We start from the raw sequence: 288,358 nt of genomic DNA, 5'->3' as shown, positions 1-288,358 counted from the left end.
TGCCTTCTTTGTTTTTTCAGTAATGCTAGTGCCCTCCAGCGGTCAGTATGGTACCTGCCATTTTATTAAATCATTCCCTGCTTTCAGATGGTTGTAACCGGTTCAAACTTTAGAGACTGATGCTGAAGCTGAAACTCTAATACTCTGGCCACGTGATGCGAAGAACCGACTCATTGGAAAAGACCCTGACGCTGGGAAAGATAGAAGGCAGGAGAAGAAAGTGATGACAGAGGACAAGATGGTTGGATGGCATCACCAACTCAATGGACATAGCAAGCTCTGGGAGATGATGAAGGACAGGGAAGCCTGGCATGCTGCAGTCCATAGGGTTGCAAAGAGTTGGACACAACTTGGTGACTGAACAGTAACAATAGCTGCCTTCAAAACGTGCTTGACTACCCAAAAGAGAAGGAAAAAAAAAACCATACACATACACACACACACACACACACACACGCACACACACACAAGTCATCAATTTTTTAAAATGCTGAACCACAATAGAATCTATAGGACAAAATAAAGAAAATTACTCCCACATCACAGTTAGAAAGAAGCTTTGTAGATTAATGGAATCTCAAAATTTTGAAGAAAGATTTAGGAGGTCAAAAATAGAGTTGAGAATTTTGTGAAAGCTATGGGGATTTCATATATAACAAAGTCAGTGTGAAGCCAACTATGCCATTGCCTGAGACTCTGAACCTAATAACAGCTTAATTGATTCACACTTATTGCTGCATCAATCCCTTGTAGCTCAGTTGGCAATGAATCTGCTGCAATGCAGGAGACCTGGGTTTGATTCCTGGGTCCAAAAGATCCCCTGGAGAAGGAAATGGCAACCCACTCCAGTATTCTTGCCTGGAGCATCCCATGGACAGAGGAGCCTGGTAGGATACAGTCCATGGGGTCACAAGAGTCAGACACGACTGAGCAACTAAACCAACCATGTTATTGCTGCACTGCCATGGAGCATCCCAGAGCATTCAGAGGCTGTGATCACACACACCATATAACAAGGCAAATTGGCAAGATTCTGCGCCTCCCTTGATTTAAATGGAGTACTGGAGGAATGAGGCAGCACAGGCTCTGTGGAAGGCTGGTAGGGAAGAGACCAGCTTCTGGCTCACCTTTCTATAGACCTGACAGACCCTAGACATGCCTGGGGAGGTAAGTCATGACCAGGCGTTAATTATCTGTTGGAAAATACCTATACATTTTTGGCCTCTGGGGTCGGATCAAGGCTCCAGTCCCCCCTGCCCTCCACACTTAAGGAGAAGCAGTGCTAATTTCTGAGGATCTTCGTTGGGCCATGGTGTTGGGACAGAGGGAAGAACTCCCAGTGTTATGGTAAGGTGAGGGTACCACATCTCCTGGTGATGCTCTCCAGCGGGATTTGGTTCCTCATATGTCTTGTCCTTTCTGACTTGTCTCATTAAAATGACTTTCCCATCAGCTCTAGAAAGAGGATGAGGCCCTGCCTTCGACCTACTAGTCAACTCCCTCAACTGCCTCCTTTGACCACCCACCCAAACGCTACTTCCCGTCTTGTGAAAAGAAGGCCTGGCCTGGGGCAACACATTAGACCGCTCTACTCTGGGTCCTAGAGGGAGAAAAACCATCCCTTCCACCCCCTTATTTCTTTGTGTTTATCCTTCTCCTTTGCCTTTAAAGTGAAAAGATCAGAAGGAACTCTTTTCAGTTAGGCCTTAAGCAAAAGACACATAGGAATGGTTTCAGCCCTTATGTAGCCCAACATAACTCATCAGGCCTAGGAATTCCATATAGGATGCTGCCACCAAACTTATAAAGTGATAAACAGCACTCATGGGCTTGGCCTCATCCTCAGTGCAAGGATCTCCCTTGGGAAATCTAGTAGAAGTAGCTGTAGTCACAACAGGTAGCTGTTTAGGGATTTAGTGATCTTGAGTCCTGCCTAATATCAACTCAGAAATTAATATCATAACTTTTAGAACAGCATGGAAAGGAGTTGAGGAAAAGCAAAGATTAAGGCAAAATGAAAATATCCTGTTTGCTACCACCACCTTAAGACATGGGCCTATCTATGTGGCTTCCCCAAATACAGTATTCTGGCCTGGAGAATTCCATGGACTGCATAGTCCATGGGGTTGCAAAGAGTTGGACACAATTGAGCGACTTTCATTTTCGCTTTCCCCAAATACATGGTAATTCTGGAGCATTTAAATTACATGTCCGAACATTTGGATATTTTGAACTGCTTTTTTTTTTTTAAACCATGTTTACAGTTAAGCTGCCTAAAAAAAAGCAAGCTCTATCCATCCTAAATGATTTGTTTTAAAACCCATCCCACCTTTAAAATATTCCTCCAGATAAGCCGGTGGCGAATATCTATATGATAGGTAAATATTCAGCTTTAGACTAGAAGAATCAGCATATTTCACCAACAAATTTTTTAAAAGATAAAGCAAATGATCTTATCTTACCCATGTTGAATGCGAATTCATTCTAGAATATCCGTCTCATGAGAGAGAGCCTGACATTCAACACTCACACATTCCATTTTCAAAGGTAAATGAAAATGCTGCAGTCTGAGAGTTAATTTCTACTTAGGAATAAATGGAGGAATGTGGAGGAAAATAACTCCCAATTGGAAGATACTGAATGGCAATAAAGTCACTCATGGCACTATATATATCGAGTGGATCATTAATAGCCAAGTAAAGGTGCAAGATCAATGTGGCATCGGGACCTTAACTGTGTTAATGATACATAGCAACACAGATCATCGTCCTTAGAGAATTCAAAAGTTTTCAGGACTGATCCTACGAAAGTTAACATTATAGTTTTGGTGGAAAACGTAGTTCAGTGAAAAGAGCTTAGTCTCTGAATGTAGGTAAACCTGAATTTGAACCTCAGTTTTTCTAATCGCTGGTTATGTGATCTTGCTCAGGGCCTGGTATACAGGAGATATTCAACAAATCATAGTTTCCTCTGAAACAAGCCTATATTAGTTTATTATTGCTACCTCAACAAATTACCACAGGCTTCATGGTTTTTTGTTTTCCTATAATTCTGGAAGTCAGAAGTCCTAAAATCAAGGAATTGGCAAGGCTGTGTTTCTTCTGAAAGTTCTAAGGAAGAATTTGTTTCTTTGTCTGGACACTACCCAACTATTACTATGGCATACTGGACACCAAGTATCAAATGGCAAAAACTCCTAAATTTCTCATAGTCAAATTGTCTCTGCATTTCACTGTAAACACAATTAACTGCCTGATTCTTTCAGAGTGGCGCCTTTCAAACTTTTTGGTCTCAGAAGCTTTTACACTCTAAATAATTATTGAAGACTCTGAACAACTATAGTTTATGGAGGCTGTATCTATAATATTTGTCATATTCAAAATTAAGAGTGGGATTACAAACAGTTCCCTGTATAGCTCAGTTAGGGATTCCCGGATATCTCAGTTTGTACAGAATCTGCCTGTGATGCAGGAGACCCTGGTTCGATTCCTGGCTACCCACTCCAGTATTCTGGCCTAGAGAATTCCATGGACTATATAGTCCATGGGGTCACAAAGAGCTGGACACCACTGAGCAAGTTTCACTTTCACTTTACAAAGAGTTACAAAGAGTGACTAACACTTTCAACACTTTACAGAGAATACACAAGAGAACACATAAGTACAAGCTCCAGTAGCTGTCAGAAAGATGACGTCATCACATATCATGGAGCCACTGGAAACTCAACTCATGGGAGAGTAAGAGTGGAAAAGCAAGTAACATCTTATTGTTTAGTTGCTAAGTCATGTCTGACTCTTTTGTGATATCATGGACTGTAGCCCGCCAGGCTCCTCTGTCCATGGGATTTTGCAGGCAAGAATATTGGAGTGGGTTGTCATTTCCTTCTTCAACATCTTATTATTACTATGAAAAGAATTTGACCTTGCAGAACCCCTAAAAGAGTCTTAGGGATCCCTAGGCTACATTTTTTTTTTATTATTATTATTTTTTTTTCCAGTGGGTTTTGTCATACATTGATATGAATCAGCCATGGATTTACATGTATTCCCAATTCCGATCCCCCCTCCCACCTCCCTCTCCACCCGATTCCTCTGGGTCTTCCCAGTGCACCAGGCCGGAGCACTTGTCTCATGCATCCCACCTGGGCTGGTGATCTGTTTCACCATAGAGAGTATACATGCTGTTCTTTTGAAATATCCCACCCTCACATTCTCCCACAAAGTTCAAAAGTCTGTTTTGTATTTCTGTGTCTCTTTTTCTGTTTTGCATATAGGGTTATCGTTATCACCTTTCTAAATTCCATATATATGTGTTAGTATGCTGTAATGTTCTTTATCTTTCTGGCTTACTTCACTCTGTATAATGGGCTCCAGCTTCATCCATCTCATTAGGACTGATTCAAATGAATTCTTTTTAATGGCTGAGTAATATTCCATGGTGTATATGAAATTTTTTTCTAGAATACATCACTTGAAAAATGCCAAGATTCAAGTCTTTTGAGAACAAAATGTAGATTTCAGGTGGTATAGTCCCTGTCACAGATGAAGAAGTTCATTGTATTAAATTCAAAACAAGTGACTCAAAAATGCTGACAAATCGCAGACATTTTCTGATTGAGTTCAATGACAGCAAAGTAGAAAACAAATACAACTATTACATAGTCATACTAGTCTGCCATCTGTCAATGCCAACATTTATTAATATAAATTAAAAGGAGTACAATTTAAAAATTAATTTTATTGCAAGTATAGCATAAATACAAAAATGTATACAAATCATTAGTATAGAGCTCAGTAATATTATGAAATTTAAAATCTCATAGAACACAACATGCTGATCAAGAAACAATGTTAACAGCATCTTCAGAAGTCCCCAGATTCTACCCTTGACAAAGGTACTCACTATCCTGATTTCTAAACATCATAGATTATTTTCATCACATGAGGTTTTCATGGATGATACCAAGCTTCCTGGCTGGATGATTCAATGAAAATCATTCCTACCTTGGGAAAAGAGCCATGAGGGCAACTAGATTCTGACCCTGGGGCCCAGGTATTAGGGTAGAAGGGCTCCTCCCTTCCCTCATCCCTCATTCTCTCCCTGGCATCTCAACCCATATACCTCTACTTCTGACTAAGAGACTCCTGATGGCTAGAGCTTCACGAGATGGATTTCCTATTTCTTGGCCTTTATGACGGTAGCTTTTATAAAGGAGAAGAAGAGCTGAAGGGTCAAGGCCAAGCTCCAAAGTCTGACAACCTGGTCTTGACATTTCCAACAGCCCTCTGAGTGAAGGACCAAAATTATCCAAGAACCTAGATGTCAGTTAAGAGAAGCTCTTGCCCCACAGAGAAATGTACCTGGACCCTAGCATGGTGAGGGGATGAAACTGCATCTGGGGGATCTTACGACCAGTGAGTTATTCAACAGAAGCAGGAACAGCTGCAGAAATGCCAGTTCTCCATCTCATGAAGCAACTGCCACGCTGACTGTGCTGAGAACAGCTGGCAGCCAGTGTCACCTACCTCTGGTAGAAAAGATCAAGCAAGAGAAACCTCTTCCACCTTCCTGCTCCCCTGTAGACTTGGGTTGTAGGCTGCATTCATTCCCTGAGGGGTTAGAATCAACTAGTGAGGAAGGGGGAAGAAGTTTTGAAATGCTGAATGGATTCTAATTCCTGAGGTAACCTGAAAACCCAGTTTTAAATTGGGAGAAAATTAAACGAATTAGCTCAAGTTGTCCACATGAGCCACAGCAAGGGACTCAGTATCAGCAATTACACTGAGTTCTAACAATGTTTTAAAACTTCACTGTTGTGGCCATGATCATCCTACACACTGCAGAGGCTATTAGCTATTTCATCCATACAGATGTAAAACACTCAGTAATATTTTCCCCTGGTTGAGTTGTGTATTCAATTTGGGGGATCCCCCGACACTGGCCCATTTATTAGTTGAAGTGATCATGTGAAACCACAGGCAGCGGAACCTTGGGAACACCTGCTGCAGTGTTTATAAATACATGGATAAAAACACGACACCACACTTGATAGACCCCAGTACCACACAGATATAATTATAGTCTACAGGCTTTCTCAAGGGGAGGTGGAGGTGAGGATAATGAAGTCAGCCTCATTCCCCTCCCTAATCTGATTCCCAAAACAAGCCAAGCAGCAGTGTGGGGCTGAGAAATGAGCAGAGGAAACCACAGAAGAGCTAAAGTGTGGTTGGTACACTGCTGCAGGTCTGAGAAGTATCTGTTACTGGTTCATGACAAGATAAGTATAGAAATTGAAAAAAAGGATTTAAAATTTTTGGAAAAATTTGCTGATAACTGTACATCTATTGAAACTAATAATTTAAAATGTGTGTTTCTATTTTGTATGTTTATTTTCACTTTTCTATTGTTCTGGTGCTACTGCTAAGTCACTTCAGTCGTGTCTGACTCTGTGCGACCCCATAGATGGCAGCCCACCAGGATCCCCCGTCCCTGGGATTCTCCAGGCAAGAACACTGGAGTGGGTTGCCATTTCCTTCTCCAATGCGTGAAAGTGAAGTCGCTCAGTCGTGTCCAACTCTTACCGACCCCATGGACTGCAGCCTACCAGGCTCCTCTGTCCATGGGATTTTCCAGGCAAGAGAACTGGAGTGGGGTGCCATTGCCTCCTCCGTTCCATTGTTCTAGTATGTCAGTATTGTATTTTACAAAAGTAATGGTCAGCAACAAACTGGAGGGTGCTGGGGGATCTGATCCATCGTCTGATCCAAAGACAACGTGAAACACTGATCTAGATGGCAGAGCCCTCAGACCTATTGATTGAAACCTAATAGTTAATCTTTTTATGAAAAAGTACTGATTCCACAAAGATAATATTTTTTCTTAAATTTCCCCGCAGTTTGGTTAACTTCAGTAAGTAAAACACGAACTCCAAATTTAATATCAAGATTTAGATTTGACAATTTAAGAGCTAAATAGTAAACTAATTAGCAATCACTATACACACACACACACACACACACACACACATACTCATCAGATACAAGTCAATTTAGTATCATTTATTTGGCCTGGTTCAATTGGTTTATAGGCTTCCACGAAGCAATACTATTTAATCAAATACCAAAGGCATGCTTGTCACATGAGATGCTACATTCCAGAGACAATAAGAAAAATGCTATCAAAAGTCAAGAGATATGACACTAGTTTAGATAAATGAAAAACAATTTGAGAATATGGAAAAGAAGACTACTTTTTTAAAAGTAATTTTCTCCTTTGGCTTTGTCCTATCTTTATAGTTCTATGCAAATTGACACTCACAGTTGAAAATGCTTGTTTACAAGTGCTTATCTTGCCAAACAGATAAACACTAAGGTGCTTTGTAATGGGTTTTTGTTTTGAGTTTATCCATTGATTTGTAAAGTTCAGAGTGAGCAGATCCCCTGTGTTAGACTTTTAAATTTGCAAGCACTGGAGTTCAATCAATTCCAATTGTTGAAGTGGGACCAACATCCTTAGGTGAAAGAAAACATTATTTGATAACTCCTTTTATCTTCTCTAAACTGAGAAAAGCAACTGTCTCATTCAAATGCCAGTTTCCCAATGAGAAACACACACTTTCTGCTTTATCTCCAACATAAGACAGAAATAAAAAAGAGAATCCAGCAAGCAGGAGAATATTACATTGTGTATGAACATCAGGTAGACATAAAAACAAAAACAGATCTCAAATTGAATAACTACACCTTTAAATGGATCCAGAAGTTATTAAATGGGACTCATTTCTTTTATCATAAAAACCAAGTCATTATATTTTCTCTCTCATATTGTAAGAATTAAAGATTTTTATTATCTTTTTCCTGATTATAAAAGTAATAATGTTCATTATAGAAATGCATAATAAGAAAGCAAAAAACATTCATAGTCTTATCACATCTAGAGATAAACATTATTAATGCTTGTATTTACTACTGCCCTTCCTTTCTGTAGATATTCACACACAATTAATTTTCTATATAGCAGAGATAATAATATGAATATCATAACATATCAGTGTGTATCTTATTCTTGTGTTTGCTATTAAAATATATTTTCCAAACTTAACACAATTATTTGGATACACAATTTCCAATGCCGTAATATCCTATTGTATTGAAGTTATAATGCACATGGGTATTCTTCTATTGTTGAACACAATTTTTTGTAGAGGTTAAGAAGTTTTAAAATCAGACTTCATTCAATTCCTGACTGGCTCTGTCATTTATTAGCTATGTGACTATAGCCAAATTACCTAATCTCTCTAAACAGCAATTTTCTCAGTTATAAAAAATTAGGATAATACAGCCACTGTATAGAGTTGCAACAGTAAATATGGTGATGTAGCTCTTTTATAGAGCTAAGCACAGTCCCTGACTTTTTCAGCAAATGTTAATTATTTTGATGCTGAGGTGAACATCTTAGGTCATACAACTTTGGTCTAGTTTTGTTTTGTTTTGTTTTAATTTAATTTAGACATATGTCAAGAAGACTAGAAATAGAAAAGTACATTTTAAAGAGTACTTTTCAGCTTTGAGTACAACCAAGAGAATTACATTATTATAAGCAAACTAGTAAGACAATATAGAAAAAGTTAATGGATCTAAATGCTAAAAGAACAAAAACATTTTGTGAATGCTTACTTCACTTGGAATTATTCATACATTCCTCAGATAAGTGTTAAAAATGAAAATGTGACTGGTACACTCAGTAAAAGATGTTAAAAAATAGATGGTAGATAGGAAGCATACAACAATATGCACATATTTTTCCAAAAAATAAAACCTTTAAAGGGCAAGAATCCTCACCTGCCTAAGCTCATCATCTGTCTTAACCTTCCCTTCTTTCCTTTCTCATTCCTCACCCCACAACCAACCTAGAGAAGCAGCTGCTGACTGCTGATCTTCTACACAGATGTTGACTTCACCACAAAATACATTCATACACACAAAGTCTCTTTACTCCATAAGTCATGAAATATAAGAAAGGGGAAAAGGAATGAAATGGTAAAAAAAAAAAAAAAGAACTATCAAAAATATCCAAACCCATTCACTCCCACAAATCTCTAAAACACTTATAAGAAAGAGAAGTTAGTTACCCATAAATCAATTTATTACATTTGTCAAAAGAATACACATATGTTAAGTAATTTTTTCTTCATTTACATTTTTAAAATACCTTGGGAAATTGAGTTTATAAGAACAACTGTGGCAGCCAACCCCAAGATGACCATGGTATGGCCACATCAAATAAGGCTAACATGGGCACCCAACAAGATACTGTGGAAATGACTGAATGTGACTTCTGAGGCCCGATCATCAAATATGCTGCAGCTTCCACCTTGCTCTCTCTTGGATCATTCACTCTGGTAGAAGCTAATCACCAAACATTAAGTGAGACAATCTCCCCTGTGAAGAGGTACATGTTGTGAGGAGCTGAGGTCTCCTGTAACCAGTGAGCATCAGCTCATCAGCCTTGGGAATGAGACACTGATGAAGTGATAAATTGATGGTACAACTAAAGCTGGTGTGCTTATAGCACTACCGTATTACAGTATTCATTTAGTTTATATTGACCAATTAAATTTTACATCATGATGTATAAAAAGAATTTAGGATAATAACTAAAAAATAAACTTTGAGATCAGGTAGGGAAAATTAAACTCTAGCAATCCCCAACAACATCCCAAAAGTGGTTATTCAAGTGGTCTGTAAATAAATGAAAAAGTCCTCAGATTCACTAGTCATCAGGGTAATTCAAATTAAAACACAAAGAGATAGAACTGTATACCCATTAGAGAGGTTAGAATTAAAAATAATGATAACACCCAGTGTTAGTAAGGATATGAAGCAACTGTAACTATTATACACTACTGAAGAGGGTACAGCCACATTGGTAAACTATTTGGCAGTATGTACTAAAGGTGAACTTGTGCATACCCTATCACCTAACCATTCCACTCCTGGTAATAAAACCAACAGAAAAGTACCCATATATGCACCAAAAGACAAGTAGAAAAGACTGTTAAAAATGCCAAAAGACTGTTAAAAATGTTAACAGTCAAGCACTAAGAACAATTCACATGTCCAATAGCAGTAGAATGGGTAAACTTGGGTGTATCCATACAAGGAAATACTATACAGCAATAAAAAATAAATTACAGAGCTACACACCAACAAGAATGAACCTCGCATATATAACACAGTGAAAGACGCCAGTCTTTTAAAGCAAAAAAAAAAAAGGGGGGGGGACATCAATGTAATTCTAGTAATGTAGTTCAAAAGCAGGCAAAACTAATCCATGGTGATAAAAGTCAGAATAATGGTTTCCTTTGGGGAGGAGAAGGAGGAAGTGACTGGGAAGGGACACAGGGTGGAGAGCTTTTGGGTACTAATAATAACCTATTCCTTGACCTGTCTGGTAGTTACACAGATGTATTCATTTGGTGGAAATTCATTAAGCTGTATATCTATGATTTGTGCACTTTCCTATATGCATGTTACTCTTACATAAAAAATATTCACTTAGAAAAAAATACTTTACATGGTAATATATCATCCTTAATTTCCTGATGTTCATGACTGAACATGAAGGGACATTAGACAGGACAGTGCTCTTGTTAGGAACTGAATATTGAAGTATTAAGAGGAAATGGGGCACATGTCTGTACTTCTCAAGGGAATAAAATATAAAATATATAAATTATATAGAGAGACAAAGTCAACAATGAGGCAAATGTAAAAATGTCAACAACTGGGGAGTCTGAGTGAAGGGTATATGAAAGTTCTTCGTGTTAATTTTATAATTTTTCTATGACTTGAAATCATTTCAAAGTAAAAAGTTGAAAAAATTTCCAAATATATCCAACTAAGTTTCCATGGGTAAAGAGTGAATTTCTCTATGCCTCAGAAGGCTCTAATGTTACATGAAGTTATTAATTTCTACCTTTTAAAGCTATTAAAATGATTTGAGAAAATAATAGAAATAATAAGTAACAGTTACATAACTTGCCTTAGTGTGAGCCAGAATTTGAACCCAGAGACTGACTCCAGAACCTACATTTCCATCTGTCACACGACTCAGTCAAGCAATCGACACAGTAACTGACACACAGCAGATGTCATCAATGGTAACTATGACCGATGATGACAATGGTTCTTCTGTTAGTTTGCTAGGGCCACCAGACAAAGTAAAACAAAATGAAATATTTTAAACAACAGAAATTGGAAATTCCCCTGCAGTCCAGGCTAGGACTCTGCACTCTTACTGCCAAGGGCCCAAGTTCAATTTCGGGTGAAGATCCCATAAGCCACATGGCAAGGCCAAAAAACAAACAAAAAAACCCACATAGATGTATTCCCCCACATTTCTGGAAGCTAGAAGTCCAAAATCAAGGTGCTAGCAGGGCCAAGATCCCTCTGAAGCCTCCAGCTTCAGATCCTTCCTCACCCAGCCCACCTCACAGTAGTCCAAGGCTCTCCTTAGCTTGTGGCAGCATAACTCAATTCTCTGACTCCGTCTTCACCTGGTCATCCCTCTGAGTAGTGTCCATGTCTCTTTTCCACTTTTTTATCATAAGGACACCAGTTATATTGGACTAGGTCCCTATCTCATTTTAATTTGATTACATCTACAAAGATTCTCTTTCAAAACAAGGTCACATTAATAGGTACTGGGAGTTAGGTCCTCAAAATATATTTTAGGGGGACATAGTTCAACCCGTAATAATGCTTTAAAAATGCTTACTTTCTGCCATGTTCTTGCCAAAAAGAGTGAGTTTAACTAGAAGAACTCCCTTGCTGATACCAGGGCACAGTAGAAATGATGCCTGGGCATGAGGAAAGGAAATCCTCTAGGAGTCTGCCTTGTGCTTAAAAAAAGCAAAATGGAAATGCACCATTCTGTTCTAACGCAGTCATTTCAAAGTTTATTCAGTTCCTTCTATATTAAAAGGTACAATACAAGGGCAGATGGCCCAAGAGTGCCAGGAAAAAGCAGAGTTTGGGAGAAACTATGATAAAGGGACCAATTACTACTCAGCATAATAAATATCAAGCGATACATACATAAAAGAGCAGAGATCATGGAAAACTGTTACATTTAGCTAAAGGTTTCTCTTCCTCTCTACAAAGTACTTTTGGCCTTGGGAACCAGGTGTGTCTGTGTGTATTAGATTTTAGGCTTCCAAATCAAGACTGTATCTCTATTTAGCACTGGAGGAGGGGTGGGAAAGAGGAAAGGGAGAATGGGGGTTAACTTGGAGTGTAGTGCCCATCTTTGACTGTCGTGGTGAAGCTCCCAGGGTGATTTTCTAGTTCCAATAACTCAAATATTCAGACAAGTCAGGCTGTGGAATGTTATGCCTAGAGATTACATGCTAGAGGAAGATCAGACATGTCCTGGTGATTAAGAGAGAGGGTTTCCCAAAGGGGAATTCACAGAGTGTAGGTATGAAGAAGAAAGCAGTTGCCAAGAAAAGTGGAACTGAGAGATCAAGGAAGGAGTTGTGTCCACAAAGGCAGTCCTTCACAGAGGTTCAAGACTGGGAGCTTTACCCTGGGGAATGGCAATAATAACAAGCAGCAGACAGTTTAAGATTTTTCTCTATGTCCTAATTTCCCTTTCCTCCCAACACAAGAGGTGAATCAGATCCATTTGCATAGCCTAGTGTGGCAAGGTATGAAATTAAGGAAAGGAGTCATAAGGAGAAGTATAGTTAGTGCTCATCTATCCCTCTGCATCCAATCATAGGAGGTCTATTTTCCAGAATATATAAGCATTGTTAGCACCAAAAAGAGTAGTGATCAGTCCTAAGGCTGAACAAAAGGAGATGGAAAGGACAGTAAGCTGAGAAAGGCAAGAGTTAAGAAGATTGTTTAGGAATTGGTGTAGGATAAAACAAAATTTTCAAAATATTCCAGGAAAAAGTGATTTGGGAAGATGGATAGGGAAAGGTAGTGTGATACTACATAATCACTGTAAAGCTTGTCCCCAAAACTTCATCATTTACTATCTGTATCATATACTTGCATTTTTATAACTTGTATTTTAAAAAGCTATCAGAAACTTCAAGAAAACATGATTCTGTTGTTTTTTAACATCACTATTCATTAGGGTCTAAGTTCTGTGAAGTCAGATGTTTAATTTATGGAAACCAATCAATTGCAAATGATTTTTGTCCTGAAGAGAAGCTACCCTGAAGGTTATGGTTTATTGCCATGTAGGGCATTAGCCAGATTTACATATAATTTAGCAATCTAACTTCATGATTCCTTATTTACCTTTTTACTTATTATACATATCAATCTCATATTCTTATTTAGCCTTTTTGTAATCTACTAACTAAATAAAAGTTTGATCCATGCTATTTACTTATATACAAATTATATTTTGAAATTATACATTAAATCTGCATACATTTGCAGAAAATCATATCAACAGATACATGCTTTCAATTCTGAGCCTGGCTGTTTACAGATAAAATAGACAGAAGAGGAAGAAGAAGTAAGAACATGTCAGACATTTCAGGAAGTATATTTGTAGTTTGTAAAAGTAAACAATATTATAATATTTTATATCTGACTACAGTAAATAAAGCTTCATGAAGGTACTTTGGCTGATGGGAATATGTAAACATAGCAATGATTTGCAAATGAAGCACGATAATTTTATGTTTATTAAAAAGGGGGTATGGATTTGAAAGAAGTAAAACATTCCTTTACGAAATTGTTCAGTATTATAAACTTTATGCCCTGGACGTATGCTATACTATTCTATTTACTATTGTTCTTACTTTTCAATTTTATAAATAAACTAAAAGTACTTGACAGGAAATATGCTTTAAGATTTTGTCTTTGACATCCATATATAAACATGTTGTAAGTTACTGTGGTGTGTGACCAATTCGTGCAGCTTGTTAGTTATGCTAACGAGGACAAGGCCTCAGCTATGGTCCCCAGATGATCGAACAAGTCTTGCAAATTCATGCTAGGTTATTAGTCACAAGAGGGATCTATTGATGAGTAAGAATCTGGATGAAGCAGCATAAATCCATCAGCCCCCAAGTAACTCCAGTTGTACACCCCAAATTTCAGTTTGACAGCATTCTTTATCATGATGTGGGGCTCAGAAACATATCAAACCTAGAGCCAACTTTAGCCAATGACTTTTTAACTAATGGAAGTCAAGAATAACATTAATCATCCTTAGTTTTAATAGTTCATTCTCCAAAATATTAATAGGGCTTCTCTTGTATAGAAAAATTGATTTTGCTTTAACTATCAGTTGTTATACTGGAGCTTTATCAGAGGCTGACTTATCCTCAGCTTACATTTAGCTCACTCTGACTTATTTGGCTTATTCAGGGAATGTGGATTCCCTTTCGCCAAACCAGTTCTAACAGTGGTAAAAACCCCTACAGCTGTTCTTTCTTTGCCAGAGGCTTTTGGTGGTTTTTAAAAAAAGAATGGACTCCTCTCTCTATCTAAAGACTCAATTTTCCTTGGTTGCTGTACATAAAGAAGAAATTGACTTTTCTGTTCCATGTGACAAAACCTGGGAGAGAAAGATGTGGGGATGGGGTGGGGGGGTGGAGGGAGTCCTTTCATGATGTCATGAAATATTCTTACATCCTATCAAGTATTTTTATTGATTGATTTCCTACACCAGGTCCAACAGAATTTCATATCAAAAGTAGAAGTATTTGACACTTGGTTTTTTCCAAAGTCTAGCCTCTAAAAAAGTATGATCTAAAAGATCATATTTTACACAGATTCAAATAAGGACGGCTTCTCACAGAGGCTTCTCAGAAGCCAATTTTATTCCATTATTTAATTATGGAAGATATAATATGCTAATAAAATTACCTTATTTATTTGTAAAGTTTATAGTATATTAGATGGCAATAAGAGTATGTATACAGAAAACTGGGAGGGAAGGAAGTATGGAAGGATGTGAAGGGTTTTGCAAATACCTGAGTAGCTGAGCTATTTCAAATCCAGAAAGATGATGCTGTGAAAGTGCTGCACTCAATATGCCAGAAAATTTGGAAAACTCAGCAGTGGCCACATGACTGGAAAAGGTTAGTTTTCATTCCAATCCCAAAGAAAGACAATGCCAAAGAATGCTCAAACTACCACACAATTGCACTCATCTCACTCGCTAGTAAAATAATGCTCAAAATTCTCCAAGCCAGGCTTCAGCAATATGTGAACCATGAACTTCCAGATGTTCAAGCTGGATTTAGAAAAGGCAGAGAAACCAGAGATCAAATTGCCAACATCCGCTGGATCATCGAAAAAGCAAGAGAGTTCCAGAAAAACACCTATTTCTGCTTTATTGACTATGCTAAAGCTATGGTTTTTCCAGTAGTCATGTATGGATGTGAGAGCTGGACTCTAAAGAAAGCTGAGCACAGAAGAATTGATGGTTTTGAACTGTGGTGTTGGAAGACTCTTGAGAGTCCCTTGGACTGCAAGGAGATCCAACCAGTCCATCCTAAAAGAGATCAGTCCTGGGTGTTCACTGGAAGGACTGATGTTGAAGCTGAAACTCCACTACTTTGGACATGTGATGTGAAGAGCTGACTCATTTGAAAAGACTCTGATGCTGGCAAAGATTGAGGGCAGGAGGAGAAGGGGATGATAGAGGATGAGACGGTTGGATGGCATCACCAACTCAATGGACATGAGTTTGAGTAAATTCTGGGAGTTGGTGATGGACAGGGAGGCCTGGCGTGCTGCAGTTTTTGGGGGTCTCAAAGACACGACTGAGCGACTGAACTGAACTGGAGTAGCTTACTCCCACTTCTCCTTCTAGTCTTTCCTTAAATATCACCTTCTTAGTGAGGCCTGCCTTGATCACTGAAACATGTCATTTTTGATTCTCTATAAAGAATTTCTACATTTTTTTTCTTTTTTATAAGATTTAAGGCTGCATTTATGTTTTTATTATGTGCATTGCTTATTATCTGCAACCTCTTACTCCATGAAGGCAGGCATTTTTGTCTATTTGAGTCACTACTGTATTCCAAGATTTTAGAACATTGCATGACACAGAATAGGTGCTCAATAAATGTATATGGAAAGAATGCAAAGTGTAGTCAGAGATGGTCTCTCCAAAAAGTTCACAATGAGCAAAGACGTGAGACTGGAAAGGGAGTAAGCCCTCAAAGTCGGTGTATGCCTAGAATGTTGAAGCAGCAGCGATTCCTCTCAACTACAGCGATTCCACTGCAGTTGCAATGGAACAGACAAGAATGAGAACAGTGAAAGAGGAAGGGAAGTTAAGAAACAAGATTGTATGGTCTGTGGCTCCTTATAAATACCTCTGCTTTTACTGAGAGTGAGAGAAGCCTTTGGAAAGATAAGGGCAGAGATGAATGACAACTGTACATGCTTTTGAAAGGATTTCTCCAGCTGGTCATGCTGTTGAGAATAGGCTACAGGGGGAAGGGCAGAAAAGGGGAAAACCAGTTACCAGGATGTTGCAATAGTCCAGGAAGGAGATGACAATTACTTGGCCAAATAGGTTGTTGTAAAAAGTGGCTAGATTCTGCACACATTTGGAGCTGATGGGATTTACTGACAGACTGGATGGTAGGAGAGAAAGAGATTCACATTCTGGCAACTTCAAGGTGTTTGACCACAAAAAGTGGTTGGATACACATGCAGTGATAAAATGTAAAGACTACGTGAGGCATTATTGGTGGGGGAGGGGAGGGTGGAAAAAAGTGCTGAAACCCAGTTCTTTTCTGCTAAATATTGATTCTGATGGTCAAAACAATTCAAATTTCTTGCCCTAATTTATTTTCCCAAGTTCCCCGGTAGTTTATGCTGTGGACTTACCTTAAGGCTTCACAAAGACCTTCAATGACTGTTACTTTTGGGGGCTTCCAACATTACTACCCTGGAGCCTTTCCAGAACCCCAGAAACTTTCTGGGATATGCATGTGTGCTAAGTTGCTTCAGTCCTGTCTGACTCTTTGCAAGCCTATGGGCTGTAACCCGCCAGGCTCCTCTGTCCATGGAATATTCCAGGAAAAAATACTGGGGTGGGTTGCCCATTTCCTACTCCAGGGAGTCTTCTCACTCTTGACCCAGGTCTCAAATCCACATCTCTTGCTTCTCCTGAACTAGCAAGTGGATTCTTTACCTCTGTGCCCCCTGGGAAGCCCCATATGTGCATGTATATAGTTGTTGTTTGTTTTAAATGAAGTTTGTGTTGGAGATATTCACTCAAGAGATGGAGCTCCAATTTTGAGAGTGACTTACCCACCATCCTCCTGTAAGTGTGGGACACTGACCTCAGAGGGTACAGCATGCGCATCACCTGTGTCTCGTTAGCAGTCAGCTTCGGATCTCATTCCCCGTTGCCAAAAACTGTTAAAAAAAATAATAAAGAAGACAACTGAGGTAATATAACACCTTTATTTATCACTTCATGAAGCTGATATTCTCTCCTTAGAGAACTGCAAAATGAGGTGAAAGGCGGGAAGCTTTTCTAGGACAAAGAATAAAGAACTAGAAAGAGACAAATAGAAAATATCTGGCTGGGGCCACACAGTCAAGCCAGTTTGAAGTGAGAGGGAATGAGGACGCCTAGACGGCGTTTACCGGTCAAGCCAGGTATTGACAGAGACCTGAAAGTTGCCATTTGCTCCTGTGGCACCCGGGCCGGAGCGCCTCCATCCGGGGCCTAGAAAGTCACTTCCGCTCTGTTGCTGTGTTAACAAATCACTCCCAAATTGAGCGGCTTCAAACAACGTTCATTCCATTTGTGGGTTCACCTCTAGCGATGGCTGTCCTGGGTGGTCAGACATAAGGTCTCAAACGGAGGCCGCAGCTCCCTGACGGGGCCACCTCAGCTGGAGAAACCCCAACCTCGGCTCCCAGCCGCTCGGCCCTCCACAGGGCTGCTTGCTGCTCTGCAGCCTGCCTCGCCCCGCTTGCCATTTAAGGAAGAAGCCATACTGTCCCAGTTGAAAGCGGCCCCATCACTTCTGCCACGATGTCCGTCACCAGACCAACCCTGCTAGTGTGAGAGAGGACCCCACGAAGGTGAGACCAGAAGGTGGGCATCTTCTGGGACTACGTGGGAGGCTGACGATGGCAAGCCAGTTTTATCAATTCCCATGTTTCCTGGCACAGCACTTTGTATACAGTCAAGAGAATGGATAACGCGGGATTCGTTAAACAGTGCTTTGCTATTACGGTCATCCCTCAGATAAACGAGGCGAATTGTTTCCAGAAGGGCCACGCACCAAAATCTGCGCATGCTCAGTCCCATACGCCGCCGTCTCTGTACACACGTTTTCACATTCGCGGATTCAACCCACTGTGGGTGGAAATTTCGAATCTGCGGATACAAATGCCAACAGGAGAACACCGCGGGCTAGCGAGTCCTTGTGGAAGTGGATCCATGCAAATTAAACCGGGGTTGTTTAATGGTCAATTGTATTTTCTTGCATAAGAAAGGTGGGATAAAGAATTTTCTTCAAAGCTACTCACACACATTTTGCATTTAATGTTGACACTGTCTTGATCTTATTATGTGTCCCTGGAAAGTTTTTTGTTTTTTAATTTTCTTTTGTCTGAAAACTGTTTCTTTACCTTAATGCTCCTGGTGCTAATCTAGTACAAGACATGTGTCCATGCTCAGACGTGTCTGACTCTTTTTGTAGCCCGCCAGGCTCCTCTGTGGGCTTCCCTGGTGGCTCAGAGGGTAAAGCGTCTGCCTGCAAAGCAGGGTTCGATCCCTGGGTCGGGAAGATCCCCTGGAGAAGGAAATGGCTACCCACTCCAGTACTCTTGCCTGGAAAATCCCATGGACAGAGGAGCCTGGTAGACTACAGTCCATGGGGTCGCAAAGAGTCGGACACGACTGAGTGACTTCACTTCACTTAGGTCCTCTGTCCATGGGATTTTCCAGGCAAGAGTACCAGAGTGGGTTGCCATTTTCAACTGCAGGGGATCTTCCTGACTCAAGGCTGGAACCCACCTGTCCTGCATCTGCAGGCAGATTCTTTATCACTGAGCCACCTGTGAAGCCCAGCACAAGACCCTCAGGGTTTCCATTCTTAGCCCTTTCTAGCACTGTGACCTTGAGCTTCTAAGGTCTTCATGTCCTGCATCTGAAAAATGGGGGTAAGAATAGAATGCCCCTGAGTGTGTTACAAAGATACAGGAGCACTTTTTTAACCTGAAAACATTATGCAAATATAGCTGATTATCTTTGACTTTGAGATTCCACTTTTTTTGTTGATGACCCAGAGAACAGCCTTTGCCGCTCCCTAGTGGCAGCAAGGTTCTCCTGGGAACACTGTTCTAGAAATAAATCATCTGCTTTCATGACTCTTTGAGACATGCTTTTCTTTTAACATGCTTAATATTTTGTGCAGACTGCATGAACCCATTACATAAATAATACATAGAAAATAATCTAAGCAGAAAGAAGGAAAGAAAGTGAAGTCGCTCAGTCGTGTCCAACTCTTTGTGACCACATAGATTGTAGCCTACCAGGCGCCTCTATCTGTGGGATTTTCCAGGCAAGAGTACTGGAGTGGATTGCCATTTCCTTCTCCAGGGGATCTTCCCAACCCGGGGATCGAACCCAGGTCTCCCACATTGCAGGCAGACGCTTTACCATCTGAGCCACCAGGGAAGCCCAATCTAAGCAGTCGATGGTTTAATTATTCTGTAATTGCACTTTCTTGGACTCTTCCATTTCTCGGCCCTTGTTAAGCTTAAATGCCCTAAGTGCCCTCCTTGTGGGCTTCCCAGGTGGCTAGTGGTAAAGAACCTGCCTGCCAATGCAGAAGATGCAAGAGACTCTGGTTTGATCCCTGGTTTGGGAATATCCCTTAAAGAAGGGCATGGCAACCTACTCCAGTATTCTTGCTTGGAGAATCCCATGGACAGAGGACCTGGCAAGCTATAAACCATAGGGTCGCAAAGAATTGGACATGACTGAAGTGACTTAGCACCACACCCCCGCCCTTCTTTTATCCATCCATTACAGTCTCCTTGCCCTTAATGTATTAGCAAACATGAATCTTTAGTGGGGAGAAGCACACCTATAAAGTGGTTCAGGGAATAAAGAATCTGCCCACAATGTGGGAGGCCTGGTTTCAATCCCTGTGTTGGGAAGATCACCTTGAGAAGAGAATGGCAACCCACTCCAGCAGTCTCACACCTGGAGAATCCCACGGACAGAGGAGCCTGGCGGGCTACAGTCCATGGGGTCCCAAAGAGTCGCACACGACTGAGCAGCTAATGACAAAAAAAGTGGTAATAAATTTTATTGATGCTATGGTGAAGTAATTCTTCTGCTTGGGAGTTGTTTTGACATTCAGGTTCAGTAATAAAAAGATGCGCTGTGGGGTCTCTTCAGCCTGGTATTTAATCTTAATCCTGAACTAGGTTCTTTGGGAGGAAATGAGACATACAACAGATGACAATTGTGTTTCATTTATAATTAAGCATAGGGAGTCTTGTTCCGACTCATGAAGGGTTGCACAATTTTTGCTCCAAGAAAAGCATCCAAGTATTTTATTATGCTCTTATTTTTCCTAGTGATCCAAAATATTTTTTATTTTGCTATTGATTTTTATATGGAACTTTTCTAGATGTTAGATGGAAGATTTTAGTTTAACCTTGTAGACTGACCTTTTCTCTTCAAACACAAGATTTTGGTTTCAAGTTCTGAAAATATGATGTAATATTAAAGGTTGACTTTTCCGAATAAATTATGAGAAAGTGCACCTGGTAAATGAGTTAATCTACACAAAGTGTAGAGAATAGAGTGTATTACCAAACTCAGGTCCAGCATCTTTGCTATTCGAAAGCCAATACTCAAGACAAGTGTTGGTTGGAAAAGAAAGTGTTGCTTTATTCAGGAGGCCAGCAACCTGAAAAGAAGGTGAACTCATGTCCAGAAACCAACTCCGAAGATTTTGCTCAACCATGAAAGTTTTTAAAGGGAGAATAATTTGGGTAGGGAGTCAGAGATAATATCTTCCACTATGTCCAGGCACATTACCATTATTAGTCACTTTATAGTATGTGTGTGCATGTGTGCTAAGTCGATTCAGTCATGCCCAACTCTCTGTGACCCTAGGACTGTAGCCCACCAGGCTCCACTCTCCATGGGATTCTCCAGGCAAGAATACTGCAGTAGGTCTCTGTGCCTTCCTCCGGCATTGGCAGGTGGGTTCTTTACCACTAGCGCCACCTGGGAAACCCCTCAGTTTGTACCTTCAATACATTAATTTGCTTCTTACAATCTGAAGCCTACAGAATAAATATTATGTCCATATTACGCTCAAGGCAACTAAGGTCCTCAAAAATAGGGTGATGTGGCTGTAGCACAAAGTGAAAATTTCATTTACTCTTCTTGCTATTAACATATGAGATACTTATCAAAGTCTAAACTTTAATACCATACCAGCATTAGTTAGAACTAATGTTAACAAACATCTTTAAATGAAAAGAGTTGTGTCTTGGTCTGAAACCCACAGTTCATTCTATTTTAGTATATATGGCACTATTCCAATGGACTGCTGCAAAAATCAGTTTAATCTCATGTTTTCTCTTTCAATTAGTATTTTTCTAGCTGTACTTAACTATGTTTTTACACTTTCATTCTATCATGAGCTTCTTGAGAACAGTGGTTAGTTGATATTCATGTTTGTCTTTCTGACACTGTATTTCTGCCACTTAGGCAGATAGGGCTCAATAAATATTTATTAAATGGAGTATTTGAAATTCACATGCAGGAAAAATGCTTAGTGCTTAAGTACTGTTTATTTTCCTCTTATCACTAAATCTCTGCATTATTTTCTGCTTTTTGTTTCCTATAAAAACCTACAATGACTGGCCAAGGAAATTTTCCTTATTACTATAATGAACCTTGTCTTTTTAAATTCAAAGTTGGCAAACACTCTGAAGACACTGTGTTAATGCATTTCTCTTAGAAATGTGAGTAATATTCAGAGCAAAGAGCTCACATATTCAGAGATTATACAAGACAGTCCTTAATTCTAGCCAATAGGTATTCACTTTGGGGAGTAAAGAAGAGACTGGAAGAATTAAAGGGGGAAGAGGAAAAACAGAAATAAATAGCATGTTGGTAAGAGAGGATGTTTATTTCCGCAGTTGTGAGCCCCAAACTAACAATAAGATAGGCAGCACTATTATTTTGTAATATAATTATAATAAAGAACACTTTTAAAAAATTTAGACAGCAACGGGTATATTTTGTGGCAAAAATGTTACTTTGAAAAAGAGATGAATGTGTTCGGTTTTGTTTTCCCTTTTTTAATGGATTAAGAAAGGCATCCCCAGTAATTCCCTGATGGTCCAGTGGTTAGGACTCTGGGCTTTCACTGCGGAGGGCCCAGTTTGACCCCTGGTGGTGGAACTAGATCCCTCAGGCCACAAGGTGCAGCCAAAATAAGAAATAAAGAAAGGTAGTCCCCCTCACTTCCTTACCCATTATCATTCCTCTCATCCAGGCTTGAGTCAAGTATTTGCTAAGTTTCAAGACCCCACTTTTCTTTTTTCCCCTGACTGGACAAGTAATATCTGTATTTTTCATCTTAATAAAAAAATATATTAAATCCTGTAATTTACAAACATTGTTTATCCCATGAGATACACTGTCCATCAACATAACACTAAGAAAGTGGCATCTTTCTTAGTCGTGTGGACAGTGACTGTGGCCATGAAATTAAAAGATGTCTGCTTCTTAGAAGAAAAGCTATGACCCACCTAGACAGCATATTAAAAAGCAGAGACATTACTTTGCTGACTAGGTCGGTCTACTCAAAGTTATGGTTTTTCAAGTAGTCATGTCTGGATGTAAGAGTTGGACTATAAATAAAGGTGTGCGGAAGAATTGATACTTTTGAACTGTGATGTTGGAGAAGACTCTTGAGAGTCCCTTGGACTGCAAGGCGATCAAACCAGTCCATCTTAAAGGAAATCAGTCCACACTATTCAATGGAAGGACTGATGCTGAAACTCCATTTCTTTGGCCACCTGATGCAAAGAACTGAGTCATTTGAAAAGACCCTGATGCTGGGAAAGATTGAAGGCAGGAGAAGCGGACAATAGAGGATGAGATGGTTGGATGGCATCATCTACTCCATGGACATGAGTTTGAGTAAACTCCGGGAGTTGGTGATGGACAGGGAAGTCTAGAGTGCTGCAGTCCACGGGGTCGCAAAGAGTGGGATGCGACAGACCGACTAAACTGAACTGAACTGACTTTTCTATCGGAGCTTTCAACACTTTTAACTACACTTCAGCCTCTAGGACAGGTTGCCCTGGGCAACAAGAGTTAGCCCCCCCCCCCCAAAAAAAAAAAAAAAAAGAGTTAGCCCCAGGGGCCTGGGACGGCCACATTTTGATGGCAAGGATAAAAACTCCCAGAGTATGAGACTGCTGGCGGCGATCCCTTAAAGTTAAGGGTTTAGACAGCCAGCTGCAGCCAATCCCTCTTTCCCTTACAGCCCTGAGGCGCCAATTCTGCAACTGAACACGGGCGGGTTGGATCACGTGACGGATCAGGTGCTCACAGGGCCCGCCCCGCTTCCTTCCGGGATAAATTCTGGCCGCACCGCCTCCTTGTGCACGTGCAGTCGCCGCTGTTGTCCCCAGCTTGTCCGCGGACCCCTGCGGCCTGCAGCCATGGCACCCGGCCAGCTCGGTGAGGTCCTCGGCGCCCTGGCGGAGCCGCGCCGTCGGCCTCCGTGCCCCGCGGCGCCCTCACCCCGGCAATGGCGGCGGCCGGATGGGAGCTGTGGGGCCCTGGCTGGGTGAGGGGCGGCGCTGCGGTCGGCAAGGCCCGGGCCCGCGCGCTCGAGTGCGGCTCGCTGGCGGCGGACCCGACCCCGGGCCAAAGTCTTGAGTAGTGGGGACCGTGAGATTCGCGACTGCCCTCCAAACCGCTCCGCCGCCCCTGGACCCCCTGGGCTTTGAAGCACTTGTACTGAGAGTGATGCGAAATGTCTTTTGTTTCAGCTTTATTTAGTGTCTCTGACAAAACTGGCCTTGTGGAGTTTGCCAGGAACTTAGCTTCTGTTGGTTTGAATCTGATCGCCTCTGGAGGGACTGCAAAAGCCCTCAGAGATGCTGGTTTGGCAGTCAGGTAAGGCACAACTTGCTTTTTAAAAGTTAAGTCCAATCCAAACGTAGTTTGGTGACGTTGACCAGAAAGTATTCCATTCACTGCATGACATAACGTTATTTGCTCCTCTCAACAGTGCTGTGAGATTGTTAAGTTAAACCACCTTTTTCAGAAGATGAGGCTTAAACTTAAACTTATTTTCAAGGTTACAGAGTAAGGAGTTGGGACCTCCAGAGGCCTCATTTCAGAGCCCCTGCCCCCTCAGCCGAATCTTATAACACATTAAATTAGGTGCATTGTTTGTTGTGCAAGAAAGGAGTTGTGATTTTCAGGATGCTCATGATCTTTTTTTTTTTTTTTTTAAGAAATGATTTATTTTTGGCTGTGCTGGCTCTTTGTTGCTGCCAGCAAGCTTTCTCTAGTTGCAGTGAGTCAGGGGCTTATCTCTAGTTATAGTGCAGGGGCTTCTCATCACCCTGTCTTCTCTTGGACTCCTAAGAGAAGCTCTGGGCTCTAGTGCTCACAGACTTCACTGAAAGCTGTGGCTGTGGGGCTTATTTGCCCCACATGATCTGTTTTGACTGGCTTTTATTTAGTGAAACTGTTCACATCATTTAAACTCAACTCTTAAGATTCAACCTCTCTTCCCCCAGTATCTGTGGTAACCATGTACAACATGTTGATGTCTTTTCTTCCAGGGTTTTTATAAGCGTGGTCTTTATTTCATAGCTCATACAGAAGACAGATAATTTTGCTTTTATCCCCACATGTTGTGGCTTTTCAAAAACTTGGCAGGCTTCGCTGGTGGTATAGTAGTGAAGAATCCCCCTGCCAGTGCAGGGGACACAGGTTCAATCCCTGCTCCAGGAAGATTCCACAAGCCGTGCAGCCGCTGAGCCCCTGTGCCACAGCTGCTGAAGCGTGGGTGTCCAAGAGCCCGTTGCTCTGCAACATAAGCCATGGTAATGAGAAGTCTACCACAACTGGAGAATAGCCTCCACTTGCTGCAATTAGAGAAAGCCTGTGGGAAGCGCGGAAAACCCAGCAAGCACAGCCAAAAATAAATGAATAAATTTTTAAGAAAAATAAATAAAAATTTGCTTGTAAATTCGGCCAAAGAAAGTGTTCAGGTCAATTTGGGGATATGGATTGATACTTAAGTGCTGTCTTTTATTTGACCCTGGGTCGAACTTCGTGACTATCTTTTCCAGCTTACATTTTTATGTTATTTTTTTTCTTTTTTCAATGTAAAGGTTTTTAACTTTTATGTAGATCAATCCAAAAGGCTAAATCCTTGCTATCCCTTTTAGTCTGTTCCTGAGATAAGGATATTAATAATTTTGTTGTATATTGTCAAATTACTTGTGAGTTGAATTTATTTCTTAATATTTCATTAGTGTGGCTTATGATTCATTTTCTGAATTCTGAAAATCCAGGCTCTGAACAAATGTTGGAAGATACTTTGAAATGGTATAAAATGTAAAATGAAACTCAGCAGAAACAGTAGCAATATTCTGTTTGTCTGTTTTCAGAGATGTCTCTGAGATAACTGGATTTCCTGAAATGCTAGGGGGGCGTGTAAAAACCTTGCATCCTGCAGTCCATGCTGGTAAGTGGTTGGATATCTTCAATTTAAAATGGTCAGTGGTTTTCAATAAACTTTGCAGTGGGTTGGCCAAAAAGTTTGTTGGGCTTTTTCCATATCATCTTGTGGTTAATAGAATAAGCAGGAATAAGGAAAAGGCAGATCATAGCTCAAAAAAAAAAATACCTGTGAGGTTATGTTGGTTTTGTCATATCTGCTGCTAAAGTTCATAATACATTAGAATGTTTAAAATACAGTCTTGTTTGCTTTATTACCTGATGGATTCCTCTGGTTGCTGTTAGTCCTGGCCTGATAAATAATTTAGAGTTTATTTCCTGCTGGAGTTAATGAAAATACTTAGGTTTTAAAGAGTGAAAAAACTCTTGCTGTGGTTCAAGCTTGGAATAAAGTGTCACAGTGTAACTGACTTTCAAAGGAATCTTTTTAAATGCTTTACTACTTATGGGAGTATATGCATGGATGGAACTGACAACAGGTGAAAATTCTTGTACATTTTGTTGCTCAAGAAAAAGGGAATCGGGAACTGATGCAGTTTTTAAGTATACTCACTAATCCTAATTTTGTACTGTCTGGTATTAATTAGGCAGTGCTAGGGGCTTTAACATGCTTGATCCAGTCATGTTAGAAAGAAGTGCCTTATTCTGGCTTGTTTTTTGAACCTAATACTTTAACTTTGTTGAATTAGGAATCTTGGCTCGTAATATCCCAGAAGATAGTGCTGACATGGCCAAACTTGATTTCGATCTTATAAGGTAAAAAATTTCAAAGTTGAACTTTTACTACATTAAGGATCAAAGACAAAGAAGCCAGATCTGGTGTCTCTTTTTAAATATCAAGGTTAGCATTAGGCTTAGCTTCCTGTTTACTTACTGTAAACATTTATTGAGGACTTTGTTTGTGACATTGTATGTGGGTAAGCATTTTGATTTTGCCTAATTTATATTCCTGAAATACATAATTATGCTTAAACAGCCTTTGCTTTTTTTAAAAATTATGATCTAAATTGTGGTGCATATAAGTAACTTAGTTATTTGAATAATGGTATTCATCATTTCTTTTTGTCGCATAGGTATAATAGCTTTATTCAGATATAATTCACATACCATATAATTCCGCAGTTTAAAATAGATAATTCAGTAGTTTTTAGTATATTTAGAGTTGCACAGTTACCACCACAGTTAATAGAATATATTCATCACTGCACTTCCCTCTGGCACTCTCCCTCCTGCCTGCAAACTCTGCCCATTAATGTTCAATCTCCATATCCCCCAACAACCTAGGCAGCCAACAGTCTATTTTCTGTCTCTCTGGATTTACAATGAACACTGCCCATCAGTGGAATTGTATAATATATGGTCCTTTATGACTAGCTTCTTAGCATGTTTTTAGAGTTCATCCATGTTATAGCATATATCATTGATTCATTTTTTTATTGCTGAAAAGTAATCTCTTATGTAGATACACTCTCAGTTGATGGATATTTGGATTGTTTCCACTTTTGGATATACTGACTAAAGAAACTGGACATTTGTGTACGAGTTTTTGTGTGGACATATATTTTCATTTCTCTTGGGCATATACCTGGGAATGTTAATTTCATGGTTATCTGGTAACTCTTTAACCTTTTTCAGGAGCTGCCAGACTTATTTCCCAGGCCTCATCAATTTACATTCCCACTGGCAGTGTACAAAGGTTCTTTTTTCTCTGCATCTTCACCAACATTTGTTATCGATTTTTTTTTTTTTTTAGTGGGTATAATACAGGTTTCTTGTGATTATGATTTGCATTTCCTAATGATGTTGAGCATCTTTTCATGTGCGTACCTTCAGAGAAATGTATTCATTTGTACACCTTCAGAGAAATGTCTTTTCAGATGCTTTGCCCATTTTTTTAAAAATTGAAATATAATTGCTTTACAATGTTGTGTTAGTTTCTGCTATATTGAGTTATTTATCTTTTTATTATCGAGTTGTAAGAATCCATTTTATCCCATTCTGTAGATTGTTTTCATATTCTTAATGGTATCATTTGGCCATCATAAATGCTTTAAATTATGGTAATATCCAACTTATATGCTTGTGCTTTTGATGTTATTTCTAAGAAGCCATTTTAAAATATAATGGAAAAAAATAAAAAAATATAATGAAGATTTATGCCTATATATGTTTTTTTAATTTTTAGGGCTTGATAGTACAGTGGCTAGCTCAGGTCACCCAGGCCGCAACATTTCGTTATGACTTGGTGGGAATAACGTGTACTGAGAGCATTTGCTGACTCTGGCCCCTTCTGTTTCCCTGTGCTCTGCAACCATGAGAGGCCCTGATGTTACTCTGTAACTTTTTAGAACTTTAAAATGTCAAACTCAGAGTTCAGTATTTTAGATCATTAGGGGTTTTGGTCATGTTAGCAGCTACTGATGTGTAAATGGTGGAGGTTTCCGCTTTTTAATGATAGCTGAATTCCTCTTTGTTTCAGAGTTGTTGTTTGTAATCTGTATCCCTTTGTGAAGACAGTGGCTTCTCCAGGTGTAACTGTTGAAGAGGCTGTTGAACATATTGACATTGGTAAGTTAGGAAAACCATATTTGAAGACTGTTTACACTGTAAATGAAATGACTCTACTGTCTGAGCCACCAGGGAAGTCCCAGTGTTCACTGTTGAAGGAGTAGAAGATAGTCTCTGGGATTGTTGTTGTTTAGTCACTAAGTCGTGTCCATCTCTTTTGTGACCCCATGGACTGTAGCCCACCAGACTCCTCTGTCCATGGGATTCTCCAGGCAAGAATACTGGAGTGGGTTTGCCATTTCCTCCTCCAGGGGATCTTCCCGACCCAGGGATGGAACCGCATCGCCTGCAACAGCAGGTGGATTCTTTACCACTGCACCACCTGCGAAGCCCAAAACAACGTGTGGGCGTGCTTGCATGCTCAGTCACGTCCGACTCTCTGCGACCCCACGGACTATATCCCTGGGATTTCTCAAGCAAAAATACTAGAGTGGGTTGCTATTTCCTCCTCCAGGGGATCTTACCGACCCAGGGATCAAACCAGTGTCTCTTGTGATTAATTCATTGATATTTTCAGAACTCTTGGTGTAGAGATTGATCTGGCTTATTTTTTAAATATGACTGAGCATGCACATATTTTCTTTATTTTGGGGCTTCCCAGGTGGCTCAGTCGTAAAAAATCTGCCTGCCAAGCAGGAGATGCGGGTTCGATCCTTGTGTTGGACAGATCCCATGGGGATGGAAATGACAGCCCACTCCAGTATTCTTGCCTGGAAAATCCAACGAGCAAAGGAGCCGAGCAGGCTAAAGTCCTTGGGGGTCACAAAGAATCAGAAGTGACTGAGCATGTTTTCACACACACAATATGTACAGTCACTTGATTTGAAAGAGGTTAAACTGATGAAAATGCAAATCATCTTTTGTTCTTCAAAGGAGGGGTGACTCTGCTGAGAGCAGCAGCCAAAAACCACGCTCGGGTGACGGTAGTATGTGAGCCGGAGGACTATGCAGCCGTAGCCTCAGAGATGCAGGACTCCGACAGCAAAGACACATCCTTGGAGACAAGACGCCTGTTAGCCTTGAAGGTGGGAGCACGCTTTTATCTGGTGCGCTGTTTGCAAAACCAGCAATACTCCGTTCTCACCACATCACATCACCTGCCAGGGCTCTGCTTGGAGCTGTTATCCTTTTATTAGAAATGGAGAGACCAACATTCAGAGAGTTCTTCTGTCTAAAAATTGAAAGCGAAGTGGAAAGGGAGTAATTCTTTTTGCTGTTTAGTATTAGTTGGTGTCTTTCCTGCATGGATATGTGTGTGGGTTTGTGGGTGTAGTTGGGTATATAGCACTTGAAAATGATTTTTAACTTCAGATTTGGTTTTAACCCCAGTTTGGGAAATACTGTGGGTATTTCACAAACCTTAACTTTTTTTTTAGGCTTTTACTCATACAGCACAGTATGATGAAGCAATTTCAGATTACTTCAGGAAAGAGTACAGTAAAGGAGTATCTCAGATGCCCCTGAGGTATGGCATGAACCCTCATCAGACTCCTGCCCAGCTGTATACCCTGAAGCCCAAGCTCCCTATCACAGGTAAAGGCTGAGGATACATGGCATGGTTTGCCATGTCTGGGTGTGTATGTGTTGTTCTTTCTCTTGTGTCAGACGTGATTCACTTTTTAGAAAATGAATTGCATGATACCTCTTATTAGTTCAGTTCAGTCGCTCAGTCGTGTCCAACTCTTTGCGACCCCATGGACCGCAGCACGCCAGGCCTCCCTGTCTATCACCAACTCCCGGAGTTTATTCAAACTCATGTGCATCGAGTCGGTGATACCATCCAGCCACCTCATCCTCTATTGTCCCCTACTCCTCCTGCCCCCAATCCCTCCCAGCATCAGGGTCTTTTCCAATGAGTCAACTCTTCGCATCAGGTGGCCAAAGTATTGGAGTTTCAGCTTCAGCATCAGTCGTTCCAATGAACACCCAGGACTGATCTCCTTTAGGATGGACTGGTTGGATCTCCTTGCAATCCAAGGGACTCTCAAGAGTCTTCTCCAACACCACAGTTCAAAACCATCAGTTCTTCTATGCTCAGCTTTCTTTATAGTCCAACTCTCACATCCATACATGACCACTGGAAAAACCATAGCCTTAAAAAAAAAAAAAAAAACCATAGCCTTGACTAGACCGACCTTTGTTGGCAAAGTAATGTCTCTGCTTTTTAATATGCTGTCTAAGTTGGTCATAACTTTCCTTCCAAGGAGCAAGTGTCTTTTAATTTCATGGCTGCAGTTACCATCTGCGGTGATTTTGGAGCCCAAAGAAATAAAGTCTGACACTATTTCCTTTTATAATCGCCTGAAATTTGAGTTGCCAGTGGGACTTGTAAACAAAAAATATTGCGATAATCCAGGGTTTTGAAGAGAAGTCAAGATTAAGATACAGATTGGAGTACTTTTGTGTGAATATTGGTTTTGAAGATGTTGGGACAGGATGAGGTGGTCTGGATTTCATAGTAAGATGGTTAGGACCCAACCTTGAGGTGGCAGTAACGGAACCATCAGAGGAAACAGGGCTGCTGAGAGCAGTGGCTGTTTGATGGAGAATGTTGCAAAAAAGCAACTTCCTTGGAATGATGGATTGATCTGGTAGCCTGGTTGAAATGGGCCAAAATAGTAATGAGAGGTTAGGAACTAAGAATGATATAATTCTTTGAAATTAGTCAGGGCTTAAGGATTTGTAGAGTAATAAAGAGAGTTTTACAGGTTTTTGGTTCTGTTGTGTTGTGCTTCATTGCTCAGTCATGTCCAACTCTTTGCGACTCTGTGGACTGTAGCCCGCCAGGCTCCTCTGTCCATGGGGATTCCCCAGGCACGAATACTGGAGTGGGTTGCCATGACCTCCTCCAGGGGATCTTCCTAACCCAGGGATTGAACCCAGGTCTCCTGCATTGGCAGGCATGTTCTTTACCACTGAGCCACTAGGGAAACCTGATATTATCTTGCATAATAGTTTTACCACCCTAAGAACTCCTCCCCTTCAGCCTTCTAACTAACCACAGGCAGCCACTGATCTTTTCACTGTCTGTATGCTTTTGCTGTATCCAGATATTGTATAGTTTTAAACAAACAATATGTAGTCTTTTCAGACTGACTTCTTTCACTTAACAGTTTGTATTTAAGGTTCCTCCATGTCTTTTGATAGCTCATTTCCTCTCATTGTGGAATAATATTTCACTGTGTGTGAATGTACGTTTATTCATTCACCTATTGAAAGACATCAAAAATAGAAGGATGCTGTTTGGCAGTTTATGAATAAAGCTGTTATAAAGATTTTTGTACATGCTTTTGTATAGATGCAAGTCTTCAATTCATTTGGGTAAATACCTAATTTTCTGTTGTATAATTTTATTGCACGTTTAGTTTCCTTTCTGACTCCCCTCATAAGCTTCATGATGACAGTAATTTGGGAGGGACTGTTTTATTCACTGATAACATCCCAAGTTCCTAGAACAGTGCCTAACATTGTAGTAGGCCCTCAGTAGATACTTGGCAAGGTTTTGCTTGTGAAAGTATCTGCTATCAAAGATAACACAGAGGAAATGAAATTGTTAAGTTGTTTTTAATTGGTGGCCCATTATTTTGTGTGTGTATGCTAAACTTCTTGTAAATATTTATCCATAAGATTTTGGCTTTTAAAAATCCTTCCACTGTTAAGAAAAGAGGCAGCAAAAAACTTGTAGACTCCTTTTTAACTGCATTTCAACTTGAACCCAAACCTGCTGAATCCAATTAAAAGAAGAGGACCCCCTCCCCTGTCCAACAAATGAGTTTGTCCCCTCCATCTTTCCCACCCACTAAACTCCTGCTTTAGTTTATAACATTATTTCTTAAACTGACCCGACTTACAACTTTAAAATACCATGCTCAGTCGTGTCCAACTCTGCAACCCCATGCACTGTAGCCCCCCAGGCTCCCCTGTCCATGGGATTCTCCAGGCAAGAATACTGGAGTGGGTTGCCATTTCCTTCTCCAATACTATATTATAAATACTCTAAATTGTACACTGAAGTCGCAACAATTATTTTATCTTAGCTCTGTACTGAAGTGGATCCCTGATGATTGCTAGTCTAGTTGTACTTTTTCTTGTTCTGAATTCTCTGCTGATTTATTTATGGGTTGGCTGGCTTTGGTCTTCATGGTATGTGCTCATATTTATGTTCATGCATTTCTGTGTGTGTGTGTGTGTGTGTTTGGTAAGGTGGGTTCAGACTCTGGTGCCTTTATTCACTCATCTCACTGAGTTCTGTTTGCGTCTTCATTATACTTCTTTTGAAGCATTTTTGTGCAGTCTTTATATGTTTAAATTTTTTTCTAGGAAATGTACACATCTGATCTTATTGACCTTGCTTGTTCATGTGTATTTTTACATGTAGTTCTGAATGGAGCCCCTGGATTTATAAACTTGTGTGATGCTTTGAACGCCTGGCAGCTGGTGAAGGAGCTCAAAGAAGCTTTAGGCCTTCCAGCCGCTGCTTCTTTCAAACATGTTAGCCCAGCAGGTAAAGCATTGCACCCTGGGATTCTCTGGAACTGTTCAAAATGAACTTCTTTTTAAATTTTTTAGAAATTTGACAAGATCTAAAGCAAATGTAAACAGTCTGGGAAGTCCGAAACCACTTTTGATTAATAATGATATCAACATAGTAATGGGATAAAATCAGATAACAATAACATGTACATGTATTATTTACGTGAAAATAATGTGTAATATTGTTATAAGATAGGAAGGTCAGGAAATAGTTTTATTTGTAGTGGAAGCATGTTTTAGAAAATAAAAGTGATGTTGCCTAATGCAGAATGACTAAAATTTTTCCACATGGTTGAAAATTTAACTGAGTGGACATCAAGAATTTGTTACTACACTTGTAACTATCTATGGCCATTGTCTGAGAGACCTTTTTGCTTCTGTGTCTCAGTCAACTTTACAACTTATTTATAACTCCCACTGACAATTCACCACATAATTAGTTCTCAGATATTGTTTGGATGTTCAAACAGTGGGAGCAGCAGGAAAATAATGTGTGATGTCAGGCAGGACAGAGAAAGAGTTGGTAATGAAGTAAAGTAGCTCCATACACATGCCTGGTGCTAGCAGACTCGGTGGCTGTATTTCAGAGGCCAGAGAGGAGAGATACTTCCCTGCTTCACCCTCTCCTGCAGTTATATTTTGGCATTTAATTATCTGGCCAAGTAGATTTTTGTTTAATTTGGCCTAAGCACTGGAAAGGACCCTGCATAGACCAGATGTTTGGAAAAATGTTTTCCTAATGTAGGAATTGACAAGTGGTAACTCAGATTTTTGATTTATTAATGGTCTCTATACCAGGTGCTGCTGTTGGAATTCCACTTAGTGAAGACGAAGCCAGCGTCTGTATGGTCAATGATCTGTACAAAACCCTCACACCTATAGCCACTGCATATGCAAGAGCAAGAGGTCAGAAAAATAATAGCATGTGGTTTGGTTTTTTTCTTTTTTTTTTTTTTAGAGGAAAAGTAATATTTTATCTTAAATATCCTTTTGTTAAAAGATTTCAAATTATTTTAATTCATTTTTTATTAGTACTTCAGAATAACTGTATGAGAGCTTTGGAATAAATTTTTGTTTATAAAAATGTGTGTTTTAGTATTTTAATGTAATAAAGGGGAACACAATTGGAATTTGGTACATAAAATTTCAGATTAGGCTATTGATTTTGTATTGTATTTGTATTGCTTAAATTGTAGTTATTTAAGTACACTGAATTTGGTTAAAGTTAATATTTTACATAATTCACAAATGTCTAGTTCATGAGTTTAATAGCCTGTGAATATTATAATAACATTAATGGGAGATTATTGAGATACTTTATCATAGTTTGCCTTCTACAGCAAGGGTTAGCAAGCTATTACTCAACGGGCTAGTCCAGCCCACCACCCATCTTTGTCAATATAGTTCAATTGGAGTAGGGTAATATAGTATTGTCAGTGACTGTTCCAACCTCAGAGTTGAAACAAGGATCACAAAGCTTAAAAAATGTTTACTATTAGGCCCTTTGCTGAATGTTGCTCTAGAAGGTAAAATTAAAGAATATTTCTTACTGATTATTTCAATTAAAGAACTTACTAATCACTGTTTAAATTGTAGATTTTATGTGATCACTTTGGGGTTTTTTGAATGTTATTTTTTTCTGTATAAGGATAATCTGTGATAAATACACACATTTTAATTTTTGTTTACAGGGGCTGATAGGATGTCTTCCTTTGGTGACTTTGTTGCATTATCTGATATTTGCGATGTCCCTACTGCCAAAATTATCTCCAGAGAGGTTAGTGGAATTCTGTATCTTGATCCATATATAACTGAGTAGAGCCAAATTTTACATAGTGTTTATTGAAACCATAATGTATAATATTTGTATTTGGCTATTGTGATATAAGGTTTTATATATTCTTTTAAATTTTCTAGTCATTATTTTAATGCCAAATTATTATTTCTGAAGTTGACTGTAAACCTTCATTAGGTCTGTAATGAAAGAAAGAGACTGTATAGTGGGGGACATTATAACCTACTCTGAAAAAGTAACCCCCATCAATTGAGTACCAAACAAGCATTCCAGAAAGGTGGGGGGGGGGGGGGCGGGGGTGGTTGTTGGGGATTGGGGAGACAGAAGAAGAATGAAGTTAGCTCAGGTAGCTTGGAAGGAAATAAGTTAGCAATTAAGGCTAACAGGGTCTGTGGCTTGACCATATTTAGTTTCATCTCAGGGCTTCTTATCACCCCTACCATCCCAGCTGCAGTGGAGCTGGCATGCTGCTTTATAGGTTATATAGCATGAGGCTTGGGGTGTGAGCTGTGACTTTTGTACCTTTTGTGTCTTTAGCTATACTGTGTTAATCTCTGATTTCCTCTGAACCCCTTCTCTTGCTGTTGAGGAGCCTGCCTTGCCTCGGATCATTTAGCCAGGTTCTAGCAGAGCCAGAACTGGAAGAACATGCTCTGTTTAATTAGTGCAAAACAACCCCTGAACAGAATGGTTAAAAAAGTCATGTTGTCTTCCTAAGATACATGTATGACAGCAGATCATTCATATATTCTCCCTTATAATTGAAACAGACAACCAAAACGACACTAATGAGATAAGATCAGCTGTAAAAAGTTGTCTTCTAGCACAGACTCATCTTTTCCAAGTGTAGTGTTTGTATTATCTAGTGGAGGTAGAAACCAGAAACTGCTGCTGCATTATTGTTTTTTTTTGCTGCTGCATTATTTATGACAGCAAAGTATGTCTAAATTGTTTAAGAGGTGTCCTCTGATTTTTTTTAAATCGAAATTAATATCTAATGTTGATACGTATATAGGTATCTGATGGTATTATTGCCCCGGGATATGAAAATGAAGCTTTGAAAATACTTTCCAAAAAGAAAAATGGGAATTACTGTGTTCTTCAGGTTAGTACAATTCATATTTGCAGTAGTAATTTGTTCTTTTATTTTTCCCCATATTTAATCTTTCCTTTATACTGACAACCCTTCTAATTTATCCTTCTTTACTATGATTTCTTTATCCTTAATCCTGCAGATTGTTTCTTCCTGTTAATTTTTTGAGTTTCAGATCAAGATAGCTTTCTCACCCTCTCTTTTAACTTTTTAAAAAGTAATTTATTTAAAATAGTTTCCTATTCAAAAGGTATTAAAGGTTATTTGAAATCTTTCCTTCTGCCACTCTGTTACCTTTTTTTAAAGTAATATCTTCAATTTCTTGCTCATCTTTCCTGAAATACATAGTCTGTGCATATTCAGGAAATACTTGATTGATATTCAGCACAATGACAGTATCATGTTTCAGGGTGTCAGAATACCAGGGCTTCCTCAGTATTTTGTTTGGGAGTCTGGCTAAGTTTGCACCTAGACACATAATTACAACCATGAAAAAAACTGTTTCCTCGCCTGACCAGTGGCAAGTTTTTTTACGTCAGTTATAGGTGGGCACATCTCAGTTTTAGAAATTTTATAATAGAAAAGAAAAGGACCATTTTAGAATTCATGAAAATACAAATTAAGTAGAATTAATAGGAAGGCGTGCTTCTAAGTTACAGGTTATCAGTGCCTTCTGTACTGTATAAGTATAGAAAATGTCTGGGGAGAGAGTAGTTTTATGACACAGGTTATTCCCATGTCCCATCATTTCAGATCAAAATCTGGAAGAGGTCAAGAGAGCCATGAATGACATACTCCTTTTCAAATGACAAAGACACATACTACAAATGCTATTCTCCATTGAACTTTTTAATCTTGGCTGAGTATTTGTAATACATTGTTAGAAAGAAAAGAAAATTAGTGGTTAATTTTTGTGCCACTGCCTGTTTTGTAGCCAATCTGTTTTATCTACTGTTTTTTGTTTGTTTTTTTTTAAAAAAAACTATGTGGGTAGTGCTTTCAGTTACTGAAACCAGAAATTCTCTGTTGGAATCAATGATTATATTATGTTGGTGTAAGTTACAAAATCCTGTGAGGTTATAAAGCCTATAAAGTTTTGGAGTAAAATATTGGTGCCTGGCCATTCTATTACGTCCATCCTGAAATGATCTTGTACCTGCTTAAGTCAGGGGGAAAAAAAATGCATATAACTTTGCTTGTAATAATATACTTTGAACATAAATTAAGTGAAAGATTTTGAGAGATGTAGATTTTTTTACTCTTAACTTTTTAAATTTGTGTTTATTTAGATGGACCAGTCTTACAGTCCAGATGAAAATGAAGTTCGAACTCTTTTTGGTCTTCGTTTAAGCCAGAAGAGAAATAATAGTGTTGTCAACAGGTCACTGTTTAGCAACATTGTTACCAAGAATAAAGATGTAAGTCTGAAAAATAACTGAATACCAGTAATTCAGTAGACCTGTTTTTTAATATTTATATGCTTATGTATTTATGAAGGCCCATATTTTAAAACTGATCGATACACAAAGAGCTAGCCCTTCTTTGATTTGTCAGGTAAGTTTGAGAACTTAAAAAGTGAACAAAAGACCAACCATGTTAGAAACTTTTGTGCATCTGTGTATATGTGGTTGGTTATCTTCAGTTCTTTGTAAATGGGATCGTGTCTTTTTATCACTGGACTTTTTTCCATGCATTAAGCTACAACTATGTTTCTGTATCAGCGTAGGTTCACATCTTCATCAGAAAGCCCACATGGCAGTCTGTGTACTGTGACGGATACCTAGGTTCTTTCCACGTTCAGTGCTGTAGTCCATGTTTACATGTAGTAATGAATTTGCTTTTGTCCTGTTGTCAGATTTTAGAAGGACATGTTCCTAGGATAATACTGGATTGGGTGTTTGTTTTTTAATTACATGTTTGATATTATTTAATATGCACAGCTCCCTCTGAGTGGAGCATGACCACTGTCATCTGTATTGTAAAGATCACAAAATTGTGAGATAGAGGACAATTAAGAGATTTGGTTACACAGTAAGGAAATGGTTGAGCTGGTACTTGTTTTTCTGAGATCTCCTGATTGGGCCTTCAGTTTTAAAGGATATTTTCTCCAGATCTGATGTTGGCTGTACTTTTTTTTTTTTTTTCTCATTACTTTGGATGTGTAACTAACTTCATCATTATCTGGTCTTATTTGCTGGTATGCCTGGCATTTTTGATTGAATACTCGCCATGAGATACAGATGAACTAAAAATTCACATTTTTAAGGCAAGACAGGAAAAATTTAAACATAAAACTTGCTCTCTGCCCTTTGGCCTCCTGTCTCCCCTTGAGTGTGCACTGTACATCTATGTTATGTACTAATCAGGCCTCCCCAGTGATAGAATTACCTGCTCAATCATAAAGACCACTTTTTCTTCTGGTCCCAACCATGTAATTCTTAGAAGATAAGTTCTGTGAGGGGTCACAATGACCCACCACCCTGCCTTGTATGGGCAGACATCTTGGGTGAACTTTATGTATATTGCCAATACATTACGTCCCTTAAAAATAGAGATTCCTATAGAGCAGACTGATCAGACAGTGTTGGAAGATTCTGGGCTGCACATAATGGAAATTCATAGATTAAAACTTATGACCTTACTAATATTACTCTTACTATTTATTTCTGTCTGTTTTACAATATCATTCTGTCTTGCAAATGTGTGACTGAACATTCGATAAAAATAGTGATGACTTTGCAGTGAGTTGAAATGATTGATCAAATATATCTTCCTATAAAGTCAATGATTGTGACAGTGTTAACTATAGATACGGGAAGAAGCGAAAAGAGGGAACCATTTCTTGTACCATAACAGGTAAGACATGTGGCCCAGAGGCTTTTGGTCACTGTTAACAGGGACCAGTCCAGTAAGAACACATCAGGTGGCCTCTCAACAAAATTCTTGCCTGAACGGAGTGAGCATTCCTAGCACCATGGGACAAAATTAGTCAAGAAATGCCTCCCAAACCCTGGTTGAAAGTAAGACAGAGAGGGAGCGGATCATAAAATTAACAAGGTTACCTACCATCTACTTCTGTAAGAATCAAGTCTTTAGCCACTGTATTCACTGAAAGGAATTCCGAATGAGGTACTTTGTGCTCTAGAGAAACTTGACAGAACTGGCCCTCAGATAATTTAGATATTTTGAGGAGATTTTATGAAACCCAGTTTCTTGCATCTTCCCATACTTAGAAGAGTACTGAAACCATTAACGAAGGTGGGTCTTCAAGGATAGCAGTGACCTTCTACTGAGATGTGTGCTTGGTTGCATATACCCCTTCGTCTACATCAAATACATGCTTGCCCCACTCTTACCTGTTTGGAACTGTTCTCCAGGCACTCTGAGAGGCTTTCTCCTGGGTTTATAATCCTTAGGTTGACTCAGAATTTTCCATTTCTTTCGTAGATTGACTGTTGATCAGTTTTCTTGCCCATAATATTAAAGAAACCATAAAGATACTTTGAGCATCTGGTTAGTGTTATTTTCCTTCCGTAGAGCTGAGCATAGGGCTTAGCTCATTTACCTCTTAGTTACTGCCTTGCAACTAGGAAGATGCCTGGAGAGGAAAGCAGAGTCACACTGTTGCTTCCTTTATCACTGGGGTCTTTGCCTCTTGCCTCTCAGTACTCTATATTTTGTGAGCTCTGTATTCAGTATTTGTTTTTAGAAAAGGATTAGTCTCTTAACAAGTCATTTTGTAACAGAAGTGGACAATGAGTTGGCTATTGTTCTCAGGTCTGAGTTCTGAGGCTTTAAGTAGAATGCTGAAAATAGGCTTTAAAATCTTTACTGGGGTAGTTCTATTAATAAGCATATAGTGATAAGGCATGATCTTTGTTGATTTACTGGGTATTTCATTTGTATTGTTGAAAGTTAATGGTGCCCTAAAATAAAAGAACATATAGGAATCATAAGTAAAGATATCTTGCAGGTTTTTGGAATCTACTCCTTTGGTAAAGATCCTGAGGTCCTGGGGTAGCAGTGTTACTTGAAGCAGCTCACAGTAAAATGGGGCTCTGGATTTTTTTTTCACTTTTTTTTTAACCTGGTTGGTTAACGTATTTTTAAAAATACTGAAAGGGCATTGAGCCGAATTCCATGGTACCCATGCTGCCAACCGTGCCTATTTGTTGAGAATCTTAATTTTTGTAAGTTTTCCTTGTAGGTTTATAGGTATTGGACTGATTAATAATTTAGTGGAACTTGAGAGGTTTTATGCTTCTGGCTGTGCTATCTTGGATATTTTTACAAGTCTGTGATTTTAATCATTTATCTAAGTTCTTTCTACTTGTTCACATGTATTTTTAATAGAAATTTGAAAACCTAAGAATGAGAATGGTGGATTTATCTTCCTTTATATTCTTCTCCCTTCTTCATGTGTTCATTTTTATGTGTATGTCCCTTTTCTTGAAATGTCTCTTCATGTCTTTTGCCCATTTTCTAATTAGATTTGTGACTGAGTTTTAAGAGGTTTTTACATATTTTGAATACTAGTTCTTTGCTGGATATGTAGTTTGCAAATACTTTCTTGCAGTCTGTAGCTTGTCTTTTTATCCTCAATACAGTACCTTTCAAAGAGCAGAAGTATTAATTTTGATGAAGTTTGATTTAACAGTTTTTCAGTTAGCTAATTTATCAATTAGCTGTGCTTACATATTTTGTCCACTTAGCATACCAGCATAAATCATTATCCTTCTTTTCAATTTTGTTTGCTCTTTATAGTAAAAATAGTGACATTTTTAGTTATCATAGTTGTTTCATTCTATTTGAACCAGTATTTAGTTCATAATACATTTTTTAATACATTCTACTTAGAATATTCTAGGCAAACCAAAAATGATCCTAATATGATTTTGCCTGAAGAGCCTTGGATATGTGTGCATCACAATTGATTGTAGTGTCTATACAAATTATTCTCAGTGTTTTTTCTGAACATAAAATTTAATAGCATCTCCAGTTATTTGTTGATACTGTGATAGAGAAAATACTGTTTGTCAGTGTTGGAGTGGATATAGTTTTCATGTCTAGTGCAATATGTAAACAGGCTTAAGCCAAAATTGCTGTAAAAATGGTGTCAGTTTGAGTGTGTGATGCATTAGGCATCACACAGAGTTTCATGACAAATACATTAAATATGATCCTTTCAGTAAAACATGATAGTGTCTCCTATGAACAGTTATAAAGACTATAAAGAACTAGAAAGACTATAAAGACAGCTGAGCACTGAAGAATTGATGGTTTTGAACTGTGGTGTTGGAGAAGACTCTTGAGAGTCCCTTGGACTGCAAGGAGATCCAACCAGTCCATCCTAAAGGAGATCAGTCCTGGGTGTTCACTGGAAGGACTGATGCTGAAGCTGAAACTCTAATACTTTGGCCACCTGATGCGAAGAACTGACTCATTTGATAACACCCAGATGCTGGGAAAGAGTGAAGGCGGGAGGAGAAGGGGACGATAGAGGATGAGACAGTTGGATGGCATCACCAACTCAATGGACATGAGTTTGAGTAATCTCCAGAAGTTGGTGATGAGCAGGGAGGCCTGGCATGCTACAGACCCTGGGGTTGCAAAGAGTTGGAAACGACTGAGAAACCGAACTGAGTGAACAGTTAATTTCATTCCCTCATCTGAAGGATAGAACTGCATTATAGGCCTGTTACAATAAATGACACATAGGATGCTAAAAGTTAAACAAAGTTTAACAGAAACACCAGTTTACTATTCTGTTTTTTCTAGTTGCCGGAATCTGCGCTCAGGGACCTCATTGTGGCCACCATTGCTGTCAAGTACACTCAGTCTAACTCTGTGTGCTATGCCAAGAACGGGCAGGTAACTAAGCTGTCAGACTCGCCTTGGCGGGGAAACTGCGTTTTACAAATGATACTCAAAAATCCATCTGCCTTGAGAACTAGACTGGCTTGAAAAGGAAGACTTTGCCAAGTTTTTCTCTTTGGGTTTGTTAGTATTTACCCGGTGATGACTGTAAGGTATTGTTGGAATTAAGTATTATAATTGGTCCTCTTGCTCCTTACCTGGAATGAGCTGGCACATTTTGGATTAACTGTTAATAGCTCCTACGGAACTAGTTTATTCGCTCCCCTCCTCCCTGTCAGTAGTATTTCCAGTGAAGAGGGAGTAGAAAGTACTAGCCCATTATTTTGCAGCTTGAAGGCTATTTTTATTTATATTTCTATAAGTCATTTTACTAAGAATCTGCAAGCTGGGGGTTAGCATCATATTTTAAATTCAACTTTATTGATACAAATTGTATAAATTTATATACAGTGAAATGCACACTTTTTAAAAAACTTTAACACACCACACAGAGTATATGGTTGTTTGACCACTACCACAGTCAAGATGTTGAACGTTTCTTATAATCTGATGTTAAGCTAGAGGACTTCTTTCTTAGTGCACCAGCCCACAGAGAATAGAACCAAGGTGGTTCATCACCAGGACTCTGCTGGCTCTGGGGTGAAGCTGGATTTGCCATAATAACTTCAGCACTATTTCTTCTCATAGTGTCTTGAGCTCCTCTCTAGACATTTCTTAAATTATTTGGCCCATAAGTGGGAGGGGAGGGTGGATATTAAATGGAATTAATTAATATTAATAACCTGGAAAACCCTTTCAAATTCAGCATTTTAGTGATTGCCTACTGTTGCAAAAGAGCTAGATATGACTTAGTGACTAAAAACTGTTGAAAGATTGCTAACCTGTAATAACAAAAATCTGGAAGATTGTGGCTACTGGTCTAATAAGTTCAGTAAGACCATACTTTACTGCTGATGTCCAGAAGTTCTAGAAACTTCTGTGATATTAATAGCCATGCCTCAAACATCACTGAAGAGTAAAACATGAATAGTATTTATAAAATATGTTACCCTTACCTTTTAAAACTATTTGTACTTTCTTTGGCCTGATTTTTTTTCCCCCACAAAATTGATAGATTTGAGGGGGCTATGCACAGAAAATCCATTGAGAAACATGTTGTTGGAGAAGTATTCATTTCAATGCCCATGTTCTTCAGGTTATTGGCATCGGAGCAGGACAGCAGTCTCGTATACACTGCACACGCCTTGCAGGTGACAAGGCAAACTATTGGTGGCTTAGACATCACCCGCAAGTGCTTTCCATGAAGTTTAAAACTGGCGTGAAGAGAGCAGAAATCTCCAATGCCATCGATCAGTATGTTACTGGAACTATCGGCGAGGTAAAAGGGTTGTTATTGAGTGGGATTTACCCTTTGCTGTGTAACTGTCATCATCACTACAAAGAGAAAAGGTATCAGGTTGGCCAAAAAGTTTGTTTGGGTTTTTCTGTAAGATGTTATGGAGAAATTTGAATGAACTTTTTGGCCATCATATTTTTCTTGAGGCTTTAGATTGTCTAAAATTAGTAATCTCAACAACCTCTGTCTCATTTACCTTTCTTTGGCATTCTTTATCCCTTTCTGACACCACAGATGATCTGTCGTCTTAGATTATAGCCATTGGTTTAGTTTTGTATACTTGTACCCCCTGCTGGTTTTAAGTTTTGATGGCAGGGACTGTTCTTCACCCATCTTGGATGCCTGTCACAGTGCCAGGCATGTTGCTTGCTGTGTGATAGATGTGTATTCAACATTGCATACAGGTTACTTGATAGCAGGTAGCAAATGCCCCCCAGATTCTCCAGAAACTCCATTAACAACTCAGTATACTTGTGTTATGTTTCATGTTCTTTAATGTTTTCTACCTTAAAGAAGGTATGAAGGAGCATTAAAATTGTAGGTATTAGGTAGCCTGCTAAAAAAGTAGGACTTAGCCCAGTTTCTGGAAATACAAGTGCTTAATGGGTAATGGTTACAAAATAAAAATTAAGTTCTGGTCTTCTGAGGGTGTGAGTCAGCTCCACTAGGTTGTCCAGCCAGGGATAGGAATCCACAATGCAATCAACAAGTGTTGGAGAACATGCCTTGTAACCAGGAAGTGCTTCAGTCTTTTTTAAAAATGATTTTAATACTTGATTTTTCTGCTTGATTATTACACAGCAAATTGTGATCTAAGTCCTGGAAGAGGACTTACATATATGAATAAGAATAAAAGTAGATTGTAGAGTACTTTCCAACATTCTGATTTGTATCAGATAGTACTGAAAATGGTATAATACTTGTCTTTCCCCTCTGCCCCTACTTACAGGGTGAAGATTTGATTAAGTGGAAGGCACTGTTTGAGGAGGTCCCTGAGTTGTTAACCGAGACAGAAAAAAAGGAATGGGTTGACAAACTTAATGAAGTTTCCATCAGCTCTGATGCTTTCTTTCCTTTCCGGGACAATGTAGACAGAGCTAAAAGGGTAAGTATAAAGTTGGTGTGTGTTTGCATAGATTTGGTTATTATGTACCAACTATTTTAGAAATAGTGCTTCTGATTTTTTCAGTTATGAGTTATATGTAAGTTGTGATGATATGATGTATAATAGCTAGAGAATTATTTGTTCCATTTGGTGTATGGATAGCCCAAATTCCGTTATTTTGCCTCTTTGAAAATGAATCAGTCTTTGATGTGAATTGTTGTTAGCTTACTCTCTTGACTAGGCTGGCAGTGGTAGTGGTTGGTTCTGGCATGTTTTGGCATGAGGTTGTATTTTGAGAGTCGGTCTCTGTCTTCCCCTCCCAGAGTGGTGTGGCCTACATCGCTGCCCCTTCCGGTTCTGCCGCTGACAAAGTTGTGATCGAGGCTTGCGATGAGCTGGGAATAATCCTTGCTCACACGAATCTCCGGCTCTTCCATCACTGACTTCATCAATACATTATTTTATACCCTGCCTATGTGTAGGTAAAATATCATGTATGGAATTTTGAAAATAACCTTTTTTAAAAGTAAAGCATTAAGTTTTCATAATCTTTGGTCTATACTGTCTTAGTTATAGAAACTGTCTTGATTATTGTAACTTAATAGTAAATAGTGAAATTGGGTAGTGTGAGTCCTTCACAGTAGTCTTTTGGAAGGATTTCTTGGCTATGTCCAGGTCCTTGTTATTTCCATATAAATTTTCGAATCAGCTAGTCTGTTTTTACGGTAAAAACCTCTTGAGATTTTAATTGGCATTGCACTGAATCTGTAGATCAGTTTGTGGAGAATTGACATACCATCTTTTTTTCCTTTGAAGGTTGATCCCCTCTGGTTCCCGCCAGCTTTTGGTTGCTTTACAGGACCTTCAAATAGACCTTTTAAATATTTTTGTCCAGTGTTCATAATCATCTGCAGGTGGATTTGTCCAAAAATTTACACCAATAAATATAAGTAATTTCTAATAATTGGCTTAAATAGCATCTATATTTCTTTTTTTTTTTTTAAATTTTTTTATTAGTTGGAGGCTAATTGCTTCACAACATTTCAGTGGGTTTTGTCATACATTGATATGAATCAGCCATAGATTTACACTTATTCCCCATCCCGATCCCCCCTCCTATCTCCCTCTCCACCCGATTCCTCTGGGTCTTCCCAGTGCACCAGGCTGGAGCACTTGTCTCGTGCATCCCACCTGGGCTGGTGATCTGTTTCACCATAGATAGTATACATGCTGTTCTTTTGAAACATCCCACCCTCACCTTCTCCCACAGAGTTCAAAAGTCTGTTCTGTATTTCTGTGTCTCTTTTTCTGTTTTGCATATAGGGTTATCGTTACCATCTTTCTAAATTCCATATATATGTGTTAGTATGCTGTAATGTTCTTTATCTTTCTGGCTTACTTCACTCTGTATAAGGGGCTCCAGTTTCATCCATCTCATTAGGACTGGTTCAAATGAATTCTTTTTGACGGCTGAGCATCTATATTTCTAAGTCATTTCTAGCAAAGTATTTTCCCCCTAGGAATTTGACCGTTTTATGTTAAGTTTTCAAAGTTGTTAATTAGCATATAGTTGTAAGTAGTTTTCTGAATTTTTAAAAGATCTTTATTATGGATGTTTTGGGATGAACACAAAATAGTAAAATTCTGTGTATCCATAATATCTTATGACTGCTTGAGTTTTATCTACTTTTTCCCCACTTGCAATGCCTAAACACTATTTTGAAGCAAAGTCTGTATATTTCATTTGTAAATATTTCAATCAATTAATATAAAAATAAAGTAGAAAATAATTTTTAGAAGGAATATTCTCACACTTTAGAAAATACATAACTACTTCTATCGACTGAGAGCACCAAGAAGTATGATACCCCAGGGGCAATGAACATAACTGATGCTAAGGTCATGGTTTCTAATGCCACTATCTAAAAGGAGCCAGGACTCCTTGAAGAAATAGCTTACTGCAGTCTGAGCAGAAAACCCATAACAAAACATCTGGATCAATAAACAGTGTATTTAAGTTGGGGGAGCGTCTAGGGCCCAGGAAGAAAAACATCATCAGCCCTCACTCATGTATGAACCATCCACTGAGGGCAGCTTGTACCATCCTCATACCTCTAGGGGCACCTTCTTACTAAAGCCCAGTCTTTGTCCCCTCCTCAGAGCAAAAGTTCCTGCAGGTCTTCAAGTGCTTCCATTCTTGGACACTCCTAAAGCTCATTTTTGCTACACACCGTGCTAGGCACAAATTAACTTTAAAAAATAAATGTAATAAACCATGCCTGTGTGGAAAGTTCGTTAAACATCTGTAGCTTGAAGAATCTTTTTTTTTTCAGCCATGCTGTGTGGCTCGCAAGATCTTAGTGCCCTGACCAGGAATTGAATGTGGGCTCCAGCAGTGAAAGCAAAACGTTCTCTTAACTGCTGGATCACCAGGGAATTCCCAAGAGGCATTTTTAAATACATATATCACCATCAATGAGGTGAAAAAGAATTTTGCCAGCAGTTCCCCTGCCATTCCCCCTCCTCACCATACCTGTTCTTGATTATGGTCCTTGCTTTCCTTCTAGGACACCACCTTTGGGCCGTTTATGATAATCACTGCCTTGTTTGATACTCACCAATTTGGTGATCTTGGGGACATGTCTTGTGTTCATTGCTCAGTCGTGTCCAACTCTTTGTGATCCCAAGGACTGTAACCCAGCAGACTCTCTGTCCCTGGGGTTTTCCAGGCAAGAATACTGGAGTAGGTTGCCATTTCCTCCTCCAGGAGATCTTCCCAACCCAGGGGTCAACCCCATGTCTCCTACATTAGCAGGCAGATTCTTTACCAAGTCACCAGCCTCTTGGAGTTTTGTTTTCTCATCTACAAAATGGAGATGGATTTGCTCTCAGAGAGGCTGAGTAGCTCCTGATTATTAGCACACAATCCAGGGTTAGTTTATCAGGTTCAGGTTCCAACTTTGTTACTAACAACCTGTGTGGCGTTAGGTGATTCACTTAGACTTTCTTCTTATAAAGTGATGTTGCGGTACACAACTCTTAGGGTTGCCCTGAGGAGTAAATGGAACAAATGTTTAAGAGCACTTAGAACACCACCTGGGGTGTGATAAATACTATTCATAAAACTACGTATTGCTTTCATAGTGCTTCTGTGTGTATGGAGCATAAAAGGTAATGGAAGATGATATTAAAAATGATGGAAATTGGATTTTGCCTCAGTTTTTGAACTGGTAGCCAGAAAGTTTCTGAGTTCCTTCAATCTTTCATCTACTGTGTTTTCCCAAACCCCACTTCTTACAGATACCAGATTGGTTGGCTAGACCAGCACCAAGGTAATAGCCCAGGCCACGACCCCTTATCTGGGTCAGAGATTTCTTTCTCTGATGGGATTCATGCAGCGAGTAGCAGAAACTGATGCTGAGATTAAAACAGCACAAACTTTATTCAATAGCCAAAGAATGGAGAAGCAAGAACCTAGTTTGCAGATCAACATCTCGATCCAGTTTGGGTGGAGACACCAAATATATAGAAGGTTCAAGGTAAAAGGGAATTGGAAAGAGGGGGAGGAATATTCGTGAGTTATCCAAGGACAGCACTCATTTATGGAATTCTCCAGGCCCAGATACTGGAGTGGATAGCCATTCCATTCCCCAGGGGATCCTCCCAACCCAGGGATCGAACCCAGGTCTCCCGCATTGCAGGCAGATTCTTTACCAGCTTAGCCACATGACCACCTGACCTGCCTCCTGAGAAACCTGTATGCAGGTCAGGAAGCAAAGGTTAGAACTGGACACAGAACAACAGACTGGTTCCAAATAGGGAAAGGAGTATGTCAAGGCTGTATATTGTCACTCTGCTTATTTAACTTATAGGCAGAGTATATCATGAGAAACACTGGGCTGGATGAAGCACAAGCTGGAATCAAGATTGCCGGGGAAAATATCAGTAACCTCAGATATGCAAATGACACCACCCTTACGACAGAAAGTGAAGAAGTAAAGAGCCCCTTGATGAAAGTCAAAGAGGAGAGTGAAAAAGTTGGCTTAAAACTCAGCATTCAGAAAACTAAGATCATGGCATCTGGTCCCGTCACTTCATGACAAACGGGGGAAACAGTGGAAATAGTGGCAGACTTTATTTTTCTGGGCTCCAAAATCACTGCAGATGGTGATTGCCGCCATGAAATTAAAAGATGCTTACTCCTTGGAAGAAAAGTTATGACCAACCTAGACAGCATATTAAAAAGCAGAGATATTGGTAATACTTCTCTTCAAAAAAAAAAAAAAAAGCAGAGATATTACTTTGCCAACAAAGGTCCGTCTAGTCAAAGCTATGGTTTTTCCAATAATCATGTATGGATGTGAGAGTTGGACTATAAAGAAAGCTGAGCCCAGAAGAACTGATGCTTTTGAACTGCAGTGTTGGAGAAGACTCTTGAGAGTCCCTTGGACTGCAAGGAGATCCAACCAGTCAATCCTAAAGGAGATCAGTCCTGGGTGTTCATTGGAAGGACTGATGCTGAAGCTAAAACTCCAGTACTTTGGCCACCTGATGCAAAGAACTGACTCATTGGAAAAGACCCTGAAGCTGGGAAAGATTAAAGGCAGGAGAAGGGGATGACAGAGGATGAGATGGTTGGATAGCATCACCAACTCAATGGACATGAGTTTGAGTAAACTCTGGGAGCTGGTGATGGACAGGGAGGCCTGGTGTGCTGCAGTCCATGGGGTGGCAAAGAGTTGGACATGACTGAGCGACAGAACTGAACTGATCCAAGGACAAGGCTTTGGTTTGGATCTAGAGACCAATGCAACACCCCTTCTCAATCTGTATGGGTGCTGCTGGGTGTGTCAGCATTTGCTAATATATTACAATTTTATTAGCATTTTGAGAGTCTCCAGGGCTAGTGGAAATCAGATATGTCACCATCTTGGGCCTAGGTGACTCTAAACAGTTCTTGTTTTTTCTCTTTGCAACTTCCTTCTAAAACTTAGATAAGAGTAATTGGTCTCCATTTGAGGGAGGGGCAGGGATATGATTCTGGGGTGACAGCCTTGATAATATTACCAATAAGCAACAGGATATTAAGGAGGCTTTCTGTAACTAAAGTGCCATTTTTTCCATTGAAATAAAATGCACATATAAAATTTATCATTTTAAACTTTTAAAATTGTGCAAATCAGTGATTTTTAGTATATTCATAAAGTTGTAGAGCCATCACCACTATTTAATTCTAGAACGTTTCCATCACCCCGAAAAGAAGGCACATTCTGATTGCCAACTATTTTCTATTCTTCTCTCTTTCTGGTAACCATTAGTATACTCTCTGTCTCTATTAGTTTGCCTATTCTGGACATTATGGAACCATACATCCTGTGGTCCTTTGTGCCTGACTTCTTTCATTTAGCATGTTTTTAAGGTTCATGACATAGCGTATGTGAGTGATTCGTTCTTTTTTATGATCCAGTAGTATTCCATTATTTGAATATACCACATGTTTTTTCATTCATCAGTTGATGGACATTTGAGTTGTTTCCACTGTTTGGATGAAAAACGGTGGTATGAACATTTGTGTACAAGTTTTTATGTGAGCACATGTTTTCAGTTCTCTTGGGTATATACATAGGAGTAGAAATGCTGGGTCATGTGATAACCCAAAGGTTAGCTTTTTTTTCTAGTTAATTGATTTCTTTTTGGCTGGGTCTTTGTTACTGTGTGAGGGCTTCCTCTAGTTAAGAGTGCACGAGCTTCTCATTGCGGTGGCTTCTCGTTGCAGCACACAGGCTCTAGGGCGTGAGGGTTCAGTGGTTGGGGTGCATGGGTTTAGTTGCCCCACGGTATATGGAGTCCTTCCAGACCTGGGATCACACTCATGTCCCCTGCATTGGCAGGAGGATTCTTAACCACTGGGCCATCAGAAAAGTCTGATGATTTAGCTTTTTAAGGAACCACCACTGTTTTCCACAGCAGCTGCACTCTTTTTACTTTTCCACGAGCAGTGTATGTAAGGGTTCCAATTTCTCCAGCAAAGTGACATGATCAGCACTTGGCTCCACATATTACAGCTAATGCAGAATTATACGGCGCAGCAGGCTTCATTGTAAAGTCCTGTCCAGCAGTCTCCTGGCAGAGACAGTGTTTCTTTCTGGAACTAAATGATGGTTTCCGAGGTAATGTGATGCAAAGAGCTCCCTGGGCGCATCCTTGGCCTGCGGTGTTTTTTCCCTAAGGGCAGTCTGCTGGGATGGTCAGGCTGCAGGATGGGTGATTCCAACCCCAACCCGTGCAGGGAGCTGGCAATCACCCTATGCTGGCCACCTCCAAACAAAGTTAGTAACTTCAGGCCTTTGGAGGCTCCACACAAGAGCCATTTTAGGATAAATTTGGCTCCTAAGATTGCTAAAACTTTTAGTCTCTAAAGAGTAAGTAAAGAAGATTCAAGGAAATGTAAAACATGCTTTAATACCTCATACCTAACTTTACTGAGGAATGTTAAAAAATGAATTTCCCATTTGGGGCTTTCAGCTGAAGCATCATTTCTCTTGCTATTTTATTACTTACAGTATTCTCTTCACTTCCTCTGTAATTTATATAGATTTTTGTTTGCAATTTAAATTGAGTCTCTTATTTTAATGAGTATATGAAATAGGATGATATGGCAATGATAATAATTTCCATCTCCAATATTACTGCCATATATACTCTTTAAAAATAACTTTCTTAGTCTGAAAAATCTAGGGCAAGGTCATTTGTGTGCTGTACCTGCTTTATCAGCCTATGTGGTTATCTTTAAATGTCCCCAAACATGAGAAGTCCCAAGAGTGATCTGTTTTTTTAATGGTTGAAACGTTATCTACTGAAAATGGGTTTTTTTAATTGGATCTTGCTACTTTTCCTACTGCAGTAATGGGAGTTGACTGAATGGGAAGCAATTTCAGCACTTAAATGTGTTGATGTGTTGTTTTTTAATCACTTTAATGAGTTTCATACAACTAGAAATGGAATAGAATTTTCAGTGGAATGTAATTAAATGGAAAAGTCACTTCCTATACTTGTAATTTCCACTTGATCATTTCTTTTTTCACCTCCACAGAATATCTGCCTTACAGGCTTATGTCATCAGTGTTAGTCACTCAGTCATATCTGAATCTTTGCGTCCCTGTGGACGTAGCCCACCAGGCTCCTTTGTCCATGCAATTCCCAGGCAAGAATACTGAAGTGGGTTGCCATTTTCTTCAGGGGATCTTCCCAACCCAGGGTTTGAACCCGGGTCTCCTGCATTGCAGGCAAATTATTTTTTTGAGCCACCAAGGAATGTAGTGATATTGTTATACCCATTAATTTGCATAATTCACTCAGGTCATTAAAGCTGAAAACAACAAAAATACACAATAAGTTTTCTTACAAATCAAGTGCAGCAAGACAAAGTATAACTTCAAAACTGCAATTTTTCTTTTTTAAGTCTGATATATTTACAAATTTTATCTGATTTTGCTTGAATTGCCAATTTCTGGCCTATATCCAGATCGGTATATTCATTATGCCTTTTCAATCTGGCCTACTTAAGACTGCTCTCAGGGGCAACAGTAACATAAGTCAGTAAAAACTGTAAAAGATCTTTGGGAATCCTTGTGTTTGAATGATTTTGCTGAAAAGCTGTAAACAAGAAAGTTTTACCATTTTGCATTGTGATACCAACACATAAAAGGCCACTGATTTTGTTTAATTTTTCTGATTATCTAAATGTAGTTGCTGACTCACTATTGAAGTAGCTTCGTTTGTAAGTTTAGCATATTGCTTTTGAGAATCTAGCAGGCGTTTTGGAAAAGGTGGTACTTTTTTAGTCTTAAATGTGGAAATTTCAGGTTTTATATTTCAATGTGCAAGTTGTTGACAGGCTCACTGCATTTAATTAATATAGTCCAGTTGGATTTACTTAAATGCACATTGGGAAAAATAGTTTGAGGCTTGTCATCAGATAAGTAGTTTAAAGCCAAGTCAGTCTCAACTGACTTTAATTTTTGACCATGCCAAGTGGCATATCAGATCTTAGTTCCCCAGCTGGGGCTTGAACCTGCACCTCCTGCAATGGGAGTGTGTCGTCTTAACCACTGCACAGCTAGGGAAGTCCCTCCTTTTTTTTTTTTTAAAGTTATTTATTTATTTATTTTTGTCTGCTTTCAGTCTTTCTAATTGCAGAGAGTTGGGGGCTACTCTCTAGTTGAGGTGCTTGGGCTTCTCAATGCAGTGGCTTCCCTTGTGGAGCATGGACTTTAGGGTTCCTGGGCTTCAGCAGTTGCGGCCCAGTCTCCAGGACACAGGCTCCATAGTTCTGGCGTGAGGACTTCATTGCTCTGCAGCATGTGGGATCTTCCCAGACCAGGGATAGAACCCATGTCCCCTGCATTGCAAGGCACATTCTTAGCCACTGGACTAGGGAAGCCTCTTATTTTTTTAAATGCAAAGACTTTTCAACAGGATGGAGCTAAGGTGCAGACTTTCACTAGTGCGGTACCTGGGCCTCTTCACCTTAAAGATGGAGGCAACAGGCACTTTCTCTTTAGTGAGTCTGCAGTGGGGTTTCCCCTTACACTATGCGCAGATTTGTACTGGGTCACATTTCTCTGTCCTTAAGCACTGATGAGTCACATATGTGGGACAGTCATTTAATATCACTGTGATCTGTTCTTCCTGAATGATTTTTCCTTTCACATGTACAGTGCAGCCATCTTGGTAACTACTGGCTTGACAAAGCTGTACATTTAGTGATGTTAACAGAAGTGTGGGGTCTGTGTCCTGCTTAGGACTCATCTGAGCTGGAGTCTGTAAAATTAGACCACAAAACCTCTCCCAAATGAGATGCTCAATGGCAATAGTTTGTAAACTATACTATAAACCTGTTCCAACATGAGGTTTTGTTTTTTTTAAACAAATGAACCCTGAGAAAATCTCTTTCTGTATTTAGTCTTAATATTCATTGCCAGGTGTTTCTTGAAATATTTTCTTTCATTGCACAGTGGTGCATTAAAAAGTATTTTCCATGTCTTGTATATTATGAATTACTAATCTTTTGCTAGTTACTAATTTATTTCCAATGCTGCTGTTTTACTATTCTAGATGCCAGATATAATCTCAAAGTTTTGTGGGTTCCTCAAAGTTAAACTGAAAAGAAATAGCCTTTCCAGACCAGGACAATGCAAACTTTGTTCATCTGGGCACTTCAGGGTCATCTGGCAGGAATTAAGACAAGTTGGATTGAGGTTATTACACCACAGTGCTTCCCTAAGACTAGACTCCTCTAGGCCATGTGATTTAAGTAGTTTGAACACCTCAGTCATCTTTTTCTTTCCCTTATATTCCCTCTTTGAATAGATGTTTATTTAATGAAGGACAGAAAGGAAGTGGGAAAGAGGAGAGAATTAAAATGGTTAGAAAAGAACAGTGAAAAGGTTATTTCAATTATACTTCTGAAGAGCTAGCTAGCAAGTTAAATAAGTATTTGAATCCACCTAAATCTGGTAAAGTGGAAAATATAAAATTATCTCCAACACTGGAAGAAATAAAATGACAAGACTGAATCTGGGTTTAGGGAGTGACAGACTTGGCAAAGCTTGTATTTAAATCACCAAAATGTGTGAGACTGACGCGCTACCTACTGTGCTAACGAGGCACCTTAAATCACCAAAATTTAGAGCCATGTACATAGGTTTTCAAATGTTTGCTGAGTAACAAAGAAAAAAAAAACATTCAGGAGGATTCTTTATCTTCCCCCTGAAGTTCTTTTTTTCTTTCTTTTAGGGTGCATCGGATCTTAGCTGCAGCATGCAGGATCTTTTGTTTTGGCACACGGGCTTAGTTGCCCCATGGCATGTGGCCTCTTAGTTTCCCAACCAGGGACCAAACCTGTCCCCTGCATTGGAAGGCAGATTCTTGGTCACTAGGCCACCAGGGAAATCCGCCCCTCCTACCCACCCCACCCCCCAATTTCTTTATGTAAAAAAGAAGACACAATATTCAAGTTATGGAATGTAAATCTTTTATTAAACGGTTGTCTTTCCACAGTAGTAAAGCTTTGGCACATACAGTATAAAAAATAATCACCAACCATAATTAGACCAAATTCCTCTTATCAACTGCATACTAAGTGTCTTCAATACAATTTTTTTCCATATAAAAATATTGGGAAAAATTGATAAATAACAGGTAAGAAAAAGATATTTCTAGGCAATTACTAGAATCACTTGGAAAAAATGACTACTGTGGCTGTTCTGAATACCACAGTAACAAGGACATGCTGTTCCTACAATATTGCGGGCCAGACAGTTAAGTGGAAGCAGAAGTGTCCAGGTAACTTTCCTACTTAAAATTTTGGTAATATCATTTCAAGACATTTTGTATCTTGGTTGGTGCATGTGCTTCCCTATGGATCCCAATCCAAATCACAAGTTAAAATCACTTCATTTAAAATACTGAGCGGCATCGAATATTTTGGAGAATAGATAACCTACTGCTCCCATGTATGAGAAAAGTTTCAAAACACTCCCAGGGTGATGCTTGGAGAAGCTGTGAGTTGAGCTGAAGCTGGAGAAGTGACTCCAGAGCAAAGGGCTTAAGAAAGACGCACACTAACATGGGGTCTGCTGACACCACTCCAGTTGGGATGGACCTTGGCAGAGAGCCACGCTTGTTTCTCCGGGCTGGAAATATTACTCTCGGGAATCTTCTCTGTCAGCCTGTACATCCAAAGGCATGAAGCACTCAATTGGGCAGTTGACATTCTGTGAAAATAGAAGAGAGAAGAAAAATCAACAGCAAATCCTATAAAGCCTACAGAAGAGAAAAGGGGAAGGGTGGCTTCTCTGACAGTTATTTACAGATGGAAGAATACTTCTAGCTTTAAGCACTTAGCTATACACTGGGCAACAGGAGATGCTCAAGAGAACCCACATTATGCTACAGGATACCGTATTCTCCTCTTAAGTCATTTAAAAGAGTGTTTAAAAATTTGGTTCATTCAGAAGAAAAGTACCTATAGAAAGGGACTCCCTCCTACATGCCTGATTGCCTTTTAAGGAGAAACAGGCAGGGGCCAGTGTACTTACAGTGTTTGTTCTCTGATGGTATCTCTGGGAATACTGGTTGTAGGAGTGGCCACTGGAGCCTTCGTTACCCGGCTCAGCCCCTGGCCTGCGGCAGTTGTCACAGCGCCAGCCCTGAGAGAGCAGAGGCGTTAAGTCAGAAGAGGTTTAGGATGACACAGGAACATCGCAATTTAGCACTTGTGTCAAAGAATTTCAGTGCTCAAGCTGGCAGAATACACGCAGTTAATCATAAAGGAAGCGTTGATGATGATTTCATGCATTTATAACTCAGAATGCATTTTGGCCGGTTTCTCACATTGTACAGCTGCCTTTGTTTACGCTTTTCCTTTTTCCTGAAATGTCCTATAAACTCCCATGTGTGCTAGGTCGCTTCAGTCGTGTCCGACTCTGTGCGACCCTATGGACTACAGCCGCCAGGCTCCTCTGTCCATGGGATTCTCCAGGCAAGAATACTGGAGCGGACTGCCATTTCCTTCTCCAGGGGATCTTCCCGACCCAGAGATCGAATCCGTGTCTCTCGTGTTTCCTGCATGGGTAGGTAGGTTCTTTACCACTAGCACCGCCTGGGCACCATCTGGTAAGGCTCATTCCACTCCTGACTTTCTTAATAAGCTTTCCACACTAGATGATGGGAGAGGTTTTCTTAGAATCCTAGAGCTTTTAAAAAGACGTAAGATCACTTGGACAGACACCCTTATTTTACAGGGGAGGGTAAAGAGACCCAGAGAAAGGACTGGCTGTGAGGAGCCTGAAAATCACAGGGACCTGCCACCCAGCTGGGTGAATACCAGTCATGTTCTGTCACTGGGAGGTCCTAGGACTTTCCAGTCAAGTGAGCCGCCTTTTGCCTAAATTAACCTGAGTTGGGCTTTTTTTCTTATAATCCGAAAAAACCTAAATAATACGATCACTTTCTTTTTTATATTGCCAGTTAAGTATTTCAGACATATTTCTCCATTTAAAAGCATATTCCCAAAATACATTACTAAGACAATACAGGTAAATACCTATTATAGAATCAATGAATCTTGCTTTCATATAAATGATGTAATAGTACCCACTCCTGTCTCTAGTGTTTCAGTTAGCACTTGCTTTAGAACAGGTGTCATATATGAAAGATTTTATGTGCATAAATCAAGAGGCAGAGTCTAAAGTGAGACCAAAACTGACTGCACAACAAATTCACTTACCAGCACACATTTATACACTGAGCACATGACTAGAAATGACTAGGTTCTGTGATCTTTATACATGTAAATGAAAGACCGAGACTTCCCCTCTCCCCAACTACAAGTGGTGAGATAAGATCAGAGTAGCTTCCAGGGGCTGCCCTCAGCCAGACTGCTGATGACCCTTCCCTGCTGCCAGTTTAATCTTCCTAAAAAAAAAAAAAAACCCGTCTTCCATCACATTCCCTTTCTTCTTGGGTACCTGCAACTGGCTAATACCAAAGGCATCAACTGGTGAGTCCTACCCAGGAGTATGAGCATGTTCTTGAGGTACCAGAACTTGAAAAAGCTGTTGGGAGGGTATGTTTTCATTGAAAGTAAAGGAATGTTATGTTCCATTGCTTTTATGTGAGTTTCAAAGGCATTTTGAGATTTTGAAGATTAGAGGAAAGAACAGGACTTTTTTGTTATACTGAAGTAAGACACAGATTAGAAATGGTTGAGAAGTACTGGCATAAATAATGGCCTTGCAAGGCCCTCCATAAGTGGCCCCCACCTCTTCCCATTTAATGTCTTACCACTGACAACAGGCAGAGGGTGATTTCCCCAGAGCCCACCCACGCCAGCTCCTTGCCATCCCAGGAGGGGTGATCTCTCTGCTTCCCTGCTCCCTCGACCACAATTTGCCCATCCTAAACCCCAGCCAGTTCATAAATGTCTTTTCCACCAAACCTCGCCTGCTGACATCAGCCTGCCTGGGAACTGGATTTGTCAGACCCACTCAGAACCTGACTTACTCATCCCGACTTTCAGTGTATGCTAATTTAATGCGTCCAACTATATTAAGATCCAGAACCATCTTTCACTCTTTTCATTTGTCCCATATTCCTGAGCACAGCACCAGACCTATGGTAGGCATCTATTTGGGATTAACAGAGGGTACAAAGAAGCGATCTTTTCTAAGATCTGGGTATTATTCAGAATATTTAACAGCAGTGTCACGGGCCACCTGCCCATCAGAATGGAGCAGGAGGCCTAGTGCTCCCCAAACATTTAACACTTCAGTTGCTGAAGAACGGAGGCAGTCTGAGAATAGTAGGTGTGAGGGAGAGGCTGAGGTTGCCGAGAAAGGGGAGAACTGGAAAGGGGTATGCAGTAGTCTTATGTGCCAGCAGGAAATGGGCACCCATAGGAAGTGTAACTCTCAATCATTAGCACAGAAGCTTCCCCCCTTATCTAAATAGCAAGGAGCCTGGACTATCTGGTCTTACCCGCTGGCCTCCAAAGCATGTGCAGGAGCAAATGGCACCAAGATACTCCTTCTGCCACTGTTCTCCCACGTGGTAAGTCTTCCCGTCATCATAGCACGTGGCCTCATCTACGCAGACATAGAAGTCAGACGTGTTTACAAGACCGATAACAATAATACAGACTTGATCCCTCTATGAGGGTGGGTTCTGTTTTTTCCCTAAGTTTGTATCATCACAGCCCACATCCCATGTGTTAATAGGAATCATCCATACAAGAGGTACCGCTGTACAGATCTTGGGGCGGTATTTCCAAAGACTAGATATAACGAACCAGAAAAAGTTCAATGCCAAGACAGATCATATTTTAAAAGTTGAATCCAAAGACTTGTAAAGCTTTCTTGTAACATTTCACTGCAGATTATAGTCAAAATACTCCGGTCGGAGAAGTGCTAAAGTGCCCTACAATAACATTAAATCGTGGCTCATTTTTGAAGCCTGTCTCTGCTTTCCCAAATCAAAAGATTAACAAACCCACTGTTCACTCCTCAAGATCTAAAGTCAATCATTTCCAGGGATGAGAGTTACAGCCTAGTAATGAAAAGCGAGAGTGTTCAAAAGGCACTAAAAATGATCTGTGGCAACGTACGAGGATCACACTTGAATTCTCCTTTTCCATTTCCAAGACAGGTGCAGCTCATCATCTGGCCATTCTCTCCCTGGCGATCCCACTTCTCTCCAATCTTGTAGTTCACTCCATTGTCATGGCACCATTCTGGGGGGTGGGCAAAATCAGAGGCAAGGAGTTATTGGCATTTCTGACTCACACGATGCTGAGTGTACTGGGACATGCCACCGAATTTTCAAAGCCCAGTATCTGGAAGGAGTAGTAAGGAAAGTTGAAGGTCACGATTCCTCTGACAAGCCACTTTTTTGGTTGGATTTTAAAATATCTTTGCAGCTTAACATTTTCTTGGACATTTTAAGAACCAATTTATTCCATCATAATCATTTCACAAGAATAGTCAATGACCTTCATTTGACATCTCCCTATTAAGATTTAAAATTGGGAAGGCTAAACTAGGATTTGAATAGATTTTTAGGAATAGATCATAGATGAAAAGTCACTTTCGGATTTGCAGAGATCCTGGGTACAAAGTTCAATTAACCAACAAATAAAGATCAGCTGGCTTCTTGTAAATGTGAAAAGTGAAATAAACCTAAATATCAAAATAAAAACAAAAATAATGATAAATCATGGTTGTCATTCCTACAAATAAAACTGGTTCCAAGGAATATCTAAAATTCAGTTATATATTCTTTAACTTCTATACACAAAAGATGACTTTTTTTTTTTAAAGATGACTTTTAATCTTCAAAGTTTATACTAAAAACAAACTTCAGAAGTTTGTATAACATACACGACTTCTATTTTATCAACAAGTCAGTCATTCCTAAAACTTTAATGTTATTCAATAATTATGACATCTAGGAAAAAAAAATTTTAAGTTGAGCCAAAGAATCACATAAATCAACTTACAGCTCTGCTCTGACAACTGCGCCTAAGTACTTACATAGGTAATAAATACATAGTCTTAAAAACAATTCAGTTTCAGAAATTAAAAACCACCTAATTGATACCAAATGTTAAAACTTTCAACTCCTAAACAGCAGTACGACACTTCTACTGCTCTTTCCGTTTTCAGTCAATCATGGTAGTTCTGCATTGAAAAAATTAGTTGTTTTTATATTTCAGTTTGAATTAAACCATTTCAAATACACAAGTAAAATACTCTGAAGATCTTTAAAAACTCTATTATGTTGTATTTTCCCGAATACAATTTTTGTATGTGTATGTAGGAGGCTTGTTATAAGGTATAATGGTTAACACCTATAAAAATAAACCAGTTTTCAATAATCACATCTCCTAAAAACAAAGACATAAATGCTAATACTAAATCTCAAAGCATGATAAGCAATTCCTAGGATTATTTTAACTAAAACATAATTTAAAATATTAAAATCTCTTTATTAATTAAAAATCAAATATTTTTCAACTGAAGTTGATTCTTACTGTCTACAAATGTATCATCTTTACTCTCTAGATTATTTGGCAAGGTTCAAGCTATCCAGTGTGTGTATGTGTATGTATGATATCTGTGTACGGGAGATATGAAAGTTAAGTGTGTGTATATACTATGATATGTGTGTATTTGGTTCCTACTGAGAAAGTGTTTGTGAGTATAAATGTTCATCTCTTACCATGCTCAACACTAAAGATTAAAAGAGATTTGAGGTTTCTTTGTGTCTCTGCTGCCCTTCATTAGACTTGACTCAGCAAACCTGACTTTATTCATTTAACAAGAAAATTTTAAAAATCATATTACCATTGCAAATTAATGTTTAATAGTCATACTGAAATACAACCTTTGAGATGAAGCAATATTCAACAAGTAAAATTTCCCATCATTTTTATATGATGCAAAATGTTACTTTGAGTCAAGCAATCTCCCCTCATTTGCTTCATGTTTGGAAGAGCCTTGTCTGCCAAACATGCTTCCCGGCACACTGTGAGATTGCGTGGAACTGCAGGTGATGGACAAAGCAAGCTACTCACTAGATGAATCGCATCTGAAATGACCACTGCCAAAGCCTAAGCACTGGCACGAGAGTTTAAAGCCAGAATCAGACAACCGCTCCCACTCCTCTCCAATGGCATAATGGGAAACCGTGTAGGGGTCAAAGCACGAGTCATCCGTGGGTTGACTTAGGCCTTGGTCAACTACATGAAGAAAAAGAAGGAAAAAAAAGATTTTATTATCATTTTGGACCATAAGAAGAAAACTGAATTATCGTATATAATGACTTATTCTAAACCCAAAATCCCATTAGCATTAAGAAGGATTCATCCTCAGTGCATCAGCTGCTCTGACGAACAATGCTTAGATTTTGCTAGTGAACACTTGCCACAAGCCTCTTTAAAAGAGTCTCTCTTTCATTTTTGCCCTCAGTTCTAAAAAAAAAACCTACATCATTTCTGTTAAATATAGTTCATAGAACATGGAACAGATCGTGAAGCAATTAAGAACTTCATAGGGTGCAAAGGCTGGAAATTCCTCTCCATCAGTATCTGAGTGACCTTAAGCTAGTTATATAATGTTTCTCTGCCTTTTTTCTTCCTCCTCTTTAATGTGGGGATAATAATAAAAATACTTCCTCTTGCTGAGGATCTTGTGAAGATCACATGCGATCATGAATTCCAGGTATTGGCCTATTGCCAACACTTAGAAAATGCTCACCAAGTGAAGAGTAATTATTAGAGGGTGCCTTTTGCTTTTAATGCAAAAGTCATAGCAGTTTTATATACCATTAAAATATAATCACATAAATGTGATATTCACTTTCACTGCATGTTTTGCATAATAGTGCAAAAAGCCTAGATTTTGTACATTATTGTCATAATGATCAGACTGCTTTACTTTATCAGTAAACCCAACTGTTCCAAGTAAGAGGAAGCAGTGGAATATCAAATGACTTGGTAATCACTAATGGAATCTCTTCATGTTGTCTAAGATCCGGTCTTTTATGTTTTGTGAAAGCTGATTTTAAAATAATCTATGCAAATAAAGCATGCTTCAATTCAGTCTCTAAAAATTAAATAAACTAACTTCTGTGACTTTGAATCCCATTGCGTACATTTCTTTTCACAGTGCAAAAATAAAAAACTCAAAAGCAATAATATTTGAAGTGCCTAATATTTTGAAAAGGATCATACTGGAAGAAAATAGAGTTTTGTCAAAACTAAGACATCTGAAATGTCTCAGAGCTGGGAGAACCTGGCTAGAATGCAGAATATTACTGTTGGTAATGAGTCAGAAGGAAAAATGGAAGGAACTTAAACTGCTAAGAGGGTTTCAATAACCCTCCTAAAAATAACCAGGAGTAAACTTTTGGAGGTGGAATCTTTTTAAAAAATGATGAGGAAAAAGCACAAAGTCCTTTGTGTTCTTGAAAATTCCTTTCACGTGGCATTCTACTAGCAAAACCACATGAAGCAAAAGGTGCACATTAAATGGATATATAATAAGCATAAAATGATCCACCCCCTACCCCCCAAAAAACTCAACTGCTAATTCATAGGAGTTTATATGTGAAAGAACACAGTCATCTATCAAATGAGAAAGAAGGCTGAGGTTAAGCATCTGGCCATAGGAATAAAACCTATCACTGGGCGGATAGAATTTAGCACTCCCTGCTAATAGGGAATAGGGAACTCTCCGGTGGGAAGATTCATGGTTCTGATTAGTCTCTATTTCATGTTTCTGGTGAATCTTTAGCTGTCACAGTTTGAAAAGCCAGCCGATACACTACTGGTTTAAAAGGACTTTCTAGGGAATTCCCCAGTGGTCCAGTAGTTAGGCCTTGGCACTTTCACTGCCATGGCCTGGGTTCAATCCCTGGTCAGGGAACTAAGATCCTGCAAGCCACAAGGCATGGCCAAAAAACAAAACCAAACAAATATCCAGGTGCTATAAAGAAGAGTCAATGACCATTTAACTTCTGTGGCAGTTTTGGGCCTCTATAGTCATGAAATATGGGCTAGAATCTGCCTGCCAACACATGAGATGCAGGTTCAATCCCCGAGTCAGAGCTCCTGGTGGAGATTTCAAAATGGCAGCCCACTCTAGTATTCTTACATGGGAAATCCCATGGACAGAAGAGCTTGATGGACTACAGTCCATGGGGTCACAAAGAGTCGGACACGGCTGAGTGACTGAGCATATACACACAATCATGAAAGAATGTGGGAATAAGGGAACTCTTTGGACAGAAATGGGCTATGTTGGTAGCATTTTACATTAGAAGCAAAACCTAGCTGGCACTGATATCTGCAGATAAAGAATTTCCTTTACAGGTAATCACCAGGACTTCCCTGGTGGCTCAGATGGTAAAGAATCTGCCTGCAATATGGGAGACCTGGGTCCCAGGTTTGATCCCTGGGTTGGGAACATCCTCTGGAGAAGGGACTGGCAACCCACCCCAGTATGCTTGCCTGGAGAATTCCATGGACAGAGGAGCCAGGTGGGCTACAGCCCACGGACTTACAGAGAGTCAGACAGGACTGAATCAAGTAACACTTTCACTTTCAATCCTTTCAGTACTTAAACATTACTCAGGAGCAGCAACCTAGTAAGATGAAGAGGGTCTGGGAACAGAGATCCAGAGACTTGTGTCCTGTATCACACCAGGTACTCACAGCCGGAACTCAAAGAGTGTTGGGCTAAGCAATATTTGAGGTCCCTTCCAGGCCTATCACCACATAATGTTTGAGACTCTCCTATTCTTACGTACTTTACAAACATACTAGGATACTTTGAGGGAAAAATGATGGAATTTAAAGTTGCTCATTTTCCTCATGGAATTATTTCCCAAAGTCAAAAGACAAAAACAGGAAAAGAACAGTCGCTTAAAGAAGCATCACTGGGCTGGTCCACAGTGTGCCCGAATAACCCGGACATTCACATACCAGAATTGCCCACGGTAACCACCTCCTCGCGAATCTTCTGCCTCTGCTGGTCTTTTATTGCCTCCACTATGATGTTGTAGGTGGCCCCTCTGGTAAGGCCCGTCAGGGTGGCACTAGCAGAGGTTCCAGGAACTCGGAACTGCAATGATTAGCATATCCAAAGTGGGGAGAAAGTGTTACAGTGAGGAACTGACACAACTTCCCCTATTCTTTCCTCAATAACCCCTACTGTGTAAACAAAGCAAAGGGAGACAAATAAAAGTGGAGAGGTCCCAACCAACCAAGGAGAGGAATGGAACTTAAGTAAGGGGTTGCTTCTATCTGCCAGATTTTCCTGCCCCAAATCTACCCTGCGTACTCCATAGTTAACCAGGAACCCTCACTAATTCTAGGGACAGCGTCCTCTTCATTCTACTTTAGTTGCAAGTCTGGGCAAGCCCAGTGGAAGCCTTGGACATCCCCCCTCACATAAAAGGGGGACACTGCTATGTGGGAGACATTCACCCCACTCAAGTGGCATCTGACTCCAACATGGGGTCCTTCAAACACTTTTAAATCTTCGTGGTATAGTCAGTTTTTAAAATTCTGCCACTTTCTAAAACTAAGAAAACACTAAAAACTGATATCAGCAAAACAAGAGAAATTTTAGTCAGCGAATCAACCACTTATAGGCACAGCTTCAGCCAAGGTCTTTCTCCTTTGACATGTGGTAGATAATGGGATTTGATTCTTCGAGGACAAACCATAATGATAGCATTTGAGCCCTTCCTGAACAAAAGTCAATTCAGGCAGGATCTCTCTCTCTCTGTCTTCTAAGATCATTTCTTTGTGTATATTACTATGGAACTTCAAATGATTGAGGATAACAGAAGTGATTTTATTCTCTCCACTAAATGAAAGCTAATGACACTGGTACATCTCTTAAAGTAGAGCCATCTTTAGATTAAAAACAAAACAGTCAGGACTTGAAGGGATAAATTTATACATATAGCCGATGCACTTTACTGTACAGCAGAAATGAACACAACACTGTAAAGCAATTAAACTCCAATCAAAAAAATACCAGGACTTAAGCACAACACCTTTCTAAGAGGTCCTAGAAGTAGGGTCACTGGACATCAGAGCTCTGGTCATCACAGTAGCCTAGCTTACTTTTTCCCCAGGTGTCCCAGAAGTAAAGAGAAACATGAGTTACCTGTAAGGGTTCTTCATCAATGCCAACTGGATGACATGAAATGATATACTCAGAGCTCTCCTGGAATGGGGTCCATGAGATGGTTGTCTGAGAGAGAGCTTCTTGTCCTGTAGAAGCATTTGGATTGAGTCCCACAACATGAGGGTAGAGATGATGGTCTACGTCTCCCCTGGGGACATGACCAATTTGGATCTCCTCATTTACATTCGGCGGATACGGTCTTGGCCTATGCCTTACGGGGGTGGCCGTTGTGGGCGGTGTGGTTCGCCTAAAACCATGCTCCTCAAAGATCATTTGTTGCCCAAGACTGGGCTGCTGACCAGAAGTGCCGGGAAGCTGAATACCGTTTCCAGTGTCATACCCAGGGTTGGTGATGGAAGGGGTCTTTTGAACTGTGGAGGGAACATCCAAGATCTCTGGTCCATGAAGATTGGGGTGTGGAAGGGTTACCAGCTGGGGAAGCTCATCTAGCCAAGAAAGGTTAGAGCCAAAAAAGCAAAGCGTGTTAAGCTCCCAGAAGTAGCCTCAGGAAGTCATTATCAATTCAGGCAACAACGACTATTTTACAATCTGATCAAAGCTCCTGAAAAATTAGCAGTTCTTAAATCACAAAACACTTTTTTTCCCCAAAAAAGAAATCTTTATGATTTTTCTCAAAGTTTTCTTTATAGTTTAGAAGGAAAAAAAGTGTTAGTATGAATTTATCATACACACAAAGCTTTGAAACGCTAAGCCACATAAAAGCTGCCTCTGCTCAAATTAAGCCTAATGGAACTGAAATATGCAGGCTTTTTTTTCCCTCTTTCTCACTTGAGAATCATGTTATAATGACTAGAATCTAGACTAATTATATCAGCATCTGAAGTATGAGGATATCAGAGGTTTAGCGCAGTAGTTTTTCATCGCTTGAAATGCTAAGAATAGGTTAAAACACATAACATAAAATTCATTTAAAAATTCTATCAGCATAAATCAAACATTTTCTTCAAATTAAACTGAAATTGGATTAAAAGTAAGACATTATTTAGTTCAAGCTTCAGAAACCAAATAGTAAATAAAGACAAATGAGAAAGAGTTTTCTCTTCCCTCCCCACTTTTTATAAAAACACTTTTAACTCCAAAAGAATATACAGATGAACAGCAATGATCGAAACTTGGCTTTTACATTCTAATATCTGGCTTGAACTTTCTCAAGATGAATGAATAAAAGGTCTTTATATTGACTGGCTAGGAAAAAAATGAAACTGAACTCTGCAGTGGTCAGGTCATTCTCGCTATCAAAAAGCACAACATACATGCTAGGCTGTTAGAGGAAAAAAAGAGTTCCATGAGAAATACATCAAAACCTGGAGCATTTTTTCACTGCAAGATAAATTGTCTGTAATTAGTTTTGTCATGACGGGCTCCCCATTACCCAGAAGGTGCTCGTTACCTGTCTTTTTCCTCCCAATCAAAGGCTCACTCTTCTGATTGTTCTTGAGGGCAATGACTTGGATTGTGTACTCTGTTCCTGGTTCCAGACCTGATGGAAGGACAAATCATCACATTACATCTGTGGGTTCAGCTCATCAAATGGAAGTTGATCTCTGAAACAAGCATCCTCTCTTCAGCTGGTTGCTGGCCTCTTGAAAGGCAAGGGAGACTTTGCTTTGCTTTGCTTCTGTGAACACTCAAATACTCTGTATACAATGAGCACTTAGCAAATTAATTATCTTCCTATCAAATCTGACACCTGAATAAGCACTTTAACTTCTTGGGTTATTCTTTTAACATGTTGTCACATCTGCTCTTTGAATTCAAGAAAACCTATCATCATTGTACACTGCCAGTGAAATACACATTTAGGACCAATCAATGCAGACCGTACACATGAATCTACTTAGTGCGTAGGCCAGACCACTCTCAGTGGCAGGATTAGTGAAAAGTCAGGCTACAGAACAGTGCTCTACAGGAAAGAATGATCACTTTTTGTGCAGTCCTGGTAAGAAGTATCCAAATCAACGCCTTCCATATTTGATTCTGTTTTCCTAACTCCAAAGTTTCTAAAAAAGCAGTGTCTCCTGGTACCTCTGTGTTCTATAGGATATTTTAAGTCAAGATGGTACTCTATATACACAGGTTTAATTTCTTGGACAAAAATGATACCAGAGACGTATGATCTCTTATTCCCCATCCCAAGCACACTCTCCAGCATGAGTGAGAATCAATTTGCCTCAAGACCTATCCTGAGAAACTGGATAATGAAGGCCGTGAGAGGTGGCACTCTGGCAGATCTTCTAGCTCATCTTTCTTTAGGTCGCCGAGTAAGAGAACAGTATCAGCATTTGGTAGTTTGCTTTGAAGAGTGTCTTTTTCTAGGAAGAACTGATATGTGTTTGGCAAACATAGAGCAAATAAAAAGATTCCAGAATACCATTATGACAGTACTGAGGTTATTGCATTTTCATGAATTTATGACTTCTGAGATGTATTGAGCTTAACAGCTCCTGTGTAGACAGTGCCCTCTGAGGTTATCAGAAATGGGCTTCTTGATCTGATGGTAGAGCACCAAAGACGCAGTTCCAGTCTGCTAAGCACTTTGTGTGTCCCAGAGAGTAAAAAGGAAAATGGTAGCATGGATGCAGCAGTACCAGTAATAGTAGCTTCTGTGACACCAGGGCGGGGCCGAGGGACCACTTCTCTAGGAGGGGACCCAGGCTTCTCATACTTGATGATGTAACCAGTAATCCTGGCACGGGGCGGCAGCCACGATATCAGCAGGGAGTTGGGTGTGGTGGCCAGGAAACGCAGGTTGGATGGTGCATCAATGGCTAAAAGAAAACAAAATTAGATCTCTTTAAGAAAATGAATAACCGTTTATTCATTTTCCTAGACTTTAAAAATGGACTTGAGAGAATCTAAGAATTCTATAAACTGTAAAAATGATTCACTGTGATCTTAATACAGAAGTATCAACCTCATTTTTGTTGCTCAAGTCCACATGACTGATGACACATACATACAAAGGGGCATTTCTTCAGTAGAAAGTGTAGTTACCAGTGGAGGCATCGATGACCACAGGGGAGCTCCGGGCATTGTCATTCAAGGTATACAAGTGGATCTTGTAGTCAGTACCAGGTTGTAAACCTGAAATTGGTAAAGAGATGATTTTTATCTGATGTCCATTTACTAGAAAAATTTTCAAACTCATCTGCGATTTTCATGATTCCTTCTATCATTGCCTATTTATACAAACCACTAAAGTGGTTTGAATAAATTAGAGCATGGTATGGGTGTTAACTGTCCATGAGAAATAGGTCTCAAAAGAAAGGCACTGATGCACACAGACACTTCCTAAAATAAATTTAAAAATACAAAAATGCTGTGTTAAAAGTGGCCATTTTGGTGATAAATAGGGGTGAGGACCTATTATCTGTGTTTTAATCTGATGGTCACTGGTTGGTAACTGGGATCAGAACTTTAAATCTCAAAAAGTTCTAAACTGACCCAGATATTAAACATTCTCTGACAAGTTTGATCTTTACGAAATAGTACTGTTTGCTTTTTAAATTTAATTTTGCTTTATAATCTACATAAATGTTAAGAACTATACATTCTGAGTTTCTTTTGGATTTCAAGCATTATGTATAAACTTTTTTTCCATAAGAAAGGGTTCATTGGTGAAAGATCAAATTTGATGAATGGGATTTATGCCATCTCTCTGGCAAACATGAGCAAAACCAGGCATTTGCAGGACAAAATTTTTGATCACAGGATGAAAACAGGTGGTAAACAACAGAGTTGGGTTATCATAAAACACTGAAGATAAATTTAATCCATGTACATAGTAGAAAAACTAAGAAGCTAATTTATGTTGTGAATTGCAGTTAACAAATGTGGTCAGAAGAGTGGGTTCTCAGACCTGTGATGGTGTAACTTCTGACATCTGGCCTGATGGTTCTCTGAATTGGAGTCTGGCCATTTGCTGGGATAGCATCAACTTGGAAGCCGGTGATCGTCTCAGTCTTGGTTCTCCAGCTAATGGTGATGGTGGTCTCGGTAGCATCTGTCACACGGGCCCTTCTTGGAGGGCTGACATCTGCATGGGGTTACAGCCATAGATTAGTATGAGTGCCTGGATGGCTCATATAGTTAAGGTTTTGATATTAAATTATTTTTTATATACCAAATATATCCATTTTTATATATTACTAATAATGTGTAGATTTTCCCCTGTGGCAACCAGAGAGAAAAGCTGCCAGTAATCAGGAAAAAAGAAAATATTCACCTCGTGTACCTTTTTTTTTTTTTCCCTTGAGAAATGAAAAGCTTTACAGATATGGCCGGTGTTTCCCAAGGCTGACTTTAGCTATCTACAAATACCTCAGTAAATGTTAAAATTATTGTTATCACAATATAAAATACATGTAGTAACATAAGGAAGGTATATATATTATATATGTGTATATAATATATACAATAATACATTGCTAGTATTTTGTCATTCTTATAAGGATTCATATTTTTTCTCAACAGGTATGATGCCATCCCTGTCTTGTAGATCAGAAAACTTTGACACTTTCTGTGATTTCTTAAAGAGAATAACTGTGGGTCATGGATATGGCAGAAAACTAGAATCTGGGCCACCATCGTCTAATACTTACTACACTGTTAAGACACAACAGAAGCCAGCATGCCCTCCCCAGCGTTCACTCTATGAAAACAAATTCTAACCAGTAGAACATAACCTAAGTGTAAGCCCTAGTTCACTGCACCAACACCATCACACCATGAAGTGATTCTGTGTATGTACACCAGTACACCACTGTGTACACCACTTTCTGGAGAGGGCCACAGAAGTAACTCAAAAAGAGGCAAGCTAATCAATTTCTAAACCAGGAATCATTCCATTGTTAACTTAGTAATCTAGATAGCATTTGCCATTCTTTAATTTTTGTTTATAAAGAATGCTAGTCAACACTAAAAAGTTCGATTACTCACTCTCCAGAGTTGTAACGACTCCCTGAGCCGGTCTGCTTGTCAAAGTGTCCTTAAGAGCGTAGACACTCACTTCATATTTGGTGGCAACCTAGAAAGAAGGACGCGGTAAGCTTCAACAATGAGATGTTCTGAAGCCCAGGAATTTTCACTCCAGCATTCAAAAAAATGCAATGGTTAGAAAAGAAAAAGACAAAGCTAGTGAAAACCACAGAACTGTACATTCTTAGCTTAATTTCATTCCTAGACTGCAGATGATCAACAACATATTTAACTACACAAATTTAAAAATGTATTTAGGGTTAAGCCCAAGTAAGCCATAATTTAGCTATTTCCACTCAGCTGACACAAAATGAGGAAAATGGTATTAGCCTGTTTTCTCTTTCATGATCTGAAAGGTGCAAATCATGAATTTGTCTGATCATAGAGAGGAAGAGAATAGTCTTATCTCTGAACCCTCTTTCTGTAGTTTCTCCTGAAATTGACCTTATGTTAAGAAGTACACTACTTTCCTAGGTACCTGGCTAGCTCTTTGCATGTACCTCTAGAGGTTAAAAATGACTTCAGAAAGGTAGTATTAGGCTGTGTTGGTAAAAACTAGAGAATATTTCTTGCGAGGGTAACAACATTCAGAAAAGCCATAAATAAAATGGATTTATGCATTCAGCCTATGGCTATATAAATTGCTCCCCCCTCAACACACACACATTTTAAAATAAACAGAATACATTTAAAGAGCTATGCAACATCCAGTGCTCCTCATAAAATCCTGTCCCTGAGAGTCATTTGGAAAAGCTTCATTCTACTTGACACAAAATTATTACAAAATTAATCTGACAGCAAAGAACACAGATTTCTTATTTTATTTCCACCACTGTCAACTGTGTAAGAGATGATCTACTTCTTTACTCCAGTGAAAAACACTTCTTACCATGAGCCCTGACACAACCACAGATGAGCTATCGGGAGCCAGGTTGATTTCTTTCATCGGTCCGGTCTTCTCCTTAGGGGTCACCCGCACTCGATATCCAGTGAGCTGAACATTGGGTGCCGTCCACTGGGCGGTCAGGCTGGTTGGTGTCACCTGAGTAAACTTCAGGTTGGTTGGTGCAGGAATGGCTGTTGGGATGGTTATCAGTTAGAGTTTATCTTATATAAGTGGGGGAAGGGGGGAAATAAAGTGAATTCCAACCAGTACATAGGTTGTGCTTATTTGGTTTGGTAGGTACCCTAGTCAAGCAAAGATTCAGTACAGAAAAGTACAAAAGGGGATGCAAGATGAAGAAAATGCTTGCTGAAAAATAAAGCGCTTTTTAATCCAGCAATGCTCAGGATCACTGTAAACATCTGGGTAAATGCCAACAGTCTAAGAGACTTTAGGTTTTAGTAGTTTTGGGGGGGGGGGGGGTTTGCTTTCCTTTAACAAAAAAAAAGTCATATTGGTTTATTGACCATTAGGATTGATTTTCCATTTCTAAGGGAAGATGAGCAGGAGCCCCTTTCTGACAAAAATTATCTTTGTACGGAAAACCATTTCACAGAGTATTCCATTCCAAAGATAGGATTATGTTTTTATTCTCTTTATTTGGACCCCATGGAAGATATCACTGCTAAATCTGAAGTATTCTCTGTGGTGCAGCATAGGAAGAAAATTGGCTCAAAACAGAAGCAGGAAAGAGAAGCCAAGAGCAATAATACGGATTGTCACCTCCAGGTTTTATGCTGTCACAGGGGACATCTTTAGCATTCCACGCTGCTTCAGAGACAAGCACAAGAAGATAAAGCACGGTGGAAAGCATCTGCCCTACCAGCTCTTTCCTATGCATCTGATTCCTAGGCCTTTACGCAAAATTATACACTGGGCATGTGATCTCTAACCAGAGAAGGAAGGGCTTACCCATGTGTGCTCAGAATCCTGCTACCAAGAAATGGCTCAGTTTGGGTTCCTTTCTGAGAGTAAGCTCTAGGATGCCGGATTTCTTTCTTTTTTATACACAGTGAGCATAACCACAGGGAGTCAAGAAATAATCCACAATTTTCATGTTAACTTCAAATGTCTTGCTTTATGGCCTTGGTGGTAAGCCAAGCCACTCCAAAATTTCCTATTACTAGAATTTCTCTATGTCACCTACACTTCACTGCTTATTACTGTTCTCCTGTAAAGAGGGGCTTTCCTATAGAGAGGCTGTGTTTCTGGGTACCCCCTTACATGGGAATCAATAGCCTGATAAAAGTGTAATGCACTCAGCAGGGCATAAAGCCACTGCTCCCACGAGCACCCAGTGGTGCGATGAACGATATACCTGTGGACTGGGTTCCAATCAGGGGCTGGCTCTCCATATCATCGTGCAAGGCAACCACACTGACTGTGTACTCAGAACCCGGCCTGAGGCCTTGCAGCTCTGCAGTCTCCTCTTCACCATCAGGTGCAGGGAATAGCTCATGGATTCCATCCTCAGGGCTCGAGTAGGTCACCCTGTACCTGGAAACCTGCCCCTGTGGGCTTTCCCAAGCAATTTTGATGGAATCGACATCCACATCAGTGAATGCCAGTCCTTTAGGGCGATCAATGTCTGTTAGGCAAATTAATGGTAAGAGGTTATGTGAAAAGCAAGTTGTGAAATAAGCATTTTGATAACATGCAAAGCAGTTCTGCAGATACCATTTTTTCTTTGATGAATTAAATTCCAATTAACCCACTATTAAACGGAAAATTACTTGACCCTTGCATAAGGCTTTTTGGTTTAGAAAATATTTAATGTCGCATCACTTACTAAAAACAGGTGTACATGAGATGCGTAGATATCCCACAAAATGTCCCCAAATGAGGATTTATTTATATACATTTTAGGATATTCTACCTAGATTTGTTTTGGCAATGTGATGTTAGTCTCACAGACCTGGATTTTTTTATACTTGGAAGTGGTAAAGTTGATTTTAAATGTTAGATTCAGATTGTTATAATCTTTAACTCCCCCCCCACCCACCCATTGAGTATTTACATTAAACATCGGTCCAGCCACACAAATGCTCCAAACATAACAGCTTCATGTGGCACACTTCAATCAACTTTACCATCCAGCTCTCGAAAAGGAGATGCAAGCACATTTTGTAGATTTGCTATAGGCTAATAGGATTTTGCTGAGGCCATTTGAGCAAAAGCAATTCAAAGCATAGCACAACTAACTATGGTAGTTCCCCAACTTCTTTCCCTGTATGTTCATCACTGAGAAGGAAAAATGTTTGCAATGGGCTCAGCTCAAGATACAAACTAGGTATCCAGACACCTAAGAACAAAGTTTGACTTTGAACATGGAAAACAGACACTGGTTACATACTGGTTACCGCTGTCTGAACCAGAGGCTGACTCTCTCCATTTTGATTCTGAGCATAGACACTGACCACATACTCCACTGTGGGCTGCAAGCCTTCAATTGTCATTTCTGTTTGATCTGCAAAGGGAGTGAAAAGCAAATGCAGCTTCTATGTCATCGTTATGACAACCAAGGACTTTCAGCATTTGGTAATAAACGTGTGGTAGCCAGGAATTTTCATTTGCAGAATTATCATGAAAATATTAGAGGACTCACACATGGATTTCCTCTTAGACAAACATGTTCAGTGCTAATACAAATTACCATACTGGAGTGAAGTCCACCAAAGGCTAAACTCTAAAATTGAATATGATGGTGCCAACAATGAATGATGCTGCTCTTGAAAAAATGAAAACTAACTGGACTTTAAGATATCACCTGAGGATCCTAATTTCACAATTATTTTATATGAAAACAGAAACAAGGGCTAAAAGAATATTTAAAAGTCAGCTAGGCCCATCTGTTTCTTCTTAATGTGCATGATAAACAAAATCACAAAGATGAAATCTAGTAATTTAAGATGTGCACACCATCAAACACTACTACATATATAAAAACAGAAATGCACTCCTAAAACTTCTACTATATAGGGAGTTGGTAACAACCTTGAGCCCCAAATTCATAAATAGGGAAACTTTGACACTTGATATGAAACTGTATAGTACTCACAGCCAACTGGTCATTTATTTACAAAAACATATCATGTGGTCCTACTCTGTTTATCCTGATGTATGTGAGAGGTTGGCTCTTCTTACCTGGACCTACAGTTTTCGTTTTCGATGGTCCTGGGCCATTTTTAGGAGCAGTGGTCACTCTGTAACCAGTAACAGGGGAACTTGAAGGCAGCCACCTGACACTAATGCTGTTGTCTTGGACATCAGTCACTTGCATCTGTGATGGTTTGTCAATTTCTACAAACAAAAACCAAGAGAAACCAATGAAGTCCCAGCTCCTAAGGACAAAACCAGACTAGTCTTTGTCTCCAGTTCTGGTACAGACAGAATAATCTCTTACTACTACTAATGATTCTCAGATGTTTATTTTGCAGAAGCATGGAGAACTTTTGAGAGCTGGTGCTTGGATCTTGATACCATTGCCTATTTTCAATATGACTGTTTCATTCACAAAGAAATTATATTTCCTATAGATGCTGGTCTCCTTACCTTATCGGCTCATCCATTCATTTATTAACAAATATTTACTGAAAATCCTCTGTGCCTCTCTGTATTACAGGCACGTGAAATACAGCAATCAACAAAACAGACAAAAATCCCTGCCCTTGGGGTGCTCCTTATATATCTGGTTCAAAACTCCGTAGCTGTTGCTTCATCTTTTTATAAAAGAAAATCGGTTCCACAATGAGGAAGATACTTTGGGAGAACACTGTAAAAAGTTTTTGTGTAAATGAGCCTGGGTCATCCGAGAAGAAGATAAGTACCTGTCCGGTAATTGATGGAAACGGGCTTGCTGCTTGCCGGGCTGTCCCCACGGCCGGTGACAGCATAGACAGTGATGGTGTAGTCCACTCCAGGTTTAAGACCACTGATGGTAGCTGTAGACTTGCTCCCAGGCACGGTGAAGTCCTGGACAGGGCTACTTCCTCCTGTTTGAAACGGGGTTAGTTCAAAGTGTGAGGGACCAACAGATACTTGGGGATTGCTGAGTTACTGAATTGACATATTGAGAGCAGCATGTAAGTTACGCCTTTGCTTATTCACTTTTAAAGAGTGCTATTAACAGACCCTGAACAGAAAAGTATATTTATTTATGTATGTAGTAAGCCTTGACTGTGTAAAAATTGAGAGAAAAATTGTAGTTAAAATGCTATTTTAACATTGCAACTTTAACATGTGGTAGGTGAAAATTAGAAGGGGAAAGAGGGTAAGTCCTCAAGTCAAGACTGCACATATTGGGCTTCCCTGGTGGCTCAGTGGTAAAAGAATCTGCCTGCCAATGCAGGAGATGGGGGTTTGATCCCTGACCTGGAAAAATCCCACATGCCATGGACCACATGGCGTGTACCACAACTACTGAGCCTGTGCTATAGGGCTTGTGCTCTTCAACAAGAGAAGCCCGTGTACCCCGACTAGAAAAAGGCCTGTGCAGCTACAAAGACCCAGCATAGCCACAAACAAGTTATATATATATATATATATGTATGTATGTATGTATATATGTATATAAAAGATTTCATATACTGGGGTCCTTTTCCAACATCTTAATGGAATATATTCATGTTAAATAAAATCTTAAAAATACAGGAAAGTAAAAGGAAGAGAAATACAAATTACTTACCATTTCACCACTGATAATACAGTTGTGAATTTACAATCCTTCTTCCTCAGCTCTACTGTTCCCCTCTAGTATTACACAAACAATGTTTTATCTTGATTTTGCCAACAGTTATATCACACATATTTCCTACACACTCTTAAAAAAAATCAAGGCTCCACTGAATGGACTTGCCAAAGTTTCTTTAATTATGCACCCAATACTGGGCTTTAAGGTTACCCCCGTGGCAGAAGACTCAATCAGGGTGTGAAGAAGCCCTTCCCTAACGCACCTGTCTCTCCATAGGTGATCCTGTAGTATCTCACTGTAACAGCAGGAGCATCCCAGCTGATCAGCAGGCTAGTGGGGGTTGCAGCAATGACTTCCAGGTCCCTTGGAACATCAGAAACTAGAAACACAAGGGAAAGTTTTCACATCTGTAACTTTCCAAGGATGCCCTGATCCACCTTTTGTTCACTCTCTGGATCACTGCTTTTATGCTTCCTCCATATAATAATGTAAATGTTATACAAAATCAGCAAAATTAAAAGTTATGAACAATGCAAGGTTAGGGGTCAAGGAGACAATTCAAATCATGGCAAGATGATTATTTCAAGTTTATTTGAAGCGTTTTCCCCTCAATTTCTTATTTTGAAAAAATTTTGAAACAAAGTAAAAGTTATAAAAATAATATAATGAACACCCATATTTCCTGTCTAGGTATTTGCTAATTGGTGATATTTGCCATATTTCCTTGCCTCTGTCTATGTCTTTTTGTTAATCCATTTGAGACTGAAGTACAGAAATGACCATACTTCTTCCCTAAGTACTTAAGCATCTATAGTCTAAGAACAATTTACAATGTTATATTAAAATGATTTTGTTTTTAAGAGAACTTTGAAACAGAACGTTTTCAACTTTTCGAATAAAACTTTAGTTCTTAAAAATGCACATACACCTAATTCAGGTGAGAAATTTCTTGGAATAAAGAAGTTATCTCATAGCCATAATCTATTTTTTTTTTGAGATATGATGACTCAGACAACACAGAGCTGTGTCACAGAAGCTATTGCCTGCATAGGAAAATCCTCTGAGTTTCTTTGCAGATGGGAAAACAAGTTACCTGTTGATTGTTGGCCAACCAAGGGCTGACTTTCCTCTTTGCTATTAAGAGCAACAATGCTGACCACATATTCTGTGCCTGGGATCAGGTTGGTGAGGGTGATGGAATTCCGAGAGGGGGGCACTCGATCTTCCCGAGGTCTTCCACCCATGTGTTCAGGATGATGGCGGATCCTGTAGCCAGTGATGGTGGCTCGCGGAGCAATCCAATGGACAGTGAAAGAGTTGGCAGTGATATCAGAAAAGTCAATGCCACTTGGGGAGTCGAGACCTGTTTTTCCCGTCCGGGGGAGGAAGAGATAAAGGGGAAAAAAGGATAGCACCAACTTAGGAAGTGACAAAAAGTGTAAGGAAAAGTAATATCCATCTAGCGTTTCAACCCTTTTCCACTAACACAATGAGTTGTCATGAACCTTAGGTTCTGACACACAGGTTCTAAGGCACAGATATATTTAAAAATAATAAACTGACTCTGTTCAAGTTGTCCAACTCATTTTTTTTTCCTTTTTGTCTTGGCTAAGTAATCCAGGTGATTCTGCGTCACATTTGAAGACAGGAGTTTAAAATACTCTGGGAACTGATATTTTTCAAATGCTTCAGTGTTCAAGTATTCTGTTTCTATCCTATAAGTGTATCTCTCAACGTAAGGCAAGACCTGCCCGCTCTCAAGGTAGGTGTTTGGCTCTCAAAGAAGCTTTCTACACTCAAGAGGGAATTGATAGGTCAACAGGGTGCTAACAATGCCAAACAAAAGACTTTCTAAAACTAAGATAAGACTTCATCCTGGACAAATTACAATTCAACTAATTCCTTGTGAGTTGAGAATTTAGTGCATTGAAGAAAAATTAACAAAATTTAGGGCTGATCCCAAATTCAAATCACTTAACTTCTCTGGGATTTCCAGCAATTTTCATTTTAGTTATAACATTTACTTCAATAACATACTCAAATCAAATTGAGATACCATCTGCCCTCTTAACGTAGTAGGCAGCATGTCAGTCTCAAATTGAGATACCACAACTTCTTTTTGGAAGCAAGTGGACTATAAAAAATAAGCAAGTGGTTATATTAAAGTGCATTTTTTAAAAGGGAACAATTAACAGTAATACTCATATTTAAGAAGGGCATAATATTATGGGATTCTATTCCACTCCCTTTATAAGGTAAATGGATATTCCATCAAGTAGGGAAAAAAGAAAGAAACTCACTGGCTTAGTAAGGAGGGAAAATACTTAGATGACAATGACAGTGTTGGGTCAGCCATTAGACAGAGCTGCCTAATGAAAAGGAATTTCACTCTCTCTCAATAATGGAAATTACAAAATATTATTCTTGGGATATAGTTTTAAAAAGACAGACAACAAAGTTTCTGAACTATTTTCAGTCCTCCCTGGAGGCAGAGAATACAATCTTAGTGACTAGAAGTCAGAGTAACAGTTGAATAAGGTGTTTTAATTTTTTTAAAAATCAATCAATATTTTTTTATTGAAGTATAGCTGATTTACAATGTTGTGTTAATTTCTGCTATACAGCAAAGTGATTCAGCTATACATATATATACATTCTATTTTTTAATATTCTTTTCCGTTATGGTTTATGATAGGGTATTGAATAGTAGGACCTGATTGTTTATCCATCCATGTATAATAGGTTGAACCTGCTAATCCCAAAATGCTCAGTCCTTTCCTCCCCAACCCCGTTCCCTTTAGCAACCACAAATCTGCTTTCTATATCTGTAAGTCTGTTTTTGTTTCATAAATATGTTCATTCGTGTCATATCTTAGATTCCATATATAAGTGATATGGTGTGTGTCTTTCTCTTTCTGACTTACTTCACTTACTGTGATAGTCTCTAGTTGCATCCATGTTGCTGCAAATGGCATTATTATTTCATTCTTTTAAAATGACTGAGTAGCATTCCACTGTATACATGTACCACATCTTTAGCCATTCATCTGTCGATGGTCATTTAGGCTATTTCCATGTCTTGGCTATTGTAAACAGTGCTGCTATGCACATAGGGTTGTCTGTATCCTTTTGAATTATAGTTTGGCTGTGTATATGCTCAGGAGTGGGATTACTGGATCATATGGTAAGTTTATTTTCAGTTTTCTAAGAATCTTCTCACTGTTTTCCACAGTGGCTGCACCCATTTACATCCCCATAAGGTGTCTTAATTTTTAAGACCAGTGGTCAAAGATAATGACCGCTCCCCCAAAAAATGGAGATGTATTTTTAGAAGCAGCACCACATTTTGCTCTTCACAATTGGAAGGTGAAAGCTACTCTGTAAGCACGTCGCCCACATGACTCACCGGTTTTCTGTCTTCCTCTCAGAGGTACGCTCTCATGCTGCTCGTAAACGCTGGAGACGCTGACTAAATACTCGGTGCCAGGCAGGAGATCTGAAAAGACAAATGAGAATTATTATTATAATGTGCTTGAAAGAACGAAAAACCGAAGCACCCTTGGTACTATTTCAATGAATAAAATATCCAAGAGTCCAGTTCTAGAGCCTATTTACGCCGAAGTGAACGCTGCTACCTGGAGAGGGGCTGTCGGCAGGGATGCGGAAGGGCCGCACTACCCTGGAGCGTCTTCAAGCCCTTCCCTCAACTCCACTTCCATGGGTGTGACTCAGCTGCATCCGAAATAAGCTGGAGCTTCTGCAGCACAGTAATATTTCTGTCATTCACTTAACAGCACGTCTGTTGAGGGCACGTATTCATGACTGCGGCACTGCAGATATCAGTTATACTCCTCACAGCAACACAAGGAGGTAGACTGCTACTTTTAAAAACTGGTTTATTGCCAAACGATAAACTGCCAATACTTAAAATGTCTAATTTGACAGATTTTGACAAGCGTATAGACTTCTGAAACCATCACCACATTCAAGACAATGAACATATCCATTACCTCCAAAAGTTTGGTTTACAATTATCCCCAGCTCACAAATGAGAAAAATAAGACACAGAGAAGTTATCTTTTCTGATATATGTGCCCAAGATGACACAGCAGATGACCCAAGTGAAGACCAATGGTCTTAACAATTAACCTTTACTTGAAAAGAGTCATACTTATTATAGAGAGTGATGGGTTCTGCCATACTAAGGTAAGATCAGAAAATTTAAGGGGCTTCCCAGGTGGGCTCACTGGTAAAGAATCCGCCTGCAGTGCAGGAGATGGACAAGACATGGATTTGATCTCTGGGTCAGGAAGATCCCCTGGAGTAGGAAACAGCAACCCACTCCAGAATTTTTGCCTAGAAAATCCCATGGACAGAGAAGTCTGGACGGCTACAGTCCATGGAGTTACAAAGCCAAAATTAACTGAGAGCACACTCACACAGAATATTTGAGGTGAATATACATTCCTGGGTCTCCTTTCATTCTGAGGTACCAAAAAGATACAGAGTAAGGTTTCTAACCTTTGAATTCCTAGTCACAAGACCCTTTTCCCACCTCACAATCTCCCCTTCTGCAGGGGCCCCTGAAAGTTTTAAAAAATCACAAGACTAGGAAACAGGATGTTTGGACTCCCGTTTCCTCCTTCCTGCTTGGCCAGGGGCAATGGACTTAGCCACTGGAGACCTCAGTTGCTTCAACTGTATAATCAGGATAATTAATGGCTTCTCTGGGGGGAAATGGCTACCTTGTGATCTAGAATTGGATCTAGAATAAGACCTTAGAACATTTGAACATGTGACAGGTCTGCGGCTAATGTGGGGCAGACAGTGGTCCTGATGCAGAGCCTTTTCTAGTGGGTAATGCTGTAACTACTGATTCCAGAATGCTCCAGAACAGAATCATAGCCCCACTGAAAGGCAGACATAAGGATTTCTCACCCTCAGCCACAAAATGAGAAACCAGGCCTATGGTCATGCTGAGTTGCTCTTCTTTGTATTTCAGTCTCTAAAAGATTCTCTGAAAGATGGATGATGTCTTCAGACCATCATTAGGTAGTGTACCTAAATGTGAGCTAGTTTTCCCTTATGTAAAAACATTTGCTGTTCTTATATGTGTATTTTACTATTACAGCAAAAATAATGAGAAGCAATATTTATGTGAAACACAACATGTAACAGTCTCCTTTTATTTTCTTTAATAAAAAATATCAATTTCAAAAGGGTAGGAACTAGAAAGAAACAACTTCCATAAACTGTGGCTGTTTATTTTAGTGTCAGTTATTTTCAAAAGTCCTCCTCCTTCAGAGAAATCCTGCTAACAGATTCTTTTTGAAGTACAAATTAAACTTCTGGCTCTTTCTTCAAAATAAAATCCTGATCTATCCTGAGTGACCAGTCACTGTTTCTAAGTTTCAAATACCAAATAGATTACCTGCTGACACTTAAATGAGAATAAGACAGATGCCGTGACACTAGTTTCAATCCTCATTTTTTTCTCTCGCTAAACACTGAGATTTAGTCGTGTAATGTCTCTTGGCACACATTTGTTTTTAATGTGCTTATTTGGAAGCAGGACTTGTTTGAAGTCTTTGAACTTCACAGTTGGTGTTTTTCCACTCTGATTTTTAAAAAGTTGTAGATATCAAAGATATGTTAAAATAACAACAAATATAACATCTTTCAAATTACAGAGCTGTGCATTAGATTTGGAATCTAGGTTGTAGTTCTGTTGTATCTGTCTTAATCTCTGTTGCTCCTAACCGAGAACACAAAATTCTTTTCCGTACATGCCAGCCTAGTGTTTACTGAACAAACACACTTGAATGCTTACTTGTCAAGACCACCGCGTTGTCTGAAGGAGAAATCGACAGCTCGGCAACATCCTCCTCATTTTTCACGGGCGAGTAGCGCACCAGGAAGTTGGTCAGTTCAATGGATGAGGGTGGAGCCCAGGTGACACGCATCGTGTCGGGACCAACATTGGTGAACCGCAGGTCAGTGGGAGGAGGGACAGCTGGTTTCAAACAAGAAGGAAGACTCAGTTAATGTCACTTAAAATATAAAGCTGAACAAGGACAGCTGGAAAGGTAAAACCAGTACTTCATGCATAAAGGAAACAAGTCATCATCATGCAAATAGTCTCATCTAATCTAAATCATAGTGAGCTACTGTTAAAAATAAAACACTACACCCAGTACTGTTAGGCCCCTTTAACCTTTCTGCCGTCCGTATATTTTAAAGAAAAATTTTAATTCACTTTCAAATACATAAAATCAAGGTACATGATTAATACCACGGATGATTATTTGATCCCAGGCTGAAGAGGCTTAAGTTGCCACACAGCAGAGAGAAACATAGCGATACTTTCCAAACAAACACATGCATACAGACAAAAAGACAGGAAGGTCCTAAATGTCCCCCTGACAGGAGTGACTACAGCTACGCCACAGCTACAATTCCATCAGTGAATTCTACTTACAGGTGAGAAGGGTTCATGCAAATGGGTTCTCAGCATGTTTCTTACCATGCAGGGCAGAGAACCTTTATAATGTTGCATGCTGGTCCCCAGGCTGTGGTTAAAGAGGAGTTTCTTTAGCTTATCATGGCAATAAAACCTAGAATGCACCAAAGTCTCTTTTTCTCCTACCACAAAGAAACCCTCCTTCCACTCTACCCTAAATTTCAATCAGTTTTTAGACACTCACAAACAAGATGGTAGAGTTTATTAAAGAGCAGAAGGAAGAGTCTAATGGTACATTTTGGAAGTACATTTCTTCTTATTAACTGGTGCTCTTGATACAATTTGGTATAAATGTTAGATTTTAAAAAAAAAAAATTCCAGGTCTGCAAATTCAGTGAACTTTTGGCATTTTTTACTTGATAGATCAGATGTCTATATTTTTCTAGCTTTACACAAATTCATATTCATGGCTTCACTGAAAATGTACTTAAGACTACCACATATGTCTTCATCCAATCAGTGAAGCATATGCCTTCTCCTCCTTACCCCCTGATCCACCCTCTCTTAATCTTTGGCAAATTGCTGGTTTTTCCCTTGAAACATCCACATTTAACCAGAGTGACTGGGGACAGCATGCAACACCATCCATGTCTTAAACACAGAAGTTTTCAAAATTCACCCGTTTGTTGTGTCAGTGTAGTAGGGGCACTCTCTCCGCCATTAATGAGAGTGATAACGCTGATGTCATAGTCAATGCCGGGCTCCAGCCCTGTGACTGTGTAGTATCCTACTGAGGAGTCCACAAAATCTTCAAAAATAGGGATACCTTCTCCTGCCGCAACTACTGTGATGCGGTACCCAATAATGGTGGAAGAGTTTAGCGGGGTCCACCTCAGGCCGATGCTTGAATCAGTTATATCAACAAAGCTTAGGTCAGTGAGTTGGGGCACCTCTATTGAGTTACAAAGCAAAGGAGGGCAAAAGGAAAACAGAGGCAAAAAAGAGGAAAAAATAAAGCAGTGTACATCAGGTTACTAGTGGTAAAATTGATAGTGTTAAAGCAATGATGGTAATATGCAATCTGTTCCAAATTATCTGAAAAGACTTTTTAAGCACCATGAATAGTTTGCTTCCCTGGGAGACTAAAACAGGTTACAATATTCCTTTAGGGGTTTTTGGTTTGTTTCTTTTTTGAAGATCCCCAAAACAGTAAAGTTTGAACCTCTCAGGTTCTAAAGATTACAGTCCTGTTTGGGATATCAAAACCATTCTTAGAACCTAGATATAATATCTATAGTAAGTAACAGCAAAGTTAAAAAATAATCTAAAACTTTTTAGTAGGAGAATAAAGCTTGCATGAAAAAAGTTAAAAAAATTGATTGATGAGTTTTTCTTTTTTTCCCATAGAAAAACTCATGACAACATCAGGACCATAATGCTAACACATTATGAATGTATGGTATAAAATGTGCCATTCAAAAGTACATTCAGGTGAAAGACAGGCCTGAGTCCAAGGCCACTGTTAATATTTTGTTCATTTCATAATCGAAGTTATTTAATTAGTATTAGTAAAAGCATTCTACCAAATCGTGCAAAGAACACAATCTGTCCAACGCTTTCATTCTGTCATGATTCAATTTTGGACGAACAACAGACCTATCCCATGGTAGATCTCTTCAATGTTGTCATTCAATCCACAAGAAAGTACACCCTAAAAGTGTGGCCTTTCTTTTTCCTTTTTTTTTTCAATTAAAAAAAAAGAGGGATTTGAAATAGCAAGATGAAGAACTGAATGTGTGTGTCAACCAAGAACTATTTCAGTGCTCACATATGGAGACTGTAAGATCAGGCAAAAATGTATGGATGGGATGCATTTACCATATTACTTTTCGCCTGTTGGTACTGAGTACAGACATATGACATTGTTTTAGTAATACTTCCACGTGAGCGGACATTACAGAGTTAATGCCATGGCTGCCACTCCACTGCATACCCATCGCGACAAAGAGCATCCCAGTGAAGCACAGAGAGTCAAGCAGTGTTAACAGCAAGCATTTGTCCAAATAGTGGCTTTGACGTCATGGTTCTAGAGAGTGTGGTTGGGAGGTCAGAATTAAATCCCAAACATAGTTTGACACACTCAACCATCTGGGGATTAAGAGGTTAATCCCCACTCTTATTGGAACTGCCACTCGGAAGGTAACAGCTGATTTTTCCATTACCTGGGATGATGGTATCAGAGATAGGGACACTTTCCTTGTCATCTTTGACAGTGTAAACACTGACATTGTACTCCAGGCCGGGACTCAGGTTTTCGAAGGTGCAGGAACTCTGATCAGCATGGACCACTTCCTCCAGAGAGTATCCCTGCTGGCCGTTTGTGGGGGTGGTGGTGATTCTGTAGCCAGTAATGTCTGCAGAAAATAGAAAGGAGAAAGTTACTGCCCAGAGCCTTTGCCACCCAGAGCCAATTACTGGACTGATGCATGCTCGAAGGGGGATGGGGCAAGGACTCAACATTTACGTGCTGAAGACTCCACCTCCTGTCATTCAGTGCTTACAACAGCCCTTTGAGGGAGGTATTAATATCCTCAGTTTAAAGAGAATCTTGGAAAGGAAAAATGATTACCAAAGGCTCTTCTGTCCTAAATTCCATGTTCCTTCTACCATGCATACCCTGATTTTCCTTAGTGGATCATTTGCAGGACAGCTGAAGGATATTCTGTTATACCTGCTTAGCAGGGAAGTGGCTCTCACCCCCTTAGGCATACTCCCCAAAATACGTTCTCCTCATTTATTAAAATAAGGTCTGAACCTATGGGATTTACAGGTGGGGAAGATCCCCTGGAGAAGGGAATGGCTACCCACTCCAGCGTTCTTGCCTGGACAATTCCATGGACAGAGGAGCCTGGCGGGCTATAGTCTATGAGGTTGCAAAGAGTCGGACATGACTGAGTGACTAATATTATTCAACAATAAGGAAAGGAGAAAAAGTGAAAAACAAAAGTGACTCTATTCTAGGAAAATTTTATTGTGATTTCCCTGGTGGTCCAGTGGTTAACACTCTGCGCTTTCAATGCAGGGGCCTTGGGTTTGATACCCAGTCAGGGAATTAAGATCCCATATGCTGCATGGCATGGCCAAATTTTAAAAAATAGTGTATTAACTGCTGACGACTTCAGAGATCATAGAAGTAGGGCAGTGAGAGGGTTGAGGGGAGGAGAGAGACATTCAAATTAAAATAGCAATGACCAGAGAGTCACAGGGACAGACTAAGAGTAAAGTGAGAAAGTTATGTCTAAGTTAAACTTACTAAAAAGGGAGAAAGTGATGGTATATTTTATACTCAGGAATAAGGTGACCACTAAAGTAGTATATACAAGGAATTCCAACTGGATGGGAAATAAATGTTTGGGTCATTACATGTGCTAATGATCATTCAGATGGACAGACTAAACCATCCATTAAGACTAAATATTAATGATCTAGCTTCTGACAAGCATGAAACTTGGCAATCTAAAAGTTTCAACTTTAGAGTGATTCAACTGGAAATAGTGTAGTTTGGGCTTAAATGATGCTTCTACAGGTAATGAAAACTTCACCAAAAATCACTTTACTTCAGAGGGAATTAAAAAAGATATTTTGAGCTAGCTATATTGTGTGTGACAGCACATATTGATCCAATTTAGAGATAATTGCCTCAACTGTGTATCCCAGCAAAGGTAAGAACTATTTTTAAAAAATAAGAGTACAAATCAGAATAGTGAAATAATAAGCAAAATAAAGCCATCTAATAAGTACATATAGTCGTTATGGATGCCATCAACATTAGTTGGCATTTCTGTTTCTAATTTAGAATTTTCCCAATAACGAATATCCTGATATCTCAGTAGTAATTCCCCTAATATAAGCAATGATAAATATTTTAGTTAACACTTCTCATAAACTTGACAAAGATCAGGAATATCTAAAATTTCTCTTGCCATCACCCCATTCCATAATGATACTTGAATATTGTCATAGATATCTCTACACACATTAGGATTGTATGGGGCTTCCCTGATGGCTCAGCAGGTGAAGAAACAGCCTTAAATGCAGGAGACACAGGTTTAATCCCTGGGTCGGGAAGATCTCCTGCAGGAAATGGCAACCCACTCCAGTATTCTTGCCTGGAAAATTCCATGAACAGAGGAACTTGGCAGGCTACAGCCCATGGGTATAAACATGTGTGAACGAGTTTAGATAAAAGCTTTATGTAAAGCTTTAAAAAAACAATCACGGAATGCCATTGAGCCAAATTTCTCAGTATTGAGTACAAGTCAAACTAACAATTAAGATCCAAATACATGATGCTGAATGTGAGAGTGAGTCTGAACACTTAAGTTACAATCCCAGTTCTGTAACACTTGTGACAATGGATATAAGTTAATTTTTTCTGAGTCTACGTTTTTTCATTCTGTAAAAGGGAGGCCATTTCTCCCTTTCAGTGCCCTTAGAATTCTCTCCTCTGATACATTGTGGGCTTACCAGGAGTGGTACTCCTCTCCCAGGACACAGTAAGCACTCCAGTGTCAGGGTTTGTCTCCAGGTGCAAGTTCGTTGGTGGAGACAGTGCTACACAGAAAAAAAATTTAATTAGAAGTTCAAGCTCGCATGGGGCTTCCCAGGTGGTGCTAGTAGTAAAACCCCTGCCTGCCAATGCAGTTGTTGTAAGAGATGTGGGTTCAACTCCTAGGTCGGGAAGATCCCCTGGAGGAAGGCATGGAAACCCACTCCAGTATTCTTGCCTGGAGAATCCCATGGACAGAAGAGCCTGGTAGGCTACAGTCCATGGGGTCACAAAGGGTTGGACATGACTGAAGTGACTTAGCATGCACGCACACATGCATACAAAACTAGCATAAAGTGCTCGAGCTATAGAATGTTTCTCTCCCTTCCTCCCCACTCCATCCCTCTCTTCCTTCCTTCAATTATCAGTAAAAATAAAGAAGTTGTACTGTGAAACCATGATGAGTAGCAATTCTCTGAGGGCATTTTTTTCTTTTTACAATTTTAAATTTTGCAACACTGCTGAAATCTTTTTCTGTGTTATCAATTCACAGATAACTTTTGACATGGAAAGAACACTTCTGATGCCATGAATTATATGATATCATTTGAACTTGCTACTCCAGACTTAGAATAGCTAATAATATAAGTAGGAATGAAATCTTGCCCTTGTGTCATTATCGTAAGTAACAAGCAATACCGCTATCAGTTACCTTTAAAAAGTGCAACAGTTTAAAATATGAAAAGAGGCAAAGAACTCTTACGTGTCACCACTTTCTTCACAATTGGCGCATCTCTCTCTTGCCCGTCTCTGAGGACAGAGATGGTGTAAACGTATTCCACACCTGGAGTCAGGCCGGACACAACGATGCTTCCTGACTCTGAAGTCACTTCTCGTGGTGCTTCTCCTCCCTGGCTTGGTCGTACACCCAGCTAGGAGAAAGAAGGCAAAATAAACACCAAGGACAAACATTTCCAGAGCTGGGTTACTGCTGAGTTGTGGTTATGCTTCGCATAATATGGACTCCTCAGGAACTGTACTCTGCTTTTAGTTGGGAATAAGTTGGGAAACTTACTTTAGCTCTATTAAATAATTTCACTGGAAGTTCCCCAGAATTGGGGGGAGGGTGCCAGTTAGGGGAAGTATCTTCCAAAACTAAGTTAAGGTAGTTTATAATGGAAGATTCCAGAGAAACATCATTACATCTTATTTCGCTTGATAAATAACCTCCTGGTACAAACCAGAAGTACACAAAGTCTACATGTCCATTCATTTCTTATTTTCTTTTTGTTGGAAGAAATCCTCCAGTTCTCTCTTTAATGAGTTACTAACATTCAACTTAAAAATGTACCAGCCCCTGTAACACATTGTACTTCAAAAACACTCCTTTTGAAGAAGTATGTTCACAGCTTCAAATGCAAGATTGATATGTTACAAAAGAAGAATTAAGATTACTATGTCCAGAATTTTCAACCCTTTTAGTATTTTATTTTAAAAAAACCTAGGTAATATTGTGTCATCAGGGTTCAACTCTGGAGGCAGCCTTAAAAGTCTGGAGGCTTCTGAAAGTCCAAATGACACTACTAAGAGAAATTTAAAAGATACACTAACGATCTTCAAAAGGGGATTCTCTGTATTTAAGTAGTATAATTATCAATATGCTACTGCATATTTCAAACAAGAAGTGGTCTTTGGTATATATTTTAAAACAAACAATCATTAGGATTTAGTCTTGATTTTCAAGTATAATAAATATTTCTCTCTCCACACTCTAAATGCCAAAGAAAGGAAATCTTTTAAACACATTCATTTGTATTCCTCACTTCCCTAATACCATTACTTTAAAAAAACAAGTATCCAGATCTACAGGGGAAGAGCTTTATCTTAACTTCTATTAAGAGATTCACCCAAGGGGCTTTGAACAAGTTGAGATGAAGCTGATTGGATGAAAATGTGATTTTTGAGCTATTCTGAGTTTAATTGGCCTCCCTAAATTGGTTTTTGTGAACTTGATACCCATTTAGAACAATACAACAAATGCAGTTTCCCTAGATATAGCTTTAAATGTAATTCCCTGGGGGAAAGGATAGTGAAAACAAGATAACAACAACTAACAGCTTCATACTGTTTTCTTCTTTGCAAAGCACTTTTACAGCCTCAATCCATCTTTCCAGCAATTCAGGAAGGCAGAAGTAATGTGATGCCCTGACAATGTGGCCAGAGAGGTTATGAGCAGAAACAGGACAAAACCCAAGTCACCCGATTCTTGAAACATCCCGTTTTAACCACATCCAGAAACACACCTCAGGGCTGTATCAGAAGAGATTAGGAACATCTGCAGTTTACCTTAAAACCAATCCTTGGGGCAGGCGTCCAAGTAATCACAATGGTGGTCTCCGTCACCTCTGTGTTATAAGGTGGGATGGAGCCCAGAGGCTGCACTGTACAATGGAATCAAAAAAGCATGTGTTCAAACCTTGGAATCACGGAGAATGCAGATAAACATTTTTTATCTGGTACCTCAGTTCAGTCAACTAACGATCCAAAACGTAACATACATGAAAATTTGGAGTAGATCAGTACCTTTCAACCTTTCAGGTACCACACAAATCATCTGAGACCTGGCTTAAATGCAGGTTCTGATTCTATAGGTGCACATGTGGCTGGGTAGTTTGCATTTCCGTAACACCAATGCTGTAGGTCCATGAATCACATTTGAATAACGAGGAGTTGGATCACCACAGAGGACCCTTTCAACTCCTTGGATTCTGTAATCTGTGTATTTTCATCATGTGTGGGATTTGAGTTTGATGACAACAACTTTCCCTATCATCAGTATAAAATCCCACATAAAATGTAAAACTGGTCATCACAAACTGATTATCACTCTGCTTCTTAATCATTATTTTGAGAACAATGGTTAAATTATAGACAATTATGCTGAGTCATTCCATAATGATGGCCAATTATTATTTTTTATTTCATATAGGAGTATAACTAACTAACAATATTGTGATAGTTTCAGGTGGAAAGCAAAGGGACTCAGCTTTCCATGGATATACATGTATCCATTGTCCCCCAAACTCCCTTCTCATTCAAGCTGATGGCCAATTATTTTTGGTTACAAAAAGAGAGGCCATATGAAAGTTAAACAAAATCTGCCACTATGGATGCACTTAGAATTCTAAATAGTCTTTTTTAAAATATATAATTATTAACTCAGAATAATCACACTACAGAAATTTAGCATTCTGCCACTGGAATTAGGAATTATAAGAAAACTTGATTTCAAATCTCTAGATCCTGACATCACTTTTATTTCTTAGTGAAAATAATACTTAAAAAAAAAAGGAAGAGTATGTGTACACAAAGTTGAGACACATTTTCAACAGTCTTACAGACCTTATCATAAACTTAAACTCTTTAAAATATAATTGGCAGAACAACTAAATCTTGTAATAAGGGGAACAAGCATTTCAATAACTGGCTGCTATGGGAAAGGTGAAGTGTTAGAAGTTAAGGCATTTGTATCAGGTGAGTCAAATTCCAGGTTTTCAAGCATGTGGCCTTGGCCACATGTTTGGTGCCTTCATAATTTCTTCCTCTTTGCATCCCAACCAAATTTTTGTACCCACCGAGAAGAAACCTAGTAAATGCATTTTTATTCTAAATTATAAATGACTGATTTTACAAAGACATCCTGCAGACTTAGACAAATGAATATTAAGAGTCTTTAAGACTACTCTGTTATTACTCAGCTCCAGTCATGGGAAGATTCAGGCCCAGCACTGCAATTGTCTTCCAATCTAGATTTTCGTGTGCAACTTTTTAAAAATTACTTTTAAAATCCTGTTGTCTAAAAAAACAAAATATGTGTGTGGGCTCCTTTGTAATGACTGCTCTAATGGCTGGACTGAAGTTCTACTGGTTTAGAGGCATGTTTCATGAGAATGTTATTATTTTGATGATGTTTTCAGAAGAATTAGGATGGGTGACCCATGATGCCTTCCCAGAGTCACTGAAATCATACACTATTTGGTTGCCACTGACTTTGCCAAAATGCCATGGCCATCCCTGAGTGACTATTTAATGACCACAAGAAACAATTCAGGGAGCAGTCAATTTCTTTCACTGAGCATCTGGGAAAGCCACAATTGTTTCAAAAAAACATTCTCAACTGTCTTGGGCTTTACGATTGGGTGTTTTCTATTGCTTGAGCCAGCCAGCTAAAAGGTTCCCAAGTTTAAGATGATGCTCTCTGCCTGGGAACACCATTACGGGAAACCCTCCAAACCACAAACCCACAAACTGATGGCAAACAAAGAATGTGACTGTAAGTATGAGCTATGGATTCTGGCAGGTCTTGTTAGGTGAAGGATAGCCTGGATGTTAAAAAAATAAAATTTGCCCTATTTATAAAGGAGTAGGCTGATTTTCTCCCAGAAACAGCTCTCCTACCCCCACCATATGCTCTTAAGAATTTAGTACAAGTTATAAAACCCAGAAAAGTTATTTCAGAATTTAGTTTGGTAACAGTAAAAAAAACGAAAGAGCAATTTCAAAAATATGCAAGTCCAGCTGATGTTCACAACCTCAGAACTCCCTGCTAACAGAAGCTTATTTAAATCTAAAGCGTGGGGGGCTTCCCAGGTGGTCCAGTGGTTAGAAGGCATGGATTCTACCCCTGGTCAGGGAACTAAGATCCTGCATGCTGCACAGTGTGGCCAGAGAAAAAAATGTTAAACCTAACTTTGATTGAGCTGTTTTCACAATCATCTATTCAACAAATATTTTTTGAAAGCATACTATGTGCAAGGTATCACTTTTATCTAATAAAAGAAGTTTTATCAGTTAACTCAAATAAAATTTTATTTTTATAAATGTACTGTGTAGACAATAAAATAACACGTCCAGTATATCAAAGTCTCCAAAAGTACTTGAAATAGCCAATAATTGCCCCACCCACTCCACTTATTATTGTTACTATCATTAAAAATGCTTTTTCTTAGAGAAATGCAAATCAAAACTACAATAAGATACCACCTCACACCAGTCAGAATGGCCATCATTGTAAAGTCTACAAACAAAAAACATTGGAGAGGGTGTGGAGAAAAGGGTGCAGTCACTATGGAGAACAGTATGGAGGTTTTTCAAAAGAACTCTACATAGAGTTGCTATATGATCCAGCAATTCCACTCCTAGACATATACACAGACAAATTCTAATTCTAAAAGATACATGCATCCCTAGATTCATAGCAGCACTATTTACAACAGCCAAGACACAGAAGCAAACTAAATGTCCATCAACAGATGCATGAATAAAGATGTGGTACATACATTAAAATAGAATATTACTCAGCCATTAAAAAGAATGAACGCCATTTGTAGCAACATGGATGGACCTAGAGATTATCATACTAAGTGAAGTCAGAAAGAAGGACAAATACCATATGATATCACTTACATGTGGAATCTAAAATACAACACAAATGAACATATCTATAAAAAAAAGTCTCACAAATGCAGGCATACTAAGTGAAGTCAGAAAGAAGGACAAATACCATATGATATCACTTACATGTGGAATCTAAAATACAACACAAATGAACATATCTATATAAAATAGTCTCACAAATGCAGAGAACAGCCTTGGGGTTGCCAAAGGGAGGGGAGGTGGGGGAGGAAAGATTGGGAGTTTGGGATTAAAAGGTGCAAACTAGTATATATAGGATGGATATACAACAAGGTCCTACTGTATAGCACAAGGAACTAGACACAATATCCTGTGATAAATCATAATTGAAAAGAATATATACTCATATGTATAACTGAGTCATTTTGCTGTTCACAGATATTAACATTGTAAATCAACTATTTTTCAATAAAATAAACAAGATGCTTATTCTTTTATAGGCATTTTATTCAACAAAAGAAACTATGTAAAATAAGTTTCATGTTAAAAAGTAAAAAAGATAACACGTGGTCAGTAAAAGAGTTAAATCTACTAAATTCTCCATTCTAATGCAGAGAATGTCATCTAGAAGAAACAGACATTTACAAGAAATACAAAGATACAGATTTCATGTTAATAGATTTGAGTCTTAGTAACATGTAACATAAAATAGCAAAATTCAAAGGTCAGCTTATAGATAAAAAGTAGATTTTACTTGTTTATAACTAGTAGTTACTTAGGAAAAAGTGTTTACTAGCCAAGCTTTATACATGCAATTTAAATGGAAATAAATTTTTAGTAAATTATGAATTCCTACAAGGAAAATTCTATAGACGCTTTTTTTGTGAAATAAATTTCACAGTAATTAATAAACTAACTTTAGTTTTTGAGTGCTTTTTAACATCTATTTTTCAAGTTAGAGTTAGATTTGTGGAAAGCTTTTAGGAAATTGCAAACTAGTTTGTAGTTGCAATATATGTTGAAAAAGTGATAATTTAGGTCCTTCTATAATTCAAAATGAGCTAAAAACAGCAATTAATGCTTATCTAGAAATTATGGGTCTCATATTTCTTTGTAATGTAAATGAGATGTCATTAATAGAAATCAATTTATGAATATGCATTTAATAGAAATCAATTTATGAATACAGTCCTCTATTGTGATACAGATACGAAAGAGATTTAAGGTCACTTCCTGTAAAGTGCTGTGCAAAAGACAGACATGACCAAAAATTACTGTCAGTATTTTTCATTCTGTGGAATTTCGAGAGTGATTTAAGAAAAGTTTAAAAAAAAAAAAAAGCTGTTCTGTTCTGCAGAAGTACTTTAATCTGCTGCCGTCAACACTCATCACTTCCTTAGCTTCTTGTCCTGTTGGTTTCTATTCAACTGGTAGATGTTTTTCTTCCACACTTAATGCTGTCATTCGATGCCCAAAGTATTAGGATGTAGATACAGTGGCTGATTTTTTTCTTGCCTTAACTAGTATTTAGTAAATTCATTTAATTCAGTAGCATTCAATTTTCGAATAACTTGGGTGTCTTAAACCATGCTACTCAAAGTACTGGTCTGGGAGGAAATAAAGATCTTGGTAACATATGTAACCCACTGCTTCCTTCATCAAGAAAACTGCTTCAAAAAAGTATTAACTAAACTGAACAGTGTGCTCCCTGATCCATCCTGGCATAAGCTCACTAATCCATGTAACAGACAACTCACAGAGCAGCAGTTGGTCCATGGATCACACTTTGAGTAGGACCACTTTAAATATCTCTCTTTTTTTTTTTTAATTAAAAATAATTATTTAAAACTTGTACAAAGTTTTTTAAGTTAACCTTGTTCTTCTTTGGCCACACTGCCCAGCTTGTGGGATCTTAGTTCCCTGACCAGGGAGCTGGGCAGGGAAAGCACAGAGTCTTAACCACTGGACCTCCATGGAATTCCCTAAGTTAACTTCTTAAGAAATGGATGAAGGAGAGAGAATGTAAATACAGATGAGACATTACCAAGAAAAGACATTTAAATTTTGACTTACGAGTGGTGAAGACTCCGGTGACTCTGGGGCTCTGCTGATTGCCCTTCACGGCTACGAGGCTCACTGCGTACTCAGAGCCAGGCTGCAGGTTCCGCAGAGGGTACTGTGAGGCTGAGGGCCCCACGTTGTACTGCTTGGGCTGGCCTCCCCGGGTCAGGCCCACGGTCAGTCGGTACCCGACTATCCGGGCGCGAGGTGGAGTCCAGGTCACTATGACCGTGGTATCGGTTTCATTGATAAACTGGAGGTTGGTGGGAGCATCCAATTCTAGAAAAAGAGATGAAACACGTCAAGAAATAGTTGCACTTCAGAATTATCATACTGAAATCCTAAAGCTTGACTGAATTTTCTAAGTTCTTTCTTCTCAAGGTTGAAACAAAGATCAAAACCTTGGAAATACTGAGCCATGAAGCTCTTCTTCATGGAGAAGAAGAATGCTACGGAGAACTTAAAACTCTTTGTCAGTCATGAGAAATTATTCACTGTGTTTGCCTGACTCTGATCCTGTGGAAAGTTTAATTTTCCAGCATGATTTTCCCATTACCCTCAGAAATTACACTAACATTGCAGAGATGGTATTTAAAAACAAAAGCTGGTACTTGTTTGTTCTGCTCTGAGCCAAACAGGTGAAGAAAAGAGAAATAAACCCATTAAATTGAGGGTAAGAAGAAAATTCCACGTGGAACCAGTGACATTTTCTGCATTTATTCAATGACTAATCCTTTGTTTGAATAGTAAAAGTAACTTTCACATGATTCAGATTAGACAAAAATGATAACATATACTCAGAACCTCAGATTCATGGCAAGACCCTGGTGAGTTTGCCCTAGCACAAAGAATCACATAAATTGTTGGTTTGCTTCTTGAGTGTGATAACTGGCAATTTCCCTACAATAATTTAAAACACTTTTCAGAGGGAGGAAATGTTTAAGAGGTAGTCAAGTATAATAACTGAAAGCATGGGCTTTGCAGTCAAAAAGACATAGGTCCATGTGGATCCCACGCCATCATTTCTCAGCTCTGTTACTTTAAAAGTTGCAGAATGTTTTATAAGCTTCAGTTTCTTCAAGTATCCTGTAGGGATAATAAGACCTTCCTTATTAACTCAAAATGAGGATTAAATATGAGGATAATGCTAATAAAGAACTGAGCATATAACCTGGTGCTTAACACACAATGAATGTTTTAGCAATTACGATTTATAAATAATTCTGCTATAAAAGGATCAAGAGACCACACTTGAAGTCTGACCTAGGTATATTTACTTACACAAATAGTACTCAAATTTTCAATCCATGTCTCCATTAGCAAGGAAAAATAGGCTAAGTTTTGCTCCTTTAGCGTCATGCCCCCATGTATTTGGGAAATGGATTACCAATTAGCCTCTATGGAGCTTGTCTGAGTTTGCACTCACATCTGATGGGCTCTGTGTTGACTACACATTTCCTGTCCTCTGAGTATGTTCCTGTTTCTAATTGTGAACCTAGGAGTGAATGGCATGCTGCCCATTCACCACAAGTGGAAAGGGAGGGCGGAGAGTTTGGGGTGGAGATAAAGACCAAACCTACTGGTTGCCTGTTGTGCCGTTAGAGGCTTGCTCTCCCTCCCCTGGTGCACGGCGAAGACTTTGAAGTGATAAGTGACCCCAGGGGACAGCCCGGTGACTTCTGCAAAGGTGTTCCTGCTGACGGGCAGCCTCTGCCCATGCTCCCCAGGCAGGTTGACGGGGATCACATCCACGCGGTAACCAGTTACTGGACTCTCTGGGGGTGTCCACATGATGGTGATCTTCACATCTGTCACCTCCACAAACTGCAGGTCCCTGGGAGGGGGAACTTTATCTAACAGACAAGAGTCCAGTGGTCATTTGCAATTCTTGCTGAGAATTATTTTTAAAAAACCAGTTTGCCAGATGTATATAAGGCAATTCATAGAGTCCCTCTCTTCAGAGCAAAGCTGTTTTCTCTTTAAATCTAAGAACACATTTTGGGGATTATATTTTCATGGTTTAGTCATCTTGCTTACATTTGACATTTAAAACTATTATGTAAAATGTGAATGTAAGCAGATGAGTTTCTATCAAATGAAGTGTCATATTGGGGGGATTTAAAATAAACATACTCCCCAAAACCCCTAAGCAAACTTGTGACAACAGAAAAAAATGTGGTTTTTACTTAATGAATCTTTTTTTAGTACTTAAGAGCAACAGATGAACTACCCCTTAGGTTTCTTGGGGAAAATGTGAAGGCTTTATGCTGTCAATTTTTAATCAGGAAAGCCAACAGCCAGCTTTTATTAGTTACTTTACAGTGAGGACATTTCAGCTAAATTTCGTAAGTTCAGGGATAGAATAATCTATAGGATGACTTGCATATAGGAACCGTAGACAGAGACAAAATAACCCCCCCAAAGAGACAATTATTCTTTGATCTTACATGTCTGGTTGTCCCTAGTAGGCTCATGGAATGAACACAAGCCAAGGTTGGTTTTGTTCCTCTGGCAAAAGGGAGGTCCAAGATGTGACTTTCTTAAGCCTTAAGAGGTAAGATAGCACCAGACGCATCTTTAGGTTACCTGAACGTGGGACTCCAGTGGTTTCCTGCTGGATGAAGACGGGAGTACTTTCTTGATTTTCTTCCACAGCATAGATGGTGATGTTATACTGAACACCAGGTTGCAAGTCACTGAGAGTGACAGAGTTGGCAGTTTCAGGAAGATTGAGTTCTGTGCTACTACCCTCTACGGATGGGGAATAGACAATTCTGTATCCTGCAGATTCAGGAGAAAAATATAAAACATACTGATGAAACACAGGTTTCAAAAGGCCTAAATCCCCCTTTCCTAATAGCCCTTAGCATCTTGGTGGATCACTCTTGAAGAGTGAGCAATTCTTTTGGACTCATTCAATAGTGCTACTTCTTATAAGGACTATTCAGCCCAAAGACAAAATAAGAATAGTCATGCAAAGCTTTTTAATAATAAATATCATCCTCGAAGACCGAGATCCTTAACAAATGTCTACTAGAGAAGCCAGGAGGTGAAAATATTCATGTTAAATCGATTTCTTTTCTTTGAGCTCTAGATGATGGGAGCAATCAAGGAACCACTCTGAGCTGGAGTTGTCTAGCCTGTCTGTGTCTTTTAAGAACTTCAGAAACAGTTAAGTCACCTAATGAGCTAATAAGGCATCTCAGCTGCCTCTAAGAATAAGTCTCAGAGTGAGGTTTTCAGAAGAATTACCCCTCTTCTATCATGGGAATGCCTGGTTTAATAAATCCATGAGGTTTGTGCCCGTGTGATTGTGTATGTGCACGCTTGTGTGAAATAGGTTAATTAAGACATATTTAAGAGGAAATTATTCATAAGAAGGTAAGGCTGTAAGACTTAATTAATACCACACACAGACACACATACATCTACTCTGGTCCAGTAATTACAATAGAGATATAAGTGATTTGCCTGCTCATAGATCAGAGTCCACTCCCTCACCTCCTACGGCATCAAGATTAACATAGGAGCCAAGAAGAGGCAGCTAAGCTGACCTGTGATGGGCGCCCGGGGTCTGCTCCAGCGAACAACAATAGAAGTGTCATCAACTTGGTCCACGGTAGGGTCAGGAGGGGCATCAGGTGCTAACAAAGAAAGGAAGAAATGAGAAAAACAGGAAATACTGCTACAGGTCTGTTTCACAGGGGGAAAAAAGTCTTTTCACACCACGCGTACCTGTTGTCTGTGAGGTAGACAGGATCAAATTCTGCTCTCCTTCCTCGGATATCTCATAAACATTCACAGTGTATTTTCGGCCAGGAAGCAGGTCAGGGATGTTCACGGAAGTGGCTGTGCTGGGAAGATCTTTGAAATAAAAGGGGATGGTTACTATCAGCGCATACCAATCCCTCTAATGACTCCATAACCTATGAGAAGGATAGTTCTAAAACTATATATTCATGGGGGTGGGGGGAATGAAGGAAGAAAACTATAGAGAAATGTACTAATGTATAGTCAGTAATTATCAATGCACTATGAGATAATTTTTTCCCCTTTTCCCAGATATTTTCTCTAAGGATATACAATTTTAAACCACCCCCAAATTTGTAAATGTTGTCCTCTGTAGTTGGAAGTCTAAGTAGTGGTTATGGGTGAGGGATGTTGGGGGATAGGGGAGGAGGGATATTCTTTTTCTTGATCTGGGTCCTGGTCACGTGGGTGTGTTCTTTTTATAAAAATTCACTGAGTTCTATGTTTATGATTTGTGTACTTTTCAGTGTGTATATTTCTCCACAATAAAGTTTTTAAAAGTCCGTTAAACATGAGAATCCGAAAAGCATGAATAAGGGTACTGTGTCTCTCCCAAAGCTAACAGTCCCCATTCTGGCAATTACTTCCAGGAAGAACACACTATTGTTGTGTGGAGCTGTGCCCAGGCTAACACAGAACACAGCTCCCACCAGGGACCAGGAAAGTGAGCACAGTTCAGGAAAAACCCAGGTCGGTTCTCAAAAGGGTCAGTTGTTTTCTGTCCTCACACTGGAGGGTCAACTAGTTCCAAACTTCCCAGGCCACCGGCGTGGATGCCCCCCCACTCCCACCGCCCAGTCCCACCCCCAGCAGAGTCTCCCAGCAGCCGGACATCAACACATCGAGCTCACCCAGGTACTGTGGTTCATCTCCCTCTTCGCTCAGCTCATACTCCACCCGGAATCCAGACACAGTGTCTGAAGCCGAGACCCAGGAAACCACAAAGCTGCTGGCTGTGATTTCAGTCACCGACTCAGAGGTGGCCACAACAGGGGACAAGGGTGTGGTCTCTCCAGTCACAGTGTTGCCTAGAGTCACAGAGAGGGCAAAGAGCCTTCAGCCATCGATAAAACTTACTACCATCATCTGTAAAATACCATTAAAAAAAAAAAAATGTAGGTGCCGGACTTCCCCATTAGTCCCAGTGGTTAAGAATCCACCTGCCAATGCAGGGGACATGGGCTTGATCCCTGTGACCAGGAACTAAGACCCCACATGTTACAGGGGGCTAAGCCCATGTGCCACAACGACTGAAGCCCACGCACCCATGTTCCACAACAAGAGAAGCCACCACAATGAGCAGCCCACACGCCGCAACAGAGAGTAGCCCCAGTTCTCTGCAACTAGAGAAAGCCAGCGCAGCAGTGAAGACCCAGCGCAACGAAACAAAATAAAAATGGGTATTCATATTCATCCATGGAAGAATACGAATCGAGAAGGAAAGCACTTCCTGTGGGGAGCCCAGCTCTGAGAAAGCCAGGCACAGATGGACGGGCCGCTGGGATACATACTGGTCACCGCTGGGCTCGTGCTGGTGGTGGTAAAGTCGAAGCGCGTCACCTCTCTTTGGCCATAGTGCTGGACGCTGATAAGCTGGCCCTCATATACCACACCTGGCCTCAGGCCTTTGATGGTGTAGGAGTTTAAGTGGCCAGGAATGGTAGCTTCTTTCCAGCGGTTTGGAGAATTTTTCTAAAAATTTAAGTGGAAAAAAAAAAGATCACACAAGAATTTACAAAGATGAACGCTGATAGATCATGTGGAGCATTCTTCAAAGAAGAACGAGGAGCCTATGAAGCTCCGTTTGAGGGGGAAATCATGGAAAGTTGGGATCAGAATAGAAACCTGTGGCAGAATTTGTTAATGTTAATAATAATGATTATTAAAGCTAATATTTACTGATGGTTTACTATGTACTATGCTCCGTGCTGTTTTCCTTCCATTCTCTTATTTAAGGTTTATCTCTTCCCTCCTCCAAGTTAGTGGTATTATCGTCCTGATTTTACAGATGAAGAAACAGAGTTACATGACATGCCCAATTACACAATGGGAGGCCCTGGGCACCTTCTTTTTTGCCAGATTAATTGTTCAGTTTAATAACAGCAATCCAAGGTGATAACCCAAGTTTTGCCTTTCCCAATTTTTAAATTTCCACAATGAATTGGGATATATTCCTCTCTGAAGTGGGAAAAGGCTTTATAGTCTATGTTTATTTAGTGGGATACAAACCAAGTTTCTTACAGAGCAAAGGCATAATATTCTTTCATGACTCAGTTCGCGGGACCATCACATATGAGGCTTAACACTGCTCTGGTTTTATGACTCATTCTTGGATATGAACTACTCCATCAAAAGTGGTTAGCCAACTTTGGGCAAGACTGCAGAAGAATGTGATCTCAGTTTATTTAATCTTTGTCTCCAGTTCATGTTTTCACATCCTGTCCGAATTTATTAATATATCATGGATCGCAAAAATTATGGCAATAAAATGTGTAAAAAAGAAACATCCTTACTTCAAACAAGTTAAGATCTTTTTAAGTATAAATAGTCTGCGAAGTCACTTCAGTCATGTCTGACTCTGTGTGACCCCACAGACAGTCAGCCCACGAGGCTCCTCTGTCCCTGGGATTCTCCAGGCAAGAACACTGGAGTGGGTTGCCATTTCCTTCTCCAATAAATAGTCTACACTAATATAAATCAAAATACATTTTTAATACCCAGTGATTTTACAAAATTATCCAATCAACCAGTTCCTCAATAATTCAGATACTCAAGTGTCCCTTTATAATTTTTAAATAAATGAAAGTGATCCTAGTACTGTTTACATTTAAACACCTTGTGAAAAACAGTAAATTAGTCATTATAATTAGCTCAGATTTAATAGTAAGCCTTTCATTCAATGTGAACTTTTTTGGTTTGTTATTAGAAGAAAATACTCAAGAATAAACTCTCAGGTGACAAATATTAAAGAAAAACCCAAAAGTGTTAAAAAAATCTCGAAGAAATAACCTCCACTCTTTGGAGACTTTCTAACTTATATACATTTTATGTGTGTACTAAGTCGCTTCAGTCGTGTCTGACTCTGTGTGACCCTATGAACTGTAGCACACCAGGCTCCTCTGTTCATGGTATTCTTCAGACAAGAATACTGGAGTGGGTTGTCATGCCCTCCTCCAGGGGATCTTCCCGACCCAGGGACTGAACCCGCATCTCTTAAGTCTCCATTATTGGCAGGTGGCTTCTTTACCACTAGCATCACCTGGGAAGCCCTTATACACATTTTATACCTATGTGCAATTATCCCTTATTACTGTGGTCTCACACATACTTCAGAGTTAAGTTTATAGTAAATAAAATCAGTGAAGAGAAATGAGAGATAAGAAAGTGTTAGAGAGGAAATATATTCATCCCATCGACTGACATCATTAGACAAAAAGTTCTGCAAATGACTGCTACATATACTGTGGACATTAACAAAAAAAAAGGTGAGAGAAGAAAAAGAATGATTTCAACAACTTGAATTTTTCAAAAAGAATCTAATACAATTGCATGAGCTGGTCAAATGTTTTATTTTGCTTTGCTTTTTTAGTTCCTAGAAACCAATAGCTGTGATTTACAATGGGCATTTTTCTCCTGTGCTTAAATAGTTTCTCAAATTAATGTCATACGTTTTGGAGAGATATAAGGGCAGACCTGAGAGGGTAAGAGAAACTACAACTTAATATATCAATATCTTCCTTAGTGAGACTTAATAGATCAATATCCTCCTTAGTGAGGTTTCTTCAATTTCTAGATGATTAGTAGGCAGTCACAAAGTCATTCATTAAATACACTAACTATCCCTCATCTATACTTTTCTCTCATCATCTCTCCCTTCTATCCAAATAACTGCAAAGATTAAAAAGTAAGGTTTTATGAAATGATCATGGAAATTCCCTGGAGGTCTACTGGTTAAGACTTGGGGTGTTCACTGTCATGGCCTGGGTTCAATGCGTGGTTGGGGAACTATGATCCTTCAGACCATGTGGCGTGGTCAAAAAAAAAGTCAAAATAATCACTTAAAAAGTGAACCAAAAAAGAAAGATATTAACTTAGCTATTTTGTTTTACAAATCACGGAAAATGATACCAGTAATTTTCTTTCCCTTTGATGGAGTTGCAAGACTTTTAAAAACTTTAGATTCTCTTCCCGTGCTGGGTAAGAAAAATTTTAAGCATTATCATTTCTAAGTCCTCACAAACAAGATGTTTCTAACATGAGGAGCTAAGTTCACCTAAATACCAAAAGAAAGCTAAGTCTATATGTCAATTAGATTGACCACATATTGTTTGGTCACTAAACAAATACAATGCCAAATGACTAGTTCATCAGATCTCCTGGCTCCAAAACTGAAACACATTTTCAGAATCTGTTCATTTCCTTCTCCTTTTAAAAAAATATTCAATTATTTACTTTACTTTATTTCACTGCACCTAGTCTTAGTTGCAGCACATGGCATCTTTTAGTTGTGGCACACAAACTCTTAGATATGACATGCAGTATCTAGTTCCCTGACCAGGGATTGAACAGGAGTCTCCTGAATTGGGAACAGGAAGTCTTAGTCACTGGACCACCAGGAAGTCCCCAGAATCTATTAATCAAGAGCCTCAATATCCAAGGTTTCTGAGCAGGATACTCACAGGTTTCCATCTTAGAATGTACTTGGAAATGTGAGATGATTCTGGTGCATTCCATTGGATGGGGTGAGAGTTGGGTTGACTTGGGGTCTCAGTGATGATTACTTGGACAGGACCACTTGCCTCTGAAAATGAAAATATGAGATTTGGTGATCTTGAGCATTCCCTTACTTCAACTTAAAATTTAGTGCACATGGATGGCCATCATTAAAGACAGTTTTGCTTATCAGTAAATAGGAGCACAATAAAAATTATCTGGAGTTAATTTTTTACATATTGACATTGGAAATCAATGAGACAAATTCTTTTTTTCTTAATCAATCACTGTCAAATAACAATATTGTGTTAATTTCTGCTGTAGAGCAATGTGATTCAGTTATACACACACACACACACACACACACACACACACATATATTCTTCTTTATATTCCTTTCCATTATGGTTTATTACAGGATATTGAATATAGTTCCCTGTACTAAACAGTAGGATCTTGTTGCTTATGCATTCTATATATGATAGTTTGCATCTGCTAACCCTTAACTCCCACTCCATGCCTTTCCCACACCCTTCCTTTTGTCAGCTACAGGTCTGTTCTCTATGAGACAAATCCTTTTTTAGCAGATAGATTCTTGTCTTTCACAAGAAAAATGCAACTCAAACTTATTTATAAGCAAATAAAATAATTTTTTAAATGCCACTTAGCTTGCTTTCTTCTCCATTTTCAAATAATTGTGAGAAAACTGTGGAACTACTCTAACACAAATAATGTAATACAGAATACAAACTTCATTTCCTTATACTAGACTTCTTTGAAGGAAATTCTAGCTTGTGGAGCTTTTCATCAAGGACAAATCTACCATCACGAAAGAAAAAACATTCCAAAGACCATATGACATGATGTAAAACAAACACATTTCTAAATGGGGTAGAATCTTAGACAAACAGACAAAGGTAATAATTAAAGACTCAATTTTATTTCTCATCCTCTCAGTCTAAGATCCTATCAGTTTGGGAAAATGTTTTATTTTTATTCAAGAAGTTTGCTCTAAAATCATTCCACTGATTGGTCAAATTGCTGAGATCAAACTTATATTTTTTCAAAAGTAGTTATCAACAAAATGACATTTTGAAGTGTATACTAAATTTAATATTTCCACATCTTAATGTGTAAAACTATTATCAACAAATTTAGGGTGTGGTTTTGGCTCTTTTGCCTTTTTTTGTTTTTTAAGGCCAAACAAGAGAAGTGGAATCAATTTCTTAATGGGGTAGATTCTATTTAGGATAATTATTAAATAAATGGAAAATTTATGCCTGCAGAACAGAACACTAATACTGTCTTTTTTATGATGTCAATCAATGTTCAACTTATTAGAAATAAAAATAAAGTTCCTTGTAATAACATTTCTAAGAATTTCTAACTGACATTCTGTTAAATAGAGCAAAATTTTGCATGTTAGCTGGAGCAGTTCAGCAGATTATTAACAGATTTAAGTTTTCCATAAGGTCATAGAAAAAATATTGATTTTCAAACTTAATTATTATCCTCACTATTAAATTTTCTTTGAAAATAAAGTTTTCTCTAGCAGAACAAATACACAACTTGCATATCTGGATAGACTCAAAAATTCTAGAATAATATACTCACTTCCATGCTGAGAATAATTCAAAGTTTGGCTAAAGACTAATAAACATTCTTTAAATCTTAATTTCATCTAATACACATATTTGTAAGCTGTACAAAAACCAAAATTAATAAATAAAATTCTCAATTTTTAATTCTAAAGCGTATATTTCATAGACCATGCATGTTTGTTTTAATTAACTGGCAGAAGTCAATTCCACAACCCTCTTTAAATAACCCCTTCAACATTATATCTGTATGAATATAAATACGTTTTAAAAAACAAACATTGAGGCAAAATTTTAGAGATGTGATTATTTAAAGTACTCCCATATATATCAGTAAATATAGACTATCGCATTTTTATATTATAATAATTGGTATAAGGCTGTTTAAATATTGATCCTTAAAAGAAATCCTACCATAATTTCCTTATGTAAAGAGATGCCTGATATGTATTTTAGTTTAACAACCATGATTTTGAGAGAAAAAAGTTTATGATGCCATGAATGTACACCATCAAGAGTCATTCCTAAAGCTAACCAAGGACTTCAGATGATTAAATGCCAATGTAGGTTCATTGATTGTAACAAACGTAACACTCTGGTGAGGATGTTGATATTAGGGGATGTTGTGCTGTGTAGGAACAGAGGAAACATGGGAAATCTCTGTACCTTCCTTTTGATCTTGCTATGAACCTAAAACTGCTTATAAATAGTCTTAAATTTTAAAAAAAGATCATGATGATTATGGCTGATTCATGTTGATGTATGGCAGAAACAATACTATAAAGCAATTATCCTCCAATTAAAAATAAATAAATCTTAAAAAAATTATGATGGTTACATGTTTATCAAGATTAAGTTTTAGAAAGATAACACAAGTGACCTTTACTGCCTACTTTTAAGCTTAATCATGCTGCTATGTCCATGAGGAGGAGGATAGTAAAGAAGAGGGGAGGAAAAAGAAACAGGCGACTCAGAGGTTTTTACTCAGTGATGGAGCAAAACAACATAAGGTTTCTCCTAAAATTTCAAGTGCTGGTTTGAAACCTTATGTTTTTAATGTTTGGATTGTACCATAGCTCACCTTTAACTAAACAGGGATAAGATATCTTGCATTTAGCACAATTTTGTTCAGAGAGTAAAAAAATTATCCATGATTTGTAAGGTCAACTAAATTCCAGCTATCACTCTATTCCACTTTTTCTACATATGATTCAAGGATAAGAAATCTTAAAATTCTGACATCATTTACATTATTTAGACTTAGCCTTCTGATAATCCTTTTGATACTGGTTAATCAGTAAAGCTTTGTAAAGTAACCTGAACAATGACTCATGCCATTGTGAAAACTTGACTCCCTCTCTTATTCAATTAATCATACTAACTATGAAACAGTTAAGGAGAGATATGACAAAATATCTACACTTTCAAAACCAGTTTGAAATAAGGCCCAAATGAATAATTTCCAGTAATGGTGACCCTGGAGAAGTTAAACATTTATGCATTTGCAACTCAGCCCTTTTTTTCTTTATTTAGTTTGCTGAGATCTGTGCTTTCCTGGTTGTTTATTGACAAACCAAATCCCTCTTATCTTCTGTTGGTTTGAACAACTCTACTGAATCCTCTGTAGGAGGAACAAACAGGGCAAGGCTCAGAGACAACAGACTGGTGATGTGTTGTTCCGCCATCCTTCCCACACTCTGAAAGCCCCACAAGCCAGGCAGGAACCATTGAGCAAACCAAACACACAGATAAGACCGAGACTGTGTACTGAGGCCAATCTTCTCTCCGCTGAAATCGCCTCTATGCTCAATGGGCTCTTCTGTTATGAAGAGTAGAAACAAGGTCAACACATAAAAGTCCAACACAGGAGCATTCCCTCCCATTTAGATTTCATCTCTGGCGTGTCAACCTATAGGCTTCCAGCAAGATGTTATGTGAACAGGATTACTTTAAAAGAGAGAGCGAAAAAAGTTCTAATTCACTGAGAAGGAAATCACTTTCAAGACCACCACACCAGTAAGAACCATAAATAGACAATAAGAGCATTTTTTAGAAATGTCTATCCTTTGGTTGTATCATTAAAAAAAAAAAAGCTTCAGTTATATACTTTCTGAACTTACAGTAATTCTGCAGAGCTTTAAAAATTATTGAACAAAAAAAAATTATTTTAAGTGATTCCTACACACAAATCTACCATAAAATATAGTTTAACAGCCAGGTCAATCTGTGCTGAGAACCTGTTAAGCTAAGTCATCTTCAGCAGCCCAGACAGTGTCTGAAGCCAGGGGAGAGAAGGGTCTCTTCTAAGTTCAGAAAGGGTATATATGAATGGTTTTTAGGATCACAGATTATTAGTTTGTTGGTGCTGGAAGGAACTTTAAAGGTAATCAGCTAAAATCTCCCTGTTTTACAGATGAGGAAATAATGAATGAAGCTTGACTTCTATCTACTTAGCAGCATGTACAAACCTGGACCCATGTCTTGGCAAACACTGTTTTTGGCCAAGCTGTTCCATATCTTCTTCTTTATGACAGTAAATCTCTTATCACATTAAAAAGGGACTTAGTCAACTGAATCTTGATTTCTGTCATAGGCAGATTCCAATGTCCTGACGATCTCTCTTTCTATTTCTGAATACAGGCCACATCTTAACTTAGCAGAGAGCCAAGAGGCTTTGATCTCAGTAATTGCTCAAGTAACTGATGCCTAAAAGTTAATTTTATTTTTTGATCACACCACAAGGCATGTGGAACTTCTCTGACTAGGGATCAAACCCATGCCCCCTGTAGTGGAAGGGCAGAGTCTTAGTCGCTGGGCTACCAGGGAAGTCCACAATGCCTAAAAATTAGTTTCAGAATTCAACCCATCTTACTGCAACTCATCACTCAATAAAAATTAAATTAAATTCAATTTTTAAAAAAATGAATAACACCTCCAGCTAGGCATTATGTCCTGTGACCTGAAAAAAATCCAGCAATAAACATTTTCGACTATTTGAACAGCACGGGCAGAGAACTGACCAAGTTACTCAACTCTGGACCCAGGATATTTTGTTCCAGACTCCAATAGATCAAACATGAACATTCTGATAAAAAGAGGGCCTGGATGAAACACTGAATGAATACATATCATGTGTTGTATTTCATGCAATTTTTCCGTTAAGAAACATAACATAAAATCCTGACCTTTACCCCTAGCATCGGTTACTCCATGGTTTCTATTTACAGGTACAGATGAGAAATGAAATTTAGCCAGTGTTTTAACCTAATGGAATGTTCTACAATGTTAAGAAACAAATTTACATGCAGGCATTTTTTCATAGCCTTTTACTCCTACTTGACTGGGGAGAAAGGAAAACCATTTAAGTAAAAAATATTCGATTAATGATTAGACAGTGAAATGAGAAAAGGGTGGGAAAAGGAGGAGATACCAATTTAGGCTTCAGAGTATTAATAAACACTGATGTAGCTGTGTATTTTATAACACGGTGTAATAAAGCTACTCACCTGGATAGGTCTGTAAGGGCTGGCAGGCCCACTCCCCAATGCCACGGCCATAGCAGTAACACTGGTACCTGACCCCCTGCAAATACTTCTCCCATGAGTCTCCAATTTGATAAAAGGTGCGGGTTTCTGAATCCTGACACTGATCTAAAATATACACAAGTAGAAGATTAAGCAGTCTTGAAAACTTAAAGTAACAAATTTAAATTTGGTGTGCTAGAGCACAGATTCTTAGTTTTAATAAAAACTTGAAACTGTCCGTACAAATACAGCAGTCCAAAAATGTTTTGTTCATATCTTATACCTTACTGGACAGTTAATGTTCAAAAAGTACCCACTGGGAGGAATAATTAGCTTTCTAAAAGAATAACATTTCTTTTTTTTTTTTTTTTTTTAAGAATAACATTTCTAAATAAAAATGTTAAGATTTATTTTTCAGTATATATTGACAACCTGAATCTTAATTTGAGAAAAATAAATTAGATTTTATATTTTACCCATCTTAATTCAAACAGTTTACCATTTGAAGAGCAAGGATAAAATATCACATGGATATTTTGTGGATAAAATGTGGATGACTTAATTTTACATATAAATGAACTGAGCCAAATTTCAACTAGTGAATAACTTGCTGAGCAGCTTCTAAGAAAGCCTCTCAGACCTCTCACAGCTTTGGCAATCGCAGGTCAAAAAAACTCATCTAATCAGTTTGTTTTCTGGGTGAGCAACATGTCTCTGAGTAAAGGAATATTAATGGATTACCTTAAAGCTGGTAACACAGCTCTTTTAAGGCCCAACCCCCACTATTTGCTTAGATCTATTAAAAGGGCAGCCAAGAAAAATAAGGAATTGGGGAGGGAGATATTTACTGGCATAATCATTTGTCCACATTATTGCACAGTCAGCAAAGCAAAGTTCTCTTTCAGACATGAATTATCTTTATGATTCAGAACCAAAAAACAAATTTGTTTCAATTAAAGTAAACCTTCATGTGTTAACCAAATTCAGCAAAAATCAATGACTACCACTCTCAAGTTTAGATATTGGTCCAAGATTAGAGAAAAGACTTTGCCAAGCTCTCTGCAGGCCATGATCAAAGTCCAGAGCCAGTTTCAATCAAGTAATATCAAAGAACTCTCCTTATCTGAAATTTGCTAGCTCTACTCAGTGTTCAAATCCAGCTAGAGACACGAGGCTACTTACCAACAGGATCACACTTCCACCGACCCCGGCCCTGACCGAAGCAGGTACAGTTCAGCATGTGTCCCTCTTCGTGGCGTTTGTGGAATGTGTCATTCACATTGTAAGTGATGCCATCGACGATGCACTGATCTGTTTAGGAAACAGTGGGATGGGTGGAGAATTTTTAAGTTTCACTGATGAAATAAAAGAAGCTACACTTTTCGAAGCATATAATTCCTTCCACTTAAGTAGCGACATCTTCCACTAAAATAACTTTTCTACTGGCATAGCATAAACATTTTTTTCCAAAGCTTAGTCAGTACTACACTTCTTGCAAAAAAAAAAAAATTCTCTCTTAAAACTTGGACAGATTAGAGATCCAAGTATATACAACAAATTTTAACTTTCGGAACAAGTTCTTGCTGGGTTCAAAATGACCTTTAGATCTCTGCTTGTTACAATAAATAGGAGGCAGATTAAACATTCTAATAGGATACCCAGCATGATGCGATGGTCTCATCTCTGGAATAGCAGGGCTAGGGAGATACTTGGAATGTGTAAAAAGAATACCATAAGTGACATTTGGAAAGTTAACAACAACAACAACAAAAGCAGGCCAACTCTGTTGTTAACTTGCTGAGATCCTAAGAAATTACTTCCCTCTCTGGGTCTCAGTTCCTTCCTCTGTAAAATGAGGAGTTGGTCTGGATGCCTTCCTAGTGTCCTTTTCAGCTCTGCAACATCATATGTAATTATCATTAGACCTGGACTGTGTCATCCATCGGGCACCATAAAAGGAGAACAAGTCCAGGCCAATGTCAACACAGAGGCTACATGGACTATTTATTAGCCCAGAGCTCTACCTAAGGCTTATTTTTCAAACCAAAGAAATAGAAACACTAAAATAGTTTTAATAGATCAACAACCGTTATATCATACACCAGGGTCCAAAGGGGGAAAACTAGAGTGAACAAAAGAAATAAGTCTCTATGTCTTTGTCTCCTTGAATTAAATAAAGGAGATCTGCCAAGATCTGATTTTAGAATAGCATGGTCTCTTTTCTTTACAAAAATTGCCCCGTCTTTTCTAGACAAGAATCCAACAGCATAACTACCAGCTAAAAGGATCAAGTGATATCAAGTGATCATGTTCTATTCTTTGAAGTCATCTTTTTGGCTCAGCCTAAGTACTTACATCCCGGGAATGTTTCAGAATCTTAGAAATGCTCTGCCAGATTTTCTTAACTAGCTGTCTAACATGCAAAATCTATCCAACAGAGCAGACTAATGGAGTGGCATTGCATACTTTTCCTGCTTTTGGTAAAGCACAAGTTTTCACAAAGAAGTCTGCTTCTCTGTATTCTCTGTCCTCTCAACTATTTTCATTAACAAGTGAGCATTACCTCGGAGCTGAGAGTAGGCGACACACGTCCATTCTCCACGACCATTTCCAACACATGTGCATCTCATCATGTGGCCCATATCATGCTGTTTGTCCCACTGGTCTCCAATGCGATACATGACCCCTTCATTAGTTGTACAGATTTCCTCGTGGGCTGTTTGGAAACAGAAGGGAAATGCATTACTACATAAATAGATCACAAGGGCTGAAATGTATGCAATATTATCAGTCTGGTTTGGTGATCCTAAGAACTCTCTTAGAAGGAAATCTTCTGTGCCTCAAAAATTCATTGAGCTCTACCAGAGAGAGAAAACATAGTCCAAAGATGAGGTTTGTTATGGGGAAAAATTACAGTATGGTTAAGCGATGTAAGCCACAATTATGCCTACCCATTCAAGGGGTTTGCAATGTTCTAGACGTCTGGATTTGACTACTGTCCCCTAATATTTGCTAGTTTGTTTATTCTAGATCAAAGGGAAACAATGTATATGGGTATAGAATTGTAAGTTAACATGTGTTTTCCTTCTAAATCCAAATTTTCTTTTGCTGAAATGAGAGGAATAAAAGTAAGCATAGGTATTAATAGTTTCCTTCTGATGTTCCATTGCCTCATATTCACACTTGACAGAAGCACATGGATTCTTAATTCTACTATCAGAAAATCAACTGTAGTCAGTCTAGTGGCTCTCGAAATTTGAAAACAAAAGGTATTGGTTCTCCTTTCTTCATTTACGCAAACTAGAGCACCGCCTTTTAAGACAAGATCCCTATTGATTGGAAAATACAGAGTCTGGGTCATTTTGGTGTTTAATAAGTGATAGAGCTTATTCTAAAGCTGTATGTTAACACTGCAGATCTGTGACTGCAGCAGTCACTTCAATGTTTTAAGCTACTCAGTTGTGTGTTTTTTACAAAAGACACACCTGTTTAAAAAAAAAAAGTGTATTTCCAGACTTTTAAAAAGTACCTTTATTCAGTGGGATTTAAAAATCATATAAGCAATTATATAATTCCTATACTTTTGAATAATTATGTAATTCTTATAAATCATATGAATAATTATATATTAAATATTTGATTACATACAGATCATGAAGTTTTCTGCTATCTAATAATAAAGTCTTAATGCGTGAAACAGAAGTAAGCCAGACATGATTCTTCTGTCTTACTCCACAAACGGATGCCTACAAGGGCTTCCTCTTACCAGCCATGGGGCAGAATCCAAACTTCTGGTCAGCATCATAGTTCTGCGTGGTTCCACACCATTTCATGTTGTCCCTCCTGCCCTCAGAAGTACAGTCCGTGTAGTTGTGGTTGTTGTACAGGAAAGGGAAGTGGCACAAGGCCCCATTGGAATTTCCACCTCGAGTCTGAACCAAAACTGTCCAAAACAACACACATGTCAGAAGAAAAAGACTACAGCTGAGCTCTCCAATGTACAGTGGGGAGTTACTGTGACTAAACTAGCCAAGTTTCTGCAACTAATTCAGAGTGTGTCTCAGAATAAGAGATGTCTAATAATATAGTTCTAAGCCTCCTTAGTGTATTCACCTTCACCTTTCAAGCAGATTTAAATCCACTTTTTGCTCTCATTTTTCCAGCCAAAAAAGATTAAATGGTTGCTTTGAATAAATCATGGTTTTAGCCAAAACAAAAGCAAGAGCACGCAGGCCTGCCTCCTGTGTCATCTTCAGGCCTGTGGGAGCGCCTACTGATTTTCTCATACAAGCATCTTTAATCACATAATGATCCCAATGTGTCAAAAATAAATGCACTGGAGGGCTTTTCCCTTGGTGTCATTTCCCAAGACGACTGGCAAACTTGGGAGGATCTTTAACTGTGAAGCTAGTTCCATGTCTCTTGGGTCCAGACGACACAAAGGTGGTACTTCTCACGTGGAGCCTTGAAAGGAACGCCCAGCTTGCCAGCCAATATAAATGGAGCCTGAGAAATGGGGTTTCCTCACTGTTGTGTTTTCCCTTGGGATACTCACCAGTATGGTCTGTGCAGAAAGAATATTTCTGGTCTTGCTCATAATTGGAAGTTGTGCTGCACCAGAGGTGTCCGTCCTGCCGTCCTTCCGTCGTGCAGGAGTAGAAAGTCCTGCCGTTGTAGGTGAACGGGAGGACGCACGGCTCTCCGTTGGAATTGCCGCCATAGGTCTGGGTTACAGCTACAAGCATAACCAAAAGGGTCTCAGTAAACATAGCTGCACTTGCCCCTCACTGTTGTTCCTTATTTTCAGCTTAACTGAGACTGACCTTGTGTCCTCAAAGGGGGGGAAAAATACTATGAGTATGACCAGCTATAAGTATTAACCAGATCATAGTGTTATCAAAATACCTTACTCAGAAAGCCACATTTTTTTGTGGGTAGAACAACACCTGAGTTCTTCTTCTGACATCCATAGTTACCACCTCAGCCGCCATGCCTCAGTTTCCCAATTGCAAAGCTATTGGGTTGGCCAAAAAGTTCATGCGGGTTTTCCTCTAAGGTGTTACTGAAAAACTCGAATGAACTTTTGGCCAACTCAATATATTACTACAGGTTAATTAAGGATGCTGCTCAAGTGATCCTGGAGGGGTATATACGGCTCTGTTGGTGCTGTAAGAATTCATACATGAGGCTGTACTAGGGGAAAAGTCAAGTGCACCAATTATTATTGCTACAATTACTACCACTTTTATACCCTGGAAGAGTTGCATCAGGTTGTTGAAAGAAGTTTACATCACAAAGCTTCAGAACTTTGGGATTTACAGTACTAAATAGGGATGGATTAGTTTACTCAGAAAGTAACCTCCTGTAACATTTTAGACAGATAAAAATACACAGCAGCTTAATACTCACTATAGCAAAGAAAACACATAGATTAAAAAGACTGAAAAAAAATATATCAAACGCCAACCATGGTTGTCATCATAGGCTGGTAAGGTTATACACTTTTCTTGTTTTATTGTTTTACATTTTTTGGGAAATAAATGTATTGCCTTTCAAAGTCTAAATAATAAGAAAGTTATTGGTCCTCTTTTTAAAAAAGATAACGCAGACCTGTCTCTTGGCAGCTGACTCCATTGCCCAGGCAAGTGCAAAGCATTTGCTTATTCCCTTGTGTCTTCAGCCACTGCATCCCCACAGAGTAAACCACACCACTGTCTGTGACACAGTGACCATACGGAGGCGGCTGAGGATGAGGCTGGGGCTGGTAGATGGCCGTTCGGACATCAGTGAAGGAGCCAGATCCTGAGGACATGAGAAAGAAAAGTCACAGAGCTGGTTAAGGGAAAGCTACTTCCTGGAATAATTTTCTGGGATCTTCAAGGTCTCATCCAGATGACTCTGCAATCCGTCTGCTTCCTGAGCTGGGATTGGAAAGAAATGCCCCTCCCTCTTTGTATTAGCTTTGGCACTCAGCCTAAGAAATAATCCACAAGAGGCTACGCAGTGTTCTCTACCTTCCAGCTTACCTGGAGTTACCAAGAGTGTGTTTCCAAATCACCAACATTATTCTGCCACTCCACAGAGCAGGTACCTTGGATGACTGCTTACTCCATGTCAGCGAGCCAAAGCCCATGACTTTACAGACCTCTACACCTAACCTCTGATCAGCTGACTTCATTCTTTCCGTTTCATTCAGTTCAGACCACTTCATCCTTTGGTCTACGCCTCATCCGCACTGAGCTTCTCATCATTCCTTCCTGTACCCTCCGCTGTCCCCAGGCTTTTCCCTTGGCCTGCAATGGTCTGTCTCACCATCTCTTAGCTGCTCCCACTAGCCCAATATATCTGGGCATCTCTCTCCCTGATTTTATTTTGAGAAGTCTCTGCAGCTCTGCAGCAGACCTCTCGCCATCGATGTAACTCTGAGCTCCTCAACCATGCCCTGGGCAGCCATATTGGATTTTCTATTCACTACCCCTCCTCCTTCCACATTTCGTTTCTCCAAAGATTATTTGGGAATTCTGTTGTGGTTTTTTTCCTAAAATCAATCAATCCTCTTAAGACAGCTTTCATTTCAGAGTAAGACAACAGAATATGCTGATCTTTTCTTTAAACATAGAAATCTGTTCTCTTAGGGGTCAGGCCCAAGGAGGAGTAGAATTAGAACTGAAGCTAGAATGACTGGTAGACTGAATTCAGCATCTCTCTAAGACAATCCTCTTAAGAAAGCTTTCCTTTCAGAGTAACACTGTAACCCAAATACTTCATAGACAACGGTCCCAAGGACACACATATCAGGGGAACATGGCATCTGTTTTCATACACCCCACTTGGAAGAGTCACAATGCAAAGGAATATTAAGCTTCTGCAGAAGAAAGTTTTTATTGGTTTAACCCCATGTTTCTCAAACTTTTTTGAACAACAGAGCCATTTCAGTATTAATATTAGTAATAATAATAAAAATAGATAGCAATCATTGAATGCTTACCCCTGATTAACCTTAACTACATTTTTCAACTTAAACTGCTTCAGTAGGCTGAGATTTGTAATTGTTTCTTTTTTAGGTTAGCAGCAATTTTACTGAAAGTAATCAAATAATCAAATAAAATAACTCAAAAAATGTTATCAAATTCAGTCTTGTTCACCTTCCTAAGTGCTCCATGGCAAAACGAAAACTCATTGAAAGGAGGAAAATCCAAGTAAGTAATTAATACTTTTTGCTAAATGACCTATTGATAAAAGACTAAACAATAATGCTAGTGCACTGTATAGTGAAAACTTGATAAAACAGAGCAAGGATAATAACAGAAGTACATATTCTTGACTGACCTCTTTCTTTAGATTATTACAAAACAAGCTATAATGCAAAGATCCTAGTCTTGTACTAGAAATAATTAAGGAGGAAGCACAAGATATGCAGAAATAATTGAAACTTATTTAAAAAAAAAAAGCTTAGGTATTGTGTCATTCCTTTCCACATTGAGGACTCCCCTGAATTCTTCGAATTTGAAAACCAACACATGAAGAAAATGACTGTGCATTATTTTATGGAATGCAACAGAGTTTGCTGGAGCATGAAAACCACACATGAAGGATTGTTTCCACAACCAAAAGAACAGAAATGTCAGGGTAAGGAGATATATTCCATTCTAAAAAAGAAAAAATGTACTTTTCCCCCTTTTCCCAGCAGAAGAATCAAAGGATCATGGAACTCAGCAAAAGTTTCTCATTTCCATTAAAATGTACTTTAGATATTCAACATACATACACAAGGGTATGTATATGAATATCCACATGTGTATTGATCTATAGATCTCGATGTATTTATTTATAGCTTTGTATATAAATCATGTAGGTTTCATGATATTAGTCATTTTTCTTGGCCACCAGTTTAACCTCTTGGGACTAAAATTGGATTCTGCCCCCAAGATCCATTGTAGTTTCATGTTTATTTAAGTTTAAAAAACTTGAGACATTAAACCAAGTTTTAACTAACAGCCTGCAAAGGAACTCGGCTTCATAGCCACACCATCCTTGAAGGGCAGGCAGGGGAAAGATTGCTTTCGGAAATGCTCTGTACAAGGTGCCCCGGGCTGGTCCCGGCCCACGCCTCACCTGCAGATGTCGTCTGCACCGAGGAATGCCTCTCACACTTCCACTCGCCGCGGCCATTGCCCGTGCAGATGCACTGGAGCAGGTTCCCCCGGTTGTCCTTCTTGCTCCAGGTATCCCCAATCCTATAGGATGTCCTTGTGTCCTGATCATTGCACCTGTCTGTGTCAGAAAGGAAGCGTTAAAACATGTAAATCAGTTTGAGCTTGGCAAGCGCTTGATGCCAACCTAAAATAAAAATAGAGCTGTTTCTAATAAGGACCTACTGCATAGCACCGGGAACTCTTCTCAGTACTCTGTAACAAGTCTGTAATGGTGGTGGGTTAGTGGCTTAGGTATGTCCAACTCTTGAACCCCCATGAACTGTAGCCTGCCAGGCTCCTCTGTCCATGGGAGTCTCCAGGCAAGAATAATGGAGTGGGTAGCCATACCCTTCTCCAGGAGATCTCCCCAACGCAGGAATCGAACTTGTATCTCCTGCATTGCAGGCAGATTCTTTTGACTGAGCTAAATGATCTAAATAAACGATCTAAAACTGATTCACTTTGCTGTACACCCAAAACTAACACAATACTGTTAACTATACTCCAATAAAAAGTTAAAAAAAAAAAAGGAGAATACAGTTGCTTCAAGTTTGGTAAGCTGTTTTTGGATGATACTTTCATATCCAGCTGTGGTGCCATGGGTGGTAAACTTCTGAAAGATGTGATTGCATTTAAAACAGTGTGAAGGAAGCTATATGATGTAGTCTAGTTCCACTCATCTGTTTGCCAGAATGCTGTTTTTCACTCATTAAATTTTCATTTAGTCATTCAGTTCATTAAATTTGATAAAAATCTTTCATTCATTACATTTTTTCACATTGTTTATTTGACCAAATTCATTCCCTGGCTTTCTAGTCTTCCATCTGTATCCTTCTCTGGCTCTCCTGGCTTTGAGTCATGACTGTTTACAACCTGCGTTATCATAGGGGATTTTCTTTAGAAAACCAGAAACAATTGGGAGGCAAGTAGGTCTCAAAGGGTCTCAACCAACTGCCCCAAAGGAGCTATTAAAAGATAGCAGCATCTGTTTGTTTCATTTGCTATGCAAAACAATTCAAGGCACCACCAACTTCTCTGACTAAAATATTCTCTCCCTCGGTCCCACCCCACCCCCTACCAAACACAAACCTATTTAACATTACTAACAAAATGGCATGTTTTAAATTGCTCATGGTGTGAACTCTTTAATGGGAAAGTGAGATTATTAATATAAAATAATGTTTGTTCAGTCACTAAGTTACGTCTGACTCTTGTGACCCTATGGACTGTAGCCCACTAGGCTCCTCTGTCCATGGGATTAGACACCAAGAAAATAAAATGATAATTTGTAACTAAATTACCATTAGTTTATGATTATCTGGCATATAAATTGTTTCAATTATAATCCAGCTTTGTCCATATGCTGCAATGGGATAGGGAGGATTTGATTTGTTTGTGAAACAGAACTACACTGGGTTAGATAAAAAATAATTAGTTAATGTTAAGTTCAGACAAATACAGACACATATTGATCTCCCACCACAGTAGAAGTCTGAATAACGATATCATTGCTGGTGACACTTTTCCCCAAATCTCCAACCAAGTGTTGTCTTCCCCTGAACCTCCATTGTACTATTTCAGTATCTGTCTCAAAGTGTTTAATTCTGTTCTTTGTAGAAGATGAATATATATAGGCCTTTCTCATCATCCTGACCTACTTACTAAGTTCTCTTTGACGAGTCGGCTAATGTCCAGTTCATTTTTGCATCCCTACACCATCCTGAATAAAGTAGGGACTTAACAAAATTTCATGGAAGAAATGACTTTTCTTTGAGAAGCTTTTCCCAACCTGTTATTAGAAGAGCTCTAAATAATAGATAAAGAGTTTGAGTCAAACATCTAACATGTCTTAAACTAAAACATTGCCGCTGAGGTCTTAGAAATCTGATAATCATAATAAAATTTTAAATGCAAAAGAACTGGCAAGGTGCTCAAAAATAGTTTAAATTGCTATTACTGTTCAAGAGAGATTATTTTTTGCTTGCAAGAATTCAAATTTGGATGGTGAACATGATGAAATGGTTAGATACTTTCAACTAGATAAGACATGTTCAAAATATTTAATTTGATTTTAAATGTATAACACCAATAGTTGATGGCTGTTTTGCTTCCAAACTTTATAGCTTGACATTTCAAAAAAGGAACATTGAATCCCTAAGGCAAAAAGTAAGGCCTCGGGGCAATCTTAGAAGGAGCTACAGAGAAATACCAGTGTTTCTTTCAAAAACTTTCAAAGTTTAGCTTCTTCACAGCACTAATAAACCTACAGAGACACTATCCTTAACCCCAGAATAGAGGTTAAACATAATAGGTTAAACATAATTTAACCTACGGGATAAGTAACTTTTATTTTCATCAATTTTGCTAATGTATATGCCTTACTTAAATGTCAAGCATAGAAGGAAACCCAAAACTTTAGAGCTTTGCTCCTCTCTATGTCAAGAGCATTCTCATGCCCAAAGATGCATGTGCCTGTTATTTTAAAGATTTCTTTGCTACTTAGAAAATATCTCAGTGATCACTTAGATGAAACATTTGCAACTTATCTTCGGGTCCACAACACATTTAGCATTGAAATGAACATTAAGGTTCTTTCTCAGTAGGTGATAACCTAAGAACTAAGCTGTTTTGTTTTAATTTAGTCTTCTTTGAAGAAGTAGAATAAGTTGGTTACAAAATTTTTCTTGACATCCAAATGTTAGCATGTTGGTGGAATGGATGTTGTACGTGATCTCATATGACAATTCTCTCTAGGAATCCAGAAAACAATGCCTGACCGCATCTGTAACATACAGATCTAAAACGTACTTCTGGAGGTGCAAGTGATACGTCCACTGCCTTCTCCCAGGCAAGTACAGTCCACCATCATCCAGCCCTGATAAGGCTTTTCCCAGGTCTCCCCGACAACGTAGGAAGTGCCAGCAGCCTGATCAAAACATTTCTCAGCTGTAGGGAAATTTGAAGGAAAAACAGAAAAACGGGGGGGGGGGAGTTATTTCAAATTGTGCTGTTTCCCTGTAATTTACAGTATATTGTGTAAGCAAAAACCCAACCACATTTTTTTAAGTGGTACTCTGTTCAAAAAGGAAGGCACGCCCTGTAACTAAGCACAGAGCAAGTAACCAAAGTGAAAGGAATCTCTAGCCAAGTTGGCAGGCAGAAATTCTGTTCTCCTAATAAGTACACGGGCTGTACATTTTCAGCTAGTACTGTTCTTCACACCAGTATTTTGAGCAAAAAGGGATCTATGTGCCTCCTGCGGATCTATGAATCTCTTGCATAATGAGACTAAATATGCAAAATTCCAATCTTAATTAAAAATGACCAATTATGAATGCCTGCATAAAATGACAAGAAAGCTATTTAAAATTTGGATTTCTGTAAAAACAGAGGCAACACAAAATAAAAACCTCTGCATTAGAGAACAACAATCAGAATAAAATTTATAGCCAGAAACTCTTAGATTTGTATCTATAGATTTCAGCTGAAGATTGACACCAAAGGAAACAGCAATTTTTGACAGAAAATGTCCAAGAGATGATAGAACACACACCATATGGTGTTTATATCCACTGCGTTCCAATAAAGAAAGATGTTAAAAGTCTCTTTTTTTTTTCTTTAAAAAGCTTACATCTTGACCAAGGAGAAATCTGAGAACAGATCTTGGAGAAAACAAATGACTTCTTCCTAAATCTTTCAACTTTATCTTAAGCTTTGAAAAAAAATGAAAAGACTTCTATTGATATATGTATGGTCAGTCATGTCCAACTCTTTGCCAGCCCATGGACTGTATGCAGTCTACCAGCGTTCTCTTCCCCAGAATTTACAGGCAAGGATAATGGATACTGTTCGAGTTGCCATTTCCTACTTCCAGATCCAGGAATCGAACCCAGACCTCTTGCATCTCCTACACTGTCATGCGGATTCTTTACCAGGGCGCCACCTGGGAACCCCTAAGACTTCTATACATGGTTGGGAATTTGAACTGATTCCTTGAAGAAGACTATGGATTACACAACATTTCATTATTTTAAATAAAATTCTCAGTCTCTTATCTTTTTTATTGGAAGGCAGGTATCTTGTCATGTCAATTTTGATTCAACCCAACATTTTGACTGTGTATCCCACCCCCATTTATCCCCAAGTCACACACCTATGGGCTTGCAGGTCCATTCTCCTTTCCCATTACCCAGACACACACACTCTAACATGTAACCACCAGTCTCGTGTGGTCTCCTCCAGGTGTCACCAATCTTGTAGGACTGACCCCCTTCATGGCAGCGGTCTGTTCAAGATAAAAAGCAAATGTTACAGACAGTGGGACAGAAAATAGTTTTAAAACAGAAAAAGTCTCATATTTCAACCCTTTTGGTTAGCCAAAGAGAGTAGTTTTCCCATCAGGGACAGGGGAAAAGTTAACAGGTCTGGTCATTTGGGGTCCTTCAATTGAATGTCTGGTTTAAACACAATGGGAAACCACAGAGGAAATCTGAATAGCAAAGAAAGGAGTCATAAATCCTGGATCCCCAGAGAGATCACAGGAAATTGAGTTCTAAAGCAGAAAAGAAAGGCTGCCAGGCATGGCCTCCACACACACATAGTGGGTTGAGCCTGAGACTAGTTCAATGCAAAAGGCACACTAGACCTAGAATTCCAGCTTTCAGGATGTGGAGAGTCCGTATTTCACCCTAGGATAGAAGTGTCTTTTTGATGGAAAGCAAATAGATGTATACACAGCAAGTGTGGAAATCTGGTTAAACACAAGGACACATACAAAGGTTAAACTGTCCACTATATAAACACTATGGAACACTGACTCTTAACATTTACCAATAATCTTGGATAAACTCTAACATTAAATATAGGACAGGCTGATTGGACTTATTCACAAGAGACTGATTTGTCTTTTCCAGAAGGCTGTACATCATGCTTTTTCGGGGTGGGGGGGGGGCTGCCGCTTAGTTCCCTGACCAGAGATTGAACCTTCACCCCCTGCAGTGGAAGCTCAGTCTTTACCACTAGATTGCCAGGGAAGTCTGATTTGTCTTTTGGACTGAGCCTTTAAGAGACTTATACAACGATGGATTAAAAAACACTAAATGCTGCGTTAATAGAAGCTATTGGTAACCCAATGAATCATACTGGAAAGTTTGACTTAGCTAAACTAGAATTGCTGAGAGTAAGTCCAGATCCCTAAGTACCTTGGAAAATTCATTCCACATTATTCCTAGGAACAGAGAGCTCTGCTGCCTGGTTATAAACTACTGGTTACAAAGAAACCAGGCTGTTTCTGTGAGATCCAAGCCGTGTGTACATTGCTAACAAGACCAGCAGAGCACACAACGGCTAATTCATTCTTCATGACCATCTTTCCAATCACTGCGGATCACTACATGAGCAGTCTGGCTTGAAGATGCCCAGATAACATAAAATGGGCAACTCCTCTAAGAATGGGATGGAACCCAAGAGATTTGCTTGGTGAGGCTATATACGTATGTGTACACACACACACTCTCTCTCTCATAAATGCACACAGACTGAACACGGACTTCACCTGTGCTCAGAGCCACCTTTCAGAGTCACAGGAACCAGCTGTGTGGCCGGAGAAGGGTGCCTGCTCACCTGGGATGAATCCCCACATTGGGAATGTCCAGTCATGGGTAACAGAAAATGACAGTGATGGGCATGGGGAGTTCACACTGTGTCACCCCAGCGTTACTGGACAGAAGACCACTCTTACTTGCAATGGTGCAGCTTATTCTCCCGCGCCCAGCCCCGATGCAGGTGCAGTCCCAGATCATGGAGTCCTTCGGGCGCTCGTAAGTGTCGCCCACCCGGTAAGTGTTCCCCGTGTACTTGTCAAAGCACGTCTCTTCAGCTGCAGGAAGAACGAAAGTCCATGTGAGCCTTATACAGGGAAAAACTTTTCTATTCCACTACTCTCATCCAAGGGAAAACCTCCTTTTCGATTCTGTGAGTAGCAAGGGACAAGTGGAAAGTTTTTAAAACCTGAAGTAGGAGATCTAAATTTTACCCTAGGGTCTAACAAAGCCTCAGTTTTCAACCTTTGACAAGTTCTCTAATTTTCTGATGACGAATTTCCATTGGAAAGGATTCTCAGGCGCTTAGGGAAAAGCTATAAAGTACAACCTTAGGACCAGCTAGATTGTGAAGGAAGGACTTTAGATTCCTCTCTCTGGCTCAGAAAATCAAGCCAAGGTCCACTTAAAAATAAACAATCTGAAGAGCTCCCACCCCCACCCCAGCACTGGCCCTTGTTAATCCTACTGTTTCCATTTTAGCCTCATCAGTGGTTCTCTGCAGGAGTTGCCATAATTTACAAGAAATAGATCAAGGGTCATAAAGGAATGAGAACTTTGAAGTGGTCAGTGGTTTTATGTTGAACTGCAGCTGACAAATCGCTTGACAATGTACTGCCCAAGGTGTTTTCTGCCCCGTAATCTTACAGTCTAAGATTTGGAATTACTTTCTAATAAATTAGAATTTTATAAGCAATTCTTTTTTTTTGAAGGGAGAAAGAACACACATCATTCATGTTTTTCATAAAACGTTTTGGGAAAGTAAAACAGAAAGAAGACCCTAGAAACTACTTTGGGATATATTTGTTCTTTTGTTTTAAAGGTGAAAAGAACAATATAATTTGAAAAGCAAATATAAGCAGTTATTAAACCTTTTTTAAAAGATAATTCTATTAGGGAAATGGGATATGTAATTTTACTACTAATCCGAAATTTAATCAACAAGCGTTACTTCTCTGTTAGATTCTAATAACTATAATACTTAGAAGATAATAAGAACTAGGCAGGCTCCCCATCACTTACGTTCAGGCTTGGTCTCACAATTAAAGCCCCTGCTCCCTCCATAACAGGTACAGACCAAGGCACTGCCCAGGTAGGTGCGCTCCCACTGTTGGTTTATCTGATAGTGCTTTCCATTGTCATAACAACCAGCTGTAAGAAATGAAGAAAAAAGTCATTAAATTTGATCCTTCCTTTTTCCAAAGTATGGAATTTTCTTGCACAACTAAATTGATGAACCTAAGCAACAAATGAAGGGGGAAAAAGTTAATCATCAGAGCATCGGAAGAATTAAAAGCAACTAGATATCTAAAGAGTTAACCACGCATTTGCACACGTAGATATTTAGGTATTCCTTTTGTTTTTCTTTTGACTTGGTTAAATGTTATACAATGATGTCATTTCCATCTGGCCAGGGGTCTGCACCAAAGGAATGGAAACATTTTGAAAAGCAGATAACTGGGAATTACATTTTAAAACGTGCAAGGAATTTCGGTGCTCTTTGGGGGTAATAAGTCAAGAAGGGCAATGTTAAGCAGTTTCCATTAGCCAAGGAAAAGGGAGGGTGTGTCTTTGAGAAACTGGAAGAGGAATTCCAATCTCTGTTCTTGGAGAAGCATCCTGAGAAAGCATTCTGAAGCAATTACATCTCATTCAAAGTAGGAACAACATAATTATTCAGCTACTCTCCCCCCATCCCCATTTTGAAAGTATTTAACCAATTACTTAGTAACAAAGAAAATAAGCATAAGGACCACACTAATCCCAAAAATAAACGTTTAAAGGGGTGCATCATTTTTCTCTTTAAAGACGAGTTTTGGTTAATTCAAAGGAGGATGACCTGAGTCGGTACCAGCCCTGAGGGACATCGCTAGCTCCGCCTTTCAAAGCCTTATCTTACCTAAGCCCACAAAACCAGCCTGCTCAAAGCCAGTCTTCTATGCCCCCCTCTCATTTAGGAGTACACACAAGCCACCCGCGCGCGCGCGCGCGCACAAACTTCAGTCACAACTTTGGTTGGCTTTCCGGCCCCGTCCTGAGGCAGCCTGTTCCAGCCCACGGTGAGTACTCACGTTTGCTCTGACTGACAGTCAGCGGGGACTGGGGCTGAACCATCTGCTGCGCCTGTCTCCTGCTCTTAGAGGCTCCCGCGGAGGGTACCCCTGTCCCCAGGGACAGGACAGCCAGCAGCAGCAGCAGCAGCCCGGGCCCCGGACCCCCGAGCATCTTGAGACGGTGAGGCAACTTGCCACTTAAGTTTGGTTCCCTTCGCAACCTGCGGGCGGAGTCCCCTTCCAGTACCTCCGAGAGAGTCAGGGCTGGAGGATGGGGAAGGGGAAGGGAAGAGGGACAGAAGGGAAGGAGACGACGGAAGAAGTGGCTGCAGGTCCCCTCGCCCCGGCTCGCGACTAGGGCTCCCCCTCCTCCCCTTGCAAAGCGCAACCGGCGCGGGCGGCCGAGCCCGGAGAACCAGGGTTTATATGGGACTGTCCCTTCCCGCCCCCCGCGAGGCCCCGGGCGCCTGGGAGGAGGGACCGGCCGGACCCCCTCCCACCCTCCTCCAGCCGCAGCCGCCGCCGACCGCGCGCCCATTGGCCCAGGCTCCGGGTGACGTCAGGGGAACTGTGGGTTCGCCCTGAACAAAAGAGATGCTGATCGCCCGCCAGGACTGGGACAAGAGAACTTTTTTCGGTTTCCTTTGCGGTCGTCAAACTTTCGGGGGGCAGAGGGGGAGGGATGGGAGCGTCTGGAAAGGGGTAGACTGGGAGGAAAGGGAGGGGCTGGAGTCCCGTGTAGCCAAGGGATCCCAAGTCCATCCTCCCTACCCCCCGCTTCCCTTTTTAAAATATTTTATTGGGGTGAGGCGGAGAAGGGGGGAGTTCAGATTGCGTCACCGCCGGGGGTAGGGGGAAAATCTCCGCTCACTGGAGTGTACTTAGACGGGAAGGAAAAACCATAAAGTAGCCACCACCTTGCAGCTGTAGGAATGTAGGCTTTGCCGTCCCGGGGAGCGGCTAGCTTCCCTGCGGTTCCCTCTCTTGGGTCTGTGCAATGACTGGGGACTCACTTTGACTTCACAGCTTCTTGTTCAAGTCTTCTGCCTTTCTAAACGCAGTACCTGCTGGTTCCGAGGACGTTTTAACTGGGGGTGGGAGGTGGGAAAGGAGGAAGGCGACGGAGGGCGGAAGGGAGAAAGGATCCCTTTAATGAGCTTCTACTAAGTACCAGGAATTCCGCGGGGCGGATCTAGAGGGAAACTCGGAGAACGAGGTTTCTTTGGAAAGGACAGAGCAGCCGTTTGCTTCCCCTCCCCCCCCCCCAAATATGCAAGAAAGTCTTCTTGTCCTGGGGATGGGATGCCTGTTACCACTGAAAACTGGAAAGTTGGACCGACCTTGGAGAGAGAAAGATCGTAATGTCCTTGCCCATGTTCACCGTTACACAGAACAGAGATCGTTGAGTCATTAAAGGTTGAGAAAAGACCATTTCCAGTCTTCCCTTCTTACAGTCGCTTCCTTGCTTTTATTTGGCGTTTTCATTTGGTAGACATCGGTTTCATCATAGAGTTCCCCTCCCCCAGCCCCGCTGCCAGATTTTTTTTTTTTCCAAGTGTTACTTTAAGAAATGTGGAAAGTTCCCATTTAAGATTTCCCAGTCTTTCCCTCTAAAGGCATGGGTAGAAAGGGAATTTGAGAAGTCGCTAGCCTTTAGCAACTCATCACATCAGTTCTTTTTACAGAGAAACACAAGGCACACTTGCTTTTTAAAGATCTTCAAAAGGAGTCCTCAACTTTCTTCAGCAACTCCTGAAAGATCTAAACTCAAAGTTTTGCCTCGCTCGTTATGTTAGTAGTGCAGACCTCCCATTGGCTTTGAAAATCTATGGAGGCTGAAAGCAGGTTTGTCTTTTTTCTGCACATACTTAGAGAAAAAGTTCCGCCTTTGGTAACTGCCATGGGTAATTCGAACTCTGGTCTATAAAATGCCCAACATCAAAGGTACAAAACTAACATTTGTTTTCGTTAACACAGGGACTTAAAGGGGAAAAAAGAAAACCACAGCAAATATCAGTTTCCTACAAGAAGTGTAAAATAACTTCCTAAGGCGTCTTTGTGACCAATTTTGCAAGTTGAAAGAATGCCACAAATTTAGAGTCCTGTCTGGGTTAGAGTTTTTTTGTTTGTTTGTTTGTTTTTTCAATTTCTCATCATCACTTGACAAAGCAGTCTTCTCTTTCACACATAAAAGAGCCCCTGTAAAATTCTTCATAAATTTCTGGGAAGCCGATGTTCCTTCCAAAGGGAAGGGTACCTGGAAATCAGGATGTAAACAAGATAAACTTGAAGCTAATGCTTTCTTAAAATATACAGATTCTGGGGGAAGGAAATCAGTGGTTAAAAAGTATTTTGTCAACCAAAGCCATAATAGTTTGACATATTTACTGTACTCAAAATACATAAGAATAATATACACATGAGGGCTTGGAGGAAATAGCCTAAATGACTTACATTTCAGAAGAAACTGATATTTCAGTTTGTTGAAATATAATTTGCTTAAGACATGGTATATTTGTAAAGTCTCACAAGCAAAAATATGCAATATTCTGACTGAATGTTATAGAAATGGTTGACAGTTTACCCTTTTACTTAAAAGTGGATTTTTTTTTTTTTTTAACTTTGGAGACAGAAGCATTTTCTTAGTTAAGACAGCAAGGCTTGCTGTCGTATTCTTTCATTATCAAAGTTCCTTATAATTGTGTAAGTCTGTTATCTCTAGCTGGAGAGATAATTAAATCTCTCCATTCTAATCCTATTCAAACTAACGATGCCTAGTGTCCAAGGGTCTCTTGCACTCCCGTAAGAATTCTGAAGTTTATTTTGACAAGGATTGGTTCTTCAGCAAACAGTGTCCTCCTATTTGTAGGATATATCTTTGGATTTCTTTTTCTCATCTCGAATTGAGATAGAAAGTTGATTGATAGGTGGCTGGCACTGGGGCTGGGAATGGGAATCAGCTGTAAATGGGCATAAGGAATCTTGAAGGGGTAATGGAAATGAATGTTTTAAAACTAGAATGCAGTGATGGCTGCACAACTTGGTGAAGTTACTGAAATTCACCACGTTGTAAACTTAAAATGGTAAATTTTATGATATGAGTTGATTGTTGTTGTGTTGCTAAGTCATGTCTCTTTCGTGACCCCATATACCGGCGCCTTCCGGGCTCCTCTGTCCATAGGATTTCCCAGGCAAGAACACTGGAATGGGTTGCCTTTTCCTTCCTCAGGGATTTTTCCTGACCCAGTGATCAAACCCTCATCTCCTGCATTGACAGGTGGACTCTTTACCACTGAGTCACCTGGGAAGCCCTGGTATATAAATTATACCCCAACAAAGTTGTTTTTTAAAATATCGATTAAAGCATAGGATATCTTTAATCATTTTTGCTTGTACCATCTTCTGATTTTGTTTCAAGGACATGCACTCAAGTGGCAACAGCATATGCAGGGTAGCCTCATTTCTTCATTTTCCTAAGAGGAAATTTGCCATTAATAAAGTAGTAGATTCTTTCTTCTACACCAGCAACCTCTTACCAAACCTAGTACCTGTGTGAGGTCATGTGTGTGGTAGAGACAGAACATACATTCATTGACAACTGTGCCTGGCTTCTTCTTGGAAATAAGATTTTCTCAGAACTTAGGTCAAATTAAGTGTTCAGTAACAAAAAGGAACACAAATATTTCTGTGTTGGGGATATAATTTGGATGTTTTGTTATTGAAGAAGGCTAAGGGCTTCCCTAATGGCTCAGATGGTAAAGCGTCTGCCTGCAATGCAGGAGACCTGGGTTCAATCCCTGGGTTGGGAAGATCCCCTGGAAAAGGAAATGGCAGCCCACTCCAGTATTCTTGCCTGGAAAATCCCATGGACCGTGGAGCCTGGTAGGCTTCCGTCCATGGGGTCGCAAAGAGTCGGACACGACTGAGCGACTTCACTTCACTTAATGAGGAACATGGGCAATTGTGGAAATCTGAAGTGAATTGACTTCATTTGAGTTGAACATTATGGTTAAGCACAAAAGGAATTGATCAGAGCCAGTCATTTAGAGAAGACTGAAATTAAAGCAATTTAAGGAATAGTTTTAAAAGGCAGTTTTTTCCTAAGTGAAAAATGACTTTTCTTTAATAGGAATACACACATGGCAGACAATACCCATCCTAGTCAAATCCCTTTCCTGTTGAAAAACAAAATCTTATCCCTGATAAGAAATAACTTCTTGACCCCAAGGGTTATATTTAAATGAAGATGGGCTGTTTTTCCTGAAAACCTTTGGCTTTTATCCTGTTCTTAATCTCTTTCAGTTCTGTTAGAGGGGAGGCCATTGATTAGGTGACCTTTGGAATTTTCTGCCTTAAGAGCCCGTAGCGTCTTTTACTGTTTCACAGTCTTCTCTGGGTAGGTTGACTGGACATAAATTACAGTAGTTTTGTTTCTTATCTTGATTTTATTTTTTGGGCATAAGTCCTTCACATCTTCCCTTGAAAACAGTTGAGTTTGCAAAACTGCTACTCATTAAGCACAGGTGTGAGAAGGAAAAATAAACTGCCCCATGGGCAGTCCCATGGGTGGAATGTCTGGACAGTTTGTCTAGAATTGACAGGGCCTTGAAACCGGGGGGAAAAAATACTTGATAAGGACATTAATTTATGCCTTGAAAGCTAGTCAGTTTTCACTTACTCAGCATTTTGTTTGTATTTTAAGTTATTTTATTATTTAATCAGCACTTTTAAGCCTTAATCGGTTTCCTTTGTTGCTTAACAGAAGTGCCCTTTTTCTCACTAGAGTGATGTACCTCCCAAAAGGCTTTGCAAAGTTGTCTTATTCATTCAGTAGCATGGAGCCAACTACCGGGTAGCTAGACCACTCACCCAGAACTCTATTACAGAACATTTCAGCTTTCTAGGATAGGCAGCAGTTTCTTGGAAAATATTTATTTTTGTATGCTGCTACTCCTTTTTCCAATTCTGCTTTATTTTATGTAGGTGGCTTTAAAGGTTTGTTTTGAAAGGCTGAAAAAAATTTTTTTTAAGATTTTTGGTATTTAAAGTATTTTTTATCTTTCTTACATTCACATACTTTAAGCATCTTGCATGCTAAGTCACTTCAGTTGTGTCCAACTCTTTGCACCCCTATGGACTATAGCCCACCAGGCTCCTCTGTCCATAGGATTCTCCAGGCAAGAATACTGGAGTGGGTTGCCATGCTCTCCTCCAGGGAATCTTCCCGATCTAGGGATCAACCTGCACCTCTTATGTCTCCTGCACTGGCAGGCGGGTTCTTTACCACTAGTGCCACCCGGGGAAGTCTCCTAAGCATCTTATATGAAGCTAACTTTATTTATTTATTCATTCACTTATTTTTTGGCTCTAGTGGGTCTTTATTGCTGCACGTGGGCTTTAGTTGCAGCGAGCGGGGGCTACTCTTCGCAGTGGTGTCTGGGCTTCTCATTGAGTTGGCTTCTCTTGTTGTGGAGCACAGGCTCTAGCCACACCAGCTTCAGTAGTTGCAGCCCATGGGCTCAGTAGTTGTGGCCCATGCCTTAGCTGCTTCATGGCATGTGGTATCTTCCCAGACCAGGGATCAAACCAGCATCCCTTGCCTTGCAAGATATATTCTTAACCACTTTACCACCAGGGAAGCTTTGTGCAGCTAATTTTGAAAGTTGCCTCAGATGCTTAAAAACAACCATAAACATTATCTCTTGGATAAATTTTTATACAGACAATAGACTTTTGTGATATAGGTGGTCAATAGACACTCTTTCTATGGATTAAATTAGTTATTAAAAATTAAGGACTTATTCACCTGAATTACAGCAATGGAAGTATAATTATAACTATTCCTACATTTGTGCTGAACCATTTTCTTGATAAATTTTATTCTTTCATTAGTTGTGAAAATTTTACTGAGACGAAATGGATATTTCAAATTATTCCATGTTTTCATAGTAATAGTAATGTTTCATAGTAAACATGAAAAACCAAGGCAAGCTTAAGCACGTGGTGAACAAGTTCATAATGATATGAGTATTTGAAGAGAATTAAGGGAAGTTCCTTTAAACTGCTAGACTTTATTAAACACTTTCTCTGAGCCAGACTCAGTACAAAGTACTTTAATGCATTTTTTCATGTGTGGGTCACAACAAACTGTGGAACATTCCTAAAGAAGTGGGAAAATCAGACAACCTTACCTGTCCCCAGAGAAACTTGTATGTGGATCAAGAAGCAACAGTAAGAACCTTACATGGAACAACTGACCGGTTCAAAACTGGGAAAGAGGTATGATACAACTGTATATTGTCATCCTGCTTATTTAACTTATGTGCAGAGTACATCATGCAAAATGCCAGACTAGATGAATTACAAGCTGGAATCAGTCCTAAAAGAAATCAAGGCTGAATATGCATTGGAAGGATGATGCTGAAACTGAAGCTCCAATACTTTGGTCACCCGATGCAAAGAGCTGACTCATTGGAAAAAGCCCCTGATGCTGGAAAAGATTAAAGGCAAAAGGAGCCGAGGGCGGCAGAGGAGGAGATATTTAGATAGCATACTGACTCAATGGGCATGAATTTGAGCAAACTCCAGGAGAGAGTGACAGACAGGGAATCCTGGCATGCTACAGTCCATGGGATCACAAAAAGTCAGAAATGACTTTGCAACTGAACAACAACAATGCATTTTTTCATTCAACCATCAACCACGCTCTGAGATAAGTACTCTTATCCTCTTATTCTTACAGATGAGTATACAAAACTTAAAAATATAACAAATGAAGCTTTCTGAATCACCAGCCTTGTAGAAATTGTGGTATCACTTAATGATCTCCTTCCGGAATAAAGATCTGGGCAAAGCAGTTGACTAAAGGATTTTGTGGATGACTTTTTCAACATGAGACTAATGCATTCAGTAGGTGTCACACAGACATGCTAGCAATTTTCTCTGTTATATCCAAGGCCATTCTTTCTTTATCTTTTTTAATACTTTCATTATGTTTTATGAAGACCAGATTTTTCCAAAGCCAGTACCTCATAACTCTTAATTAAGCAGTTAACAGTTCTTCTTTCATTGTTCATTCCTGAATACTAGCATATGTACTGTGCTTGCTCAGTTGTGTCCGACTCTTTGTGACTCCATGGACTGTAGCCTGCCAGGCTTCTCTGTCTTTGGGGATTCTCCAGGCAAGAATAATGGAGTGGGGTGCCATGCCCTCCTCCAGGGGACCTTCTGGACCCAGGGATCAAATCCAGGTCTCTCTCCCACATTGCAGGCAGATTCTTTACCTTCGGAGCCACCAGAGAAGCCCATACTAGCATATAGCACAGTCAAAATCCCCTTCCCCTTCAAGGGTGAGTATCACTGTAAGATTGTCTTGCCACCCTGTTGACTGCTGCAGACAGTCTCAGAGCCCATCACGGCTGCCAATGAGAGGGAAGATTTGCTTCCCTTACCAGTGTGATAAAAATTTCTTACCATGTTCAGCGGTATAATCTGATCTATGTTTATTTAAAAGTCCTTCCCATGAATATTCTTGAAGTCCTTTTGCAAAGCATCAGCTTAATTGTCTATTAAAGACTAAAAAGGCAGGGTTAAAGATTTGATCATGTGTTGACAAAGAAGCTTAATCAAGTTGCTGTGAAATAATCAGAATTATGGCTGATAGATTATACCAGGACACATCTATAATTCAGAAACTTATATTTCTAGAAGATCTATAGTAGTAACATTTACCCATATAGTATAATCTTAGAAAACTTATCACTCTTTAAAAAAAAAAAAAAGAAAACTTATCACTCTTTTAGCAATACTTCCCATGTAATTCAACATATCAAATAAAACTAATTAAATATTCCTCTTAAGATGTCTTACGGGCTCCCTAATGAACTCCAAAGTTAGCTGGAGGTCAAAAGAAACTAAATTAAAATTTCATATTTGGGGAGTTTGTCAAAAAGTTTCAAAACACTTGGTCAAGTAAGATCATTGGTCACTGTCAGACAATACAAAGATAGTCTAAAGCTTAAATATTATGGCACAAGGTCTGGTACTCAATAAAAAATAAATCGCTGACTAAAGGATAAATGCAGCAAGATTAGTTAATGCCAATTTCTCTTTTGTTGCCAAAATAAGCACTGCTTCAGAAACTTACTCTTCTGGGAAGTTTCTGTGCAGCCAATTCTAGATAAATATGCTATAATTTAAAGGAGATTTAATATCCCAGGTTGAGATAATGTCAATATATATATTTTCAGAAGAGGTTCCTTTGAACCTATAGTTAAGAGCATTCCAGGTTTCTTCCAAAACCTTCAGCCACTAAAGAAAGATCTGCACTGTGGGAGGAGCAACTTTGGGGAATTTGGGCTTGATTTTGATTATCTTAACAGATTGCTAGTGAAGACATAGGTGATAACAGTATTAACCAAGGCCATTCTTTTGTGAACCAATTTCCTTCAAATGGATTTCCCAAGTGACTCAGTGATAAAGAATCAGTCTGCCAGTGCAGGAGATGGAAGAGACACAGGTTCAATTCCCATATCTGGAAGATCCCCTAGAGGAGGAAATGGCAACCCACTCCAGTATCCTCGCCTGGAAAATTCCATGGACAGAGGAGCCTGGAGGGCTATAGTCCTTGGGGTCGCAAAGAGTCGGATATGACTGAGCAACTTAGCATGCAAAAAGCCTTCCTTCAAACAACTTGAATGTGTTTTGGCATTTTGATTAATACCTCTGACCCTTCTATAGACTGCAAGTTTGGTGAGGCAGAGTCTTTGTCTTGGCACTTATGAATGAAAAGAAAGAAGGGCAGATGAAAAACTTTCAAATTCACAGTTAGTGATTATTTATCCAGACAGTCACCTTAGTAAGTGCTCTGCATATGTTATTTTAGTTTATCCTCAAAGCAAGTAGATATCCAGAGCCCCAGTTTACTCTCAGGCACTCAGAAAAGTTTAAAGGTAGTCCTTAAGCTTCTTCAGTGAAAGAGGAACAAAGCTGGAACTTAACATCCTCTTTACACAAAATTCAAGTTTTTTCTAAGCCATTCAAGGCTTTCCCCAGATTTTGCCCCAATTACGTTATAAGAAATCTGGAAAAATTATCTGGGGGTTACTCTTTTTGTTCCCCCAGATCTTCATGCTCTGCTCTTCACTGCCTTGCTCTCTTTCCCACAGCTGACCCCTTGTACTGTATGGCAGACTCCTCTGCCTGCTGCAGGCCAAAAAGGTCAGGGTGCTTCCTCTGAAGCCAAGTTTTAGGGCCACAGTCCTGGTGGCAGCTGCCTCTCTGTAGAACATGCGTGCTCAGTGGGAGCAACATTACCCCCAAGAGGGTGAAAATTCCATTGTTGGTGGGCTAGCGGAGTAGGGAGTAAAAAGAAAAAATAAAGCCAACTTAACCCTATCTGATTAAATCTTATTCCTTCCTTGTTAATATAGCTCATCAGGTAGAATTTAAATTAGATTTGGTTTTTCTCATGGGCGTGGTAATAATAACTAAACAAAAATGGGGAAGAACATAATTCTGGATCTGTGGCTCTTGCCAAGCTGTTCTCTGAAGGTCCAGCTCTCCCTTGCTCCCTCCAATAATGGCAGCCCTCTTCCCTGCTGGCTCAGTTGGTAAAGAATCTGCCTGCAATGCAGGAGACCCAGGTTCATTTCCTAGGTCGGGAAGATCCCCTGGAGAAGAGAATGGCAACCCATTCCAGTATTCTTGCCTGGAGAATCCCATGGGCAGAGGAGCCTGGCGGGCTACAGTCCATGTGGTCACAAGAGTTGGACACAACTTATCGACTAAACCACCATAGATGCAGTAAAACTTCCTACCTTGCTGGTCCCTGGGAGTCTCAACATCCTTCCTTCTCCATCCCTCAACTGTGCCAACACTCTTTTAACAGTGTCTTCACCAAAGGCTTTCCTTGGAAACCATTTGAATTGTTTCCAGTTGAACCCCTGACAGTCCAGATTCTAACAATCTTTAACTGTGACATGAACAGTTCGCATAAGCTAAGATTTTAGTTGTAAATTGTAGTGAGATAGATTTGGGACACATGAGTTATTTTCCAAACTTACCAACTGTCATTACTTGGTGATTTGTCCTTGTATTTCAATGTCTTGAATAGCTCTCTCTCTCTTTTTCTCATTCTCTTTGCTGAATATATGTCCTTGAACACTGTAAATTTCTCAGAGTAAAATACTCTGATGATAGGAGAAAATGACCTAGTGATCGAAACATGACAAAAAAAAAGAAACCAAGATTTTATTTGTGAACATATAGTAAGTGTCTTGGGTTTCTCAAGAGGCCTAGTGGTAAAGAACCCAGCTGCCAATGCAGGAGACCTAAGAGATGCGGGTTCAGTCACTTGGTTGGGAAGATCCCCTGGAGGATGGCACAGCAACCCACTCCAGTATTCTTGCCCGGAGAATCTCACAGACAGAGGAACCTGGTGGGTTACAGTCCATGGGGTCACACAGAGTCTGACACGACTGAAGTGACTAAGCATGCATGCATGCAATGTGTGTTTTAACTACTCTTAACTTCTTAAGTCCCTTGGAAATCATTTGATTTGTCCACCAAGTACTTGGTTCATGAAAAGAACTTGGAATCAGGAGCCCAAAATATCTTTAAAAGTCCCTCATAAATCTACAGTGTCATGTAGGTAAAAGCTAAAGATTTTGACATGTTTTTTACATATGTAAAAATACAAGTTTTGTTTTTTATTCATTTTAGATACTGAAATATTTAGCTGAGAGTCTGTAAAGTCAAGGAAAGTTTGCTCATTATTTTGAAGTAAAATAATGCAGATATTTTTAAACCCAAATTATCAACCATTTCAGTTTAGAAGAACAACACAGAGTTAGTATAGAATTATCATTAGAATATCAAGTTCTGATTTTTTTAACCTCTCTGAAGAACAGAGTTTTTCAGTTTAGGTACACAATATATCAAATTCAAAAGTATTTTCCTTTACTCATGAAAATCCTTGTCCTTTAATTGCTCTTTTTAAAATTTGGTTTTTAATTAAAGACTAGTGAAAATTGCTTAAAGTTACAGCTTAGAGAATTGATTTGAAAAGTTTAGCAAATTGTGATTCTAGTTGTTCCGAAATTATACTAGACAATTTAAAAAATGTAAAAACATGGATATGGATATATTGTTTTCTTTAAAATGTTCCCTTCCAATTTTTTAAACAGCTTTGTTGAGCTATAGTTGACATATAATGAACTGTGCAAAGTATACAGTTTGATAAATGTTGATATATATATATATATACACACACTCAAGAAATGATTACCACAGTTAAGACAGTGAACAAAATCCATCACCCCCCAAAGTTTCCTTGCACCCCATGGCAATCTCACCCTCCTGATTTACCTATTCCTAGGCAACCACTCATCTGTTTTCTGTCACTAAGGGTTAATTTGCATTTTCTAGAATTTTATATAATTGGAACCACACCGCCTATTATCATTTGTACTGACTTTCAAGCACTATAATTATTTTGAGATTCACCCACACTGTTACATGTATCAGTAGTTCAGTCTTTTTGTTACTGAGTGGTATTTGATTAGATATACCACAATATGTTTATCCATTCATCTGCTGATAAGCATTAGTGACTAGAAGCAAAAGTCCAATAGAAATTATGTATGAGTCTTTGCTTGGACATGTACTTTCTTTTCTCTTGGGTAAATGTCTAGGAATGGAGTAGTTGGATCATACCATAGGTGTATTTTTTAACATTTTGAGGAAATACAGAACAGTTTTCCTAACAAGTTGTACCATTTCCTTCCTACCTGCAATGTATGAGGAGTCCAGTTTTGTAACATCCTGTCAACACTCAGTTTGATCATTTTTTAAAATTTTAGTCATAGTACCAGGTGTGTAATGCCTTCTTCTGTGGTTTTCATTTGCATTTCCTTAAATGGACATTATTTTGCCAACAAAGGTCCGTCTAGTCAAGGCTATGGTTTTTCCAGTGGTCATGGATGGATGTGAGAGTTGTACTATAAAGAAAGCTGAGCACCGAAGAATTGATGCTTTTGAACTGTGGTGTTGGAGAAGACTCTTGAGAGTCCCTTGGACTGCAAGGAGATCCAAGCAGTCCATCCTAAAGGAGATCAGTCCTGAGTGTTCATTGGAAGGACTGATGCTGAAGCTGAAACTCTAATACTTTGGCCACCTGGTGCGAAGAGTTGACTCATTGGAAAAGACCCTAATGCTGGGAAGGATTGGAGGCAGGAGGAGAAGGGGATGACAGAGGATGAGATGGCTGGATGGCATCACCAACTTGATGGACACGGGTTTGGGTGGACTCTGGGAGTTGGTGATGGACAGGGAGGCCTGGCATGCTGTGATTCATGGGGTTGCAAAGAGTCGGACATGACTGAGCGACTGAACTGAACTGAATGATGAGTAATGTTGAGCATCTTTTCATGTGTGTTTTGCTATTTGTGTATCTCCTCTTGTAAAGTGGCTGTTTGAGTCTTTTGCTTGTTTTTAGTTGGGTATTTATTTTGTATTGATTTTTTTTAATGCTATATATTCTAGATGCAAGTTGTTTTATTCTAGATAGTTGTTTTATATTTCTCACAGTGTGTAGCTTGTCTTTTTTTCCCTAATGATGTCTTTTGTCACACATGCATTCCTGCATGTGTGAGTACTCAGTCATGCCCCACTCTTTGAGACCTCATGGACTGTAGCCAGCTAGGATCTTCTGTCCATGGAATTTTCCAGGCAAGAATACTGGACAGGGTTGCTATTTCCTACTCCAACGGATCTTCCTGCCACAGGGATCGAACTTGTGTCTCCTGCTTGGCAGGCGGATTCTTTACCACTGAGCCACCTGGGAAGCCCCTTTGAAATGCAGAGTTTTCTATTTTGGTTAAGTACAGTTTATAAAATTTTTTTGTGTGTCTCTAAAAGATTACTGTCCCTTGCTGTCTGATATGCAGTGTCTTGAAGAGCATGGTTTTATATACTTTTACTAGAGCCTTCTCCATCTTTGTTTCTCTGTCTCTGTTTATGTGTCTCTCTCTCCTTCCTCCCTCCCTCTCTTTGGTTATTTCAAGTGAGATAAAAAGTTTACTCTCTAGTACTCTATTTTGGCTGCCCTGGTGGCTCAACAATAAAGAGCCCATCTGCAGTGCAGAGACTTGCAGAAAATGGGAGTTTGACTCCTGGGTTGGGAAGATCCCCTGGATGAGAAAATGGCAATCCCCTCTAGTATTCTTGCCTGGAAAATCCCCATGGACAGAAGAGCCTCATGCAGTACAGTCCATGGAGTCACAAGAGTCAGACACAGCTGAGCAGCTAAACAACAGCTCTCTATCTTACCTGGAAGTAAAAATTCCTTTCAGTTTTCAGAGGTTTTAAATATACTGATTAACAACATGACAAATCCTATCCTTTGAGATCTTCAGTTCAGTTCAGTAGCTCAGTTGTGCCTGCCTCTTTGCGACCCCATAGACTGCATCAGGCCGGGCCTCCCTGTCCATCACCAACTCCCAGAAATTGTTCAAACTCATGTCCATGCAGTGGTGCCATTCAACCATCTCATCTTCTGTTGTCCCCTTCTCCTCCTGCCTTCAATTGTTCCCAGCATCAGGGTTTTTTCCAATGAATCAGTTCTTCACAAGAGGTAGCCAAAGTATTGGAGCTTCAGCTTCAGCATCAGTCCTTCCAATGAATATTCAGGATTGATTTCCTTTAGGATGGGCTGGTTGGATCTCCAAGGGACTCTCAAGAGTCTCCTCCAACACCACCGTTCAAAGCATCAATTCTTCGGCACTCAGCTTTCTTTATAGTCCAACTCTCACATCCATACATAACTAACGGAAAAACCACAGCTTTGACTAGATGGACCTTTGTTGGCAAAGTAATGTCTGCTTTTTAATATGCTGTCTAGGTTGGTCATCGCTTTTCTTCCAAGGAGCAAGCGTCTTTTAATTTCATGGCTGTAGTCACCATCTGCAGTGATTTAGGAGCCCAAGAAAATAAGTCTGCCACTATTTCCATTGTTTCCCCCTCTATTTGCCATGAAGTGATGGGACTGGATGCCATGATCTTAGTTTTTTGAATGCTGATTTTTAAGCCAACATCTTACTTCAAATATAACTTGGAATTTTTAGACAGTTTTGTGTCTCTTATTTTGTGCCCAATGGAAGTATTACTTTTGAGAGCTTTTTTTATTATATAACTTTTAACTATTGTTTTAATATTTCCTTTTAGTTTACTATATCCTTTTCTACCAGTCTACTCTTTGAGAACAAATTTTATTTCTCTTGGAACATGATATCAAAGTATGAAGTTGAAGGAAAGTTTCAGCTTGAGTCCACAGGGAGAAAAGATACCACAGGAAACAAATGCTATAACCAGAGTGTCTCTAGATATTGAACTAAATGGTTATTAAGCAAAATGGCAGGTAATTATGGGATCTATTATCATTTTATGTAAGTAGTGCATAAATAAGATGATATAAATGTGTTCTGTGTGAAGTTGTTACTAATGATGGTGCTTATCTCCAAGTGCAAGTGAGAAAACCACCAGGAAGATGATGATTATTAGTAACAATTGTAATAATTATAGGTCTCTGAGTATTCTGGCCCAATCTGATATTTTTCTTCTCCTCATTTTGATTACACTTATACTGTTTTCCATGTGCTTAGTCGTTTAGTTGTGTCCAACTCTTTGCAATCCCATGGACTGTAGCCTGCCAGTCTCCTCTGTCCATAAGGATTTTCCAGGCAAGAATTCTGGAGTGGGTAGCCATTGCCTTCTCCATGGGAGCTTCCTGACCCAGAGATCAAATCTGGGTCTCCTGCACTGCAGGTGGATTCTTTATAATTTGAGCCACCTGGGAAGCCCAAAGAGTGGTTTTGCTCTCAACCCCATGGACCATAGCTCAGCAGGCTCCTCTGTCCATGGGGATTCTCCAGGCAAGAATACTGGAGTGGGTAGCCATTCCCTTCTCCAGGGGCTTTTCCTGATCCAGGGATCGAATCTATGTCTCCCTCACTGTACTTTCATATGATGATAGCCCACTGAAAGAAGTTTACACTGATTCTTTTCTGTCCAATAACACAATATACTCTTTGATTTGGAGCACTGACTTTAGCCCCAGCAGAAGCCATTTTATTTCTATCCTATGGAGTTCTTTAAGGTGTATGGTGGAGACTGCTGGTGGTCCACCCAGATCCATTCTCTTCTTCTACAATTAGTCCCATTGTGCACAACTAGATCACATTTTACAGCCCCTCTTGCTGTTAGGCATCACAGTGGAAATAGTTCTCACCAGTGGAATGTGAGAAGTGATGTCTCCCTACTCTGGGTCTGGGATTTCATTCATTCAGCATGCCTGTTCCAAATTCTTTTATTCCTTCCCACCAGCTGAAATGCAGACATGGAAAGCACCCAGATTTTACCAAGAAAATGATAAAAATGTCTTAATGAATCATAGTGAACAGAGTTTTTCCACTGACCTGGACCTTTGACCTGGGACTATTGCAGGAGAAAGAAATACACTCCTTTATTCTTTAAGCCCCTGAACTATCGATCATCCTTGTAGCAGCAAAATAGTTCTGGCTCAAGGGCTTAGTTGCCCTGTAGCATGTGGGATCTTCCTGGCCTGAGATCGAACCCATGTCTTCTTCATTGGCAGGCAGATTCTTAATAGCTGGACACCAGGAAAGACTGTCAATTTGCTTTTGTTTCTAAGGAAGGCTTCCCAGCTGGTGCTAGTGGTAAAGAAACCGCCTGCCATTGCAGGAGAAGTAAGAGACGCAGGTTCGATCCCTGGGTTGGGAAGATCCTCTGGAGAAGGGCATGGTAACCCACTCCGGTATTCTTGCCTGGAGAATCCCATGGACAGGGGAGTCTGGTGGGCTATGCAGTCCATGAGGTTGCAAAGAGTCAGACATGACTGAAGTGACTTAGCACACACAGGAGCTAAAGCTTTACCTCTTTCAAGAATCGACATACTGTTTCTCCTCTCTGTTTAAGTAATCCAAAGATCTTTTTACTCTACTTCATGATGTCCCACATTTGGGATCCCTGGAGGTGGGAAGTGCAGCTCATAAATCCATTTCTTCCCTGCTTGAGTTCTAAATAGATGGCTGATAAGGGCAAAGCTGAAGGAAGTGATTCAGCATGAGAGTAAGGTAAGCCTGCTAACTGTGTCCTGAATTAGGGAGTCTCATCTGCCTGTTGTAGGTCCCATTGGACTGGAATGACCCACACAGGGCATGTGACAGCCTGAGAAAGGCCAACTGCACGGAGGAGCAAGAAGCAACAAAAATTTCAATGGCCAAGCTCCATCCCTAGGGGAGAGGAAACGGTGCAGGCTTGTCTGGTTTTTCTTACATATTTACAAATTCAGTAAGTCATTTTACTTCTCCAGAGGAGAGACAAAATGAGAAAAAGCTCAAAGAGAGTTACCAGGACTGTGCTTGTGGAAATTCATCAGGTACTGAGTAAAGATGTTCCCTTTTTATTTATTTATTTTTGGTATGTGGGATATAGTTCCCCAGCCAGGGATTGAACTCAGGCCTCCTGCATTGGGATCTCAGAGTCTTGGCCACTGGACCACCAGGGAAGTCCCCAAGAAGTCCCCTTTCTTATACTATAATCATAATTGTTACTAGCTATGTTCTCTAGAAATAAACCTTTGAGAATTTTTTTTAAATCTTAGAGAATGCCAAGATATGGCATGTAAAATAATTTGATACAACTTTTCAAGCAGATTTGTCTATAATGAAACCTTTCTTGGTTCTACCTTTGCAGATGCTCTTTGCAAAGAATTGCATGCATGTTTAACATTTACCTTTGATATTAACTATGTGAGTATTACTATTGCTTCCTTTAACATTTGAGCTTTAACATTTCTATTTGGAGGAATTAAAAAAACACAACCTCAAAGGAGCTTTAATTCATTGTCATAGTATGAGTTCATGTGAGTGTTTTAGAAGACCCTTCAGAAATGGCTTTGAGTGAATTTCAGTAATGAAATGCCCATTGAGACAAAGTTTAAGATCATGCCATTTGAAATTAAAATCTTACTTGTGGAAATTGCTTCAGTGGAAATATATATTGAGGTACAATGTAGTTTGATAGAATGAGTATGTTAGCAGAATTGTGATCAGGTAAAGACCTATAATTAAATAATAACTAGCAAGATAAGAACAAAACAGCTACAATCTTAAATACAATTTGACTTTTATGGCAATAGAGAGAAATTATAGAGAGGTAGATTTTATCTCAACATAAAGACAAAGTTCCTAATAGAGCTAGCCAAGACTGAAACAGACTGCAGTAATCAAAGACTATATAATCCCTTGATTATGGTACTTGTAGCAGACTCATTCATGGCTGTATTGCACTGGGCTATATTGAACTTGATTTCCAAATTCTCTTTCAGTTCTAATATTCTATGAGAGGTACTGAAACATGCAAGCCCTTTCAAAGTTTTTTTTATTAGCTAATAAAATATACTAAGACTATTTTGCACACCTCTGCTAATAATAATAGAAAAAAAACCAGAAATGTTTAAAATAAGGAAGAAGGTGGACATTTGAAATAATTTCTTTACAAATTAAGGTGTTGAGAACCATATCTATTTTTAAAAGTTATTTTAAAAGGATCCTTGTGTGTATGAAGGGTCTTAGTCTATTAGTGTTCCTTAGCTAGTTCTGAAAATATTACTCCTTCAACAGTAATGAAGTAATGAAGGATCGTTTATTTCACAAATGATCTTTGTGAAATTACTTACCTGATTCTAAAATTTATAAGAGGAAAGAAACTCAGTAACAAAAGCTGCCCCCAAAATGGATCGTATTGACTTGGAAATGTGGTCCTAACGATTTGGAAGCGTGCATTCTAGTGAATCGGCCATAATTTATAATTAATCACAGTTTCTTATCTGGAAAGATGAAGCGACGCTGAGTTACAGTCCTTGAGGAGACAATGGTCAGGACACATGACTAAGTTCTTTATTCCATCTTAGAGTTAGCCTTCACTAGAAGCACATTTCCTGATATGATAATAAATGCCACACTCTCCATAACAACTAGGAGGAGCTGTTCAGTCTTTACTCTGTCTCAGCACCCTCTCTGTGGAATCAAAACACTGCACCTACTTACACTGAATTCACTTTTGTGTCTTTTGGGTTACATATATAAATGGTAAAGGAGAATACATGTTTTGTAATGAAAGCATTGATTTCTGGGGTCTTTTTTTTCCCTTCTTTAAAAATTTGTTTTTTTTTAATTGGAGCATAGTTGCTTTCCAATGTTGTTTTACTTTCTCCTCTGCAGCAAAGTGAATCAGTTATATGTATACATATATTCCCTCTTTTTTGGATTTCCTTTCCATTTAGGTCACTGTAGAGCCTGAGCAGAGTTCCCTGTACTAGGCACTAGGTTCTCATTAGTTATCTATTTTATACATTGTATCAATAGTACATATATGTCAATCCCAGTCTTCCAATTCACCCCCTTCCCCTCTCCCCCTGGGTGTCTATACATTTGCTCCCTACATCTTGTCTCTCTTTCTGCTTTGCTAACATGATCATCTATACCATTTTTGTAGGTTCCATATTTATTTGGTAATATATGATATTATTCTTTCTGACTCATCTCACTCTGTATGATAATCTCCAAGTCCATCCATGTCTCTGCAAATGGCACCATTTTGTTCTTTTTTATGGCTGAGTAATAGATTGTTGGATCCTTTATGCCAGTGAAGATTCCTCTACCCATTTTTGTTCTCAAATGCTTTCATGAGCTGTTTTGAAAGGATGACTTGTTGAATTCTCCGGTCAATCATCAGCTCTCATCATCCTGTTTCTGTGCATGGGAACTTCTACACTCCTCTATTGCTCTTTCATTTTAAAGAAAAAAAGGTTGAAAGTCTCAATCTGTGGTCTAAACTGTAAAAAGCTTTTTTCTCCCCAGTGGTCATAGCAAAACAAAGCCCTGTCTATCACTCTTCATAACTGAATCAGATAATATTTACATGTCAAAAGCCATCATTGTAAACCTTAATGTTGTATTGTTTATTTGTTAACAGAGTATGTACAAAAAATTGTATGGGAAATAGAGATATGCTTTCTGACTTAAAACTCAAAGTCACATTTGAGAACAGACACTAGGTAACAATTAGTTAGAAACAACACAATTAAACATAGGAGACATTTTCTCCAGTATAGGACTTAAGCAATAATCAACATCTATCCATTTTTTTCAGGTGTGCATTTGGGGGAGTGAAGAACAAAGGCATGAGTAAAGTCTGTGAACATTTGTTTCTGCAGTTTTCCTAAGATATCAAGGATGTAAGAACTCACCAACCAAATAATATTAAATGGAACACACCCAAATAATATTAGGCTGAACCAAATGAAATCACTATTTCTATAGAGCAAAAACAGGCAATATTGTCAATTTCATGTGGGTCAATCAGTAAAAATCTGCATTAGTTATTTTTTTAAGTATTCTTTTTATGCAGATCATTTTTTAAAGTCTCTATTTATTGAATTTGTTACAACATTGCTTTTATGTTTTGGCTTTTGGGACCCAAGGCTTGTTAAGATCTTAGCTCCCTGACCAGTGATCCAACCAGCATCCCCTGCATTGGAAGGTGAAATCTTAACCATGGGACTGCCAGGGAAGTCCCTCTAATAGAATTTTTTGACATCAAAAATAAGGAAGTCCCTGCATTAGTTTTCTATTGGTGGTGGTGGTGGTGGTTTAGTTGCTCAGTCGTGTCCGGCTCTTTGTGACTCTATGGACTATAGCCCACCAATCTCCTCTGTACATGGGATTTTCCAGGCAAGAATACTGGAGTGGATTGCCATTTCCTCCAGAGGATCCTCCAGAGGATCTTCCTGATCCAGGGATCAAATCTGTGTCTCCTGTGTTGGCAGACGTATTCTTTACCACTGAGCCACTTGGGAAACCGTAATTGCTCAGCGAGTAGCACTTATTGTTACGGCTGAAGGAATGGAAGATGGAAGAAAAAAAAAGAAGAGGAAGGAAATTGAACTAGGCAAAATGATTTAGGGAAGATTTATAAAAGAGATGAAAGTTAACTTGTATTGAATTAAATAGAATTTTTATAATTGATAAAGAGGGAAAATCTATTCATTCTCAATTATTTCAAACTTACTGATATGAAGCTTTTATTTTGAGAAGTGAGAAACTGATGATATCTGTTTTTTTGGACAGTGACTGAGATTAGAGACAAGCCATACATTCCGCCTTTTGGCAAATACCAGGTTTATGTAATTTTATTTTGTTCAAGGATAAGTGATCCGGTGTATAGTCCATTCAGGCTGCTATAACAAAATACCACAGCCTGGATGACTTATAAACAAAAGAATTCTTTTCTCACAGTTCTGGGAGCTAACGTCCCAGATCAGAGTGGCATCGTCACTGGGTTCTGATGAAGGCTCCCTTCTGGAATGCAGACTTACCTCCTTGAGATGTCCTTACATGGTGGAAGGGGCTAGCAAGCCCTCTCAGTTTTCTTTTATAAGGGCATTAATGACCTAATCACCTTTCAAAGGCCCCATACCATCACATTTGGCATTAGGATGTCAACATACGAGTTTTGGGGGAAACATAAACATTCAGACCATAGCAATAGGCAAACAAACCAAGCAAGGCACCCTGGACCAATAGGCCACCAGGCTCCACTGGAGAAGCAGGATGGTTTCTGATGCATTGGGCTCACTCCAGGGAACTTGGTAAACTGAGTTTGAATATTTCACTTGACTAGGGAGGAACCTGGTGTATATTTTTTCATCATCATTTGATTGGCTCAAGTGCCCTTCCAACATAAACCAAGCTAAGATGAACAACCACAAATGATTTAAGCCTCAACCTTCAGTTGGAACAATGGGAAAGCATCACAGTCATTGAGATTTTTTTTAAAAAGTCTGGGTTTATAACTGCCCAGTCAGTCCATTCTGTGGACAACTTTGCATGTATATACTTCCTATCCAAGAACTGACTAATCCAAGACTGCTTCTAGATGATCAAGCCACAGATCAGTTAACCAGCAGCCAATTAACCAATCAACGCTCACCCTTATTTCCCCCCTAATATATGACCCCATAATGAAATAAAGCACCTCAGTTTTCCTCTGAAGAAGCATTTCTTCTCCACTTTCAGCCCCTAATCTTCAGGCATGGCTCCCCTCAAGGGTAGGATTTTTGACTTGTGTCTGGGTAATGAGAGCATGTTCTAGCTTTTGCTATTGGTTCAAGGACTCACAATCCAAACTAGGCCAATCAAAATCTTTCCTAGGAATTTCTATAGAATTAACTAATAGTTGTTCTTCCTTTGTGCTTAGCCACTCAGTCATGTCCAATTCTTTGCAATCCCACGTGAAGCCCACCAGACTCCTCTGTCCATGGCGATTCTCCAGGCAAGAATACTGGAGTTGGCATGCTCTCCTCCAGGGGATCTTCCAACTCAGGGATGGAACCCAGGTCTCCTGCATTGCAGGTGGATTCTTTACTGTCTGAGCCACTTGGGAAGCTCCTGATGCTTTCTTTAGGAAATTGCTAAAGTGGTGGATTATAGGTGTGAAGCTAATGGTGGATGATTTCCTCTGTAGAGGATGATGCTGCCTCTGAATGAATGCAACCCCAATAAAATGAACTCAGAAATGGATAGATTCAGCCCTGAAGATGTCATCTGAGCACTTAAAACCAGTCATGTAATAACATCATTCCTCTGAATGATGAATCCAATGCATCAGGAACAATCCTGCTTCTCCATTTTAAATTAATGAGCCCAATGAATTGTTTGTATTTTTAAAGCACATTTGAAATTTCATTTCTGGCACTATCAACCAAAAGAGTTCTAACACAGATTTAATATTTCCATATTAACCATCCAGATTAATTAATTAATTTTAGGTCCAAATTATAGAATCCTGGTGGAGAGAATCTTTACCTTCTGGTCCAGTCAACTGTGTTGAGCATCAGACGGGCTTACGGTGCACAAATATGCCTGCTCTTGGGGTTCACCCTGGTGGGTGGATAAGGAGATGGTGCTCACAAAGAGAGACAGAGATGCATGCCAAAAAGTCATTTGGTTTAATCTCTAAGGGCATTTTGGAAAAGAGTAATTACAAAAGGGAATTTTCTCTAAAGACTATAAATTACAACAATGAAAAGGTTTATAACTTTTACAATCAGAATATTTATTAAAGAAAGAAACAAAATTGCTCTTTTGTTAAATTCAGGGGCTTCTAGGAGTTTTTAGTCTTCAAATATTAATTTAATAATGGAAATGTGTGAAACAAAAATGTTTGCTCCAAGTCATTTGAAATAAGGGGACTAGTGCTCATATGGTATGCGGAAAGCCAGACCAGTGTAGTCATCCTTCCTTTTTATGTCTCATAGTCTCACTCTTTAGCCAAATTCCTACAACCAGTTCTAAGATCTATTCTCAGTCTCTAACTACCCCTTCTTTCTAAGGCACATTTGCTCCACGTACTAATCTAATCTATTGCTAAGTAGATGGTAGAGATTATTTAGAATAGCTTTCTTTTGGGATCATGTTTCCAAGAAGTCAGGAAGAGTGAAATATACAAAAGGGAAGGAAACCTAATTTTATCAGAATTCCCTCAACGACTTGATCTTGCTGTACTTAAGTCTTAACTCAGACTATGTCTGGTGGGGTCCCCTGTTTATAGACTTTGTTCCTAAGTAGATCTTTTTCCTTAGAAGTGAGTGGTCAACCTAGCTCGATAATTATAGGATGGAAGAGACTTTGGAAGTTATCTGGTCCAACCCCATCATTTTACAGAATAAGGGACTCAAACTCAGAAAATGGAATCCAACAAGTAAAGCTAAGAGAGAAGAGCATTTCAGGAATGAAAACCAGCTTGAATAAAGGCAGTGATTTGAGAAAAAGGAGGCGCTCGGGGAAGCTTTCATGGGAAGCTCAGGGACAGGCTTCCCAGTGGCTCAGTGGGTAAAGAATCCACCTGCAACACCGAAGATGTAGGAGACTCGGGTTTGATCCCTGGGTCGGGAAGTTCCCCTGGAGGAAAGCATGGCAACCCACCCCAGTATTCTTGCCTGAAGAATCCCATGGACAGAGGACTGTCGTGGGTCATGACTGTAGTGGCTGAGCACACACGCAAGCTCAGGGACATTTCGACAATGACTTGATATGGCTTTGGATGCTTGAAAAATTGACTATAAACCTGAAAAGTAAATCACTAGGCCTAATTTATAAGATTTGAATATTAATATCAAGTCTTTTTTGTTCAACTTTATAAATAGAGAAAAATCTGATAACGAACCCCTTGAAGCTGTCTTCAACAGTGATCAACTCATGGCCAATCTGAATCCATTGATGCTTCCACTCCTTTCCTCCCTCCACAGGCCCCTAGGTTATTTTGAAGCAAATCAGGTCATAATATAAATTTATCTATATTGATTTCATAAACATATCTCTAGAAAAAGTTTTTTTTTTTTTTAACTATTTGAATGTTTTTAACCTGAGGTGCAATGTGTTCAGACCTATGGTTTTTAGGAAGGTTATTCTGGCAATTACTAGTGGATGGATTATGGAGGGACAAGGCAACATAAACAATATTTTCCATTGTCACTGTCACATATGCTACTTGAAAATTCTTTCCTCTTCTCAAATTTAAAGTAGCTGTGTGGTTTCCTGTGTTGATATTTAAGATAGAAATAATTTATACATTCTTGGCCAATGGAGGTGCTTCCCTTTTGAAGGTTTTGTCATCTTGTCATTTCAGTTTCACGTTCTGTAGTTCTTTTATTCATTGAGGTAGATGGTAATAATGTGTAAGTGTGAATTTTTGTTTCTGCTTATATATTAAATATTCATCTTTTAATTTATTATATTGCTTATAAAGACATTCTGAGTATTATCTTGATGTTTATGAAGGAAATCAACTTTCTTAGCTCTAAAAAATTACCTTCTCAGTTCCTCTTCTCCATGAGTAGCAATGTAAATTACACACATTATTCAGGCGATATGAAAATAAATACAGTTCAAGTGGCCATTTATGAGTCATTTCTGTGAGTCTCAAGTCCTTTTTCATATAGACACAGCAGACCATGAAAGACTGAAATATTTTCTGAATGAAAAAGCTTTCAAGATGATGCAGGACACAGAACATTGCAAAAAGAAATCAAAATAAGCCCTGTCTGGACATAGGATTCATATTGAATATTTAGAGTGGGAAACACCCATTTCAGGGTACATTTTTCTTTATTCCCGTCATCTCAAAGTAGAACAACAACCTTAGGGAAGAGATAAGAGTGTTCATCTGGTTGAAAATGCTGTCTTCCATGCTGCTGAAAGATTTACAGAGTATAGTAGAGGTCTTCAGATCCTGAATCCATACAATACATCTTCTGCTTTTAATTTATGCTTTGAAGATTTACACCAAATGGAAAGACCAAATAACTCACTTTTCAGTTAAAGCACTCACATTTCCATCTGGCATATTGTTATGAATAGCATGTCTGCATTACATAATAGTACATTTTTCATACCAAGGCTCGTCTGTGATCAATTTATAATCACAAATGTCACATGATGTATTGAAAAGAATTCGGAATTACACATGGCTGCTATATTTACCTCCTTATATTTCTTACCAGAAGTGTTTTCCTTCTGTTAGTTACCTCTGTAAGTTATGAGGAATCGTTCCAAAAATATCCACATGAAGGGCCAGAAACTTCACGAAACTGTAAAAACTCTTTGTTTAACCATCACAATAGTAGAGCATCTTTTAAACTTTTCCTTATCTTTATGGATGTATTTTTTCCTTCTCCCTCTCTTTCTTTCCTTCCTTCCATCTTTTTCTTCTTTCTTTTTTCCAAGGAAGTTTTCTCTCATCACATTTATTTATTTTACATTTCGGCTTCGTGATGGCATAGTTGACAATATTTTAAGATATTTAAAGTGTGCATTGTGATGATTTGATATCTACATACAATGTGAAAGGACTCCTCCCATCTGGTTATTCAACCCATTTGGGGATGTATTTTCAAATCTAAATGCAAAGTTGATAGATGACAGATAATCAAGCATTTTTATAACCAAGTCTCTCTTAATGCTTGAAATTTTTGACAGACCAGCAGGAAGTGATATGAGCATGTGGGGAACTGTTAAAATGGGTCAGGCTGATACATCATGCTACCACAAAGTCTATATTTGACTGTGGCAGTCATGTATGTTTTCTGCAAAAAGAATTCTAATCACCCTACAGAATTTCAGTCTTAAAAAGTCAGAGATGTGCACAAAGCTTTCTCAGATGTCTTCTAACCAACACAGAAGAGAAGCAGGAATGCTGAAATCTCATTCCTGATCTTCCACAGTGTGTTGGGCTAACTTTAGCATGCTATTGATTTTCTTGCTTTGAGTGCTTCCCTTTTTAAAATATTTCCAAATAAGAAAAGATTTTAATTATAAGTTTTAAAAGAGCCCATACATAAGGCAGTAATTGCTTTTATTTTTATTTACCTACATTTTATTTACATAAGACGGTAGTTGCTCTTATTTTTATTTACCTAAGATTGCTAACAATCATTCAGCCACAAAAATTTTATTGACTCTCCATTCAATAGGTTGTTCTTGCTGCTAGGGACCTTGTAGTGAACCAGACTGGGTCTCTGCTCTGCTGGACATCCAGTGGGAGACTCAGACATTGATGAAAGTAATTTTAAGTGCCACAAATATTTCAAAAGGCAAAGTAGAAGGCTCTGTGGCACTGAAAGTTAGGGGGTGCTAACCAAATGTGGGCATTCAGGGAAGGCCTTCTAGAAGAATTGATGTAAACATTAAATCTCAAAGGCTGAGCTAAGTGAAGAGTTGGTGCATTGTATTCCAGGCAGTGGAAACCTCACAAATAAAAGCCCTGAAGGGGAGGAGAAGCTAATGCATTTTGGGGATTGGAAGGGGATCAGCATGGCTGAAGTAGAACAGCGCTTCCTGGTATTTTTCACATCACTGGACACGACAGTCAGTGGGCCAGCCTATGCCTCTGAGACCCCAATATCTTGGTATATGTACCATGAGTTTGTGGAAGTGCTTTGAGTTTTGGCTCACCAGTTGGGAAGCTCAAGCGTGGCCTTCAAGAGAGAACTTGGCATGAAAGCATGCTGAGGAAGCAGACAAGGACCAGATTAGAGGGGATTGGGTGGTGAGTGAGAAGCAGGAAAGGAGGAGTTAGAACAGGCCACACACTTAAGATTGGCTAAGGTGACAGAGGCCTCACTGAGTGTATTTGATTATACTAAAGACAATGGAGAGTTACAGAAGGAGAGAATGTTCCAGATATTCAAACTGGTTTTAGAAAAGGCAGAGGAACCAGAGATCAAATTGCCAATATCCACTGGATCATCAAAAAAGCAAGAGAGTTCCAGAAAAACATCTATTTCTGCTTTATTGACTACGCCAAAGCCTTTGACTGTGTGGATCACAATAAACTGTGGAAATTCTGAAAGAGATGGGAATAGCAGACCACCTGACCTGCCTCTTGAGAAGTCTGTATGCAGGTCAGGAAGCAACAATTAGAACTGGGCATGGAACAACAGACTGGTTCCAAATAAGAAAAGGAGTACGTCAAGGCTGTATATTGTCACCCTGCTTATTTAACTTCTATGCAGAGTACATCATGAGAAACGCTGGGCTGGAAGAAGCACAAGCTGGAATCAAGATTACTGGGAGAAATATCAATAACCTCAGATATGCAGATGACACCACCCTTATGGTAGAGAGTAAAGAGGAACTTAAGAGCCTCTTGATGAAAGTGAAAGAAGAGAGTGACAAAGTTGGCCTAAAGCTCACCATTCAGAAAACTAAGATCATGGCATCTGGTCCCGTCACTTCATGGAAAATAGATGGGGAAAGAGTGGAAACAGTGTCAGACTTTAATTTTTTGGGCTCCAAAATCACTGCGGATGGTGACTGCAGCCATGAAATTAAGACGCATACTCCTTGGAAGGAAAGTTATGACCAACCTAGACAGCATATTAAAAAGCAGAGACATTACTTTGCCAACAAAGGTCTGTCTAGTCAAGGCTATGGTTTTTCCAGTGGTCATGTATGGATGTGAGAGTTGGACTGTGAAGAAAGCTGAGTGCCAAAAAATTGATGCTTTTGAACTATGGTGTTGGAGAAGACTCTTGAGAGTCCCTTGGACTGCAAGGAGATTCAACCAGTCCATCCTAAAGGAGATCAGTCCTGGGTGTTCATTGGAACGACTGATGCTGAAGCTGAAACTCCAATACTTTGGCCACCTGATGTGAAGAGTTGACTCATTGGAAAAGACCCTGATGCTGGGAGGGATTGGGGGCAGGAGGAGAAGGGAACAACAGAGAATGAGATGGTTGGATGGCATCACCGACTCAATGGACATGAGTTTGAGTAAACTCCGGGAGTTGGGTGATGGACAGGGAGGCCTGGCATGCTGCGATTCATGGGGTCGCAAAGAGTTGGACACGACTGAGCAACTGAACTGAACTGAACTGAAGGACAATGGGGAGTTACAGAAGGAGAGAAGTTCATCTGGAAAGGGAAGGGAATGATCCTAAGCTGTCTTCCTGGAGTCTAGTTGTAGGTGTTACAGATCTGGAGCTCAGAGAAGAGTCTGACCCCAAACCCAGTTGTCCAGTTTGATGCTGATTCTAAGAAACCTTGATATTCTTCCAAAATGTTCCTTTTTACCTACGGCAGCCAACTTGATTTCTGCTGCTTGTAGTGAAGAAACTATAATATAATCGTGTGAAAATAACAATGAAGATGACACTGATTTACACAAATAGGCATTCAGTTTAATTTATTGAATAAAGTAACAGAACAAAATGTCCAGTGTTTACTAATACTGCATCCCTCTTAGGAGTGTGTTGAGCTGCCTGGCCTGCAAGGCCTTTGTGAGAGTTTATAGCATTGAAAGATTATATAGCATTTTCTTTAGGGAAAAAAGAAATGTGAAACATTCTCTTTAAAATAGACCATATTCATTATAATTAAAAGTTGTAAAAATTAAGGATTGTGTAGGAAAAAAGTCATAGTGTCAACACTATGCATTAATTTTATGAAAGAAATATCTACTATAACATATCAAGTCACATATGATAGACATACAGTTAAAAAACTAAAAAGCTATCAAACTTGCTGTCTCATTTTTACAGTCAGTAAAAGCCTTTATTTTTCTGAGTATGGAGGGAAGCTAACTTTTAAAGTTATTTAATACTTAAAATTTTGCCTCAAAAAAAAATAAAATAAAATTTTGCCTCAGTAGGTATAGATAGAGCACAAATTAGCTATACTGTTTCCTAAGAGTAAATTATGTCATTTTACTTAGCTTTTTCTTATTTTATATGAGTTCCTTTTTTTTTTTTTTTTTGGATAAGGAATGAGAGATAAATTTCTTAACTTGTATTACTTCAGTAGATTAATTTTCCATTTCACTTTAAGATTAAGATGGCATCATTTCTATAAAAAGTATCTTACTACACATATTTATGAAGAGGTTTTGCCAAAATTAATGAAGTGAAGTCATTCATTTTTTTTAATGCAGATATATTCCACATTTACTAATAGGTAGAGCCATTATTTTTAAGATTTTCATTCTTCTCAGTATGGTCCACAGACTCAACACAATTTCATTCAAAACTCTAGTAGGTTATTACTTGGATATAAACAAACTAATTTTAGAGTCTAATGCAAGGCATTAGACTTTAAATGACAACAAAATATTGAAGAAGAACATAGTCAGAGTACAAATACTACTCAACTTCCAAACAGTGTATGAAGCTGCAGTTATCAATAAAGTGTGGTTGTATTTAAATTTATTATTATTATTGCCCATCTGCATGACCTGCAGGATCTTGGTTTCCTGACTAAGGATTGAACCTCTGCCCTCTGAAGTAGAATTCCAGAGTCTTCTGGACTTCTGGAAGTCCACTGAACTGCCACGGAAGTCCCAATAAAGTGTGTATGGTGGTGATGGACATCATGGAAACAGTCAGTGAACCAGCAAAAGGTAATGGGTAATCAGGAGACAGGAGTTGTATCCAGAGGGAATGGCATCTGAACTAGGTGTTGGGGAGGAGGTGTGGGAAGGGGCCTCTGAAGCCTGAAAACCTGAAGCAGGAAACCTGGCGTGGAGGTGAGGCCCACAAGGGCATTTGATTGATCAGTCGATAAAGCACCAGGAGCTGAAATCGAAGGAGATGCCATTCAGTTTTGACAGTGATTTTCAGAGGTAGATTCAACAAGGTACAAATAACCTAAAGAATTTACTGGACTTAAAAGAAAGAAAACCTACAAAAGCACATAAAAAGTTATTAACTAGAGGGGCTGTCTAATTCACACATGCTTTCTCCTCATAAATTCAGTCATAAGTGTAACCTATTCCTCACCTCCATTTCTTGGTAAATTCTTCCTGTTCTGATGTATAATTATGTATGGATTCAGCCTAGACATACCAACCATGAAGCAACTGGTTTCACAGTGAACTGAATTGTCTGTGTTTAGATTTCCTGTTGGTCTCTTAAGCCCTGTTAACTTCTTCCCTTGTGATCAGCAAATTAACACCATAGTGAGTAACCCATTTCAGAGATACGACCCAGTGGCTCTCATCCTAGTGAAGAACATTTCTAGTAGAATTCCCACCCTCTGCTGTTGGATATAATGTTCTGGGGTTTTTTTTTTTGCCCTAGAGCAATTGTCTCAGCTCTACAATTGAGTCTTGATAAGGGAGTCCTGAGGAAATTCTTTTATGATGACAGACATATTTGTACTCCTAAAATGTTAATAAGACAAACATGAAATGTTTTAAATTCTCTATGCTGTTAATTTCTAATTGATGTGCCTTTACTTCTGACATCTTCTTTAAGGAAGCATATTTAATTTATCACATATCTTTTAATTTCCATTAACATTCCTTGAATGAGAAGTGCCACTCTTTCCAAACTTTCAAATGTGAGTTACTAAATCTATTGCCATGAGACATTTTAAAATCAAATATATGTTGGAGAAGGAAATGGCAACCCACTCCAGAATTCTTGCCTGGAGAATTCCATGGACAGAGGAGCCTGGCAGGCTACAGTCTATGGGGTGGCAAAGAGTCGGACACGACTGAGCGACTAAGCACACATAATATTCATGTGTGAAGAAAGTTAACTTACTACAAAAGCTAAAAACAGCAACACAAAAACCCAAACAGAAAGTATAACATAATGTAGTTAACCAGCAAGCAGCCCTTTTATTTTGGAAACTTACATTCTATTCCTCAATCATACTTGCCACCTGTACGCTCCAGGTACCTGACAAGAACATCTCTGAAAGGGATAAGGCTGGGAGCAGCTACTAACTTCTCCTGCCAGCGCAGGATCTTCAACTCAAGCTAATGATTTGCAACTTTGAAATTTACATTTTATCCATTGTAGAAACAGATTAAGAAGCAGATGTTTTCGTGACTAAGATGTAAGAAAAACAGCTCATCCTTAAACAATATTGGTCAGCTTCAATGCAAGAGTCCAAAATCTAACTGTAACTTCCCTGAGAAAAAGAGGGAATGTGTTGGCTCTTATAACTTCAGAGTTCGCAGGCATCAGGACACAGGACATCGCAGGACACAGATGATTAATCTGTGTCATCAGGACACGGTCTCTTTCCAACACCCCGGCTCTGTCTTCTTCTCATTGGCTTGTTTTCAGGAAGGACTCCACCCCGCCCCCCTGCCCACCTCAAATACAGTGATAAGATGTCTACCAGCGATTTCAGGCTTCTAATCTAATAATTTAGAAACTCTAGCAGAATAGATGCCTCTTTTTGGATTGATACGATTTTTCTGGGGCTTAGTAAATATCATTAATTCTTTATTTTCTGAGCCAATTGAGAAATAAGGCAAATAATAAGGAACCCAGATATCACTTTTTATTACCGATGAAGGCTATCAGTTGCATTAGATGTCAGTTGGCATTACAGTCAGTCGGATTTCCAAATATGAACCATAGAACTGGGAAGCCTTTCAACCCAGTCCTCGGTCCAGGCAGTGTGAACTGGGCTGGGCCTCCCAAAGGAGTCTCTGTGAGTAGGTTGGTCAGTGAATGTACCCAATTTATTCTTTTCAAATTTATCAGTTGGGTAAGTCCCTTTTCCTCTGTGGGCTAGGATGAGGAGGGTGAAAGGCCAGGACTGTCATAGCTAGTGGAACAGCTTCCATCTGGAAGGAAATGTCAGGAATGTGGAAAAAGATCCTACCTCATGTTCTGTGGTTCCTAGGTCTCTTCACCAACTGAATTAACCATTAAACCCATGGGCAGCCACCAGTGTGGCTGTCTCCCTCCAGGGACAGTCCAGCTTTCTCTTTATAGGGCCATCCCCAATACTAGTCTCCCTTCCACTGAAAATCCCTTTGGGACCTTCAGTGGGCAAGGTAGTTTGAGGACCCAGAAAGCTCTGAAGTGAATCAGAGAATGCATTAATTCAGTTAACTATAAAGCCAGTTTGTATCCAAGGCTCAATGTTCAATTATTCTCCTTCCCAACCCACATGGATATCTGCGGTCATCCAAAATAGTCTTTCAAAGATCAAACAATATCATAAATATATCCCACTAATAAAATGCATAGAAATTCTGCTAGTAAAATTCCAACCATTTAAAGATTTCCCAAATGTAAGTATAATATTCTTTCAATGATCACAATTCTAGAAAGAAGTTATAAAGCCCATAAACAAAACCCTCTTTTATTTTTAAAAATCAGCTCAGTTCAGTTCAGTTGTTCAGTCGTGTCTGACTCTTTGCGACCTCATGAACCACAGCACACCAGACCTCACTGTCCATCACCAACTCCCGGAGTCCACCCAAACCCATGTCCATTGAGTCAGTGATGCCATCCAACCATCTCATCCTCTGTCGTCCCCTTCTCCTCCTGCCCTCAATCTTTCCCAGCATCAGGGTCTTTTCCAATGAGTCAGCTCTCCGCATCAGGTGGCAAAAGTATTGGAGTTTCAGCTTCAACATCAGTCCCTCCAATGAACACCCAGGACTGATCTCCTTTAGGATTGACTGGTTGGATCTCCTTGCAGTCCAAGGGACTCTCAAGAGTCTTCTCCAACACCGAAGTTCAAACGCATCAATTCTTCAGTGCTCAGCTTTCTTTATAGTCCAACTCTCACATCCATACGTGACTACTAGAAAAACCATAGCTTTGACTAGATGGACCTTTGTTGGCAAAGTAATGTCTCTGCTTTTTAATATGCTATACGTTGGTCATAGCTTTTCTTCCAAGGAGGAAGCATCTTTTAATTTCATGGCTGCAGTCACCATCCGCAGTGATTTTGGAGCCCAGAAAAATAAAGTCAGCCACTGTTTCCACTGTTTCCCCATCTATTTGCCATGAAGTGATGGGACCAGATGCCATGATCGTAGTTTTCTGAATGTGAGTTTTAAGCCAACTTTTTCACTCTCCTCTTTCATTTTCATCAAGAGCCTCTTTAGTTCCTCTTGGCTTTCTGCCATTAGAGTGGTATCATCCGTACATCTGAGGTTGTTGATGTTTCTCCTGCCTATCTTGATTCCAGCTTATAACTCATCCACCCTGGCATTTCTCATAATGTACTCAACGTATAGGTTAAACAAACAGGGTGACAGCAGACAGCCTTGTTGTTACTCCTTTCTCAATCTTGAACCAATCAGTAGTTCCATACAGGGTTCCAACTGTAGCTTCTTGATCTGCATACAGGTTTCTCAGGAGACAGGTAAGATGGTCAGTTATCTAGTTCCCTGGCTAGGGATCAAACCTGGGGCCTCCTGCCCTGGAGGCTTAATTGCTGGACCACCAAGGAAGTCCCAACAAAGCCCTCTTTTAAATGCAAATACTTAGATATTAAATCTAGAAACATTGAATTCTACAATAAATGTCACTGTCCTTGTGTACTAAAAGCCCAGGGTTCAAAATGTTTACACAGAATTAAAAGCTCAAAAGCCATTCTCACTGCTTTACTATGCAGCATATTAGTCTTGGAGTGTGGGGCTGCAGGTACCTTGGGAGAGGTGAGGTTCTTTGAACATATAGAGCATGCGTGATTTTTTTCAGGAGAGTATGGTTCTTTTAGGGGCTGAGAAGTTGTATTTTTAATTTCAAAGCTCTCATTTTCTAAAAAATGCCAAAAGTCAATAGGATACACTAGATTTCCATAGCGCTGGCCTCACATCCATCTTTTATAGAAACAAGATGTCCAAGCCCCTAGAGCAGTCATTCCCAGTAAGACTGTGCACAGAGCTGAGTGTTTACTGCTGCCAAAGAGCATTACAGTGACTTGGGTTGTCTGCAGGAGGAGTGGATGAAAATCTTAGTTTTAGCCTTGACAAATGTTGATTAGTCAATGCTACTTACCTGGAATCCATAGCCTGTTAAGAAACTTATAATGGGGAGATTTTCCTTGAGTATTTGGGTGGTCCCAGTGATGGCTCAGCAGGTGAAGAATCTGCCTGCAGTGCAGGAGATGCAGGAGACTCAGGCTCAATCCTTGGGTCAGGAAGATTCCCTGGAGAAGGAAATGGCAAGTCGCTCCAGTATCTTGACTGATTTGATTGAATATAATCCCAAGGGTTCTTAAAAATGGGAGCTGAAGGGTGAGAGTCAGAGGAGCGGGGAGTGACTGAAGCAGTGGAGGGTGTGGCATGATGGCTGGAGGGAGACCACAAGCCAAGGAATGTAGGCAGTCTATAGATGCTGGAATAGGCAAGGAAACAGATTCTGCCCAAGAGCCTTCAGAAGGAACATCTTGATTTTAGCCCAGTGGAGTCCATTTTGGACCTCTGAACTCCAGAACTGTAAGAGAACCAATTAGTGTTATTTTAAGCTACCTAAGTTATGGTTATGTGTTATAACAGCTCTGGAAACTAATACAGTCCTCACCACCCACCTCTGAACTCTCCATTTCCCTCACCTGTTTAGTTTTCTCCATGTACTTATCACCATAAGACACACTAAATATTTTCCTTATTGATTTGTTTACTTTCTCCTCTACCCACTACAATGTTACTCCGTGACCCCAAGGAATATTTTTGTTTGCTATTGATCCCTGACATCTAGAACAGTATCTGCCATATCCTAGACCCTCAATACTTAATTGTCAAAAGGAAGGAATTTTTTTTTTTCATTAAAAAGAATATCACATCATATCATTACTTTTAAAAAAATAATCATTTATTTATTTATTTTTGGCTGCACTGGGTCTTTGTTGCTGTGAGGAGGCTTTTGCTGGTTGTAGCAAGCAGGGGCCACTCTAGTTGCGGTGCATGGACTTTTTGTTTCAGTGGCTTCCCTTATTCCAGAGCATAGCTCTAGGCCACTTGGGCTCAGTAGTTGCTTGCACGGGCTTAGTTGTCCTGTGGAGTGTGGACTTTCATGGTCCAGGGAATGCAATGTGTCCCCTGCATTGGCAGGTGGATTCTTAACCAATGGACCTCTAGGGAAATCCATCTTAGTTGTTTTTACCAAGGCAGCCTTTAAAAAAAAAATGGTAATAATGATATCTTCTTCCTTGTAACAAAGAATTTATTTTCCTAGTTTTCCAGCTCTTTCAAATGTAAGACAATTGGCAGTACTCTATTATTGATTTTTTTAAAACGGTACTTTAGACAATATTAGCAGCTTCATCTACAAACTCGACTCCTGCATTTTAAATGTTCTGAAATAGAGAAAATAGTCTTCACATTTTAGATTTTTAAAGAGACTCATGTTCCAAAAGCATTAGTAAATTCAGAAATTATGTTCTTACCTAATAAAGTAAGCAATCTTTAAATTCCTGGCAAAATATCAATTTCCTAAACTCATATAACTTCAAATCTAAGGGCCTAAAGTCTTTTAGTGAGAATTCCAAAATATGTTTCTCATAGATTCAGGGAAAGTAAATCAACTTAAAATAATTACCTTCTTCCCTCCTTCCCTACTATTACATTGTTTTTTTCACATTTCAAGTAGAGGAGAATGACAAAATGTACTATGTTCTGGTTTTTATGAAATCTACTGTGATGTATTTTATCGTTATGACCCTGTTTCCCACGTGGGATTAATGGTTTTCCACTTCCTGCCTGTGTAATTGAAGAATATTACTTTTTCTTCTCACGTTTGGAAAGGATATGGTAATGCTACATGTGGTCATTCTGTTCCAATGTTTCTTGGTGTTGTCATCAACTCTGCATGTTACCCAGTGCTAGAGAAGCAGTTGTCTGCACAGCTTTTCCTTCTATTCATCTAAGAGTAATTATGAAGCGTCTATTTTATGAGAAGTACTAGAGGTACAAAGATCACAGTCTCTGATCACCTTTCAGTATAGTGAGTACCCTCCATCCTGCTTTCAAAGAATGAAGTGTCAGAGCTTTGTATGTAATCAATTCCAACAGGCAAGGAGAAAAATGTAGGAGAAAATTAAATGAAGCGTCCTTTTGGGAGGGAATCTTTATTTTTCAGAGAATAATTTTTAGCTTGTAAAACATTTTATTTAAGCTTTTTTTTTATAGGAGAAAAATACAATGCTTCCATTTCAAGGTGGCATTTTGAGTTCATATGTTTGGGTCCTCCCTCTCTCCAAATTCCCATGAAAATGCAGAGGAAACTGGATCATTGCTGAGGCCACATGTTCAAACTGAATGGAATTCTTGAGAGATGCTATGCAGATAGATTGGGTTGAATGATGGGTCAAACAACCAATGCTTGGTTGACTAAGAAGTCAGATATACAAGCAAGTGGATAAATCTCACAAGTACTTCATATCTCAGAGGCACACAAGTTAGATGAAAGGGAGGAGGGGGACTTTGGGAGGTCTTTGAAGTATATATATCTGTGACAGTGGCCATAGCACACACAAAGCATGATTATCTGAGCTTACACTTGATATAGATGGCCATTCCTAGGCAAAAAGCCAGGGCTCCTCTGGCTGGCTCCTAATGAGAGTCGTTATTGCCAGTTAGAAAAGGGAAGCACTGCTTCAGCTGACTGGTAACCACACCAAGAAGAAAAGGAATTCTCCTTAACTGAGAGAGCTCTTGGGGACTAACGGCTTTTGGCTTGGAGTTCCTCTCCTAGGTCCTAGTCCACAAGCTAATGGGCCACCAATCTGAGAAAGACATGCATGTTTTTCTGAGTTTGCCCCTTTTCTCTCTTCTCATCTCTTTCCTGCCCTTCCTCCCTCCCTCCCTTCTTTGTTTTCTTTCTTCTTCTAATGAATCATTTCAACAGGTACACTTGAAATTTCTGATGAAAGCCTTTTAACCCACAACAATGGATAATCCTCTTCCTGCTTTTGTAAGAAGGCTTGTAAACAGAGATAAATAACAGGTTAGATAGGGAAGTGTGTTCAGCTGTCCAAAGGAGGGAATGATTCTGAGAAAAGATGTTCTCATGAGACAATGATCATAAAAGATAAGGTCCAAAGGTCTAAAAGTTCATTCTTCACAATTGATTAAATAAATTACAATGCCCCATTACCACAAAAAGTGATAGCCATTAAAAATGATATTATTAGAAACTTACTGACACAGAAAGATTTTCACAGTATACCACTAGGTTTAGAGAGAGAAAGAAAGAAATCAGGTAACAACACTGTCAAATCAAGGCACTGTGTTTATGTATTTGCCTAAGGAGCACAGGTGAACACTGTCAATGACAAGAAGATAAATACTGGAAAACTATGGAAAGTAATATGCAAAAAGTTAATATACACTCTTAAATGTGACAATAAAATGATACCATAAACTTCTTTATGATGAGCTATATTTTTAATTTTTTGAGAGCTTAACGTAAATGGACGTGTTTTCCTTATAAAATTATGAAAAGTAAATACTGTTTGTTGGAAAGCTTATTTTCAAAAAAGTGTCAACTAATAAAATTTGATGGATGAATCCTTAAAACTTAACAAAGAGACAGGCAATTTCCATTTTATTGAAAATATTCTGTAATTCAGGAAAAGAGAGAAAAAGTGTACTGATTCATTTTATGCAACCATCAGATCTCTGCATATCAAAACCTCATGAAGAGCTAAAAAAAAAAATCAACCACGAGCCAATTTTTCCTTGTGAATATGATGCAAATCTTTACAAATCATGTCGACTATAAGGATGCACAAAGTGAGAGTTGTGAGTTAAACTTTCTTTGGGGCAAAATGAGGACTGCAGCCTGGGAGACAGCACCTCAGATAGCTCTGAGAGAATGCTTCAAAGTGGCAGTGGGGGAAGGTCAATATAAAAGATTTTGGTGAAAGGGGAGTTCAGTGCTATCAAGCACTAATTTTATAAAAGGTTTTCTGCTAGTCAAAAGGAGCTGATGTCACCATGAAGGGATTTTTGCTGTTGTTCAGTTGCTAAGTTGTGTCAGACTCTTTGTGGCCCCATGAACTGCAGCATGCCAGGCTTCCCTGTCCATCACTATCTCCTGGAGTTTGCTCAAACTCATGTCCATTGAGCTGGTGATGCCACCCAACCATCTGATATTCTGTCACCCTTTTCTCCTCCTGCCCTCAATCTTTCCCAGCATCAGGGTCTTTTACAATGAGTCAGCTCTTCGCATAAGGTGGCCAAAGGATTGGAGCTTCAGCTTCAGCATCAGTCCTTCCAATGAATATCCAGAGTTGATTCCCTTTAGGATTGACTGGTTTGAACTCCTTGCTGTCCCAGAGACTCTCAAGAGTCTTCTCCAGCACCACAATGTGAAAGCATCAATTCTTCAGTGCTCAGTCTTCTTTATGGTCCAACTCTCACATCCATATCCTCCTACTGGAAAAACTATAGCTTTGACTATATGGACCTCTGTTGGCAAAGTGATGTCTCTGCTTTTTATTATTCTATCTAGGTTTATCATAGCTTTTTTTCCCCAAGGACCAAGTATCTTTTAATTTCATGACTGCAGTCACTGTCTGCAGTGATTTTGGAGTCTAAGAAATAAAATCTGCCATTGTTTCCCCATCTATTTTTCATGAAGTGATGGGACTGGATGCCATGATCTTCGTTTTTTGAATGTTGAGTTTTAAGCCAGCTTTTTCACTCTCCTCTTTCACCTTCATCAACAGGACCTCTAGTTCCTCTTCGCTTTCTGCCATGAGGGTGGTGTCATTTGTGTATCTGAGGCTGTTTGTATTTCTCCCAGCAATCTTGATTCCAGCTTGTGCTTCATCAAGCCTGGCATTTTGCATGATGTACTCTGCATATAATTTAAATAAGCAGGGTGACAATATACAGCCTTGACGTACCCCTTTCCACATTTTGAATCAGTCCATTGTTCCATGTAATTTTCTAACTGTTGCTTCTTGGCCTACATAAAGGTTTCTCAGGAGACAGGTAAGATAGTCTGGTATTCCTGTCTCTAAGAATTTTCCACAGTTTGTTGTGATCCACACAGTCAAAGATTTTAGCCTGTTCAGTGAAGCAGAAGTAGATGTTTTTCTGGAATTCTCTTGCTTTTTATATGATCCAACGGATGTTGGCAATTTGATCCCTTGTTCCTCTGCCTTTTCCAAATCCAGCTTGAACATCTGGAAGTTCTCAATTTATGTACTCTTGAAGCCTAGCTTTGAGAATTTTGTGCATTACCTTGCTAGTATGTGAAATGAGCACAATTGTATGGTAGTTTGACAATCTTTGGCATTGCCTTTTTTTGGGATTGGAATGAAAACTGCCCTTTACCAGTCCTGTGGCCATTGCTGAGTTTTCAAAATTTTCTGGCATATTGAGTGCAGCACTTTCACAGCTTCGTCTTTTAGGATTTGAATTAACTCAGCTGGAATTCCATCACCTCCACTAGCTTTGTTCGTCATAATGCTTCCTAAAGCCCACTTGACTTCAAACTCCAGGATGTCTGGTTCTAGGTGAGTGATCACACTATTGTGATTATCTAGGTCATCAAGATCTTTTTTGTATAGTTCGTCTGTGTATTTTTGCCACCTCTTCTTAATATCTTCTGCTTCTGTTAGGTCCATACCATTTCTGTCCTTTATTTTGCCCATCTGTGCATGAAATATTCCCTGGTATCTCTAATTTTCTTGAAAAGATCACTAGTCTTTCCCATTCTGTTGTTTTCCTCTATTTCTTTGCATTGTTCACTTAAGAAGGCTTTCTTTTCTCTCCTTGCTATTCTCTGGAACTCTGCATTCAATTGGGTATATATTTCCCTTTTTCCTTTGCCTTTTACTTCTCTTCTTTTCTCAGCTACATGTAAGCCCCCTCAGACAACCAGTTTGCCTTTTTGCGTTTCTTTTTGGGATGGTTTTGATCACCTTCCTGAACGATGTTATGAACCTCTGTCTATAGTTCTTCACTCACTATTTACCAGATCTAATCCCCTGAATCTCTTTATCACTTCCACTGTATAATCATAAGGGATTTGATGTAGATCATACCTGAATGGATCATACCTGAATCACCAACTCAATGGACATGAGTTTGAGTAAATTCTGAGAGTTGGTGATGGACATGGAGGCCTGGCGTGCTGCAGCCCATGGGATCACAGAGTCAGACATGATTGAGCAACTGAACTGACTGATACCTGAATGGTCTAGTGTTTTTCCCTATTTTCTTCAATTTAAGTCTGAATTTTGCAATAAAGAGCTCATGATCAGAATCACAGTCAGCTCCTGGTCTTGTTTTTGTTCACTTTATAGAGCTTCTTCTCCATCCTTGGCTGCAAAGAATATAATCAATCTGATTTTGATATTGACCATCTGGTGCTGTCCATGTATAGAGTTGTCTCCTGTGTTGTTGGAAGAGAGTATTTTCTATGCCTAGTGCATTATCTTGGCAAAACTCTGTTAGCTTTTGCCCTACTTCATTTTGTACTCCAAGGCCAAATTTGTCTGCTACTCCGGATATATCTTGATTATCTTACTTTTTTATTCCAATCCCCTATGATGAAAAATACTTTGTGTGTGTGTGTGTGTGTGTGTGTGTGTTAGTTTTAGAAGGTCCTGCTTGTCTTCACTAAACTGTTCACCTTTAGCTTTTTCGGCATTAGTGGTTGGGGCATAGCCTTGGATTACTCAGATGTTGATTGGTTTGCCTTGAAAATGAACAAAGAGCATTCTGTCATTTTTGAGCTTGCATCCAAGTACTGCATTTCAAACTCTTTTGTTGCCTATGAGGGCTACTGCATTTCTTCTAAGAGATTCTTGCCCACAGTGGTAGATATGATGGCCATCTGAATTAAATTCACCCATTCCCCTTGACTGATTCCTAAAATGTCGATATTCATTTTTGCCGTGTCCTGACTGACCATGTACAATTTACCTTGATTCATGCACCTAACATTCCAGGTTCCTATACAATATTGTACTTTACAACATCAGAATTTACTTTCACCACCAGACACATCCACAGCTGAGTGTTCTTTCTGCTTTGGCCCAGCCTTTTCTTTCTTTCTGGAGCTATTTCTCCTCTCTTCTCCAGGAGCATGTTGAACACCTGACTTGGTGGGCTCATCTTCCAGTGTCATATCTTTTTGCCTTTTTATACTGTTTGTGGGGTTCTCAAGGCAAGAATGCTGAAGCAGTTTACTATTCCCTTCTCCAGTGGACCACATTTTTTCAAAATTCTCCACCATGATCTGTGCATCGCAGGTGGCCCTGCAGGGCATGGCTCATAGATTCATTGAGTTACACATGGCTTTGATGAAAGGATGTAGTGCTTTTCTAGATATGAATAGATGCAAAGATTGGGATTATGAAATCAGCTCCTAAAAATACCCAACTACCTAAAGACCTGTTCCACCACTTTTTCTGGAGAACAGAGGGCCTCACTCTCCACCCTGAATTCCTTTAAGGGAGTGTCCAGGGTCAGCTGCTGCAGCAGCGCAGGCAGATGGCAAATGTCCTTGTTGTTGTTGTCTAGTCACTGGCAATGCTCTTGGCAAGTGCCAATTTGTAGTTGACAATAGCAATTTGTTTTCATATTATGCTAAAACGGCATTATGCCATAAGAAAGTAAGATTTATTCTTAATCTCAAAGCCTGTTTCAATATTATCTAGGTTAATAAAATTTTTGACCAATAGATCAAAGACAAGCTATTTGACATGGAAGTGTCAATAGATTCTGAGAACACATCTTATGACAAACGGCCCAGTTCATTAAAAACAAATAACAAAAAACTGACCTCTTCACTTCAGACTAGAGATTAGAATGACAGTTCCCCAAAAAAAGATAGAATGTTTATCTGAAGCATACACCCAACACTTTGCTAAACAATTGAACAGTAAAGGCGTTCCTGTTAGGATTGTCATTATTTGTAAAGATAATCTATAAAATCCTAAAGTTGTCCATTGAAAAGTGGTTATACTGTTAAGATTTGGGCAATTGGTCACTGACCAAATAGGTAGATTACATATAACTAAAGGACTGAAGACAGCAATGACCTGAGGAAGTGAACCCCAGTTAGACATTTTAAATACATGAATCTATTTGGTAATTTACTTTGTTGTTTCTCTTGGACAAGTAACTTTCTTCCTACTCTGTTTATTTGGTTAAGTTACCACCCATGAGATAACTGGCCTTCCCAAGTCTCCTGGGACAGGAGTTGGAAGCAAAGTTAAGCATTGATGCACGTAAAAGAAATGCACATATAAGTTAAACTGAGACTCAGGAAATGAATATACTTGTGACACAAAGAAAATAGGAAATGGCTTTCATTCTAGTTGTATAATTTTCTGGGATGGTGCATTGTCACCATCTAATTCTCTGACACCAACTAATTCTGACACCAAATGTGTGTCCCACAATTAATTCATTTCTGCCACTAACTACTCACAGGTTCAAGTGGTCTGACTACAAGATACCTTCATTTACTTGTCAGTCACAGCACGGGTCCCCAGGTTACCCACAAATTGACTAGGCTACAAAACTAGAGATTATCACAGCTGCTTTTCAGAGAGCTTACTCCTGAAAATAATTTTGGATTGAGACAACTTGACAGATGCACTCTTAATACTTAGTAGTAAAGAAATGGGTATTTTTTTTATTTCACTTCAAATATTCTATAATGCAGGAAAAGGTAAGAAGTATTTTGATCATTCATTAGAATAGCTCACAAAACTCAGGGAAACATTTGACTTAGGTGTACCAGTTTATGAAAAAGGATATAAATGACCAGCCAGATAAAGGGGTGCATAGCGTGGGATCTAGAGGGATCATGAATGAAGGAGCTTCTCCTTCCATGGAATGGGGAGGCACCACCCTCCTGATATGGGTATGTGTTTGGCAATTTGGAAGCTTCCTCAAACCCACTGTTCAGAGGTTTATATGGAACTTTCATTACTGTGCTATAACTGATTAAATCACTGGCCAGTCAGTCAGTCAGTTCAGTTGCTCAGTCGTGTTCGACACTTTGCAACCCCATGGACTGCAGCACGCCAAGCTTCCTGTCCATCACCGACTCCTGGAGTTTACTCAAACTCATATCCATTGAGTCGGTGATGCCATCCAACCATCTCATCCTCTGTTGTCCCCTTCTCCTCCTGCCCTCAGTCTTTCCCAGCATCAGGGTCTTTTCAAATGAGTCTATTCTTCGCATCAGGTAGCCAAAGTATTGGAGCTTCAACATCAGTCCTTCCAATGAATATTCAAGATTGATTTCCTTTAGGATGGACTGGTTGGATCTCCTTGCAGACTAAGGGACTCTCAAGAGTCTTCTCCAACACTGCAGTTCAAAAGCATCAATTCTTCAGTGCTCAGCTTTCTTTATATTCCAACTCTCACATCCATATATGACTACTGGAAAAACCATAGCCTTGACTAGATGGACCTTTGTTGGCAAAGTAATGTCTCTGCTTTTTAATATGCTGTCTAGGTTGGTCATAACTTTCCTTCCAAGGAGTAAGTGTCTTTTAATTTCATGGCTTCAGTCACCATCTGCAGTGATTTTGGAGCCCAAAAAAATAAAGTCAGCCACTGTTTCCACTGTTCCCCCATCTATTTGCCATGAAGTGATGGGACTGTATGCCATGATCTTAGTTTTCTGAATGCTGAGCTTTAGGCCAACTTTTTCACTCTCCTCTTTCACTTTCATCAATAGGCTCTTTAGTTCTTCTTCACTTTCTGCCGTAAGGGTGGTGTCATCTGCATATCTGAGGTTATTAATATTTCTCCTCCCAATCTTGATTCCAACTTGTGCTTCACATCCAGTCCAGCATTTTTCATGATGTACTCTGCATTTAAGTTAAATAAGCAGGGTGACAATATACAGTCTTGACATACTCCTTTCCCAATTTGGAGCCAGTCTATTGTTCCATATCCAATTCTAACTGTTGTCTCATGACCTGCATACAGATTTCTCAAGAGGCAGGTCAGGTGGTCTGGTATTCCCATCTCTTTTCAGAATTTCCATAGCTTATTGTGATCCACACATAGTCAAAGGCTTTGGCATAGTCAATAAAGCAGAAGTAGATGTTTTTCTGGAACTCTCTTGCTTTTTCAATGATCCAGCAGATGTTGTCAATTTGATCTCTGGTTCCTCTGCCTTTTCTAAATCCAGCTTGAACATCTGGAAGTTCACAGTTCACATACTGTTGAAGCCTGGCTTGCAGAATTTTGCGCATTACTTTGCTAGCGTGTGAGATGAGTGCAATTGTGCAGTAGTTTGAGCATTCTTTGGCATTGCCTTTCTTTGGGATTGGAATGAAAACTGACCTTTTCCAGTCCTGTTGCCACTGCTGAGTTTTCCAAATTTGCTGGGATATTGAGTGCAGCACTTTCACAGCATCATGTTTTAGGGTTGGAAATAGCTCAACTGGAATTCCATCATCTCCACTAGCATTGTTCATAGTGATGCTTACCACTAGGGAAAAAAAATCACTGGCCACTAGTGATTTAATTCCACCTACAACCCTTTTCCTCTTCCTGGAGGTACAGGAGTAGGAAGGAAAGTTCCAACCCTTTAATCATGCCTTGGGTTTTCTGGTGACCAGAATGTATCTAAGGGTTCCCAGCTACTGATACCTCCCCAGCCACAGACCTTCTCATTAGCATATGAAAGATACTTTTATCACTGGAGATCGCAAGGGTTTTAGGAGTTATGTGCCAGGAAGTAGGGAGAAGGACCAAATGTTTACTTTTTATTGTATTCAAAGAAGAAGGAGGATTCTGTAATAGCTAAAGGATTAGCTATTGCCAGTAGTGGAATGAGACAACAGTAGACTGTCACAATTTGAAGAGACTTCAAATCAAGGGTGATGCCTTCAAACTCAGTGTGTGTGTTTAGTCGCTCAGTTGTGGCTGACTCTTGGTGATCCCGTGGACTGTAGCCCACTGGACTCCTCTGCCCGTGCGATTGTCCGGGCAAGAATACTGGAGTGGGTTGTCATGCCCTTCTCCAGGGGTTCTTCCCGACCCAGGGATCAAACCCAGGTCTCCCGCGTTGCAGGCAGATTCTTTACCATCTAAGTTACCAGGGAAATACACTCTTTATTTCCTCAGAAGGCTGATCCTTTAAAACGACTACAGAAAGCAACAACAACAAATAGAGGAAAGGAAAAAATCTAAGTTTTACCTTGCTGCTCTCACCTGAAAGACTTTTGCTGGGATCTATGCAATCTTCGACAAAATCCCCTATAAAATGACAGTGAAACAAACAAAATTTTTTAAAAATATATCATTAATTTTATTATTAAAAACATAATGGTAGGAATAAAAACCAATAAATTGGAAAGAAACTCAGGAATTCTCCCAGCACTGAGAAAAGATTGAAAAAGTAAATATGAAGAAAGAAGGGACAACTGGCCTGGAAGAGAGATCAGAGTAGTTCAGTATATGTGTGGGAATTTTCAGGAGTTGATGAGAAAAACTCAAGATCTGAGTCAATAAAGATTTGGTCTTTATAACAAAAAGGCTAACACAATACCAGGCACATTGATTAATAAACCCACACATAGTCATAAGCATAAAATTTCTGAATTTTAAAGACAAAATTCTTTAAGCAAAGAGTTAAAGGTATCCTGACATTGAGATGCAAAAGCAGAGATTGTGTCTTCATGGGATGGACCTCAACCCCTAACGTGACTGAGTGGTGGAGAAGAGAGTTTGAAATGTTCAAGCTGAAGTGAATCTGCAAATATATCAACTACTACTCTGCTCTATATAAAAGAAACTAGTTATTTTCCCAAATATGACAAGGATGCAAAAAAGATTATGTCACACTGCCAATAACAAGTTGTAAAATTAAAAGTAATTTTTGAAACTATCAGTAATCTGAAGCAAAATTTGATCTGTTATGCTCTAGGAATTTCCTTTTGCCTCTCCATATACAAAATTATATTAAAAAATTGTCATGATGAGGTGAATAAAGAAGATGTGATGAAAATTAAGTAGAAAAATATGCACTGTAGCAGTCAATTAATACAAATGCTGTACTATTTTCTGGATTTTATGCCATTTGTAGTATTTGTTCATACTTTAAGATTTTGCAATTTATTTCTCATCCTGAGTAAAAGTTTATTTTCATACCTAATTTTTTTTATCAAGTTACAATTACATACCATAAAATGAATATTCATAATTGTGTGTTTTTCCTAATAGATAGAATTCCTAAAATTACTTAAGTTTCAGGCCTCCCAAACCTGGTTTCTTCTCCTGTGTGTTAGCCAAGTGACCTTCCTATATTTCCCCATCCTATCAAGAAATGAATCAAGACAAAGATATAAAATGTAACTTTAAAAAGGGGGAAGATTAGGAATTAAAAAGATTCTGGGTGATACCAAGACCAGAAAACATGTTTGCTATCTAAATAATTAGTAGGCTTATAAAACCTAGCATAAATGTAAAAATTGATTCTTAAAAGAGAAAAATAATATGAGAAATCATATGATCAATATGAGTTGCCATTGATCATAAATATTGAATCATTTTCATAAAATGTGGTGTAGAGTGGGAGGAGATATGAAAAGAAGGTTATATTCCTCATCTTCCATAAGCTTTGTATTTAGTTTATTGATGGCATGGGGTTTTGCTGTCTGATATAAAATGGGCATAATATTCTAAATATATCATAACTGGTGCATTATGAGGATTTAGCAGTTAGAGAAGTCACCATTCTTAACAACCCATATGTGCATCCTCGTGTATACAGAAGTTACAGTACCTTGGATATAAATGGTAATCAAAGGTGGAAAAGTAGGAATTTACAATTCCTAAATTGCTACATTTTTTAAAAAGGAAATTCTTTTTTTTGGGGGGGGAATTCCATTATTTTAATTAACATCTGATCATTCTTCAGTGAGAACAGTGGGTTTGGGGGGGATATAGCTATTCAGTGGGTGAAAAATTAGCTGTCTTTGCTTTGCTGTCATTCAGTTCAGTTCAGTTCAGTCACTCAGTCATGTCCAACTCTTTGCAACCCCGTGAACTGTAGCATGCCAGGCCTCCCTGTCCATCACCAACTCCTGGAGTTCACTCAGACTCATGTCCATTGAGTCGGTGATGCCATTCAGCCATCTCATCCTCTGTCATCCCCTTCTCCTCCTGCCCCCAGTCCCTCCCAGAATCAGGGTCTTTTCCAATGAGTCAACTGTTCGCATCAGGTGGCCAAAGTATTGGAGTTTCAGCTTTAGCATCAGTCCTTCCAATGAACACCCAGGACTGACTGCTTTAGGATGGACTGGTTGGATCTCCTTGCAGTCCAAGGGATTCTCAAGAGTCTTCTCCAACACTACAGTTCAAAAGCATCAATTCTTTGGCGCTCAGCTTTCTTCACAGTCCAACTCTCACATCCATACATGACCACTGGAAAAACCATAGCCTTAACTAGATGGACCTTTGTTGGCAAAGTAATGTCTCTGCTTTTTAATATGCTATCTAGGTTGGTCATAACTTTCCTTTTAAGGAGTAAGCGTCTTTTAATTTCATGGCTGCAGTTACCATCTGCAGTGATTTTGGAGCCCAAAAAATTAAAGTCTGACACTGTTTCCACTGTCTCCCCATCTATTTCCCATGAAGTGTTGGGACCAGATGCCATGATCTTAGTTTTCTGAATGTTGAGCTTTAAGCCAACTTTTTCACTCTCCTCTTTCACTTTCATCAAGAGGCTTTTTAGTTCCTCTTCACTTTCTGCCATAAGGGTGGTGTCATCTGCATATCTGAGGTTATTAATATTTCTCCTCCCAATCTTGATTCCAGCTTGTGCTTCATCCAGTCCAGCATTTCTCATGATGTACTCTGCATATAAATTAAATAAGCAGGGTGACAATATACAGCCTTGACATACTCCTTTTCCTATTTGGAACCAGTCTGTTGTTCCATGTCCAGTTCTAACTGTTGTCTCCTGACCTGCATACAGGTTCTCAAGAGGCAGGTCAGGTGGTCTGGTATTCCCATCTCTTTTCAGAATTTCCATAGCTTATTGTGATCCACACACAGTCAAAGGCTTTGGCGTAGTCAATAAAACCGAAATAGATGTTTTTCTGGAGCTCTCTTGCTTTTTTGATGATCCAGCGGATGTTGGCAATTTGATCTCTGGTTCCTCTGCCTTTTCTAAAACCAGCTGGAACATCTGGAAGTTCACGGTTCACATATTGCTGAAGCCTGGCTTGGAGAATTTTGACCATTACTTTACTATCATGTGAGATGAGTGCAATTGTGCGGTAGTGTGAGCATTCTTTGGGATTGCCTTTCTTAGGGACTGGAATGAAAAATGACCCTTTCCAGTCCTGTGGCCACTGCTGAGTTTTCCAAATTTGCTGGCATATTGACTGCAGCACTTTCACAGCATCATCTTTCAGGATTTGAAATAGCTCAACTGGAATTCCATCACATCCACTAGCTTCGTTCGTAGCAATGCTTTCTAAGGCCCACTTGACTTCACATTCCAGGATGTCTGGCTCTAGGTGAGTGACCACACCATCGGGATAATCTGGGTTGTGAAGATCTTTTTTGTACAGTTCTTCTGTGTATTCTTGCCACCTCTTCTTAATATCTTCTGTTTCTGTTAGGTTCACACCATTTCTGTCCTTTATTGATCCCATCATTGCATGAAATGTTCCCTTGGTATCTCTAATTTTCTTGAGGAGATCTCTAGTCTTTCCCATTCTATTGTTTTCCTCTATTTCTTTGCATTGATCCCTGAGGAAGGCTTTCTTATCTCTCCTTGCTATTCTTTGGAACTCTGCATTCAAATGGGAATATCTTTCCTTTCCTCCTTTGCTTTTCGCTTCTCTTCTTTTCACAGCGATTTGTAAGGCCTCCTCAGACTGCCATTTTGCCTTTTTGCATTTCTTTTCCATGGGGATGGTCTTGATCCCTGTCTCCTGTACAATGTCACGAACCTCCGTCCATAGTTCATCAGGCTTTCTGTCTATCAGATCTAATCCCTTAAATCTGTTTCTCACTTCCACGGTATAGTCATAAGGGATTTGATTTAGGTCATCCCTGAATGGTCTAGTGGTTTTCCCTAGTTTCTTCAGTTTAAGTCTGAATTTGGCAATAAGGAGTTCATGCTGTCATTAAGCTGAGGCAAATAAAGAGATAGAGACTTATTATCTTCTATATTGGATTGTTAGGATACCAGTGCTCAAAACTTAGGAGCTGCAAAGCCTCTGATGCTTCAATGTTGGCATCAAAGACAGAAGGCCATTGCAGTCAATTTCTGTGAACTATTGAAGAGCTAATCTCATGGTCGTTTTCTTTTCTTTCAGGAATGAAAGCAAAGCCTTTCTGAAAAACCCATACTCGTCATCTACTACTGCTTTGACATTGTTCTTTCCATTTCAAGTTCTTTGGTTAAGAAAAAACATGCTTGCTATAATAGGCAAAGACTGATAAATAAATAGGCAAATAAGTCCCCCAAACTCAAAACAACTACTACTTCTGGGAAATTATTGATTAACTGATGCATTTGTTTTATGAGAACTGTTGGAATTGGCAAAGTAGTGAACCTTGGCTTAGAACTTTGAAAACAGTAATTCTTTGAATGGTTCTTTCCTATGCAAAGCATGGATTTTAATTTTTAAGACCTCTACGTTCTATATTATATTCTTTTATTTGTCGGTGGTTATAGAAAACATAGCTCTAGAAGTACATTTTATTTTCCACCTAGGGGAATCTCATTTCAGCTCTTTTATCATCCCTTGTTGGCATATAGTCATCATCCCAATTGTTCATCTGTCTGTGCATGACAGTAGTGGTTTGTTTTTTTTTTTTTCCTTTTTTTTCATTTAGTTGTGAACTGTGTAGCTACTGAGCACCAGTTAGCTTGGTGGCTAAAGGAGTGTGTGTGTGTTTGTGTGTGCATGTGGGTATCCCATGTCTCTCCCCATGTACAAAATTTTCAAGTAACGTTAAGAGTGTGATACCACCAGACAAAGTAAGAGTGTGATACCAAGACAAATGTTTCCAGCTTCCAAAATAATTTTTTCATGAGCCTGTCATTTTTTTGGCTTTGACTTAGAATAGTTTAGTTCAGTTGCTTGGGTACAACTGATTAAATACAGTTGCAACAACTGAAAAAATCTGTTATAAGTTAGGGGCACTTTACATTTGCACTCCATTGATTTCAATACGATGCATTATTTTCAACCCAGAATTTAGTGCCAGTAAAAACTCTGAAGCCTTGACTAACAACAGAGAGGATGAGGGAAGCATGAATTCACTTTGAAACGAATAGTTTATTAAAAATATAATATTCTATAAAAAGGTGACCAAAGCAGGTTCTTTCTCTTGTCTTGTTAAAAATAGGTAAGGCTCCCTTGCTGTTAACAGGACCTCCTGTTAAAGGTTGGATCTGGCCAGTGGAGGCCACAGCAGGAAATTGGAGGATGAGAGGAGTGTGACGTCCTGTATTTATCCTCCCAACTTCTTGTCTGCCGGGTTGCTGAGGGCTGGCTTTGTTCCTCTACCAAAGGTCACAGTTCATGTTGGGGAACCTCTCCGTCTAGTTTTGTATCTGAGTTCTAATACTTTTTCTCTCCCTTTGTGTTTTCAGACCTAGGATTGGTCACAGTTACCTTCTGTTGTTAGTTCCAAGGTACTGTACCACGCCTTCTAGCTTCTCCTAAGCCCCAAATACACCTTTGCAAAAAAATGGTTTTAATTAAATGCTTCTCAAATTTTCCAGTGTTTGAGTGTACCTTCTGGTTTCAGCCAGATCATTGAGTAAGCAGTAATTTGAAATAAAAAGGGGCATTTTGACCAATATTAGAGATGAGTAAGAGAGAGTAAAGGCTTCCCAGGTGGCACTAGTGGGAAAGAAACCCCTGCCAATGCAGGAGTCCTAAGAAACGTGGGCTTGCTCCTTGAGTCGGGAAGATCCCCTGGAGGAGGGCATGGCAACCCATTCCAATATTCTTGCCTGGAGAATCCCATGGACAGAGGAGCCTGGCAGGCTATGGTCCATAGTGTCGCAGAGAGTCAGACACAACTGAAGTGACTCAGCATGCATGCACATATGCAGGAGAGAGTTAAGGGGCCGTGGAGCACCAACTGCAGTTTCTACACAGCCCCTTCCTATCTCCCAGTTCTATTTGATCATCCCGATCTCATTCTCGTTTTCTGGTCCCCAGTTTCCTCATGACTGACCAAAGTCTTTTATTTCATTCTCCAAGGAATCCTCTCTACTCGGGATTAAGTTCAATACTCTAAAATATAGCACTTTCTGCCATCTCCTGAACTTCCCCTCAGTTTTCATCTCATATGCCTCATTCTCTCGGAACACCAACGTCAACTGGTAATTAAATAGAGAAACAGTTAGATACACTAATTTATGCTGCTACTGCTGCTAGTCACTTCAGTTGCGTCCAACTCTGTGTGACCCTATGGACTATAGCCTGCCAGGCTCCTCTGTCCATAGAATTCTCCAGAAAGGAGTATTGGAATGGGTTGCCATGCTCTCCTCCAAGGGATCTTCCCAACCCAGGGATCGAACCCAGGTCACCTGCATTGCAGGCAGATTCTTTACCACTGAGCCACCAAGGAAGCCCACACTAATTTATGCTAAGGTATAAATTTCTAATAATGCCTTAATTGTGTGTTGCATTTCACAGAATAATGACTTTTAATGAAGACTTCTAAGATAAAAATGTCTTGTCCCAGATTATGCAGCATAAATAAAGGAAAGACTCTCTAATGGTGAGGCTATCATCCACAAAGTCTGGAAATTCCTTTGGGGAAATATAACTAGACAACAAGTTCAACTCTTAGGTCACATGATAAGAGTTGGCAGCTCTACTTGGATGTAAGTTTTACAATGAGAAACTAAATAGTAGGCTTAGTGTAAAGATTATGCCAAAATGAAACCATTTCTCTTCCTGGTAAAATGGGGGGGGAAAGTGGCATAGATATTAGCAACTTTGATATAAAAAATGAGCAGATACTATAGCTCTTTCTAGACATGAGCAATCTCCATTTAGATATGATCTAGACATGATTTAATGGAAAAGGAAATGGCAACCCACTCCAGTATTCTTCCCTGGAAAATCCCAGGGACAGAGGAGCCTGGCAGGCTATATAGTCCATGGGGCCACAAAAGAGTCAGACATGACTTAGTGACTAAACTGCCATCAACATATTAAAAAATAAGCAGAAATATAAAAACAATATGGAATTTGATGAGCTTTGGATAAAATCAAGGACTGCTGTATGATTTGGGCCATTGTCAGAGCCATGTTTCTTTTTATTCCCCGATAGGAAAAGCTTGGTATGTCATAACCCATGGCCCAATTTCTGATGGTTTGCATTATTGTGTATTTGATGCTATTAATTCAGCTCCCAGCTGTGTTTTACATACCATTTCTTCAGAGCTTCTGCTGTTAATACTTTTCAATTCAAACTTTCTCAGTCATATTTGCTTTAATCCAGTTAAACGAGGGCATGTATATAAATTGCCTCACAGAAATATTTTATTAAGATATTGTATATCAATTCATCTGCATGGGAGAAGCTCAGTAATATTCCTCCAGGGTCAAAATCTGATCTCTTGTACCCTCAACCCTAAATCTCTCAGCTGGCCCAGAAGCCAGAAGTGAAGAACAGTGAGCTCTCAGCATCAGGGGCAGAGGCTGAGGGAATATAGCTGGGTGTGATTTAGAGGCTATACGCTTATAGGAGAGCAGATTGAAAAAGCACCACCTGGGACTTCCCAGTGGGCCAGCAGTTAGGACTCCACACTTTCACTGCAGGGGCACAGGTTCAATCCCTGGTCAGGGAAATAAGATCCTGCATGCCTAAAGGCCTGAATAAATAAATAAAATAAAACCTCTGGTAAGGGGTGAAAAATATTTTTTTTAAAAGTACCACCTCTGACAAACTTACCTAAAGGCCTCCCATACTAGATATTTCACTAGAATATTTTGCAAAGCTTCTTTTAATATTTACCTTTCATTCATTCATCATATTAAAAAAAATTGTTTACTAGGTACCAGGCACTGTTCTACGTGCTAAGGGTGCATCAGTGAAGAAAACCAGATACAGTTCTGCCTTATAGAAGTAGAGGCGGGGGAAGAGACCAGAAACAATCAATATAACTGGAAGGAGATAGAGCTGGGTAAGGAGGTCAGGAATTTAGGAATCGTAATTGACATTAGGGTCTTCCCTGGTGACACAGTGGTAAAGAACCTGCCTACCAGTGCAGGAGACGCAGGTTCCATCCCTGGATCAGGAAGATCCCCTGGAGTAGAAAATGTCAAACCATTCTTATTCTTGCCTGGGAAATCCCACGGACAAGGGACCCTAGAAGGCTACAGTCCATGGGGTTGCAGAAGAGTTAGACATGATTTAGTGACTAAATGACAAGAACAGTTGACATTTAGTGACCTTTTTAATTAGATGACATTTAAACAAAGATGGAGTTGAGGGAATGAGCCATGCATCTACCTCTTTCACACAGATCTGTTGGGTCAATCAGCATGTTGAAGCATCTCTGTCCAATTGAAGTATAATGCAAACACAGAGGTAATTTAAAATTTTGTGGTATCTACATTTTTAAAAGTCTAAAAAATAGGCAAAATTAATTTGAACAAAATATTTACTCTAACCAAATATATACAGAATATTATTTTAGCAGGTAATCAAAATCTAGAAAAATATACTAACGAGATACTTTTTATTCTTTTTTTCATCATAGGTCTTTGACATGGGATGTGTATTATAATTACAACACATCTCACATTGGACCAGCTTGTGTCAGTGCTCAATAACCACACATGGTCAGTGGCTATTGTATTGGACAGTGCAACTGTTGAGTGTGGAAAAATCACCACTTTTAAAGAAAATATTTAAGGAGAGCATTAGGGCATTTCATTTCTTTTTTAGCCTAGTGCTGCTGCTGCTGCTAAGTCGCTTCAGTCATGTCTGACTCTGTGTGACCCCAGAGACGGCAGCCCACCAGGCTCCCCCGTCCCTGGTCCCTGGGATTCTCCAGGCAAGAACACTGGAGTGGGTTGCCATTTCCTTCTCCAATGCATGAGAGTGAAAAGTGAAAGTGAGGGTAACCCATATTGTCCCCTTTGAATCAGCAACCCAACAGAGGAGTCATGTTTAGTCCTCAGATGTTCGCATACATCTTTTGCCAAAATCTTCATCTCTTTTAGCATTGTCCTACTGAGACATTGGTTTTGCTAGACTGTCAACTTGAGTACAAGCTTTTGTGGTATTTTGTACATCTGCTGTGCTTTTGTGTGTTACATGTTTGTCGAATTTTGTATGTTTGTTTAAAAGGTAGCTGATAATGTTAAACTGAAAGTTAAGGATATAAATAGGAGTTTTAAGGATGCAATTGTACTCTAAATGCCTGCTTTCTAATACTGTGAGTGTTTATGAGGTATCAAGTTTAGCGTGAATAAGAAGAAATAAACCATATATAAATGCCATTTTTGTTTTCCCTAAAAATCAACTACCAGGGCAGCTGTTTGATCCATTTCCCCTTCTTCAACTAGCCTGTAAGTCCCAAAGGATGGAAATCACATCTTTGTTCTTTTTCTTTTGTATCCTCCTTAGAATAGAGGGTTGTACTGAGTACACAGTCTATATTTAATAAATATTTATAGGGGTCTGCAGACTTTTTTTGTGAGGACCACATAATGATTATTTTAGTCTTTAATGGCTGTAGAGTCTCTGCCACAACCACTATACTCTACTTGCTTCACAAAAGCCACCCTAGAATAGCTTTTACATTTTTGTAAATGGAGAAAAATCAAAAGAACAATATTTTATGATACATAAAATTGGTGTGTCCATACATAAAACTTTATTGGTATACAGAAACTTGTGCTCCTAGATAAAGTCTTATTGAAACACACAATTGCGTCCATTGTTACATGTTATCTAGGGTTGCTATGGAAGATAAGAAAGAAAAAGAACACACACAGGGAATAGGCTGGATCTAGTTGTGGGCTGCAGTGGGCGAGTGTCTGACTCATGTATCCTTATTTTTTGCTTCTTCCTTTTTTTGTTTCTCCTCCTCTGTATTTCCTAATCATTCTCTCTCTTTTTGGCTTTCCTTCATTTCACTGCTATTCTCCTATGTCCTCCCTTCTTCCTTATCTCTCTTTTCTTCAAAGATCATAGCCATTTTATTAGTTTAGCTAAATGCTTAGGTGGAACAATTTTTTGAAACACTGATTCAATCTTGGGGGAAAAATATACATATATGAGATTAAAACAATATTTGAAACATGGAGTCCTAAGTTATTATATTTTGGCCTTCTTTTCTATTCCTTCATGGACAAAGTTCAACTGTAAAAGAGTAAAAGTGACTTATAGGTTGGTATTGACAGACATCTCATTACTAATATGTGCAAGTATGTGGGTGGGTAATGGTTATTCCAGTCAGGCTATTTATTTTGCATTAATTTGTAATAATTGAGCCCCTCAGTTGTTTATTCTTTCACTCCTTCCTGCAAATTCAGACACCTCCTTGCGAAAATTATCTTGACTCACTAACAATTTTGGCTATGCTGAATTATTTTTTTTTCTAATTTCCAACCACTCCAATTCATAGCTGCTAATTTTAAAGATGGCTTTATTCAAGTCTTTTTTATTTTCACAACACTTTCATAAACAATTTGCCTCAAATCTACCAGGTTTGAGCAATAGTCTTTAAAATTCAGTTACCAGGGGAATTTTTGAAAGTACAGACACTACAAAGACAAAAGTACAGACACTACAAAAACAAAATAACCTCCACAAAAAACCCTCCTTTGGGTCTTGTCTACAAATGTTCAGAGCGTGTTTCCTTTAAAACAACACTATTTCAGCCTTTTCCCCCAATAAAAGATGCAGCAAATTAGAGAAATTTCTGCTTTTTGTTTCTTTCTTTACAAAATTACCAACTTAAAGAATATGACAGAATTTTACTATTGTCAGAAGTTGTGTAGAATTATACCCATAAATTGAAAATGTTGTTGCTTTCTTCTTCTTCTTTTTTTTTTTGAGATTCTCTGCTTAGGTGTTAGAATTAACGACCCTCCTTTTTTAACAGATTTTTTTTTCTTCCACTAAGTAATGGTTTCTGAATTAAGAGTAGGCAATGGTTTCTTCAGTTGGACTTACTCTTGTGTTAGTCACAGAGACCTGATCTTCTTAATACATTCCATGATTTTTTTTTCCTCTTAATTCAGAATATTTGATAGAAAATGATAGAGCACAATTAGTGAAATCTAGATGGAAGCAAAATATTTACAAAAGGCATGGAAGCTTTGTAATTATCCTACCTTCAAATAAACACAGTGTTGATTTGAAATACAGTCAATCCTCTTTACCAGTGGATTCCACATCTAGGGATGCAATCCAGAATTGGTTGAATCCACAGATTCAGAACCTGTAGATATGGAGGGCTGACTGAAAGGAATCTGAGCATACATGGATTTTTGGTAGCGATGAGATGGTTGGATCAACTCAATGGACATGGGTTTGGATGGACTCCAGGAGTTGGTGATGGACAGGGAGGCCTGGCATGCTGCAGTTCATGGGGTCACAGTCAGACATGACTGAGCAACTGAACTGAACTGAATTGATGGGGGTTCTGGGACCAGTCCTCTAAGAATGACTGTATTGTTGGGGTTCTTGTGCTCTTTGGGAATCGACTGTCAATACACTGAATCTCATCAAATCATCTTGGTGTGTATTGTCAGCAAATGTTGACTATGGTAGAATCTGATTTATCACCTGCAAATTTAAAGATAAAATGATTATCCTTTGGATGCAAAGGTTTTTTTTTTAGCTTTATAATATTTTCAACATTCCAAGGATATGAGGAAAAGGCTAATAGCCATATTTCCAAACAAGAAAGTATAGGCATCCAGCAATTGTGTTTTGTAATATAATTTTCACAATATTTTAAAGCTAATGAATCATATTAAAATTTATAACCTTTATTATAAATTTATATAACCTTCCATATAACACTTCATATTTCCCCTTTAGTTCATTACAAAAATTATCCTAAAGACCACAGATATAAAATAAGATTCTGTCTATAATACAAATAGCTGCCAATCATGCTCCCTACAGTCTTTCATATATTTTATATGGAATTTTGCCAATGTAAGAGGAAGAGAAAAAGACATAATCTTCTCTTTGAATCCAGAAAGGAGAAGAAAAAAGCCTTTGATGGGCATCCTCAAAGCATTAGAAACTGTAAAGCAAGTCTCCCAGAGTGGCATTGCTCTGATTGGGCTGACTCAAAAACAAGAGCAAAAAAACTAGTAGGCCTTTGTGACTGATTATTTTTCCTAAGATTGCTGCCAATGTATGTTCCAGTCCATGTGCTCTTCTTACACTGGGGCATTGGCACTCCCCCTTTCAGAGGTGGGACCTATTTTTTCCCCTTGAACCTAGGTGCATCTTTCTAACTGCCTCAATCAGTAGAATGTGATGGATGTGACATTGCATGACTTCCAAGGTTAGGACAGAGAAAGAAATCCAGCCTCTGTCTGGCTTTCTCTCTCTAGCTCAGGGCACTTGCCTGTTTGGAATCAGCCACCATGTCTTGAGGAAGTCTAGGCCGCATGAAGAAGCCATGTGTAGGTGTCTTGGTTAAAATTCCAGTTAATAGCTAGGCTGACAGCTCTCATCAGTCACCACTTATGTGACTCAATGAGCCTTCAGAAGATTCCAGGCCCCCTTGCCTCTGAGGAGGCTAATGTCAAGTGGAGCAGAGATGAGCTATCCTTATTGAGCTCTGCCTACATTGCAGATTGGTGAGCAAAATAAATGTTATTATTGTTTAAGCCTCTATATTTTGGAGTAGTTTAGTGTATACCCATAGAAAACTGTTACAGCCTTCAAGATAGTTAACACTGTAAGAATCACATTGCCATGTAATTTGAGTTCCATTGCATCATAAAAACTGATGCTTAGCCCTAACAATTCCTGGCATACTTAGAATGTCTCCCTTTTATTAAATATGGAGTTCCTTCCCTTTTTGTGATTGCTTTGAGAAGAGAAACTAGTGAGACTACTTCAGAACAGGAAGTGGCCAGAGAATTATTGTTTTATGATTTTTGTGAGTCTTTAGAACTAGAAAATAACTAATTAGCTTGGAGTAAAATGCTTCCTTTAGGTCTGCTCTTGGAGGAACATCTTGATAGTAACATGATGTCACCCCTGTGTACCTTTTATGAAGCAAGAATGAGCCAGATCTTACTTTGATCTATCTCTGTAATTCTAAAAAAATAATTTTTAGGGTGTAGATGAGTAAGCAATATATACAAAGTATTAATTAAGTAATATTCTTATTTATTGAGCAAGTTCTCATGTGAGCTGAAAGCATATGGTTGCAGCAAGTTTAGAGTTATTTCCTCATTTGTAATGCAATAGAATGGCTCTCGTGGTTGACCTTGGAGTCAGAGAATGAGCTGAAGAAATCCATCAGGATGTGTGGACTGACTCCTCAGATAAACATTTCAGTTAACTTATAGGTCAGCATCACCATTTCAGCTTGACTTTCTCCAGTTTTGGCAGCTTAAGTAAGATTCCTGTCCACAAAACCCCTTAAGCTTGATTAAGGTAAATTGTTTACAAAAATCTATAGCAACTAGCTCATATGGCTGAAAGCTAATTCCAGGTGTTTTTAGGAGTCAACAACATAGTTCTTCTCCTAGTGTGGTCCTGAGAAATCCATAAGGACCACTGAGCAAAGATAATCCCTATAGGATAGAAGGAGGTTTGCATGGAGCAATGTAATCTACAATTGTAATATCTAAATCAATTTCAGTTCATCAGGCAACATTTCAGGCCAAAGCTTTCAGGCAAATATTCTCTGAAAGTGCCACAATAAGCTGGCCAAAACAATGTAATAACCATTTAGAAGAAATAAGCGTAGAGTAGAGTATTTAATGGTATGGATTCTGGGACCAGTCTTCCTGGGTTCATTCCTGTATCTGACACTGATTGTGTGACCCTAGGGCAAGTTCTTATTTCCTAAGATTAGAAAATTAATCTAGGGAATTCCTTGGCATCCCAGTGGTTAGGGGTCTGTACTTTCACTGCCAAGGATGCAGGTTTGATCCCTGGTCAGGGAACTGAAATTTCATAAGCTGCACAGCACGGTCAAAAGAAAAAAAAGAAAGAAAATTTGTCTTTTATTGCCTTGGTTTCCTTGTTTCTTTAAAATGAAAATGATAGAGTTGCTGTAAGGTTTAAAATTTAAGTGATGTGCAGTGTGTATAGCAGTTCTTAGTCTGCAGACCATCCCCAAGAAAAAGAAATGCAAAAAAGCAAGATGACTGTCTGAGGAGGCCTAACAAATAGCTGTGAAAAGAAGAGAAGCGAAAAGCAAAGGAGAAAAGGCAAGATGAATGCAGAGTTCCAAAGAATAGCAAGGAGAGATAAGAAAGCCTTCCTCAGGGATCAGTGCAAAGAAATAGAAGAAAACAATAGAATGGGAAAGACTAGAGATCTCCTCAAGAAAATTAGAGATACCAAGGGAACATTTCATGCAAAGATGGGCTCAATAAAGGACAAAAATGGTATGGACCTAACAGAAGCAGAAGATATTAAGAGGAGGTGACAAGAATACACAGAAGAACTATATAAAACAGATCTTCATGACCCAGATAATCATGATGGTGTGATCACTCACCTAGAGCCAAACATCCTGGAATGTAAAGTCAAGTGGGCCTTAGGAAGCATCACTACGAACAAAGCTAGTGGAGGTGATGGAATTCCAGTTGAGCTATTTCCAACCTTAAAACATGATGCTGTGAAAGTGCTGCAGTCAATATGCCAGCAAATTTGGAAAACTCAGCAGTGGCCACAGGACTGGAAAAGGTCAGTTTTCATTCCAGTCCCAAAGAAAGGCAATGCCAAAGAATGCTCAAACTACGGCACAATTGCACTTATCTCACATGCTAGTAAAGTAATGCTCAAAATTCTCCAAGCCAGGCTTCAGCAATACGTGAACCGTGAACTTCCAGATGTTCCAGCTGGTTTTAGAAAAGGCAAAGGAACCAGAGATCAAATTGCCACCATTTGCTGGATCATCGAAAAAGCAAGAGAGTTCCAGAAAAACCTCTATTTCTGCTTTATTGACTATGGGAAAGCCTTTGACTGTGTGGGTCACAATAAATTGTGGAAAATTCTGAAAGAGATGGGAATACCAGACCACCTGACCTGCCTCTTGAGAAATCTGTATGCAGGTCAGGAGACAACAGTTAGAACTGGACATGGAACAACAGACTGGTTACAAATAGGACAAGGAGTATGTCAAGGCTGTATATTGTCACCCTGCTTATTTAACTTATATGCAGAGTATGTCATGAGAAACGTTAGGCTGGAAGAAACACAAGCTAGAATCATGATTGCTGGGAGAAATATCAATAACCTCAGATATGCAGATGACACCACCCTTATGGCAGAAAATGAAGAAGAACTAAAAAGCCTCTTGATGAAAGTGAAAGAAGAGAGTGAAAAAGTTGGCTTAAAGCTCAACATTTAGAAAACTAAGACCATGGCATCCAGTCCCATCACTTCATGGCAAATAGATGAGGAAACAGTGGAAACAGTGTCAGACTTTTGGGGGGGCTCCAAAATCACTGCAGATGATGATTGCAGCCATGAAATTAAAAGACGCTTACTCCTTGGAAGGAAAATTATGCCCAACCTAGATAGCATATTAAAAAGCAGAGACATCACTTTGCCAACAAAGGTCCATCTAGTCAAGGCTATGGTTTTTCCAGTGGTCATGTATGGATGTGAGAGTTGGACTGTGAAGAAAGCTGAGCACTGAAAAATTGATGCTTTTGAACTGTGGTATTAGAGAAGACTCTTGAGAGTCCCTTGGACTGCAAGGAGATCCAACCAGTCCATCCTAAAGGAGATCAGTCCTGGGTGTTCATTGGAAGGACTGATGCTGAAGCTGAAACTACAGTACTTTGGCCACCTGATGCAAAGAGCTGACTCATTTGAAAAGACCCTGATTCTGGGAGGGATTGGGGGCAGGAGGAGAAGGGGATGACAGAGGATGAGATGGCTGGATGGCATCACCAACTCGATGGACATGGGTTTGGGTGGACTCTGGGAGTTGGTGATGGTCAGGGTGGCCTGGCGTGCTATTGTCGGTGGGGTCGCGAAGAGTAGGACACGGCTGAGTGACTGAATTGAACTGAACTGAAATGTTAACTGTTACTGCTATTTTGTGAGTGAATGATTGAGTGTCTTGAATTCCTTAAGAATTTCCCCTTTTTCACCATTGTAAAGCATTTTAGGCTTCTGTGAAGTTAATCATCAAACTTGTTCAGGCAGAAGATATGCTCCAAGCACATCTTTATCATCAGCACTTTCTCTGAAAGTGTCACAGTCTCTCCAGGGATGTCCTGTGACAGTTCTGGACATTAAGGTTCCATACTATTATTTTTGTAGTACTCTAGGCAAGTAGAGAACACATCATGACCACCAAATATGTGTCTTCAACATTGTGTATATCAGTATAATGATAATCAAATTAGGTTTGTATTATATTTGTATTACTTCAAATGAGGTTTATATTGTATTGGTGAAAAAAAAATCAAAAAATGGGCAGAAGACCTAAATAGACATTTCTCCAAGGAACACATACAGATGGCCAACAAACACATGAAGAGATGATCAACATCACTAATTATTCAGTTCAGTTCAGTTCAGTCGCTTAGTCGTGTCCAACTCTTTGCAACCCCATGAACTGCAGCATGCCAGGCCTCCCTGTCCATCACCAATTCCCAGAGTCCACCCAAACCCATGTCCATCGAGTTGGTGATGCTATCCAGCCATCTCATCCTCTGTCGTCCCCTTCTCCTCCTGCCTCCAATCCTTCCCAGCATTAGGGTCTTTTCCAATGAGTCAACTCTTTGCATCAGGTGGCCAAAGTATTGGAGTTTCAGCTTCAACATCAGTCCTTCCAACGAATATTTAGGATTGATCTCCTTTAGGATGGACTGGTTCGATCTCCTTGCTGTACAAGGAAGCCTCAATATGCATGTATATATATGCCTACATTCTTTTTCACATTCTTTTCTGTTATGAGAGACTTTCACTAATTATTACAGAAATACAAATCAAAGCTACAATGAGGTATCACCTCACACCAGTCAGAATGGCCATCATCACAAACTCTACAAAAATAAATGTTGGAGAATGTGTGGAGAAAATGTATACTATTGGTGGGAATATAAATTGGTACAGTCACTATGGAGAACAGTATGGAGGTACCTTAAAAAACTAAAAATGGAGCTATTATATGACTCAGCAATCTCACTCTTAGGCAGAAACCATAATTTGAAAGGATGCATGCACCCCAGTGTTGATTGCAGCACAATTTATAATAGCCAAGACATGGAGAAAACCTAAATATCCATCAACAGAGGAATGGATAAAGAAAATGTGGCCCACATATACAACCAAATATTACTCAGCCATGAAAAGGAACAAAAGTGCCACTTGCAGAAACATGGGGGGACCTAGGGGCTGTCATACAGAGTGAAGTAAGTCAGGAAGAGAAAAATGAATGTTGTATAATACTGCTTAAATGTGGAATCTAGAAAAATGGTAGAGATGAACTTGTTTGCAATACAGAAATAGAGTCACAGATATAGATAACAAATTATGGTTACCAAGGGGGGTATGAGGAGTGGGATGCTTTGGTAGATTGGGACTGACATATATGCTACTACATATAAAATAAATAACAAATGGTTAATTAGTTATTATCTATAATTATAGATAATTATATGTGTCTATAGATAATTATCATTATCTAATTATCTATAAAATAGATAACTAATGTCCTTTGGAGTTTGAATATAGTGCAACTGACCACTCTGAGAAGAGTGCCAATGATAAAGCCCGCAGCACTGGGGTCCCTGCTAGGGCCTGCCCCTACCTCCTCACTGTCTTTTGCATCTTATCCCTGGTTATGCAGAGAGAGTGGAGATAATTCTCAACCTTAGAGAACAAGTGTTCATCATCAGTTACAAAGGCACTGGTTATCACTTTTATACCATCCTAGTGACTTTGCTTTTTAAATGAATGGACAACAATGTACAGTTTTTACTACGTGGCCACTGGTTTAATAGATGCTGACTTTGTTTTTTCATTCAGTTTTGCGGGAGAGGGGGACTTGTATGTAAGGTCAGTCTGGTTCCCTCAGAATCATGTTAAATGTGGCTAACAGTGTAGTTACAGAACTGTAGTTAGTTGTGCATTTGTGATTTTTATCACTCTGTTTTTGAGCACACACATTGAGCACACCACTAAATGCTCTGTGGTGACCTAAATGAGAAGGAAATAGAAAAAAGCGGAGATATATGTATTCCTATGACAGATTAAATCCAGAAACTAACACAACATTGTAAAGCAACTACACTTCAATAAAAATTAATAAAAAAGAAAAAAAATACAATTGCTTTATAAATTTTTTTAAAAATCAGAAAAAGAAAAAAAGAAAATTGAGCAGCTGGGAGATTTTGACTTGTGGAATGAACTCATTATGTCAGTGGTATTCTCTGAAGCATTTCTCAATGTTAGCCACCATTGTTATTATTTTTATGGTGCATAGCATCTTCACATAAGCTGAAGAATAATTAATAGGAAATTGTGGTTTATTGTTAACATAAGAAACCAATTTTGACTGGAAAGTAAATGACGCTACAACATCCCAGAAAGCAACATTTTTCTGAGACCAGCCCCATAGAATGGTATTTCCAATAAGTTATGAAGCAACCCAGGAATGGCAGACTTGACAGTAGGAAGTGTGGAGCCCCAGGGAAGGTCAGTTTTGCTTGGCTTTGGATCACATCTGGTGTTGCACATAATACTTACCTCAGTTGGCGACATGCTGATAGCCGGATAGGGTAACCCAAGAAGGTGCCAATGGAAGTGCTCATTCCAAAAATTCCCTCATTATTTGGATGCCCACTATGCTCTCCTTTTATGAGATTATTAGCATTTTTTTCCCTTTCTTTAAAATACATCAGAATTTTATCATTATCAGTGGTTATGGGAAACTGTGAAAACAAGATTCTTCTTCTCTACCTATTTATGAGTTTTTCTCTGAGTTCAGGCTTTCTGATTGAGCCCATAACTGACATATTGCTTAAATATTCGTGCCTTTCTCCAGTCATTTGTCTGTTTTGTTTTCAAATATATTCCCTGCCCTTCTACATGCTGGAGGGAGCGCCACTTCTCAGATTCCCTTGCACTCTGCCATTGGGAGAGATTAAGCTGATAGGAAATACAAATGAGAGACTGGAGATCAGGAGAAAGGGAGAAAATAAGAGATTTCTCCTCTCTCTGCTTTGAGCAACAAATCTGTCTCTCCTTTGTCTCTTCTGTGGCTCTAGCTGCCATTGCGTTCCCCACCATTGTCCCACTTGGCATTGGGACTTGGCTTTGAAACTTCAGTGACACTGATATCTCCCTTTCTCCTAGTGATTGTGGCTACCTCTTTTCTAACCTCTGGTTTTGTCACCATCCTTTACTTGCCTTCTGTCAGCTTCCATATACAGTGTAGCGATTTACTGTATTAAACTCCTCTGTTGGAAACATCTAGAGTAATTTCTGTGTTCTGATTGATATTTAGATATAGGGCCTTTGTAAGATCTCTGGGGGAAAAAACTCTAGAGTTCTAGGAAATTCAAGGATTTGAAAAATAACAGACATTCTAAAAAACAATTGAAACTACTTCTGGATCATTGATAATTTGTAATCTACAGCCATAGCATTAATGATCAATTGTTAATAGACAGGGCTTCCCTGATGGCTCAGATGGTAAAGAATCTGTCTGCAGCATGGGAGACTGGGGTTTGATACCTAGGAAGATCCCCTGGACAAGGGAGTGGCAACCCACTCCAGTATTCTTGCCTGGGAAATCCCATGGGGAGAGGAGCTTGGCGGGCTACAGTTACAGTCCATGGGGTTGCAAAGAGTCGGACATGACTGAGCAACTAACACACACACACACACACACATGCATGCACACACACACACACATTAATAGACAAGGCCAATTTTTGCAAATATCTTACCTTAAAGATACTAAGAAGTTTATTAAGTACAAATACTACATATGTGAACTTCTTAAGGTCTTTCTGCAGAGTCCTTTTATAATCGCTATAGAGTTGAATATGAAGCATTAGTAAGAGCATAATTAAATAAGTCCATGCTGCTGCTGACAAGTGCTCAGTCATGTCTGACTCTTTGTAACCCCATGGTCTGTAACCCACCAGGATCCTTTGTCCATAAGATTTTTCCAGATGAGAATACTGGAGTGGATTGCCATTTCCTTCTTCAGGGGATCTTCCCAACCCAGGGATCGAAATCAGGTCTCTTGCATCTGCTGCATTGGCAGACAGATTCTTTACCACTATCACCACCTGGGAAGCCTATAGAATACACAATTTATTCAGTGGTACTAAGACCTCAAATAGCTCCTCTATATTTTTCTTTAGAGCAAAAGGTTCATCTCTAATTTGGAGTACTACAGTGACTGGCCTGGATATAGGTAGAATGACACATGTATATTTCTTAGTGCAATATTCAGAGATGTCATGAGAAATCTGTTACCATCCTACTGAAGCCAGGACTTTTCCACAGCTTTGAATATCTCAGAAATTAACTCTTAATTTTATGAGACAGCATCTCTCCTCCAGTATATTTTGATGACAAATAGAAGTAGAAGATTCTCTAAGCATAACATAGTTTCTGAAAACATAAATTATTCTGATCTCAAACAATTATGATGAGTGGTCCTAGAAGTGATATGAAAGGACTTAGAGAAGATAGTACAGAAGGCTCTAAAGCATACTTTCAAACCATTTCTATACTATCATCGCCCATTTACTCTGCCAGCCACTGTGATCTGGCTCATACCCCTCATCTCCCACCCTATCTTCTGCCTCTCTTCTGGAAGTCTCTTGAAAGAGCCATCAGGGACTTGTCATGTTAAATCTCATCCCTTTTTCTTGAAAATCTCTTTCCTTTGGTATTTGTTTTTTGAAATCTTCTTTATCCTAGAGCTAGTTAACTATGAATCTCTTTTTATTTTCCCTGAACAGTGTAATAGCCTCCTAATATGTCTCATTGCCTCTACTGTTTCCTTTCCCATTTATCCTCTACATCGTCATAGCACAGTAGGCAACATAGTACAATGAGAAGATCATGAGCCTGAAGCAAGACCCAGGTTCCCACCTTAGCACTTCCATGCAAGTGACTCAATGCTGACCTCAGTTTTTGACATAGCCTGTAAATCTGAATGATACAAGACTTACTTTGTGGAGTTGTTCTGAAATAAAAAGCGATGTCTATAAGGCAGCTTGTACATGATACAAAGTCATTTCTTATTTCTTAAAAAGCATCTAAGTTTTGAACACATCTCTCTTCTATTAGTTACAGGATAAATTCCAGCCTCCTTAACTTGAGATGCATAGCCCTTCACAGGCTACAGCTTCTTTTCAGTCTTAGCTTCTGTGCCATCATCCCAAGTTCTGAGAGGACAGATGGGCTAGTTATTTTCTACACCTGACCCATCATTTATGCCTCCATGTATTTGCGTATATAGCTTTCCATCGGTAATGTCCTTTGCCCTCCTGTCTGAGTGGCAGACTCCCAATTTATTCTTCACAGTCCTATTCAGATACTATCTCCCAGTCCCTCGCCCTCATTCTAATAGGTTTTGAACAGCTTATGCTGTTTAAGTGGCCTCCCATTCTTGAAGATTCTACCCTTCATAGGCTAGAATTTGCAAACAAAGTGGAATCTGTGGCTCTATTACTTAGAGAGGGGTAGAAATATCTGAGATCCAAATTCCAAACCTGAAGCCCTTTCCTTCAGAACATTTTCTATAAGTTACCATGCCCCCAAGTTGTCCTTATCCTGAACCCATCCACCCCAGGCCCCCTCTTATTTGGGGTTAGTGAACAAGGAGAGAAACAGGATTTTGGAGGAGGACAGTTGTCCCTTCCCGCAACCTCTCCCTTTGATGTCCAAAGGCAAATATTTATTCTAGATAGTAATGAAAATGTTGACTCCCAAACTGTTGGGGTGATGGTAATTGTTTCTTTCTTTCTTTCCTTTCTTCTTTCCTTCCATCCATCCATCTACTCGACCACCTATCCAAGAAACACTGATTAAGATTCTACAAGTAGCTAGGCACCATGTCATGTAACTTAATTTTTTTGGTCCTCTATTTTTATTTGCTAATGATGCTTGAAAGTTCTGCTCTACATGCATACCAGACTGCCGGTACACAGGCAGAAATTCTTTCTATTTGCTCTAGAACAGTCATTTAAAACACAGGACCTGTTCAGTTTCCAGAGCAGTGTTTATAACCTTTGCTTATTATTTTGTAGCACTGTAGTTCTACAAAATAAGGTGATGGATGTGCATCACCCAGTAGTCATTTTTTTTCCCACACACATCAGTTTCAAACCTCCCTTTCTCAAGCTCTGAAAAATTTGGAATAGCAATTTATAAAAAACTCAAGCAAAGTTGAGCAGGTCTACCACAGGGCAGTCAGTACTCTAAACACTGCAGTTTGGAAGCAGAAAGTCTCAGATTCTATCAGCCATAGTCAGCCATTACCCTCAACATGCATGGGGATATATGTGGAGTCTCAGTTGGCTTCCCAGGTGGCGCAGTGTGTAAAGAACTGCCTGCCAATGCAGGAGCCGCAAAAGACATGGGTCCGATCACTAGGTCAGGAAGAGCACCTGGAGAAGGAAATGGCAACCCACTCCAGTATTCTTGCTTGGAAAATTCCATGGACAGAGGAGCCTGGCGGGCTACAGTCCATGGAATCGCAAAGAGTCAGACATGACTGAGCACATATGCTCAGTGACTATGGGGTGTCTGAACCACTGACTTTGCCATCACATACCCGTCAGGCTGGCACAGTCTGGGTACAGAGTAGTAGTGATGTTGCTACAACAGGACATGTGGTTGGTCTCTTTCTCACGGGCTAACCCCAGCATGGCCTTCTACTCTCATTAGAATCTGCTTTCACATTAGTTCACGGGCACCCTTTGTTCCCAAGTTTCTTAAGGAAAACATGTCTAGAACAAAAGTCCTAAAGAAGAGATTGGATTCACAACTCATTTTATTCTATAATTGCTGCTACTGCTACTAAGTCGCTTCAGTCGTGTCCGATTCTGTGCGACCGCATAGACGGCAGCCCACCAGGCTCTGCCGTCCCTGGGGTTCTCCAGGCAAGAACACTGGAGTGGGTTGCCATTTCCTTCTCCAATGCATGAAAGTGAAAAGTGGAAGTGAAGTCGCTCAGTCGTGTCCGACTCTTCGCGACCCCATGGACTGCAGCCTACCAGGCTTCTCTGTCCACGGGATTTTCCAGGCAAGAGTACTGGAGTGGGTTGCCATTGCCTTCTCTGTTATTCTATAATTATACTGTAGTTAAAATTAGAAAAGTCACATTTATTGCCCTTCTCAGTTTATCAGATTGGGCAACATGGGTTTTATTACATATGACTCCTTGGGTCATTAATATTTCATAACCATTAACATTCATTACCCTCCCCCCCCTTTTTTTTTCTCATAGCACAGAATATTGCTAGAAACACCTGTGAAGTATTTAGGACTCTTGTATAAAATATACAAAAGAAGATCAAAAATATTCCTTTTTACTTTTAAGAGAAAAAAAAATCTATTAAAATGTCTTCTTAGTTTCCAAATACAATTTTAAACTCTTAAACCAGTCTTTCCTAGCAGAATGGAATTTGCCGTCTTTCCACCCCTATCTAGCATTCACCTCCTCTTTATATTCTGGTATTTATGTGGTTGACTGTGTCTGAGGAGCCAGGAGGATCAGGATATAAGATTTTATTAAATATATTTGAGATTACTTGATCTCAAATAATCTCCAAATTTGAGATTGCACTGCTTATTATATTCAGCTAAAGAACACTGGATTTTTCTAAATTGTCTGGAAAAATAGGTCAAATTCTCGAGGCATTTTTTGTGTCATACCCTCCTTTTTCCAGGAGACTGATTCAGGGACTTATTCACTCTATAGGTATGCTGATGGCCTCACTGAGTACACATCATAAGTTATACAGTCTGCAAAACATCACTTTTTGTTCAGACCCAGGCACTGGCTTTATTTAGCACTGGCACTTGAAACAGAAATCACTGCCCTTTTACTGGAACATAATTGCTATTGTATACTGGAAAAGAAATGTAAAAAATTTTTCTTTTCTGTCAGCATTTTCTGTTGGTGATAACTCTGACCATACAGATAGGAGAAATAAAAGCTTTCTGGGACTTTCCTGGCTGTCCAGTGGTTAAGACTTCACCTTCTAACGCAGAAGGTGTGGGTTTGATCCCTGGTCAGGGGGCTAAGATCCCCCATGCCTTGTGGCCAGAAAACCAAAACATAAAACAGAAACAAAGTTGTAACAAATTCAATAAAGACTTTAAAAATGATACACATAAAAAAAATCTTAAAAATTTTTTTTCTTATTTCACGGAAGATTTTTTTATATTACTGGTGAGTTCATTTTAAAGGAGTGCAATTTGATCCTCAAATTAACCAAGATGATATTTCAGGTGAGTGTTAATGCCTAGTATCTGATGTTGAGGGATGGGAGAGACTTATGTCCAGGAGTTTATCCCCAAACAAAAGGTCTGATTTTCCTCAATATCATTTTCTAATAGCAATGAATGAGCTTTCTTTATAAACTGCTCAAAAAACCTTACACAAGTCCCCTACTGGAGCTGAGAGACTAGAATACAAATAGTTGGCACTTTCTGGCACTTCCTGGCAATAATTGGTTTTCATTAAAGGGCAATGTTAATTCTCTTTCTATATCTTACACATTTTTTTGATTATCTCTTCGTTCCCCTGAGATGAGAAGAAAGGTCTAGTCAGGGGAAGATGCACATTCATCCCTCCCTGTTACCTTTGACTGGTTTAAAAAAAAAAATGTATTTGCAGTTCTCCTTAGAACCAAGCTGGCTTACTTTGGCTTATGTTTGTATTTGCTCTTTTTCTCCTCAGCTTTGCCTTCTTTGTGCCTGTTTTTCCCCTTTCCGCCTCTTCTGAGTCATATGTTGACATAACTTGGTGCGAAGCCTGGAGCTTGAAGAGACTTGGACACGGAGTCCAGGTACATGGAGATTTTTGTCTGATAACACCGCAAACTGTCCGCCTGCAGTGCTTCCTACACTTGAGACATAATATTTTCAGACACCAGTTTGCCAAACAGGTTGGCTGTGAATACCCAGCCTGGCCGTGGTTTGTCAGAGCTGGGGTGCCTCTCTCTCTTCCTCTGACTCTTGGGCTTAATTCTCACTTTCGCCACATTAATAAATAGAGCTTCTTTTTGAAGTGGAGAATCTAGCAGATTTTTCTCCCCCAGGCTGTGGAGAGAATTTTTCTTTTCTTTCTTTTTTTTTTAAAAAATGGACTGCTTAATTCCAAACTTTATTTTTTCTGAAATACAACTCGACTCATCTTAGAAATATAAGCGTCTCAAATTTTGAACTGTCAGAAGATTGAGTCTGGGATGCTGTGACATTTTTTTGATGTCACAAAACTTTATTTCCTGTCTTCTCTGTTACTTCCTAATTATGCGCACCGAATACCAGCATCCTTATTTGATGTTTTCAGAGGTGGATTGTGGCAACTTTCTATCTTTAACTAAAGCTCTCCTCCCCCACCCCACCCTCATATTTTTACCAGATCCTTTCTGCTTCATTCACAGTTGTTGTATGTGGATATTAGATACGATGAACGAGAGGGAGGGAAACCGAACAGGAAAATAAAGGGAAAGAGGGGAAAACAAAGTGAATGAGTTGAAAAGACCATTCAAAGGAGGTGAGCATCAGAGACAGTGGGCAGAAAAATTAAAAGGAGAATGGAATAAACTTCCTGCTTTAGAATATGGGAAATTTGGCTAGACAATTTAGCTTCTTTTATGAAATAAAACAAATAAGCCTGATATGTGTTCATAAGGAAACTATCTGCATTTTAAGACTGGCAAAGATATATGAACAAGGAAGAACTGTTTCAGTCTCTCTGTCTCTCCCTGTCTCACACACACACAACCCCCTGCCCTACACCCCACCCCCTAGTAGAATTAGATAATCAGACTTTAACCATGTAAGAAAAAGTGGTTTCAAAGATAATGATTCTGAGTCAGAAGAAAACCTCTGTCTTTGATTTAGACCAGACATTGTCTATTATTTGGTTTTAGACTAGTCTTAAGGTCCCTTTTAGGTGTGGTCTCGCTGAATCCAAGAGCTTAAGAAAAACAGGCAGGCTTTTTCGCCTTTGATGTTCATGCTACTTGAGCACCAAAATATACCCAGCCTATGGTGGCAGCCCGTCCATGATCACTTAACTTTAAATAGACAGATGGATAAATAGATGGTACTTTCTCTTCCTCAGCACTGGTCAGAAATTTGTAAGGAAGTACTTTCCAGTTTGGGGCCCCACATCTTAAGAGAACTCTGAAATTTCGAGAGGATTCAGAAGATGTTGGTGATGGATGGAAGATGGATGTTGATGAAAGGGTTGAAAAATGAAACTTATAAGAAAGAGTTAAAGACATAGGACTTGCTTATCTTGGAAAAGGGAAGAAAGGTAACCTAATAACAGTCTTTCAGTGTTTGAAGGTATATAAATATATAATGGTTACCAGCTGTTTTCCATCTTCATCAAAGACAACCAGAAGCCAAGTTCTCACACTGCATAGATCAAATGTAGGGAAATGCTTCTAGGTGGTGGTGATAAAAAGATAAAATGGTAACAGTTGAATTTGTAGAAACCTTTCTGGAGCCATTTAAATATAGAATTTTTTTAAAATTAGGTCTTACATTTTCTGGGAATTGGAAGAGAAAATTTATGTTACATTTCCTAATGTTGCATGATGATGTATAAATCTGTAAGAATAGAGACTTATTTTGAGGAATAAGTATAGACAAAGGCCAAGAATCAGAATCTATGATCTACTGTCCACTGAACAAGTAAAATTAAGACAAGGAGACATGATTTCCATAAAGATTTTAGATGTAAACTTTTTAGAATGATACTCTACTTTCTCTGAAATATACTGCTGCAACCTTGATATAAGGAAAGGGACTATCGAGAGACAGTAGAGATGTAAAAATATACAATAGATAATAAAATTATGTAGGCACCAAGACGCTCAGAGCTATACTGGCCCAAAGAAGAAGCACAGACCTTCTTTTTCCTTTTTTATTCCAATTGGCTAATTCTTCTAATGGATTTACAAGTAGGCTTGCTTCTATGCAAAACTTTCTGTGTGAGCCAATATGATTTAAATATTTCTCCTTTTCCCAGACCATAAGTGGCTAATCAATTCAATAATTAAAAAAATAAAAATGTCTACTTTATAGTAGCTCATCATGTTGGTTATTTGATTATCTCCAAGAAGTCATAAAACTCACCCAATTCTTTGGAAAATTTCTATTTCTTTTTTGTACTAATCTCATAGAAACTTAGTTTCTGTTTATCTATTTTTCAAACTCTGATAGAATGCATCACATGACTTGGAATATCAATTTTCACATAATGCTAGCAAAAGTGGGATTAATTATTACACTTATCAGAAATAGTATTATACTTTTTCATCATGCAATGCTATATTTTTATGTTCTTCTGATTTTTATCATACAGATCCATTGCATTCTGATTTCACACATTCTAATCTCATCACTAGGAGTATTTCTTTATGCTAATAGAACCAAAAATGTTCACATAATTCTCTGTGAGTAGACACAGAGAGTTTTGCTTTTCAAACTTAATCAGAAAGCGAGTCATCTGCTAGGAAAATGTGGTATATATCATCTCCAGTGGAAGTAAAACAATGGCAAAGGCTTCATATTAAATCACAAGAGAAAAGGTTTAGATTTTTGCCTTTCATATTTCATTCTAGGAAAAGAAATAGAGAGTATTTGTTTAATATAGTACTGGCTTTGCTTAAAGGGCTCCTTCTTAAAGTTATTTAATTAGGTGGAGGATGTAAAAATGTTTTTAAACTTGGTTATAAAGGTGTTTAAACATTCAGAAAAGTATGTAGAATGGTATAATGAGCCCCATGTATCATCCACTATTCAACAATTACCAATGGTCTACATCCTACTTCATTGTTTTGTCTCTCTACCCTCTTTTAACATCTTTAATGGCATTTAAATGCCCTAAACTTCCTTTGGGAATCAACAATACTTTCGTCAGTATCTAAAATATAAGTATATTTATGAGTCAGTATTCTTAGACGTTTATACTCATTAACATTTTGTTTCAGAATACCGTTGTGTGACAGTCACTCAGTTGTGTGGAACTCTTTGCAACCCAATGGACTATTCAGTCCAAGAAATTCTCCATGCCAGAATACTGGAGTCAGTAGCCTTTCCCTTCTCCAGGGGATCTTCCAGACCAAGGGATCAAACCAGTGTCTCCTGCATTGCAGGCAGATTCTTTACCTACTGAGTACCCCATTTTATCTCTTTATTTTTTCACTGTTTATTTTGTATTGGGGCATGACTGATTAACAATGTTGTGATGGTTTCAGGTGAGCAGCAAAGGGATTCAGCCATACATGTACCTGTATCTCCCCTAAATTCCCCTCCCATCCAGGCTGCCACATAACACTGAGCAAAGTTCCACGTGCTGTACTGTAGGTTCTTCGTGTACTCTCCCATTTTATATAAGGGACTTGAGCATCCTCTAATTTTGGAATGCTCTGGACCTCCTGAAACCAATCCTGCCTGGAATCAGAGGGAGGATTGTAGTAGGTATGTTAGTTTCCTTCTGCTACTGTTTAAAAAAAAAAAAAACTGCAAACTTAATTACTTGCAACAATGCAAATTTATTACTTTACCGCTCTGGAGGTCAGACATCTGAAATGGGTCTCACTGGGCTAAAAATTGGCTGTGTTATCTTCCGGAGACTCTAGTAAGAATCTGTAGATTTTTTCCTTTTCTAGCTTTTAGAAACTGCCTCATGGCTCCTTTCCATCTTCAAAATCAACTAGTGTCAATCAAGTCTTTCTTACTGCAACTCACTCTGACCCTCTCTCTTCTGTCTCCCTTTTTGTCTGATGAGGACCCTTGAGATTACATTGAGCCACCTGGTTAATCGCCATCTCTAGGTCAGCTGAGCAGGAATTTTAACTCCTCTTGCCAGTGCAACCTGGTAACATTCATCAGTTCCAGATAGTAGGACATGAACATCTTTAGGGGCCATTGTTCTGTCCTGCACATTAGATATAATTTACACTGACTCATAAGTGTATATTTAAGTCTTTCATTTTAAGTAATGTAGATTTAACAGTCTTAGGGAAATAATAGAGGCATTTTGTTCAATCCAGTGGGTTGGGTCTCTCTAATTCTGTGGATTGATGATTTAACTCACAGTTTAATCTGAATAAACACAGTGATAACTATTGTCTTTGCCTTCCCTGGTGGTTCAGTGGTTAAGAATCTGCCTGCAATGCAGGAGAAATGGATTTGATCCCTGGGTTGGGAAGATCCCCTGGAGGAGGAAATGGCAACCCACTTCAGTATTCTTGCCTGGGAAATCCCATGGACAGAGGAGCCTTATGGGCTACAGTCCATGGGGTCGCAAAGAGTTGGACACAACTTAGAAGCTAAGCAACAACAACAAAATTATCATCTCACAGATTGTAGACTAAAGTTGAAAAACAACAATAAAAACAGGGGGCTTCCCTGGTGGTGCAGTGGTTAAGAATCTGTCTGCCAATGCTGGAGGCATGGGTTCAATCCTTGGTCCAGGAAGATCCAACATGCTACAGAGCAACTAAGCCCATGTGCCACAACTAGGGAGGCCTGTGTGCCTAGAGTCTGTGCTCCTCAACAAGAGAAGCCACTGCAATGAGAAGCCTGAGCACTGCAATGAAGAGTAGCCACCACTCACCGCCACTAGAGAAAGCCTGTGTTTAGCAACGATGACTCAACACAACCAAAAAATAAAAATAAATAAATCTTAAAAAAAAAAGAAAACAATTAACTATAGAACAGTTTATAGACAGATTGGGCCTTCTAACTCGAAATCTTAACATTACTATCTATAAATGTACTTATTCCAGGGTATTTCTATAGCTCTGTTGCCTAGGATACCTCAACCATCTGAAATGTTAGGTACTCTCTGGATTCTCAATTTCTCTTCTACAGACTGCCCTAGGTCTTCCATGCCATATGCCCAAACACTCATTTTCCTTCCATTTTGTTCCCTAACACTATGCTCAGTGGGGAGGCCTCTCAGATTTACCTAACAGTGGAGAGAGATGGTGTGATTTCACTGTGGCCACCAGCGGTAAAGTTGTAGACAGACTACAGATGTGGAGCAGATGTGTATAATGATCATTTAAAAAAAATCCGTCCATGTAGAACTCTAATAAAAAAGGGACTGTGATAAACATTTATATGTTTGGCATTCATATTATTTAAACAAAATCATGAACTTGTTGCTCGTATGATTTCCCTTATATATGTCACTAAAAGCAATTTATTACTACATTTTTTAATTCTTTTGAGCTTTGGAGAATGACAGCTTTGCCCTCCTTCCAAATTCATGATGAATTGGCTTACCTTTTCCCTCTTCTGTTCTAGGTAGATTTTTTTTTTCCAAAAGGAAAGAAGAAACTTTCTTCAAAAGGGACATGTCCCAAGAAGGCAGCTTGAGCATTAGAATTAGATAGATTCTCAGCTCAGCCACTTGAGCTAGTTAATATTTCTGAGCCTTTGTTTCTCATATGCAAAATGGAGTTAACAGTATCATTCATAAGATTGCTGTGAAGAAAGGTTGGGGTAATGTCTTGAAAGCAGCTAATGAGGGCTTTCGGAGAAGGCAATGGCACCCCACTCCAGTACTCTTGCCTGGAAAATCCCATGGATGGAGGAGTCTGGTAGGCTGCAGTCCATGGGGTCGCTAAGAGTCAGATACGACTGAGCAACTTCACTTTCATTTTTCACTTTCATGCATTGGAGAAGGAAATGGCAACTCGCTCCAGTATTCTTGCCTGGAGAATCCCAGGGATGGGGGAGCCTGGTGGGCTGCCGTCTAGGGGGTCGCACAGAGTCAGACATGACTGAAGTGACTTAGCAGCGGCAAGAAGGCTTTACTGGGGGCTTCACTCATAGCTCAGTCAGTAAAGAGTCTGCCTGCAATGCAGGAGACCTGGGTTTGATTCTTGGGTTGGGAAGATCCCCTGGAGAAGGAAATGGCAACCCACTCCAGTATTTTTTGCCTGGAGAATTCCATGAACAGAGGAGCCTGGCAGGCTACCATCCATGGGTTGCAAGAGTTGTACGTGACTAAGGGACCACCAATGAGGTGTCTGTTGCATCAAATGTCTGTTCTCTTCCCTTTCCTGTGAAGGTGGAGGCTTTGTCACTAGAAAAGCACTTTTAGGACTATATATACTTGTTTTCAAATTAAGTTAGTTTTCTGTTTGTATCATGTGAAAATGCTTGCATAAGACTTTTATAAAAGTTGTAGGGTATTGTTTAGAAAGGTCTAATTTAAAACACATTATGGGAACTTCCCTGATGTTCCAGTGGTTAAGAATCTGCCTTGCAATGCAGGGGACATGGGTTTGATCCCTGGTCTGGGAACTAAGATAACACATGCTGGTGGAGCAATTAAGCCTGTTCACTGCAACTAGGAGAGCCCACGTATGGCAACAAAGACTTGAAAATTAAGTCTTGTCACAACTAAGACTTGACACAGCTAAATAAAAAATGAAATCAAAACAAGAAACTCAGATTACATGGCATATAATGAAAATCATTTTATTTGAAATATCTTGGGACACAGCAAGTAAGCAGGAAGTCATCATCCAGGAGCTGAAAGTAAGGTTCACTGAGGGTTCTAAATAATCATCATTTAGGAGAGCCCTCTTATATTTCAGTAATAAGCCATAGACAAAAAGAGCTTCCAAGTGGTACAGTGGTAAAGAATCTGCCTGTCAATGCAGGAAACTCAAGAGATGAGGGTTCCATCCCTGGGTTGGGAAGATCCCCTGAGGTAGGACATGGTGACCCACTCCAGTATTCTTGCCTGGAGAATCCCATGAACAGAGGAGCCTGGTGGGCTACAGGCCCTGAGGTCACAGAAGAGTTGGACATAACGACTGAGCACATACACACATAGATGAAAAATAATGAAGCACTGGTTTCAAATGGGTCCTCTAAATGCAAAGTCACAGGATAGGTGTCCTGCCAAGCAGATTTGATTTGTGACCAAATAGCTGTTCAGGTGGGCCACTCTTTTGTGGATTTCTCTGGATAGAAGTAAAGCATGAACCTGCTTTTTTTTTTTTTTTTTTAATCACAGATAATGGTCTATGAATGACTGAGGCTTTCAAACAACCCTGGAAAAGCGACATGAGTTGTGTGTTCTCTCTTTAATTTTTCCACCACCCATGGGTTATAACATCTATGGTTATGGGCCATTGGGACCTTCCTCTGCACATGGGAAGAAATGTAGTCTCCTGGGGTGAGAGGAGATACAGAAACCGAAACGAAGAAAAATCTGATAACTAAACCCGATGACAGAGCAGAAATGTTTACTGATAAGGTAAAGATAGTAACTTGGTGACAGTTACACAAGCAGTTAAATAGTTGTTTCTAAGGCTAGGAAAAGACAGGCATTCTGTGTGATGGAGGGAATGGGCGTTTTAGATTTACTAACATGGATTTGAGAGTTTAGAGTTATTTGTGTTTGTGGTGAAGAGCTTGGACGGGAAGTCTTTGTTTACTGACTGAAAATTTAATAAATCAGTTTTCTTCCTGTCTTCTATCTTGCCCACAGACTATATCTTCTTAAATAGGATATTAAATTGCATGCATGAAGTTAAGCAAATGTGGGGTAGGAAAATTGCCCCATTGAAACAGATCTTAAGATGTCCTTAATTCACAGGAACATTAGGAAATTTTCAGAGTGCATCACCATTCGAGGAGATAAATATTTAAGGCAAGATTTCATGCTTCTCAAACCTCTGAGGCTGGAATAAATATTTTGAATTTGTGGCAAGTCTAGTAGAAGACCAACTCCCAAATCAAATCTGTACTGAGTGATAGAAAAAGAAAATGTGTTGAAGGACCTCAATAAATAGTGAGTATTACAAAGACATCCTTGTGTAAATCAAAATTTAGAAACAGAGGTGTTTTCCTGAATTTTATTTGGCTTTCAATAAAATAACAAAACAAGGAAGAATGGGAAGCCTCTGTTACAGAAAGGTAGGTGGGTTACAGTTTGGTAGATAAGACAATTTCACAAGCAAAGATTTTGAAAGAAAATATGAGAGGAAACCAATAGTCAAAGAAGAAATGGCTAAGTCAATTCCCAAGAATTTCTGAAAAACCAGGTTCAAAATACAGTTTCAGTCTGACAGGAGGAGGAGGGGAGCAGATATAAAGTGGTGGGGAAAAAAATAGGTCCAAGTCCAAGGTTTCCATCTGTTGTATAGACAAACCTTCCTTCTGGGTTGAGGATGGGCTCCAGATAGGGACCATGAAGAGGCAGCATTTGTGTGAAAATGTTTTTAATTTCTCTGGCCTGAAGCTGGATTTTTGGTGCAATTCAAGTCTGAGAGAATTCAGATAGAAAGCAAAAACAGCAATGCCTAGTTCACCTCTTGTCTTAATCTGGTTTTAAAAATAAAATCATATATTTGTCATTAGTTTAATTGTATCCAAACCTTTTATGATTATTATATCCTTAATTCGTATTTGTCAGTGATCCACTCTAACAAAGTTGTAAATGTGGCAGAAAGTGAGATGAGATGAAGGCAGTGAATAGTCATAGACTGTGGGTCTATGGACCAGGTGAATTTGGGACTGAGTCTGGTGGGCAAGGTCAAAAGGGAATTTGGGCAGAGGCAACTCTTTCTGGAGAATAGTGACCATCTGTTGCCTATTCATAAGCTACCTGATGATTAATATGTATTAGCTCTTTAGTTCTAGAATGAGGTAATGTAACTGCCATTGATGATTGCTAAAACAAAGACTTGTAGGTGTTAATTTGCCATTCAGTCAGTAGTGATGAAGCTAGAATTTGTGTTTAGTTCTGTGTGATCCAAAATCCACGTTTTCAAACTATGAACCCTATCCACATTGCATTTTCATCACGGTTGAAGTGGTGTGTGTTATTGTTTACTTCATCCAAGTCACATGTAAGACAAAATTATATTTCAGTTTTATTTTTAGCTCATCTACCATTTCACCTTACTTATGTCACTGCTCCTTTCTGCTTTTGCAAGTAAAGGAGGTAAGTGTGAATCAGAGCTCCATTTATTTTGTTGTCTTTCACGAGTTCTGCAATTCTATTAGTATATCAGTAGAATGCCCTTTCATAGTTTGAAGGAGGTGAGCAGTATTGGAGAAAATCTAACGGCTGGGAATCCATCCCTGAAGCACTCCCTTTCTGCCAATTCCTGGACATAACATTAAATTGGAAGAATTCCATGATAGAGCAAACTTTGAAAAATCAGAAACACTATTTAAAAATTCAAAGGATAAAACCTGCAGAAGCTGTGATGGACCCATTCATTGGATGATTTGACTACACACGTGTTTGCTGCTGGGACAGATTTTTTGCCCTTTGAATGAAGACCCCTTTCTACTTTCTTGACTTTGATTACTTTGGTGTTAGGGTCCATGTGATTTAAACTCAGCAGTCATCTCTCTGCGTTTTCATAAGATAAGTCAGTTCCTCAAATCTATTGGGTAAATGGCATAAAGTTTTGGTTTTAGGCTATTACACACTTCAGTCAAAAATCCATGGTACTAGTGGGGTTTCCCTGGTGGCTCGGAGGTTAAAGCCTCTGCCTCCAATGTGGGAGACCCAGGTTCGATCCAAGACCTGGGTTAGATCCCTGGGTCGGGAAGATCCGCTGGAGAAGGAAATGGTAACCCACTCCAGTATTCTTGCCTGGAGAATCCCATAGACGGAGAATCCCATAGACGGAGGAGCCTAGTAGGCTACAGTCCACAGGGTTGCAAAGAGTCGGACACGACTCAGCGACTTCACTTTCACTTTTCACTTTCAGCGGAATAGGAAAAATCTGTGTTACATACCTTTACCATTTTTGATTAATCTTTCATCAGAGTGCATAAAACATTTCTGATATGTGATGAGAAACAAGGGCAAGAAGAGGCAAGAGACCTCTCAGTAATCTTTATACTCTGCTGAAATATTCAGGACCAGCACTAGGGTTAGGAGTGTAAGAGGTTTGCCCTTTGCACCTTTGTTTGTCTTTTCCTCAGTCCCTCCCACCTAACCTTGTTGCTTTCTTGTTGTTGAGAGCCCCACCTTTTGGCTTGGCCACCAGAACTACCTGTTTTTTTAGGGTGAACATCCCACATTCCAGTAAAAGGATCTTCTCCTTTTACTCTGCCAATTTTTAACTGTCCTGTTTTCTCAAAACCCAGTTAAGTGACTAATCTGTTAAATCATTCAATCTGTTAAACTAATTGTATAAACCTGTTAATGAGTAACAGGGACTATCAAGGGATCCTCCTTCCAGAAACCACACAGAAATGAATGACTCTTTAGCTAGAAGCCACCAGAGGAGAAGTTAGTGTATTTTCTTGGCACTATTTAAATCACAAATCTCTTGTGCCCATTACTCTGCCTGAGTATAGATGGGAGAAACCATTCATAGACCACAAAAACAGTAAATGGGCAATAAGGAAATTCGGGAAAGGGCTAGAGGGGCCCTTTGGCCCTAAACCTACCCAGCACGTGGGAGGGACCGTTGATGCAGCACCTAGAGAAGAAAGCAGATGCTCAGAGCTCTCTCAGCCTTCAGGGGTATAGTCATGATCTGACTTGCAGAGTCAGTTTACCCATTTTGTTCATTCTTTTATTCCTTCTTTATTTCACATTTCCTGTGCAACTATTAGGGTTCAGTCATGACGTATGGCTAAATGAATGAACAGCTCTGTCATTTCCATAGTTGAAACGATTAGTCAGTTAGCAACAGATTAAAACAAAACTAGGAATTCAGTTTTGTCTTAGATGAAGGCATCCTAAGATGCTTTTTTCATCCAAGTGCAAATAATCTTATATATTTATTTTCTTAAAACCAGTATAAAAGATAAAAAAACAAATTTTAAAAAGTATATTTTTATAAATATGCATCATTTGATTACCAGATAAATGATAGTCTTATTTCATGAAGAGCTATCACAGATTGGGATAATGACAATAATCAGTATTAACATTTATCGAGTACTAATTATAAGACTTATAATGGACCCCATGGACTATAACCTATCAGGCTCCTCTGACCATGAGATTTTCCAGGCAAGAATACTGGAGTGGGTTGCCATTTCCTTCTCCAGGGGATCTTCCCAACCCAGGGATGGAACTCGGGTCTCCTGCATTGCAGGCAGATGCCACCATCTGAGTCCCCAGGGAAGCCCAGTTATAAGTCAAGCAACTGTGCCATGTGCTGACCATGCATTTTTCACATTTACAACTCAAGAAAAAAATCCTATGAGACAGGTTCATTATTGCCTTCTTTTCCCAGGTGAGAAAACAGATCTAAAAATGCTGATTTCACCATTAGTATTTAGCACCTGAATTTGAAGCCAGGAGCAGAGTCTGTAGTCTTTGCTTGTTGTCAGCCTTCCTTACTCCAACTTTTTATTTTAAAAGTTGCAAACCATCTACTTACCATGTACCTAAATTCACTGAATGTTAATATTTTGTTATGTTCTCTCTATATATGTACATATTGTTGTTATTCGGTTGCCCAGTCATATCCGACTCCTTGTGACCCCATGGACTGTAGCTCACCAGGCCTCCCTGTCGCTCACCAATTCCCAGAGTTTGCCCAAGTTCGTGTTCATTGCATTGGTGATGCCCTCCAGCCATCTGATCCTCTGACACCCTCTTCTCCTTCTGCCCTCAGTCTTTCCCAGCATCAGGGATTTTTCCAATGAGTCATCTGTTCTCATCACATGACCAAAATACTGGAGCTTCAGCTTCAGCATCAGTCCCTCCAGTGAATATTCAGGGTTGATCTCCCTTAAGATTGACTGGTTTGATCCCCTTGCTGTCCAAGGGACTTTCAGGAGTCTTCTCCAGAACCATACATAGTTCAAAGGTATCAACTCTTTGACTTTCTGCCTTCTTTACGCTCCAGCTCTTACAACTATACCTGACTACTGAGAAGACCATAGCCTTGACTATATGAACCTTTGTCAGCAGAATAATGTCCTTGCTTTTCAACACACTGTCTAGGTTTGTCATAGCTTTCCTGCCAAGAAGCAATTGTCTTCTGAATCCATAGCTGCAGTCATCATCCGCAGTGATTTTGGAGCCCAGGAAGAGGAAATCTGTCACTACTTTCACATTTTCCCCTTCTATTTGCCATGCAGTAATGGGGCCAGATGCCATGATCTTAGTTTTTTTTAATATTTAGTTTTAAGCCGGGTCTTTCATTCTCCTCCTTCACCCTTATCAAGAGGCTCTTTAGTTCCTCTTCGCTTTCTGCCATTAGAGAGGTATCATCCGCATATCTGAACTTGTTGAAGTTTCTCCTGCTTATCTTGATTGCAGCTTGTAACTCATCCAGCTCGGCATTTCTCATGATGTACTCAGTGTATAGGTTAAACAAACAGGGTGACAGCAGACAGCCCTGTTATACTCCTTTCCCGATCTTGAGCCAATCATTTGTTTCATACAGGGTTCTAACTGTTGCTTCTTGAACTGCATACGGATTTCTCAGGATACAGGTAAGATGGTCTGGTATTCCCATCTCTCCAAGAGCTTTCCACAGTTTTTCATGATCCACACAGTCAAAGGCTTTAGCATAATCGATGAAACAGAGATAGATGTCTTTCGGAAATTCCCTTGCTTTTTTTTGTAATCCAGCGAATGTTGGAAATTTAGTTCCTCTTCCTTTTCTAAACCCAATATGGACATTCGGAAGTTCTTGGTTCACATAATGCTAAAGCCTAGCATGCAAGATTTTAAGCATGACCTAACTAGCATGGGAGAAGAGTGCAATTGCCTGATGGTTAGCACATTCTTTGGTACTACCCTTCTTGGGAATTGGGATGAGGAATGACCTTTTCCAGTCCTGTGGCCACTGCTGGATCTTCCAGATTTGCTGACAAAATGAATGCAAAACCTCGATGGCATCATCCTTTGGGATTTGAATAGTTCTTCTGGAATTTCATCACATCCACTAGCTTTATTAACAGCAGTCCTTCATAAGGCCCACTTGACTTTGCACTCCAGAATGTCTGGCTCTGGGTGACTAACCGCACCACCATAGTAATCTGGTTCATTGAGATATTTTTTATACAGTTTTTCCATGTATTCTTTCCATCTCTTCTTGACCTCTTCAGTGTCTATTAGGTCTCTACCATTTTTATCCTTTACTGGGCCCTTCTTCAGGCAGAATGCTCCCTTGCTGTGTGTCTGTGTATGTTTATAGATAATACATATATTATGTATATGTGTATTTTGGAAAAATCTTTTGAAATAACTTGCAGAAAAATTGTATCTTTAAGAATATTTGTATTCCTCTATCTAGGACCAGACATCACATTTGATTGCCATATTGCTTTAGTTCTTTTAAGCTAAAAGAGTCTTCCTATCTTTCTTTGATTTTTAAGATATTGATATTTTTGAAGATACTGAGTCATTTATCATATAATATAAATTTGTCTGATTGTTTTCTTATGATCAGAATCAAGTTAAGCATTTTTATCAAGAATACTGAGTAGATAATGTGTACTTCCCATTACTTTTCTTTAAAAGGCAACATAATGCCAACTTATCTGGTTAACCTCAAGATCACTGGGTTGTAAAGATATCATTTTCCCTCTTTCTTTGATGCTCAAATTGCACCAAATTTGGACAATGGAAACTCTTCCAAACTAGCTCCTATGTTCATTTGAAACATATGTATTAGTGTTTGAGCATTTTGTTGCTTTTTTACTCAACAATTATATTGTACTTTTCCTACCCTGGGCCTGAAATTAACCATTTCTTCAAGAAGCTTTCATTTGTTTTATCAGGAATGATATTAGAAACCAAGACCTGGGTTCCATTGTATTCTTTGATAAAAGACAGTTACCAAAAACAGTTTATTCTTTCCTTTTAAAAAATTTGTTTATTTATTTTAAAGCACATAACATAAAGTTTACTATTGTTAACTATTTTTAAGTGTGCAACAGTTAGGGTTATCATTGGCTTTAGACCTTTTAAGAGGACCTAGAACATATATGCGGAGAAGGCAATGGCACCCCACTCCAGTACTCTTGCCTGGAAAATCCCATGGATGGAGGAGTCTGGTAGGCTGCAGTCCATGGGGTCGCTAAGAGTCGGACACGACTGAGCGACTTCACTTTCGCTTTTCACTTTCACACATTGGAGAAGGAAATGGCAACCCACTCTAGTGTTCTTGCCTGGAGAATCCCAGGGACGGGGGAGCCTGGTGGGCTGCCATCTATGGGGTCTCACAGAGTCTGACACGACTGACGTGATTTAGCAGCAGAAGCAGCAGCAGAACATATATGAATATAAATACAAATATGTGTGTATATGTGTATGTATTATCTATATTATCTTAAATTATAAATTTATATGACTTTTCCTCCCCTTCCCCCATCCATATTTGTAACTTCCTTTTCTCACAATGAGAAGCTTGGTTGTGAACAATGTATTAATTGCTTTCTTCTATATTATGCAAAAAGGCTTCCCAAGTGGCTGTGTGGTAAAACATCCACCTGACAATGCAGAAAATGCGGATGTGATCCCTGGGTCAGGAAGATTCTCTGGAGGAGGAAACGGCAACCCACTCCAGTATTCTTGCCTGGAGAATCCCATGGACAGAGGAGCCTGGCAGGCTATAGTCTGTGGGGTCACGAAGAGTCAGACATGACTGAGTACACACACATACTACACACAAAATAGTTTCAGTTACCACACCATATGTTTACCAACAAAAAATGTACTAAGTTTAATATCTTTGCTTGTTTTTAGAATACATTTCACTAAAAAGGTAAAAATTAATTTCACTAAGAGTACCATGTTCAATAATTATTTAAATTATAATCTCTGACTTTCATAATTGTCAACTGTTCATTTCCTTTTTTTATTTAATTTGATTTTCTGAACTGAAAGAAATGTTTTCATGATTCAAAAGTTATTCCCACAGAGCCTGTATTGCGTAATTCATTCATTCATTGATTCACAATGAGAACCAGGTTTAGTTCTAGGCATTGAAATATAGCACTGAGTTGGAAAGCAAGATCTCTGCCTAGTTAGGGATGGTCAACAGGAAACAAGGAAAGAAGTTAATTCCAGCAATTCTTACATTCAGTGGAGAAAATCTGGATAAATTGATAAGATAGAAACTAAGAATTGGAACAGAAAAAGCTACTTCAGATTGGGAAACTCAGAGATACGCTTTTGAAGTGGCCTTTGGACCAAGACCCGAGTACAAAGAAGAGAGTAATCAGGCTTCCAAGCAGAGTAATTCAAAATGCTCTAAGGCAACAACAGTGAATGGGAGAGGAGCAATGGAGGGGGAGAGCCAGGAAACTGTCCTGATGCCTCAGGGAGGGATGGAAAGGCTGTGGTGGACACTTCAGGTTTTATTCTAACAGTCACAGGAAGCCAGATAAATTGTCAAAGCAGAGAGGTATAAGATCTGGCTAATGTTGAAAAGTCACTCTAGTTACTATATGAAGACAAGATCGCAAGTGTGCAGAGGTGGAAATATGTAGGCTTAGGTTCAACAGCAGGAGGCTCCTGGCTCAGACTGAGGCAGTAACAGAAAAGACTGAGAAAGAGGCAGGATATATTTATTACAGAGCCTCCTGGAAAAACACACACACACACACATACACATTATCTTGGCAGTTTAATCAGAATATTCTAGCTATAATAAAATGAAATTTTTGTATTAAGATTTATGGAAGATAAATTTAATAAAAAGCTTTTCTGACTCTGAAACAATTATAAAGATTTTTTTTTCCTGCTCTGTACCATTTGGGAGAAAATTGGTGCCACGGTGTTTCATTGTGTATTTCCTACAAATAAGAATGTTCTCTTATATAACTGTAGTGTAATCATCAAATGAGGAACTAATATTGCTTTACTATGATACTCCAATTCTCAGATACCATTTAAGTTTTGCCCCAATAACATTCTTCTGTACAGAAAATCCAAATCAGAATTCCACGTTGGATCTAGTTGTCATATATCCACTGCTGTTGTTCAGTTGCTAAGTCTTGTCTGACTCTTTGCAACCTGATGGATTGCAGCACACCGGGCTCCTCTGTCCTCCTCTGTCTCCTGGAGTTTGCTCAGATTCATGTCCATTGAGTTGGTGATGCTAGCTAACCATCTCATCCTCTGTCATCCTGTCCCCTTCTCCTCCTGCCTTCAATCTTTCCCAGCATCGGGGTCTTTTCCAATGAGTTGGCTCTTTGCATCAGGTGGCCAAAGTATTGGAGCTTCAGCTTCAGCAACAGTCCTTCCAAAGGATATTCAGGGTTGATTTCCTTTAGGATTGACTGGTTGGATCTCTTTGCAATCCAAGGGACTCTTAAAAGTCTTCTCCAACACCACAGTTCAAAAGCATCAGTTCTTTGGCTCTCAGCTTTCTTTATAGTCCAACTCTCACATCCATACATGACCACTGGAAAAACCATAGCTTTGACTAGACAGACTTTTGTTGGTAAAGTAATGTCTCTGCTTTTTAATATGCTGTCTAGGTTTGTCATAGCTTTTCTTCCAAAGAACAAGCATCTTTTAATTTCATGGCTGCAGTCACTGTCTGCAGTGATTTTAGAGCCCAAGAAAATAAAATCTGTCACTCTTTCCATTGTTTCCCCTTTTTGCCATGAAGTGATGGGACTAAAGGCCATGATCTTAGTTTTTTGAATGTTGAGTTTTAAACCAACTTTTTCATTCTTCTCTTTTACCTTCAGCAGGAACCTCTTTAGTTCCTCTTCCCTTTCTGCCATTAGGGTAGTGTCATCTGCATATCTGAGGTTATTGATATTTCTCTTGGCAATCTAGATTCCTTCTTGAGCTTCATCCAGCCTGACATTTCGCATGATGTGCTCTGCATATAAGTTAAATAATCAGGGTGACAACATACAGCCCTGACATACTCCTTTCCCGATTTGGAACCAGTCTGTTGTTTCATGTTTGGTTCTAACTGTTGCTTCTTGACCTGCATGCAGGTTTCTCAGGGGGCAGGTAAAGTGGTCTGGTATTCCCATCTCTTTCAGAATTTTCCACAGTTTGTTCCAGTGTGTTGTTCCAGTTCGTTTCAGCTTAGAAACTCCCATTTATATGATAATTTTATATTTGAAAAGGATGCCAAGAACACTCCATGGGAAAAGGATAGTCTCTTCAATAAATGTTGTTGGTAAAACTAGACAGTCACCTATAAAAGAATGAAATTAGACCTTTGTCACAAAAAGTAACAAAAACTAATACAAGACTTAAATTCAAGACCTGAAATTATAACTTGTAGAAGAAAATAGGGAAAGAGTTCCTTAATATTGGCTTTAGCAACAATTTTTTTAATATGACAGTGAAAGCAAAAATAAACAAATAGAATTACATAAAACCCAAACTATTTCTGTACAGTAAAAGAAACAAAAATAAAAAGGCAACCTATGAAATAGGAGAAAATATTTTCAAATCATCTGTGTGATAAGGAGTTAAATGTCGAAAATATATAAGGAACGCACAAAAAAGTGAAAGTGAAAATCACTCAGTCATGTCTGACTCTTTGCAGTCTCATGGACTGTACCTACCAGGCTTCTCTGTCCATGGAATTTCCCAGGCAAGAATACTGGAGTGGGTTGCCATTCCTTTCTCCAGGGGATCTTTCCAACCCAGGGATCAAATCTGGGTCTCTCACATTGCAGGCAGATTCATTGCCATCTGAGCCACGGGGGAAGCCCTGAGCATTTGTTTACAAGTGAAAGTGAAACTTAATAACAAGAAAGCAAATCTATTAAGAATGACCAGAGAACCTGAATAGATATTTTCCCAAAGATGTACAAATGATCGGCATGTTCATGAAGAGATCTTCAATGTCACTAATAATCAGGGCAATGCAAATCAAAATCACAAGGAGACATCACCTCACTGTTAGAATGGCTATCAATGAAAAGCTAAAAGATAACTTTAGCTAGAATGTGGAGAAAAGAGAACCTTGTGCACTATTTGTGAGAACAAATGGTGTTCTTAGACGCTTTTAATGACTATAAATTAATTATTTCATACAAAATCCCTCAAAATAGGTTTGTCTGGTGTTTTCGCATGATTAGATTTTCATGTTTTGAATTGTGGCATTAATATCATGAAAAAGAAGTCATTTGCTTTTCATTGCATTCTATCAGGAAGGGCTTAATTTTTATTTATCTAACTTCTAGTGCTACTTACATTAATTCTTCACTTCAGGTAGTATCTGCCAGACTTCTTTAGTGTAAATAGAACACAAGCAGATAACTTCTTTAACTCACTTGGATTCTATACCCAGCTCTAGAAAACCACCCGTTCTCCATATGGCCTCCCTCCTTCTCACCTGTTTGGATTCCAGCACCCTGTAATGGGTTACTCCTGTGTGGACACCAACTCAGACTTTGATACTCTAAACGAAGTCACTGATGCTAGTCCCTCAAGCTTCTTCAGCTGTGGGCACCATATCCAACTTGACCAGACTCCAACTCTATGAGTCAGTCGTTCCCACCCTCCAGATCACGTAGGCACTCTCCTCCCCTGGGGCTCCATATGGAGTTGACCTCCTCATGGACATCCTTCTGACTCAGCTCAGGGTTTACTACCCTACTCTGGACCACCATTCCTCATGAGAGCACTCTGGTCACACGGCTCAGGCTCCTCTAAAACGCCCTAGAGGGCTCCGTATTTGCGTAGATGCCTCTCCCCTGACTCAGGCTCCACCCCCTGTTGTGGGTAGTTGTACATGTGGATGTCCTCTCTCCTTCTTAGGCTTTAGCAAGCTGCTCTGGGCCACCGTGGCTGCCACCTGCCCTAGAACACACAACTGCCTTGTTCTGCCTCACCTAATAGTGCTCAGCTAAAACTGGCCAGGAAGGAAAAAGGAGAGGGAAGGGAAGGGGGAAAGTAAGAGAGAGAGAGAGAGTATTTTGGAAAAATATTCTGAAGCTGGGTAATATCACACAGAGAAAAGTGAAGTCACTCAGTCGTGTCCGACTCTTTGTGATCCCATGGACTGTAGCCTACCAGGCTCCTCTGTCCATGGAATTTTCCAGGCAAGAGTACTGGAGTGGGTTGCCATTCCCTTCTCCAGGGGATCTTCCTGACCCAGGGATCAAACCCAGGTCTCTCGCATTGCAGGCAGACGCGTTACCATCTGAGACACCAGGGAAGCCCCCAAAGGGCGATTTAAAAAATCACATCCAAGAACAATCGAATTGAGTTCACAATGATTTCAAGGCTAATAACATAAAACAAAATGTATGAAATTCAGGAGGATCATGATTTAACTGAGAAAAACTTCTGAAATTAAGCAAAAATCTTGGAGACAGTATATCTAATGCTTTCAATTAAACTTTAAAAGAGATTTTGTATAGTTTTAAAAACACAATTTGCAAACTTTCAAAATAGTGTCTATTAAGCAGTGAACATCTTTATTTTCTAACTAATGTGCAGTGATTTTAAGAAAAAGTAGAAACACTTTTGGAATGCTTGCATTTTTCCAGAGGAAATCTAAGAGGAAAATAAATGTCAGCCTGATATAAAAACTGAGTAGTTTGGGTAACTGTTATGGAGAAAAACACCAGAACCTATTACTTTTATTACCAGTAAAATAAAACATCATTTTTAGAATCAGAATACCCTCTCCATAATTGTAAATGTCACTGTTTTCTTTACTGTGTACTTTGTGTTTATACAAAGTCATTTGTAATGGCAGAAAGTGTCATTTCCAAATGTCCCAACAATTCTAGGTACAAACATAACAAGATATATTTAAGAAAAGAGTTTCTTTCTGTATTCCAGAATTTTCTATCACTCAATGAAATAATTAAGATTTGGGACATGACTAAAATGTGAAAGTAAAGAGAAAAAAAATACCACAATTTGGAAGTTATTTGTAAGTTGGCATAGAAAAGAGTTAAACTAATAGTTTTGACTTGGAAAATTCTTTCTTGGTAATTAAATTCATATTCTCCAGGTCAGTCAAGCTCTGAGAGTAAAAAGATAGAATAAAATAAAACCAGTATACAGAGCATTACTACAAATTTCAAAAGATTCTTATTTCAGATATATATAAGCTATATGAAGTAGAGAACTTAAGAAGTGATTTGAGGGACTTCTCTGGCAGTACAGTGGTTAGAACTCAATGCTTTCACTGCCTGAGTTCAGTCCCTAGATAGGGAACTGAGATCTTGTGGCATGGCCAAAAATAAATAAATAGATAAAATTAAAAAGTAAAAGAAGTTATTTGAATAATTTAACTTTAAAACACATAACCTCAGATTTTTGGTATTTGTTCAGAATCACACATTATTAGCATAACCACCTTCTTAATTTTGCAGGCATTAGAAGTAACTCTGTTCCTAAAGCTTGATAGGCCTTCAGGGTCTTCAAACTACGCAGATGCTTCGGGGCTCATGGGCAAAACGCTCAATAGCATACAGTGAATATCTCTTTCCTCTAGATGCCTGTAAGAACCTACTCTCGGCAAACTGCCATAATCTTCCTTAAGGTGTTAGCTGAGAGATGGGAGGCTTTAACATAGTATCAGAGAGAAGGATAATAATTCAGGGTAAAAGGATATTTTAGGATTAGCTTCCTTGATGACTCAGATGGTAAAAAAGTCACCTGCAATGTGGAAGACCTGAGTTCGATCCTGGATTGGGAACATTCCCTGGAGGAGGAAATGGCAACCCACTCCAGTATTCTTGCCTGGAGAATCCCCATGGACGGAGGAGCCTGGCGGGCTACAGTTCATGGGGTCTCAAAGAGTCAGACACAACTGAACGACTAAGCACAAGCACATAGGATTAACTAGAAAAGGGCCTGAGATGAGGACCCTTGTGCAGGGAGAAACTCTAGAAGATCCAAGCCTTCCTTCCTGAGGGTCTTGCTCCTCTGGATATCAAGACTAACTAGGTCAGGGTCATGGCTGCTGTACCCAGTAAAAGAGATGGTCCAGTGACTCCCTTACACACATTCCCTTATGCCCCATTCTGTAGTGATAGTCTTACCTCCTCACAATGTGTAGGGTTAACTCCCCTCACTGGTGTGTGATGTCCTTTGGTCGCCTACTGACCTTCTGGCGCAAGAAGTGTCCAGGCGGCATCCAATGCTTTAGGTTTACAGTCAACCTTATGATGTCCTCCTGGTGGAAGCATTTCCCCTCCAGGAAGCAGAGACTAAAGTTGTTCAAGTTGATTACTGTGGGGGATGGCAAATGGGGTCATTCCTACTTTTACCCTTTAAGTGCTGGGCCGATATTTCCTAGCTACTAGGGACACAGGATCAATGCAATAGCCAAAAATAGATTATAGGTTAAATTCTATGCTGTGTCCTAAAGGATAGTGCCCCATTCTCACAAAATGTCATCTCCAAGCTGGTGTTTCAGCTCTGTCTTTAAAAAGTCATTCTCCTTCTTGTCCTACCTGTAGTTTTTGGATGCATGGCATGATCTGAGGACCCCATTGTCGTGTGTCCACCATTGCACCTCTTTGACCATAAAGTACATCCCTTGATTCAAAGTAATGATTACTTAATGAACCAGACTGAGGCTGGCCGAGGCACTGTAGATAGTAAAGGCAAGTCCATCTCTGGCAGACATAGCGACCCTGAGCAGGGAATATGGTTGCTCCTTGCAGGATGCAAGTGTCCATCTTAGAATTTATTGCTGGTCTTGTCTTGGGAAGGAGGCAAATTCCGAGGCTCTCCCAAGCCAAGTGGCTTCAAGTATTGTCCCAAGGATAGAACACTACTCCAGAAGAGGCTGCAGTCATGAGCTGTTACCAGCAACACCTACAGCAGCCAGTAAAAGAGATTTCCAAGCATCTGGACCTTTTAGCTCATCACATCATCTCATGAGAAATAGGGGTAGTATTCTCAGATGGCCACAGAGACCAGCCTGGTAAAGTAATTGAGTGAAGCATGGCCAACTTGAGAGCTAACGCCCAGTGGAAAAGGGAAGTGCCAGTGTATTATTGCCAACACTGTTGCCAGATCTTCTAATTTCTCATGAGAATCTGAAAATCCAGATTTATTTTCATGCAAAATCTCTCAGTTTTTAAATGTTGATAATCATATCATCAGTTTTGCTAATAGAAAACAGATGTAATATCCAAATTAGCATAACTGGAGGAGGGAGAATGGTGGAGAGTGAATCTACAGGAGCAAATAGAAGATATCCAGCCCAATGACCAATTCAGAATTTAAAAAAGCATTTTGGTTCAATAGCATGACGCACTCTCTTAGTCTGCTTGGGTTTCCATAACAAAATATCATAGACTGGTTGGCTTAAACAGTAGAAATTCATTTTCTCATGGGCTTGGAGGCTACAAGTCTGAGATCATGGTGCTAGTATGATTGGTTTCTGGTGAGGGGTGTATTCCTGGTTTGCAGTCAACCATCTTCTCACTGTATCTTTATCGGGTCTTTCTTTCCTTAGGGTGTGCACATGGAGAAAGAGAGAAAATTAAAGGAGGGTGGGCTTTCTCATGTCTCTTTTGATAAGGAAAAGTTATGTTTTTCCTTATAAATGCATTTTCCCCAGAACATGCTAATTAATCCTATAGGATCAGAGCCCCACCCTTATGACCGTGTTTCTTCACTGGAGAAGGGAATGGCAGCCCATTCCAGTGGTCCTGCCTGGAGAATTCTATGGACAGAGGAGCCTGGCCAGCTATATCCATGGGGTCACAGAGTCAGACATGACTGAGCAACTTACACATATACACTCCATCACTTCTTCATCTCCAAATACAGCTACATTGGGGGTTAGAGCTTTAACACATGAATTTGGGTAGCGAGGGGTACAGAAACATTCAGTCCATAACAGGTACCAAATAAAAAACTTAGATAAAATAAAACAAACAAAACGTGAATTCCAGCCAGCATTAGAACACCAGCGTTTGACCTCTGATAGAAACAGCAACTAACTGCTTACATACAAGGTTGGCTCTAAGTCTGTTGCATTTGTGTGTCCCGAGATGTGAGTCAGTTAGACAGTAGCTGGACCACAATGTTTGATTTACTGTTAAATTGATTACCCCAAGTTTTCACCTGTAAAAAGAAATAATGAGAAATCTGGGAAAATTATAGAACTGAAAAATATGTTGCTGTGCTTTTCACTTGAGACGAATTTTCTGGTTCAACAAGTATTGACCTAGTAATTTTCTTGCTCTTTTTGATTTCAAACTGAGCTCCACATTCTAAACCAATAAGCAGAGGAACAGAGAAGTAAAAACAATGTAGGAATGAAAATAGATATCAGGCATGGTGTCTTGATCAGTATCAGAATACATTAAGATGTCTCCAAAATTTCTCTGTCCACAATGGGTAGAAAAAATGCACTGAAGAATCAGGAGAGGACTCCCTTGGCAGTCTAGTGGTTAATGCTCTCAGCTTCCACTGCAGTGGGCACAGTTTCCATCCCTGATGAAGGAACTAAGATCCAGCATGCTGCTCGAGGCTCACCCAAAAGAAAATAAATGAATAAATAAATAAAAGGAGAATGTTTTAAAAAAAAGATATCTTAGCTGCTATATTTTAATAGAACTCTCAACCAAAAACCACAAAGGGGCCAAAGAACTGAAGATGTCCTCCAGCATCCAATACATGGATATCAAATTGTGGTCCACAGATAAACAACTTCAGCATCATCTGAGAACTTGCTAGAAACACAAAATTTAGCCCCATGAAGACACTGAATCAGAAACTCTGGGGATAAGGCTCAGTAGTTGTTTTAACAAGTCCTCCAGGTGATTCTGTTGCACCCAGCATTTAAAGAAATTTAGCTGTATATTGGGCTTCCCTGGTGGCTCAGTGGTAAAGAATCTGCCCACAGTGTGGAAGACATGGGTTCGATCCCCGGGTCAGGAAGATCCCCTGGAGGAGGGCATAGCAAACCATTCCAGTGCTCTTTCCTGGAGAATCCCATAGACAGAGGAGCCTAGCGGGCTGCAGTCCATAGCAGTCCATTGCATTGCACAGAGTCAGACTCGACTGAAGCAACTTAGCAGCAGCAGCAGCTGTATATTAACAAGTTGATGGGAGGAAGTAGATCTGGGAGGAGAAAGGGAAGATATTGGCATTTCACCATGTCTGCAGTGTCCCAGGCATTGTATTAGGAGATCCAGTGACAGCATCAGAATATGAGACCAAGTCCATCCAACTCCAAAGACCATGTGCTGATTCCATTCATTCAGATTTTCTCCTTAAAATATGTATTAACTATCTCTCTCTGCTGGGCCAAGTTCTTCATAAGTGTTATCTTCTTTAATCTTTACAAGTGTTCCTGAGAACCCTTGTATATTACTCCCATTTTACAGGTCAAGTAAATCAGGATACAAAAGTTAAATCATTTTCTCACTGTGGCATAGCTGGTCAAGGGCACAGATGGGATTTACACTCAGTTCAGAACATCATAAAGCCCGTGTTCTCACCTTACCTTCCTATACCCAACTGTTTCCTTGTTTGTTAAATCTTCTTCCTTGGGTTTCCACTGGCTACCTACTCCTCTTTGTTCTCTGTGTTAGAAAAGTCAGTCTTTCTCAACTGGCTTGCCACATCTGAAGCACAGAACACAGGAAATTATTTGAGAGGATATTCTCTCAATTATTCAAAGGATGGCCCTTAACTAGTGCCAGGGGAGGTGCATGGGTTGGGGCGGAAGAGCCAATTCATTACACACAATGGAAGCTTTTGGCATCAGCACTTGATTCTCTCAACAAAACCCCCTTGGAGCAAGCCTAGAAGCCAGATGGAAAAGCATTCTTATTAACCCATCTGGCAATTCACTTTACTCTCTTTTTCCCAAGCTTCTCTTTGAATATCTTCCTTCAGTCGGAAAACTTGCCAAGAGAAAGCATGAAATAGTTGAGAAGTTCAAACCCAATACCTCTGGTAGATAGACATGCCTCACTTGATAATTCACTTCCATTCCCTGGATTCTGTTTCTTCAACAGAAAGTGTTGTCTCTATTCGTGAATGTTGAAGACCATTCTGTCCGGTTCTAGCATTCTACGATTTATGAAAATAAATTAAGCACTTCTGTCCAATCACCCTTCTTTATTCCAAAGAGGGGAAAAAAATAAAAAAGGAATATGCTTGTGTCTTTATTGTAAATACGTGTGCATCTTTACGTGTAATCACTTGGGACTTTTTGGATATCACTGCATGTGGTTTTCTTCTTGATAGTGATGGGGTTCAGGGCACACTGTCCCTAAAGGTCCATATAGTCAAAGCTATGGTCTTTCTGGTAGTCATGTATGAATGTGAGAGTTGGACCATGAAGAAGGCTGAGCATCCAATAATTTATGTTTTTGAATTGTGTTGCTGGAGAAGACTCTTGAGAGTCCCTTGGCCTGCAAGGAGATCAAATAAGTCAGTCCTAAAGGAAATCAACCCTGAATATTTCATTGAAAGGACTGATGCTGAAGGTTCAATACTTTGACCACTTGATGCAAAGAGTTGACTCATTGGAAAAGACTATTGCTGGGAAAGATTGAAGGCAAGATGAGAAGAGTATGGCAGAGGATGAGATGGTTAGATAGCATCACCAACTCAATGACCATGAATTTAAGCAAACTCTGGGAGATAGTGGAGGACAGAGGAGCCTGGCTTGCTGCAGTCCATGGGGTCTCAAAGAGTTGGACACAACTTAGAGACTGACCAAAAGCAACCCCCCAGATATGGCACCCTTGGCTTATTGAATATTTTAAGCTCAAGGTATATGAGAAAATGAGAGAAGCATGATAGTGACTCTGACTTCCCTTTCCTCCCCTTCTTCCCTGAAACAGGTCACAAAACCATCAGGTAAAGGATGGCCTCCAGGTGCCCAGAAGAAAGGAGCCAACTTATCTCTGAAGACAAGGGACCTGGAAGAATTCTAACAAATAAGTCTCACTCTGTTACCCCCAGTTCACTACACTCTCCTCATACTTCCTAACCTATCTTATTCCTCTGCAACTGTCCTCTTTCTATAAAATCAGTATAAAAATATACAGGTTTAATTTTGAATCTTCATTTCCTTTTGAAAGCTCCCTTGCCACATAAAACTTATATTAAATAAATCTGTATGCTTTTCTCTTGCTCATCCTATCTTTTTTCAGTTTAATTTCAGACCCAGCCTACAAATCTGAGCATCAAGGAAAATGTTTTCCTCTCCTAAAATATTCATGATGATTTCCTTGGACAAGTTTATGTAAAGATCTTTGTTCATGAAACACCTACATTTAGAATTCAAGTTAAGATTAAGGGTGAAGGTAAAGGTTACCCTAAGAGTTCTTGAGAAGCCTTTATCATATGTTGAATCCAGCCTGTTTATGGTGACTCATTTGATTCAGTTCAATTCAATATGATCTGTTTTACTCTTCAGTGTTTTCCTATATACAACCCCTGTAAGCATCACATTAATTCATGGAAAATTGGCTAGAAATTCTCTTCCAGTGGAAAAGTTAATGCCATGAGTGACTAGACCTGCTAATTAATAATTTTAGAGGTTATGATGGAATATTCCTTAGTAGGAAATTCCATTTTGTCTTGAGCAATATGTATGTTTAAAGCTTTTCATATCTCTAAAAATTAGAAGATTTTTGGTTGACTTTTTAAAAAATATCTCCCCCCAAAACAGAATAATAAGATACGTTGCCTTTTATAATCATTCATCATTTATCCAGTCCATACATCCATCAAATTAAAAAAAATTCTTTATAAAGAAAATCTAAAATATACTAATCAAGCAAACATAGGCAAGTGTTGTAGAAAATTAGTCAAAATAAGATCTGGAGAATGCTCCAAATCTCTTTAACTGGGTTGTTTGTAGGTTCATCAGAAGGGAATTTAAATGGCCAAAGGGAGATGGCAGAGAAAAATCCCCTAATGCTTAACTGCTTCCAGCTGCTATCTTAGCATCCAGCCAATAAAGATTTATAAACAGTACATTCTTTGTTTCATGCTGAGGTCCCTCAGTATGCAAAAAAAAAAAAAAGAAGATAAAATTCAACATGGTTGCTTTCAGCCTAAGACAAACTAATAATCTATGGAAGACAAAGAATGAGGAAGTACCACTCTGAGAAAGAATTAGTATCTGAATTAAATGGAGTGATCTCTTACAACCATCCTGATGCTAGTCAGCTATAATTTTGTTATTCAATCCGATTCTTTGTGATCCCATGCCTGCAGCACGCCAGGCTTTCCTGTCCTTCTCCATCTCCCAGAGCTTGTTCAAAGTCATGTCCATTGAGTTGGTGATGCCATCCAGCCATCTCGTCCTCTGTCCATCCCTTCTCCTCCTGCCTTCAATCTTTCCCAGCATCAGGGTCTTTTCCAGCGAGTTAGTTCTTCACATCAGGTGGCCAAAGTATTGGAGCTGCAGCCTCAGCATCAGTCCCTCCAATAAATATTCAGGATTGATTTCCTTTAGGATTGATTGGGACTGATTGGTTTGATCTCCTTGCAGTCCAAGGAACTCTTAAGAGTCTTCTCCAACACCAGTTTGCTAATAAATACTTCTGCTAAAGCATTTAATCTGTAAAAATATAATCAATAAAAGTATACTTTTTTTTTTTGCCAAAGTTGAAAATGTATAGATTTGCCAAAATTTGCTAAAGCTCTCCTAAATAAAATCAGTGCTCCTTCTCTTTTTAAGAATTGGGAACAAACAACCTTTCAGACATGATTAACTGTGAGAGCTAGATTATATAGATGTGAATACTAGGCATATGCATATCATAGGTGTATACAGTTCCATTGTGATTAAGTAAAATCAGCAAAATTTGTTTCACATGTTGAAGATTAAGCTTAATTATAATTGGGTTAAATGATAGCTAGACATAAAAAAATAGCTACATTTTAACTTTAATTACCACTATTGGGATTTTCCTATTGTTCTACATAAAATCTGTTGTCTAATTTTGGCACTCGTTCTTTCATTTACTCACTCAGTCGTGTTTATTTAACACTTTCCATGTGCCATGCCCTGTGTTAGACAATGAGAGTACAAACAATAGAGTAGTCAAGAGCCCTGACTTTGGATTTCAGTGGGGGAGACAAACAGTAAGACAAGCACACTATTAACTAAGACTACTGACTTTTAAACAGAGATTCAGGATGAAAAAGAGTCAGCGCTGTGATGAACTAAGGAAAGACCCTTTCAGGCAACCAGATATGACAAAGGCTCTTGTGACTAGACTTAGGTAAAGGAGGGAGGTGGGAGGAATGCTATAAGATATGGGCAAGTTTCGATTTTACTGCAATACAATAGGCAGTCACTGAAAGGTTTCTGTCAAGAGAGTTTCTGGAGATAACCTCTGTTTAACCGTGGATTGTCTGGAAGCTATGTGGAGAATGGGTTTGAGAAACACTTTATTTCAAAAAAGTAATGATACAGATTAGATGAATATTTTAGTAATTCAGGTGGGGAATATTGAAAAAGATAAATTTTGCGGATAGGAACACAGTATTTGCTCAGGATGGCCCCCAGATTTCTGACTTTAGTAATTAGATAGAAAATGATCATACCAGGTCTCGAGGTTGTGACTATAAGGTCAAGATAAGGCAGATGAGAGTGGAGATAAAGGAATTATCTAGAATGCCATTTTGGATGAGTTATTCAACTTGAGATAACAGTAGGCAGTTGGTTGTTCAAGTCTGAGGCTCAGAATCAAAGTCCAGAGTAGAGATATAAATGTAGAAATTGTCAGTATATAGATAATATTTAAATTTATGTGGCTAGCAGAGATGAGCTAGGGTGAAAACACAACAAAGAGAAAAGAGGGAACAGAAAGGAGTCCAAATATTAATAAATGTCAGTATTTTTTAGGCTGAAAGAAGGGGGAGGGACCAGAGCATTGGACCAAGCAGGCTAAGCAAAGCTAGAACAGGAGGAGTTGTGAAGAAGTGGATTTGTGAGAGGAGAGTGTTCACTTATTTAATATTAAACATGCTAGAAATTCTAGCAGATATAGTTGGATTAGATACAGTTAGTGCCAACTAGGCCCAATCAAGTTTTTTCTTCCCACTCATTTGTTATTTATGGTCACTATTAATGCAAATAGCTTATCCTGTTTACATAGACTAATGAATTACCTGTACTCTCATCACACTTACACACACTCATACAAATTCATGCAGATTCTGGGCCCTGCCATAATTCATACTATTTTGCCTCTTCTGCACATAGCTTATCCAAAACTCAAATTCTTTGCTCTACTCATGTGTTCCAGCCTGCCAATCTGCTCCTTCTTTCAGTCATGATCCCAAATTATGAGACAGCATGCCATTTTTGCTGGCTAAGGAGACCTCTCAAGAGGTGAGGAACAGGTCAAGACTGATGGCATCAAATCTGGATAAGGACCAACAATTCCAATAGGCTTTATATCTCAGACATCTCAGGGTAGATGGATGAGAGGAAAAAAGGCATGAAGATTCTTTGAGAGTCCCTTGGACAGCAAGGAGATCAAGCTAGTCAATCCTAAAGGAAATCGACCTTGAATTTTCATTGGAAGGGCTGTTGCTGAAGCTGAAGCTCAAACACTTTGGCCACCTGATGTGAAGAGCTAACTCATTGGAAAACACACTGATGCTGGGAAAGACTGAAAGCTAAAGGAAAGGGGGGCCGCAGAGGAAGAGATGGTTAGATAGCATCACCAACACAATGGACATGGATTTGAGTGAACTCTAGGAGATAATGAAAGACAGAGGAGCTGGGTGATCTAGAGTTGATGGGGTCTCAAAGAGTCGGACATGACTTAGCCACAATAACAACAATAAGGAAGGGGCATGGCTGAATTCCCTTCAAGTATTTAAAGCATATTTTATCTTTTTAGGTCAACTGAATCTAAGTCATAAGAAGGGAACATAATATACTGTGAGCATTCGTGTGTGCTCAGTCGCTTAGTCTTGTCTGACTCTTTGCGACCCCATGGACAGTAGCCTGCCAGGCTCCTCTGTCCATGGGATTTTCCAGGCAAGTATACTGGAGTAGATTGCCATTTCCTTCTCCATACTGTGAGCAAGAACAGTTAAACGGCAACCCACCCCACTCCCCCCATCCCCTGCTAAAAAACAGCAAACGTAAATGCTGCCAAAGGATAGTGGGAGAGGCCATTTCCGGATGCATTTTAGTTTAGACTTTGTTTTCTCCCCAGCATGGATTAGAGAAGTCTGTAAAACTCCACCCAGCACAGCAGAAAAGATAAAGAAGGCATTTTCACAGATTGGAAGAATGTAAAAGCTTCAGCTTTTGCAAGGATATGTGAAGCAGCAAGTGGGTGGGGGAGAAGACTAGCTCTTATAGAAACATAGATGTTGAAAACTCTGTATGTTATGTCTGAACTGTGAACAACTGGTTACAGACTGAGAATTCACATCTGTAACATGTCCAGTGCTGGGCAAGGGAGTGATTATTTTTTCATGGATTAGCATGAGAAATGGAAAAACACCGATAGATGACCCACAACTGGAGTGACCTCAGTAGAAAGTGACCTGAATAGGAGCCAGCATGGCCACTCTGCCTTGATCACACTCTGCCAAAGGCTTCATCAATACTTCAGCAAGAAGGGACAGGCACTGAACTCCAAAAGTAATGGGGAAGAGCTATAGAACAGCAATTCCCTGGGAACTGAAAAACAGTGGAAGCAAAAGGAGAAGCAGAAAAGGGAAGCTCGAGAAGTAAATGACAAAGTTCAAAACCAGCATCATGATGTTATGTCTTAAAACCATGTTTTGCTGTTGCTTTGTGTACTACATCTGTCCTGGTTCCAAGGAGATGTATTGTTGTTCTTTAGTCACTAAGTTGTGTCTGACTCTTTTACAATCCCATGGATGATAGCCTGCCAGGCTCCTCTGTCCATGGGGTTTCCCAGGCAAGAATACTGGAGCAATTTGCCTTTTCCTTCTCCAGGGGATCTTCCTGACCCGGGGATCAAAACTGCATCTCCTACATTGGCAGGAGGATTCTTTACTGCTGAGCCACCTGGGAAGCCCAAAGAGATGTGTAGTTATTTCCAAATTGGGGGTAATGCTTCCTGCTTCTTTCCTTCTCCCCCATATAATCTATCCCTTACATCCTTTGAGGTCAAGGAGACCTAGAGAAACTATGTGGCTAAATACGTGACTCAGGGAAAAAATATAACTTAGCATTACAGTTTATCATTCGAGCAGCCAAGCTAATTACATAAACTGATGCTAAGGGGCCGACTGAGGCTTCTTCTCTCCAAGCTTTTGTAGCCACCATTATTACCAGTAATGGACATCCACGCCCTGGCTCTTTAGGGTGTCCTGTTTGAGGGCTTTATCCCTGGATTTGGGCTCCACCTCATCAGCTGTTAAGATGCCAGAGGTATTAGGCCTCCTACTGGATTCTTCCTCAATCTTGTTCTCTAAAAGAGGAATCAAAAATACACATAAGGAGGATGAGGAGGGATCCGAGGTTAACACATGATAACCTGAGTGAATGACCCAAACCACAAATCCATTTATTATGTCCCTAGATCCATAGAAAGGAAGTGTCTGGCAGGTCTACCTTAAAAACTAGACCAGTGCAGGCTAGGAACAGTGCTTTGTTGGCATAAGACCACATACTTAATGGAAGAAAGCTTCTCTTGAATAAAAAATAGAGAGTGACATCAACTAATTGTATTATCTAGCTACATTACTTCAAGTTGAGATTTTTTTTTTCCCCAAAAATCTTTTCTAAATTCTTTGGAATTAATTTGCATTATATTAACAAATGTTCTAACAATAAGCCAGCTCAGTTAAACAATTACATTGGACTATTAGGACAAATACAAACAAATGGAAAACATGTTGGTCTTTTTATTAGCTACATAATTTTGTGGACTTTGCTCTTGGTTTTAGAAGGCTGTTGGTAGTTTATATCTTAAATGAAGCCCATTGAACAAGGGGAAAAAGAATGGGAAAATGTCCCATGAAGTGAAGTGGTGTTCATAGTTTAGATTTCAAAACAACTTTCTGAATTCACTGTGTGTCTATACTATTTGAACACATTAATCATTGACTAGTCTTATATCTTGTTTTGTGATGTGTATATGTGTTTGTGTATGTGCATGTGTATGTCTTTCTCCATATCTCTTTCTTTCCCCTGCCCTCCCTCTCTTTCCTAAGCTGAATTCTTGTTATCTTTCTGATTCCGTCAAAACTATAAAAAAGGGAAATGCTCTAAAAGTATATACCTTTTATATAATTTTTTTTTTTTTTACTAATGACTCAATAAGTATGTAGGTGGGGGATTTGGCTTTGTCTTTAATGATTCATATCTTTAGAATCAGCTGGTTCAGAGTGAAAATGATTGTGGGGGATTACTCTCATTTTCACATATTGAACCTACTATTCCAGAAGTTCTGGGTTAATTCCCAACTTGGCTGCTGACTCATTCAGCCCTATTTTCCCCCACAGGATGTGAAGAGGTGGTCTGTCTGGGGGCCGTGGACATCCCTAAGACATCACCCCACCTAACCCTAGGGCATAGATTGTATTTTCTGCAAAAGAGGGTAAAGACTGACCCTTGTATTACTGCTATTCCCTGGAGAAGCTGAAACAATAAACCTTTGTAAAAATGGGCGTAATCTCTTCCTTTTCTACATGGTTATACAGTTTGCTGCTAACTGGTCTATCCTGCCTATGGTTCAGTTCATTTAATCACTCTCTACAGTGAGTGTATTTCTAAAGTTTTATATGTTAGAATTATGCACACGTGTAGATGAAGAAGTTTTCAGCCCTTGGAATAGGCAAAAACCTGAGCTAAAGAAAGTATGTAGAAGACCTTTATTATAATCTTACAGCGTGACTGTGATGGGCTAAATTGTGTCTCCCCCCACCCACCCTGCAGATTAATATGTTCATGTCCTAACACCCAGTAATTCAGAATGTGACTGTATTTGGAAATAGGACCTTTAAAGAGGGCATTAAGGTCCTGCGGGTGGGCACTAATCCAATGTAATGGATGTCCTTATAAGAAGAGGAAATTTGAACACACAGCGAAACACCAGAGATGTGCCCACAGAGGAGAGATCAGGTGGAAACAGTGTGAAGATGGCCATTTGTAAGTCAAGGAGAAAGGCCTCAGGGGCAACCAAACCTGCTGCCGCCTTGATCCTGGACCTCCAGCCTCCAGAGATGTGAAAAGCTTAATTTCCATCGTTTAAGCCACATCAGCTGTAGAATTTGGTCATGACAGCCCTAGTAAACTAATACAGTAGAAGGAAAATCTCAGCTTTATCTGAGTAGCCCTCTTAGCAGTAGTATAATCTTGGGACAATTGTTCAAACTCTCTTAACACCAGTTTTCACATTTGTAACTGAAGTATAACAATAGCTACCCATTGAGGTTATCTTGAGGGTCAAATGAATGTATGTCAAGTGTCAGAAATAAAGCAGATAGTCAAGAAATATTTTAGGGAGGCTGCAACCCATTGGAGGAAAGGTATGCAGTTTTAGGAAACTAGACTTGTGTTTGATTCCAAGCTCTGCCATTTAGCTAGGCAACCTGAGGCACATTATTTAAAATCTCTAATCCATAGATCATGCATATGAAGTATTTGGAATATATTATCATATACATGTCAATATATGTTAGTTCTCCTTGGAGATTCTCTTGAGGACTCGTTATTCCAATTCTTTCTGATTATCAGGTGCTGGTAATTGTAAAGAATCGACCTGCCAATGCAGGAAATGCAAGAGATACAGGTTTGATCCCTGTGTCGGGAAGATCCACTGGGGTAGGAAATGGCAACCAGCTCCGGTATCCTGGCCTGGAAAATCCTATGGATAGAGGAGCCTGGTGGGCTATAGTCCATGGAGTTGCAAAGAGTCAGACCTGACTGAACACAAACACACATCAGAATCATATATTGACAGTATATTTGCCATGGGCAGATGAAAAGTGGAGAGTCTAACTGGAAGCATGAAGATGTGATTGCAATATTTCTGCTTTGACCCTTTACTTACATTCACCACATGATGAAAAAAAGCCCGTGGAATGGCCTTTCTGAAAGAAGAGCAGTCATACTAGGGAGTAAAAGAGAAGGCTTTACCACCAGGTTGATAAAATGACTGTTAATATCCTATCATCTAAGCACCCATGTGAAATTTTGTTAATAAACTCATAATTTCTACATGAAAAAATGAGTAAAAGTAGGGCTGAAATAAGTAAATCTACTTCCGTAAGTTACATATACTATCTCCAAAAAAGGATAAAAATTATTATTAATTTACCACTAAGAGATAATCACCATTAATTTGTTATAACTTTCCAGATCTCCATATCTCTGTATGTATATTTCTACTTACAACTGTACAAATACATCCTATGCATAGTAGTTGGCAACTATTTCTTCCCGCCTATCTCCGTGTCATTAACCTATTTCCATCTCACTAAATAGTGCACTTAATATTATTTTTCAAAAATGAATGCTACTCCACGGTTAAGTATACCAACATTTTAAAACAAATCGTTCTTATCTGTCATTTAGATCTCGCAATCTTATTTTTAAAAATTAAGATGTTACACCTCTGGATGCCCATCTGATCAATAACTCAGAGGTGTGTATGGTGAGCTGAAATAGGCTGAGTGCGCAACCATGAACTTGGGGGTGTGGGGAAAGACTTAATGTCTACTATGGCTCTGGGTACTGGGGGGAAAAAAGTAAGGAAAGTGAAGCCTTGTGAGAAATGCATGTCCATCTTAAACTTATTGAAACAGAAATATTTAGAGTCTTATGAAGTATCACTTACCTACATAAAGATCTATGTCCCACTTGGAACTGACTTTTCAATATTGACTGACGATTACCATCTTGGATTGTAGTTCACTGGAAATGGAGGAGAGTTTCAAGAGAATCTTTTTCAGCCTTAGCAATTGGACAGAGAAATGATTTGTGTACTTATGACCCATCGATGATTGTAAGAAAAGTGATTACAATTATAAATAGGCATGTTAGTTCCTCATAGAATCATAGAAATCCTTTCTAAAGTTGACCTATATTTTATATACAGTATCTATTAATTAGATTAAAGATATCCATTTCATATCTCACTCGTTCCTTATGCTTATGAACAAAAGCACCTTCATAGAATCATATTATATACCTAGCTAGGAAAATGTGTCACAATGACCAGTTCAGCCTAGAAATATGTAAAAAGTGAAGTCTGCTTACCTTCTCAGAACTTTTCCTTTCCTTTATCCCCAGATCTGTGAGTCACTACTTTGTGTCAAATGTATTTGAAATGACAGTTATTCCTCAGCAAGTCATATTATTAGACAAACTTCCCTATCTCCCTTATCTCTTTGTTTCTTGGAAGAATGCCTTGTAGAAGCACTTCATCTATTGCAGAATAATTCTTTATGCTTCTCAGGGATTGACTAAGCTTCTCTCAGGTGATTGTATAAATCCTACTACTTCATTTTCAAGAAAAGGGCTGTGGTTTATTTTCTTGGTTAGTTCATATTGGTAAATCCCATCAGTTTGGTTTTATAAAGAGAGACTCTGACAAGCAATTTTATTAAGCAAATTGATTTACTAAAAGGATCCATGAAGAGAAATGCCTAGCTTAAAATATTTTTAAAATATTGTAACTAGATAATATGCCATTTCACCAGGGAGTGTAAATACAGAATATCATAGTAATATCTTCTGAATCCATTGAGAATATTAAAGCCATCAGTGAGAGAACTTTAGATTTTCTGATGATATGAAATGTTTTCATTAAGAATATATTCTTTATAAATATGCCCACTCATCTGTTTACATCCACATCTCCCTTCCCCTACCCTCCAGTGAACAATCACTTTTTAACTAATGTTAAGCCTCAAGAGATATTTGTGTTTAAAATCCCTTTGAATTTAAAGTAAGAACAGAGATTTTCAATGGTTGTTAAAGTGGTGAAATCACCCTCACTCTTGCTCTAAGATTTAATGTTTTTATTGCCACCAGTCAGTTCAGTTCAGTTCAGTCGCTCGGTCGTCTCCAACTCTGTGATCCCACGGACTGTAGCACGCCAGGCCTCCCTGTCCATCACCAGCTATTGCCACCATGAACTAGCATAATATTGGGGGGATTTTATTCTCTTTTTAAGTACCATCTTTATCCCATTTCTCCCTAGTTCTTAATGTTAAGGATAGTTTTTATTTTCATTTGGTTCAATTTATTCCATAGATGCATTTTGTAGTTGCTTTGCATTATGTTTGAGCATTCTTTGGCATTGCCTTTCTTAGGGATTGGAATGAAAACTGACCTCTTCCAGTCCTGTGGCCACTGCTGAGTTTTCCAAATTTCCTGGCATGTTGAGTGAAGCACTTTCACAGCATCATCTTTTAGGATCTGAAATAGCTCAACTGGAATTCCATCACCTCCACTAGCTTTGTATGTAGTGATGCTTCCTAAGGCCCACTTGACTTCACATTCCAGGATGTCTGGCTCTAGGTGAGTGATCACACCATCGTGATTATCTGGGTCGTGAAGGTCTTTTTTGTACAGTTCTTCTGTGTCTTGTTGCCACCTCTTCTTAATATCTCCTGATTCTGTTAGGTCCATACCATTTCTCTCCTTTATCGAACCCATCTTTGCCTGAAATTTTCCCTTGGTATCTCTAATTTTCTTGAAGAAATCTCTAATCTTTCCCATTCTGTTGTTTTCCTCTATTTCTTTGCATTGATTACTGAGGAAGGCTTTCTTATCGCTCCTGGCTGTTCTTTGGAACTCTGCATTCAAATGGGTATATCTTTCCTTTTCTCCTTTGCCTTTCGCTTCTCTTCTTTTCACAGCTATTTGTAAGGCCTCCTCAGACAACCATTTTGCTTTTTTGCATTTCTTTTCCATGGGGATGGTCTTGATCCCTGTCTTCTGTACAATGTCATGAACCTCTGTCCATAGTTCATCAGGCTTTCTGTCTATCAGATCTAGTCCCTTAAATCTATTTCTCACTTCCACTGTATAGTCATAAGGGATTTGATTTAGGTCATACCTGAATGGTCTAGTGGTTTTCCCTACTTTCTTCAGTTTAAGTCTAAATTTGGCAATAAGGAGTTCATGATCTGAACCACAGTCAGCTCCTGGTCTTGATTTTGCTGACTGTATAGAGCTTCTCCATCTTTGGCTGCAAAGAATATAATCAATCAGATTTCAGTGTTGACCATCTGGTGATGTCCATGTGTAGAGTCTTCTCTTGTGTTGTTGGAAGAGGGTGTTTGCTATGACCAGTGCATTCTCTTGGCAAAACTCTACTAGCCTTTGCCCTGCTTCATTCTGTACTCCAAAGCCAGATTTGCCTGTTACTCCAGGTGTTTCTTGACTTCCTGCTTTTGCATTCCAGTCCCCTATAATGAAAAGGACATCTTTTTTGGGTGTTAGTTATAAAAGGTCTTGTAGGTCTTCATAGAACCATTCAACTTCAGCTTCTTCAGCATTACTGGTTGGGGCATAGGCTTGGATTACCGTGATATTGAATGGTTTGCCTTGGAAACGAACAGAGATCATTCTGTCGTTTTTGAGATTGCATCCAAGTACTGCATTTCGGACTCTTTTGTTGACCATGATGGCTATTCCATTTCTTCTAAGGGATTCCTGCCCACAGTAGTAGATATAATGGTCATCCAAGTTAAATTCACACATTCCAGTCCATTTTAGTTCTCTGATTCCTAGAATGTCCACATTCACTCTTGCCATCTCCTGTTTGACCACTTCCAATTTGCCTTGATTCATGGACCTGACATTCCAGGTTCCTATGCAATATTGCTCTTTACAGCACCGGACATTGCTTCTTTCACCAGTCCCATCCACAACTGGGTATTGTTTTTGCTTTGGCTCCATCCCTTCATTCTTTCTGGAGTTTTTTCTCCACTGATCTCCAGTAGCATATTGGGCACCTACCAACCTGGTGAGTTCCTCTTTCAGTATCCTATCATTTTGCCTTCTCATACTGTTCATGGGGTTCTCAAGGCAAGAATACTGAAGTGGTTTGCCATTCCTTCTCCAGTGGACCACATTCTGTCAGACCTCTCCACTATGACCCGACTGTCGTGGGTGGCCCCACACAGCATGGCTTAGTTTCATTGAGTTAGACACGACTGTGGTCCTGTGATCAGATTAGCTAGTTTTCTGTGATTATGGTTTTAGTGTGTCTGCCCTCTGATGCCCTCTCGCAACACCTACTGACTTACTTGGGTTTCTCTTACCTTGGACGTGGGGTATCTCTTCACAGCTGCTCCAGCAAAGCACAGCCATGCTCCTTACCTTGGAGGAGGGGTATCTCCTCACGGCCGCCCCTCCTGACCTTGAACATGGAGTAGCTCCTCTCAGCCCTCCTGTGCCAAGCTGGTTTTAGAAAAGGCAGACGAACCAGAGATCAAATTGCCAATATCCTCTGGATCATCGAAAAAGCAAGAGAGTTCCAGAAAAACATCTATTTCTGCTTTATTGACTATGCCAAAGCCTTCAACTGTGTGGATCACAATAAACTGTGGAAAATTCTGAAAGGGATGGGAATAGCAGACCACCGACCTGCCTCTTGAGAAACCTGTATGCAGATGAGCAAGCAACAGTTAGAACTGGACATGGAACAACAGACTGGTTCCAAATAGGAAAAGGAGTACATCATGGCTTTATATTGTCACCCTGCTTATTTAACTTATATGCAGAGTACATCATGAGAAATGCTGGGCTGGAAGAAGCACAAGCTGGAATCAAGATTGCCGGGAGAAATATCAAAAACCTCAGATATGCAGATGACACCACCCTTATGGCAGAGAGTGAAGAGGAACGAAAAAGCCTCTTGATGAAAGTGAAGAAGAGAGTGAAAAAGTTGGCTTAAACCTTAGCATTCAGAAAACTAAGATCATGGCATCTGGTCCCATCACCTCATGGGAAATAGATGGGGAAACAATGGAAACAGTGTCAGACTTTCTTTTTTTGGGGGGCTCCAAAATCACTGCAGATGGTAACTACAGCCATGAAATTAAAAGACGCTTACTCCTTGGAAGGAAAGTTATGACCAACCTAGACAGCATATTAAAAAGCAGAGACATTACTTTGCCAACAAAGGTCCGTCTGGTCAAGGCTATGGTTTTTCCAGTGGTCATGTATGGATGTGAGAATTGGACTGTGAAGAAAGCTGAGTGCCGAAAAATTGATGCTTTTGAACTGTGGTGTTGGAGAAGACTCTTGAGAGTCCCTTGGACTGCAAGGAGATCCAACCAGTCCATCCTGAAGGAGATCAGTCCTGGGTGTTCACTGGAAGGACTAATGCTGAAGCTGAAACTCCAGTACTTTGGCCACCTCATGCAAAGAGCTGACTCATTTGAAAAGACCCTGATTCTGGGAGGGATTGGGGGCAGGAGGAGAAGGGGACAACAGAGGATGAGATGGCTAGATGGCATCATCAACTCGATGGACATGAGTTTGAGTAAACTCCGGGAGTTGGTGATGGGCAGGGAGGCCTGGCATGTTGCGATTCATGGGGTCTCAAAGAGGCGGACACGACTGAGCGACTGAATTGAACTGAACTGAACTTGCATTATGTAGCATTTCAACAACAAACCTCTGTATAAACCATATCATTCTCCTGATGCTTCCAAATGAAAAGATGATAATAAAATTATCATAGGTGCCCATAGCATCTGTTAACAATACATTTCTTTGATGTGTTTGGGCAAACCCACCCAGGAGTCCTCTAATTAGCAAGGATGACTAGTTAACAAGCAGATCAAGGAAGGGTAAATAGTTTTACATCCACATGCTTGCCTGAGGAAGTAACTGAAGGGTGGAGTGTATATTCTGGTCAAGAGAATGTTTTAGTGATGTTTTCTTTTCCAAGTTGATTATAATTCAGCCATCCCAGAATCTAAATCTATTCAAGTTTGTAAGTACTGTTAACTTTTAAAGAATGATTTTTTTTTTGCTTATATAGGTAATAAACAGTACTCGGGTCTTCTTTTCTGTTAAAAAAAAAAAAAAACAAAACCAAGCTTTATGCCAAAAAGAACTCCACTTGGGATAATCTATGTGTACTCAATATCAGGAATACAAAATTCATTTATTTTAGGTAGTAAAATAATTTTGCATTCTGGGAAATTATTTTTCAAAATGCTTAATTTTCTAAACATATTGCCAAAAGATTCCAGGGATGGATATTGAGATATTGCTAATTACTGTGGTATTTTCCTACTTAGGCTGAATGAAAATCAAATTAATAGAAACTTATAGTGGTATTTGAGAGCTTAAGACCACTTGCTACAATTCACAATTATTTCATTTTTGGCATTGCACTAGGAGTACCTCTGACTCTTAATTGAAAATTTGCATGAAAGACCCATAGAATGTCCCAGTGGGTGTTGACTCACACCCCTTGGCTAATGATCACTTCACATCTACACTGATATTCGTATAGCAGCAGGATGTGCAGGTGATTCATGTTCTGTAGAACAATTTGAAGAACTGTCAGGTATATAGCTGAAAAAGGAAAAAAATCACTCATTTTAGATGACATCCATGAAAGCATTGCCAATCCTGATGTCATGGTTTTTGTCAAGAAGAAAAAGGGGACACTAACAGTCTGCTTTGTTAAAAATATATATATTATGGCAATAATAGATATTCATCAATTCAAAATATTTGAAATTAAAATCGAAAGTGCAAGTTCCCATTTTTCTTTGATCAACCTTATTTCCTAAAGGTAATTACTTTCAAGTTTGGCATATATATGTTTCTAGATATTTTGTGTGACCTAAGAGAAAAGTATACAGATTTAACAAAAGTGGGATTAAAAATGCATGCTTTTCTGTAATTTGGTTTTTTTAAAAAAGCATTTTAAGGGATATATTATAGAAGTATTTGTCATGACATAGAGTCTTACCTCATTTTTTAATGTCTGCATGGTCTTTCACTTTAATGAATGTTTTGCAAGGTGTGTAACATTTCATCTTGACAGATATTTAAAGAATGAACAGGTTAGTTTCTGTTTGCCTGCCTCACAGATTATTCTCTGCCCTTTACCTGATTTTCTCCAGGTCCCAGGAGGTTGAACCTTCCTTCTGGCTATATGTAACCCATGGAAAGCTTGGCAGATTTGGGGTGTATAAAGAAGCCATGCATTTTTCCTACTCCCTTTCTCTCTGAGCTGTATTATATAGAAGTGACTGAGCTCTTCTGTAAAGATAGTTCCTGATGAACGGCTCCTCCACCATCCCTCCACTCCAGTTCTGGTGCCCTATTGCTTTCCTTTAGAGTTGATAATGGCTTCCAGCTGTTGCTAGCCTCTCTGTCTCACCATCCCTAACTGTTTCCCCAAATTTACCAGGCTGGTAAATGTTAGTATTTGGCAGTTTCTAGGGGTGTGGGGATTCCCACAAGGACTGATTTCAAGATACCAACCTGAAATGATTGAATGTAATATTGGGAAGAATTATGGACAGTCAACTCTTGAGAGGTGTTGTGAGCCAGCTCCAGGACAACACCACCCTTATCCATCCTGGCAACTATGTAAGTTAGTCACTTTATTAACATGATCTAAGTGAGTTGATTCTGTTTCCTGCCATAAATTTGACTGCCACTGATGATTTCCTTTTTTTTTTTTCTTTTTAGCTATTAAAAACAACAGCACATTGGAACATAAAAATAATAATTACAAAGTCAAAAAAATTAACAGCATGGCAGCAAGCATCCTTTCATATATATTTTTCATAATGTATAAATATTGTCTATATACAATGAAATATAGTCATAAAAAAGAATGAAAATTTGTTGTTTGCTACAACATGGATGAATATTCATTGAAAGGACTGATGCTGAAGCTGAAGCTCCAATACTTTGGCCATCTGATGTGAAGAGCTGACTCATTAGAAAAGACCCTGATGCTGGGAAAAATTGTAGACAGGAGGAGAAGGTGATGTCAGAGAACAAGATGATTGGATGGCCGACTCAATGGACATGAGTTTGAGCAGGCTCTGGGAGGTGTTGAAGGACAGGGAGGCCTGGTGTTCTGCAGTTCATGGGGCTGCAAAGAGTCAGACATGACTGAGCAACTCAACAACAACGACAACATGGGTGGACCCAAAAGGCATTGCGCTTAGTGAAATAATTCAGAGAAAGATAAATGTTGCAGCTTTTCACTTCTATGTGAAACCTAAGAAACAAAACAAATAAATATAACAAAACAGAAACTTACTCACAGATAAAGAGAATTGGCTGGTGGTTGCCTTCCTGTCCCTTTGGTTCCTTTCAGTTTATTCTCTTACACAGTAGTCAGATTATAAAATAAAGATCTAGTCATGTCTTTTCCTTAAAACCCTTCTTTGTTTCCACGTGACCGTGGGGTAAAGATCTCAATTCTGAGTGTGATTTATGAATTCCTGAATAACAAACACCTACCTACATCACCAACCTCAACTTTTCCCATTCTCCTCATCACTCACTATGCTTCACCCTATGCCCTTCTTTCTGTCCCCAGAAAGCTCAAGTTCATTTTTTAAAATTTATTTTTGACTGTACTGCACAGTGTGTGGGATCTTGATTCCCTGACCAGGTATTGAACCATTCCCTCAGCAGTGAAAGCACAGAATCCTAACCACTGGTATGCTGGAGAATTCCCTCAAGTTCATTTCTAACTCAGACGTAAGAACATGTTCTGCCTGACACACTCTTCCCTTCCCTCTTTGCTATCATCAAGCTTCCGCTTAAATTCATTGTTTCACTGATTCTCCGAATTAGAATATATTCCCCTATTATGCACTATAATTGTACTTTATTTTCTTTCCATTTTCATGACCCTTGTTGTCATTTAGTTGCCATTGCTCAGTCATGTCCAACTCTCTGAGACCTTATGAACTGTAGCCCACCAGGCTCCTCTGTCCATGGGATTCTCCAGGCAAGAATACTGGAGTGGGTTGCTATTTTCTCCTCCAGGGGATCTTCCCAACTCAGGGATGGAACCTGCATCTCCTGGGTCTCCTGCATTGCAGGCAGATTCTTTATCTATTCACATCTAAAGTCTAGCAGAGATATTGGATTGCTTCTATCTAAAGCATCAATTAAGGGGTGGGAGTGGTGAAAAGCATATCAACATAATTATTTTTAAAAAGGCCCACATATATATTTAAACTCTAATATATAGTTACATTAAAATGAGCTTGTTTACTTAATGGGTACCAAATAAATGGAGGTTTAATTTTGTATATAGAAAAACATTTGCTTCAGCTTTTACTTTTCAATGTCTAAACCTAGTCTAGAAGCTTATAATAGAACCACTACAGTCCTTGCCCAAATATGGTGATACAGCACTTTAGGTTGAGGAAACTGGCTTGAATTTATAGCCTGAAATCCAGACTGGATGTAACAAGATCCCAGTGAGTCAACATGTGTCATTATTCTAAAGGTTTGGATGAAAGCCAGTTGTTCATAGTTTGGCATTTCAAATGAGATTTCAAAACATGAGTAATTCTAGCCTTGTCATTAAATAACAACAGGAAAAAAAAAAGCTAAAACAACAGTAAAAATTCCAGTTAAATATATAAAATATACATTCAGATGACTTAAAGTGCAATATCATCTACATCCACCTGGATTAGTTCTAATAGCGAAAATTCCATGTTATAAAATCTGACAGGACAGAATATAAGGCAAAGTGTTGACTGTTAAAAGTAGGATATAGAGTCACAGAAACTTGTCAACATACTTAAAATTAGAATTTATATAGCTACCATTTATTTTTGGATTTTTTTCTCGAATGCCAGGCCAATATTTATAGAACCCAGGCTGAGCTGAGTGGCAGCCAATACCATGTGGCGTGTGGCTGCCTTAGATGGTGTTTCCAGGATACTCTCCACACCAATCCCTCCCTCCTAACAGAAAGTCCACAGCCTGGAATTTTACCATTATATATCAGTATCTTTAAATTCCTTCAGGTTAGATTATCCCACCTACTATGAAAATCCAGACGTGGCCAGGAAAGGCAGTAACACATCAGTTTATTATCAATTGCTGCTAAATACTTGGAAATATACCAGAGGACCCATTCTCAATAATTTCTTCTTACCTACTCCAATTAAATTTTCTATTATTTAGAAATAAAGAGTATTTTTTTCAACCTACTTAATATTGATCTCTGTAGAATGCAAGTCACTTTTAAGTGACTTGCAGTTTGTAAAGCACTTGTGCATGCTATCTTTTGAGACAGAGCACAGAATATTTTGAATGAAGGAAAGGAAGGAGACATGCCTGGGATAAGTTGCCAAAAGTCAAGAACAGTGATATAAGGACCTTGTGTGGTGGTCAGTCAGGGGCAAGGAATGAGGAAGAGAAAATAAAATGGAACATACAGAGGCCTCGAAATGGCCTTTGCCCACACTGTGGTTTTCTTAAGAATTTTTTTTTTAACTGAAGCATTGTTGATTAAAAAAAAGAAAAATTCTTAGGAAAAATAGCAGTGTGGACAAATGCTATTCATTTTTTTTTTTAACTGAAATATAGTTGATTCTTGGGCTTCCCAGGTGGCTCAGCTATAAAGAATCTGCCTACCAATGCAGGAAACAAAGTCTGGATCCCTGGGTTAGGAAGATCCCCTGGGGAAGGAAATAGCAACCCACTCTAGGATTCTTGCCTAGGAAATCCCGTGGACAGAGGAGTCTGGTGGGCTACAGGCCATGGGGTTGCAAAAAAGCTGGACTTTTGCATGACTTTGCATGACTCAAAGACTGAACAACAAAATAGTTGATTTACAATGTTATGCTAGCTTCTGGTGTACAGCAAGGTGATTCAGTTTTTTATATATATGTATATTATATAATATATATATGTTGTTTTTCATTATGGTTTATTGTAGGATATTGAATATAGCTCCTTGTGCTATACAGTAGGTCCTTGTTATTTATCTATTATATATATATATATATATATATATATATATATATACTAGTTTGTACTTGCTAATCTCAAATTCCTACTTTATCCCTCTCCTCCTACTTTCCTCTTTGGAACTATAAGCTTATGTTCTATATCTGTGAGTGTGTTTGTTTTCTAAGAATGATTTTGATGTTGGGTTTGCATATGTTTACTGGTTTGAGGGAAATAAAATTAAAGTGATTTTGAAGAGTCAGGGGGATAATCTATATTTAGATCTGTCTTTCTGTATGATGCCACTGAAATCAATGGAAAAGTTTAAATTTAGTAACCAATCAAATTCTTAGATGATATTTTTAAAATATAAAACGAAATAAAATGCCCTTTTGCTGTTTTTCATCCTTGTATTGATAAAAGTTGTGACTTTTTCTTTCTGATTAAACCAAATATATGAGATATGAGAACAAACCCCAACTTGTATCAATACAAGGATGAAAAACAGAAAAAGGGCATGCTACTTTATATTTTTAAAAGACAGAAAGACAGATCTAAATATAGATTATCCCCCTGGATCTACAAAATCACTTTAATTCTATTTCTCTCAAACCAATAAACATATGCAAACCCAACATCAAAATATTCTTAGAAAAGAAACAGACTCACAGACATAGAACACAAACTTATAGTTCCAAAGGGGAAAGTAGGAGGAGAGGGATAAAGTAGGAATTTGAGATTAGCAAGTACAAACTAGCATCACTGATCACAAAGTTAAAAAATTTCACTAGGGTGCACATTGGAGATCGGCCAGTTTTATCATCCCTCAGTTGACTTATGCTCTTTTTAGCAGCAACTAATGGTGTTTTCACTTTGAATTATTCTTGCAGAGAATAAAAAGTAATAAATCTATATTTTTATCAAACAATAATTTTCCAAATTGAAACTGACAGCTTAACCCTCTCAAGTTTCTGCCTATAAACTTTTATGTGGTATCTCTAAAGAAGACTTATGCAATGATGTCATGTGTATGTCTGGCTAAATTATGCTTTGTTACATGCTTTGTTACAATGGACCAGTTAGACCTAATTGATATCTGGCATCATATTTCTTAATTTTTGTTGTTGTTTAGTTTCTAAGTCATGTCTGACTCTTTGCAACCCCATGGACTATATAGCCCACCAGGCACCTCCGTCCATTGGATTTCCCAGGTAAGAATACTGGAGTGGGTTGCTATTTCTTTCTCCAGGGGATCTCCCTGACCCAGGGATCAAACCCCTGTCTCCTGCCTTGGCAGGCGGATTCTTTACCACTGAGCCACATGAGAAGCCAGTTCTTAATTTTTAGTGAGCAATAGAACCATCTGGGATGCTCTTTTAAACACAGATTGCCAAGTTTACTATGGAGTTTCCGGTGCAGTGGGTGTAGGGTGGGACTTGAAATTTTATATTTCTCATAAGTTCCCAAGAGCTACTGATGCCAATGGCTACTGATGCAAATCAAAGTTCACATTTTAAGAACCTCTGGTGTAGCAAGCTGTCATCTAGGGTGAAGGTCTGGGCAGGAAACTGGGAAAGGGTTTTAGAGAAGTAAAGAGAGAATATGTGTCTTATATTGGCTGCAGGTGACAAGACAATGAAAAGAGTTGGTTCACTTTGGATTTGTGTCCAGCTATGAAGCACTAATTAGGGTCTGTTATCATCTCATCATTTTAAAGCATGTCCTTATCTTTGAATTTAAAGTCATGGGAAAAAAGTGCTAAATCATTTAGATGTTTATATGAATTTTTCTTATTTCATATTTTAGCACAAATTCTAAATACTTTTTCCTTTTTTCTGTTAGAAAAGAACTGGATGCTTCACCCAATCATTTCATTCTCTCTAAAACAGATTAGCTATCTGTCTACAGACATCTCCTTGGTTTTTGACAGTGACTACCATCTGATCCTGGGTAACTTCACTGTGGCATTGGCTTCCTTTACCCTGAGTCAACCTAGAAAATATGTCTTCATGCTAGTCAAATTCCCTTTGTGAGGTTTGACATCTGATTGGGAGACAGAGATATATTAATATAAGTAAGGCTCTGTCCACCCTTTCAAGAAAGTGTTTCTATGACTGCCACATATGCATGCACAATACTTGCAGAAAAGAAGCAGCTTTCTCATTCCAAGTATTCAAGGGGCTAGGAAACTAGGCAGTCCCATGCAGGCTATTTCTCCAATAAGAAAAGCTCTTGTTAGAGGCTTCAGAAGAATTACCTGAAGGGATAGGGAGACTTTTAGAAAATTTGAATACACTTGACCGGTGATGGTGAGATAGTTCAGAATTACGCATTTCACAAAAGGTTACACTGCTTTTTTAGTGTTGATGAATGGCAGTGTTTAAACCCACCCTAATTACAGCAGACATTTGGATGGATTTGACTTTGAGGTTCATTTTTTTGCCACCCCTTCGAAACATAAAACAAAACATGTTCCTCTAAGATACAGAATTCATTAAAGTGTGAAGAGTTCACCCATGCAGTAGTAATCGATTGCTTTGTTTAAGATCTGAGAAGAAAAGACAAAAATTGTTTTAGTCTTTACATAAGGGAGACTGTAATGGATGAAAATAAGCTTTTCCAACAAAACAAAATAAAACGACACAGAAATGCTCCTGAAATAGAGCAAAACAGGTTAAAAAAGAATGGAAGACTGCATTAGATTTACTCTGTCAAGCTGGCCCTGCTGGAAATTCACTGCTAACAAGTGGGAACAAAGTGTTATTTGACTTGGTCTGGCTATTAACCAGCATGTTTGGGAGCACAAGTTATAAGCAGTATGGTTATTTTTTTTTTTGGAACACCCCCACCTTTCATAATTCAAATTCAATAAAGGAAACACTTTCCCCTCTCCAGATGTCTTACAAAATGAGTCAACATTTTGCCCATTACAGCCACCTGATTGTGAAGTATCTACTTCACAATCTGACAAAAATAAACAAATGCACCCAATTAGAGGAAGAAGCTCAGAGACAAAATTAGTATGAATCCCTGTGCCTGGAAAACAGGTGAGAATGGTCCTTCAGTCATGCTTGCAGCAGTTCTGGGGAAGATGTTCCAGCTGGGAATAAGATGATTAATTAGAGGTGTGCTTTTCACATCAAATGTACACACATTTCTTGGAACAACTTGTCCTGGGTGCTTCTTGAAGATTGAGAAGAATTGCATGTCTGTCTCCAAAGACTGAGAATTCCAGTATCTCAGGCACAGCTTTTTGTTTGCACTCATGCTATCTTAAAGTAAAGCAGATGAATGAAAGTAACACACGTGGAGAAGGCAAGTCTACGGTGCAATCAGTGTTAGAGAGGCTTGACTTTATCCGGTGGCTTTGCCTTTGATATATAGGCGCCAAATAATATTGGGGCTCCAAATCTCAGACTGAAAATTGAAATCTTCTTTTTGAAGTGTATGATGCTATCAAATAAAAGGACTGAGTAGCAGAGGATTTTCAAATTTTAGTATGCCTGAGACTCTCAGGGGTCTGTAATTAAAGGGTAGATTGCCATGCCGCCATCCCTAGAGATTATGATTCAGAGCCCAAGACTCTGCTTTTGATCAGCTACGCCCAGTGATTCTGATTCTGTTGGTTTAGGGCTATGTTTGGAGCCAAGTTAAGCACTACCACTGTTCATGCTTCTTCTAGGAAACAGAACCTGTCCACTGATAAATGTAGAAATCATTCATTTTATCCATTGGACAATATTCATTGAGTACCTAAACCTGTGCTAGGCTACAGGCATGCAATAGTAAGCCAGACAATCAACCAATAATAACAGCTTAGAGCCAGGCATCTGATAGCCTCTTGTGAGGAGACAGCCATTCATCACAGTGTCAGACAAATAACAGTGAAATTACCCCTTCGGTAAATTTTATTAGAAGAATGTTATAAGAATCAATGTAACAGGATGCATCTGATTAACACTACAAGGGTAAACAAAACTAGTTCTTGGGTTTAAATTCTGCAATGTTTTATTTCATGTCTTGCTCCTAGGAAAGTTTGTCAGCAAGTCACTCACGCCCTGCTGTGTTACTTGATGCTAGAAGTGGCATTTATGTTCTACATGCCCACGCTGAGATAACATCTAGGGCCCTATGCCACAGGCTGAAATCAGAAATCTTTCCTTTGAAGTGAATCATGAATCAAATGAAAAAGTCCAGTGTCAGAATTCATATGGCATCCAGCAAAGACTCACTTATTTTGACCTTGAAGTATGATTTTCATGAAAAAATGATACACTTTAAAAGAACTGAATTGTGAGGACTTTGAAGCCTATTGCTAAATCCTTCTCACTCAGAAGGCCCAAAGTTATGCTAATGAGGAAGGAGGGCAGGAAAGTTGTCATGAATATTATGTCATCAGATGCAAACTGTGGAAATAGAAAGGCAGATTGCAGATGAAGGTGTTTTCAATCTAAGCATCGTTGTAACATTACTAAAAATCTGGAGTTTCCACACTAGACCAGCCCCCTAAAAAATTATCACAATGAAAATGGTCAACACAAAATGATTAAGATTTGAAAGAACTTGCAGCCTAGAGGCTGGTGATCCCAGAACTGATTTTTCAAACGTTTGCTGGGCACCTCTTCTCTGGCAGGTCCTGGGCTAAGAGCTGGGAATGCAGAGGAAGGCAGAGCAGCAGGAAAACTCTCCCTCAGGAAGCCCATAGTCTAGGGCCATGTGAAATATCTACACCTCTCAGCAGTGACAAATGTCTTATTAAACATTTATGATGTGCCAGGGGCTGTCAGGTTTTGAGGAGCAGAAGATGAGCTTAGCATGTGTGTGTCAAAGTGTTAGTTGCTTAGTTGTGTCTGACTCTTTGTGACCCCATGGACTGTAGATCGCCAGGTTCCTCTGTCTATGGAGTTCTCCAGGCAAGAATACTGGAGTGGCTAGTCATTCCTTTCTCCAGGGGCTCTTCCCAACCCAGGAATTGAACCTGGATCTCCTACATTGCAGGCAGATTCTTTACCATCTGAGCCAGCAGGGAAGCTCAGTATAGAGAGAGCATCTCTCAGTGATAGGAAATAGTCAGAAGAAAGAATATGGGATGGAAGCTGCAGAGAACTTGACTCAAATCTCAACTCTGCTGCTTGACCAGAAGGTGGTTCTGAGAACACCATGGAGTTCTTTCAAAGCCCCAGGCCATCTTCTCTGATATGGGGTCAATATTTGACTTCAGAGGGGTCATCTATTAGCACTAGTCCTGTGCGCCTGTCTGATCATGCTCAGGGTGCCAATTCAATTGCTCTTCACATTCACAATGAAGCCTGCACTCCAACCACACCATTTTAGTAGAGTGATTTTACTTAAAATTTGTATGGGAAATGGGAGGAGGGGCCACTGTATTTTATTTCCATATTTTCCAAAATCATTTTTTTCTCTCTTGTTTCTTGCCAAGTATAGTTTGTAAATTTTCCCAGATCTTTACCATAGATCTCAGTCTCCCCCTTTTTAGTGCAAATTTATTTAACTTGGCCTGAGTCCCTCCAAGCTTGCCTACCCACATCCTTCCGTTGCCTTATTCCACCATACTTAGAAGAAGAAAAAAGAGAGATAAATATACAAGTGGATATAAATAACAATTTTTCCTGTCCCAGAATGATTAGAAATAATGTACACAAAATACCAGAGTTCACAGATGTTGGATAAATAATCCTGAAACTATCAGAACTTCAGTTGTCTCTCCTTGTTCTAAGGTTGTATGATCATGTATTTAGGAAAGTATTCCATTTGGTTCAAAGCAATTTGTAACCTTTACGTTTATAATATAAAATAGATTCAGAAATAATTTTTTCATGGGCAAAAAAAAATTGTAGCACAGAAATATTCGAATTTTTAGGATCTGGGGATTCACCACTCCAAGGGGAAGAATAAAGCACTATTTTGGTATCTGAGGAGGGTCATGAGTAAGGGATGGTAAGCTTCTATTAATAAATGAAAAATGAAATTCATAATAATTTTTAGGTGTTTATTCTCCATGATGTTAATTAGGCAGATATTTGGCTTCCTAAATTTACAGTCCAGATCTTTGCTTTAAACAGTTATTAAAATGATTAATATTTTGAAGAGACCAATTACCTTCTTGCTAACCTAAAAAAAATGTTTTTAAACTGATTACTATACAGTATGTAGTAATTAACTTCCTGTTTGTTAAAATTTCAGTAGTATAGTCCTTACATCTTTTGTATATTTAGCATCAGATCCACCTTGAAAACGTAATTATAGCTGTTCTTTCAGTAAAAACTATTTGTGATAAAAAAGAACAAATTTCTTCACTATCTTTTTGATGTGATCTGTCTGAGTGGTTCAAAATGCATGCACTTGGTAAAGCAGATGAAAAAGAGAAAGAAGTTATTCAAGTTGAACCTTCAATCCTATAACTGTTTTTTAAAGCCCCTGATTAGCAACAAATCCTAGAATCTTATTTAATAAAAATAAGTCCTCTTTGATTTGATTCCCCTCCGGGATAGACCTTAAAATAATAAATACGCAGCGTGTGGTTTCTCTAATTCTATGAATCAGGGTCTTTCCCAAATGTATTTCCCCAAAGTTGGTGTTTTAGTCAATAGCCTCAGTCCCAAACAACCCTCCCATAGAAACTCCTTCGCAGTGGCTGTTTTCATGAAATTCTTTGAGGTTTGAGAAGGTACTGTGCCCCAGGCCCTGTGGAGGGGTAGTTTGAGGTTACTCTGTAAATGGTTCCCTGGAGACTGTTGGTGGCTACTGACAAACATTGTCCTTAATTGGCTTTATTTGTTGCTGTTATTCAGTCGCTAAGTGGTGTCTGAGTCTTTGCAACTCCATGAACTGCAGCACATCAGGCTTCCCTGTCCTTCACTATCTCCCAGAGTTTGCTCAAACTCATGTCCATTGAATGGGTGATGCTATCTAACCACCTCATCCTCCGTCAACTCCCTTCTCCTCCTGCCTTCAGTCTTTCCCAGCATCAGGGTCTTTTCCAATGAGTTTGCTCTTTGGATGTGGCCAACGTATTAGAGCTTCAGCTCCAGCATCAGTCCTTCCAGTAAATATTGAGGGTTGATTTCCTTTAGGATTGACTGGTTTTATCACTTCCTGGCCTTTTGGCTAAGATCAAGTGTAGGTCTGATCTCCTTGCAGTTCAAGAGACTCTCAAGAGTCTTCTCCAGCACAGTTCAAAGGCAACAATTCTTCGGCACTCAGCCTTCTTTATGGTCCAACACGCATATCAATACATAACTACTGGAAAAACCATAGGTTTGACTACATGGAACTTTGTTGGCAAAGTGATGTCTCTGCTTTTTAATATGTTGTCTAGGTTTTTCATAGCTTTTCTTCCAAAGAGCAAATGTCTTAATTTCATGGCAAAAGTCTTCCTCTGCAATAATTGCTTTTATTACCTCCACTCTTTCTCTACCCAACTCTCCCTCATTAGAACTCTAATAATGATACCCTGTAGAATTTTTGCAAAATAAACATCATTGGGAAAGCCAGATGTAGAATATTTTGGAGCATAATTTGTAATCCATATGTAAATAGTTTTACATTAATGCAATAAGAAAAATAACCAGATAGTAAAATTCTTCATTAAACCTCAAATGTAAGACAAGTCATTAAATTACTTTTATCAATTAATTTTGTGTATGTGTAGCATGTATCATGTGTTAGAAACTGTTCTAAACACTGTCCATGTGTTAATTTAGTTAATCCTCACACAAATAAAAAAAAACAGTGTTAAGATTATCTCCACTTTACAGATGAAAAAATTGAGACACAAAGAAGTTAGATCAGCAAATAAATGACAGGCTTATCCCCAGGTGGTCTGCCTATGAAGACCACACTCATCCTTTCAACAAGATATCATCTCTATGGTTATTTTGTAATTTGTAGAAAAAACATAATTATATAACGTTTAAAAAATATTTCAAAAGAATGCATGTTAACAGGTGAATCCAGTTAACTTTGCTTTCTGCTTTCATTATAGTAGCAAGCATTTCCCCCTGTATTAAACTTAGGCTTTCTAGTATAGACAAACTCTTTAAGACTGAACTTCAAGCCAGTAGAGTACAATCCGCAAACTTTTACGAATGGAAAAAACTCAACAAAGCAAGGTTGAATGGATAGAGTGCCTCCCATCCAGTGGCGCTTACTCTTCTCTGCCACCTACTCAGGGCATGAGCTGGGACATAGCTGTGTCCCACAATCAGTGGAAAAGTAGAAAAACAATACAAAAGGATTTGGGGTGATATGCATTACTATTGGTTGCTTGAATTTCTTATTCACGAAATTTTTTTAAGAAAACATTTAAAACTCAGTCCTTGAAGAATAACCAAAACAAATGCCTGCATGGCTTTTAAAAGAAATTTGGATAGATTACCACTCAGGGCTAATTGAAGTAAGCCTGCCCAAAATTTGTACCGTGTTTAGACCTTCTGGAGGTTAGCTTCATGATTCTAGTGTTTCAGTACAGCATAGCTCACACTAAAACCAAACTTGGCTTTCAGCATGATGAAAATAATGTCTGTATAAAACACAAGGCTGAATTAGCTGAATTTTCAAACAGATGAACTATGAATTCATTCAGGCATTTATACTTGGCAGTGATTGTGTGTTACAGTGATTCAGTGACTTTATGTTCACAATCCTCAGCTCCTTCTCTTGTACTTGGTTGTTCAATGAAACCAAAGGAAGAGAGACCTAGAAGGTAATTGTTGGATTGAGTCCATTGGGTTTGGAGAAAGTGAGATAGTGCTTTAAATGAAAAAGGAGAAAGTACAATTAGTAAGAATGGAAAACTAAAACTAAGACAGACTGTTATCCAATTTTTTGGCTTGGAAAATATTACTCAGGTTTAAAGAACGTAGTGTCTCTAGCCAGAATTTCTTGACTTCCTCCTGTGTGCTGAGGTGATTTATTATAAAGTTGCTTCCGATCAGATTTTTGTATCACAGCAAGATTTCAGGACAATGCATATAGGAAGATAGAGCCCCAGGAAAAAGTGTAGGTCCTTAGGCGAAACATAAGTTAGAACTTGCAAACAGAGCTAACAGTGAGCGAGAGGACCCCATCTGCAAGTGAAGGAGAGGGCTTCAGAGGAGACCCAACTAGCCTGCAACTTGATCTTGGAATTCTGGCCTTCAGAAATGTGAAAAAATAAATTTTTGTTATCTAAGCCTAGTCTGCAGTATTTTGTTATGGCAGCCCCAGGAGACAGTATTCCAAATATTCAAGTTCTAAATCAGCGTCTAATAACAGTATCCAAAGTAATTCTTACCAATTGAGAGCAGTCATCTTTTTCCCCCCAGAATTTATTTATCTTTAATTGGAGGATAATCTCAGCCATTAAAAGGAACAGTCGCCTTTTTATGTTTCTCTATATAACCCCTGGGCTTCCCAAGTGGCTCAGTGGTAAAAAAATCTGCCTGCCAATGCAGGAGACATGGGTTCAGTCCCTGGATTGGGCAGATATCCTGGAGAAGGAAATGGTAACCCACTCCAGTATTCTTGCCTGGGAAATCTCATGGACAGAGGAGCCTGGCTGGCCACAGTCCACGGGTTCACAAAGAGTCGGACACAACTTTGCAACTAAACAACAACTGCCATAACAAATATCATCCCTACTGTCTTGTTATACCTTTAATAGATGTTTCCTATAAAATATTTTATTTCCAATTTAATACTTTAGGGAGGAAATGTGAAATATTGACACTTTATAGGACTGTATTTTAATTGTATTGTACTTTTAGAAGTCACAAGATTAAAAAGACACGAACTGGATGCTCCTGTCATTTGTGTTGGTGGAATATCACCTTGTTGATTTGTTATTTAAAATATCTGGATAGATTGATTTCTTTTCTGAAGAGTGTATTGATTAATAACAGATCTCAATTTAGCAGGGCAGCAGGGAGGGACTAATATGCAGTTTTGTCACACCCGCAAGGATCACAGTGCCAAGGGAGAAGAGTGCAGTTTAGGAAGAGACCATCTCTCTGGCTTGAATGTGCTCCCATGAGAAATCAGGCTAAAGGGACAAACCAGTCTTGTCAATAGCCCCTAACTAGAAAAGTGAAGTGAGGGGGTTCACCCAGCTCCTTTATAAGAGCTTCAGAATCATGTGATGTTCAGGTCCAATTCCACTTTTAATAGCAGCATCACAGCCAGGACTTGAGGGCAAAACTAGGTTCAGTTTATTTGTTTCCTCTCCACTCAGAAGCATGAAAGACACTTGCCAACACTTAGTACCCACATGTCTATGGAATTCAATCAAATATAAATAGGGAAATCTTTCCCATTGCAATGGTACTTCTTGTTGATAAGTAGGTATGTGTGTGTGTGTTTGTGTGTGTGTGTGAATGCATAAATATGTGTATTCTAGGTATATTATTTAAAACTCCCTGTAAATAATGTATTTAACAAGATTTTCTTCTTAGTGAACTAAGCATTGCATTATTATTTTGATCAGAAAGAAAGGAAAGAAGGAAACAGGACTTCAGAACTGAGTCATGTGATAAAATGGTTGCTCTGAGGCTGTTACTACAGGCACTCATCAGCGACCACCCCTTCCCTTCCAGAGAGGCTGAATGATGGTGCATTTCCAGCTAACTGCCTCCCAGTGTCTAGAGAATTAGGACTACATCACTGCCCTAGAATATAAATGAATGTTGTTTCACCAGAGGACACCATAAACAGATGTTCTTCCTCCCCCTTGTTTAACTATAAAACACTTCTGCTGTTCTTGTTGTTTTTAAAAAGGAATTTGTAGTCATATTTCAAAGGAACTTTCATTACCTTTGGGGCAAGAGGATTAATATTTATTATGTGGTACTATTTGCCATGAACCTGGCATATGTTATCTCATTTAACTCTCCAAGTAATCCATTTTGCTTTCCAGGTGGCTCAGTGGTAAAGAATCTGCCTGCCAAGGCACGAGACACTGGAGACGTGGGTTTGATCCCTGGGTTGGGAAGATCCCCTGGAGCAGGAAATGGCAACACACTCCAGTATTCTTGCCTGGAAAATCCCATGGACAGAGGAGCCTGGCAGGCTATAGTCCATGGGGTTGCAAAGAGTCGGACATGACTGAGCACCCACCTATAATCCATTGAGGCAGAAACTATAGTAGCCCTAATGTAAAGATGAGGAAACAGAGACTTGGGAGGAATTAAAAACTAATTCAAGGCTGCTGGGGGAGTAAATACAGTGTCAAATTTCAGCCTGGGTCAGTAATCCTGCACAGACCTTGCTCCTTCTACCACACTGCTTTCTAAATTCTCTAAGGCTGATTGTTAGAAGCTATGCATAATCTATACAAATTAAATTGCTTCTCTATTTCACTTAACCTATTGTGAAAAACTAGCTGGAGAAACTTTCATCACATTTGGAGGGAATGTATGGGATGGTCTGACTTTAAAAAGTAGACTATATGGCAATGTGGACTATATGGCAATTTGTGGAGGAAATTGAAGAACACCACAGGGATAATGTCATAGGACAAAGTGGTGAAACAGGTTCTTTCAAGGATAAATAAAGGTGGCATCCAACAAAAAGGGCATCTGATGGTTTTCTATAAGAGGAAGGCTTAATCAAGGGCAACTAAGAAGGATGCTGTGTTAATCTGCTTAGGCAAAAATAATGAAGGATCACACACTAGGTGGCTTAAACAACATAAATTTATTTTCTCACAGTTTTGGAGATGGAACATCCAAGATCCAGGTGTTGGTAGCTGAGTTTCTTCTGAGATCTCTTTCCTTGGTGTGTAGATGGCCACCTTCTCACTGTGTCTGCCTGTGGCCTCTCCTCTGTGTGTGCACGTGGCCGGGTCCTAATCTCCTCTTCTTATAAGGACACCAGTCATATCGGATCAGGGCTCACTTGCATGACCCCATTTTACCTTAACTATGTCTTTAAAGACTATCTTCAAATATAATCGCATTCTGAGGTACCAGGCATTAAGACTTCAACAAATGAATTTTAGGGGAACACAATTCAGCCCATAACAGAAGTTCAAAGAATATCTGAGTGACAAAAATGGAAGCAGTCAAGATTTCATCCAGAGCCTTTGAAAAGAAGGTTCAAAATATACCCATGGGAGGGCATGGAATGTTAAAAGGAGCCTGCTCTTTTCCAGAAAGGGAAACCAAAGCCTAGGACAACCATTTGGCCACCAAATGGGAAGGAAAGATGTCATGGACAATGAACACAATGGTTTCAGTTTCAAGTGACAGATGAAATTATGCTAAGAAACCTAATTATCAGTTTGATGTCTGAAGTTTGTTACAGCTACTCAGACTGAAAGGGAGAGGTATTGTCAAAGATTATATTATTTGAGAGAAAGGTCCTATTGGAGCCTCAGAATGTCCACAATCTTCACCAGTGAAACATGTAGGGTTCAGACACTTAAAAATACACTTTCAGGAATTATAAGAGTGATTTCAATATGGTGTGTTAAGAGGTAAGCAACATAGAGCCCTGTGGATATCAAGGATTTCATTCAACTACTTTTTTACTCTGAGATCCCTAAGATTTTCTACAGTGTCTATTTCGCCAGGAATAAATCACAAAGCCAACATCCCAAATTCCGGGTGCTCATTTCTAATTGATATGTTTCAGAAACTAACATAGAAGGATCCAAAGTAAGTAAGAGTAGAAGTTTGTTCATATGTGCTCCCCACGTAATTAAAAATACAAGAGTTATTTAGATACACTTTCTTACAAATTTGAAAAATTCTTGAGGTTCTCTATCAGTCCTATACAACAGAGATATAATGAGGGTTGCATATATAATTTGAAATTTTCTAATAGCTACATTTAAAAAGAAAAATGAAAGTGAAATTAATTGCAATAACATTTAACTCAACTCAATGTTTCCAAAATATTATCTTTTCAATATATACTCAATATAAAAGCTATTTATGAGGTATTTTATGTGCTTTTTTGTGTGCTAAACCTTTGAAATCCTGTTTATCATTTTTACTTACAGTACACTTCAATTTTCATTGGAAATGCTTGATCTCCACTTAAGTTTCATAAAATATACTGTTAGAAAAATAGATTCATGTATCATTCTAAACCTAATTTTAAAATTCTTAATAATTTAATCAAGCATGTTTTAAATTTAAAAGAATAAAATTAAATCTTAAAAATTGAGTTCCTAGACACATTTCAAGTATGTGTTAGCCTTATATCGCCATGGCTATGGTATCTGACAGCCTAGCTTTAAATATAATTGCATGAATATGACTAAAGAAATAACTATAATTAAGGAAAATCATTAATCTCAGCAGCATTTTTTTTCTTGTTTCTATTATGCTTTAATGATGGTTAATGATTTTCCTGACCCAAACAACTCATAAGTAAGAAAGGAGGCAACATAGTAAGATCACACCAAGGCTCTGAAGGACAGTCCTGCCTGTGTCCCATCCATAGAGGTGACCTTGAGGAAATCACCCCACTTCTCATACCCTCAGCTTCCTCATCTGTGAAAAGAGGGAGTTGGTCTAAAATCTCTTCCAGCTGTGACTTTTTATAATCGAAAGTCACGGAGGAATTGAAGTTGGCTGGTATCAGAGTGAATTAGATTATGAGAAAAATATTTTGTTAACATTGTGAAGGCCTGTCTTCCTCTTGTTCATTACACTCACAACACACAGGATACTAGCAATGTACTAAACTGAAATTTGTCAAGCTATCGATAGTTAAGCAACTGAAGAGCAATCACCGAGCAGTGTTCACATCCCCTGAGGCAGTAGGATATCAACCTTGTGAGAGGTGATTCCTTCCAGGGGAAACAAGTTGAGTTCTAGCCTCTTCCACGTCCCTTTCTGGAGGAGCCAACGGGAAGCCTGCTGTTTGGTTTGTTCTGAGTTAGGTGAGCCTTACCGAAGTGTCAAGATTTATTTGTTCCTGAGATAATGAATGACACTTTTCAATCTAATGCTTGATTTAGCTGATAGCAGGTTTTATAGTAAGAGGTATTAATTAAGATACCTTAATTGGAGAAGACTCTTGAGAGTCCCTTCAACAGTAAGGAGATCAAACCAGTCAATCCTAAAGGAAATCTACTCTGAATATTCATTGGAAGCACTGATGCTGAAGCTAAAGCTCCATTACTTTGGCCACCTGATGCAAAGAGCTGACTCACTGGAAAAGACCCTAATGCTGGGAAAGATTGAGGGCAAGAGAAGAAGGGGTGACAGAGGATAAGATGGTTGGATGGCATCACTGACTCACTGGACATGAGTTTGGGCAAACTGCAGGAGATAGTGAAGGACAGGGAAGCCTGGCATGCTGCATTCTGTGGGGTGGCAAAGAGTTGGTCTGGACTTAGCAGTTGAACAACAACAATCAATTAACTAAATATGCAGCAACTTATTCTTTATTAATCTTATGTTCTTGAGTATTATTTAATTTCTTGGCTTTTAAAAATCCTATATTTTTCTGACTAAAATAGCAACATTGAGTGTTTTTAAAATTTCTGAGAAAGGCATTCTTGTTCATAGTTGTATATGGTCTGCCTCATAGAACTTTCAATAACACTGGCATTATCATAATTTTTAAGCAATTTTTTATTTGGCTGCACCGGGTCTTAATTGTGGCAGATGAGATCTTTGATCTTCATTGCTGCATTTGGGATCTTTGGTTGTAGCATGTGAACTCTTGATTGTGGCATTTAGGATTTAGTTTCCTGACTAAGGATCAAATCTGGGTCCCCTGCATTGGGAACATGGTGTCTTAGCTGCTGGGCCACCATGGAATTCTCTATCTAATTTTTAAACTTGCTCAGTTAGTTAGGCAAAAAAAAGGGTATCTTGTATTATTTCAACCTGTACTATGGTGTATTTATGTATGTATGTATATGTGCACACATATCTATAAAATATGTATATGTACACACACACACACACATATATATATATATGTATGTATGTATAAAGTCACTAACTATCCTTTTTAAAATTTCAGGTGAAAATTTTCATAGTTGGCATATCAGTCTGGGTTCCATCACAGAAACAGAACCAGTAGGAAAAATTTATTTATTTACAGCTGGCCCTTCATATCCATGGTTTTCACAATTATGAATTCAACATATAATCATTGTTCAGTTGATAAGTTGTGTCCAACTCTTTGTGACCCCATGGACTACAGCATGTCAGGCTTCCCTGTCCTTCACTGTCTCCTGGAGCTGCCTCAAACTCATGGCCATCCAGTTGGTGATGCCATCCAACCATCTCATCCCCTGTTGTCCCCTTCTCCTCCTGCCTTCAATCTTTCCCAGCATCCGGGTCTTTTTCCAATGAGTCAGCTCCTCACAACATATGGCCAAAGTAGTGGAGCTTCAGCTTCAGCATCAGTCCTTCCAGTGAATATTCTGGATTGATTTCCTTTAGGATTGACTGATTTGATCGCCTTTCTGTCCAAAGTACTCTCAAGAGTCTTCTCCAACACCACAGTTCGAAAACATTAATTCTTTGGTGCTCAGCCTTCTTTATGGTCCACTCTCACATCCATACATGATTACTGGAAAAACCATAGCCTTGACTATACAGACCTTTGTTGGCAAAGTGATCTCTGCTTTTTAATACATTTTATACACCATGTCATTTAAAGAACTTGAGCATTTGTAGATATTAATATCTGTGGGGTCTCCCAGAACAAACACTCCATGGATACTAAGAGACAACTGGTGTTTTCTTATTTATTTATTGCATAGAACTGGATTACACAGCTGTGGGAGCTGACCAGGCAAATCCCAGTTCCATAGACCAGCTCTCAGGAAGGGCAGGAAGGAACACAGAGGAGGAGTTGAAGTTGCTCTCTCCACAGATGGAATTTCTTCTTTGGGGGAACCTCAGTTCTGCTCTTAAAATCTTTCAACTGATTGAATCAGGCCCAACTACATTATTGAAGGTAAGTAATCTCCTTTACTTACAAGCAATTGGTTATAGATGTTAGTTACACCTATTAATATTAAATATAGTCACACCTAGATGAGTGTTTAAATACCTGGATTAGGTAATACCCTAGCCAAGTTGATGTAGGAAACTAACAATGGATTGGGTAAAATAACTTCACCCAAATGTAGTTTGAAAACAAACTACATTCTTCGTTGTAATTTTCAGTTTGATTTCTAGTTATAACACTTCTCTTCCAAATCTCAACTACCAGAAAGAGACGATCTCAGTAGGTAAATATAAAAATATTGTAGATTCAGAGCACCTGCACCTTGCAGTAATATTTTACTTGAAGCCTTCATTTCATCAAAATATGAGGAACATGTGCTTTGCCAAAAGCACCATGCTAGTAGGCTTTGGGGATGGCAAGATGACAAAGCCACAAAGGAGATGTATGGTTTGTTATCCAAGAGGGGGAAATGTGAAAAGTATTCTATTGAAACACAGTAAATTTAGTGGGTGTTCCAAAAGGGCAGTGGGTATATTTAACTGTGGCAGTGAGGTCAGGCTTCATGAAAGAGGAGACATTTCAAAAATAAGTATATTAGAGATATTTGGAGTTAGATATTTCAGATGGAGGAAATATTAGTTAAAAAAAAAAAAACACACACACACACACAGAGCAAGAAACTTGTGAAAAACAGAAGCACATGGTATTGGAAGATAAACAGTGAAGAAAAATTAGAAAAGATGTCAGGACCAGATGTCAGAGTTTTAGATAGTGCTAGGCTAAAGGAGGGGCTTCATTTCACAATCCATTGGGGAAGGGGGTGTGGGCATTGGGGGAGGACTGGAGACTTCATTCACAGGGCTACAAAGTGCTGGGCCCACGGGGGCGGGCCCAGTGTCTGGGTCCTCAGGGTCCAGTCTGGTACTTGAACTGGCTGGGAGCTTGGTTTTGTGGAAACCAGCCTGGATGCTAGCCTGGTGCTAGGGTGCCGAGCCTGGATCTTAGGGCTTCAAGAATCAATCTGTAACCTCAGTCCACAGAGCCAGTCTGGAGTCTAGGTCCATGACTGGTCAGGTGCTGGGTTGGGCCCAGTGCCTGGGGATGTGGGAGCCATCCTGGCAGTTCTAGAATTCCTGAGGCCTCCAAAGCAAAACCAAAGTGCAAGAGTTCTATAGGATATTGATGGACTCTTGTCTCTTGGCCTTTGCCAGAAGAAAAGCTCTATTGCAGTCCAGGGTCTTCTCAGGACAAGATCCCCCTTGGGAGGTTAAAACTGTCTAGAACTGTGCTTTTTCCACCTGATGTACAGGCTCTGCCCTTGGAGCTTCTAAATTGGTGGGTGTGGTGGGGTCAGATGCACCACAAGCAGGAAAACTACTCCCCTAGCATCAGCCTAGTCCTGAAGTAGAAGCCTATTCCAAAATAGAAGGCCAGAAGAGACTTCTTGAGTCAGCCAACTAGAGGACCCTACCTTGAAACAGCTCTGGAAACTCAAATCAACATGGAATTTCAGGAGTGTGGCCTGAGGTCTGGGAGTATTTAGTCTGGGACTTTGGACACATACCTGTCTGGGGAAAAGGACAAAGTAGATTTGTGCTTGAACAACCTGGGTGTACTTTGAGTTCATATTCTCAATTTTGGTATAGTTAAGATTTTAGGCATATCTTTTTATATTATTTGGTATATCCCCCACCCCTTGCTTGAAACCAGGTTTTTTAAGCTACAGAGTGATTTTTCTCAAAGCATAATAGAAATTCATTGTTTATCATCTTACAGGCTATAGACTAGATTCAAAGATACAGTGACAGAGTTGACATAGAGGATTAAGAACCTTAGAACTCAGAGACGTAGGTAAATTTTGATTAAGTAAATATGTTAGCAACTTATAAGTGTCTTTTGGCAGGGGGCGGGGGAACATAGATGAATGCAAAATGAATCTTGCTTTGTAAATTAATGTGGTCTTTTTGAGCCCAATAGAAGCATATAATTGCTCTTGTTCAATAGTGTTTCTCAGTCTCAGAATTACTGATCTTTTGAACTGGATAACTCTCTGTTGTAGGGGCTTTCTTGTGTGTTGTAGGTTATTTAGCAATTCATGGTCTTTACCCATTAGATGCCAGCAGAACACTCATGCCTGACTCATGAAAATAAAAAGATGCTTCCAGACATGGTCTAATGTCTTTTTGTGGGGCAAATTCACCCCCATTTGAGAAACTGTTGAGCTCCAGACTGCCTTTTCAGACTCCAGTTATCTGTTTGGGTTACTTAGAGGTGGCCACACTGAGGAAACCAAGGTAGCTCATCAGGTATATGTTGTGTTCTATTTCCAAATTTCATTTGACTAATAGGTGACTATTAAGACTTCTGGGCTTTCTGGGTGGCTCGGTGGTAAAGAATCTGCCTGCCAATAAAGGAGACATGGGTTCAGTCCCTGGTCTGGGAAGATCCCCTGAAGAAAGAAATGGCAACCCACTCCAGTATTCTTGCCTGGGAAATCCCATGGACAGAGGAGCCTGGAGGGCTATAGGCCATGGGGATTTCAAGAGTCACATATGACTTAGCCATTAAACAACAGCAACATCAAGACTTCCACTAGTCTGTGATATAGAACAATAGTGAGTAGGCTTTGGGCTATACAAGCACTCAGAAAATGTATACAGCATTGAGTATAATTGCAAATACTGTCTTCCGCCCCACACTCAGTGGAAAACTGACAGTTTTATCAGCTTTTTACAGAGTTTCAAGACCCAAACGAGATCTAGAACTTGTGCTGTGGTGACTCAAATAAGCTAAAGAGTCTCAAAGAGTCTCAGAAAAGAACGAGAAAGGTAGGATTTATTAGAGATTGAGTGCCAAATTCATAATAATATTTTAGTTATAAAAAATAAGCTTCATATATTTAAAAAATTATGTCAATGGTTAGTGGACATGCAGAAAGAATCATTGGTTAAATAATACCTCATGTATAAATTCTTATTTTCATCTTTGTACAGAATAACACTCTCCATTTTAGAAGTGGGATATGATAAAATATAATCAGTATTTTGTGTAAGACATTCTGCTAGGTGTTGGAAGTTATTGTAAAGGTGTCTCTGTTGTCACGAAGCTTTTTTTTCCTCCTGAAACTGTAGTGACAGGTTATTTGCCTGTTTGTTCTCCTGTTCTTCTCTGTATCACAGGAAGCTACATTTTTTAGGCTCTCTTGTCAACTGATTTCCAAGTAGATTTGGCTAAGGAAGGCATTGGAGATCTTCAAGGGGGAAAATAACTGTTCACCTGCATGGCAATTCTGGCTGCAGCTGAGTCTCTTCTATTGCTACAGCTTCAGAGAGACAGCTATTTTCCCCATGACCCCCGATCCTGTCGGATAACTCCAACCATGCTTCTGGTCCTATGATTCTGGATTCTAGGTTCTAACAATACTGCCTTTACCACCTTCTTTCATTGTCTCACAAGCTCCAACTGTGGGAAGGGCTTTCTGCTATTGTTAGTCTCTAGTTTGCCTCATTAAACCTATTTGTTTTATTAACTCTCTCATCACCCATGTAATAAAGTCCCTCTATTAAATTCCCTCTATTTGAAATACCTACAGTGATTTGGCCTTCTTTTATTAATACTAACATACAACAGTATAGAATAAGTGTATAAATAATTTTAATGAAAGGTAGGCTAAATGAGATGCAATGAAAGACAAATTGTCTTGAGTTTTTCAAAGGAGTGAGTATATCTAGATATGATGAGAAGCTCCTTAGAAAAGCTTCCTGAAAGAGCTGACCTTTGAAATAGTTTTGAAAGGATGGAGAAAAAATTGACAGTAGAACTTGGGGGTGAGTAATGGGAGAGGAGAAGCACAATTTCGTGCCAAGAGAACAAAATAAGGAGAGGGATACAAACAGAAACCCAGAATTATTTTCTGGGGAGACAGGAATAATATAGGTTTGCTCTAGTAAAAGAAATATGTAATGGGACTGTACCAAGGAAGGTTTAAATGCCAGGGGAATGAGAATGTGCTTTCTAAGCTCAGTATACTCTGGATTTTAATAAAAGATGAAATATTTTAAATTACATCAACATTTTTTGGTCAACATTTGATTGGTCGTTATTTCAGTGACTATTTATTGAGTGTCTAGGTTCTGGAGCACCCAGTGAAATAAAAACAGATTAAACCCCTTACTGAGCTTGTATTCTACTAGATATATTTAATATCTGTGCATAATTTTGATCATCTATAGCTTTAATTTAAACATAGATTAGGAAAGGCATGAGAAGATATTGGATGGATGCTAACTGGATGCTGGCTGAACAGGGAAGAAAGGCAGGACAGTATAGCACACTTACCATAGATGTATCCCTCTTTTGGAATCCCACTCCAAAATAACCACTAGCCTGAACTGGACCACTTGGTTTTAAATTACAGATGTTGCCTCCTGTAATAATCAAAGCCTCTCATGAAAGAAAGGTTCTGACAGGAGTCAGATCAAAGACAAGACTGAAATAAAATGAAAAGTTGTTCAATCTAAATAAATGCAGCTTTCTTTAATCGAAAATGTTGGTTGCAATTTTGTCAAGATAGGAAACTGCTCTTTTTTTTTCCATTGGGTGATAATAATAGTACCAACTTCAGCCAAAGCTGAACAATAGGCAAGATTTTCTCCCTAACACTCCAACTTCCAAATATTATATGACTTTATCTGCAGCTAGGTATTTTGGTGTCCCTGCTGTCTCACCTCTGCTCAGGGTCCCTAGGGTCCCTAATTTATCTCAGAGAAAGATCAAGCCTTTCTAAAATGTCTTGGGGTGGAATTTTATGCATCTAGACTAAGCCAGGAGCATACCTCATTGAGATTTCTGCAAAAGCCTTCTCACAGATTTTTCCATATCTAATTAACTTCATTTCCTTCCTGTATTTTTCCCAACTGTGCTATCTTTAAATATATTTATAATTGCATCATACCCACCACCCCTTTAAATTCCCTTCATGGTTTCCCACAGCCCCTCTTGTTCTTCCAGAATCATCCTACACCCTCTCTATCTCTTTCTCTTTCAACCCTTTTTTCTGACTGACTCAAACTTCAGCCTTCATTTAAGAGTTCTTTCCTTGGGGGGAGTCCTTGGGGATATCTACTTTCCCCAGCACTTTGCTGCTTTCGGTTTCCTGGCCTTTCCATCATCACAGATACTGCATCAAGAGCTAATCATTTTTGTATGTCATCTCCCATTAAACCCTGTGCTCCATGACAGCCATGATTGCATTTGTTTAATTCAAATATATATTTGAATGCCTAGTAGTAGAGCTATAGTGCATCGTAAATTCCCAATAAAGATATATTTAATTAATAACTACTACTTATTAATGAAAAAATTGGATTTTGTTTTAGGAATAGGGTTTGTGGGTCTCTTCCCCATATCTTGTATATTTCACACAGTAGGTGGTCTCCTACCAGGTTATAAAACAAGTTCAGGGAATAAAGATGGAACCTCAAACCACAAGCTGAGAATTCTGTCTTAAGCATCTTTCTGAGCTGGGTTAGGATTCCATATTTTCAGAGAAAATTGTTCAAATAATGTACAGTATTTTAAAAAATGAATATGTTTCACATTCTAAGTAGAAAAGTTTCCTTTAAGTTAAATATTGATGGAGTCTTCTGTAAGTTTTTTTTCTTGAATGGCTGCATACAGGGCAAATGGAAGACATTGTTTGATTTTGTTTGGTTAGCAAGCCAGTCATCTCAGCAGGAGTTGGTTAGCAAGAAATTTCTGCTGCGTTCTCATAATCTAACTAGTGCAGTTATGCTGTAAAGGCTCTCAGTGTCTGAGAATTTTTCTCACCTCCCCTAAAGCATCTGAGTTTCCATCACAAGCAGCATAACAACAGTGACTATTGCCTTTATATCTCAGCATTCTGATGTCCTGCTTTCTCTAAGGAAGCCTAAATTTTGTTTCACCTTGAAAAAAGCAGGTCAGATGTGTTAATAAATCAAGAGTAAAGTAAGATGATAATAAGACTCCTTCTTTTAATCAAATAACATCCAGATACTGAAATCAGAACAAAATAATCCAGAATAGGAGTTATGCCTATAACATGTACATTGGATTTAAAACATAATGTTGTTGATATCATTCTTTGGGGATGGGACTGGCCAATCAGTCATGGTGCTCAAAGTTGTTTAAGAATCCCTTTCCTTCACATATCCTAAAATGTAATCCTGTCACAGAGGGACTTTATACTCTGCAAGGCACACATAAGTAAAGACACTATTCTGAGCTGTGAAATCTTGCACAGAGGAAATTTACAGGTTGAATGCGGTCAGACATAGAGTTTGGGGTTAAAACCCCAGGAATCTCTTTGGTTTTGGTGCCAGACAGCACTCTCTCCTTTCCTCTAAGGAAATCAGCCTTGGGAAAATCCAACAAGAAGCCCAGTGTGGCATCTCACTGTGGCTTTTAGAAGGATCCTCTTAAGTGTCATTTACAAAAGTGGCATTCATTTAAAGGTTACATCCTCAAGTGAACAGGTCTGCTAAAGAGACCTTCAGTGATTTCACAGTGAATGGAAGCTTTGGACTTTGCTCAGAGGTAATGGAATTTGAGCTGATTAGAACACTCCCAGCTGATCAAAATCAAACTGTGTTATTTGTGATTTTTGATGCTTTTCACAGAGGGAAGTTCACACTAAAATTACTTTAGAGGTTGAATTTCATAGCCATTATTGTTTTAATTATTGGTTGGCTGTCCACTGTCTCTCCATTAAGTCTTTTTGGAATTCACATCAAAGGGATGTAAAAATGGCACTTTGGAAATATTTTGACTGAGAAGTGGATAGTTTTAAATTGTTAGACCTAGTAAGTTTATTCTTTTATTCCCTCTTATTTCCTAAATGACTCAAATGTTCAACAAAGGTATTGAGACATCCTTAAATTCAGACCAAAAATTGATTTTTTTTACTCTTTGTTCCTGCTTCAAATACATTTATTTGTTTATTTTTAGATTTTCATTTCATCAGATACATTTTAATACCAGGGCTTATTTTTTTTCCTCGGGGTAGCTTTACATCTTTAAGTTACTTTGTTATAATTTTAGTGCTAAGAAAACTTACTCTAGAGACATAGTGAAATCAACCCTAAGGATGAGATTTGATATCATCATAGAAATATTAACATCATAGTGAAAGCAAAAAAAAAAAAAAGCTAAAACTGTATTACTTTTTCACTTTTCTATATGATTTAAGATACATGTTTTACAGAATGAGGTAACATATAACATAGAGTTTGGCAAACTTAAAAATAAAACTACTGTGATAAAAATGTAACTGTGTGATAAGTCGCTTCAGCCTTGTCTGACTCTTTGTGACTCTGTGGACTGTAGCCCACCAGGCTCCTCTGTCCATGGGATTTTCCAGGCAAGAGTACTGGAGTGGCTTGCCGTGTTGTCCTCCAGGGAATCTTCCCAACCCAGGGATCAAATGCAGATCTCCCACATTTCAGGTGGATTCTTTACCATCTGAGCTTCACTATTTCTTTTATAATATTAGTTTATTATGATATTAGTTTAACCATTAATTTTAATGTTGCTTATTTAATATTAAAATTTAAGTGAGTCTGTCTTTTGGCATATATATATATACTCACATGTATAATTTGCTCAGCTTTGAGACCAGACTTCACAATAAAAGGGGAGCAAAAAGATATTCTGATTTTAACATTGCTAGACCTAAAACTTGGTTTTGAAAATTCTTTGTACAAGTTCATAAAACATCTCAAATCTAGAGAAGCACTTTATGGATTTATTGAGTATCAGCACAAACTAAATAGTAATGAGCTCATTTTCATAGAATGAAGCTTCTTATGACTCCAGCTGCTGAGAACTTGCACAGCTGGATGCTGGCTGCAACATAGAACTGTCATCTGTTAGTGAAAAAAGTTTTAGTTTAAGCTTAAAACAAAAGGCCCTTTCTATGGCTTTGAGGAAACCATTTTCCACTGAAATATATAGTGTGACTTAGTATAAAGCTAAAACATGCCCAACTCTTCTTTTAATACATTTGTGCCCATTTATTTTAAGAAAATTAAAGTCAAAAACAGCTCGACAACACAGCTTATTTTGGTTAAAATATAGAGTTCTCCAGAAGGAAACCATATTTCACAGCCAGACCCTAGACATGGCAGATTTGGAGTCAATCAACTTGCACAAGGCCCTGAAGAAAGGGGGCTTGGGGCTACTATTTCAAGGATATCTGATGCTCTGGAAACTTAAAGCAGGGAAAAGAAGGCATTAAAGATTCATTCATTCAATAGTACGAGACCTATTCTTACAATTGGGGTTCCCTGGTGGCTCAGACGATAAAGAATCTGCCTGTAATGTGGGAGACCCAAATTCAATCCCTGGTTCAGGAAGATCTCCTGGAGAAGGGAATGGCTACCCACTCCAGTATTCTTGCCTGAAGAATTCCATGAACAGAGGGAGCCTGGTGGGCTATCGTCCATGGGGTTGCAAAGAGTTGGACATGACTGAGTGACTAACTCTGTCTTTACAATTTAGGTAAATCTGACAACCACCACAGCTCTTATTCCTTCACTCACCCAGTCTCTCATTTACCCTGTATTTATTGAGCATCCACTGGTGTACGTAACATCTCGCATCTTGCTTTCACACTGCTTCCTGTGTTTTTATTCACTGTCAATGATAAATGTTCACTCTGGAGGTCATCCTCAATTCCTGTTTTCTCCTACATTCTGTATCTGTTAATAACACAACACCCAATCCTGTCAATCAGATTTTCCTGCGACCTCCACCGTGACCCCTTGGTCCACGCCACCAACCATCATGTTCCATGTGGAATACTACAACAGCCCTCCCTGGTCTCCCTACTCACCCTGCTGTAGCTAATTCTCTATGTAGTAGCAGCAGTGATGCTCCCAAAAGCTTAATAGGAACATTTCAATTCACTGCCCCAAACTCTCCAATGGCTTCCTCAAACACAGGCGTACAATTCAAAATTCTTATGGAGGCCTCTATGGTCCTACTTTGGCCCTGCTTGTTTTTGTCTCCCTGACCTCATCTCTTGCTGCTCTCCCTTTCATTTTCAATGGTCCAGTCACACTGAACTTCTTGGCACTCTTGCAATAGATCAAGCCATGAAAAGCCGTGCTTTTCCTTCTGCCTGGAATGCTCTTTCTCCATATCCTCTACCTCATATGGCCTCTCTCTGTGGTCTTCTAGCTAAACTTTTGAAGTGGCTGAGGTCCTTTTGTGATTTTTTTTCCTTTTTCTTTATTGCCCTTTCACCGTCCAATCTGTCCTCTGCCTATTGTCACCAGAGTGACCTGTCAAAAGCTGGATTCTGACAGGGCCCCTTCCCTGCTATAGAATCTTTCAAGGTCTATCCCTGACTATAGGAGGACTTAGACTCTTTCATCCTTAACAACTTGATCCTGATTCTTTTTACTGCTGGCTCTTCCTTCACTTCTCAACTTCCACTTATAATCCAGCCACCCACCCCATTTATCCTTCCCCTTAGCCACATGATCTCGCCTCTCTTCCTTGATTCATGCTTTGTATCTTGCCTGCTATGCCTTCCTCCTCTCCTATGAAAGTTCTGCACAAGGAATTCTTAGCAAACAGATGAGAAGAATAGCATTCTATTCTATTGAAGGTGGAAGAAGAAAGACTTAAATCAGATGTTGGGAGGGGAAGACATTGGATAGGTAAGAGGAAGGAAGGATGGAAGGCTGAGACAGAGTGACATGTGACAAGGCAGATCACATTCAGTGTGGTTCCTGAAGGCATCATTCCTTGAAATCCGCTGAGGCAATTGAAGAATGAAAAATAGAGAGATGTGACGGTAAGAATAGGAAGTGGTATGGATGAAGACCGATTAGAGAAACCAGGCAGAAGCGTGGGAGGAGGGCTTGAAATGCTTCAAGTTCTACAGAATAGTATAAGTATTAAGTAAAATGGTATATGTAAAATCCCTAGAAACATATTGCGTTCATAAAGTGCCTCAATTTGCAGGAATTGTTATGAGCAATAAAGATTTATGGTAAGTTTGTGATCAGAGCAACCATGAAAGCAGAGTTTTCCAAGTGGAACAGGTGGGAAATGTCTGTCCCAACCCCAAAGGCAAGGCATGTTTATGGATTGTTGACAATGCTTCTGAAAATATATTTTTTCAAATATGTCTGGTTCTAGTTTTAGTTAAACTAAAACACTTTTAGGGATTGTCTTACAAATTTTTTTCTCTCTGGGTTAGTTTTAGGCTTGCAAGCATACCATATAAATGATGATATTGAACATCATTTGTCATTTGCTTGAAATAGATTCATGACCCAATGAATGAGCTTGACTATATCATATGCCCTTTCACTACCAACCAAAACAGATTATTAATCCAACCTTAAATCTTGTGACAGAGGAGTGAAGATGGACATTTAACCCCCAACTACCACATTGTAAATGTCTTTAAGATTTAAATGTAAGAAGTGACAATATTCCTTGAATAATAAAATCCTAAGTATAAAGAGCTCAAGTCATGGCAAATGGTATGTCTTAATGGATTGAAGGACATTTTCTGTGGACCTAGTAGTATACAGGTAGTATAATACAAGAGCTGGCAGTGTGTCTGGAATGTCAACATCACCTTAGAGTCCCACTACAGCCTTCAGACTTTTGAGACCTGTAAATCCCCAGTATGTGACTTTCACTTTTTTAAAGAAGCTGACTTAACAGTTCTCTTGAGTACTGTGATTTCTGAATTACAAAGAATGACCTCCTAAGGAAAATTAGAATCTTTTAAAGTGTTTCGTGGGGTGGGTGCACGGTTCCTGAAAACTGCAAAAGTAAAACTGGCCCTGCTTACGAGAGTTACTAGGATGTTGTTTTTATTGTTGTTATTTAGTTGCTCAGTCGAGTTCAACTCTTTTGCAACCCTATGGACAGTAGCCCACCAGGGTCCTCTCTCCATGGAATTTTCCAGGCAAGAATACTGAAGTGGGTTGTCATTTCCTCCTCCAGGGGATCTTCCTAACCCAGGATTGAATGCAGGCAGATTCTTTAGCACTTGCACCACCTGGGAAGGACTTCAATTATGATTTTCTCAACTAAAAGGTCAAAGATGATAAATGCACAGTGATAGCTCAAGTCCTTACTTAGAAGTTTTTTTAGGGACAATTGAAACCTAAAGAAATAAGACAAGTTGGTATTATTTGGAGCTCTGTCTTATTAAAAATTTTTGGAGTGTATCAGTTCAGTTCAGTTCAGTCACTCAGTCGTGTCCGACTCTTTGCAACCCCATGAACTGCAGCACTCCGGGCCTCCCTGTCCATCACCAACTCCCGGAGTCCACCCAAACCCATGTCCATTGAGTCAGTGATGCCATCCAATCATCTCATCCTCTGTCGTCCCCTTCTCCTCCTGCCCTCAATCATTCCCAGCATCAGGGTCTGTCCAAATGAGTCAGCTCTTCACATCAGGTGGCCAAAGTATTGGAGCTTCAGCCCCAACATCAGTCCTTCCAATGAACACCCAGGACTGATCTCCTTTAGGATGGACTGGTTGGATCTCCTTGCAAGTCCAAGGGACTCTCAAGAGTCTTCTCCAACACCACAGTTCAAAAGCATCAGTTTTTCGGTGCTCAGCTTTCTTCACAGACCAACTCTCACATCCATACATGACCACTGGAAAAACCATTGCCTTGACCAGACAGACCTTTGTTGGCAAAGTAATGTCTCTGCTTTTTAATAAGCTGTCTAGGTTGGTCATAACTTTCCTTCCAAGGAGTAAGTGTCTTTTAATTTCATGGCTGCAATCACCATCTGCGGTGATTTTGGAGCCCAAAAAAATAAAGTTCCACTGTTTGCCCATCTATTTGCCATGAAGTGATGGGACTGGATGCCATGATCTTAGTTTTCTGAATGTTGAGCTTTAAGCCAACTTTTTCACTCTCCTGTTTCACTTTCATCAAGAGGCTCTTTAGTTCTTCTTGGCTTTCTGCCATAAGGGTGGTGTCATCTGCTTATCCGAGGTTATTGATATTTCTCCCAGCAATCTTGATTCCAGGTTGTGTTTCCTCCAGCCCAGCGTTTCTCATGATGTACTCTGCATATAAGTTAAATAAGTAGGGTGACAATATACAGCCTTGATGTACTCCTTTTCCGATTTGGAACCAGTCTGTTGTTCCATGCCCAGTTCTAACTGTTGCTTCCTGACCTGCATACAGGTTTCTCAGGAAGTGTATAGGTTCTCATTTAGTCCCTCCTAATCTGTCTTCTATGTGTTAGACTACTGGTCACCCATAGAGCATCCTTCTCTTGTTGACTCTGCCTTTATAGAAACTCTGCTGCAGGACTGGCTGCATAGTTTCAGGACCCAGTATATTACAAAATTGTATGTCCCCTTGTTCATAGGATAGACATTTCAAAAAAGGGCAACAGTAGAGAATTAAACCAAGCATGGGATCCTTGTCATCATGGTACCCTGTGCAAACGTGTAGGTTGCATGCCCTGAAAGCTGACTCTGATCTGCAGTCAAACAGCAGTAAGAGAGGACCCAGCCTCACCACCTTACACACTATTTGCCAAAGTATATTCAGTAGTTTAATTAAGCTACAGAGTAGTACTTAACCAGTACCACTTCCTGCATTCCTTAAACCTCATTCCAATTTCTTCCAGCCAATAAACACTGCTTTTTTCCCCTAATTATAAACACTAATTAAACCACATTTAGGGGAGCAAAAGTGTGCTCTTTATTACTTCTGTGCAAGGGAAGACTGCCATAAAGATTTTATATTTGTTGAGAAATATTCCTGGAGAAGAAAATGGCAACCCACTCCAGTATTCTTGCCTGGAAAATCCCATGGACGGAGGAGCCTGGTAGGCTACAGTCCATGGGGTCACAAACAGTTGGACATGACTGAATGACTTCACTTTCACTTTCACTTTGAGAAATATTCTAGATATTAGTGATACAGTAGTGAACTAAGTAATGGCTTTGCTTTCATTCTAATGAGGAATTTTCATACTTTAGCAAGACCTCTGTAATTATTTATTTTATTTGAAGAATCTGTAACTGAAAGAGCTTTTTATTGAAATAAGTGTGTTTTTTTGTTTCAATGAGCTTATTTTATTTGGGCAAAAATAAAAACAATTTTTTAAAGAAAAAAGCATGATGATTTAAGTTAATATGACTTAGTAAATATCCTTTAATTAGTTTATATCATTTAATGAGTTTAATTCAAGAAAAGAAGGAAACTATTGACCAGAAAATACATGAGGACCAGGGAACCCCATTAACATTTCAATTTAAACGTGTTAATAACTTTTTAAAAATTATCAGCCTTTGGTAGTTTTCTTCCTATGCTTTGTATCCAAGTGTTGGGTACTTTTTCTGAAGTTTTCATTATATCTCGCTTTGATAGTGACCATATACAAAGAAGCAAGAATCGAACAACAAAGAGATAAATGTATAATATTTCCTTTTATGACAATTTCAAGTTTTTCTTCTCTTTTCTCTCTTCATTAGTTCTTCCTTTTCATAGAATGTTACTTCATTGTTTCTTTTGCTGCTTGATTTGGGAATATGTCCATCCCAAATTTTTCATTTAGGATTTTCCTTAGGTACATATGGATTCTTGAGAATCGCTATGGCTTTGTAAGTATTTTATAATATAGAAAGGCTCTTCTAGAGTCAAGTGGGATTTCTTTTCCTATCATATATCCTCTGCATATGGCAAATATCCCTTGCAGGACATTTGGTCCTGTACAAAAGATCCATCGGACATTTGGTCCATAAGACATTTGGCTTATGCTGAAAGGTCCTTGATATTTGCAGAACCATTTAGTCCTATCCAAAATATCCATAAAACATTTGGTCCTCACCAAAAGGTCTTTGATATTTGGTCTTGAATAAAGTGCCCACAAAACATTTGGTCCATAAGATACTTGGTTTATGCCAAAGGGTCCTTGGTATTTTCAGGACAATTTGGTCCTGTCCGAAATGTCCATAAAACCATTGGCTTATGTCAAAAGGTACTTGGTATTTGATCCTGTCCAAAACAATTTGGCACAGACCAAACATGCTCATGGAAGTTTTGGAAAGAACCAAATTTCAAGGACATTTTGGCATGGACCAAATGTCTTATGAATGTTTTGGACAGTACCAAATGTCTGCTAATCGTGGCAGTCCTATTGATTTCAGTCAACAGAAAAGTACTGAATCTATCAAAATAATAACTTTATTTCAGATGTTCATTCTGCATCTAAACTTCACTCCTTTAGAAATATTGTATCTTTTTCCTCGTTATCAAATTCTATATTCTGTGTTGCTGTGAGCATTACTCGAATATTAAGATTTGACAAAAATTTTGCTGTTTTATTTTTGACTTCTAAAAGTGGTTTGGAGTCTTGAAGTCTATAAAAGCAAAAAAATACCCGTCTGGCTATTTTTATGCTCATTTCAGTAAATAGTCTGTTCTTATAATTTGCAGCATTTCCTATCAGAAGGTGTAAGAAACAACCTCAATTTCTATAGCATTTTACTTCAAAATTGACTTTGTGGCTTATGACCATCTTGTTTCCTGCAAGGATAATCCAGAAATTCATTTTTAATAAAGGATCTATTTAACTTTTAGTTAGGAAACTACAAATAGTCCCCCGTAAAACCTGCTGACCACAGTCTGAAAATATGAAATGTTCTTTGGAGGGTTTTGGGTGTGGATTGAAAGACACATTTTCGTAATATGCAATGTGTCATCATCAAGTAATGTTTACGGATCCCAGTGCCCTGGGGATGTGTGCAAGGTTTAGCAAGCAGATGTTAGCAGTCAAGGAAAAAGTATGACTGCTGCCTAAAAATATTCCCTCTTGTCTATCAGTTACATACAAGATTGTCAAGATCTCTTCTTTTTGGTGTATGCAATTTGCCTGGCTTATAAGACAGTTAATATAAAAAGAAATTTGAAAATCGCTGAAAGAAATCCTCTATAAATGACCATTGAAGAACCTCTTGTCCATTTTTGTGAGTTTTTTCTGTTGAAAAAAACCTAGCTGTGGGCACTCTAATGATACTGTTTTAATGATTACCTTATAATTAATTTTATATACACTAAATCTAGACTTTCCACTCTGCTTCTCCACTTCTTTGAAAACTAAATTACTGAAAACACTAATTGTATTACATGGCAACTCCAAAAGTATATTAACTTCAAATTCTTAGAACTAAAAAACCTTTCAGTGGGAAAAGATGAAATAAGATGAGTGTTTTGCCTTGATGTTCTGATATTTAGAGGGTGAATCTTGCCTTCTCTGAATAGAGTATAAGGGTCTTTGAGGCAAGTTGAAGTGGTGTTTTCAGAAAGACTAGTCAGAGCTATTGGACTATTTCAAGTGAGCAAACAAATTTTTAAAAATAAATTTAGTGACATTACTTTTGAACATACCTTTTCTTAATAGAAAACCTGATTAGATAATAATAAGTGGACAATTAATGGGATCTTTCACTTCTGAAAGAGCTTCATTGTACAGTAATTTTAATTGAATCTTAATAATTTACTTTCTTGGGTTATTATTTATATATGAGAAAATCTCAGGGATAGAGTAATTATCAACAGATCTAAGGATTTGAATAAGAATCATTCCATGCTGAAAACTCACCGTTGCTTTCAATGGTGAGATGTGTATCGATGAAGCATGTGAGTACTGACGGCTTTTTCTTTTTCATACATTCTGCTGTAAAAAATTGTGAGTCATTAGTCTCTGTAACAGGAAGGGAAGTCGGGGAAGAGAGAAATCAAGTTCAGGTCACTCAGATATATCAATAGACTAGGATAAGAAACCTAAAAATATACTAGATTACACATGAATATTTATATATTATAGTATATAAATGAGACTACATGATAAAAGTGACATTTCAAATAAATGGGAGAAAGAAGAATTTTTTGGTAGATGATTGGTTACCCAAATCTAAAAGAGAAAATTGAATACTTTCCTCTTACCATACATAAGTGTAAATTTCTTAGTAATCTAAATGTAAAAAATGAAATCATACATATCTTTGGATAAAACTTAAATGAATCCCTTAAAATTTTTTTACTATGATTTGAAAACAAAACAGTAAAAATTAATGGTTAATTTGACTGCATTAAAAAAATTTTGTCTAAAAATACCACAAGCAGTGTAAGAAGACAAATTATAAAAATTGTATTTGTAATTTATATCACAGACAAAGATTTAATGTCCCTAATATAATCAGATCACTTGAGTTTTGAGGAAAAAAAGACCAACCATTTGGTTGAAAATGAATGAAAAATATGAACCGAACTTTCACTGATAAAAGAAACACATCTGACCTTTAAACATGAGAAGGACACTCAGTCACACTCATAGTAGGAGAAATAAAAATTTACGATACTTAGATATACCATTTCTCACCTATCAGATTGATCAGAAAGTAAAATATCTGATAAAACACACTATTGATGGTGATAGGAAGACAGATGTTCCATACACTGCTACCTTGGAAAAAATATAAAATGAAGTATGGACAAGGCCTTTATTGCATGAGGGCTTTTAAGAGAAAAAAAGGCTTAGAAGGAATCCAAACGTCCATCAGCAGTGAACAGCTTGAATAAACTCTGGTACTTTCACACAATAGAGTCCTTTGTAAATAGATATTAAAAGGAGAGAGAAAGATCTCTGTATACTGCTAGAGATCATTCTCCAGGATATTTATATTAATTAGCCAGGTATAGAAGCTTGTGAATAGTATGCTTCCTTTTGTATTAGAAAAGGAGGTATAAATAATGTATATATTAATATTTTTAAGATTTCAAAGAGAAGCAATTGAACAACTGATCAAAAATAAATAAAAATGTTTACTGATATAGGAGGAAGAAAAGGAGTGGGCTTAATGAGCAGTCTTATTATAGTGATATGATGTAATAATTTTGACTTTGAATTATGTATTTTATAAAATTAAACAAGCAATTTCTATAAAAAATAAAAAAGCAAATAGAAACAAATTTGATTTCATGTCAAGCTGGTAGCATTATTATACAGATAAAGAATATTTCAAATCACTTTTGAAATAGTTTCTGACTGTTCTAGGTAGGGTACATGCAAGGGCAAAAAGATTTGCATTCAGGAGTCTTATTAGTAATAGCATCAGTATCTTTCTTGAAACTTGCATGATAAAGAGAATAAGCAACTAATATAAATGTTGTTATCATAGGTGAAAAGAGGTATAAATATCAAATAAACATTAAAAAACAAATCTTGTGATGTCTGATTTTGGTTGTGAAATACTCCTATGAAATCATTTTTTAATAAAAATAGACATTTCTGTGTTTTGTACATGTAAAAGTCCTGGAAAGAGTGCCAATTCAGGAACAGTGACTCCCCCTTGCACCTAGATTATACTCTCGCTATACTCTTTTCCACTCAAAGGAATCAGAGCTCCTTAGGGAAATGCTTGATTTCAAGTCTGGGACAGAAATGTATTCTCTATTCTGGTACATGTGACAGAAGTCAAGGAAGCTACTGAAGACTACAGGGTTTTGTCAAAAGAAAATAGGACTTAGACTTTCCTAGTGGTCCAATAGTTAAGAATCCCCCTTCCAACTGAGGGGATGCAGGTTCGATCCCTGATCTGCGAACCAAGATCCCTCATGCTGCAGGACAATTAAGTCTACACACCACAGCTACGGAGCGCCTGTGCTCTAGAGCCCATGCTCCCCCAGAAGAAGACCCTGCTTGCTGCTACTAAGACCCAGTGCAGCCAAAAAAGTAACTTTGTTGTTCAATCCCTAGGTCATGTATGACTCTTTGTGACTCCATGGACTGTAGTCTGCCAGGTTTCTCTGTCCTTGGGATTTCCCAGGCAAGAATACTGGAGTGGGTTGCCATTTCCTTCTCCAAAATAAATCTTTCTTTTTTGTTTTTTTTTTTAAAGTAAATATAGAACTCAATGCAAAAGGATTCCCACTGCCTTTTGGGACAATTTGAGCATTAGAAAGATATTGACTGAAAATGACTGGAATACTTCCAATATTTTAAAATTCAAAGAGTTTTTAGTGATATGAGCAAAACAACACATTGGTCAGTGGTAGTGGCTAGAACACCAACTCATTCTGGAAAATAAAAAAATTAAGCATTATCTCATCCTTCCTGTGCTCACTCTTATTTCAGGATGACTGAATAGCTGATGAGGGAAAAAATCCTTTTAGAAAAATTCCAGTCAACAAAATACAAAGGAAATAATAAATAAAATGAGACAATCATCATTTGGAACAGCTAAGGAAATAATGGATTGAGGCAGTGATTATCCAGAATCCTTAAAACCATTAGTTGAAAAGTTGATGGGAAATTTTATAAAGGATGGACCAGGCTGAAACCTGGAACCAGCTGATCAGTATGGATAACCTTAAGAAGGGGACAGTTACTGATATGATGCAGTAGTAAGTGTAGAGTGCAGCCTGTAAGATGCTCTGACCTAAAAGTTGCATGTGCATCTATTAAGTCACTAGGTCCAATTACCAGGTTAGAGGAAATAGAAGGCATTTTGGAACATATTAGATGGCACCATAAGTACACAATCAGATGGAATCCTGCATAATACGTGATAGAATACAAAAGATGACCAATAGCCCCGTGGTTGGTTGGTTTGTTTCTTTAACAAATTAATGGCATATGCAATGCAAAATAAAGAAAGGAAAATTAGCATGGATAAGACTCTTAAAGTCACATCAGCCAAATGCAACACATTGCTTGCTTAGGTCTTAGTGTAAATAAATCAACCCTAAAAACACATTTTTGAACAATGGAGAAAAACTAAGCATAGACTCTGCCCTGATAGGTAACGCTGAAGAAGCTGCAGTGGAACGGTTCTATGAAGACCTACAAGACCTTTTAGAACTAACACCCAAAAAAGATGTCCTTTTCATTATAGGGGACTGGAATGCAAAAGTAGGAAGTCAAGAAACACCTGGAGTAACAGGCAAATTTGGCTTTGGAGTACAGAATGAAGCAGGGCAAAGGCTAATAGAGTTTTGCCAAGAGAATGCACTGGTCATAGCAAACACCCTCTTCCAACAACACAAGAGAAGACTCTACACATGGACATCACCAGATGGTCAACACTGAAATCTGATTGATTATATTCTTTGCAGCCAAAGATGGAGAAGCTCTATACAGTCAGCAAAAACAAGACCAGGAGTTGACTGTGGCTCAGATCATGAACTCCTTATTGCCAAATTTAGACTTAAACTGAAGAAAGTAGGGAAAACCACTAGACCATTCAGATATGACCTAAATCAAATCCCTTATGACTATACAGTGGAAGTGAGAAATAGATTTAAGGGACTAGATCTGATAGACAGAGAGCCTGATGGAATTATGGACGGAGGTTTATGACATTGTACAGAAGACAGGGATCAAGACCATCCCCAAGAAGAAGAAATGCAAAAAAGCAAAATGGCTGTCTGAGGAGGCCTTACAAATAACTGAGAGAAGAAGAGAAGTGAAAAGCAATGGAGAAAAGGAAAGATATACCCATTTGAATGCAGAGTTCCAAAAATAGCAAAAAGAGATAAGAAAGTCTTCCTCAGTGATCAATGCAAAGAAATGGAATACAATAGGATGGGGAAGACTAGAGATCTCTTCAAGAAAATTAGAGATACTGAGGGAACATTTCATGCAAAGATGGGCTCAAAAATGGTATGGGCCTAACAGAAGCAGAAGGTATTAAGAAGAAGTGGCAAGAATACACAGAAGAACTATACAAAAAAGATCATCACGACCCAGATCATCATGATGATGTGATCACTCACCTAGAGCCAGACATTCTGGAATGCGAGTGGAGGTGATGGAATTCCAGTTGAGCTATTTCAAATCCTGAAAGAGGATGCTGTGAAAGTGCTGCACTCAATATGCCAGTAAAATTGGAAAACTCAGCAGTGGCCACAAGACTGAAAAAGGTCAGTTTTCATTCCAATCCCAAAGAAACGGAATGCCAAAGAATGCTCAAACTACCACACAATTGCACTCATCTCACACACTAGTACAGTAATACTCAAATTTCTCCAAGCCAGGCTTCAATAGTATGTGAATCGTGAACTTCCAGATGTTCAAGCAGGATTTACAAAAGGCAGAGGAATCAGAGATCAAATTGCCAACACCTGCTGGATCATTGGAAAAGCAAGAGAGTTCCAGAAAGACATCTACTTCTGCTTTATTGACTAAGCCAAAGCCTTTAACTCTGTGGATCACAACAAACTGTGGAAAATTCTTCAAGAGATGAGAATACCAGACCACCTGACCAGCCTCTTGAGAAACCTGTATGCAGGTCAGGAAGCAACAGTTAGAACTGGACATGGAACAACAGACTGGTTCCAAATAGGAAAAGGAGTACGTCATGGCTGTATATTGTCACCCTGCTTATTTAACTTATATGCAGAGTACATCATGAGAAATGCTGGGCTGGAAGAAGCACAAGCTGGAATCAAGATTTCCAGGAGAAATATCAATAACCTCAGATATGCAAATGACACCATGCATATGGCAGAAAGCCAAGAAGAACTAAAGAGCCTCTTGATGAAAGTGAAACAGGAGAGTGAAAAAGTTGGCTTAAAGCTCAACATTCAGAAAACTAAGATCATGGCATCCGGTCCCATCACCTCATGGCAAATAGATGGGGAAACAGTGGAAACAGTGACAGACTTTGTTTTGGGGGGCTCCAAAATAACTGCAGATAGTGATTGCAGCCATGAAATTAAAAGATGCTTACTCCTTGGAAGAAAAGTTATGACCAACCTAGACAGCTTATTAAAAAGCAGAAACATTACTTTGCCAACAAAGGTCCATCTAATCAAGGCTATGGTTTTTCCAGTAGTTATGTATGGATGTGAGAGTTGAACTATAAAGAAAGCTGAGCACCAAAGAATTGATGCTTTTGAACTGTGGTGTTGGAGAAGACTCTTGAGAGTCCCTTGGACTGCAAGGAGATCCAACCAGTCCATCCTAAAGGAAATCAGTTCTGGATATTCATTAGAAGGACTGCTGTTGAAGCTGAAACTCCAATACTTTTGCCACCTGATGTGAAGAGCTGACTCATTTGAAAAGACCCTGATGATGGGAAAGACTGAAGGCAGGAGGAGAAGCGGATGACAGAGGATGAAATGGTTGGATGGCATCGCTGACTCAATGGACATGAGTTTGAGTAAACTCCAGGAGTTGGTGATGGTCAGGGAGGCCTGGCGTGCTGCAATTCACAGGGTGGCAAAGACTCGGACATGATTGAGGGACTGAAGTGAGCTGAACTGGTGTGGTCCACATACTCAAAGGATTTATCGTAGTCAATGAAGCAGAAGTACATGCATTTTTTGAATTCTCCTGCTCTTTCTATGGTCCAGTGGATGTTGGCAATTTGATCTCTGGTTCCTCTGCCTTTTCTAAATCCAGCTTGAATTCTGAAAGTTCTTGGTTCACATACTGTTGAAGCCTAGCTTGGAGAATTTAGAGCATTACTTTGCTAACATGTGAAATCAGCACAATTGTGCTATAGTTTAAACATGCTTTGGCATTACCCTTCTTTGGGATTGGAATGACAACTGACCTTTCCAGTCCTGTGACCACTGCTGAGTTTCCCAAATCATTACTATATGTATAATAGTTATGTATATATACTAGTATTTAAACACTTCAATGCATAACTGTATGTGTATATGTTTGAAAAGATTCACAGTGAATAATTCAAATCAGTGAATTCTTTTATTTTGCTATATAATAAAATTTGGATGCAGAGAGCTAATCTAGAGTCACTGATTTCTTTTCCTTTAAAAGGAAGGATAAGAATGTCCCCTCAGTTCTTATGAAAACATAAAAATGCATTTCAAGGATTTTCAGCAGAGAACTGAAGCTGAAAGTTGGAATTTGAACTTTCCAACAAATAGGAAGTTCATCTCATTAGAATACCACCTGACATTCTCTACATTGTAGTTAAACATTCTGTAGCTTTTTAATTAGATTTGTCTTGCAAGAAAGGAAAGTCATTTCTTATGTAGTTTTATCACATGTACGTGCTCACAGAAAGGCATTTCTTGTGTAATTAAACTTTGTCCATGGAATTCTCCAGACAGAATACTGGAGTGGGTAGCCATTTCCATCTCCAGATCTTCTGAACACAGGGATTGAACTGGGGTCTCCTGCATTGCATGCAAATTCTCTACCAGCTGAGCTACAAGGAAAGCCCAATTAAACTTTAACCATCCTTTAAGACTTTTCTTTTCTCTGGTATCAGTTCTTAATGCACACATATTTGATGGCATAGTTGAGAATGGGAGGGAAATGTGCTTGTACTGAAGAAATTAAAATTTTGCTAAACCAAGAAGAGAAAGTGTTAGGTTTATAGAACTCACCTCCTTTTGAAGTAAACCTTGAAGGGTTCATATTGGTTTACCTTTGGCACAACTTCACTTAAGCCTAACAAACTTACAAGTATAAATGCTTCTTTGATGTTATGACCCACACTAAACTCTGCTTCGATGAGTGAGAGTGATGAATCTGAATGAATGTAAAATAGGTAGATCTAAATGCTAATTAAATACACTATTCATACGTTAATGATTAGTGGTTAGAAAAAAATGTTTTACCTTTCAGGTGCTTGGGGGAAAAAAATGTGTGAATGTAAGTTATTACATATGGGTGAGGGGAAGTTTAGGAAATCCAAAACATTTCCAAAACTCAAATTTATGCAGATTATAAATAAGTTCCTTTGGAATCCAAAATAACTGGGTTTCAAAAGTTAAGTGATTCTAGTGGGCAAGAGTAAACATTCCAAGGAATGTGGTCACATGCTTGTTGATGCTCAGACTGTGATTTCAACTACAACCTGACCTGAAGGAAGAGAATAGATTTTTTTAGTAATGAAATCTTTCTTATGTATGGCTTGCCAGGAGGGCTCTACATCTCTGATTTGTGTAAGAACACAGTTATCTAAGACTTGTCCCCTTCAGAGCAAGTCAGGGACTGCTGATTCAGTTCAGTTCAGTCTCTCAGTTGTGTCTTTGTGACCCCATGAACCGCAGCACGCCAGGCTTCCCTGTCCATCACCAATTCTCGGAGTCCACCCAAACCCATGTCCATTGACTTAGTGATGCCATCGAACCATCTCATCCTCTGTCATCCCCTTCTTCTCCTGCCCTCAATCTTTCCCAGCATCAGGGTCTTTCCCAATGAGTCAGCTCTTCACATCAGGTGGCAAAAGTATTGGAGCTTCAGCCCCAACATCAGTCCTTCCAATGGACACCCAGGACTGATCTCCTTTAGGATGGACTGGTTGGATCTCCTTGCAGTTCAAGGGACTCTCAAGAGTCTTCTCCAACACCACAGTTCAAAAGCATCAATTCTTCGGCACTCAGCTTTCTTTATAGTCCAACTCTCACATCCATACATGACTACTGGAAAAACCATAGCCTTGACTAGATGGACCTTTGTTGGCAAAGTAATGTTTCTGCTTTTTAATAAGCTGTCTAGGTTGGTCATAACTTTCCTTCCAAGGAGTAAGCATCTTTTAGTTTCATGGCTGCAGCCACCATCTGCAGTGATTCTAGAGCCCAGAAAAATAAAGTCAGCCACTGTTTCCACTGTTTGCCCATCTATTTGCCATGAAGTGACGGGACCAGATGCCATGATCTTGGTTTTCTGAATGTTGAGCTTTAAGCCAACTTTTTGACTTTCCTCTTTCACTTTCATCAAGAGGTCCCTTAGTTATTGGCTTTCTGACATAAGGATGGTGTCATTTGCATATCTGAGGTTATTGATACTTCTCCCAGTGATCTTGATTCCAGCTTGCGCTTCCTCCAGCCCAGCATTTCTCATGATGTTCTCTGCATATAAGTTAAATTAGCAGGGTGACAATATACAGCCTTGACGTACTCCTTTTCCTATTTGGAACCAGTTCTAACTGTTGCTTCCTGACCTGCATACAGGTTTCTCAAGAGGCAGGTCAGGTGGTCTGGTATTCCCATTTCTGTCAGGATTTTCCACAGTTTATTGTGATCCACACAGTCAAAGGTTTGGCATAGTCAATAAAGCAGAAATAGATGTTTTTCTGGAACTCTCTTGCTTTTTCGATGATCCAGCTGATGTTGGCAATTTGATCTCTGGTTCCTCTGCCTTTTCTAAAACCAGCTTGAACATCTGGAAGTTCACAGTTCACATATTGCTGAAGTCTGGCTTGGAGAATTTTAAGCATCACTTTACTAGCGTGTGAGATGAGTGCAATTGTGCGGCACTGCTGGTAGACCACCAGAAGTTTTGGCTGCTTGGTAGGTTGGCATCAGGGCAGAGGTCATGACTACCTGTCCACTCAGTAGGACACGTTGGAACCAGGCTCTTTTGCTCTGGCTTGTGAATAGGAGGTGCAAGTCAGGCTCTTGAAATCCAAGCAGGGCTGCTTCCTGGGCCACAGTCTCTTTCCTTGTACCTATTGATTTATGTCCACCTGCTTGTGAGTGGATAAATTGGCGTTGCCTTGGCCAGGATATTTTTAGATACCTTTATGCAAAAAGTTTTATTTTCATCACAAAATGGGTCATGCACACAAGGTTTCAGAAAAAGTACAGCTAGGTAGTGGAGGAGGAAATGGCAGCGCATTCCAGTATTCCTGCCTGGGAAATCCCACCGACAGGGGAGTAATCCAGAAATTCCACTGACGGAGGCCTGACAGGCTGCAGTCCATGGGGTCGCAAAAGAGTAGGATATGACTGAGAACACAGATCACATACATGTGGTCAGAAGATCAGTGTGAGTACCACTAGCCAGGTGGTAACATGTTCAGAAGTCAGTATGGTAAAAACAGGAGTCCTAAGAAACTCCTGTTTTCCTGATTCTGGCCTTTCTTTCTTTTCTTTCCTATGATTAGAAGGGCTTTACTACTGTGCTTAAACCTACATTTTCCTCTGCCTGACATGCAGGTGGAAATTCAATTAATAAAAATTAGTTTGATGGAGGAAAATGGTTTTATGCTTGAAAATGGAAAAAAAAAAATGTAAATGTAAGGATGAAGGCTTATAGAAAAAACATTTTAGCTCTGTTGTAATGCACACTGGAAACTATGATGAGGTGGATTATTCAAGGAAAAACTCCAAGCCAATTTTTAAAAAGTAGACAGTAACTGAAAAGATTGATTTCTGGTTAACAATGTCAGAGGTTGTTTTCAAAGTACCTGTGGATCAACAGATCATTACCTTTAAAAATCATTCAAACATCAGATTGACACAGCAGGCATCTTGATGGCCTAAAGAACACTCCTTGAGAGTACAGATAGCATAATTACTGTATATTTGGAGTAGCTAAAATGGTCTCTGGTCTCTTTCAATTTAGTATGGTGACTTTATTTTAAACGCTACCTGAATGGCTTCAGTCATCAAGCCCAGCCTCAGGAGTAGACACAATAGGTAATTAGCAATGTTATGTAATTCTAGAATTATCTAAAACGATTCCAGTTTGCCACTGCTTCTTCCTGCCCCCCTTCAGATGCCTGAGATTCCATCACCTAAGCTTCATTCTGTTGGCTTAAAGCTTTGATCTTTGTCAACGTTCAAATAACCACTGAAAGATTAACACAAAGCTGTCATCAATCATGTATACTGGTGTTTCTCAAATAGAGGTCCACAGACACATAGGAATTCTCATATATATTCTTCACATGCTGTAGTTTTACTTCTGAAATCATGTAATAGTTTTTTGAGTTGTAAAGTCAAAACTCTTTTGCTCTGGTGCATGTTGCTCCTTCAGTCATTTGCAACTCTGTGGACAGTAGCCTGCCAGCCTCCTCTGTCCACAGGATTCTCCAGGCAAGAATACTGGAGTGGGTCACCATTTTCTTCTTCAGGGAGGTCTTCCCGACCCAGGGATCGAACCTGCATCTCCTGTGTCTCATGCATTGCAGGCAGATTCTTTCTTTACCCGCCGAGCCACTGGGCAAGCCCTCTTTTGCTCTGGTAATTGGCATCTATTTTTTTGGAAGCATCAGTTTTTTTCTTTTAGAGTTTTTTTGTTTTTGTTTTTTTAATGGCTTTTGGGTTTAGAAACACAGGGCTGCATGCCAGTATCCAGGGAAGGTCAGATGGCAGGTTTTGTTAGCAGGGCAGGGGAGGTCCCAGGGAGAAAGTCAGTGGGGTAAGAATAAGGAAGATACAGAAGGCCGATGTCCCTGCTTCAGTGCTGCACGCAGGCTGGCCTCATGAAGAGCTAGGTTCTCTGACGACTGCAGACAGTGGGCTGACAGCAAATGGAAAGCCGAGTTAAGACTGCAATCAACACAGAACTAGAACAAATAATTTCACAATTTGTATGGAAATGCAAAAAACCTCGAATAGCCAAAGTAATCTTGAGAAAGAAGAATGGAACTGGAGGAATCAACCTGCCTGACTTCAGACTATACTACAAAGCCACAGTCATCAAGACAGTATGGTACTGGCACAAAGACAGAAATATAGATCAATGGAACAGAATAGAAAGCCCAGAGTTAAATCCACGAACCTATGGACACCTTATCTTTGACAAAGGAGGCAAGGATATACAATGGAAAAAAGACAACCTCTTTAACAAGTGGTGCTGGGAAAGCTGGTCAACCACTTGTAAAAGAATGAAACTAGAACACTTTCTAACACCATACACAAAAATAAACTCAAAATGGATTAAAGATCTAAATGTAAGACCAGAAACTATAAAACTCCTAGAGGAGAATATAGGCAAAACACTCTCCGACATAAACCACAGCAAGATCCTCTATGACCCACCTCCCAGAATATTGGAAATAAAAGCAAAAATAAACAAATGGGACCTAATGAAACTTAAAAGCTTTTGCACAACAAAGGAAACTATAAGTAAGGTGAAAAGACAGCCCTCAGATTGGGAGAAAATAATAGCAAATGAAGAAACAGACAAAGGATTAATCTCAAAAATATACAAGCAACTCTTGAAGCTCAATTCCAGAAAAATAAATGACCCAATCAAAAAATGGGCCAAAGAACTAAACAGACATTTCTCCAAAGAAGACATACAGATGGCTAACAAACACATGAAAAGATGCTCAACATCACTCATTATCAGAGAAATGCAAATCAAAACCACAATGAGGTACCATTACATGCCAGTCAGGATGGCTGCTATCCAAAAGTCTACAAGCAATAAATGCTGGAGAGGGTGTGGAGAAAAGGGAACCCTCTTACACTGTTGGTGGGAATGCAAACTAGTACAGCCACTATGGAGAACAGTGTGGAGATTCCTTAAAAAACTGGAAATAGAACTGCCATATGACCCAGCAATCCCACTCCTGGGCATACACACCGAGGAAACCAGATCTGAAAGAGACACGTGCACCCCAATGTTCATCGCAGCACTGTTTATAATAGCCAGGACATGGAAGCAACCTAGATGCCCATCAGCAGATGAATGGATAAGGAAGCTGTGGTACATATACACCATGGAATATTACTCAGCCATTAAAAAGAATTCATTTGAACCAGTTCTAATGAGATGGATGAAACTGGAGCCCATTATACAGAGTAAAGTAGGCCAGAAAGATAAAGAACATTACAGCATACTAACACATATATATGGAATTTAGAAAGATGGTAACAACAACCCTATATGCAAAACAGAAAAAGAGACACAGATGTACAGAACAGACTTTTGGACTCTGTGGGAGAAGGTGAGGGTGGGATGTTTCGAAAGAACAGCGTGTATATTATCTATGGTGAAACAGATCACCAGCCCAGGTGGGATGCATGAGACAAGTGCTCGAGCCTGGTGCACTGGGAAGACCCAGAGGAATCGGGTGGAGAGGGAGGTGGGAGGGGGGATCGGGATGGGGAATACGTGTAACTCTATGGCTGATTAATGTCAATGTATGACAAAACCCACTGAAAAAATAAATAAATTAAAAAAAAAAAAAAAGTGCAATCAAGAATAAATGTAGGACACATTCAGGGTGGGGCCTGAAGCCAGGCGTGGGACCATCATCCATTCATCATGGACGAATGGACCATCCTTTCCTGTTTGGAAGTGGATGCCTGGCATCGTCGTTCCTTTAAGAAAATGATCCATGCTGTCTCTCAGCAAAGCGCTCCTCTTGGGACTTCTGCGCAGCCAGCTGAATGGAACATGGGGCCAAGAAAACGGAAAAGCTGAATCACCAAAGGTCCTGTCACTCGCCCGGGATCACACACGTAGTTTCGGCAATGTCAGAGCTGACAGACCACAGGGCTGTCCTGGCTTCCTGCTCACAGTTTTGGCTCTCAAACGTTTCATTGTCCTCGGCTGCATCTTAGACATGCGCACCATGACCCAGGATTATCCGATCTGACCTCAAAGGAAAGGTTTCATGCCTTTCAATGGTTTTTCTGTTCTTCCTCCTCCTCATTTCCTTCGGGGTTTAGGTTCTTAATGTTTTTATTTATTTCTCTTTTTTGCCTCCTGAGGGTGGAAGTATTGTATAAATCACCTTTGTCTTCACAGCTTCAATGAGATTATAACTGAACCTGGGGACGACAGGACCCTCCTTTTTTGCTTTTCTGACATACAAGAAGGATGGACTTCAAGAAAGATGTGTTGCTGTCGTTCTTCACCTCCACCTCCACTGATTCTTAGCCTCTTCTGTGCCACTGACACCTTTGACCTTCTAAGGAAGCCTGTGGATGCCTTCTCTGGATAATGTTTTGAGATGCTTAAAGTAAAAGACATAGAGTTACATAGAATCACAAAGGAAACCAATTACATTGAGGAACAGTTTCTAACACATTAAAACCCCAAAAGAAAACAAACAAAAAAGAAAAACTCCACTAAAACACTAAATTTTTGATATAGCAGTATATGCACTTCTTTATTAATTCTTAAATAACAAGGGTGGCAAGTTTAATAAATGTCATAATTTCAAATTGGTGATAAGAGTAAGTGGACTGTGAAGATATCTACAACTACTGCAGTGTGTTAACTATGATCATAGTTAACAGTGACTGTAGTGGTTGCTTAACTTCATAATTGAAGGAAATAATAAATTGCAATTTGGGGTTAGTGAAAATAAAGATGTCTTTTTCCCCCCCCTATGATTCTACCAATCACTCTTATTTTTATTTATTTATTGTTTGACTGCACCATAGGGCATGTGGGGTCTTCGTTCCCTGAGCAAGGATTGAACCCACGCCCCCTACATTGAAAGAACAGAGTCTTAACCGTTGGACCTCCAGGGAAGTCCCCAAGATGTCTCTTTTTAAAGTCCCAAGTTTACAGACTCTGAATTCTATCCAAGGACCTTAGCTTGAGAACCTCTGGCATAGAAGATTTGATGGATTCTTGGACCTGATAAATTTTTTTACTGGATAATTATGAGAACAGGTTTTGGTATGGAAGATTCAACTGAATTTCCAAACACTTCTTCCCAAAATTTCCCCTCAAATTTAATTTTTTTATATGCAAAGGTAGACCCAAGCAAGCTTTGATGGAATGCCAGAGAACTGGCGAGGTTGATGCCAGTCATAACCTTGTTTTCCTCCATTCTCTTGATGTGTTAAACATCAGAGAGGCTGGAGCTGGTGCTGCTGCCTTAGCCAAGGCAACTGAATGGCCTCTGTCTTGGGAGCTGGATTCCCTACTTCCTTTGGCACCTCTAAGCAAGGGAGTATATATACCACGCTGTTCCCACATGTTTATATAGTTTTTCTTCAAAGGATTTCTTAAAACAGATGTTGCCTTTCCATGAGAGAAGCCTCTGGATTCTGTTTCACAGAGAACAGATCATGCTGTTTCTGACACTGTTTTGGGGGAAGAAAATCCAATTCTACTGATGTTGGTTTTTCCACTGGAATTTTTGACCACAGTGTACATAGGCATAGGTATCTATCTACCTAATTTCATTTTTGGTCTTTCCAAGAAACTATTTTGAATAAATTTACTCTACATTTCTATTCTAACCATTCTTATTAATCCAAATGTGGTTTCACTTATTCACTCTTGGTTTATATGGACAGTTTTCTTATTAGCTAGGTATTGTTCTCGAAGCCTATGTGAATCAGAAGCAAAGGAAAATACAGGCAACTGTATTCTTGGATTTTATGACAATGCAAAGTTGTTCCTAGGGAATTGAAGAACAGTTACTGTAATGATAGATCAAGAAGCAGATTGATCAATCAAAACATATACCTTGAGTATAAATTGGGTTTTGTGAATTTAAAGAATTTAAATTCTTTAAATTATTTAATTTAAAAAATTTAATTTTTTAAATATTTTAAAAATTAAATTATTTAAATAAATTTTGTTTAATTTAAAGAACTACCACATTTTCTTTTTTTTCCACTTCTCTCATATTTTTACTGGAGTCTAATTGCTTTGCAATTTTGTGTTTGTACAGTTTCTGCTGTACAGTGAAGTGAATCAGCTATGTGCTGTGCTTGCTCGCTCAGTCGTATCCGACTCTTTGCAATCTCAAGGACTGTAGCTCCCCAGGCTCCTCTGTCTATCGGGATTCTCCAGGCAAGAATACTGGAGTGGGCTGCCACGCCCTCCTCCAGGAGATCTTCCCAACCCAAGCATCGAACCTAGGTCTCCTGCGTTGCAGGCAGATTCTTTACCAGCTGAGCTACCAAGGAAGCCTGAAGCAGCTATAGGTATACATATATGCTGCACTCAATATGCAACAAATTTGGAAAACTCAGCAGTGGCCACAGGACTGGAAAAGGTCAGTTTTCATTCCAATCCCTAAGAAAGGAAACCCCAAAGAATGCTCAAACTACCACACAATTGCACTCATCTCACACACTAGTAAAGTAATGCTCAAAATTTTCCAAGCCAGGCTTCAGCAATACGTGAACTGAGAACTTCCAGACGTTCAATCTGGTTTTAGAAAAGGCAGACGAACCAGAGATCAAATTGCCAATATCTGCTGGGTCATCGAAAAAGCAGGAGAGTTCCAGAAAAAACATCTATTTCTGCATTATTGACTACACCAAAGCCTTTGACTGTGTGGATCACAATAAACTGGAAAATTCTGAAAGAGATGGGAATACCAGACCACCTGACCGGCCTCTTGAGAAATCTGTATGCAGGTCAGGAAGCAACAGTTAGAACTGGACATGGAACAACAGACTGGTTCCAAATAGGAAAAGGAGAACGTCTAGGCTGTATATTGTCACCCTGCTTATTTAACTTATATGCAGAGTACATCATGAGAAACGGTGGGCTGGAAGAAGCACAAGCTGGAATCAAGATTGCCTGGAGAAATATCAGTAACCTCAGACATGCAGATGACACCACCCTTATGACAGAAAGTGAAGAGGAACTAAAAAGCCTCTTGATGAAAGTGAAAGAGGAGAGTGAAAAAGTTGGCTTAAAGCTTAACATTCAGAAAACTAAGATCATGGCATCCAGTCCCATCACCGCATGGGAAATAGATGGGGAGACAGTGGAAACAGTGACAGACTTTATTTTTCTGGGCTCCAAAATCACTGTGGATGGTGACTGCAGCCATGAAATTAAAAGATGCTTACTCCTTAAAAGGAAAGTTATGACCAACCTAGATAGCATATTAAAAAGCAGAGACATTACTTTGCCAGCAAAGGTCCATCTAGTCAAGGCTATGGTCTTTCCAGTGGTCATGTATGGATGTGAGAGGTGGACTGTGAAGAAAGCTGAGCACCGAAAAATTGATGCTTTTGAACTGTGGTGTTAGAGAAGACTCTTGAGAGTCCCTTGGACTGCAAGGAGATTCAACCAGTCCATCCTAAAGGAGATCAGTCCTGGGTGTTCATTGGAAGGACTGATGCTGAAGCTGAAACTTCAGTAGTTTGGCCACCTAATGCAAAGAGTTGACTCACTGGGAAAGACCCTGATGCTGGGAGGGATTGGGGGCAGGAGGAGAAGGGGATGACAGAGGATGAGATGGCTGGATGGCATCACCTACTCGATGGGCATGAGTTTGAGTAAACTCCAGGAGTTGGTGATGGACAGGGAGGCCTGACGTGCTGCGATTCATGGGGTCTCAAAGAGGTGGACACGACTGAGTGACTGAACTGAACTGAACTGACCCACCCCCTCATGGATCTCCCACCCTACCCCCATCCCATCCATCTAGGTCATCACAGAACACTGAACTCAGCTCCTTGTGCTATTCAGCAGCTTCCTATATATTGAAACATGTGTGTGGAATCAAAATGTATTGTTTTCACCATTTTTAAGTATATAGTTCAGTATATTCAAATATAGCACATTTTCTTTTAAGCTTGACACTTAGCAGTGTTCTTTGCTGTGAATATGGATGTTGCTTCATATAGTGTATATTATTACAACTCCCACCTTGGCATCTTTGTGCCACAACTTGCATGTTGTGGACATTCAAAGATATGTCCTCTTCACCACACTGCTTTAGCTAGCCAGCACTGAGAGCTTTGCCAGGGGTGTGCTGGTAAATGCTTGACAACTGGCTCTCCAGAGGAAACAAAGGCCAGGTTTGTAACATTTGCCAGTTTTCATGGTGTAAATCTTCCCACCATGAATGAGTTCAGGCTACTCAAATGACTTCACTGAACAACAGTGTTGGGAAAAGATGAGCATCAGTGGCTTTTGTAAGCTGGAACAAACCAGTTCTAGCATCTCATTCCATACTCACTATTCCTAATGCCAAGGAGCTGTAATTTTCTATATCTGGGTTGTTTTTTTCTCTTTTTGTTCATACTCAATTATCCAGCAGTTTTAGAGATAGAGACAGGGGTCGGGGGAAGGCGGGGAGAGAGAGAGAATCACATACATCCAGGTAAAAACGGTTCCTCTGATGCTTCCTCTCCAAGTTGATCTCTGGGATTTCACTTTTGGTAATAGTTAGCATTATATGGTCTCATTATAGGCAAATTTATGTTCTGCTTTAATACTACTCATTATTACTGATGTCACCTACTAAATGATTCCAGAAGCTAAATGTGACATCTGTTAGAGATTCAAGTCTTACACCTACATCGATCCAAGTCTCACACCAGCTTTTTACAGGCCACACATATTCCACTTAACTAGGGAAGCCACAAAAATTTCATCTGATGAAGCAGGTTCTGTGGTTCTTTTTCAGTATTCACTTAAGTATTATTGAGAATGAGATAGTCTTCAAGCAGAAACATTTCATCTTTAAAATACTTTTAGTGTACTAGAATCCTCTTAGTTGAAATCAGGGTACATTATGTCTACAGAACTCCCCCAACTGACCAAATCTGTCAAAAAGGAATGGGTGTTGATATAGCATGGACTTACACTGGCTCTTAAAGCTTACCACATTCTTTCCTAAATGTCTGTAAACTCTTTATTCTGGAAGTATAAAAAGGATGCTAACTAATGGCTTCTAGAATCCAACTCTTTATTCTTTCTTTGAAAATTAGGACTGTCCAGGGTGACATGGTTAAGTTGTCCAATCATCTTCTGTTTTTCCTCATTTATAGAACACTGCTCCAGACTCTAGGAGGGTAATTGTATATTGAGATACAATTTATACACCACACAATTCACATATTTAAAGTGTGCAGTTCAGTGGTTTCTAATGTATCACAGAATTGTGTGACCATTAGCGCCATCAATTGCAGAACATTTTCATCACTGAAAAGAAGCTCAGTATTCATTAGTAATCATTTCCCATTCTCTCCATCTTGTGGGCCAAGGAGACCACTAATCTACTTCTGTCTCTGTAATCTGGCTATTCTGGGTGTTTCATAGAAATGCAATAATACATCAATGTTCATCAGTGATATTGGGTGTAGTTTTTTTTGTGTGTGTGTGGCATCTTTGTCTGATTTTGAAATTAGGGTGATGGTGGCCTCATAGAATGAGTTTGAAAGTTTACCTTCTTCTGCAATTTTCTGGAAGAGTTTGAGTAAGATAGGTGTTAGCTCCTCTCTGAATTTTTGGTAGAATTCAGCTGTGAAGCCATCTGGGCTTTTGTTTGCTGGAAGATTTCTGATTACAGTTTCGATTTCTGTGCTTGTGATGGGTCTGTTAAGATCTTCTATTTCTTCCTGATTCACTTTGGAAAGTTATACTTTTCTAAACCAAAAATAAACAAATAAACTCCTAGAGGAGAACATAGGCAAAACACTCTCCGACATAAATCACAGCAGGATCCTCTATGACCCACCTCTCAGAATATTGGAAATAAAAGCAAAAATAAACAAATGGGACCTAATTAAATTTAAAAGCTTTTGCACAACAAAGCAAACTATAAGCAAGGTGAAAAGACAGCCCTCAGATTGGGAGAAAATATTAGCAAATGAAGCAGCAAACAAAGGATTAATCTCAAAAATATACAAGCAACTCCTGCAACTCAATTCCAGAAAAATAAATGACCCAATCAAAAAATGGGCCAAAGAACTAAACAGACATTTCTCCAAAGAAGACATACAGATGGCTAACAAACACATGAAAAGATGCTCAACATCACTCATTATCAGAGAAATGCAAATCAAAACCACAATGAGGTACCATTACACGCCAGTCAAGATGGCTGCTATCCAAAAGTCTACAAGCAATAAATGCTGGAGAGGGTGTGGAGAAAAGGGAACCCTCTTACACTGTTGGTGGGAATGCAAACTAGTACAGCCACTATGGAGAACAGTGTGGAGATTCCTTAAAAAACTGGAAATAGAACTGCCATATGACCCAGCAATCCCACTCCTGGGCATACACACCAAGGAAATCAGAT

General features: G+C 39.1%; 2 protein-coding genes and 1 long non-coding RNA gene across 15 annotated transcripts; 2 read left to right on the top strand and 1 right to left on the bottom strand.

Annotated features, from left to right (window-relative positions):
- Positions 1-23,577: 23,577 nt before the first annotated feature.
- Positions 23,578-44,750, top strand: ATIC (5-aminoimidazole-4-carboxamide ribonucleotide formyltransferase/IMP cyclohydrolase). Its single transcript, XM_043910132.1, has 16 exons — positions 23,578-23,739; positions 24,054-24,180; positions 25,692-25,768; positions 26,451-26,517; positions 28,241-28,329; positions 29,203-29,354; positions 29,706-29,862; positions 32,708-32,833; positions 33,661-33,768; positions 34,554-34,639; positions 35,673-35,762; positions 37,040-37,168; positions 41,529-41,621; positions 42,823-43,005; positions 43,973-44,128; positions 44,452-44,750. Exons 1-16 carry the CDS (start codon positions 23,721-23,723, stop codon positions 44,569-44,571), a joined length of 1,779 nt encoding a protein of 592 aa, XP_043766067.1. The 5' UTR covers positions 23,578-23,720; the 3' UTR covers positions 44,572-44,750.
- A 9,391-nt stretch (positions 44,751-54,141) lies between these two features.
- Positions 54,142-123,618, bottom strand: FN1 (fibronectin 1). 13 transcript variants are annotated; one of them, XM_043910118.1, is made up of 46 exons: positions 123,237-123,618; positions 122,188-122,316; positions 121,086-121,223; positions 119,499-119,630; positions 118,154-118,291; positions 115,266-115,424; positions 112,761-112,952; positions 111,706-111,885; positions 110,917-111,093; positions 109,714-109,866; positions 108,333-108,461; positions 107,133-107,276; positions 101,995-102,116; positions 98,827-99,007; positions 98,167-98,343; positions 97,241-97,369; positions 97,060-97,149; positions 96,092-96,286; positions 95,086-95,358; positions 93,518-93,784; positions 88,376-88,470; positions 86,793-86,961; positions 86,008-86,094; positions 83,703-83,894; positions 82,160-82,432; positions 80,851-81,033; positions 78,427-78,516; positions 76,114-76,383; positions 75,283-75,399; positions 74,158-74,322; positions 73,475-73,630; positions 72,684-72,797; positions 71,649-71,918; positions 70,277-70,464; positions 69,349-69,436; positions 68,270-68,446; positions 67,405-67,494; positions 66,999-67,178; positions 65,801-65,890; positions 64,369-64,835; positions 63,174-63,312; positions 60,264-60,428; positions 58,296-58,421; positions 57,671-57,777; positions 55,231-55,341; positions 54,142-54,906 (listed from the first exon to the last, which is right to left on the bottom strand). In XM_043910118.1, exons 1-46 carry the CDS (start codon positions 123,388-123,390, stop codon positions 54,835-54,837), a joined length of 7,440 nt encoding a protein of 2,479 aa, XP_043766053.1. In that variant the 5' UTR covers positions 123,391-123,618; the 3' UTR covers positions 54,142-54,834. The 13 variants fall into 13 exon arrangements, with proteins under 13 accessions (XP_043766053.1, XP_043766054.1, XP_043766060.1 ...); XM_043910119.1 differs by having other exon boundaries at positions 64,369-64,760; XM_043910125.1 differs by having other exon boundaries at positions 64,369-64,475.
- LOC122698718 lies at positions 123,134-218,989 on the top strand. Its single transcript, XR_006342399.1, has 3 exons — positions 123,134-123,224; positions 152,094-152,252; positions 218,673-218,989. It is a non-coding gene; the product is annotated as an uncharacterized LOC122698718 (long non-coding RNA).
- Positions 218,990-288,358: the final 69,369 nt, after the last annotated feature.

The sequence above is a fragment of the Cervus elaphus genome, chromosome 8 (assembly GCF_910594005.1).
Source record: "Cervus elaphus chromosome 8, mCerEla1.1, whole genome shotgun sequence".
Classification (NCBI taxonomy): Eukaryota; Metazoa; Chordata; class Mammalia; order Artiodactyla; family Cervidae; genus Cervus; species Cervus elaphus.
The sequence above is the reverse complement of the archived record's forward strand: the minus strand, read 5'-3'. Positions and strand labels throughout refer to the sequence as shown.

Bases quoted from the DNA above. Each gene is read 5' to 3' on its own strand.
- ATIC (XM_043910132.1), top strand. The intron at 29,355-29,705 runs GTGGGAGCACGC...CTTTTTTTTTAG, and splicing joins GACGCCTGTTAGCCTTGAAG to GCTTTTACTCATACAGCACA. The intron at 33,769-34,553 runs GTCAGAAAAATA...TTTTGTTTACAG, and splicing joins TGCATATGCAAGAGCAAGAG to GGGCTGATAGGATGTCTTCC.
- FN1 (XM_043910118.1), bottom strand. From the start codon at position 123,390: ATGCTCGGGGGTCCGGGGCCCGGGCTGCTGCTGCTGCTGCTGGCTGTC. The intron at 69,437-70,276 runs GTAAGAAGTGTT...CCTTCTTTCTAG, and splicing joins TGGTTGTGTCAGGGCTCATG to GTTGCCACCAAATATGAAGT. The intron at 63,313-64,368 runs GTAACTCATGTT...TAATCATTGCAG, and splicing joins TTGATGAAGAACCCTTACAG to TTCCGAGTTCCTGGAACCTC.